The sequence below is a fragment of the Pipistrellus kuhlii genome, unplaced genomic scaffold (assembly GCF_014108245.1).
Source record: "Pipistrellus kuhlii isolate mPipKuh1 unplaced genomic scaffold, mPipKuh1.p scaffold_m20_p_2, whole genome shotgun sequence".
NCBI classification, from domain to species: domain Eukaryota; kingdom Metazoa; phylum Chordata; class Mammalia; order Chiroptera; family Vespertilionidae; genus Pipistrellus; species Pipistrellus kuhlii.
Genome location: NW_023425515.1, coordinates 42143728 through 42423536, shown reverse-complemented (window position 1 = coordinate 42423536; position 279809 = coordinate 42143728). Strand labels below are relative to the sequence as shown.

At 37.6% G+C, this 279809-nt stretch overlaps 1 protein-coding gene and 2 pseudogenes across 6 annotated transcripts; 1 reads left to right on the top strand and 2 right to left on the bottom strand.

Annotated features, from left to right (window-relative positions):
• Positions 1-44601: 44601 nt before the first annotated feature.
• LOC118722447 lies at positions 44602-45204 on the bottom strand (annotated as a pseudogene).
• A 12202-nt stretch (positions 45205-57406) lies between these two features.
• LOC118722686 (interleukin 1 receptor accessory protein) lies at positions 57407-217340 on the bottom strand. Of its 6 annotated transcripts, none has more exons than XM_045583825.1 (12): positions 217059-217331; positions 203595-203718; positions 161291-161363; positions 112522-112807; positions 100077-100263; positions 87375-87540; positions 85030-85101; positions 81725-81851; positions 79268-79416; positions 69805-69954; positions 68475-68618; positions 57407-58745 (listed from the first exon to the last, which is right to left on the bottom strand). In XM_045583825.1, exons 3-12 carry the CDS (start codon positions 161361-161363, stop codon positions 58027-58029), a joined length of 2073 nt encoding a protein of 690 aa, XP_045439781.1. In that variant the 5' UTR covers positions 203595-203718; positions 217059-217331; the 3' UTR covers positions 57407-58026. The 6 variants fall into 6 exon arrangements, with proteins under 6 accessions (XP_045439781.1, XP_045439784.1, XP_045439785.1 ...); XM_045583828.1 differs by lacking the exon at positions 203595-203718 and having other exon boundaries at positions 57407-57882; positions 58167-58745; positions 217059-217330; XM_045583829.1 differs by lacking the exon at positions 203595-203718 and having other exon boundaries at positions 217059-217340.
• Positions 74351-75603, top strand: LOC118724765 (annotated as a pseudogene).
• Positions 217341-279809: the final 62469 nt, after the last annotated feature.

The window sequence follows — 279809 nt, the reverse complement described above, 5'->3', positions numbered from 1 at the left end:
TATATAAATTATGGATTTGACGTAAGATCTGAGAGAAAAAGCCATGTGGACTCTAGTCTCCGTCAAGTAAAAAACTGAGTGTTGTTTCAAACTAAGATAGGAAAACTAAGTTTAGGAGGAAAGACCAGAAGTTTAATTTTGGATATAAGTTTTAGGTATCCATTAGATACTCAACTGGACATGTCAAGGGACATTTGGATATAATAATTTGTAGGATATGAGAGAAATTTAACCTGGGGATATAAAATTGACAATTGCTAGTTTGTAGGTGGTTTTAAAGGTCATGAAGCTGGAGGAGATCCCAAGGAAATGAGGCAGACAGAGAAGTTAATAGGTTCAATGTATGTCCCCTGGGCATGCTATTGCTCTGACATTAGGGGAAAGGGGGAAATGAAGGATGCGGAAGAGGAACAGTCTGATGTCAGACAATCCAGGACAGCAGTATGCTGAAATCCAAGTAAAAAGTTTTCCAGAAACATGAAGTTAGAACTTCTTGATGCCTTTTGTAATTCAAGCAAATGAACTAACTCAGTACCCATTCAACCATATCAAATATAAAACCAATACTTGCCACTGAGTTGCCAGGAATAAAAGTTTAAATGTTAAGCTGCTTACATAGATAATCCATACATAGGCACACTAACATAAATTCAAAAATGCAGATTTTAAGTCTGAGTATTCCAACACATGTTATAGAATAGCAGAATTGAAATGTAACAAGATGCAGGCTTTGACAGAGGCACAGATTTAAGGAACTTGAGGAAGCATCATAGTGGCCAATGAGTAGAATCAGTGGATAGCCTGTCACTACTTAGAGATTTGGAAATCTGATCCATACTTTGACAAAGATCTAATTGGATAGTGTGTCAGTCTAGTAGCTTAGCAAATGTGCCACACTTTAAGTCAACCTAATGAAGAATTTGCACATGTGTTCAAATGTTCAAGTAATATTTTGCTTTCCTAAATGAATCTTTCCCATTTTGAAAAGACCTGCTTATGCCATATTTTAATAGCAAAATCACCTGTCACCATTAAAATAGGTTGTGAGTTTCAGAAACTGAATTGGCAACAAACTGTTAGGTAATATACCAATGACATGATATAAGACAGATGCAACCATAAAGCTGTAAGTCAATTACACCATTTATGTTAAAAGTGAGAGGTGAAAAATTAAATTTAAGGCCAACATGCACATTTCAACAACTCTTAAAAAAATTTGTCTCAATTCCAACAAAATCTTGCCTTGCAACACTGGGTTATCTATCTTAGTTTGCCCTGGTGCTGACCCTACTGTCATAGCTAACCATTCCATAAGTTACGGATTTGCTCTTTGCCTCCCTCATTACTGGCTGGCAATGCCCTCCAGTGGCCATTATGGAAAATGTCCCAATTCTCCAATGGGTTATGAAGAATATGAAGAGATAACTGTACTGAAAAACTGTTGCCAAGATGTTTCAGCTGGAACCACTTTACTTTACTTCCTTTCTTGTTTTATGTTTCTTGTGGCAATCTATCTTTCCTGGTATTCTTTCCAAACATTCTTTCTTTCTTGACTTTATTTCTAAATATATAAATCTGTATCTCCTATCTACACAATCTTGAAAATTACTTACATGCCTAGAAATAATTTATGGCATATCAGGCAAGCAAAATGAGACAGTATGAATTCTATTTTAAGCTTGTATAGATCCTAGAACAATGCAGAAGATTATTTGAAGAAATTTTTATTCTTGAAGAATAAATGCCAAAACCGTATTCACAACATTCTTTTCCTAAAATATGTTGCCTAGTGACCAAGTTGAATCAATTGACGATTGATCTGGTAGGCATCTCAATAGGCGGTCTGTTTGACTACCCTTTAGGAGGAAGAATAACGATGGGCTTGTGAAGCTCTGTCTACCCAGGGGAATGGAGACTGTGATGAGGAGAAATCAGACAGGGGGAGTGGAGCCAAAGACGGGAAAGAACTACTTTAGAAAAATGAAGAGAGTAATAGAAAGGTTCACTTTAATTTGTTGACAAAATGATTATTTTTATTTATAAGATAGGAAGGAATAAGATTAAAAATTATGACAGGAATCCATATAGATGCATATTTGTCAGGCTTTGTAAAGGTTGTAGGTAGGAAAGGAAAGAAAAAAAGAGAAGAGAAGAAAAGAGAAAAGAAAAAAAAAACTAGTTTCTGATTTTCTTTTTTGGCTGAATGCTAGAACTACAATGCCTCCTATAAGACTACATGCATTGAGGGAGGGCCTTATGTGGCTGAAACAGCATAGTTCTGTTGAAAGAAAACGATCTTCCTCTATAAGTGACAAATTGCTGAGATTGAGGCTTTGGTTGGAGGAAGACCCAAAAGGTGGAAATTACCCATATATGTCAACCATGTAAATGCTAATATCTTATGTCTAACACCTTAACAATAAAATAGGAATAAGGAATAGAGGAATAGCCTTTCTCCTTTAATAAACTGAATAAGTGCATATTGCACATGATCTAGCCCCTACTTATTTTTAAAAATTCATCTCTTACAGTGCACCTCTCTGTCAATATACTTTTTTTTAAATCTTTGTTGCTGTTGTTCATCCTCACTGGAGGATATTTTTCCATTGATTTTTAGAGAGAGTGGAAGGGAGGGGGAGAGAAAAAGAGAGAGAAGCATTGATGTAGAGAGACACATCAACTGGTTCCCTCCAGCACTCGCTCTGACTTGCATCTGAGGTATGTGTCCTTGACCAGATTTGAACCTGGGAATCTTCAGTCTGCACACTAACACTCCAAACACTGAGCCAAACCTGCTAGGGCTATTTTTTTGTCTTTTATTAATATTTCAAGCATACTGAGAAGCTCATAAGACTCTAGATGTTATCATTGGCTCTTACCTGTGCTTCCTACAAAGACTGTCATTTTCTGCTTTTATTGAGATTACTTATTCTATAAGTTTTACTTTTGTAGAGAGGTTTTGTGAACTGTTTAAGGAGGCTTTGCTTTCTTTTTTGCCCCCGCATGATACTTTGAATAACCTTTACTTTTATAAAAGATATATTAATCACACTGTCTTAGCATTGTCTGCATATACAACTGCAAGGATATAGTGGCATAGTTTGAAGTTCACTTGAAAATTCCATGGGCCAGGGACCTGAAGTGTAGATTCTAAACTACCCCACCGTTTGCCAGTTACATTGACTCAATGACCAAACCATGCCAATTCCATTTCGTAAGTGTCCCTAGAATCTGTGTTCTCTTCTACCTATATTGCTACTTGCCTAGCTCAAATTATTTTCTCACAATCTTTTACCTATAAGCCTTTGGTCACAAATTTCTCCAGTTATCAACCCCCTTCTCCTCTCTCCACCTAAAATTCCATACTACAATTAGATTTATTAATGAAAAACAAATATCATCATCATTTTTTTAAAATGTGTATTGGGTCATTTTTGCTTATTTTTAAAGAACAATAATTTATATAACATTTCACAATTTTCTTTATTAATAAAATAATATTAATTAATAATTGGTGGTTTTAAATGAATTTTGTAGTGGCTATTGCTCATGTCTCCAAAATTGGTGGAACTCATAGTAAGTGTCCTGGAAATTATTTTAGAAACTATTTTTGCTTTAATATATTTTGCTGTTACACTGAGCACATGTGATAGCTTATCCTTGCCTTTGAGTGTCCAGTTGCAATTCAATTCAGAGTTAATTTTTATTTTGAACATGTAATGAGGTCCTCAGCAATGTGGGGACTCTATGGTGTCTGTTCACTGTACATGTGTATTCACAACTAGGATTACTGCCAGGGTGATATTCTTTCTCAAAAGCTGTGGGAGTTGGAGGTGGAAGAGGGAATAGAGGGGATAAATAGTGGTGGGAAAAAAAATATGAAAATTCTGTTTAAAAAATAGAACTATTAGTGTTTTGAAACTTGTGTTTCATCCATCTACCACCAGGTGGAGCTAGATAAAACTATTTTTTAAAGCTATTTTCCCCATGCAACCTCTTATCAGAGAGTAACACGATGTTATTTTTCTGTTCTGAATCTTTCATTTTAGCTGTTTCTTAGTAATTCCAGTAGATTCATCTCAGTAAAGGTAGCAGCCTAACATAGCTGGGGAATTCTTTCAAATTTCTCGGTTTCCGGCAAAACTTCCTACATCTCTGGAATGCCTCAATTTGAAACTGTGTAAATCAGAAATTAAGCTAAATCTCTGTTCCCTGTTGTAATAAAACACATAATAAATAAACAAACTAACAAAAAACACTCCTAGAAGAGGTAGTTAATTTGCCAAAGTTTTTGTCTAAATTTTCTCTGCCAGGGAGCTAGGGCCAGTCCATCCCATTAATTGGCCATGCAGGTTAGTAGTTGAGATTAGGTCCCTAAGGGAAAAGCCAGCATGGTTTTCTAGCCCAGCCTGGTATCCAGAACGAAGAGAGCCAAACAGAAAGTGTAAGTTAAGTTTTGGAAAAATTCTGGGGCTCAAAATTCCTGATGCCTTGTATGATTTCCATGTAAGAATGCTGAGGTCAGACATTTGCAGTGTTTCAGTAGGAAAAACTGGAGAATAAGTAGAATAGGAAGATAAAGAGAATCCTGGGAAACAGAAAAAAATTGTCACAGATAATAAGCCTGAGCAGCTAAACGATACAGGGTCAGATTGACTCATGAATACCAAAAATAGAAGTGATCTTAGAAAGCATATAATGCAGTGATTTAAAATGGGCTATGAGATTGTAACTTCATGGAGTTTATTCAAAGAAATGAGGATAGTAAAAAGAAGGTTGTGTGACTTGGTCTCTGGTCCTTTCTCCAATTCAACTAAGATGGGTTTTCTTTTATTTATTTAACTTACTCTGTTTCCTTGAAAGATTGTCCTTTGGGTGGGGTGGGGGGGGGAGCATTATTTATATGTATGTATAAATTATGAAAGGATTATGTATCTTATGGGCATGTATGTATTTATAATTATTTTACATAATGTTAGATATTACATACATATAATATATAAATAATGATTTTAACATATTTTATATAATTTCAAAAGGGAAAGGCAGATACTAGGATATACAATTACAGGATGGTGGAATATTTTGAAGTTTGTTTTGCTAGTTGGTCAAACTCCTCCTCTCAGAAAAATATTGATTTTCCCAAAGCATATAATAAGATAAAGCAGTGAAATGAACTTTGATGATTCCTGAAAGAAGAGTTTACTGAGGAAAACAGACAAGAGAAGGATAGAGACTCTGGTCCCAAATCCAAATGTTGACCCACTTCCTAGCCAAGGTGAACATGCTTATGTCCAACTTGAGTTTTTAGAGTATTTTTTATAATATATTTTTATATATTTCATAGATGAAGGAAGAGGGAGAGAGAAATGAGAGAGAATTTATTAGCTGCCTCCTGCATGCCTCACACTAGGAATCAAACCTGAAACCTGGGCATGTGCCCAGACATGGAATCAAACTATGACCTTCTGGCTCATAGGTCGACACCCAACCACTGAGCAACACCGGCCAGGTGTTTTTAGAGTATTTTAGAGTTCAAAAACATTTCACACCCACTATCTTATTTAAGACCAATAATGTTTTGCTGGTACTTGTCCCACTTACTTACACTATTTTTTCTCCCCCTCTCCCACTCACACCCAAGCTTTATTGAAGTATGTTTGATAAATAAAATCTGTACATATTAAAGGTATGTAACAGTATATTTTATGTATATATTGTGAAATAATTCCAACAATCAGCTTATTAACATAGATTTTACCTCACATTGTTAGTCTTTTGTGCCTGTGAGTGCAGTGAGAACATTTGAGGTTTACTGTCTTAGCAAATTTCAAGTACACAATACATTGAGTCCCAGTGCACAAATTTGTGCATGGATGGGGTCTGGCCAGCTCCCAGATGGTGGCAAATATGGTGTGGGGCAGGCCAGGGGTAGGGGCCATGGGCAGTTGGGTGAGGGAGTAATTGGAACCCCAATTGGGCTGGTTGGCTGCCACAATGCACGCCATAGTGACCAGTCATCTGACATTCCAGTCACTTGGCTTTTTATATATATAGACTAGCTGCCTGGTGCATGAAATTTGTGCACAAAGGGTGTGTTCTTCAGCCCAATCTGTACCCTCTTCAATCTGGGACCCCTCGAGGAATGTCCAACTGCCCGTTTAGGCCCGATTCCAGTAGAATTGGGCCTAAGTAGGCAGTTGGACATCCCTCTCAAATCCAGGACTGCTGGCTCCCAATAGCTCACCTGCCTGCCTTCCTGAGCGCCCCTAAATGTTCCTGCCTGCCATTCTGATCACCCTCTACCACTCCCCTGATAGCCTGATTGATGCCTAACTGATCCCCTGCCAGCTTGTTGGTCTCCCCCCAGCTGCCATTTTCTCAGGTCTGGTCTCCCCCAACTGCCCTCCCCTGCAGGGTGGGGTGCCTCCCCAACTGCCCTTCCCTGCAGGCCCAGTCAACCCAAATTTCCTCCTCTGCTGGCCTGGTCACCCCTAACTGCCCTCCCCTGCAGAGTTGATCACCTCCAACTGCTCTCCTCTGCTGGCCATCCTGTGGTGGCCATCTTGTGTCCACATGAGGACAGGATCTTTGACCACATGGGGGCAGCCATATTGTGTGTTGGAGTGATGGTCAATTTGCATATTACTCTTTTATAGATGGGATAGAGGCCTGGTGCATGGGTTGGGGCCAGCTGGTTTGCCCTGAAGGATGTCCTGGATCAGGAGGAGGGCTCCCTTGGGGTTTGGGCGAGGGGCATGTGGTGGTTTGCAGGCTAGCCATGCAGTGACCCAAGCGGAGGCCCTGGTATCTGGGAATTTTTTATCTTCTATAATTGAAACTTTGTAGCCTTGAGTGAAGCCAAGCCTCCTGCCTGCTCTGTGGCTGCAGCCATTTTTGTTGGAATTTATTTATTTTCTATAATTGAAATAGTAGTAGAGGCCAAGGCAGGCCTGGACTATAGGAGCTTGGCTTCCTCCATCACCAGGGGAAACCCAAGCCTCCTGCTCTCTTCAGCTCCATGGCTGTTGCCATTTTTGTTGGGATTTATTTATCTTCTATAATTAAAACTGTGTAGCCTTCAATGGAGGCCTAGGTCCACCAGGATGTGCGGAAAGCTTGGCTTCTTCCATTGCTGGAGAAACCCAAGCCTCCTTCTCACTCTATGGCCACAGTTATCTTAGTTAATTTGTGTACTTGCTCCTGATTGGCTGGTGGGTGTGACTTATGGGTGTAGCTAAGTGATGGTTAATTTGAATATTACTCTTTTATTAGATAGGACAGTCACCATGCTATATATTAGATCTCCAAAATTTAATTCATCTTGTAGCTAAAAGTTTTACCCTTTGGCCAACATCTCTCCTTTTCCCTACTCCTCACCCCTAAGTATCTTTCTACTCTCTGTAAGTATCATTTATCAGTTAGACTGTTGCTTTTTGTAGATTTTACATATAAATGAGATTATGCAGTATTTGTCTTTAGATGTCTGGCTTATTTCATTTAGCATAACACCCTCATGGTTCATTCATGTTTGCAAATGGCAAATATATATATATATTACACACACACACACACACACACACACACACACACACACACACGATACATATTATCCTATATAATAAAAGCCTAGCAACGGAACAGTGGAATGACCAGAATGACTGGTCAACCAGTCACTATAACATACATTGACCACTAGGGGCCAGATGTTCAATGCAGGAGCTGCCCCCTGGTGGTCAGGGTGCTCGCACAGTTGGAGCACCACTCAGCTGACTAGGATGAGCAGCTGCTCCTGCTGTGGGCTGATCCCCACAGGCCACGTCCCCCCATCAGTGCACAAATCCCATGTGCCAGGCCTCTAGTACACATACTATTATACACATATTATACATAGAGGTACATATACCTATTTTCTTTTTCAGTCACCTACCATTAGATAGTCTGTTTATATATCTTGGTTACTATGAACAATGTGCAATGAACATAGGAGTGATGATACTTCTTCAAGGTAGTTATTTTATTTCCTATGGATATATCTCCAGAAGTGAGATTGCTGGGTTACATTAAGTTTTTGTTTAATTTTATGTGGACCCTCCTTACTGTATTCTGCAATGGCTGTACAAGTTTACATTCATACCAAAAATGAACAAGGGTTCCCATTTCTTCACATCATGGAGATTTGTTATTTCTTGACTTTTTGAAAGAGTCAGTCCTTTGTCTACTAGGTATAAGTTGATACCTCCCTGTGCTTCTAATAAGCATTGCCCTGATGATTAGTGATGATCATCTTGTCATGTATCTGTTGGCCATCTATATGTATTTATTGGAGACATATCTATCAGGTCCTTTTCCTTGTGAAAAAAAAATGTTTTGTCTTTATTATTGATTTGTTTGAGTTTCTTATATATTTTGGATATTTACTCCTTTATCATATATATGGTTTGCAAAATTTATCTAACAATCCATAGGTTATCTTCTTATTTTGTTGTTGTTTTTTCCTGTGTAGATACTTCGAGGTTTGACATAGTCTCATTTATTTATTTGTCTTTTGTTGCCTGTGTTTTTCTTGTCAAATCCCAAAAATTGTGGTCTAGACCAATATTGAAAAACTAGTCCCTTGTGTTTTCTATTGGGAGGTTTGTAGTATTAGGTCTGTTTTTTCTTTGATCCATTTTGTATGGTTTTTGTGTCTGTGTAAGATAAAGGTCCAATTTCATTCTTTTGCATTTGTATGTCCAGTTTTCACAAAACCATTTCATGAAACCACTATCTCTTCCCTGTATGAATTCTTGGCTCACTTGCCAAATATTAGTTGATTGTGTGTTGGTTGATTTATTACTTCTAGGCTCTCTATTATTTTCCATCAATTTATATGTCCATTATTTTTCATGCCAATACAATTACTGGTTTAATTACTATAGCTTTGGATACAATTTTAAATAAAAAAATGTGATGTCTTTAGTTTTATTTTGTTTGTTCAATATTGCTTTTTCTATTGTATAAGAACTCTTTTGTGTTTCCATATGATTTCTATACTTTTTAATTTGTTTCTGTGAAAAATGGCATTGGAAATTTGATAGGAATTACATTTAATCTATAAATCACTTTGTCTTTTTAATACATTTCATTAATTTTTTACAGAGAGGAAGGTAAAGGGATAGAGAGCTATAAACATCAATGAGTGAGAAACTTTGATCAGCTGCCTCTTGCACGCCCCCTACTGGGGATGTGCCCGCAACCAACATACATGCCCTTGACTGGAATCAAACCTGGGACCTTTCAGTTCACAGACTGACGCTCTATCCACTGAGCCAAACCGGTTTTGGCTTAATCTATAAATCACTTTGGATAATATGGACATTTTAACAATATTAATTCATCTGATCCATACTCATGGAATATGTATCCATTTACTTGTGTCATCTTTCATTTTTTTCATCATTATGTTATAGTTTTGAGTACAGATCTTTTACCTCCTTGGTTAAATTTATTCCTAAATATTTTCTTTTTGAGTCTATTATAAATGAAACTAGAGGCCCAATGCATGAAATTAGTGCATGGGGGAGGGTGGGTGTGTGTGTCCCTCAGCCCAGTCTGCACCCTCTCCAATCTGGGATCCATTGGGATCAGGCCACAAAGGGCAGTGGGACATCCCTCTCACAATCCAGGACTGCTGGCTCCCAACTGCTCACCTTCCTGCCTGCATGATTGTCCCTAACTGCTTCTGTCTACCAGCCTGATCACCCCCTAACTACTCTCCTGCCAGCCTGATTGATGCCTAACTGATCCCCTGCTGGCCCAATTGCCCCTAAGTGCTATCCCCTGACAGCCTGGTCACCCCCAACTGCCCTCCCCTCCTGTCCTGGTTGCCCCTGATTGCCTTCCCCTGCAGGCCTGATCACCCCCAACTGTCCTCCCTTGCAGGCCTGGTGCTTCCCAAGTGCCCTCCCCTGCTGGCTTGATTGGGCACAACTGCCCTCCCCTGCCAGCCATCTTATGGTGGCCATCTTTGACCACATGGGAACAGCCATCTTGTGTGTTGGAGTGACAGTCAATTTGCATATTACTCTTTTATTAGATAGGATGATGTTTAAATTTCCTTTTATTGAAAATAGTTTTTGTTAGTGTATGGAAATGCAACTGATTTTTCAATGTTGGTTTTATATTCTGCAATTTTACTGAATTTGTTTACTAACTTCAAAAGTTTACTAAAGGAATCTTTAAGCTGCTCTCTATATAAGATCATATACTCTGAAAACACAGATGATTTTATATTTTCTTTTCTGATTTAGAATTTTTGCTTTTTCTTCTCTTACATCATTGTTCTGGCTAGGACTTCCAGTACTATGCTGAATAAAAGTAGTGAAACTGGGAACCTTTTGCCTTATTCTTAACCTTGATAAAAAAACTTTTAGTTTTTCACCACTGAATACAATGTTAGCTGTGGCTCATTATATATGGTCTTTATTATAAAATTATATTATTACTTTTATACCTAATTTGTTAAGAGCTTTCACCATAAGAGGATATAGAATTTTGTCAAATGCTTTTACTGTCTGTATTGCTATTTATTTCATGTTTTACTTTTAACATGTTTCACATTTGATTTAGTCTCTTTACTTATGTTCGGTTTAGATTTTTCTATTTTGTTCATGATTCAGTCTTGGTAGGTTGGTATTCTAACCTGTTTCTTTTATTTTGGATTTGATAGTTTCCTTCTTATAAGTTTAGAATTAGTCCTCTTTTACTAGTTCAATGAGGTCATAAAGTTAGGCTGTTTATTTGAAGCTGATAACAACTTAATTTTGATTGCACATAAAATTTAAAGCTTAAACTCTGTTTTTTATTTTATTATTTATCTTTTTATATTATGCATCCATTAACAAATTATTATAGACATAGTTATTTATAATACATTGTCTTATATTCTTTATACCAGAACAAATTGTGATTTACACATCAACATAGTATTAGAGTATTTTGAACTTAATATATGCTAACCTTTGTCAGTGTTATTTTATTTCATAATGGTTTTATATTATTAATGTACTTTCATTTCAGCTTGAAGAAATTTAGCTATTTTATATGGTAAACCTAGTGGTATTGAATTCCTTTGGTTTGTGTTTGGGTATGTTTTTCATCTCTCCCTTATTTGCTGGGTATGGTATTCTTAGGTGGCAGTTTTTTCTTTAGGCACCTTGAGTATATCACCCACTCTCTCTTGGAGTGCACAGTTTCTGTTGATAAATTTGTTGATAGCCTTATAAAGTTTTCCTTATATGTGATGATTCTCTTGTTCTTTGATCCTTTCCTTTAACAATTTTCTCTTTGACTTGGATTTTTGACAGCTTGGCTATAATGTGATTTGGTGAAATTTTCTTTGGTTGTACACTTAAACATCTTATACCTGAATATCCATATTTTGAGAAATTTTGAGCCATCCTACCTAATAAAAGTATAATATGCAAATAAATCATCACCCCACTACATCCCCAGCCACGCCCACCAGCCAATCAGAGCAAGTATGCAAATTAACCCTGACCAAAATGGCTGCAGAGAGCAGGAGAGATGCTTGGGTTTCCCAACAATAGAGGAAACCAAGCTTCTGCAGCCCTGGCGGGCCCAGGCCTCGACTCCAGGCTACAAAGTTTCAATTATAGAAGGTAAACAAATCCAAACAGAAGGCAGCCATGGAGTGAGCAGGGGGCTGGGTTCCACTCCAGGCTACAGTGTTTCAATTGTAGAAGGTAAATAAATTCCAGATACCAGGGCCTCCACTTGGGTTGCCAGTGGGTGTGGCTGGCCTGCAAACCACCACAGGCCCCTCGCCCAGGCCATCCCATACCCCAAGGGAACCCTCACCCTGATCCAGGACACCCTTCAGGGCAAACCAGCTGGCCCCCACCCATGCACCAGGCCTCTATCCTTTCTAATAAAAGAGTAATATGCAGATTGACCATCACTCTAACATACAAGATGGATGCCCCCATGTGGTTAAAGATCCTGACCCCATGTGGACACCAAATGGCCACCACAGGATGGTCAGCAGGGGAGGGCAGTTGGGAGGGAGCAGGTCTGCAAAGGAGGGCAGTTGGAGGTGATCAACTCTGCAGGGGAGGGCAGTTAGGGGTGACCAGGCCAGCAAAGGAGGGAGGCTGGGAGCAAACAGGCTGGAAAGGGAGCAGTTAGACATCAATTAGGCTGACAAGGGAGTGGTTAGGGGGTTATCAGGCTGGCAGAAACAGTTAGGGGCAATCAGGAAGGCAGTCAAGCAAACAGTTGGGAGTTAGTAGTCCTTGATTGTGAAAGGGATGTCCGACTGCCCGTTTAGACCCGATCCAGGTGGGATCGGGTCTAAACGGGCAGTCAGACATCCATCAAGGGGTCTCAGATTGGAGAGTGTGCAGGCTTGGCTGAGGGACACCCCACCCCATCCTGTGCACGAATTTCATGTACCAGGCCTCTAGTTTTTAAATAAATAAGATTTCTGTTCCAATCTCTCTTCTTTTTCTGATTATCTCACAATATATATGTATATTCATCTACTTGATGTTGTCCCATAAATTCCATAGGTTTTCTTTATTCTGTTTTATACTTTTTTTTCTTTTCATTTCTCCAACTAGGTAACATCAAATGACCTATATTCAAGTTTCTTTTACTTAATTGAGTTTGACATTGACATTCTCTACTGCACCTTTTAATTCATTCAGTGTAGTCTTCAGCTCTAGTGTTTCTATTTGTGTGTTGTTTTTTTTAATGCTTTCTATCTTTTCATAGAAAATTCCATTTTGTCAATATGTTGTTTTACTGATTTAATTGAATTGTTTATCAGTGTTCTGTTGTATCTCACTGAGTTTCCTTAAAGTAATTAGTTTGACATCTTTGTCCAGCAGTTTGTAGATATCTATTTATTTAAAGTCATTTCATGAAAAAAATATTGTGCTTCTTTGGTTGTGCATGTTTTTATTTTTTATTTTTTGTGCATGTTATTTTTTTTATAGCCTTATATTGATGTCTGTACATTCAATTGAATAGTCATCTCTCCCAGACTTTAGGAACTGGTTTGAGTGAGGAAGACTATATTTCCACTGTGGATCAGTGTGAAAGTGCTGGTTGGGTAGGATTTCAGCTCAGGGATGAAGCAATTATACAGTCTCCATGTAGCTCTATCTGCAGAGCTTAGCATCACAGAGATTGCAAGAGTTCTCACTAGCCTAGGCTATAGTTGAGGGCTTCTGTTGAGTTTTTTTTTGTAATGAAGAATGCTGGGGTCCTCCTGACATCTTCTCTCCCCCCTTAGGGGAAATAATGGTGAAGAGGATTTCCCTTAGAACTTGGTCAGTTTAGGAGTACACTCAGATTTGCAGTGGCACCAGTATCTGAATCATAGGTTCCCATAAAGTGGTCAGCGAGCTGGTATCTGAAGTATGGGCATGCTTGTAGGAATTATGGCTCTGTGGATTGGTGCTGTGGTGGCTTCTGTGCCCAGAATAAGGTGTTTCTGCCACAACACTGGTAATAGTGTAAGAGACAAAGACAGTGAGTGGCCACATGAACCTGGGGCTCAAATGTGGGTGTGGCAAAGATTCAGTCACTTCAGGGTCTGAAATATAGGCATTCCTACTCCAGTAGCTTCAGAGCTCTTGGTGCTATTACTTATGGAACAAGGTCCAGGAGAGCGGATTCCTGGATGGGATGGAGTTAGGGACAGTCCAGTGCTATGGTGGACAATAGTGATTTCTTCTTGTGGGATGCAGCATTGTCCCCTTTTCAGGGGTTCTGAGCCAGTGCTAGTTGTTCATTACTTCAATAGAATAAACCTGCAGGTTTCCTCTAAGGAGCAGGTAATTGGGGTTTGTGCTGACAAACACTACTAAATACACTTCTGTCCTTTTTTCCTAGAGGTTCCAAATGTCTTAGCTATGCAGATCTCCCAAGCAATTCTTTTCAGTGTGGTTACTCTGTTTTGTGCTCAATTATGTACCTGAGGTTCTTAATTGGACTTGTAAACCCTCCTAAGGCTACTTTAATTTGTGAATGGGAGTGGGGGGGAGGGGGCAAAAGCTCGCATCACCTGCTCAACTATCTTACTGACATTATCACTACTTATTCTAGTTATTGTTATTGGTTTTGTTCTAGTGCCCTTGTTAGTTTATATGCTCCTTTTTAAAATTTATTTTTTGAAGTTATTGGTTCACAGCAGACTCCATAAACATTTGTAGATTATAAAACATCCAATGCCTGGCATATAGTAGGCCCTCAAAACTTTTTGCATATAATGGGTTTGGATAAACCATTATAATCTACAGCAAAGTTTGTCCGTTAGCCTTCAGTGGTAAGAGCCATTTTTCTTTTTTAATCTCCTAAAGCTGGTTTGGATGAATATATCTGATCCAAATATTCCCTTGCATATAAGAATAGGAATCTATTTATGGAACAAACTAAATTCATAGGCTCTGTGAAGGCTATTGCTTTGCCTAGAGCACCTCACTGACATGTATTCACAGAAGGAAACCACCCTAGCATCAGAATGAGCTAAGCAAGCTGTAGGTGTTGCAAATTAGAACTCCATTTGGGAAACCCACATAGCACACCCCAACAAATAACCTCCCAGCTAGTCTTAAGTTAAATGCACAGATGTGTGTGGGTATTCCTTAAATAGCAGCGGTGGGTTGCAAGTTTAGACTGTGATATCTTGACTGTATGCTTTGGGGGAGTGGATAGGGAAAGAAACTAAAGCAGAAGTGAAAGACATTTTAAGTTGAAATATGAGAATAGGAGAAACTGGATATACAACAATTAGAGAATATCATACTTCCCTTGCCATAACATTTAGATGGACAGAAATATAAATTTGTATGTATATCACACACACACACACACAATCTATATATTACATTATGTTCCTCCCCGTGTTCTGGGTAGAAAAAGAAAGTTGAATTTATTTGGATTTCCAATATAAAAAAGGAAAGAAATCACAAAAGTATTCACAATTAGAACTTTAAAAATTTTACCTTTTTTTTTTTTTTCCTTTAAGAGGAAAACTTAAGGAAAGTAGTGTTAAGAGAGCTAGAGGTGCCTGATCAACATGACAATCACCCCAAAGCACCAAGTCTTCATGGCACAACCCACAGGCCTGGCCAAAATTGGTGAAGTCCTGGGCAAGAAGCTGGAAGAAAGAGCTTTGACAAGGCCTACATAGTCCTTGTCCAGGAATGGCTAAAGGATACGTGTGTCACTAATGCCAGCAGCCCTTAGATTGCTTCAGGTGCCTCTGAGAGTGATGCAACACCTTCTTGTGGTGCTCTCTGGGGTGCCTCCAATTTCTAACACCAGCCTTGAATTTCAAGAGTTTGCAGCTGAGTGGTGGCTCCTCTCTGGTCCCCTACAAAGAAAATTATTGCTGTCAACTTAGCTCCGACATCCTCTAGGTTCTTTGGGAGAGTTCTCTCTCCTTACTATTTCAACGTTTTTTGAATTCTTACTCTTGTATGCATCCCCCTCCTCCTTCCTCTGCCAGTTTCAGGTCAGTAATTACCAGCTTTTCTGAGTGGATTCCTGGCCCCTTCCCACGCCACCCCCCCCCGCCCCCCTCCCACCTCTGCATGTTTTAGGCCATCCAGCTTCTCTTTTGGCAGAAAAGTTACTATCCATATAAAGTTCTTTAAATCAGTGGCCTTAAAAAAAAAAGAGGGAAATTTGACATATATATAGTGCTCTATCATACACACACACACACACACACACACACACACACATATTTTTCGAACCATAAGACGCACTTTTTTCCCCACAGAAGTGGGGGGGAAAAGTCCCTGCGTCTTATGGTCCAAATATAGCCTACACATATACTTTTTAAAAAAAGTTTTTTTTACTTGCCTGGCTCTGTGTGGTCTCTGTGTGCTTGCCCGGCTCTAAAATGGTTCTAAATGCTGCTGTTTACTTTACACTTTTACAGGGATGATTACATGTGTTCATGACTGTGATGTTGGGTTTTAATGCACATAAAATATTTTAGGACACTATTTGTTTCAGAATCTTTTTTTTTTCTTCATTTCCCTTCTCTAAAAACTGGTGCGTCTTATGGTCCGGAGCGTCTTATGGTCCGAAAAATACGGCATATATGCAAAAGTAGGTTTACAGTTGTGAGTGCATGAAAGAGATTATAGTTGTATTGTTATTTATTTATTACTAGAGGTCCAGAGCATGAAACTCATGCATGGGTCAGGTCCCTAGCAACCCTAGCAGCTGCAGGCTGCCAGCCGGGGGCCTTCCATTATTACGTGCCGCCCCTGCTGGTCAGCATATGTCATAATGAACAATGGAATATAGTATTATTTATTTGTATTACAACTTTAAACCTACTTTTGCAAGCCCTGTATAGTTCTGGGAACCAAGGGGAGGAAATAAGATCCATCTCAGCATTTCTCCCTGTGCCCCAATTGCATAATCTGTCCTTCCTGTCACTACGTTCTTAGGCATTACCAAATTAGAGTTTTTAGTTCCCAGAGAGGGAAACACTTTACCAAGGGCTACAATAATGTTTCTCATGAACTTGAAACTGTACCTATCACCTACTTTCTCTGGTTCCTCATGCCAGTGGATGGATAGGCAAAGTAAGAAATTGATGTAATAAAGGTGTGATTAGCCCAGATTATCAGAAGTTATATTTTTTACTGTGTAATGTAGATAGGAAGAAGTATGATTGGAACTGTCACATTGTGCATATATCCGGTAATAGTAGTTATTGGGACAATAGCAGCAACCACAGTCCAGGAAAGCAACTAAGGGCTTCAACCTCAGGAGGCAAGCAACTCAGACAAGACAACATACTGGCTGCAGATGAAGAAACTCTCTAATACATGGAGAAGAGGAAATTATGACAAACATAAATTGTAACTTCACTACTGTATCAGGTTCTGCAGTATATTTAAGTACCTATCTTATCTTAAATCTTCATATTTAAGTGGCAGTAAGAAGCCAACATCTAAAAAAAGCTTGGTGACAGATTGGAGAAACATAAATGCATTCTATTCTCACCAAAGTGGAGACTCCATATTGAGGGATGCAAGTTCATCGCTTCTCATTTATGGATCATTTCAGAATTTGATCTCACCTCTTCTATTGTTATAGTTACAGCTGAGTGGCTCCACAATGTCACACATATAACATCTGCCAGAACTATGCACTTTTTATGTCCTACCTTGAGGCTTCCCCATCATGTTGGAAATGGGAAGCTGCAGGACCCAGAAGTGTAGGGAATTTAACAACTTATAGGTAAAATGCCTAATAGGAGTAAAGAGTTGGATATAAATGATTCATTTTTTCTTAGCCATGATGAGGCTGTCCTGGATATGCAGCTTATTTAACTTCCAGGAGGATAGTCTGTTGGGATTAACCAATCAATCATACTTAGCTGTGCATTACTCAGTAACACATCCTTGTATTATATCTCCCTCTTTCTTTTATACATTCCCCTTGTCATTTATTCCTATGCCATTAAGTCCTCTATCCCTGATAGGAAATAGGATATAAGGCTTTATATTTGTCTCAGTTTCCTAAGGAATCCAGGCTAGGACACATGGGCAGTGCTTTTAGTCAATTTCCACAGACAATAATTGAAAGATGTTCCCATCTTGTCTGAAGACAGAGTTTTGAAGCCCTTCAAAAGGGCTAGGAAATGAAAAGTATATCCTTGAAAATTTTCAGAAAAATGTACACTGGAGTTACATCTAATACAGTACCAAAAGGAAGTTCCTAACCTGCCTCTAACAGCTGTCCTAGTTTTTTCTTTCCTCATATTATAAGGAAAATAAGACAAAGAGCAGAGACAGATTCAGAAGATGAAAAAAGGTGAGAAGAAGGCCATTCTTTATGAATAGTACAAAGTACCTGTACAGAGGTTGATGGTGTGTGATCAGGGTTATCCCTTTCTGCCTGAGACATCTGGTAAGGTGAATACTTGAACTAAGTAAGAGAGTTCTCAGATTAAACTATTACCACCATTATCACCATCATTATCCTCATCATCAACACAACAATGAAACCCCATTGAGTTAATGTAGAAAGAATAGATATTTTATGAGAAGTGTTTCATAAAATATAAATGTATCTGTAGACAAAGTTATTGCTAATATGACTTTTCAGCCAACAGAATCTTACCTTGTTTTTTTTGGATTTTAAGTGAGGCAATATGAGATTAGGAAGAGGCTGGATTTTGAGAAGACTTGTGTCTCTACTTCCTGCTTGATCTGTATGCATGATCCTTTATTCCTCAGAGCCTCAAGTTCTTAATGAGTAGAATAATAATTCCCCTTCCTCTCTGTAAAAAATCAATAAAATATATTTAAAAAAATAATAATAATAATAAAAACTCTTGCCCATAGATGAAGTACAACTGATTTTGAACTGAGAAAACTATAAAAATAGCTTTTCAAAAAATAATTTTAGTCTCTGTATATTTCAGTCTTTCTTAGCTTAAAAACACAAGTGAATTGAATGAAAGTAATTGAGTAAAACAGCGCATCTCCACCCGACCCCACCATGCTGTTCTCTCCAATAACATTAGAAAGTAACTTTTAATAATCCCAAAGTACCTTCTTTCTTCACAAAAATTTAAAACAAAATTTAATTTGATCTAAAATATATACTTAAATAACTTTTTAAAAACAGCTTATGACTTCCAATTTCCAGTTACAAGTGTAAGGGGCTTAGAAGTGACCATTCTATTCTAACAACAAGTAAAACGTTGAACAGATTGGAAGATTAACAACTCTTCTTAGACCCATAAGAAAAGAGAGGACACAGGACAAACTATTTCTTTCCCTAAGTTAAGGGATCAACTGATGTGTACAGGGAACTATAACTTATCAGAGCAAAGACTCCTGAATGGACAATGCCCTGAGAATCAATATCAGGTGGGGAAAGCTGAACTGTAGTTATGAACTGCTAGAGGCTATGACAACACCAAACTGTTTCAGTACCAACAACTCTGATAATTAAAAGTTTCAGGGGACAGCCTTAGGAAGCCATTTCAGTGTTATCACACTTATGTCTAGAAGTTCAACCAGGTTCATCATAGTGGTTAGGGGCAATCAGAAAGGCAGGCAGGTGAGCAGTTGGGATCCAGCAGTCCTGGATTGTGAGAGGGATGTCTGACTTCCCTAAATGGGTAGTGGGACATCCCTCGAGGGGTCCCAGATTGGAGAGGGTGCAGGCTGGGCTGAGGGACCCCCTCGTGCATGAATTTTGTGCACCAAGCCTCTAGTCCTATATAATAAAACACTAGGTGGCATCATGCCCTCGTGTGATGTCATCACAAAGATGGCCACCACAAGATGGCCAGCAGGGTAGGGCAGTTGGAGGGAAGATCAGGCCAGCAGGGAAGGGAAGTTCGGGATGATCAGGTCAGCAGGGGAGCAGTTAGGTATCAATCAGGCTGGCAGGGGAGCAGTTAGGGAGTGATCAGGCTGACAGGCATAAGTGGTTAGGGTCAATCAGGCAGGCAGGCAGGTGAGCAGTTAGGAGCCAGCAGTCCCAGATTGTGAAAAGGATGTCCAACTGCCAGAAAGTTGGACATCCCCTGAGGGGTACCAGATTGGAGGGGTGTAGGACAAGCTGAGGAACACCCCCCATGCACGAATTTTGTGCACTGAACCTCTAGAGATTAAATAAAGGACACTGATTCCTGCTCATATAAGAGGAAATATTTTCCCCCTCCATATCCATATCTATTAAGTTCTAACCATTTTAAGACCTAATGGTCCCTTAAATCTGTGCACTTTGTTTCAATATAAGTAACAGCTGGTCTAAATTACCATCAATTCTCATTTGTATCATTACCAAGATAGCCCCATGACTGATCTGTCATCTCCACTCTTATCCTTTCCATAAATACTCTTCTTCCTGTAGCCCAAAAATCTTTACACAATATCCTTTACATCATGTGCTTTTCTTTTTAAAGAATCTTCATGGTTTTCACTTTTAAGCTAAAGACCAAAATACTTATGGCAGTATGTTTAACTCTGCATGATCTGGCCACTGTTAAAATCTTCAGCCTAAGTTTTAATTTGCTTTTCTTCACTCATTCTCTCTTGCCACACTGACAATTTCTCATGTATCTTTGAGAACAAAATAGTTCCTCTCACCATAGCTTTTTCACATGCTATTTTTCCTGTTGAGAATGCAAGTCAACTTCATTTCCACCTCTCTTGTACAAGTTAACTCATATGGTAATTCATAATTGAAGTTAATTGTAGCACAGTTAGGGAAGTTGTCTCTGAGTTCCATCATAAGTGAGATTTAATTTCATGAGACTATGCACATTCTCTTATAAAGCACTTGAAACAATTGTAATCATATCGTAATTAATAAAAATAAGGATGAATGGAAGTCTTCTCTCAGTAATGATCGAGTAGATTGTACCCTTCCATCTATCTTGCACATAACAATATAAACATTGGACACAACTAAGAAAAAACACACGCAACTAAGAAAAAACACACACAATTTTTATCACTGAGGAGTGATAAAAAGTAGACAACCCTAGAGGTGAGTCTACCCCTAAAAGAAGGGAAAAATACCAGGTGAGCTTTGTACTAGGCAACTTTCTACCTAAGGGAATGCTCTGGTTTGCAGACAATCAAACAGTTAGAGTCAAGGCACAGAGCCAACCAATATTTGAAGAGCAAAGCATACTGTATTAGGCTATTGGAGTGTCTGGAAAGTGAAAAAGCATTTTTGAAAAGGAAGTTCTACTGAGGGAGAACTACAAAAATCTGTTTATTATTCCACCCAAGTCCTTCACTGACCTCTACACCAAATATATTAGGACAGAATCCAAAGAGCTCCCAGGAGAGCAATATCTGGAAGGATGAAAGTACTAAGCATAGATATCACATGATGCCAGAGACAGGGGAAAAGAGTTTGAACTTTGACTCAAGCTAAGTTAACTGACTGCTACAATAAAAATCATAATGTTTACTTGGAAGATATGAACATTTAGTGTTTTTGCACATATTAGAAAAATATCCGGTATGGTATAAAAATTATCAGATATATAAAGAAATAAGAAAATATGGTAAATATATTTTAAAATCAGTATATATAGATTCAAAGATGACCTAAATTTTGGAATCAGTGGACAGAAACTTTAAAGCAGTATTATATTATAAATATGTTTGACCACTTAAAAATGCAGTTATAATTAATGAACAGATGGAAAATATTGGCAGAGAAATAAAGACTTAATAAACTGAGTGGAAATTCTAGACCTAGCATTGCAATATTTGAAATAAAATATTCACAGTATAAACTTAACAACAAATTGGAGGTAGCAGAATATGTGTAAGTCAACTCTGAGGTTGATCAATAAGAAATTGTAAGTCTAAAAATCAAATAGAAAAAATAATAGAAAAAAGGAATAGGATCTCAGTTATCTATAAGACAATATCAAATAGACCAAAATATATGTAATAAAAATACACAAAATAGTAAAGGCAAATTGGATAGAAAATATTTTTTTAAATGATGGCTGTAATTTCCCCAAATTTGCTAAAATATACAAATTGTAAGTCTAAGGTAAAAAAAAAAAAGTCAGCAAAGCTAAGCATGACAGATACAAGGAAACCATACATAGATATGTGATAATCAAAATATAGTAAACCAAAGATAGACTGCTTTAAATGAAGACAGAGAAAAACAACCCAATACATATTTCAGAACAATATAAATATTGCCACTCTTTGGCTAATACCACTAAAATAACTATCTATATTCATAAAAAGGTAATATGCTAATTAGAATGGGTCAACCAGACATCTTCTGGACGTCTGATTTCCTTCTGGACAAAGCCATGGTGGCAGGGGCCAAGGCAGAGGCAGTTAGGGGTGATCAGACTGGCAGGGGAGGGCAGTTGGGGGCGAGCAGGGTGGCAAGGGGAGGGGCAGTTGGGAGCAATCAGGAAAGCAAGGGAGGGCAGTTAGAGGTGGTCAGGCCAGCAAGGGAGGGTAGTTGTGGCCTCTAGTCTATATATATGTTAAAGGCTAACATGCAAAGTATCCCCTTGGGAGTTCAACTGGGAGACTGGGAGTTTGATGGCTCACTATGACCTGCGCTATCCACTAGGGGCTGGAGTGAAATGAAGGAAAGCCCTGGCTGGCAGACAGAAGGCCCCAATGGGCCCTGATTGCCAACCAGGCCTAGCGACCCTACCCAAGTACAAATTTCATGCACTGGGCCTCTAGTAGTTTTATAACTGTGGTATGAGACTGTGCAAAGGAAAAAGGGTTTTATTAGGTATACCACTTAATAATGCAGATTTTGTAATAAAAGAAAACGGGATAATTTCAAGAGAAACATCAAAAGTGCTCCATTCAAATTAATGTCCATCTCTAGCTACACATTTTCCTATCTTTCAGGTAATTTGTGGATACCGTTCCTACACAACTTTTCTTGTTTTGAGGCAAACCATTCAGAGACCCAATTTTCCACTTCTTCATATGTTTTGAAGTGCTGCTCAGAAAGTGCATTTGCCATCGATCAGAACAACTAGTAATCTGAAGAAGCAAGGTCTGGTGAATATCCCTGGAAAGATCTTTTAACGTATCTTTAACTTTTGTAAGTGTGTGATTGTGTGTCATCATGAAAAAAAATTACTTTGCCATGTCTTCTGCAAAATTCTGGTCATTTCATGATCAAAGTGTGGTTCAAATTGATTATTTGTTGTCAGTAGCAATCAGTATTAATGGTTTCACCTGTGTTAGAAACTCATAAGACACCACACCATCCTGATCCCATCAATCACAGAATGTTTTCTTCTTTCTGAAGCAATTTGATCTTGTAGTCAATGTTGATGGTTGATCTGGATCAACCCATGATTTTGTGCATTTGGGATTCTCAAAATAAATCCACTTTTCATCACCAGTCATAATTTGATGCCAATGCTTTCTTTCATACCATTGAAGCAACATTTTACTGATGACCTTTTGGTTTTTCATTTGTCTTTCGTTCAGTTGATGTGGCACCCAGTTTCCTTCCTTTAAAATTTTTCCCATTGCTTGTAAACAATCAGAAGTTGTTTGCTGAGCAAAGTTTAATCTTTCTGCAAGTTGTTTTTGAGTTTGACATGCATCTTCATCCAATAATGGCTATAATTGTTGATTTTCAAACTTTTTCAGTTAACCTGGATGTGCTTTGTCTTTCACATCTAAATCATCACTTTTACAGTGTTTAAACCAGTGTTCACAAGTATCTTGAGATGGAGCATGTTCACCATAAGCTTCCCGAAGTATATGGTAACTTTTTCTTCAAAATAATGAATTAAAACTTCCCACAAATGCTCTTTATTTGGCATGAAATTCAACATTTTTAAGTATAAAAATATCTATGATGTTAACACCTTCAGCAAATTTGACATATGAAGTTTTGAAAAGTGTCAAATCACATATATATCAACATACGTGTAACTCCATCTATTGAAAAAATCCGATTAACTGGTACACCTAGTAATTATAATGTACTAGAAGCCCGGTGCATGAAATGTGTGCACTGGGGGGGGGGGGGGGTATTTCAGCCTGGCCTGCACCCTCTCTCAACTTGTTACCCCTCAGGCTGGCAAACAGAAGTGGTTAGGGGCAATCAGGAAGGCAGGCAGGCAAGCAGTTTAGAGTCAGCAGTCCTGGATTGTGAGAAGGATGTCCAACTGCCCATTTAGGCCTGATCCAAGTAGGATTGCGCCTAAACAGGCAGTCGGATATCCCTCAAGGGGTCCCAGATTAGATAGGGTGCAGGCTGGGCTGAGGGACACCCCACCCCCCGGGCATGAATTTTGTGCACTGGGCCTCTAGTTTATGTATAATGAAGAAAAATTTACCCTAATATAAGGTCAGTATATAATTGGAATTTATTGATAACCCTTTGGGAGTATTCTTTCTACACCTGACCTACTCAAACATAGTCCTGCTATGTTTAACCAGTCAGGCTACTGTTCCACAGTGTCACTACACCGGTCTATATGCTCCAGGGAGCACTAACTCTGGCTAAATATCAGAATAAAAAACTGAATATGTGTTTGAAAATGTTAACATCTCCCTGCGGGAAGTTCATATTCTACAAAGTGGTTTTAATCTCTCTCTTGATTTTTATCACAAACATGAAAAATTGGAAGATGAAATAGCATCTCTAATGTATCTGTTAACAAAATTTTATATAAAATTTTTATGTATAAAATATCCTTCAAAAATGAAGTAAAATAAATAAAAAATAGATAATCAAGAATTAAAGAATATTCTTCAAGTATACATACACAACAATAAATATAGAGGGACAGTTTTTAGGCTGACTATATAGACATCAAATTGAAATGTGGCTCTAAAAAAAAGAATGAAGAACACATATATTATAAATATGTGAGTAAATATAAAAGACTAAGTTTTCCTATATAATGTCTTTAAAATACATCACTGTTTAAAACATATAACACTATCCTGGGTTTTATGCAGTATTTATGTATAATAGGTAAGACAAATAGCACAGAGTGTAAAAAATAATAGTAGAGATATACTATTTCAAAGTTCTTTAATACATTTAAAGTATAAAACATTACCTCTAAATATATGGTGATAAGTTAGAAATATATATTCATATCTCAGAGAAACCACTAAAATATAATACAAAAAGACAAAAGGGAGATTAAAATGAAATGCTAAAATTTATCTGATTAGCTCAAAAGAAATAAAATATGAAATATTGCAGGAATAGAAAATTGGTCAACCTAAACCTAACAACATTAATAAATAAATTAAAACAAAAGGACACTCCATTTAAAAGTCAGACTGAATATAAATGCAAGACAGCTATACATTATCTGAGATATACTTAAATGTAAAAATACATTAGATTAAAAGTGAAAGGATAACAAAATATATCTGTCTATATATAGAAAATGATAAACATTAAAACTCTAGAATGTCTGTTCCAATATCAGACAAAATTGACCAAGGAAAAAAGCATTTTCATAGATACAGATATTTAATTATTATATAAAGGTCAGTTTATCAAGAAGACATAATAATCCTGAATGAATAAGCATCTAATAATAGTGCTTTAAAATACGTGAAGAAAAAACTGATAGAACTAAGGAAATACTGACAAATCCATAGACATTGCTGAAGATTTAAAAAATACTCTGAGGCCTGGCCAGTGTTGCTCAGAGATTGAGCATTGACCTATAAACCAGTAGGTCAGAGTTCAATTCTCTATCAGGGCACATGCCTGGGTTGTAGGCTTAATCCCAAGAAGGGTGCATGCAGGAGGCAACTGATTGATAATTCTCTCTCATCTTTGATGTTTCTATCTCTTTCTACAAATATTAAAAAGCAGAAACAAGTTATCTAGAAAATCTTTAAATGTTGGAAAATTTGACAACTCAATTCTAAATAACTCATATATTAAACAGTAAATCATGTGGAAAGTTAGAAAACATTTCAAATTGAATTATAATGAAAATATAGCTATAACTTGTGACATATTAAAACAGTGTCTAGAGGGCCACTTTAAAAGCTTATCTATACTAATAAGAGAGAAATTGGTAATGGACTATCATTATGTAATGCCCATAACCAATCAGGAAGAAATATGCAAAGTAATGTAACAAAGATAGTGGCAGCCAAGGAGCCAACCAGAATGAGCACAAGGCTTGGGTTTCCTCCAGAGATGGAGGAAGCCAAGATTCCAGGCCTACCTGGGTTGGCCACTGAAGAAGGAGCCTGTGGGCGATGGCCAGGGTGCCAGCCTGAGCATGCAGGAAGCTTGGGTCACTGGGCCAGCTGCTAGGAAGGGGGCTGCAAACAACCTTCAGTGCCTCACCCAGGCTGGTCAGGCACCTCAGTGGTGACCCTTGACCTGAAAGGGGTGTGCCCTGACTGAAAACATCCCTCAGCCCCTTACCCAGCCTGGCTATGCCCCCATGGGGTGAGGATCCCCATTGGGGCATGTGCCAGCTTGCAAACAGCCATCAGCCTCTCAACCAGGCTGGTCAGGCACCCCATCAGGGCCCCTCCCACCCTGAAGGGGATGTGGCCAACCTGAAAATAGCCCTCAGCCCCTCACCAGTCTGGCCATGCGCCCCCAGCGTTGGCCCTCATCCCATGGAGGCATGGCTGGCCTGAAAATTGCCCAATCCCTCACCCAGGCTGGCACCATCACCAGTGGGGATCCCCACCCCAATAGGGGCATAGCCGGTCTGCAAATCACCACAGTCCCCTCACCCAGGCCACCCTGCCCTCCAAGGGAACCCCCACCCTGATCCAGAATACTCTTCAGGGGAAACCAGCTAGCTCTGCTCGGTACACCAGGCCTATATCTATACTAATAAAAGGGTAATATACTAATTAGATTGGGAGACCTTCCAGGAGACCTTTTGGACATTTTTTTCTAGACAAAATAATGGTGGCAGGGCCAAGGTAGAGGCAGTTAGGGGCCAGGAGGGGAGGGCAGTTGTGAGTGATCAGATTGATGGGGTGGGGCAGTTAGGGGTGAGCAGGCTGGCATGGTATCCTAGTTGGGGGATAGCAGGCCATCAGTGGGGGTCAAAGAATAATATAATAAACCCCTGAAAAATATAAACAATAGAAAAAGGAGCACACAAATTATCAGTATCAGAAATAATAAAGGAGATACCATTGCCCGTCCTAAAACATTAAAAACTATGAATGATCAATAGGGTGGTGAAGGCCTGGGGAGGGCAGAGGGTTGGACTAGAAGTCAATGGAGGGAAAAAAGGGCATATGTAATACTTTCAACAATAAAAGTTTAAGAAAGAAAAAATTCATACAATGTCAGTCTTTATACCAGGAGACATTTTAAATTGACATAATAAGATAATCCTAATATTTATACAAAAAAGCAAAGGATTTAGAATAACAAAAATAACTAAAAAAGACCAAAATTATATAATTTATACAAGCTGATATCAAGATTCATTATAAAGCTACAGTAATCAAGACTGTGATATTAGCATAACGATAAACAAATAGCTCAGTGGAACAGAATAGTAAGAAAGGAAATATAACCCCAGTTACACAATTGATTTTCTTTTTCTTTTTTTAAAAATATATTTTATTTATTTATTTTTTTTTTTTACAGAGAGGAAGGGTGAGGGATAGAGAGTTAGAAACATCGATGAGAGAGAAACATAGATCAGTGCCTTCTACACACTCCCTACTGGCTATGTGCCCACAACCAAGGTATATGCCTTTGACCCGAATCGAACCTGGGACCCTTGAGTCTGCAGGATGATGCTGTATCCACTGAACCAAATTGGTTAGGGCCACAATTGATTTTCAATTAAAGCACTAAGACAATCCATTGGAAAAATAATAATTTTTACAAATGGTATTAGCGCTACTATATAATCAAAGAAGGAAAAAATGAGCCTCAATCTCTTTCTGAAACCACACACAAACATTATTTCAAAATGGATAATAAAACTGAAGCTAAAAACAAGGGTGGTGGGAGGAACTTCTGGAAGAAAACAGGGTAATTTTAATTTTTTAAATTTTAGAATAGCTGTTTGTCATAGATAAGGCACAGAAATTGGTAGCCATGCAAATAAAAAAATACTCTAACTTTATTTACATTAAACTTTCTATTTATAAAAAGATTATATTAAAATTAACAAAATATGCACATACCAGCAGAAAATATATGTATGTGTATATATCCACCCACTTGAATGGCAAAAATGAAAAAGCCTGATAAGAACAAATATTGTCAAGGCTGTGAAGTAATAAGAACTCTCATACATTGCTTGAAAGTGTATTTTCTCAAAGAGGATTGTACAGAACATTAATAAAATATTTATTCTTAAAATAAAAAAAACTGGAAGGAACCTAAAAGTTTATGAATAGTACAATTATTATTTTAATTGTGGTTATTCTTACAATAGAATACTATTCAATGATTAAAAAGGAACAATCTAGTGATACAAGCTATAATCTGGAAGAATCTTACAGATATGATGCTGAGTGAAAGAAGACAGACACAAAAGAGAATGTACTGTATGGTTCTATATACAAAATAGTAGAGAAGGGAAAACTTGTTGCAGAGCTAAAAATTACAGGTTGCCTCTGGTGTGTGGGCCGAGAAGGGACTGAGAATTTACTGAGAAGGGGCATGAGGAAACTTTCTGGAATGATGGCAATATTCTGCATTTTGATTAGGGCAGTGAAGTAATACACACACTGATATACTAGTATGTAAAGATAAATGCTATATATATATAATACACATGTAATATATACAATGTCATCATTAAGTCACGTAAAATGCACATTTTATGAAAATTGTATCAAAATAATTTTTTTATACAAAGAGAAAACACATATTACACATATTACATACAAATGACTGCTGACTTCTCACCAGAAAGAAGTCTGTAAAGTGTTAAGGGTAAAAAAAAAACAAAATTGTCTACCTTCAATACTCTATTCAATAAAAATGTCCTTTAAAATAAAGACACTCTCAAGTAACAAAATCTGGGAGAATTTTTTCCCAGCTGACCTACACTATTAACAACTTTTCAAAATGCTAACTGAAATTCCTCAGGCTGATAAAGAGAAGATACCAGATGGAACTCTGGATAGGCAGGAAGAAATGAAGAACAGCAAAACAGATAAATATCTAAGTAAATATAAACAGACTCTTATAAAGTATCTTATTTTTTAAATTTATTTTTATTGATTTCAGAGAGAAAGGGAGAGGAAAAGAGAGATAGAAATAACAATGATGAGAGAATCATTGATCAGCAGCTTCCTGCACTTTGTTTTTTTAAAAAAATATATATATTTTTTATTGATTTTTTTATAGAGAGGAAGAGAGAGGGATAGAGAGTTAGAAACATCGATGAGAGAGAATCATCAATCAGCTGCCTCTTGCACACCCCCTACTGGGATGTGCTTGCTACCAAGGCACATGCCCTTGACCAGAATCGAACCTGGGATTTTTCAGTGCACAGGCTGATGCTCTATCCACTGAGCCAAACCGGTTTCGGCTAGCTTCCTGCACTTTGGAACGAGCCTACAACCCAGGCATGTGCCCTTGATTGGAACTGAACCTGGGACCCTTTGGTCAACAGACCAATGATCTATCCACTGAGCCAAACCAGCCAAGGCTAAAATATCTTATTTTTATAAAGTATCAATGTTTTAAGTTTAAAAACACTATTAACTATTTAAATAACAGTATAATATAACATATCTTATGTGGAAGTAAAATGTAAGATAATTGGAATATGGGTGGGAGGAGGCAAAAATTTAATTATGTTATTATTCTATAAAATAATATTCTATAATATTATTTAAAAGTGAACTGTGAATACTTAAATATATTTATTGTAATTTCTAAAGCAACAAATAAAATAAAACAAAATCAAGGGCACATGCCTGGGCTGGTTGGCTGCCTGTCATAGTGACCAGTCATTCTGGTCATTCCATCATTCCAGTCACTTTTTAAGTGAATGAATGCATTTCTTTATTGGTTAAGCCAATTTTGGAAAAAATAATATAGTATTTATAATCAAAGGCATTATATTCTAAACAGTGAAAATTAAACATAGAATTGCTAATTTTCTTTTAACCCTCACCTGAGGATGTTTTTCCACTGAGTGATACAGAGAGTGGAAGAAAGAGGGAAAACCAGAGAGAAATATCTTTGTGAGAGAAACACATCCATTGGTTGCCTCCTGCAGGAGCCCGACCAGGGCCTGGGCCAGGGAGGAGCCTGCAAAGGAGGCATGTGATGTTGACCAGAATCAAACCCAGGCAACCTTCAGTCTGCAGGACAATGCTCTATCCACTGAGCCAAACTGGCTAGAGCTAGCATTGCTAAGTTAAATAAATAAAATAAACATAATCCTGTGAATGAATTAGAAAATCAGTTCTCATCAGCAGATCTGAGGAATCTGAGAGTGTCTGAGGCACCACTGCACCAAGCCAATACCGAGAGAGCACCGTGTTTTTCTAACATCCTCAGCGTCATCTAGGCCCACTGGGAAAAATACGGGTTTTATGATCATATGGATTCTTAGATATTTTAATTGTAACTAAATCAGCATTTTGAGTGAAAGAGATATTCTTCACTAAACCTCTATTAATCTTCAAATCACCGCTCTGCTCTGATATCCTGGTCTCTCTGAGTAAACCTCTTTTATCATGGCCAGGTGGAATTAATTCTCTTTCCCATGCACCTGCTTTTATTCTTCTGTTCTTGTATCTGTAACTCTGTATTGCAATTATTTTTCCCCTTATTTATCAACTCAACCAATTGAAGAACCTTGAAGATCAGGTTCATGCTTTACACAGTTTTATATTCACCTTATCTAGGTTAGTGCCTGCTTAAGTGAACGTATGTGAAATAAATGAATTGAATCAAATCAAATTAGATGAAATAAAATCAAACAAAATTTATATATTTGTGCCAATATTGATTTTTTTCAAATCTACCATTAAGGTTTCTTGTACCTAAATGTGTATATGTGCAGTTAAGTTTTTTAAATGAAATGCAATGAAGACCTTTTAAGCAATGCGAGTTTGTTTTAATGTATCAATAAATGCTGAAAGTGTGCAAAGGAACCTGGAATATTTGTTTCCAATATTTATTGGAAGCCCTAGAAGAAGCAGGAGTTATTGACCTTCACCTCAGTAATCTGCTATTATTATGCATTTACTGTTTCTCAGAAAAAAAAGGAGACATTAAAAAACTTCAAAGCACTAAAATGTTATATAAAATACCCACATACTCAGCACTCACACATGACAACTGAAAACATTGTTGTATTTGTTTTAAATCTCTTCTTCTTCTCTAAAAGAAAAAAACAAACACACTCTCGATAGAGTTGAACTATTTTTTACTCATTTTGGGTCCCATTTCTCTTCATCCTTTCCAGAGGAGTCACTATAAGAATTTAGAGTGAATCCTTTCCTAAGTTTTTACTTATATATGTGCAGTAGTTCCCCCTTCTCTGACAGAAATACATTCCAAAATCACCCAGTGGATACCTGAAACCATAGAGAGTACCTAACCATATGTATGCTATTTTCCCAATGATATATAGATATCTAAGATAAAATTATGCACGGTAAGATATTAACAACAAAAAGTAATGATAAAATGTAACAATATACAGGACTGAAAAAAAAAAGATCTTATTGAGCTGCTCCCACCCTTGTTCACAATGTTTTCTCACAATTTCACAAAGACATTTCATTCTTACCTTAGATCTTCGCAACCTCAACACGCTTTTTTTCTCAAGTAGAGAAGGTTCACTTTTTCATTTAAAGGGAGCACTTTACGTCTTCTCTTAGGCACATCTGAATTGCCAGCACACTACTCCTGCATTTTTGGACCACTATTAAGTAAAATTGGCTTACCTGAACACAAGCCCTGAAATACCGGGCAGTCCATCCGATAAGGGAGTGGGCTGCTAAGTGACTAACAGAGGGGAAGAGTATGCAGCGCGGAGGCGCTGGAAAAGGAATGATTCACATTGCAAGGGCCACGCGAGATTTCACCACGCTGCTACGCAGCAGGGCATGCAATTTAGAACTTAAGAATTGTTTGTTTCCGTTTAAAATTTTTTGGCAGATAAGGGGGAAATGCTGCACGTATATGTGCATTTCTAATATAATGCACATTATTTTTATCATCTTAATTTTTGTGATCTCTTAATCATACTTTTTTGCACTGTCCCTTTACTGCTTTCTATTGGACTGATAAAATTGTCTTTTTATCTATATTATTGATATTTCCATCTGTATCAAACTACTACTTTAAAGGTTATATACTTAAATTATTTTAGTGGCTTATTAAATTTTAACATACCTAAAATATTAAGGTTAATTTTGTCTAAAACATAAAACAATATTTCTATCTTTTTCCTAAACAAGATATGTCTACTTCAACAACAATTTAACGTTCCACTCCAATCTTCCGTTTGATTATTTACTATTTTAATTCCACCTCATATTTCTACATACGTACACAAAATAATTATTTTAAAATTCACATTAAAAGTTTATGTTTATTAATATAGTTTTTTTAAAGTTATTTGCACATATCTTGCATACTACTCCTTCCAGGTTTACATTTTTCCCTGCTGAAATATATTTTCTATTTATAAATTGCATTTCACTCAGCATTGGGTTTTCCTCTTCTTTAAATGTTTTTTTATTTCTTCCACATATTTGAATTATGGTTTACCTGAGTATATAATATTAGGGTGACAATTTTATTTTTCCCCTCAGTATTCTCAAAGTCAGCTAACCTCTTTTTTTTTCCTGACAATATAAGTTCACTATTTATTTTTGTATTATAAACTTCTGTTCTTTTTCCATTTTATAGCTTTGATTATTTTTCTTTGGATCATTTTGAGAACTTTATACACATAAACACACTACTTTTAATCAAAAACAGATCCAGAGTCAGAGAAACACTGATCAGACCATCAAACCTTAGAGGGAAAGTAGGGAGGGTGTGGGTAAGGGGAAGAAATCAACCAAAGGATTTGTATGCATGCATATAAGCATAACCAGTAGACACAGACAACAGCGGGGTGAGGGCATGAGTGGGGAGAAGGGGGAGAAAGGGGGAGTAAAGACACATATGTAACACCTTAATCAATAAAGACATTAAAAAATAAATTTCTTTCTTCCCTGTAATCCCATATAGGCATACCTCCCATCTGTAAGGATGTTGTCTGCCTACTAGTGTTTTTCATGCCTGGATAAACATCTTCAGTGGCCAACTTCCTAGGGAGTCTTGTGCACATTTGTGTACTAGAAGTTCCTCTATTAGCATAGTTACATTCCTTAAAAAATCTTTATGGTTGAAAGTATTACAGATGTCCCCTTCGGTTTCAAATTTGACATCAGTTTTTCTACTTGTGGGTCTTCCAAATAGGTATCAGCTGGTATAAATTTGGGCTGCACACAAAATAGGATTAAGAGTTTACTCTTTTACTTGTGACTTGGTTCTTACTTATTGCCTCAGGAGCCATTACTCATTGGACAGAGATTTTATGATTGCACATATACACAAAACAGCACTTATTTAGCTTCTGATTTATACTGAATCTAGCTACAGCCCTCACTATATTTGGGGACTCAAGTCTTGACCAATTTTTGTATGTAGCCACTAATGCATATATCCTTACTCTCCCAGAGCTACATGCTTCAACTCTTGCTCATTGCTATGGATCTGTGAGTATTTTTCACTTCTGGCAATCTGGATATTTCCCTTTCTTATTTATAGCCTATTTGGCTGTTTTTCACTTATTTAAGATATATTAGCTAGTATTACTTTGTATTTAGAATAAGATCAGGAGCTTGTACTCTATTAAGTCTATTTGTTAGCCTAGAAGTCTGGCTCTTTTATTCCTCAGTCTCTGCCTTTTTTGGATTGCATGCCTTTTCAATAGATATAACCTGTGAGCAGATATTTCATGCTAAACCACATCATATCTCAGCAGCCAGCTTATGAATTGTCTGCTCTTGGACCAGTCTAAATTAGTGAGCTCACTCAAAGAACAACCCAAGTCAGCTTCTGCTAGGAAAGGCAGTTGACTGGGACTTGCAAAGATGTTAGGCCTGGTCACCACTGTTATTAACATATTTAATATACTCTGTAATATAAGTGTCAAAGTGATAAAATGAAAAGTAGATTGTATGTCACTTAAGAAATAAAAGTTAGCTGCACATAATAGATATGCAAATTATTTTTTGAAAGAATGACTGCATCGATGAATGAACAGCTTATGCTCATTTAAATGGCTCTATGTTCATTTGTTTCTCTGTTCCTCAATTTCCTCAACTTTCAAGTAATGAGAATAAAATTGGCTCAGCTTACTTCACAGGTTGTTATAAGAATCACAAGGAGATAATGGAAATATTTTGAAAAGCTAAAATGTTATATAAATGTGAGTTACTGCTGTTGCTATTGTTATAGCATAACAGAAAGTCATATTTTGACTCGTAAGACCCATTTATGTATTGTTATTATAATCTGTGATTTGTAATGGCAAAATAATAAAGCTTATTAATCATCAAGCCACTCTTGATTGTACTTTATTATTATAGTATATCAATGGTCCCAAAAATATCATCAGTCATTTGAGTTGTGTTGATTTGAAATGTTAGGAGGCAGCCTGATTTGTGAAGAAAACGTACTCTTTGGAGCCAGGTTTCTCTGGTTTCAGAATAGTAGTTCTGCCACTTCAGACCTGTTTAATCTTGAGCAAGTACATTTTTTTCTGAATCCTAGTTATCTATTTTTGAAATGGGAGTAATTATACCAGCTTCTTATTGTCTTCAGGGTGACTGAATGACATCATGTATGTGAATGAGAAAAGGTAAACCTTACTACCCTCATTTCCCTCTTTCTCTATCCAGGCCTCTGCTGCTTCCCAACACAGAACTTTACAGCAAATTCCGAGGTCAGAGAAACTGAAAAAAGCTATGTAAATAAAATATTTTCTTGTTTTATTCTTTAAAAAAAAACACACTCCATAAATACAACTATTTATAAAGTACACAGCTATGTGTGTGTGTGTGGTTTTTTTCTTCTTCATATAGTTTTATCATTGTAAGCCATCAGAAGTGTGCGTCTAGTAATGGTCGCTGTTTGTGTTTAATTGAGCTTGATGGCTGATCACTATGGCCTGTTTCATGCAATTAATGTAATTCCCTCAATGATTTTGAATGCAGATATCTAGCTGAGGATGTTCAAAGAAAAAGTGTGTGTGGCAAAAGAATTATGGACACTGTATTGGTTATGATCATACTATACTCCAGAGGAAAAATTTGTTCTACTTTTATTTTCAGTCTTTTAACTCTAAAAGATAATGTGTTGGAAGTGGCCCAAATGCCCATCAGTAGGTGAATGGATAAAAAAGCTGTAGCACATTTACACAATAAAAAAAGAAAGATTACCTTCTGTGACAGCATGGATAGGCCTGAAAAGTATTATGCTAAGTGAAATAAGCCAGTCAGAGAAAGACAAGACCATATGATCATTAGACAAGACCATATGATCATTAGTTTATTAGGTTCTACATATAAGAATCTAATGATCAAAATAAACTAATAAACAAAATAGAAACAGACTTAAGGATACTGGGAACAGACGGACAACTGTCACAGGAGAGGAAAATTAGGGTTGGATGAAAAAGTGAAGGGATTAATCAAACAAAAGTATGGTGATTATCAGAGGGAAAAAGAGGTAGGAGGAGGTAGAAGAGGGTAAAGAAGGAGTAAATGGTGATGAAAGGAGACTTTGAATGGTGAATACACAATAGAATATACAGATGATCATTTATAGAATTGCACACTTGAAACCTATATACTCTTATTAACCAATGTTACCCCAATAAATTCAACAATTAAAAAAACTACGGTAATGTATTACACAAAAGTAACTAACATGATATGCCTTTAATCTACTTTTCAACCTTGGAAAGTAATTAATAATTTCAAAATTGAAGACTTTTTCTCTTTATGCCTTGCCTTTTCTATGTAATCTTTCTCTGTTCTGCTCTGGATTTTGCTGAGGTAACAATAACATATTAATTCATTGATTTGTAATTCTGAATTAAAATGTGAAGTTCCTGTATACAATATGTTGAAATCTCTTCCTGAGGGTAAGGAGTTTGATAAAATGTAATAAAAAAGCAGACTTTCTTTGTAATGTTTTGACCTAAAACTTTTCTTGTTTCTCTCAAGGGCAGGTTTTGTCTTCAGACTATGTGACTTGTATTGAATATGGGAACTGTCATAATTGAATGAACCTTTAATTGTAGACTTTGGATAGCTCTCACAAGGAAGAAAAATGTCCCCTTAATTATCTTTGGCTAATTATCACTGCATTGACGGCCTGACTGCTTCTATTCATCATATGGGTAGCATAAATAGAGTGTAACAGCTGAGAATGGTCCTAGACAAGGTCTTGTCTCACCATTGTCTAAGAGATTCACTGTTCCTATTATGGGTCCTAGAAGGCCCAATAATTCTTAGAAGCTTGGACAGGACTTCTGGCTCTCCATTATATATAGTGATTGTTTTAGTTATGATTATTTTATTTATAAATGGAAAATACCCACTCTAACTGTCTTATGGGGAGAGGGGATAAATTTATTGGTACACATGATGGAAAAGTCTGGTGATAGAAAAATGCTTTAGGTATTGCTCAATACAGGAGCTCAAAATAGGTCTTTAGGAGTCATCCTCTCTTTATTTCTCGGCTCCTCTTTTTTCTCTCTGTTGGCTTCACTCAGGTGATCTCTTCCCACAAAGAAAGAAAAAGAGTCTTAGCAACTCCTGTTTTCTGTTACTCCATCAAAAGATCATTTTCCTTTCTGAAAATCCAGTAGTAATCCCAGTTTAATTTCTTCAGACTGATATGCCTTTTATAAACTAATTAATGAGGCCAGAACAAAAACCTGGTTGCATGGGATTACATCAGATTTCCTCTTCTAGATCTCATCCTATACCAAACAAGGATTGAGAGAAGAAAAGAGCTGAATGCTCTGAAAAAATCAGAATGTTATTCCTGTGAAAAGAGGGAATGGCTTTGTGGTTGAAAAAAAATAAGAATGTGCCTTCGTCATACAATTGTCAAACATGTGATATGTGCATCAAGCCTCAATTAAAGAACAAATGTCTATAAGATGAACAAATAGTTGTAGGAGGTGGAGGTGTGAGCATTGGAGGAAAAAGTCCAGACAGATATGGGGAATATAAAAGAGCATAAGTATGATAGTTCAGAGAAATGGGTGAAGATTGTGGCTAAATTCATAGCAACCACCTCCATGCACCATCACTTATGGCAGGGGCAGGGCACTAGAGACACAAGGCATTCCAAGTATAACACATTTAATAATTACACTGTGAAATAGAAAAGTAAATGTCCAACAGTAACTGAGGATGGCTTGATCATTACTTCAAAATGGCTTATAAGGTGCCTATCAAATGTGAGACCTTGAAGAGTATAGAAAAACTAAAAAAAAATTAGGCTATCAAAGAACTATTAGCAGGGCACTAAAAACATGTAGAGAAGGAAATGCAGAGCTTGATTCTTATCCCTCACACTCCCATCTATATGATTCAAGAGAGCCCCAGAATTGTTTGTGCTCCTGGCAAGACCTCTGAATTTCTCTAAACCCAGCACTCAGCCTTACCACTTTTTTCTTCCTAGATAATATTGGCTCAATTCTCATTATGCTCCGTCCCTGTTTGCATTAGTTATAACCACAAAACACCTACAACTCTATGCTCATCCCAACAGAATTAAGCTTTCCTCCTCATGGGTATCTTTATATCCCTTCTTTGACTGGATCCAATCTTCCATTCATTTTTCCTCTAGGGTCAATCAGAAAAATTTCATCATAAGTGACACCTGAACCCAAGGATTCCAGAACACTTCCACCTCCTGCATTACAATCTAAACATGGTTCTTACCTATCACTTATCTCATTTCCTCCCCCTCTCCAACCAGTACACTGCTTTCACCAAGCCCTCTGGAACTCACAGTCAGTTCTCTGCAGAATTTCTGATATTCTCTATCACTTATCTTCTTACTCTAATGAAATCCAGTTTGCTCCTGAAGATACTTTTCTTCTCTATCCTTCTCACGTAGTCACTGTTTTATACCCATTCCCCTTATAAAACCCACCTGGCAGTTATGATATATGCATGTCCACCTTCCTTTTTGTTGCCACTTCTGGACCATTATCCTTCCCTCCTTTATAAATTCTTCCAGCTTTAAATTTTGTGTATAATACCCTGAATGCAATCATACACCGATTCCTGATCTCTTCCCCTCATTTTGTGATTTGACACCTGACTCACTGTCACTTCCTCAAGAGTATTGCCTCACTTCCTGTTGATTCAAATAAAATAAAATAAAAATCACATGAGGTATATTTCCAATACTTTAACCACTCGATTTCTTGTTGTCCTCCTCTCTTGATGTCCTATCTTTATTCTATCTACTTCCTCCATTATTTTACCTTTAATGTTATGCAACTGAATAATTTCAATTTCTTCTTAATCTCAATTTCAAGCACTTACTCTCTGTTATTTCCTACCTATCTAGCCCACTTGATCTGCTATCCTTATTTTAACAATATTTTGACCTTCCCAAGATGTCCAATCTTTTGCTCCTACAACTTTACATAATTCATAATCTTCCTCATGTCATCACTTCACTGCTTATGTGGTTTTTATTTCACAGTCAATCAACATGATCATATCTTTACAGGCATTCTTTTTTATTTTTCTTTATTGTTGCAAGTATTATAGATGTCCCCTTTTTTTCATTGACCCCTTCTAGCCCATTCGTGCCCCCATCCCCACCCTTGCCTAGGCCTTCACCAGACAATTGCCTGTGTCCATGGGTTATGCATATTCTGTATAATAAAAGCCTAATATGCAAATCGACCAAATGGCAGAATGACCAGTCACTGTAACACACACTGATCACTAGGGGGCAGATGCTCAACGCAGGAGCTGCCCACAGCCTGCAGGCCCCAGGCCAACCAAGGCCCCCTCATGGCCCCACTGGTCCCTCTGCAGGTTGGCTCTGATCACTGCCAGGCCTAAGGACCCTACCTTTGCACAAATGTTGTGCTTTGGGCCTCTAGTATATATATATAAACTATTTGGTTAATCTATTCCAAGTCCCCACCCCCACCCCACCTTCCCTCTGAGATTCATCAGTCTGTCCCATGTTTCTATATTTCTGGATTTATTTTCTTTATCAGTTTATTTATTTTTTCTTTAGCTTATTTATTTTTTTTTTCTTTTGCTTCCACATATGAGTAAGATCATGTGATACTTGTCTTTCTCTGACTGGTTTATTCCACTTAGCACAATACTCTCCAGGCCCTCCAGCCTGACTCAAAAGATAAGAGATCCTTCTTTGTTTTTGTTGATGCATAGTATTTCATTATGTAAATGTACCACAGTTTATTTATCCACTCATCTACTGATGGGCACTTGGACTGCTTCCAGATTTTAGCTATCGTTAATTGTGCTGCTATGAACATAGAGGTGCATATCTTTTTTTTCTAATTGTTGTTTCAGGTTTCCTAGGATATACTCCTAGAAAGGAGATCACTGGTTCAAAAGGCAGTTCCATATTTAATATTTTTGAGAAAACTCCATACTGTTTTTCACCATGATTGCACCAGTCTTTATTCCCACCAGCAGGGTACCAGGAATCCCTTTTCTCTACATCCTCACCAGCACTTATCATTTGTTGATTTGTTGATGGTAGCCATTCTGACAGGTAACAGGTGATTGTCATTTTAATTTGCATTTCTCTGATGATTAGCCAGTGAATGTTTTTCATGTTTCTTAATAGAAGCTATTTGTATGTTCATTGGAGAAGTGTCTATTTGGGCCTCTGCCCGTTTCTTAGGTCCTTTGCCCATTTTTTAATTGGATTGTTAATTTTCTTTTTGTTAAGTTGTATGAGTTCCTTACATATTTTTGGATATTATCAAATTTATCATTGGCAAATATATTCTTCCATATAGTAGACTTCCTTTTTCATTTTGTTGATGGTTTCTTTTGCTGTACAGAAGCTTTTTATTTTAATGTGGTCCTATTTGTTTATTTTCTCCTTTGTTTCCCTTGTCCTAGGACAGGTGTGAGGAACTTTTTTTTCTGCCAAAGGCTATTTGGATATGTATAACATCAATCTTGGGTCATACAAAATTATTAACTTAAAAATTAGCCTGCTATATTTGGTCAAATGTTTAATTAACTCACCCCTGATGCCTTGGCAGGGCCAGGCCAAATTATTTCATGGTCCACTTGCCAGATATTCCCCACTCCTGCCCTAGGATATGTATGAGCAAATATATTGCTACAAGATATGTCTGAGATTTTGCTGCCTCTGTTTTCTTCTAGGATTTTTATGGTCTCACTACTTACATTTAAGAATTTTGTCCATTTTGAGCTTCTTGTGTATGGTGTAAGTTGGTCATCTAGTTTCATTTTTTTTTCATATATCTGTTCAATTTTCCCAACACCATTTATTGAAGAGACTATTTGACTCCATTGTATGCCTTTGCCTCCTTTGTCAAATATTAATTGAGCATAATGGGTTGGGTTGATTTTGGGGATCTCTGTTCTGTTCCATGGATCTATATACCTGTTCTTGTGCCAGTACTAGGTATTCTTTTTTTCAAACATATTTTATTGATATTTTTACAGAGAAGAAGGGAGAGAATAGAGAGTTAGAAACATCGATGAGAGAGAACATCGATCAGCTGCCTCACCCCCACTGGGGATGTGCCTGCAACCCTTCCATCCAGGCTGATGTTCTATCCACTGAGCCAAATCGGTTAGGGCAGTACCAGGCATTCTTAATCTCCATACTAGTTAAACCCATCTCTCCACCTATTTACCACCTGCGTACCTGCAGCCAAATGTGGTAAACACACACACACACACACACACACACACACACACACACACACAAACACACACACACACATACGCATGCTGACTGATCTCATAGCAATTTGATGACCACCGACCTTAAATAGACTCCTATTACTCCCCAGAAATAATGTTACTTTGCACAGGACCATTTACTTTCTTCCTATGTGATTATTTCACATCTGGCCCTTTTGTTTCAAATATCCATACCCAACCTCTCTCTTCCCATTCTCATTCTAGATTGACTAGCTTAATTATTTTTTCATTTAGAAAGCAATAGAAAAAAACCAGAAAGATAGTCCTCAATGTCTACTCAACTACCAGCTTCACTCTTTTGCTCTGGAGTCTGTGCTATTTCAGGAAATCCTTCTACCCATGTACTGGATTGGAGTCACACAAAGACATTCTTCCAGCCATTTTCTTCTTCTTTCCTGCAGCTTTAATTTCTTCCTTTCTATCTCTCTATCTGTCTATATGCATCCAAATATGTGTGATGAAAAACATACATGCATGCTAACATTAAAAAAAACCCCTCAATATTTATTCTTGCCTCTTCATTACAACTGCTACTACTCCATTTGTCCACTTGCTTGGGCCAAAACTATGAATTTATCTTTAGCTCTTCCCATACTGTTATATTCTTATCTAATATGACAGAAAACCCTACCAGCTCAACTTTTTAAAATGTGTGGTGTGCAACCCCTTCTTACCACTATTTTGCTAATGTTCTGATTCACATCTTCATCACTTCTCATTTAGTTTACTGCAGTAGCCTCTCACTGCATTTTGTTCCCTTATATTTTACTGGAGGCCCGGTTATGAATTCTTGCACAGGTGGTGACCCGAAGGAGTGGAGGTGGGGGCAGAGATGCAATCAACCCTCCAGATGGCGGTGGGATGCCCTTGTCCACCCCAGGATCTGGATCTGTCCTGCTGACTCTCATGCTGGTTGTCGCTTTTATATTGTTTCCCCCTTGCAGAGCATCTAGGGAGGAGAAATGGCCAGAAGCTCTGTCAGGATTGTACTGATGGTGCTGGTCTATTGGTGCCTGGCCTGTTCCGGAGGTGGGACCTGCAGGACTACTGAGGTAGTGAGAGAATGCTGCTGGGCTGGTGGGCCTCAGGGATGGGTTGGTCAAGCTGAGCGGTGCTCCGGTTGTGGGAGTGCACTGATTCTGCATTGAGTGCCTGCCCCCTGGTGGTCAATGTGTGTCATAACAACCAGTCATTCTGGTCCTTTGGTCATTTGGTCTTTGGTCGCTTAGGCTTCTATATATACAGATTCTTCATAGTCAAAGTGTCCTAAAAAATGTAAGAAATATTATATCACTCCTCTGCTCAGAATCCTCTGATAGATCTCAGATCTGGATTATCTTCTGTGTGCTCCCTAGATTCTGTCATTATCCACCATGTTTTATGCCCTAAGTGTTGAACTTTCTGGATTACATCTATAATATTCCATGACCTCTGAATTCTGATTGGATTTAGCAGTGTGTGTATTCATTAGAGACTGGTGGGCAGTCAGAGAATGAGGTTTAAGTCTTCTTCCAGCTTCTATGTGGTTAACAAGTGTTGGGTATTTCTATGCTGAAATTCACAGCTACTGTCAGCAGCCCACTCCATATAGATACCCATAGTTTCTTTTTCGCCCCCTTTTTTAAAAAAATATATTTTTATTGGCTTCAGAAAGGAATGGAGAAGGAGAGAGGTAGAAACATCAATGATGAGAGAGAATCATTGACCAGTTGCCTCCTGCATACCTGACACTGGGGATCCAGCCCACAACCTGAGCATGTGCCCTGACTGGGAATTGAACCATGACCTCCTGGTCCATAGGTCAACTTTCAACCATTGAGCAACACTGGCTGGATGAACTCCTGATTTCTTATAGCCACTCTTTCCCATTGCCACTTCAGGCCCAGGATATTAATGTTGTTGTTATCACACTGAGTTCTATATTATTTCATTTTAGGTTTCTTGAAACTCGTGCACACATTTGGAAATAGAAAATTTATTAAAATATACTTAAATTTTCTGAGATTATATATATATATATATATATATATATATATATATATATATGCTACTTTTTTCCTGCCAGGACTGTGGGTGACACATTTCCTATGTCACTTAAATAAGCAGAAAGGTCCTCACAATGACAAGCATATCAAACTCATAGCCCGTTGGCCACATCCCTCATTTATTTGGCCCATGTTAGCCTTTGAGTTTGACATTCTTGGGCTACAAAGACACATATAATTATCACCTCACTTTAGTGCCTCTGATTCTGTTTCCTGTTCAACCACATGCTCCTTGTACTCTAACCACAAAAACCCTTCCTTAAAAAAAAAAAAAAATCTTTACACCTTAGGGCCTTTAAACTTTGCTATTAAATATGTTAACTTCTCTGCCTCTGGCTTTGATCTTTTCTCAGAAGCCATTTTTTTTTCTTGGGGCTTTCTATGAACGCTATTTAAAAATAAAAATCCCCTTCCTACCCTCCTTATCCCATGTCTCTGCTTTAGCTAAATATGTACAACTTATATTAATAACACACTCTGTATTTTACTTTTTATTTAATTTATTTTCCATCTCCTGCCAAGAGAATGTAAGCTTGAGGAAGTAAAAATAATTTGTCTGTCTTGCTTAGTGATATGTTTTTAGTTTTTATAATAGTTTTCTCCACAGAATAGATTATCAATTAATATTATTGAATGAGTGAATTAATAAAGTAACAGGAGAAATTTTATGAGAGATTTAATAGGAAAGAAAATATTTTCTGCTGGTATTATCAGGAAAATGGTATTTTAACTAAATATTGAGAGTGCACATGTGAGATAAATAGAAGGGATGTCCCAGGCAGTATTATCTTGAATAAGGTCATATCAATAAAAGAGTATTTAAGAAACTGTAAGTCTTTTAGTTGAATTGGAATGTTGAGTACATACATGGGAGCAGAAAATATTAAGTTGCTAAAGCTCGGGTCAGTACAGAAAATAGAGTGCCTCAAATTCAGGGTAAAACAAACCAAAACAAATTTTATATTGTAGGAATTGAGATGCCACTGGGTCTCTGAGGAAGATCAATTTGCTGATGGTCTACACAAGAGTTTAAAAAGGGGAGAATGGAGTCATTGAGGACAACTCAAAAGCTGTTATGAGAGGTAATGAGTCCTGAACCACAATAGTGTTGATAGCATGGAGAGGAAGGCTATAAGATGTATTGTCTTATAAGAGTTTTATTGACCCATAGAGAAAAAAATATATTAAGCAAGGCATTTGAAAGAACTTTTCTCTTTTCCTCTCTCTCTTGCTCTCTCTCTCTTTTTTTTTTTTAATTTCCATTTATTTTTTGCTAAGGTCAATGTCATTTTTTCAATATGAAAAAAAAACCCACAATCCAGCAAGTTCAATACCAAACAGAAATTGGAAGTGTAGGCTAGGACAAAACCAATGAAAGGGGCAAGGCAATAGCAAAAAAAAAAAAAAAAAAAAAAAAAAAAAAAGATGATATGTAGCCAAAAGACAGAGGGTGTCCTGTCCTCTCTCCTGTGGGGAATGACTCCAATATTCAGGTGGCAGTACATTTCCATACATTAGTTAGTGACTGGTGGTCATAAAGAGAATGAGGTCTAGGTCTTTCTTCTGCTCCTGTATGGTAAACAAGTGTTGGGTGTTTCTCTACTGAAAGTCATAGCCGCTTTCAGTCACAATCCATACAGATATCCCTGGTTTCTTTATTTTGGGGGGACTTAGGATGGTGTTTTTAGCACACAGTCCTAAATGGGATCTGGATAAGATTCATCTTCTTGGAGAATTATCTTATAGACAGAGAGGGAAATATTAACTGGACAGATGAGAGGAATGGGCACCAGAAAGAAATACAAGGTTATCCAAAATGGCAGAAATAAGATTTCCCAGAGTGAAAAGAGAAGGATGACATTCAACAAACAATGAATATTTGTTGAGTCCTATTTTGTGCCAGGCACTGTTACAGAACACCCTTTTAAAAAGAGGCAGAGATAAAAATTCTGAGGAGGAGAAACAAATGGCAGTGGAGAAAGAAGGCTGAAGGAACTGAGAAACCTGGGTGACAGGGTATGGCCTTAGGCCTCCTCTTCAGACTTCTCACTGAAACCCTCCTCCTTTACTCGCATCCTGGTAATTCTGGTGCTCAGAGACAAGGCTATTCATGTTGCTCTCAGCCTCTGTGAACTCCATGTACCAGTGGAGGAAGTCCTTCCAATGGAACTCAGTAGCCAGCTTTTCTGAGATGTGCTTGAACAGCTCCTGGATAGCTGTGCTGTTGCTGGTAAAGGAGACTGCCATCTTCAACAATAAGGCAGGATGTCACAGACAGCTGTCTTGACATTGTTGAGGATCCATTCCACCAAATAGCTGCTATCCTTGTTTTGCACACTGAGCATCTGCTCTTCCACCTTCTTCATGAACATCTGCCCATGAAATACAGCAGCCATGGTGAGGTATGGGCCTTGGTAGGATCACAGGCAGACATAATGTTATTGGCATCATACCTGCTGAGTGATTTTGGGTACAGTGAAGGCCAGGTACTGCTAGTGTCCATGGCTTGTTAGATGGGAAAAGCAAGGCATGAAGAACTAGAGTCATGGGAAGGGCACCATGTTGACTGGCAACTTGTGAAGGTCATCATTGTGCTGGGCAGGGAAGCTGAGGCAGATGGTATCCATAAGTTTCCTCTCTCTCTCTCTCTCTCTCTCTCTCTCTCTCTCTCTCTCTCTCTCTCTCTCTTCTTTTCTTTTTTGCTCAATTCTTCCACTTTCCTGATCAATCCCCCAATTCCAGAACTGCCAGCTTGCTCTCTATGAGTCTGTCTCTGTTTGGCTTGTTAGTTCAGTTTGTTCATTGAATTCTACATATGAGTGAAATTGTATGGTATTTGTTTTTGTCTGACTGGCTTATTTTACTTAACATAATGCACTCCAGGTCCATCCATCCATGCTGTCACAAAAGGTAAAGTTTATAAATATAACATAACTGTTTTATCCACTCATCTACTGATGAACACTTGAGCTGCTTCCAAATCTTGGCTATTGTAAATAACATTGCAATGAAAGAACTGATCATTTAATTATCAACTGACCCTGAATCAGTACAGTACTTTATTTTTCTAATATCTTTTGGATTTTGAAACAATGAACAGGTTTTATTTTTTCCCCCTGAATCCCTTAGCCCAAAATACTCTGTGGTACTATATAGGTAGAGAATATTTATCACTGTTATTTTGTGTCTATTTAATAGCAAGCTTGCAAACAGAACATCTGCCCATGAACATGATGATGATCCCAGCATCGGCTGTTATTGCAAATTGAGTGGAGCAGTAGTGGGAGTGCTTAGTGTGAGGGTGGCAACTAGGCCAGGCATGGCACAGCTGGGGCTCTTTCCACCCCTACTTAGTCATGGATTATCTGTCCTCAAGCAATGCCAAAGGCTAAATTTAGTGGTGCCGGATATGGTATCGGGAGCCCCAGGATTCAATATTGGAATTCATTTTATGCAGTGTGGAGCAAGTTTAAAATGATGCTTTAAAAATTATTGCATCTATAATGAAGGGGAGATGGAAGAAAGAAGCAAGGCTCTATTACTTTGTTAACAGTCCATGATAATTTATTTAAGGGAACATTAATAAAAAACACAAAAAACAGGTTGTGTGCTGGCCAAAGTGCCAAGTGCTCAAATTAGAGATTCAATATATAGTTATCTTACAGAATATCAGGAACAAGAGATCTATAGAAATTTATAATTAAAAAACAACAACTAGAAGTATAGTGACAAATGCAAGTACACAAGAAGGAATATCCAATTCTGCTTGGGAAAGCTCCAGAGCTTGAAAACATTGGAGCTGAATGTGAAGCACTGAAAGAGTTCTTAGGTGGAGGGGGAGAAGAGCAGGCATTCTAAACATAAGTAACATTAGCAAAGGCATATAGGGCATAAAGTATATGGCATATTCAGAAAATAGAGTGCTTATTGTTTATGTAGATTGAATTCTTAGAATTCTTATAGATCTTGAAAGACATTTTGGAAGTAAGATCCATAACAGTTGGCAAGTAATTGACTTAGAGTGAGTGGGAAGAGATATCTCTTAGATTTTTTTCTTTAATTTTGTGTATTTCATCAGCATCTTATACAGTTATAAAGGATCAAATTCCCTAGACATCTGACTTTAGATTACTTCTAAAGAATCCTGAGTAGTATCTTGAAAAATACAGGAAAATCTTGGTTTATTATTAGTATGCCAACTCCAAGAATGTAAAAATGTAAGAAAGACATATAGCGATTCTTAACTTGTATTATTGGGGAAACTATGGTACAATTAGTGCTTTACACAAAGTTTCATAACAAAAGAATTAGAGTTTATATTAGAACTCAGATAACTTAACTCAAGAGATTTTGCATGTAATTCCAAAACCACGCTCCATTACTTATTTATTTGGCATGATGAAATATATGGGTATATATCACAATAGGAAAGTTGCTTGGGGTTTGTATGGATAAAATATAAGGGCATAAAATCTAAGAAGATAAATATAATGTACAAAATAGTGAGCTTGGAAATTGAGACTCAATTGGTTTAGAGAAAATAAAGGCACCAGAGTTCAACTATGTACAAGCTTTGTGTAAGCTTAATGCATCTTCTCACAGCTACTGGCCCCTGAAAGTGACAGAAAACAGATACGGGAGAACAGAAGTTAGCTGTTAGCTCTAGAAGTGAGAAATGCATGTTATAAGAACTAGGTCTAAACAGACAAAAGCATTGTTTATGAGTACTGAATAGAAGTATTGCACCTTTTAAATGTTCTTCCTATGTTCCTAGAATCTGGATGTTGGAGTGTATCTGAGAGGAAGAGCAAATATGAACCAAAGAGTAATGGAATTTGAATGAATAGACTTATAACATTTTACAGAATTTCTAGTTCAACTCCACCCATTTTGAGGGCTCAGATGTCTGAAATGTCAAGGAGAAATGACTTGATGATTAAATTATAACCAGTAGAGGCCTTGTGCTCGAAATTTGTGACTCCAGAGAATGCAGTTACCTGTTCATCCTTTCTCTCACAGTGGCTACTTTTTGAAATGAAACAAACACTTCCAATCTCTTTAGCGGTGAGCCCAGAATAAAAGTTCTATTTCAATACTCAACCCCCAGACCAGAAATGTGGCTATCCATCTCCATTTATCCCATCCATTTGAAGTTTTCAGAGCCTGCTTGCCCCATTGCCTAACATAACAGAATAAGGGGAGCAGGGAGCAGGAGGGGAATTGAAAGATAAACAGACATAGTCATAGAGATACTATGATAGTACTGTGGATGATGTAATCCTTTGTAATTCCATAATCTTTCACCAGGAAGAGGACATTTCTAGCCAAAACAAGACAGTTAGCTTTCCTTTGAGTTGTGGTACCACTGTAGCAAGTTAGTTGACCAGATTAACGATGAAGTTAGGAAGGTTAGGTATTACTCTCTTTCCTTTCTGGACCTCAATTAATTCAACTGAAAAATAGAGTTGTCCCTCGATATCCGAGGGAGACTGGTTCCAGATAATGAAATCCACAGATGCTCAAGTCCCTTATATAAAATAGTGTAATTTTTGCACATAAACTATGCACATTTTCCTGTATACTTTAAATCATTTCTGGATTTCTTATGTTATCTAATACAACGTAAATGCTATGTAAGTAGTTGTTATACTGTATTGTTTATGGATATTGTTTATGGAATAACAACAAGAAAATAAGTCTACATGCTCAATACAGACATAATCATCATAGGCCTAATGACATAGAACACATCATCAATGCAGCTTTACTTTCCTCTGAATATTTTCTATGACAGTTGATTGAATCTGTGGATGAAGAATCTGCAGATATGGAGGGCCTACAATAAATGGCTGTTTATGTTACAGTGCTGACTTTCAAAGATGTCCACAGTCGTTTGCTACTTTTCTATTCAAAATATTATATAGAGCTGAACCCCAATAGAATATTGCACAAGTACACAAGAACAGCCATATAGACCAATGAAGTAGAATTGAGAATCCAGATATTGACCCAAATCACTATGCTCAATTAACATTTGACAAAGGAGGCATGAACATATAATGGAATCAAGACAGTCTCTTCAATAAATGGTGTTGGGAAAATAGGACAGATATATGCAAAAAAAAAATGAAACTAGATCGCCAACTTACACCATACACAAAAATAAATTGAAAATGGATACAGGACTTAAACATAGATGGGAAACCATAAAAATACTAGAGAAATCCATAGGCAGCAAAATCTCAGACATATGCCAAAAGAACTTCTTCACTGATACTGCTCCCAGGGCAATGGAAGCTAAAGAGAAAATAAGCAAACAGGACTATATCAAAATAAAAAGCTTTTTCACAGCAAAATAAACCATCAACAAAACAACAAGAAAGCCCACTGTATGGGAGAACATATTTGCAAATGTTATCACTGGTAAAGGTTTAATCTCCAACATCTGCAAGTAACTTATACAACTTAGTAAAAGGAAGATGAATGATCCAATAAAAAAAATGGGCAACGGACCTAAGTAGAATCTTTTAGAAAGAAGAGAAAGGCCAAGAAACACAGAAAAATATGCTCAAAGTCACTAATTATCCAAAAGATGCAAATCAAAAGGACAATGCAGTACCACCTCACACCTGTCAGAATGGCTATTATCAACAAATCAACAAAGGGCAAGTGTTGCTGATGATGCAGAGAAAAAGGAACCCTCATGCACTGCTGGTGGGTTGACTGGTGCAGACTGGTGCAGCCACTGTGGAGAACAGTTTGGAGTTACCTCAAAAAACTAAAAATGGAACTCCCATTTGACCTAGTAATCCCACTCCTAAAAATATATCCTAAGAAACTGAAAACACCAATCAGAAAGGATATATGCACCTCTATGTTCATAGCAGCACAATTTGCAATACCTAAAATTTGGAAACAGCCTAGATGCCCAAGAACAGATGACTGGATCAGAAAACTATGGTATATCTACACAATGGAATACTATGCTGCTATTAAAAAAAAAAGAAGAAATTCTTACCATTTGCAGCAACCTGTATGGAATTAGAGAACATTAAGCTAAGTGAAATAAGCCAGTCAATGAAAGAAAAATATCACATGATCTCACTTATTTATGGATAATAAAGAACATTATAAACTGATGAACAAAAAGATAGATACAGAGGCAGTAAAAGATCAAACAGACTGTCAAATTACAGCAGGAAGGTTAGGGGTTAGGGAGAGGTGGGGGAGATAAGAGATCAACCGAAGGATTTGTATGCATGCATATAAGTATAACCAATGAAATTAATGCAAAAGTCTGGGGGGTGAAGGCATGTATGGGAGTGCGGTGGGTAGGCAATGCTAAGATACGTACACATAGAATACCTTAATAAAAATGGAAAAAAAAGAATATTGCACAAGTAATGATATGTCACTTTGGGGACTAGGCTATGGAAGGCATAGAGGCTTTCATTTTGATTCTCTCTCTCTCTCTCTCTCTCTCTCTCTCTCTCTCTCTCTCTCTCTCTCCCTCTCTCTCTCTCCCTTTCTCTTTCTCTCTCCCATCTCCTGCTCTGGGAAGAGACAACTAATATATTCTGAGATATTTAACTAGTCCTATTGATAGGTCTATACGACAAGGGATTGAGAGTTCCTACCAACTTCCAGGAGCCTGAACATTGAATGGATCCTGTAGGCCCAGTTAAGCCTTCAGAGGACTGCAGCCCTGGCCAACAGTTTGATAGCAACCCCAAGAGTCACTCTTAGCCAGAACTACACAATTAAGTCTCTTCCAAATTTCCTATCCACAGAAAATGTAAAATATTCAGTGCTTATGTAAGTCACTATGGGATAATTTGTTATATGGCAATACAAAACAAAAAGTTATTTTTCTGCTTTTTATTCTTTCAGAGTATATGATTTTTAAAAAATCTTTAGCCTTATATTGTCTTTTTCTTAAAGGTTAGGTTATTAAAAATTGTAGTTAGACCAGATGTTCTAGAAATTATTACCCCATTAACCAGTAAGCTAAAAAATTTCTCTTGGCCCTCCCCCTCCCCCAGCTTTCTTTGATAACATAAAAATTATATTAATGATACTATAACCAAGCATTAATTTATAGATTTTAGAGTTTCACATTTATTATATAATTTTATCTTTATAACAATCCAATGAGGTAGATATTATATTATTCCCATTTTATAGATGAATAAATTGAGAACTTGAGAGAAAAAATGTCTAATTGAAAGTTACACAGTAAATAAAAGAACTGATACTCCAATTCAGGTCTTCTAACTCTAATATAATATCTCCTCACTATACTAAGAGTCTTTATAATAGAAATAATCATACTATTTTATTTCCAAACTGGCACTCACTCACATTTTAGCTGTATAGTCTAATATTTGAGAATTTTTACATGCCTTCTTTCTCTTTTACATTACTGAGATTTGTAAATTAATAAATGGGCTTGTTTATTCTCCCTTTTTTTCTTTTAGTTCTTCTAAAAAATCATCTAATTGTCTTTGCATACAGACAAATTGTTATACCTTTAACACTTTTTCCTATTTTAAATGACTGATACCATGGATGTAATAAATATTATGATTCTAGTCTCTTTTGGCTAGCCAATTGAGTAACTACATTATTTTTATAATTTTATTATTTGTATGTGTTTTATCATATATTCATTTTATAATAAGATGTAAAAATACAGGGCTCAAATCCCAATATCTGATAATGAGTTTTAAGTTTTTCACTTTATAAAAAAAGTCTAACTGAAACCGGTTTGACTCAGTGGATAGAGCATCAGCCTCAGACTGAAAGGTCCCGGGTTCGATTCAGGTCAAGGGCATGTATCTTGGTTGTGGGCACATTCCCAATAGGGAGTGTGCAAGAGGCAGCTGATCGATGTATTTCTCTCATTGATGTTTCTAACTCTCTATATCTCTCTCTTCCTCTTTGTAAAAAGTAAAAATAAATAAATAATATTTTTAAAAGAAGTCTAGAATTTGTTTTCACTTTTTTCCTTCAAATATACAATGTCACCTTTGATTTTTTTCATTGAAACATTTGCAAATATTAAAAGGGTACTTAAGGCAGTTATCCTTTACATGATTACACATATGAACAATTTGGGGAGATTTATTAATCTGGAGTGTGCCCCAAATATGTGCAATATTTTAAAAATATGATGTCCAGTTCTGATTAAGAACAGCTTGTGAAAGACGTTTCAAAACATGGTTCTAAATTATAAATTAATTGCAAGTATGTGGCACAGTTTATGAATAACTTTGTGTCTTAAATGAAAAACAAGTACATATCATATTTGATTTTGGATTTTTTTGTTTTTTTTTTTTCTTCCAATAAAGCAATGAAGTATTGAAATTCCTATCACCTACAGCAGAATAAAAATAGCTCACTATCTGAGGTCAGTATTTGTAATCTTTCTGATTTTTTACCAGTAGCCTATTTCAAAGAGCTAGTTTTCCCATTTAAATATTTTTAAATGTTTTGAGTGGCCCAAAGGAAAAACTTTATAAATTATTGTCTAAAGAATTTTGAGTGTGTTAATTATTTCATTGCTACCTTAGGAAATAACATTTATTCTTTGTTCAGCATTTAAACTTATTAATAGTGATCATGGTTCCATAAGCAACGATCTTCACCAACCCAAACAGAGTTTTCCTCATGATCAAATGATAGTGCACAACATTAACTAAGTCATATAAAAACTCAAGTCTTTAATATAAACAAAGGATTCAAATAATAAAAAGAGCAGATGCATGGATAGCAGCGGACTTCATAATATGCACAGCAGCACTGGGCTCATTATTCATCTGAGTTTTAGCATGTTCAGTGTGAGTTTCCTATTTAGCTCTTCAGATAAATGGATCAAGTGATACTTTCTAATGAGCGTGTTACATGCTTGGCTGTGTTCTAAATGTCTGTAATCTTCTGAGGGAGGCTTCCTGGATATTCAAAAATAAAATGGCTCATTGGCAGATAGTTTGAGCATCACTTTCTCAGAGAACTAACTACAGTAACTGATTGGAAATGAACTGAATACAGAAATTTCTAATTTTAAAAAATGCTTCCTCTTACCCAGAAACTGTTATTATTGGTATGCATTTTTTTCAACAACTTTTCTTTAGGGAATATTTATATACAAGGTCTACTCTTCTGTACACCTTTTTTTTTTTCATTCCTCAACTACATAATGTGATACTTTGGCAAACTGAACTGGGTTGTTGGCAGCAAAGTTCTATTCCTTTATTATAATAATGTGACTTATCTCTGTTTGAATGTCTCTTGCCACTTCAGGCAATCTTAACATCTCATCCTTAGAAAAAGACAATACTGTGAATTCCAAGTTCTACTTCAATTTTCTCTTCCTAGCAGCATAGGAAAATTCCTCTGACTAGATTAGTACTCATAGATGGTTTTGGAAAATGAATTAATTGCAAGTGAGACTAGTAAGTGTAATATTTAGGCTGAAGCATAGAATAGCAGGAAGCCACACATTTCAGACCGCAAAGCTACCGAAAAGTAATCCCCATATGCTGGACATGTAGCATAAAAAGAAATATCGTGTTATATGTAGCTACTGAAATATTGGGGTTCTTTGTTAGTATAAGATAGATTATCTGATTCTGAGTAACGCATATGATGATTATAATTCTACCAGGTTCCAGAATTCAGTGTTTGATGTTTCATATTAAAAATATACTCTACTAAGCACTCTTTATTCAACTGTCTCCTTGTGCTGAAGCAATTCCAAGGGCTAAATATGCCCTATATTTTCATCTTTTGCCTGTAAAAATCTTGTTAAAGGGATGATTTGTAGTCCTCCTTGGCTGGAGAAAATCAGAGCCTACAAGGGTAAAAGAGGAGTTAAAGAGAAATAAAAATTAATAGTTCTTAAACCTTTTATGCATTAGAATCACCTGGAAAGTTTATTTCTAGTGCAAATCTGTCCCACTCTAGAGATTATCATTTAGTTAATCTTTCATAGGGTCAATAAATATGTATTTCAGTATAAACCTAAAATGGATCTCATATGGATGCATAATGGAATACACTTTAGGAAACCTTGGACCAGGCTTCTTAAAGCCTTTATTCTTTTATAATGTGAATAATAATATTTTAAAATGGAGAAAAGTTTGAAAGACTTTTCAGAAGTAGACGTTTGACCCATGGAATATCTTATCAAAATTATCAAGGACATAATATTAAAATGAAAACTTCTAGATAATCTCTAGTAACTAATAAATCAGCACTTTTGAGGGAGGGACTTGCCCTGGGGTCTTCATTGTAAGATAGCCCCAAATGAATCTTAGACACACAAAAGTTTGAAACCATTGCCAAAGGGATTATTTGTCCTTCTGCGAATATTTTTATGATTAGTCCAATTTATTATTCCTGAGTTTGGCATGAACATTAGTTCAGGAACATTAGTTTTATAAACTTCTTCAAGTCTTCACACTATAAAAAGATATATTATTACTATAGTTTTTATTAGTTGTAAGAGGAGATAACTGAAACTCACAGTATAAATCACAGCTGCTAAAATATTAAATTTGTTTTTCAAGGAAAATGGTGAACACATTTTTATTTTCCCTTAAGAGAAATACAAATTATTTATTTTGGGATAAAAGTTATATAGCATGAGCAGAGAGCCCAGAACACACACACACACACACACACACACACACACACACACACAATGACTCTACTTTAAATTGCTTAAATAAATGTCACAATCTTTAAAAATTGAATTATAAATTATATAAAATTCTAATATGACAGGGCCAGAAAACACATCAGAAGATTAATATGGCATTTTGTGTGTGGGTTTATTGAATACATTAACTGCCATTTTTATCTGAATGAATAATAGTTCAGATTAACTAGTTCTAATTAGGTGTCTTAGTAATAGAAATACTTCCATTTGAATCTTACAGGAGTAATTCTAGAATTGGCACCAGATGAGGTGTAATATGCTTAGATTAGAAGCCCAACCCTGTCACTAATTGGCAGTCATTAGAAAAATCACTTAACTTAGAAAATAAGTTCCTGTTCTGTACAGCTTTTATGCATTTTGTTAGAGTAAAAAATATAGTGATGTATAGAAAATCAATTTCTAAGCCATAAATTATCATGCAAAGGTAAATTTATGCATCCATGAAAGTGATATAGTATTGGCCAACACTTACTATGCAATTACAATGTGCCAGGTACTGTGCTAAGCACTTACATGCATTATATTTTTAATGCCCACAAATCTCAGTAAGGTTAACAATATTATCTTCATTTTAGCTAGCAGAAAATTAAGGTCCAGATAGCCCATAGTCAAACTGTTAGGAGAGAAGTGGGACTCACATTCATCTCTACTTGACTGAAAACATGTACCCCTAAATAGGTAATCTTTCTATGTAAATAATATCCATTTAACTTACAATCCTATTTCAATTATAAATATATATGACCCATGAGGAAATTTTATTTTATTACCATTTGCCTCACTGAAATATATGGCACTGAATACTCCATTCAATTGTTGAATGTTGGGTAAGGTACTAATAACATAACTTTCTGGACTTTGTTTATGAAATAAAAGTATGGTCTGTTATATTTTTTTATCTCTGTATAGTTAATGCCAAAAAGCATAACTTTATACTGCTTACACTGTACTTATACTGAGAACACCACAATTATATCACTACTTGTTCATAAGAGCTCATGTTTCATTTTCATACCTCTGCCAATAGTCTTTTAATTTATTTTTCTTCACTAAAATACAATCCTATATAATAAAAGTGTAGTATGCAAATTTTCCCCTGAACTAGGAGTTCATCTGGAAGTTTGAACAGGGGTCAGGGCAAGTGTAGGGAAGGGAAGGAGGCCCTGGTCAGCAGCCTGCAGCTAGCAGCCTGCAGCCGGCAGCCACTAAAGACCGTACCAGTGCATGAATTTTGTGTACGAAGTTTCTAGTTCAGAAAGAAGACTGATTATGGATAAAAACATTCTCTTCCTTCTTAGGATATGGAGTCACTTTCCTTACCCATTATTCACAGATTTGGAGAGAAACTGCTGCCTTCCAAGTGAAGATCCTTGAACACACATCAAAGATGGATCAATGTCTTCAAGAAGGAGTAAAGCATATAAAATGGGTTGTGCTTCAATCATTACCTGCTAGGTATTTAGGTAGAGTGACCTGTCATTTTTCATTAGAAGTTCCATGAGTAATCTCATTTACTCTGCAGGGTCCTTATTGTTTCATCATTTTTCGTTTGAACAGAAAAAGGATCTAACAGTTTTTGTTTCATCAGAGAAGAGATCTGCTTTTCTCTCTAAGAGAAGTATGGAGATAAAGCTTGCTGTTTTTTGGTTTTTTTTCTCCACCCTTCATTCACAATAGGAGAATGTAAGGCCTGATTCTTATTGGGCCATAGCTCACTAGTACTTTAGACTAATAAAGACTATAGTCTTTCTATTCTGTTTATTTTCAGGAGTAGATTGTGCTTTGAATTTTCTTACGATAGACTCACCAGACAGGAAACCTCTACAGAGTAAATGGAAGGCAGAGTATTTTAAAAGGACTGGTAGGTTAGATCAGTCCTATTCTGAGGGTTCAGATATTTTCAATTTAGGAAGAAAATAAAGACCTCTTATTGTTTACTTCTCTTTTCTCTTATCTAGGATTGCCAGGGCATTTGGATTTAATTTTTTGGGTGAATATTGTAGTTCTTAAATTACAAACTAGTGGACCTCAGGCTGAATATGTGTTCATGTATTTTGGTTGGTTCTTTGCTTTCTTTCTTTTTATTTATTTATTTTTTTTAAGTTTAAGCCATCTCAAGGCCCTGGCCAGTTTGCTCAGTAGCTAGAGTGTTGGCCTACAGACCAGAGGGTCCCAGGTTCGATTCCAGTCAAGAGCACATGCCCAAGATTGCAGGCTGGGTCCCCAATGGGGGGCATGCAGGAGGCAGCCAATCAATGATTCTCCTCTCACATCATTAATCTCTCTCTCTCTCTCTCTCTCTCTCTCTCTCTCTCTCTCTCTCTCTCTCTCTCTCTCTCCTCCTCTCTGAAATTAATAAAAATATTTAAAAAGTTTAAGCCATCTCATAAATAAGAAATTACATAAAAATCTGAACTTTTAGATTTTTCTTAAAAAACAACTATCTGCCAGCAATGTGGCTAAGTCAAGGACAAAATGAATATGGGTCTTAGTAGAGGCTGCTCCCTTTAAAAAAAACACACAAATACTCTTCAATTATCTACATAACCAATAATCTACATTTTCTCCTTGACTGGTGTGTCAACTACTATATACCTCCTACAATTGTTTTATAGTGTTTAGAGTGAAGAACCACGTAACTATACCTATGTCTCTATATATGAGCCCTTCGTGAAGAGTGTGTATATCATGTTTATATATGGCTTCTTTTTTCTTCTTCTTACCTTCTGATTCTTTTAGGCACTTAAGTTGATGACCCCTTCTCAGAATCCTGAATAGAAAGAAGGGTTTCATGCACAAGACTCTACACTAAACTCTTAACAATACTGAATACTTTTTTCTGTTATCAGTTCTAAAAATATTAGATTTTTTTTGTGTGTACACTTCTATTTCATTTGAAACATTTTCTCACTTTCTTTTGGCCCTTTATCAGATATCCCCTAATATATATTAGAAAGAAACTGAAGAGATATCTCAGCTTTCCTAACATCTAAACCAAAGCTTGATTTCCTGAAATGGAATGAATACTCTTCACATATGAATTCAAAAGCCATAAAGAGTAGAGAAGAGAGAGAAAAGGGGGTAAAAACGTCTTAGTACAAATGAAATCACATAAAAATATAACTTTATTGATGCTAACAACTTGAGGCAGTTCAGAGAACACTAGTTTACAGTGAGACAGAGAACACCATGCATCCCTGTGTGGATATGTTTGGTTCTCCCGGGGAAAATGTGTTATAGGTTTTCTGTTGTCCTTAGTCCTACAGCTTCCACTAGAATAAACTCCTTTCCATAATGCTTCTTTGGATATATATATATATATATATATATATATATATATATATATATATATATATAGTGTTACGGCCCAAGTACACCTGACTGACTCATAACATGTGAGGTTGATCAACAAGCTCAAGGAAAACATTTAAATTCTTTGTTCAGTTTCAAACCATTGGGGGAGGACAGGGATGACTTTAGGTGACTTGCACATACTGACCTTCTAGGGGCCAAGAAGAGTGTGCTCTTCTGAGGCCATTAGAGGCAATAATTCTGGATGCAGGTTCTTCAGGTCTTTTGTCTCCTAGAAATAAATAGTTTATAAAATCAATAAAGGGGGAACACAATCTGCTAGTCCATTAGTTGATAAAAATGTTAATTATTCCCATGGTTTCATGATATAAAAAAGAGCTGGTAGAGGCAGCAGCCACCACCCACCATATGGTAATTATAAGATATAAAAGTCATTGTTATTAGATAAATCCGTGAAATGGTGAAGAGCAAGGGCTGAGATCTGGGGAACAGGGCTTTCCAATCGGGTACTATTTTGTATCCATTGAGTTTCTGACTCTCGGGGAGCAGGCTTACAGAGGTGTGTCTCCCATTGCGGCTGCGTGTGGATCTCTGCTCGGCTCTTGCTCCTAAGGTGACTCTCGCCTTCACAATAGGTGACACAGCAGCGACAGGCTGCAGAAGGTTTTCCTCTGTGTTTAGACATTGTGCCCGAGGCAGGAGAGGCACCTGCAGCCCTCCCTGAGCTCTGGAGTTCTGGGGGCTCTTTCAAACGACTTCTCCGCCTTTGAACATGGTCCAGACTGATGTCAGACTGAGAAGAACAGCTCTCATTCCAGCCAGAGCTGGCACTCAGACTTCTCAGGGGAAGAGCTAACCGCAACGCCTTCCAGAATTTAGAGCCAGAATGTTTGGATTTTTCTCCTTTCCAGCTCACAAAAGACACAGATTCCTTCAGCTGCAGGATGCCTGGGTGTGGATGCTCAAGGGGACGATACTCAACCACAATGAGCTTGGTGGCAATGGAGTTCTGGCACATGACACCCAGTTTAAATTCCAGCATGCTGATGCTCTTTTCTGTCACATAATCTGGGCTCAGGACAACAATCATCCTTCGGCTCCTCTGAATGAAGTCAAAAACTGCTTCCACCGTATCTACAGGAAAATGGAAGGATAGCATAATGCCTAGTGAAGACATATACAGGTTTCAGCTCATCATTGTCTCTCCTACAAAGGACAAGCAATGAATAAATCTTCAAAGATGAGAAATTAACCACTTCTAAAACTAGAAACTCATTTCAGCTCCGTTTGTAAAATATTTCCTGGTTTGAAATATTCTTCTCTATCACTGTTATCTGGTGGTACTAGATCAGCATCCCTAAATATTTGAAATATTGCAACTATTGTGATCTCACTGTATTTTATTCTCATACCTAGGTAAAATAACTTCAAGATTTTTACCTTATTACTCATTTGACATGGTATCAAGTCTGTTCCCTACTTTTAGCATTTCCCTTTGTATAATATTCAGTTTATTTATGTGTTTCTTAAGAATAGTATCTTGAACAGGACTGAACACAGTGATCCAGATATAATCTGATCCCTAAAGAGCAAAGTGAATTACCATCTTCTAAGATTCATACAGTTATATATCTTGATACTTAATATTTTTGATACATCAGATAGTCTTTAGTATAGACCTTGTTGTCAACCCAATTTCCTTTTTTAAAAATGTGTGTGTGTGTGTGGTTTAACAATAAATTAAAGGGGTAATAACACTGACAATAGGTAAGAACCAGTCTTAATTAAGTTTTCTGGCAAAGCATTCAATTCTAATAGTTAGTGAGGTGGATTTGAACAGATCCCAATAGAAAAATTCTTGAGACAAATGCAATGCTTAACTCACTGTTAGACTTAAGAGCATAAACAATGTTATTTTCTGAAGGAAAGTAATTCCAAATATATAAATCACAGCCATTGACAACTCTGAAAACAGGTGCTACCGACATGTTGAGTACCTGTGTTAGGGGCCAGGGGTGAAATAGTCATGGAGAGACATTTTAGTTTGTGAAGCCAAGCTTTAAAGTTTGCAGTGAAATTGATCATCGTGAATTTGACAGGAATGAAGGAGCTATGTTTTTTTGTGTGTTTTTTCTTTGTGTTTTACCAGATTATTTCTTTTCAATTAGTGAATTTAATATGATTTCGAAGGGAAATTGGAATAGTAATTTTTAAGACCTTTGAACTGGATTTATCAAGAGAGCAGACTGTTTTGAGAATTCTTGTTTCAATCTTGTAAGAAAAATCTATCACTTATCTTCAAAGGCCATGTGCACATGCAGGCATGTTTTGTAAACACCTTTGTTCTGTCTAGTTTTGCTCAGAATCTTACGTAGCCCACCTTTCATAAACCTGACACTATGAGAGTAGGATGTCTACTGCTTCTTCTCTATCTTGATAAATACAATATACCCTTAAAACAACGTGGATAGTTCATCACAAAAAACTTGTGCACTCCAATCATGAGCGTATGTGCGTGCGTGCATGCCTGCGTTTGTGTGTGTGTGTGTGTGTGTTACATTTCAAAGTAGCCACTGGGAATCCAACTGTTGAAAACAAAACAGTATCATAGACCCTCTAAAAGAGAAAGTGTGTGGCTTTTAAAAAATTATTAGTATTACCTGAAAAGTGTGGATTTCTGTTTGGAAGAGGGAAATACTAAATAAATACAATAGATATGCATGGTGATATTCCAGACTTTGAGGAATGGATGTAGGAGATGCTTCTCAGGTGGGGGTTGGGCTATCTGTACCTAGATCTCTTCACAAGGTACTTTAAAAGAAGCTGTATCCCTTATATGGCATCTTACAGTTTGTCAATACTTCCTGTCTGAGGATGCAAATTTATTTTAATGCTGAAGATTATTGGAGAGGAAGTTGTAAATTAGGTCTTTATTCTGTTAGGCTCAAAAAAAAAATTGTGTCTGTAGGATGATGAGATTGGCTTTTTGTGTGATAGTAGATTGGTTTTCAAATAATTTTCTGGACTAGAATTCGTCAAGGAAGAAGATTCCTGCTGGTAAAATTCATAGCCTCTCTGAAATTCCCCTACTATTAAACTAGGGCTGCAATTTTGTTCTTTGGCTAGGTTATAGGTGTATGAAACAGTAACAACTTTCTCTCTCTCTCTCTCTCTCTCTCTCTCTCTCTCTCTCTCTCTCTTTCTTAAAACTTGAAGTGTAATGAAATATGGGGAGAGGGACACCTAATTTAGAAGATAGATCTGAATTTAAATATTGATCTCTCCAATTATCTGTTTTTATCTTAATATCTTTAATTATGAATTTATCCATCTATAAAATACATAAAGTGAGACCATATTTGGAAGATTGTTAAACAAATTAAAGATACCAAAATGTAAATTTCTACCAAAAACAATATTAAAATAAGGTACGGACTGATGTTAAATTGAATCTGAATCAATTTTTGATGGTAACTCTATAGAATCATCTTAGTATGTGAATTTATGAATCATAAATTTAAAAAATTATTTCTGTTCAGTTTTAAATACAGGTGGATAAAGAATGTTATTGAAACACTTAATCTTCCTGTGGTGAACAAACTGTGGCTCGCGAGCCACATGCGGCTCTTTGGCCCCTTGAGTGTGGTACTTTCACAAAATACCAAGGCCTGGGCAAATCTATTTTGAAGAAGTGGCATTAGAAGTTTAAAAAATTTCAATCGTTGTACTGTTGACATTTGGCTCTGTTGACTAACGAGTTTGCCAACCACTGTCCTAGCCCATTGTTAAAAGTACTTGCTATCTCTTGGGTAGAAACAGAGAAATAAGACATTGTTGAGTAGTATCATGTTGTGACTTTACTTGTGTCAAAGACCTAGTGACAACAGTGAATGACTGAATAAAGTACTTGAGTGTTATTAACAAGGAATAACCAGGTAACTGCAATAACCAAACTACTAATACGGACACTGTTGTTATTGAAACTAGTCACCACTATGTCCTAGGAGATCATTTAATATGTCCAAGGTTGGAAGAAACTCCAGACTCACCATCACTTAATCTAATGAGGAAAGACCAAATATTATATGATTCATTAAGTTTCTGCTTGTACACCTCTAGTAATGGGGGCAAGGCCTCTCCAAAGATAGTGAAATATATTACTGTTCAATTCTGCTGTTAAGTCATTTCCCAATTGAGTAGAAGTCTGCTTCCATATAATCCCCATCCATTGATCCTAAGTCTTTAGAGATAGTTTTGAAAGTCAAAACATTTTCAGTAGAAAAATGTTTACTCATCTAATCAGTTTATTTATAAGAACTCAATAAATATCCTTAGAATAAGTGAATAGAAAAACAATTTATAATAAGAAGGCTTCCTTGTTTTTATGAATTTAATATTATTAACTCAAAAGCAAATACATTTCCAAATATTTATCTGATTTGAAATGTTATATAAATGAATTTTTGATTCATTCATGCAAGGTATCTTCTATTAACTAAGTTCATAGTATCAATTAACTTATTTCATTCCAAAACAAGGGATTGCATTAAAGTCTATAAAAGGTAAGTTATTTCTATAAACTACCCAAGTTCAAAGTTGAACAAAAAATAACAGACTGTGTTTTGTTTTGGAAAAACTTATTTCTCCCTCCTCCCTATTCCTCTCTTGCCTCTTTTTTTCCTATATCTATGGCTATCTAAACATAGGCACACACACACACGCATACACACACATACACACACACACCTAGAATATTAGTGTCATGCATTTTACTTAAGTAACTCTTTTACTCACATGTAAAACAAAAATTTCTTGAGATGAAATTTCCTTTTTTCATATTTCTCTCAAAAGAGAAACCTAATTGTGTAATATATAATTTTTACATGTATCATTATTTTTATTCTCATTTATTATGCCCAAATATGAAAAGAAAGACATAAAACACATGCACAAAATAAAATTCAAAGCTGAAAATAAATGGTTTATTTTTAAAATAAACAAATTTACAAATCAAATAAAAATGGAAAATACAAAAGTTTATGAATAAAATAAAAAGGTAATCTTAAAATATTAAAACCTATGGAAAGAAAATGTATAATTAACAAGTGGAGTGATACTTTTAGCTCCCCAACACAGTGGAATGCTTGTTTATTAGAATCCTGGAGAATCATCTAAGCTATAATACAGAAGAGAATTAAATAAATTTTATACTATTGTGTAATTAGATATTCTACATCCAGGTCCTTTGTTAACTTGGGTGCAGAAGGTCTTTACATTCTATATCTGAAACCATTAAGGTTTTTTATAACCATAGGGACACGTTTTATTTTGGTTTAACATGAGAATGAAAATTCTTTCTGCTCTCTAAATTATGATTCCCCAACTCATTTAAATATTCTGTATTAGGCATCTTGTGGTACATAAAAAACAAACAAAAAATCTTGAAAAATTATCTTGGAATGAGATACATCATGGAAATTTGAGATGTTTTTAATTTTAGCATTAGAAAAGCTCAGTACCAAAGACAAGAATATAAATAGGGGGGAAATGTCAAGATGCTTCTAGGGGCACAGAACAGCAGTTGGGATAAATATTAAATTCAAAAGTGCAAAAAGAATGCAGTATTGGCAAGAGAATTGACCCTTGGTGATGGGATTGCCCCCCCCCTCCCCATTTACCTAAAGCTAATGCAAGAATTTGAAATACAAAGCTTATCTGGAGTCAAGTCTCCCTGGTTTTGTGAATGAAGGATTAATAGGAGGAGTAATTGTGGTTTTTAGCAAGAAAAGCATTAATAAGGCTAAAAATGTTAGATTCCAGAATGACTTCTAGAACAGTTTTATAGTAAAAAATCTATGCTTTTATTACTAAAATAACCAATGACTCCTCTATAAAGAAATCTGCTAAAGGACTTTAAAAGTAAGAGATGGTTTTAGAATTGCTTAATAATACTCATACTATTGAATAAGGATTTCCTTAAATTATGAGTAATGGTGTTTCATAGGATACTCAGGCTCATTTATAGGCTTTTTCTCTTTTCTTTTCTTTTATTACTCAATAGTCAAATAGAGATTTATTTCTCCAGTAGTTGAGCACAAAGATTCACATAGCTTAGTTGTTAAATATATGTGCCTCAAACATAGTAGATGATCAAATAATGCCAGATGATCAAATAATGCTATTGCTTAGCAGTGACCATGGAAGATCTGTGCACAACAGATTCTACTGAACCCAGCTCTAGCAGGAGTAAATTATGCACACTAATTTAGGAAAGGCAAGAACTAACAACAGCTACCACTTACAATCTGTGAAATCACAAATAATGTTAATGTGTAGAAAACACTAACACAAAAGCATTACATTAAAACCAATTTAAAAACTGGACAATAATTTCAGTAGCTTGTAGTATTGTGATAATAACTAAAGTAATATGCATATATATGTTTATATACATGTATGTATATGTATACATGAAAATATAATTCATGCATGTATATATGCATATGTAATTCATGTGTATCTGTATGCAATTTAGATACACTTATGTATATAATTTTATGTGTATATATAAATATATGCACATATATATGTATTTATATTTCACTTATAAACTCTAGACTAAGTTTTCACTTTTCCAAGTCTTAAAACAGTGAAACTTTACTAAAAAACAAACTAAAACAAGTTACATCGACAGTGATCTTTCAGCTTACTTGTTTGGAGTGAGTGAATAAAATAGGGACAATGAAGGCTTCAGTTAATGCTTTTAGAGTATTAATGCTAAAAGCAGCTCTCAAGGTCACTGAATTTGACTTCCACACTTTAAAATGAGAAGACAGAAATAAGTGATGAGAAATCACTTTCATAATATTCACATTAATAAGGCTGATATTAAAATCACGGAAATTCATTTTCATGAGCATTCAGTAATATATACATTAGAGAGTAAAAAATCATGGAAATTCATTTTCACAGATATAGAACAGAGTAGGCCAAACACCCTACTCTGCTAATGCCCTCAAAGAAATTTGCCATTATCTCACTCTATTAGCACCATTAGGAAAAGCTTCCTATCAGACTGAACCAAATGTGGAACCACCTGTAAACTCCAGGTGTCCGATATAAGCAAATTACAGTAGAGAGGGAAGATGGAATGATAAACATGGGTTGACCTACAAATATTCAGAAGTTTACTATAATAAAAAATTTATATTTTTCAAACTGAAAAACATACCATCAATTACCTGAGATAGAGGACACTTAAGGATATAATAGGAGAAAATGCAGGCAATTTTTAATCAATTATAAGAATATTCAAATCAATTATAAGAATAATTGTCAGTAATACTGCTTTGTGTCATCCAAGTAGGTGTCAGTCTTACTGTGAAGGTTGTGGTACAGCAGAATGAGCAAAAGGTATCCTTAGCCAGCTAAAGTATATTTAGACACTGATTATCTTTTTAATAGATGAGAAATAATAAAAGGAGAAGAAAACTATACTTGGAAACTCATAATGACCCTATTAACAGATGACTTATCTTTAAGGGCTCTTTCGAACTATAGGCAAAGGCAGCCCTATAATGAGAGAGAGAGAAAGAGAGAGAGAGAGAGAGAGAGAGAGAGAGAGAGAGAGAGAGAGAGAGAGAGAGAGAGAGATGGATAGAAGATGCAGAATAAAAAATTCACATCAGCCAAGTCTTTACCTGCAAAGAACATAGAGAACATAGTGTCATTGGACACTGGTAACAGATTGGTGGCATGATCATTCTAAATCTTAGTATTGCCTGAGGAAATGCAACCAGTCACCCTAAATTTATCCCTATAGGGAGGCTTCCATAGAATTGTTTTATGTCCATTAAACAATACATTGGGTATCAAGAAGGTTTCTTCCTTCCTGGGTACCCTGGGCTCTGTTTACCACTTTCATTGTCCCTTTCATACATTTTTCAAAGATGAATAGGAGAGACCCTGCTCTCCACTTCTAGACCACCTGGAACTTTTCTTCACTGGCATGGCCACCTGCAGCTGCTTCCAGAACCTGCCCTGTGGATACTTGGATTTCTCCCCTTTCCATTTAATGACCGTGAGCACCGTCTTAGCCCTCTTCAGCTCTTTCACCTTCGTCTCCTTTACAGCTTTGTACTGTACTAAAATGACGTTGATGTTTCCCCGAGAGGCCATGTTTTCTAGGCCAGCCTTGAGCTCCAGGAGGGCTTGGGTTCCCTGGAGCACGTAGTTGGGGCTTAGGACAACCAGGAGGCGTCTGCTTTTCTGAATGAAGCTCAAGGTCTCATCTGTGACAACTGGGAAAGAAAACACCATGGGGATTAGTGTTGGCCAAGAACTCCCCAAAAAGCATGGGGATGGAGGAACAAAGGTTGGAAGCTTAGGGCATCAGCCTGAGAATGGAGGTGAAACTGCTGACCAAGAACACTTTGAACAACCTCATACTTAGATGCTTTCACACTGCTCACTAAATGCCACTCTCCTCAGGAAGAATAAAAACTATACGCACACATTCCAACCCCAAAAGAATTCCACACAGAACTGAAGACAATGTGCTTCCATGACGTTGGTTTTTAAAAGTATTAGTTGGGACATCAAGGAATATAATGGTGATATTGAAAAATTTTTTTCAAACCATGTGGCATGTTGTGTCCTATCCAAAGCAGCTACTGAGCCTTCTCCCCACAGATATCCATGCATCAACTCTCCAGAGCCCATGAGCATTCAGTAATATATACACTAGAGAGTAAAAAATCATTGAAATTCATTTTCACAGATATAGAACAGCAAGAGCAAGAATTTTCTTTTTTTTTTAAAGGTCCCTCTCTATTATCAAACACACCCCAACTAGAATGTCATTCCAATAAGAACTTTAAAAAACATCTAGCCAATGTAATGGCATTTTGGCTGGCATCACCCCACCCCACCCCCCCGCCCCAGCCCCAGCTCAGCTTTCTATTCTACTTTCTCCTCAGGAGCTAAATTAATCCCTGGATCTTTCTGCATCAATTTCTATCATTATGAGGAAGCCATGTGTTTCAGCAGCTGCTGGCTGATCTGTCTGCCTTCACACCAGGCAAATGCTTTCTTTGGGTCAGAGAAGAAGGGAGAGCAAGAAAATGGAAATGCACCTTTAATTTTATTTTGTTGTCAGGGGCTTTGAGAAGTTCTTGTCACTAAATTCTTGAGAATAATCCAACTTGAGCTTGCTTACCAAAGACATTGTAACTCTTTACCTGGGGTTTAGATAGGAGTCAACTCCAGGGAAGGCACTAGTGTTGTGGAAAACTATTTCGTGACTTACCATATTTTCCTAAGCCATCATTTTATTCCTTAATCTTCATAGAAAAAGAGGCAGTGAGGGGAGACTTTCTATTAAAATAGCATGAGCAACCTGGAGGAGAATCCAGGAATAAGCAACTGTCTTTTCCAAGTAGTGTTGCTGGAGGCAGACCATGCGTAGGCATGGTAAGAGGCCCACAGGCAAAGATGTCTCAAAAAGAAGAGCAGGGAAAACATGAATGGTCACCAGGATCAACCATCAAAGCAGGATGCAAGAGTAATTATGTAGAACTTGAATTCTTCAAAGAACTATCAACCCCTATTGGAGGGTCTTACGTTGTTGTTTTACTGTGAATCTTTGTATAATTTTTTACACAATAGATAAATATTTGTTGAACAGCTGCACTGCATAAATGAGCAAATGGGAGAGTAAATGATTTAGAATTTTAAGTCTTAAAATGAGTGGAATTTATCCTGTAACCATATAATCAAGCCCTCATTTTCTGGCAAAATTATACTAAGAGAGATGTCTACTGCAGAACACAAGCAAGATGGACTTTTGGGATGATTTAGGAGATAAGTGATCCAGCTATTTCAACATGAGAATAAACAAGTCTGTTCTGTATGAGACTTAAATTGAGGCTATTCACAATTATCCATATGACATTAAACAAAAACAAACATGTGAAGTGGTTAATGTAAACAGTATTTTTTAGGAGGAGAAAATTAGTTTGTTGTACTGAATGTTAGAGACATGGCATACATTCTAACAGTACAAATATTAATAGTGGGTTTATGGATGCCATTATGTATTTATAAAACAGACTCAAATGAACCATCACCTTGTATGCTACTGGGTGGACCTGAAAATTAGAGATGTACTTTTATGTTAAAACATTCAGCAATTGAAGTTTCTTTTTTTTTTTAACCTACTAGAATACATCAGACTTTTGTAAAATTTTAAACTATCTGAAACATGTAAGCTGATGGGAAGGAAGAAACTGACCCAAGGGAAAGGAGAATTTGAGTGGTGATGATTTGCTGGAAAACAAAAGTGAGGGCAAGGAAATTAGCAAATGCCAAAGGGAAATATTCTAATTATTATCAGTGAGTAATATAAAGAAAAATTCCATGCACTCTATTTTGCAACGCAGTTTTTTTGTTAAATTGAGTAAACCTTAGTCTTTATAAAACTGTTTAAACTCAGTCTTTGTAGAAAACTTCTGGGAAAATTAATTCAGACTAGCTAAAAACTTAAATGTGAGTAAAAAGAATGTTTAAATCTATGACATTTTATAGACCTCCAATCCACTGTGCATCCAAACTTTTCTGAATTCAAGTTTTTAAAGCTTAGAAGGGGGGATATTATATACCATAAACTGCATTTGAATAGTCTACATCTTGTGATGAAGTTTATTCCTAGAGATTCTCTCTGCCTACTACAGGACACAATTGGACATTAAAAGTCCAAAATGCCAACATAAAGCTCATGGTGCCAAAATTATCATCCATGATCTATAGCTAATGATCCCCTTTGCCTTGTAGGGCAGCACCACTTATACTCATCTGAATACCTACTTCCCCCAGGAAGACTGTCTCTGTCAAAGATGCACAGCTTATATCCAAATTCGTTCTCCAAAACTCCCCGTAGGGTCAGCAATACAAATTCTTCTTCTTCAGCATTCCTTGCATATGATACATAAATATCATATTCCTTCCCATCTAGAAAAAAGAACACAGATACAATAAAAATTAGGAAAGTTTTCTTAAATCCAACTTTTGCAAATTAGACATTCTCATTTTTTTTTACTTATATGAATTATCTGACAAATTTCAGTGTGATTTTTTTTCTAGGTAAAATGGTTATTTTAAGGTGTAATTAATAAGTCTTATCTGATATGTCTTCTACTCTCTTCTTACTGAGTTCAGTTTCTATGGTGGACAATCAGTGAGACTTGGCTCATTCAATTGTGAATTAACAGAACCAGAAAGTAAACAGTCAATCATAGGTGCTGGCAATTAATACCATGCAGAAAATGTCTACTGTCCTAGTCTGTCACTCACTAACATGCTAGAATTATAAAATGAGCAAACCTTTTAGAAATGGTCCAATTACATCTGAAAATAACTATAATTAAAAATATATGTAGGTTCAATAAACCAATCTTTCCCAATGTTGCCTAATTATAAAAATCATCTCTTATTAAAAACATAGGTTCTGTGACCCTGCCACAAACTTTCTGTCACCAGGAAATTACACACCAGAACAATATTGCTTAAACTTTAATGAGTGCATGAACAATTTGGGAATAGTGTTAAAATATAGGTTCTAATTCAGATTAAGGGTTTGGTTTAAGATGCTGCTTTCAATAAGTTCCCATGTGATTCTGATGCTTTTGGTGCACGAATCAGCCCTGAGTACAGAGTGTGGACCTGTGTTGTCCAAGACAATAACCACAACCAAAGCAGATATTGAGCACTTGAAATTCAGCTGATCTGAACTGAGATGCACTGTAAGTATAAGATTCATTACATACTAAAGTTTGAAGATTTTTTTAGTACCTAAAATATCTCTATTAAATTAATATTAATTACCAGCTAAGATGTTAATATTTTGAACATCTTAAGTTAAAAAGATACATCATTAAAATCACTTTCCCTTTCTTAATATGACAACTAAAAAATCTCAACGACATTTGTGACTTGAATTATAGTTCTATGTGGACAGTGCCAATCTAGACTATGTTCCATTTTGGAAAAATAATAATATTAGAAAGATTCTCAGTAGTAAGGGCTGAAACAAAAGGTAGTGCGATTAAATGTTCCAGGAAAATCTAGATTTTATCGGGCCAGCGTGTTTTATAAAGATGACACTAGAAGAGATTTATATCAAACTCCCGTTACTCACCTAAAATGGTTTCATCTGTTCCAAAATGAGCTCGGTAAAACAGCACCATCTCCAGCCAGTAAACATGGTAAACAACAATGAGAATCACCATGAGCAGGACTGTGACTCCAAACCCACAGGCCAGTTCCACTGTGTATCTTGGAGCGATCACTGTAGTAAACAACAAAGAAACAATTGATGTCTATGTGGTGATCAGAGTAACCCATCATCCTGCAAATAGTTGGATAAGCCAAGCAGCTGAGCCAGGCACCTGATTTGTGTGTGTGTGTGTGTGTGTGTGTGTGTGTGTGTGTGTGTGAACAAGCAGAGATAATATGGTATGGGTCAGCCACTCTGTTTTAATACTATATGTGTAATTTTTCTCTTTTTGTTTCCAGTTATTGGCATAGAAGGCATTTTTAACCATTAGATAATTTCAATAGATTTATGATATACAGAATCTTTTCCTTTGGGAAGGATTTAGAGGTTATCTAATTCAATTTACAATTGAATGACAGACTTCCTTAAAAATGTTTTTGAAAATGTGTTTTTATTTTTAGAGAGAGAGAAAGGGAGAGGAACAGAGATAGCAAGATCTGTGTAGAGAAAAATCTATAGGCTACCACCTACACATCCCTATTGGAGATCAAGCCCACAACAAGGAATTTGAATAGTGATCTCTTGATTCATAAGTAGATGCTCAACCATTGAGCCATACCACTCAGACTCAAAAATATTTTCAAAAAGAATAATTCATCCTCTACTTTTCCCTTCTCTTGAGATAAAAATATTTATTATTTCCGGGATCACCCATGATGCTGGTAGAGTTTTAATTGTTGGAGCAGTTAAATGGAACAAAATCTTCATGTGTTTCCTTCCATTTGTCTTAATTTTATCCTCTTGTCCAATGCCATATGGAAGAAATTTAATTCCCTCTCCTTTATATTTGGAAATAGGCCTCCAAAATTTTATTTTCATTGAGCAGAAACAGAGGGTATGCACCAAATGCTCAGTCAGTGTGTGTGGCTCTGAAAGTATCTCTTAGGTCTACAGTTCTAGGATACACAGTCCAAAGTCTGACTTGCAATATCAAGGTATGGACAGATTTTTTTAAAAATATATTTTTTATTGATTTCAGAGAGGAAGGAAGAGGAAGAGAGAGATAGAAACATCAATGATGAGAGAAAATCATTAATTGGCTGCCTCTTGCACGCCCTCTACTGGAGATTGAGCCCACAACCTGGGCATGTGCCCTTGAATGGAATCGAACCTGGGACCCTTCAGTACACAGACTAATGCTCTATCCACTGAACCAAGCCAGCTAGGGCAGGACAGATTTTATTGTATTGCAATTTGTGTGTAGTTTGCTTTTGCACTCTCTCCCAGTCCCCAATAAACTACATATTTAGTCATTTAAATGTGTAGTTTAGTGGATACAACTTCACAATAGTGTTGTAGAAAGATCTCGGAATTTGGAGTCAAGGAGCCTCAATGATTCTAGCTGTGAACAAAATTCTATTATATCTCATCTCAGCAAACACCAATTACAATGTTTAATTGCTCAAAGATGACTGATCTCACCATCCTGCTAATGAAACTCTCCTTCACAGCTGGAATTATTGAGGCTCCCTGACTCTAAATCCAGAAATCTTTGCACAACACTACTGGAAGTTCAATTAGTGGTCATATATTAGTGGAAAGGTCTCTTTTAAAATAAGTATCTTAAGGGGAAATGGAAAGCAGCTTGGAGCTCAGCCTAAAGTTCTCTAATTAAAGGGCAAATCATAGTTTTAAGTTCATTATCCTAAACTCAGCATACTAATCCTGTGGCAGGTATAGCCTGGAACTCAGCAATGTAGAATTATTATAGAGTACGTTTGCATGCGTTCCATAAATAATGGTGCTTTAAAATAAGAAAACTCCATTATACAATAAATGCCAGGCGCTATGTCATTGCAGTTTTTGAGAATTTACTAAGTTCAATTTGGATAGCTGGCATGAAAATTGCTGTGTCCTAGGTATTTCTGAGTACATGTTATGTTAACAGTACACTGGGGTAATTCCCACTGTCATCTTCATTATTTGTTCAGTTATTTTGGCTGCCTCTGGGTAGACATTTTATAATAGGAAGAAAAAGAAAAAAAGAAAAAAGAGGTCAGTGGATGCAGTTACCTGAAATGGGTTTTTCAAGCATTAATAGATATCAGCCCTAGCTGGGTAGCTCAGTTGGTTAGAGCATTGTCCGGATATACCAAGGTTGTGGGTTCAATTCCAGGTCAGGGTACATACAAAAATTAACCAATAAATGCACAAATAAGTGGGAAAACAAATTAATGTTTTTCTCTCTCTCTCTTTCTCAAATCAATCAACAATTTAAAAAATTAAATATCAATAGACACATTGCTTAATGATCAAGAGTTCAATTACTCTCATAAATTTCCCTCTGCCATCTTCCCTTTGTTAGTGTCTATTTTATTTCTAAGGGCTTTTTAATTTTACTTTGTATCATACAATTACATGTACTGTATTTACAGATTGTATTTTTAAGGCCATTTGATGATATTAGGGAGTTCTTAATGCTATTTAATTGAATTGTTTTTTTAATATATTTTATTGATTTTTTACAGAGAGGAAGAAAGAGAGAGAGAGAGCTAGAAACATTGATGAGAGAGAAACATTGACCAGCTGCCTCCTGCACACCCCCTACTGTGGATGTGCCCACAACCAATGTACATGCCCTTGACTGGAATCAAACCTGGGACCTTTAAGTCCACAGACCGACGCTCTATCCAGTGAGCAAAACCAGTTTCGGCACTAACTGAATTCTTAAAATAAATTATCCACATAATAAATAATTCTTAATAAATAATCCAAATAATAAATAATTCTTAAAATAAGCCTAAATTACTAAATGGATTAAATCACATACAGAAAGTGTTCTAAAAAAGCTTTCCCATAAAGCTTTGCTGGCTTGCAGGGATGTGTGACCCTCAGCCCACATTTTCTGTCTGTCCCAGATGTAGTTTGATGCTTTGGCATGAAGACTTTACTCTGATGCAATCCCAGATTAAAGGTTATCGGATTAGGAAGAGGTGATGAATTTTGATCGGATTGGGCTCTGAAACAGCTTCTCTCTTTGGTCTCATTCATAATCTGTTTCAAGATGTCGCCAAATTTAGCCACTTGCTCTGCTGTTACTCCCTGGATCAAAATTCCCTCTATCCATTTTGCATTTATACAGTAAAAACAAGCTTCGAAGCCTAAATTTTTAGCTAACTACTCTTGGTGAAATCAGTCCAACATCATCACTCTAGTATTTTTTCCTGTTCCAGGTTATGGGTCTACATGCTTGTTTCTCCTTGGAAACCTAAGCTTCTCTCATCATCATCATTATCATAGCTGGGACTTTGCAGTCCTTTGAATCTATTACCAACCAAAATGCCAGCTGCTTGGACTTCCAAGTATTCCCTCCTACTCTTTACTAAATTGCTTGGACTTCTCAATACTTCTGGAGCTGCAGTGATGATAATTTTCCTGAATTACAAAGAAAATGCTTTATTTAAATTATAGTAATGCAGAAACCTATGACTCAATTGACCTGCAGACCTGATTTGTTTACTACCATAGTGCATTAAAGCCTGCACATTCTGGACCTTTTCTTATCTCAGAGGAGTAATTGGTACTGGAGTAGCTTTCTCTCCATCAAGGCCAAAATAACCAGTAGTGCAGGAGTGTGATCTGCAAGAGAAAGGGCACACAAAAGGTGAGCCCCAGGATCACCCTGACTAATAGCCTGAGGGTACTTTTTGGACCTGCAGCACAGAAGGGGAACCCACAAGAACATTAGTCATGCTGAGCTGAGGCGACAGAAAGTAGAGTTCAGGGTCTGGAACATGCAGGCCTGGGTCCTGATGGAAAGAAAACTGTGTATTAATAGAAACAGAGCGTTAGAAATCTACACGCATTTGGGAAAATACAAAGTTTTGCATATTAAGGGTGACACCTTCACCAAGGTCAGACAAAGAATAGCTGCAGTGAAGGGGAAATGATCAGGGAAGATACAACTACTAGAGAGCTGGGAACTGAACAATTCTAGGAGCACATGCAGGAGTGGGACACATTTGAGTTAAGACTACTCAATTATTAAGTAGAAATCTCAGGTTAATAGGTCCAATCCTGACTCAGAGAAAAGGCTTACTGTAGCAATGATAAGCAAGATGCTTCAGAAAATAAGCAAACTGTTATATAAGTAAATTAACCAACTACTAGAACAAAACACAAAATTCAGATACTCAATAATGTAATATGTATAATGTCCCACATACATTTAAAAAATAATGTAGGCAGAATAAAAAGCAAAAAAAAAAAAAAAAAAAGACCCATAATTAGAAAAAAATAGCCAATATAAACAGAACCAGCATTGACAGAGCTGATGGAATTAGCAGATAAATGCTTCAAGATCCGTATTGTGACAATAGAGGTGATGGACACAGAGGAAGTGACAGCAGCCTCCCCAACCCTCCTGAAAGGCTAGACCCCTGGGTTCCCCCAGGCTTGCCTATGTTCCATGTCCAACAAGGAAGCAACCTTTGATGACACAGCGGAAGAACATGTGATCAATAAAATGTACAAGATGTGGAAAAAGAACACTCCTTCTTTTACTATTTGGTGAAGACCCATGCGTGGAGTGGTCCATCCTAACTGCATAGTAGCTTCCAGATATAACCAGACCAGAAGGGAAAGATTTCAGCATTCATCAACTTGGCTAGGGACACACAGGTTGGATAAACAAAACCACCTTGTGACAGCCAGTGTGCAGCTCCCTAACTACGATGCTCTGTTTGATGCTTCAACCTGTAACAGCGAGAAAGGAGAACTTGGAGGTTTTGGCTCTATAAGTGGGAAAGTTGAAATAGAAATCAAGATCACCCATGAAGGAGAAGTAAAAGGACATGTTATATGCACCAGAAATCTTGCATCATTGCAACAAAGACTCCATCTAATGATGTTCTTGTTTTTGACAATACAAAATAGCCTTTAAACCAGTTCCTTCTGGAGAGTGCAACCCAGACATGTGTCTCTGTGGACATCAGAAGAAAGGCTACGGCTTTCTTGAAGTGCAAATTTCAGTGGGCAGTTATTTAGTATTTCAGATGACCACAGCACCTGCCTGTGGGACATCAGTGCTATACCAAAGAAAGGAAAAGTCATGGATGTAAAGCCCAGCTTTTACAGGGTATGTAGCAGTAGATGTTTCCTGGCATCTGCTCCATGAGTCTCTGTTTGGGTCAGTTGCTGATGATCAGAAACTTATAATCTAGGATATTCGTCCAAATAATACTTTCAAATCAAGCCACTCAGTTGATGTCACACTGCTGAAGTGAACAACCTTTGTTTCAATCCTTATAGTGAATTCATTCTTGCCACCAGGATCAGCTGATAAGACTGTTGCCTTATGGGATCTGATAAATCTGAAACTTAAGTTTTTTGAACCATATAAGGATGAAATATTCCAGGTTCAGTGGTCACCTCACAAGGAGACTCTTTTGGATCCAGAGGTATTGATAGCAGACTGAATGTCTGGTATTTAAATGAAACTGGAGAGGAACAATCCCCAGAGATGCAGAAGATGGGCCACTGAAGTTGTTGTTTACATGGTAATCACACTGTTGAGATAACGGATTTCTCCTGAAATGTCAATGAACTTTGAGTGATTGTTCTGTGTTGGAAGCCACTATCATGCAAGTACAGCAAATACCAGAGAACATTTATAATGACCAGGACCCTCAAGGACACGTGGATCTAAGACAGGGGTTTTAGATACGTCTGTCGTTCTTGTGATTTTAGATTCCCCTGTTATCACTCAATCTTGAGATTGATTTAATGTTGGTTTTGAGACACAGACTTTGATCAGCTATCCTTCTATAATAGATACTATCAACAATGCTATTAGCCCAAACAGATGGTGTGTTATAAATATTAACTTGGGGAACTTGATTCAGCAAAGCCACAGACTTATTTTTAAAATTTCTTGAGAACTTTTCTAGTAACAAAGATATAAAGTAGCCACCAAAAAGGGAATATTGTGTGTGGTTTACTTTTTTTCTTATCCTATAACTCCAAGTTTTTCAGACTTATTTAAGTGAAGCCTAGAAGTGAGTAAGGAATAAAGAAAAGTGAGGTAGGTGCCTGAGGCATGAAGTATAAGTACTGCAAGATGTTGTTTTTATTCAGAAATTAGGGGAGATTGAAGTCATATAAATTCTGTATCTGAAATCTTCACACCTGTATTTCCAGGATGCACATGTTCCTGTGTAGACCCATCTCATCTCAGTTTTGTGAGTTAAATCGAAACTACCTGTTTCTTTTCCCCCACACATTTTGACTATTAGTGTACTTCTTGAGCTACTTTAATGTTATTTGTTTCCTTTCTATAAAATTTAAAACAAACATACACACAAAGCTTGGGATAACCAAGCTGTAAAGATGTATGTTTTCACTTGACAGGTATACTATCCAATGTTTTTGTTTTTTTTTTCCCCCCCAGTAGTTAGTTCTTGACCACTAGTTTGATACTATATCTGTTTTGGGTGACCTGTTTCACCAGCAGGCCTATGACTAATTCTCTATGACTAATTGTATAAGTAATTATAATGGAATAAATAAGTTTTCTACATAAAAAATACAAAATGAATATTATAAATATTCTTGTTAATTTTTTTAATATTTACCCAAGAATATGTTTATTGATTTTAGAGAGAGAAGAAGGGAGGAAGATAGATAGAGAAACATCAATGTGAGAGAGAAACATTGATCAGTGGCTCCTGTATGCACCCTGACCAGAGATCAAACCCACAACTTAGGTATGTGCCCTCCAGCAACCTAAGTATGTGCCCTGACTAGGAATCCAACCCACAACATTTTGGTGTACTGAACGACACTCCAACAATTATAAATAAATGACCAGTGATCACCAGAAACTATCCTAAATGAAATACAGAGGGGGGAAAGGAAGAAATAAAGAATAATGAGAACCTCAATGATTAGTGGGACAACATCAAGTGTGAGTGCTCTATCCTAAGTTTAATTGCAATACTAGAAAGAAAGAAAAGAATGAATGAATGAAAGGATGAGCAAAACATTTACCCTTTGTGACCACATGAATGGACCTGGAGAACATTATGCTAAATGAAATAAGCCAGTCAGGGAAAGACAAGTAACATATGATTTCACTTATATGTGGAATTTAATGAACAAGCTAAACAAGTAGGCCAACATCTTTGGGGAGTGTGTGTGTGTGTGTGTGTGTGTGTGTGTGTGTGTGTGTTAAGAGGTATTCAGGTGGAGGGATTGAGCAAAAAGAAAAAAAAAGGAAAGAACTTGTGAAAATGGTGTTTGTGGAGAGAAGAGGACGGGTAGAGGTGGAAAAGTGTATTGGGGATAAGTGGTGATGACATGGGAAATAAATAAATTAAAATAAAGGGGGAAAAGAAATAACAACTAAAATTTTTTCAAATTAAATTTTAAAAAATGTACTCAACAAACCAAGAAGTTTTAAAGAACCCAAAATAAGATATATGTACAAATAAAAATATCTCAGAGGATATAATAATGTAATTTTGAATATTAAATCTGTTGTATTGGATATAGTTATCACTTCACATTTCTGAGGCCAGTCATACTAAACAATCTAGCACACCCTTCTGTGAAAGGGGAGCTACTCCACTAGCTCTGGTGGATAGACTTCTGCATAACTTCTAGATTCAATATTATTTTAATTGATTACATTGATCTTATCCACCTGACAATACATTATTAATTTATGTCAACCTCCAAAAAAAAACACATGCCTCTGAAGACAAGTCCCACAAAATGTTCCATGGTTAGGAGTCATATATACCTGAAAATAAATCTTTCCTACTATGTCCAACACCCTGCAGATATTCATACCAAATGGTAGTATGCTAAGGGGCCCTGAACTAAAGTAATTTGATCATGTTTTTAACCTAGACTTTAATGATACTGACTTGACTATGCAAGCCTTTGTCAAATAACACCTATGAAAATCTGTGGAAATAGAAAGAACTAACATTTATTATGAATTTAATATATATGTATAGATGCCAGTAACTGTGCTCAGAACTTAAAAGCAACCTTATGAGGTAGTGGTATTATTTTGCCTACTCTAAATATAAAGAAATTAAAGCTCAGAGAGGTGAAGTGTCTCTTCCAAAGTCATGGAGTTGGGTACATAAAAACCACTTTCTGAACATAGACCACCTGAATCTAGAGTCTTGGGAATGTTCTTAGGAAGAAACTTTGGGAAACACTGTCTTGAACATATGGTTATTTTCTCTTTACATTGACTTCTGAGGAAGAGAGGCAATTAATTACCCAGAACTGATCTACTAAAACTCCTTAAGAGATTTTTCAACCTTTGCTTTTTAATTTCAAAATTGTAATAAAAATGTTACAGTGAAGTCTGTTGTGTTTTTCTTTTAACCAGCTTTTAAAAAGATTTGAAATGTAACAATTTTAAATTAACTTTTTTTAAACTTTTGATATAAATATTATGGGCACTAACAAGGGGATCCCAAATAATTCTGAATGACTTGGCTGCAAATGTGATAAATCATCATTATCTGCCTCCAGATTATTGGAAAGCATTCTTGAAGATATTGTCTGTTATTCTGAAAGAACCAAAAATATGTTAGACATATTCTGTTTCAAGAGCAACAGCTCACACAAGAAAGCCTCATAATTTTTGTTTATTGTAGAAAAATATAGTAATATCAACATAGAAATCATTTTACATCATTTAAGTCATAGGTTTAATTTTGTTACCAATTGTGGCTAATGGTATATTGTAAACTCACTTGAATACTGATACATAGTGTATAAAGTGATAATTTTAAAAATTTATTTTCAATAATAAATACTTTACATTTTACTTTACTTGCATACAATTAGATGGTTGCTACTTATGTTTCATTATTATAGCTAATGCTAAGAATATTGATTGGGGCCATGATTCTTTGTGTTATTTATTCACGAAAAATTCCAAAAATACTAATTCATAGAATATGATCATTTCTATGACTCTTGAACTCTGCCAGCAATGATTTCTGAAAGGGTTTTTACAATTCACTAACAACATGTGACTCTTTTATTATATCTTTGGTAATTTTGAATATTTTCTTTATTTTTCATTTTCATGACTATATAGATAGGAAATTATGCCTCATTATCATAAGCATAGATTTTTTTAAGCCACAATCAGGCATTAATTACTAAAATTATTTTGAATATATTTGCATAGATGGAAATTTTTCTCAAGATTTTTCATCCAACTTTGATTCATGACTATGTGGTAGATGTTGTGGTAAGTGTTGGAGCCCACGTTCTCAATTTCTCCTCTTTTCCTTAGTCACCAAAATGTTATGTCAGAATTCCTAGATTCCTCTGCTGAGCATGCATCCATTACCTTTCTGTTTAACCGTGGCTGGCTGCTCAACCTCCCCTTTGCCATTTCTAGCATGACAGACATAGTTGCGTTTGAGATCTTCAGCCCTAACTTTCTTGATGCTCAGAGTCACAGTTCTTGTTTCATGTTCCAGTGCATCCAGACTCACACTGGAAAGAAGGGAAAGAAAATCAGAGCATTAGTGAGAATCAAGGCCCATGTGCTGTATGTGAATCAGTCAAGCAGACAACCAGAGAACCACTAGGTGAGGGCAGATAGAATGGCCATAAACTGCATTGCATTGTAACCCAATGGTTACAAAAACTCCTGGAGTCCAGTCTATTCCTTACCATCGATACTAGACACAATCCCAATACCTGGATCAAATCCCAGTGTTGGCATCACACTATGGATATAGATCTCTCTAACTCTCTTCAAAGCAAAATGTATCCCCTCAAACTTCTGAGGCAGGATGCTATCTACTATTGATAGTATATTGGTTTAGAGAGAAGCTTCTGATGCTAGACCCATTTGGATTTTGATCCAGGCTTTGCCACTGACTGGCTGAATCCTTTTGGCAGAGTAACTAATTTTTCCATGTTTTGAGAGGATCATTTGCAAAAGAGGACAGTGGCAATGGTTACATAGTACATCAGATACACGCAATTAAGAATTCTGAGGGCTGAGTATGATAATGTGCAAGTATTAGAGCAATACTTTAGGAATATTCATATTATTCATCTAGCTATTATGATTTCTCAGTAATAACTTATGCATTTCAGGGACCCCCAAAGCTTTGATTTTTAATCCAAACAGACTTTCAGTCAAAATGCAAAAATATCGTGGCTAAATCCTATATATAAAAAGAAGAAATTTCTGAGTAAATAAACCTTGTGAGTATAAAGATATCTAAATCTAAGGAAGTCAGAGATCAAGTACTTTGGGTCCAAGAACAAGATTTAAAATCCCTTTGAATTACTTTTTTTCAAAAAGAAGATAAAAAAAAAAAAAAAGCTGTTACAGCTGACTGATGGCCAGGTTCTCCTTCTGAGAACATTTGCTGTCAGCCCTGGGAACTTTGTTAAAAACTATAGTGGGTTTAACCCAAGTTTAATGGCATTGCTCAACTGTAAACAGTGAGCTGTGTTTTATGGCAGCAAGGAGGAATGCCATGACTTTCATTATTATTCAATCATTAGGACAAAAGCACAATCCTCAGAATTCCTCCAATGATCAATAATTCTCCCTCTATACTTCTAGCCACGTCTTTCATCAATTCCTTCTGCAAACACCACTCCAGTCTCAGCAAACTCCTTCTGTACCTTTAAATGTGTTTTGCTTCTTTGCATATGATGTTCCTTTTACCTGGAACATACTTTGGATGCCTTTATCTAGTTTATTTCTACTCATTCCCCCCCCCCCCCAAATATTTATTTAGGTATTGTGAGATCTGAGAAGCATTACCTAATCCCCCAAAATGGATTGGACTCCCCAACTCAATCTTCCCATACCATATAATTCTTCCAGCCACTGCACTATCAGATTAGAGTATTGAACTTTTTACTCTACCATTGTTACCCCTATAGTAGTAGAATCTACTCAGGTACCTGATTAAAAGAAAGCATTTTATGATATTTGCACAAAGTCTAAGTTTAATACTAGGGCAAAAAAATATTTTGCATCCTAGAAGTTTTAGTACCCTAAGATCTAGTTACACATTGGTGATAAGGCTTATGGGTCTTAGAACTTCTTTGTTAGTAGTTGGTCTGCTACTAATTTTTATTCATTGTTGCACTGAACTGATTGCCCTCGTAGTTGTATGCTTCATTATGGGGGATCCTTTGTCTTCCAACACCATATTTTCCTCCTTGCCAACCCAACCTTCTTTTTAAAAAGTCATTTTATTTGAAAACTAAGTGACCCAACATGTTATTTTAAGAGTGAAGTATATATTGCCACCCCATCTACTTTAAAAATAAAATCTAGAGATCATGGATGTATTGAGTCATGAATGTTTCCACTCAACATATTGAGTAAAAAATCACTATCAATGATAAATGTGGCATATGTGTTATGTGAATTAAGAAAGAGAGAAATACATGCTTTCTGCAAGACTAGAAACGAACACAATGATCTCAGGCACAAATGCTTCTAGACCCAAACTCAAGACTTGAGAAAAAGAACAAGGCCACAATGACATGATTCTATCTCTGTATAATCTTATATTGTGACCCTTTCACTCATATAGGATATGCATTAAATCTACTATCAAGTAGGTGTCATAAATGGGTGACCATCAGATGGCACCTGGGCCTCCAATTACAAGTCCAGGAATCCTGCCTTGGAATGCAGACAAAATCTTGCTGATTTTTGTTAGTGAGAGGCAAAAATTAGAATTTTTATTTTCATTGATTGGTACACAGCAGAGTGTCTTAGATTGAAGGACAACATTATTCACCCTCCTGCCTGCACCAATACCTTTCATCAATGGTTACATCAATAGTGGTGTCATCTGTCTTCTTCCCATCGATGGTCCACCAAACTTCGTTGCGAGAGTCCTTCAGGTAAGTAAAAAAGACTTTACAGGGAATGAGCAGCTCCTCTCCTAAAACAAACAAACAAAACACGTTAACCCTTTGGTTTGTAACCTTTGCATGGCTCTATTGGTTCTACTCTGTGACTAATCAGAAGCTAAAAATGTTACATGAATCTGTAACCCTATTTCTAGTTCTCCAGTGGGCTACCATAAGGTGATGTACCATACCTCACTGCAAAACAAATCAAGAAAAGAAGCAAAGCAGCTTTATATAAAATTAGGGGAATGTCCATCTATTAATACAATCCATGTATGTTATGAAATGTATTTGTTCAAAAAGGCTCCAACAAACATCCTTTTTAGCCCTAACCCTGGGTCTACGCTCCTTTGTTAAATCGCTCAGAAGCAAAGGAGGACTGAGAAAAGGTTCTCCAGATCTTTGGTCCTTGGCCCAGAGGCAATGGGAGGTGCCAAAGCTGAGAGGCCTGTCTGGACAGGCCCCACCTGGACGTGCTTTGTGCTTCACTTATCTGGGTTGCGCTGTTTAACCTAGGTGGCTTGCTGAAGGCTTTTGAAAAACCGCTTTGGGAGCGGGAGGGGTGGGGTGGGGGGGAGGTGTTCTTTTCCCTCCAGCAGCTACAGACTCGCCACCTGGGAGCTGTCCAATCTCTCCCAGCACCCAGTCGGATTGAGTCTGGCATGCTGCAGGGAGGACACAGGGATCCGCTGCTTGCTGGTGGAGGTGGGATGTGGACTTCTTGGAGCTGGACAATCCGGCCCCAGCGTGCTCTTTGCCTGGAGGCGTCCAGCTGCAGACCCCGACTCCTTTAACTGGATCAGTGGCAGGTGGAAAGCGACCCGGGTGGCTGAGGAAATGAAACTTGGAGCAAGTACCATGGGTGCAGTCCCGTGACCTTCCCCTCCCGGGGTAGTGCTGCGCTCCCTAACCTCCCACCTGCCAAGAGATACGTGTGGATTCCCAAAGAGGCAGGGCCAAGGAGCTTCAGCTGGAAGGATGAGAGGAGTTTTGAAACCTCCACCCTTTTCTCTAAGACTGCGTTCTCCTTCCCTAATACAAGTTGCTTGAAGTACAGGATGGTTTGTGTTTAGATGTGCATAAACATGGGGAAAGCAAAGTTTTTTGCTTTAGAATAAGAGTCTGGAGTCTTGGTCTCTCTCTCTCTCTCTCTCTCTCTCTCTCTCTCTCTCTCTCTCTCTCTCTCTCTCTCTCTCTCTCTTTCCCTCTCTTCCTCCCTCCCCCCCCCCCTTCCCTGGCTTGGCAAATCTTCAAGCAGAAAGTTAACCCTAGCTCCTCAGAATCCACCCTCACTGCAGTGGCTTCTAGTTTGTTTTGTTTTGTTTATTTTTTTCTCTCACAAGGATTTTTTTCTAACCTCTAAACTGACAGTTGGACATTCCCCGAGGGATCTCGGATTGCGAGTGACTATGTCATAGCTTATAAATGGCTACATCCCACACACAGTTAAACAAGGCTTCTGCAGTATTTAAAAAAGATCTGTGGCTGTTTAGTCCTAATTCATCAGAAGAACCTCCAAACTCTCCACATCCTGTTTATTCTACATGGGGGTGAACATGCATCCCTATATATTGGGAACAGTCCCTGAGATTTAAAATTAAAACTTGGCAAGGCTACTCTAACACTGAAAAAAACAGGATGATGCAGAGATGACATGCATCGACTCTGGCTTGCACATTGTGTGGTCAGCCCTGATTCTAACACTTATAACTGTGTGACAGGGCATAGGCCAGGCTGAGGGACCTCCCTCCTCCTCCCCCTCTTTGCAACCATGCATGAATTTTATGCACTGGGCCTCTAGTATCAATATAATATAGAAGATAAAGTGACATTGGAGTCAGGCATGCTTTTGCAACCATAATGTGATAAGTATATGGGATATATCTAGATGATTAATAAATGTTTACCCTGATTGCAGGAAGAATGTTTATATTAATACATAAAGCCAGTACTAAATGAAGAAAATTTGGTCCATTTGGGGTTGCATTCTTTGTGTTTTTACAAGGCACACCACTGTTTGAAACCTTATCTTAATGTCGGGGTACTGTTGTTCTCTACCTATGCTGGTCACTGCCTCTATTAACTTTAGTACATTTAAAAAACCTGTTCTTTTATAGTTTTCACTGGGTTTGTTTTGAATTTTTGTAAAAGATAGAATTCAGAAAATTTAAAAATTTTCTGCAGTTCCCACCTCACCTGTGGAGAGTCTGAGTCAGAATAATAATAAATAAATCATTATTATTATTTAATCAGTTACAAGTAATTTTTCCCTGGAATGAAAAAAATCTGAAAAATAAAAAGACCCAGATGACCATAGAAAATATTTCATAGTGTTCTGAAACAGGATGTATTGGTTGTATCAGCTGTTACCTATTATATTCACAGTGCTGACTCCAAGCTTTAACCCTGCCCCTTTGTAGTGGAACAGAACTTGATGGATGCCTTGTGCTCATGCTACAGGCTTGGCAAACAAAAAATCTGTGTAAGTTATAGTTTGCATCAAAGAGAAATCCCTCATCAAGAGAGGAACCCTTTCCACAGAGGAAGAAGACAGCAGCAGCTGCTGAGAGAGAAGCAGAGAATCCCTGAGCTCCCCATGAGATCCAGAAGGTAGCTAATGCCCAGAGCTACCCTGGTTTCTTACAATATCAATTTCAATTCCTGGTGTTTTTTTGTTTGTTTGTTTGTTTGCTTTACAATAGCCCTCTCTTCTCTTGTGTTAATTTCTGTGACATTTTATTCCTTATTAGAGTCCTGGTGCATGAATTCGTGCACGGGTGGCAACCCTGGGCCTGGCCAGCAATTGGGGCCAATCCAGGCTATAGGAGGTTGGCCAGGGGAGGGGTTTCAGGAGGTTCTGATCAGGGCCATTGGGGTCAGCCAGCTATGGGGAGGGAGAGACCATAGGGGGTTGGCCAGCCTGGGGGAGTGACCATGGGAGATTGGCCAGCCGATCCTATCAGGCCAATTAGGACCAGCCAGCCAGGGGGAAGGACCACAGGAGATTAGCTGGCCTCGGGAGGTTGGCTTTGGGAGTACACTGACCACTAGGGGGCAGCTGCTATGTTAAGCATCCGCCCCCTGTGTTGAGCAATTGCCCATCATAGCAACTAGTTGTTCGGTTGTTCAGTCGTTCAGTTGCTTAGGCTTTTATATACAGAGATATTTAAGATAATATAACTGAAATTCAGAGTCCACAGCTGTAATTACCTGGTTCTTTCTTGTAGACCACAAGATTATTGGGTAATTGGATTTGCGGGGGCAATACAGAGTTTGGAGAGCCTGTGAGAGAGCAAAGAACAATGGGAAATGATGTTAAGTCATAAAGTCTTTGTCCCTGTTAACCCATTTCAAAAATATTCTCTTCTGTGAAGCCTTGCCCAACATTCTGGCATGGTTTGCCAATTTGTCTTAAGAATTGCAGTCAATATTTCTGAAGATAATTTACACATAGAAATTCTACATTATCCTTCTGAGATGGAATATATTTACTATAGAGTGGATTATAACATTTTAAACATATAAAACAAGCAAAGAAACAAACATAATATAATATGTTGATTATCCTCCATATTTCAGAATAGAATGCCTAACCAATGTTTTCACTTTCCAAAGCTTATACGAGATAGTCTTGTCAGACTACAGCATAATTAATTGCTCTCCTGTTTTTCTCAGTTGTTTCTTTTCTACATATTTCTCTTCAACATTCCTAGAGTACCTTGTATAAGACCTAATTACGTAAGTATCAAATGAATAAATAAATGAAAAATCCAAAAATTACAACTATGAATCCAGCACCTAAGTGTACATGATGTCCAGTTATCGGTTAAAGGTTCATTCACAGTATTAATGCTCTTAATAGCATTCAATATTCCTAAATTGAATGAAAAATATCCTGAAGGAGATTTGTACTGTATTATTTAAGAGTAGAGGCTTCAGCCCTAACCAGTTCGGCTCATTGGATAGAGTGTCGACCTGCGGACTGAAGGGTCCCAGGTTCAATTCTGGTCAAGGGCATGTACCTTGGTTATGGGGACAAACCCAGTAGAGGGTGTGTAGGAAGGCAGCTGATCAATGTTTCTCTCTCATCAATGTTTCTAACTCTCTATCCCTCCCCCTTCCTTTCTGTTAAAAAAAAAAAAATCAATAAAATATATATATTTTTTAAAGAGTAGAGGCTTCAAAGATTTAATGACCAATAGGTGTTCTAATCCCAACTTGGTCATTTACTAACCACATGACTTTTTTAATAAATTGTTGAAAAGCTAATTTTCCTCATCTCTAAAATGAGAGTAATTAAATTCATTTTACAAGTTCATTATAAGAATTAAATTAAGTTAAATTATCTTAATTTGGGGGTATTGTTGTGATATATATTAACTAAGTGATGCATATTAAAGTATTTAATATATATATTAGGACCAACTGCCAACATGAATATAAAGTTAGATTACTCATTTGACTTTTAAAGTCCATTCATGTTAGGCTCTAAATTTAGTCTGATTTTTCTTTTGAATTAGTCCCCACCTCAACACTATTCAGAAAGTAAGCAAAGAAAGTGGTTACAAAAGTGTTTTATTTGAATTTCATTTGCACTATGTTAAATCTGTCTTTAAAAAAATACATAAGCTGAATCTGGTATCAGAGTGGTAGAAAAAGCCTTAAACAAAAGTAAAAAACCTGGGGTTTAGAACAACTTCTTCTACCAATGCAGTGAATGTCTCTAACTAAGCAGGTTGCTTTCATCTCCCCTGGGGGGTGGGAGGGTAATGCAAATACCTTGTACTAATGATTTATAGAAACCTTTAAAAAGATAATAAATTGCCTTTTTTTTTTTTTAAGTAATGGGGTTTGACAAAATCTCACTCTGATATTCTCTAAGTTTAACACAGTGGGCACAGTGGTATTTAGGGTTCTGCTCCAAATACCACATATCCTGACACTGGTTCTCTTGGCTGTGGGTTTCACAGAAATCTGTAGACACTGCCTAGTCATTGTCCTTTTCACTTCCCCAGTTTCTCATCCCCTCTTCTTTCAGTTCAAACCAGGGGTTGGACACTGCATGCAAATACCTTGAACATTAACTACAAAAGCAGTGCATAGAAACTCATAGTTTATTTAATTCTATTAAAACAGATTTTGGACAATAATATTATTATTCATTACTATTCAGAGTCTTCACTGTTTGCCTGTATATTATGTCTAATATTCTTAGCTATCCTGAATGTTAGGGAATCTATGTCCCAGAGTACAGTTGAGGAGTCTGAGACTTTGACCAAAATCATATTGCTCTTAAATGGCAGCAGCATAGTTTGGACACATACTCACTCAACAGACCAATAGTTACCAAATGCCCACTATGTATGTATGTAGAAAAGAGGCTCTGGGGAGAGTGCAATAAACAACAACAAAAAAACAAGCAAACAACAAACAAAAAGCTTTTTCCCCCCTCTTTCACTGATTTTACAAACATGTTTGTAATAAACTATTAACAGAAAAAAAACCACAAGGTTATTCCATTTTTATCCTTCACACTTGATACAAATCATGCTTACCTACAACCTTTACAGCCAGAGTCCTGGTTAGATTGAATGCACGCCCATTTTCTGGATATGTAACAACGCATGTGTAATTTCCATTATTTGAATACAAGGCTAAGAGGAAACTCAAGTTCATGCCTTCAGGTATTACATTATGAAAGTCCTGTACTTTTCTACAGCCCTGTAAGAAGTAAAAGAAATGTTTTCTACTTAGATACATGCATAGAAAATAGACAAGCGCATGCACTTAGGTAATTTTGCACAAAATATATAAATATTTTTGCTAGCTACACCTTTTACTAAGCTATTCTACTCAACTATTTGACAATGTTTCTGCAAAGATTAAATGCATTAAGTTCTGTTATCTTTTCTGCAAAAGAAAATTAAAGTTCTGAACTGAGATATAAATTCAAGAGCACCAGCTTCCTGTCTGAGCAGCCACTATTTGGATCCTGGGAGTCTCATGTTAACAGTGAAGCAAGGTTAAAGTATTGAAAAACAACTAAGGTAACTTAACTGCTTGTTATACTATTTTAAAAAACACACAATTATTTTTCTTTTCTTTTTTTTCTACATTTCTTCACTGTTTATATTAATTCTGGAATCCAGTCACTGTGCTTGAAAACTAGGCTTAATTTAGATGTCTGATTTTTAAATTCTTGATCATTCTATTGCAACACTATATTGGTCATGTACAAAATTTTTGGTATTTTTCTTCTATTTTTCCTATGCTGAAATTGAATATCACAGACTCCAGAATTTAAAAACAAAATGTATTTTTATGAGTCTTACCAATAATTAAGCCCAACCAGCATGGCTCAGTGGTTGAGCATTGACCTATGAACCAGGAGGTTATGTTTTAATTCCTGATCAGGGTACATGCCAGGATTGCTGGCTCCATCCCCAGTGTGGGACACAGAGCCGATCAAAAATTCTCTCTCATTATTGATTGTTTCTATCTTTCTCTCCCTCTCTCTTCCTCTCTGAAATCAATACAAACATACATTAAAAAATAATTCATCTATGACAAAAAAATTAAATATCTCTAAGTTCCCTTAGTTCTTTAAAATTATGTGAGTCTGTAACTGGCTTGTACTCTTAACTTCCTAAATTCACATACTTAACTTTAGTTCTCATATACTTAAGGTTTTCTTGCTTCAATTCCTGGAGCGGAGCATATGTTTTGAAATATGACAGTTACACAAAGTGGTACATTTTGTAATTCTTTGTAACAGGACTATGTCTTTTAAGATTAGCACTAAAAAGATGATTCATGTGGGTTTTCATCACAAGGAAGCTAATAAATGCTCAATTTAGGGATTTTCTAAATACAATTTATCCTGTTTTGATAAAAGTGCTTTTAGACACTTGTCACATCAGCCAAAGGTTTCAATACTCTTAGGTTATCACAAAGTATAAGGCCACAAAGGCCTGTATTCATAATGAATTTATGTCAGATTTGGTTTAAATCAAGTATAGACTATCTAAAGAATTCTATTTGAGTTTTGTGATACCTTCTATTTAAACAGTTCAAAGCTATTTTCTCTCATTTGTTAGCTTTTCTTAAGTCCTTGCTAAGTACACAAATAAGACTAAAGTATGTTATAGTTTTACAAGTGGAAAAAAATGAGATAGAAAAATGAAGATATATTCCAGCTAACACGGTGCAGAGCTAAAACTCAGTTGTCTAGATAGCTCAGTAAAGGTCTTTAACTAGCTTCTCATTTTTTTTTTAATTATTGTTATTACTAGATGCCTGGTGCACAAAAGTTCTGTACTCTGGGCTTGGGGATGTTGAGTAGAGGGGTCCCTCAGCCAGGCCTGTGCCCTCTTGCAACCCAGAGCCCTTGGAGGATGTCCACCTTCCAGCTTAGTCCCGCTCCCTGGGGGAATGGGCTTAAGCTGGCAGTCAGACATCCCTCTGGCAGCCTGGGAGCCCTCAGGGGATGTCCAGCTAAAGGCCGGAGCGGGCCTAAGCTGTTAGTGGAACATCCTTAGTGCTGCTGTGCAGATGGGAGAGACGCTGCCACCACTGCTTCGCTGGCCAGCCATGAGCCAGCTTCTGGCTGAGCGGCACTCCCCCTGTGGAAGCACACTGACCACCAGGGGGCATCTCCTGAGTTGAGAGTCTGCCCCCTGGTGGTCAGTGCACATAGCAACCAGTTGTTCCTGGTCCTTTTGCCTTTAGGGTCAATTTTCATATTATCCTTTTATTATATAGGATTATTATTGCTTGTTTTTAACATTTTTATTTATTTCAGAGAGGAAGGGAGAGAGATAGAGAGATAGATACATCAATGAGAGAATCATTGATCACCTGCCTCCAGCCAACCCCTACTGAGGATCAAGCCTGCAACCCAGGCATGTGCCCTTGGCCAGAATAGAACCTGGGACCCTTCAGTCTGCAGGCCAACACTCTGTCCACTGACCCAAGAGAGCTTTAACTAGTTTCTTAACTAAGAATAAGCACCTCTGCTAAACACTAAGTCGAGGCTGGAAAAATTATACTGAGAGATATACTTACACATACCACATCATCTCACCTAGGATGACCTTTGTTAATAGGATCATATAGTTTTCGAGTGTACATTTCCATGATACATGATCTGTATATTGTATTGTATGTCCACCACTCATAGTCAAGTCATTTTCCATCCACCAAATATTTGGCCCCCATAACTAGTTTTAACCAAAAGAAATTAAAGTTTATTCCAAAGCTATCAGATCTATATAGCATGCAAGAAAAGGAAATGAAGGAAATATTTTACATTCAGAACTGCATGTTGGGGGTGACTTTAGGGCATTGTTGAACCACTAACTTTGGCCTGTAGTGGATGATGAGCTCTGTTTCTTTTAAGCAGATACATCTCTAGACCCTTCCGCACATAGATCTGAGACACATGGAATATTTTAAACTATTCTTGAAAATGAAGCCTGGAAATTTTCCTATAATTTCAAAATAATTTATTTGGAATCCAGAAAAAAAAAAAGTGGAACAAAGGTCTGGATATCCAAAGAATAAAAAACAAACAAACAAAACACACACACACACAGTATTTCCAAATGCAAGAAATCAGTTAACAGTAAGTGGATTTCCACTATGAAGCAAACACTTGTCTGACTAGAAGACAAATTATCCATTTAGCTGATCCATCAGTTCCTCATTCTGAATTCAAAAGAGAGAAGTTAAGCGGGAGAGCAATGTTTCAACGGCATAATGGTAGCCATGGCAACCTATCATGACATATAGGTAAGGAATGAGAGGAAATACATCATGTGGTGAGATGTGGGGTGTTACTGGGAGGATATCTTGACTAACCAAGGACAACTATGTCCTTCCCATACACTATTCAAGAACTGTGAGGGTACAGAAAATGGAAAGGACACGATTCCTAATCTATAGGCATGTACAGTCTCATGGTGAATTGCAACAAGTACTCTGAAAGCCATATCAGGGTCAAGGAGAGGGGGAAGATCAAACAGAAAACATTCATAAAAACTTCACAGAAAAGAATGATTTGATCTCTATCTTAAAGGATAAGTAGAATATTAACAGTTATTAACTAGGAGAAGAAACGTGTTAGAGCAGCACACAAGGCACAGGAAAAAGCTGTAACTTCCCTGAACTCTAATAGCATTTTGCTTTCTGTGTCAGAACTTAACTAACTTTATATTATTATTTTTGTTGTTGTAGATTTTTTTCAATTGCAGTTTACATTTAATATTATTTGTATTAGTTCCAGGTGCACAGCTTAGTGGTAAGACAATCAAATACAAAGTGCTCCCCTCAATATTTTCAGCACCCACCTGGCACCATACATAGTTATTATAATATTATTAACTATATTTCCTATGCTGTATTTTATACTTAACTAATTATATTACAATATACTATTTTTGTGTCGGTCTCTTCCTCTAGAAAATTTATGCCTGTGGGGGCAAGACGTGATGGTGAATGAGTACTGTACTTCATGGTCAACAGCTGGCAAATACTTGGCACATGGAAAATGCTCAGTGCATTTGTGCTTCGTGACCAAAAACATGAATGAAAGAAGCAAAGACAAAAGACATGGAGTTAAAAGCTCATGCAGTATGATAACAAGAAGTGACTATTCAAAATATAAGAAGTGAAATATGAGTGAGTTGTAGGATGGAGGAAGGAGTGAGAGTAAGGATATAAAAAGTTTAATGGAGATATAAGGTTAGAAAAGTTAGGAATATCTATTGAAACTTTTGCACCAAAGATAAAATTGGCATAAAATACATCATACTTATTTAAAAATCCTCATAAGAGCTATTACCAGTCACTTTAATGAACAAAACTAAAGATATTTAAATGTTTAAGGAACTAATATTTATAAAATCCTTTTGAAAGGTAGGCACTGTGATAAGGACTGGGCATAAAGCAAGCATTAAATACAGAAATGGCCCTTATTCCCATGGAATTTTCCAGTCTAGTCCAATTTATTCAATTATTTAACCAATTTCTAAATACAAAGTTCATTGGCTTAGCTTTGTGCTATGTGCTTGATATTCAAGGGAAAGAAAAAGGAGAGTTCACTAGTACAGAAGAGAGAAGTGCAATCATTATAGTAACAAAAATGAGAATTAAGTTAAATGCTATCAGAATAGAAAGTGGATGACTCATTCAGCCTAATTAATTCTCAATTCAAGTTGATGTTGCTGGCCTGATCACCCCTAACTGCCTCTGCTTGCCTGATCAGCCCTAACTAACCTCTGCCAGCTTGATCTCCTCCCAACTGCCCTCCCCTGCAGGTCTAATCTCTTCCCCAACTGCCTTCTTCTGTTGGCCAATTTAGTTATGATTGGTAGGTTTCTATGCCAGTCAGTGTCAAAAGCTTTGACTCCTAGGCAGCCATTGGCTCCTCACAGTTGATCCAAATTTGGTTCTGATTGGTCAGTTTCTATGCCAATCAGTGTCTCTGGGCCTATCAATGGGGCCTGAACATAAAGGCAGGGCTGATCAGCAGTCCTGGTGGAGGCCTGAAGAAAAATGGAGGCACGGCTGCTGATCATGCCCAGAGCTAAAGAGAGAAGCAAGTGCTGATCAACAGATCAGACCCTGCTTTTCTCTTCAGGCCTTTCTCTGGGCCTGATTCACAGCTTCCTCAGCAGTCAGTGCTGGGTCACCATGCCTGCAGCCATAAAAGTTTGTGCTGGGTTGCCACGGCAACCCAGCACTGACTGTAGGACTGACTTCCAGTTGGCGGAGTATTCCAGTTGCTGTGGATCCAGGGTTTTATATATTAGGATATATGGAATTAAATGTATATAATTTGAAAGAATCTATGGACATATCTCTTTCCTACCAAAGATGATAAATCATGATAGGGAAACTATAGGGAAAGGAAAGAGATAAAGGAGCACCAAACAGTTGAGATCAAACTGAAAGAAACACTTTGAAAATAAAGTCTATTATACAGACCTTGGACTAACTTGTCTACAATATGTGCTGTGCTAATAAAAGGCCAAGTCTGGCACTCAGTCAGAAATGTGCTTTCCTGGTGGCACTTTGTCAGAAAAAAGCAATGTTTCCCATTTTCTGAGAGAGATGTATAAACAGAATCTTACCAACTCTGATTAGCTTTACACTGAAATTTAGAGGTGAAAGTAATATACCAATTTTAATGATTATACTAAGTATAAAAACAACCAGCTTTTCAGAGACTGGTATCCAGAATGATAGCCATTCTCCTAAATATCAATTAGGGTTTTCAGCAGCTAATATAAATGTAATATTCAAAACACCTAATAAAATGGTTCCTCTGATCCTCAGTAAAAAAGAAAAAGAGGAGGTGGTAATTTCCTTTGTTTTTATAAGTATCTCAGTATGGAAAAATTAAATACTCAATTATTAAAAAAAAGAGGAAGATAAATAATCCAGTAATATGAAACCTGATATGGCTTGCTATAATTTAAAGTCCAGGACTCTGAGTAAATGTAATAATAATAATAGTAGTTGTAGTAAAAAAATAACAAAATTATACTTGTGTCTTTACTGCTATTTATTCCCATATTCCTATGTGAATAAACAGGCAACCTCCAATTTATATACATGTCATTTCCAATTTATACCTGTGGCTATTTGAATTCAGTAAATGGCAAACCAGGGTGTGCAATCCAGGCTTGTTACAAAACCTGGCTCATTCAACAAACATTTACTGAACATCAATTTAACTCACATGATTGTTGAATAAGAGCACTATGAATTCTGGGCCCTGAATAAGGAAGAGATTGCCATGCAAATGGGGAGAAAAGACAGAAGACATGCCAAGGAGGGAAATGCAATCATTCCCCATTTCCCTTGCAGTTCTGGAACAATTTATTTATTTTTTTCCAATTTCAGTTCCTTCTAATCTCAGTTTGTCTAAGCTCCCTCTGATTTCCCAGGATCCTCTGTCCATGAGTTTTCTTGTGTTCCACAGTTCATCCTACAATCCAATCTGTATTCTAAGACCACCCTACCCTTCCAAGTGTCCTTAGATTCAGAAGTAAAGACTAGACCAGTCTCTCAGAGTCATTTCTGAAGAGTATAATCTTGCAACCAAACTCAACTGGCCTGAAATCCCAGATTTTCCACTATCAGCTAGATTTCTTTGGAGTAAGTGATATACCACAGTGTAAAGTATGGACTCACATGAGGTTGAATATTGGCTCCTAGTTTTGTGACCTTGGGCAAATCTCTCAGTATCTCTATCTTAACTACAAAATGGAGAACACAAGATAACTTACCTCATGTTAAGAAAAGTAAGTTAAGAATCCTGTGCTTAATATTTGTTAGCTCTATTGTTTGCCTTTCTGAGACTTCACTTCATAATCTGTAAAAGGATGACATATACCTTGAAGGATGATGATGAGTATTACATATAATATATATAGTACCTAGCACAGTGTATTTTATAAGCAAAATGCAAGAATTGTTAGTTTCCTTTTCTGTCTTTCAGTTTGTCATTTTTAATCATTTGGTTAAGAGGAAGAAAATTGCTGAAACAAATTTATGTGTCTTTTAACTCTCCTACAGTTATGTGTATTAGAAAAGGAGACTGTTTTTATAATATCAGGGCAGGGAATTCACTTTATAACAATTGAAAGAAACTACTCTAAGAGGACCAAGATACCTAGTGAATGGAGGGAGTTTCTGTAGTACAATGGTTCTCAACCTTTCTAATGCTGAGACCCTTTAATAAAGTTTCTCATGTGTGGTGACCCCCAACCATAAAATTATTTTTGTTGCTACTTCATAACTGTAATTTTGCTACTGTTAATGAATCATAATGTAAATATCTGTGTTTTCTGATCATCTTATGCTCTACAGAAGCGATTCTCAACCTGTGGTTCACCTAAGACCATTGGAAAACACAGGTATGTACATTACGACTCATAACAGTAGCAAAATTACACTTATGAAGTAGCAATGGAAATAATTTTATGGTTGAGGTCACCACAACATGAGGAACTGAATTAAAGGGTCATGGCATTAGAAAGATTGAGAACCACTGCATGTAAAAGGTAGAAAATAGAAAGCCAAGTCATCATTGCTATTCAGTGATAGGAGAATCCAACTACCAAGAACTCTGATTTTGTACCCAGTATGACAGAACTCTTAGGATTAATGATTTCAGTAAATTACCCAAGAATAGAGAAATAAAAGAGGTATGACACAGATCAAAAGCGACTTTTTTATGGAATAGAAATGATGGCTGGTCACCTGTTTCTTCTTAGCGACCTGAACATTGTTGGTTATCTGCAATGGAGATGGTTTGACCACTGTGACTTTTTTCTCTCAGTCCTCTTTCCAGGCTTTCTGTTTTCATTCACCCCATGAACATTCTCTCTAGATTTTGATCTTAGTCCTTAAGGGCTCCAACTATCATATAGATGGATCCAGTTCTCTGACTCCAACTTTGACTTTTCTTCTAAGCTCCAGATTCACACACATATACCACTACCTACTGGCCACTGCCACCTCTAACTCAATATGACATTGTCTAAATCTTTCAATCTCCCCAAACATGCTCCTCCTCTGCTATTTCATACTTTGGTTAATATCACTGATATCCTTCCAACCAGGGAAAACAAAAAAGAAAAAAATAATCTTGAAATCATTGAAAATACAAAGATAAGTATGGCATAATTTTGCCTTTAAGAAATAGTTAATTTAAGTCAATGCATGTAAATTTCTCCATTTTTAAAACAAACAAATTCTCTTTGGAACTTAGAATTCTGCTTTTCAATAAGAATGTAAATTATTCTTATTTATAAACTTGTCAATTAAATTGGGAGATCCTTTGGTAAAAAAATAAAATTATTTTTTCAGACTATTGAGTATTCAAAATATAAAAAAGAGAATAAAATTAGAGATAAGAGACCTTGGTAACTAGATGAACACATTTAAAAAAAAACCACTTGAGTATATACTTATTAATGTAAAGTATTTATATATAAAAGCATAAGCAACTGCATCACTAAATAACCAAATGACCACTTGCTATGATGTGCACTGACCATAGGGGGCAGATGTTCAATGCAAGAACTACCCTCTGATGGTCAGTGAGCTCCCACAGCCAACTTTCTAGAGCCAGCCAAACTCCCTTGGCCACTGGCCAACCTCCCACATCCCTCCCCCCTGCCAGCAAGCCAAACTTCCAGGGCCTCTCCCCACTCTAGGCGGCCCTCTCCCATCAGCTCTGATCACCAGCCATGCTGATGGACCCCACCCATGCACAAATTCGTGCACTAGGACTCTAGTTGTTAATATTACCCTTTAAATCATTTATTATGCTTTTTACAATAAAAAAATGATAATCATGGAGAAAATATACAATGATCCCCCGTACCCAAACCTAGTCTCAAAAGTATTAATTTAGACCATGTCTTATTTCATCTATATCCACTCACTGTGGCCCAAGATATTTTAAAGCAAATCACAGATATTGCATAATTTCATTTGTAAATATTTCTATGTATCTCTAAATGATAAGGCTTCTTTTGCAAGCATAACTATAGTGCTGTTATCACAGTTTAAAACAGTAATAATAATTCATTGATATCATTAATATTCTGTTCAGATTGCCCTGATTTTCTCATAACTTATTTTATAGTTTATTTGAACAAAGCATGATCTAAGATTCTTACTCTGCAATTGGTCTTAAATCTCTCTTGCTCTTTTTCTTTGTTTCCTTCGTTCTCTTTTTCTCTTTTCTTAGCTGTTTTTATAATAGAAATAGAGGCCTTGGGCATGAAATTCTTGCAATTGGTGGAGGAGCGGGAGTCCCTCAGCCTGGCCTGTGCCCTCTAGCAGTCTGGGAACCCTTGGGGGGATATCCAACTGCCAGTGGGGAGAGAGCCTAAGTGGGCAGTTGGACATCCTTAGTGCTGCCATGGAGATGGGAGAGGCTCCCACCACTGCCACTGTGCCCGCCAGCTGTGAGCCCGGCTTCTGGATGAGTGACACTCCCCTGTGGGGGCGCACTGGCCACCAGGGGGCAGCTCCTGTGTTAAGCATCTACACTCTGGTGGTCAGTGCCTGTCATAGCCACCGGTCATTCTGCCATTTGATTGATTTACATATTAGCCTTTTATTATATATGATGATACAATACAGAAAAACTTGAAACAGGAGTTAATGAATGATTATAAAGCAAACACCACTCAGGTTCAGGAGTAGAATGTTGCCAGTTATTTTCCAAATGTCCTATGTCAGTCCCAGCTCTTCTGCAACCTGCTGAAGTAGCCACTACCTATATATTTTTATAGTAAAATCACTTCCTTGTTTTCTTTTCTAATTGTATCAACTATAGTACATCCTTAGACACTGTAGTCACATCAATTTTTAAATTTGTCTTATATGTTTCATTTAATCAATATGTTCCCACATCATACATTTGTTTTTTCTCACAGAATTTCTGTTGAAATAACCCAAGGCATTTGGTATATAGTTTTCCAGAGTCCAGATTTTGCTGACTACAAACTTGTGGTGCAGACCAATATATTCTTCTGTGCTCTATATTTCTAGCAAAATGGCAGCAGTATCTAAAATCTACTTGGCAGAATTATAATTGATACTATTCTTTCATCAGAAGGAATGTGCCTGGCTGCTACCCTTTTTGTGATGGTAGCTGTCATTGATGCTTAATGCTTAGAGTTATTGTCATTGTGGTTTCAAACTGATGATATAACTTTATAAAAACATACTTCTCTGCAACATTTCATAACTAAATGTACATTTCTTACAGGAAAGGCAGAATAAATACTTGATTTTTCTCGCTTATTATTTAGTTTTCAAGATAACAAATTGACATCCTATCATCATCCAAAGGTAATCAACTAAGCATTTTGGAATAGCATTAAGAACTTATTGGATTTAAACTTAATTCATGGTATTTCACATATTGTAATTAATATTCTTGTTAAAATTAAAGTTGTTGCATTTTGGCTAATGGAAAACTTTTAAAATCGGCTCCTAAGTAATTTCATTATTAATGACTTAATCATTTACAGACAAATGTTAAATTTTTCAACTATGATTATGGATTTGTCTTTTTAGTCTTTTACTTCTATCAACTTTTGCTTCATGCATTTTGAAACACTATTACTAGACCCATATACTTTTATTATTTTTATGCTTTCTTGATGAATTGCCCCTTTTATTATTCTGAAAATTCCCCTTTATCTTCAATGGTACTCATTGTTTTAAAGTCTACTTTATATGATTTTGGTATATACATTTTACCCTTCTTATTTTTATTCATCATTTAACTTTGGTTTAAATTATTTTCTCTCTTCCACTTTCTGTTTATCTTAAGGCATCAACTAGTCGCAGGGGTCCTCAAACTTTTTAAAGTGGGGGCCAGATCACGGTCCCTCAGAGAGCTGGAGGGCTGGACTATATGAACTACTAATTCCTACTGTAACACCTCGGCTGCGCTCACTGCCCAAAAAACCTGGCGGGCCGGATCAGACTCCTCTGCGGGCCGCATGTGGCCCGAGGGCCGTAGTTTGAAGACGCCTGATTAGTGTATTCATTTGCTGTGATGTTCCTCTTAATGTAGCTTCATTTCTAAAATGACTTTCTTCTAAGTTGTTACTGAGCTTTATAATTTCTGGACATTTATAATTCAAATTTATTTGTTATTCTTCTCATCTTGTACCATTTCTTAATTTTTGGCTCATTTTTCAAATAGTGAATTACAATATATCCTTCTGGCATGATTTTTTTTTCCTGCAGAATGTTATTCTGCTTCTTATTCTCATTTTTCTTATAATTTTGAATGGTAGCTTTACCTGGCTGCTCATTTTCATGGGAAGCTAGTTTGTTTGTTTTACAATCTGGCAGGATTTTCTACCTTCAGAGAGATTCCTCTTCAAAAGTATGGTCTTGAGATTTTCTGACTGTTCTGCTGTTCCCATTCTTCTCTTCCCTTCCTCTCTACAGGGTGGGCAAAAGTAGGTTTATATTTGTTTATATGAAAAATAATACCATAATTAATAAGTAAGAATACAAGAATAAACTCTGTGTTTCCCATGCTCACAACTGTAAACTTACTTTTGCCCCTGCATTATTCTGATGTTGTCTACTTATGATTCCACTTCCAGCCATTTCTCCTCACTTTGGTAGTTATTTTGCAGAGTTCCAAGGCACAAAAAACAATTCTAAACCCTTCAGAAATTCCTATTATAGACACCTTGGATGCACCCTTCCCAAATTCAGCTGTCGTTCTTACATTGGCTTACCATGTTTTCCAGTGAGTATCTATTGGTTTTTGACCACTCAAGTCTGCCTCATACCACACTATTTCCACCTACTACTTTTCTCTATAGACACTGATTTTACATAGGTTGTGTTTTTGGCTTGACTCACTTGTTTTATTGAAAGTGATTCTTATGGATAACTTAATATTGAATTTTGTTTTAAATGTTGTTCAGGAGTTTAGCTTTGGCTTATGTGGATATTTGAAGAGGTTAAAAATGTAGGCATCTAGCCCAGCTGGCATGGCTTAGTGATTGAACACCAACCTATGAACCAGGAGTTCATGGTTCAATTCCCAGTCAGGCATACATCCATGTTGCAGGCTCGACCCCTAATAAAGATGTGCAGGAGGTAGCAGATCAATGATTTTCTTTCATCATTGGTGTTTCTATCTCTTCTCTCCCTCTCCCATCTTCTATGAAATCAATAAAAATGTATTTTAAAAACAACAACCATGTCGCTTTTATCACACATGCCACATTCTAACACTGTCATATTTTTATTAAACACTTCCCAAATCCCTGAGATGTAGAAGAGACCACAGGTGGATTGTGTCTATAAATGAGGGCAAACATGAAACACATAGAAGTAACAAAATACTGACTAGTTAAGAAATTAAAATTCACCAGATGAATTAGCAGCTCCCTACTTCACTGAGCAGAGTGGAAGAGGGAAACATTTCTCAAATTGTATTTCAGATGATGTTAATAGGACCAAGGTAGGTGTAGTAGTCCACTGAACATAATTTAAGAAATGCTGGGTTGAGGCCATGTGTCCTCCAGCACATCCTTTGAAATGTTATAAGGTGAGGAAGCATTAAAAATTGTATAAAGTCACTAAAGAATATATAAAACATCTGATTAGAAAATTTTCAGTTTTACATTATCTCAACAAATAATTGTTGTCATTTAGAGAGGGTAAAGTGCCCTCAATGGCAGTTTGCTTACCATATACCAAGTGATGTCTGGTTTGACACTGGAAGGAAAATATCCATCTATATTTGGACAAGTGATCTTCTGAATACTATATTCTATATATAGTTTATGCACTGGGACTTTCATTGGAGATTTGAAGCAGCTATCTTTTTGAACAACTTCCAGAGGAAATGCAACTTTGCTGCAATATGTGGTATTCCTGAAAAGAAAAATATGCAATAAATGGGCAGACTCATTTGCATTTGTTTTAATGCAGTAAATTCATTAAAGTAAGCTAAGTGAAGTAATGTTATGTATTGAGACTTTATATGTGCAAGTTCATGTAAGAATTAAATATGTGTGGAGGAATTTCCTATGTAAATTGACATCATAGAATAAAAACAGAGTTAATTAATATTGATATATTAAAATAGTTATACTTTTAGATATGTTCCTAAACATGTTTGAATGTACATATATGTATGTATGTATGTATGTATATGTATATTTAATTTTACCCGTAAAACATTATTAATAATATTCTGTACTGGTAAGGCAAAGGTGAGTATACCATATTAATTCATGGCTGATAATCAAATAAACAACTTTTAGAAAATAAATGTTTCTAAAACTATTCTTTATAAAGCCTTAGTTTTTGCCCTAGCAATGTTATTTCTGAAAAAATTTTCACATGGTAGAATTATGGGAAATGATTATAGAGAGATCATGTGATCAAAAATGTCCATCCAGTGCTATTATCAGCAAAGAAAACATTCGTATAAATAGAAAAATCTACTTTTTTGAAAAGTGCAATGAAATTATGATAAGACCATTCAAAGCTCTTTGACATATCTATAAACAAAAAATCAAACATAAAGAAAAAAAGTAACAAACACACAAAGCTTAGGATTCTTATCCCATCACCTCATATTTCACAAAGAGGTCTTATATGTGACCCCTTGATGCACCCCAAATTAGGTCTCTAATTCTCGTGCATGTCCAACATTTTCTTGTGTTCATTTGGTGTTAAGTTCCTCTTAATTTATAATAGTTAAAGCAAGGGTATAACCATGAATATTTTCTTATAGTCTCTAGTACAGTGTCTAAACTTTCAATAGACGCTGAATAAATATTTGTGAAAATGAATGAGATAAAGTCCTAGCCATTTTGGCTCAGTGGATAGAGCATCAGTCTGTGGACTGAAAGGTCCCAGGTTACATTCAGGTCAAGAGCCCATGTTGTGGGCTCTATCCCCAGTAGGGGGAGTGCAGGAGAAAGCTAATCAATGATTCTTTCTCATCATTGATGTTTATATATCTCTCTCTCTTTCTCTTCCTCTCTTAAATCAATAAAAAAATATATTTTAAAAAATGAATGAGTTAGATATAAAACTTGTGTGTATCAAAAAAGAAAAACAATAATGAAGCATTAATAATAAAAATTGATTTTTTAAGGTGATGACTAAATGAGCCCACACATTTAATAATTTATATTTAAGGTTTCAAACACATATCAGATCCTCAATAGCTCATAAATTAAGTCTAAATATAATGGAAGTGGAGGCATTCATTCCCCTCACCAAGATGGAAGGAGATATTGTTTAAGATAACTTATAGGTAATAAGGTGGAGAGGGAGAGTGGCAGGCATGATCTCTAACAACAAATAAAATATCTACCAGATAAAAGTGTTTTATGGGTGGAAGTTATAAAAGGTAAAGTTCAGCTTAATTAGATACATTTTCTGATTTTTTTAAAAAGGTGATGAACAATGATTGGGCAGATTTTTCTAGCTCCAAAATCAGATCTTGATGCCACCTTAATAAGGTATTTAAGAAAGAATAGGAGATGGAGGATGTGGCCAATAGGATGGCAGGCTGCAAGATACTGTGTGAGTGAGAGAGTGAAAAGAGAGTGTGCAGATATGCAGGGAGTATCTGTATTTGTGAGTGAGGGATAACTATATTCCACAGAACTATTGGGGACTGACAGACCAGACTCCCCTGGCTGGATAGCTTCTATTGCTGCTGAAATCTCTCTGGGAATGGCCAACTCTGCCACAGAGACATCTTAAAAGGGAGAGCAGCTGTGATTGGAAGTCCAGCCTTACCTTCAACTGGGGAGACTTTGGATACCTCCCAGGATTCTACAAGCACAATGCAAAGGGGCTATCTGCCTCAGCTGAGAACCAACAAAACCTGACACTCCAGCATCCCCAGCCATGGTGCCTAAATTGTTTTGCAAGGGGAGATAAAGCAGTGCTGAATACAGACAGCCCCTGCACCTTCACATAGAGCAGATAGAAAGAACAGCTGACTGGAATAATATCCATATGGAATTGGCAAATTAAACACAGCTGGTAAATCCATGGATGGAAAGATCAGAGATCACCAAGAGTCAACACAGAAGATAGAGAGCTACATAACCAGACACTCTAAGAGGAGCGAACATGGGGAGACAAAGAAACAGCCCCCATAGGAAGGCAAAGCAGAAATAACCAGAAATGGAAGTGAATGAAATGGAGGCAAGTAATATGTCAGAGAAAGAATTCAGAGCAATAGTAATAAGGCACTGAAAAGGTTGGGAGATAAATTCAACAATATATGTAAGAACCAAGAGGAAATGAAGGAGAACCAAGAAGAAATGAAAAATGACACCACTGCTATAAAGAACAAAATAGAAAGCATCAAAAGTAGACTAGAGTAGACTAGGAGAACTGCATCAGTGAGCTATAAGACAAGGTAGGAAAAAATAGCCAAGCACAACAGCAATTGGGGGGGAAAAGTTTTCAAAAACAGGGCAAGAGCCTAAGGGAACTTTGGGACAAAAGAAAATGAAATAACATCTGCATAATAGGGGTCCCAGAAGGAGAGGAAACTGGGTAAGAAATAGAAGACCTCTGAAGAAATAGTGATATAAAACTTCCCTGATATTAGGAAGAAGAAAAAATTCATACAAGTCCAAGAAGCTCAGAGAATTCCCAATAAGATGAATCCAAAAAGATCAATAAGACACATTATAATTAAATTGAAAAACACCAGCAACAAAGTAAGAAACTTAAAGGCTGCCAGAGAGAGACAGAAAATTACCTACAAGGGATCTCCCATTAGATTATAAACTGATTTCTCAACAGAAACACATCAGGCAAGAAGAGAATGGAATTAAATAGACAAAAATTATGTAAAGCAAGGGTCTGAATCCAAGAATACTGTACCCAGAAAGGCTATCAATCAAAGTGGAGGGTGAAATTAGGAGTTTCACAGACAAAAAAAAAAAAAAAAAAAAAAAAAAAAAAAAAAAAAAAAAAAAGGAGTAAAGGAGTTTATTACCACCAAACTAGCAATAAACTTCTATAAAAAGAAAAAATATAAAGGAAGAAGGAACACAGACATAAAGAATAAAAATGGTGACAAGCAATTACCTACCAATAACAACCTTAAATGTAAATGAATTAAATGCCCCAATCAAAAGACATAGGGTAGCTGAGTGGATAAGAAAACATGACCCATGTACTACCTTGTTTCCCCAAAAATAAAACATCCTCCGAAAATAAGGTCTACTTACAGGTTTCCTTCTGAGTGAAATATAAGGCATCCCCCCCCAAAATAAGGCCCACCCTAGGATCTGTCTCTGAATGAAAATTAATTTACTGTAAACTGGTCGCTAGGGCCGCCCCAACTGAAGTCTAGCAACCAGTGACGTTATGCGAAGTCCTGACATCACTGCTGTGTGGAGGCGGAACGGAGGTCGGAGTGAGAGGTGAGTGCAGGGTGGAAGAGAGGAGGAGACTTTTGCAGATGCATGTAGAAGAACAGAAGGATTAGAGTGGAAGGGACGTGGAGAAGGTGGTGAGTGCTGGTCTGTCTCTGGTGACACTACCTGATGTTCACGGCCGCCCTCATGATGACTGAAGGTTCTCAGTCAGGGGCAGACCCTGCTCCAGCCCAGATCCAGGCCCCAGAAAGCCCAGTGACAGTCCCAGGCAGGCCCCAGGGGGTAAATGTCTGATAAAGGGATGGGGGGATGTCTGGTGAAGGTGTTCATTGGCACAGGGGTGGGGGGAAGGGGGTCACTTAAAATGACACAGGAGGATCAGAGGGGGCAATCAAAATGACACAGGAGGATCAAAAGGGGTTACTAAAATGGTAATCCCCCCTCTGATCCCCCTGTGTCATTTTAAGTGATCTCCCTCCCCCAACCTTGACACCCCAATTCTTTTTTTTTTATCCCTAGAAATGAGCGCAAAAAGAAAAAGCTACTCCGTGGAGTACAAGAAAGGAATCGTGGAAAACTCTTGGGGCCAAAATCTTACTGCTTTCTGCAAAGAGAAGATGTTGAGTATCTGATTGGTCCAAAAATGGCGAGCAGAGTATGGTAACCTCATTGAACAAGTGGACAAGGGAAATGCTAAAAAGCGCAAGTGTGGATCAGGTCGGCAACCATTATTTTCTGAGCTGGAAGACCTGATTTGTGAATGGGTTGTTGACAGGAGAGCAGAGGCTTTGGTTGTGAATAGGGCTCAGATCCAAGAATTTGACCTTGCAATGGCACCACAGTTTGACATAGCCCCCAAAGACTTCAAAGCATCACAACACTGCCTGGATAATTTCCTTCAGCGAAGTGAACTGTCTTTAAGAAGATCTACAGCATTGTTTAGGTTGGAAGATACTCAAGTTATTAAGTGAGCACTTGCATTCAAGTCCTTTATTGATGATGCTGACTTCTCTAAATACAATCTTTCCAACATGATTACTATGGATGAAACTGCAATGTTTATGGGCCAATCATCTCAAACAACAATTGAACAGCGGGGTGCCTCCTTAGTGTACATTCCCTCCACTGCTTACAAAAGTGCATGTGTTTCCTGTATTTTGGCAATTCATCTGGATGGCACTAAAATCCCACCTTTAATCATTTCTAAGGGCAAGAAGGAAAAGATTGAACGTGTTTTGGGCGTTTTTATTCTTGAAACTGAAAAAGCCTGAGCCACACAAGCAGTTATAAGGAAGTGGGTCGATTTAATGCTGCTGCTTGTTATGCGAGGGAGCCAAAGAGGTCTGCTAGTCTGGGATGCAGCCAGCACTCACTGTACTAAAGACATGAAGGCATTTCTTCACCAAAGAAAAACAGGTCAGATAATGATTCCCGTAGGAATTACGGCCTATCTCTAGACTCTTGATATTGCAATAAACAAGCCATTCAAAGACAATTTGTGCATGGAAATTAATGACTACACTGAAAATAAAATGGAGAGAAATCAGTGTGGAAACTTTGTGAAACCTAAACTGCAAGAAGTTGTGACTTGGGTGAAGAATTCATGGGAGAAAATCACTGACAGTTGCATTGCAAATGCACTGCGAGCAGGCTACCTTGACAAGTACTCATTTAAAGACAGTGCTATTGCTAAACATGAGAGATTTGGTCCACTGATTCTGAAAGAAATGGAGTCACAAGAAATTCACCAGGAAATTCAGGAATTGGATTGTTATGATGATGTTCCAGAAGATGATGACATGATTGTCATTGAATAAATGAATAAATTCTTGATACTGTAGGATTCAAAGTTTGTCTGGTTTGTGTTGACAACTACTGTACTAAAGTACCATATTCAGGTAATAAATTTCCTTTATTTTCATTTAACAATAAATGTGTACCATATTCTTCATGGAAAAATAAGACATCCCATGAAAATAAGACCTAGCACATCTTTGGGAACAAAAATTAATATAAGACACTGTCTTATTTTCAGGAAAAAAGGGTAGTATCTGCTATCTACAGGAGACCCACCTCAGAACAAGGACTCACACAGACTGATAGTGAAGGGATGGAAAGAGGTTTTATAGGCAAATGAAAAAAATAAAAGCTGGGGTGGCAATACTAATATCTGACAAATAAGATCTCAAAGTGAAGGCCATAACAAAAGATAAGGAAGACCACTTCATAATACTAAAGATAACAATTCAAAAAGAAGATATAACTCTTGTAAATATATGTCCACAAAATATAGGAGCACTCAAAATACAGGGGGGAAAAAAACTTCTGGAGGATATCAAGAGAGAGAATGACAGCAATATAGTTATAGTAGGGGACTTTAATGACCCTCTAACACCACTGGAAAATCATCTAAACAAAAACAAAAAATCAGCAAAGAAACATCAATCTTAAATGACTCCCTAGATTAGATGGAATTAATTGACATCTTCAGAACATTTCAACACAAAGCCACAGAATATACATTCTTCTTAAGTGTACATGGGTCCTTTTCAAAGTTAGACCACAAATAGGGACACAGGCAAAGTCTCTTCAAATTCAAGAAGATAGAAAACATATAAGCATCTTCTCAGATCATAATGGCATAAAATTAGAAATCAATTTCAATAAAAACAATGAAAAATATTAAACACCTAGAGGCTAAATAGCTATTAAACAATAATTGGGTTATCACTGGTTTGGCTCAGTGGTAGAGCGTCGGTCTGCGGACTGAAAGGTCCCAGGTTTGATTCCGGTCAAGGGCATGTACATTGGTTGCGGGCACATCCCCGGTAGGGGGTGTGCAAGAGGCAGCTGGTCAATGTTTCTCTCTCATAGATGTTTCTAGCTCTCTATCTCTCTCCCTTCCTCTCTGTAAAATATTAATAAAATATATTTTTAAAAAATAATTGGGTTATCAAAGAGATCAAAGAAGAAGAAATAAAAGGCATTATGGCAACAAATGACAAAGAAAACAAAATAATCGAAAATCTATAGGACACTGTGAAAGAAGTCTTAGGAGGGAAATTCATAGCTCTACCTCTAAAATCAAGAAAAAAATTGTAATAAATTATCTAACCCTACAGCTCACCGAGTTAGAAAGAGAGCAACAAGAAAAGCCCAGTGTAAGCAGAAAGAAGGAAATAATAAAAATCAGAGTGGAAATAAATGACAAGAGACAAAAAAAAAAAAAAAAAAAAAAAAAAAAAAAAAAAAAAAAAATCAAGGAAACCAAGAGCTGGTTCTTTGAAAGAATAAACAAGATTGATGAACCTCTAGCTAGGCTCACCAAGAAGCAAAGAGAGGGCACAAATAAACAAAATCAGAAACTATAGAGGTGAAGTAACAACTGACCCCACAGAAATACAAAGGATTATGAAGAAATACTATGAACAACTCTATTCAACAAAAGAGACAACCTAGATGAAATGGATATATTATAAAAATACAAGCTCCCAAAAATCAATCAGGAAAGAAAGAAAAAAAAACTGAATAGGCTAATAACTACTAAAGAAATTGAATCAGTGATAAAGACTTCTTCCAGCAAACAAAAGCCCTGCTCTGGACTGCTTTACAGGGGAGTTCTACCAAGCATTAAAAGAAAAACTAAAACCTATCCTCCTCAGATTATTCCAAAAAATTCAAGAGGAAGGTATACTTTCAAGCTTTCTATGAATCCAGCATTACCCTAATTCCAAAACCAGATAAAGACACCACAAGAAAGATAACTGAAGGCCAATATCCTTGATAAACATAGATTCTAAATTCCTCAACAATATTCTAGGAAATTAGATCCAGCACTATATTAAAAAGATCATATTGATTAAGTTGTATCTATTCCAGGGATGCAAGGATGGTACAATATTTGCAAATCAATAAATGGGATACATCACATAAACAAATTGAGAGACAAAAATCACATAGTCATATCAATCAATGCAGAAAAAGCATTTGACAAAATCCAACACCTTTTCTTGATAAAAACTCTTGCAAAGTGGGAATAGAGGTATCACATCTTAACATAATAGAAGCCTTATTTGACAAACCTACAATAAATACCATACTCAATTGGCAAAAACTAAACTCATTTCCCCTGAGAACTGGAACAAGACAAGGATGCCCACTTTCACTACTCCTGTTCAATATAATACTAGAAGTGCTAACCATAATGATCAGACAAGAAATAAAAGGTATCTAAATTGGAAAAAGAAGAAATAAAACTGTCCTTACTTGCAGATGACATGATACTATACATAGAAAACCCAAAGACTTCATCAATAAACTACTAGACTTAATAAATGAATTTATCAATGTAGCAGGATATAAAATTAACACAGAGAAACATATGGCATTTTTATGCACCAATAACAAACTCATAGAATTAGAAATAAAAAAAAATATAATTTTCAATTGAAACAAAAAAAAAATTTTAAATACCTAGGAATAAATTAAGGAAGTAAAAGACCTGTACTTGGAAAACTACAGGACATTGAAAAAAGAGATAGAGGAAGACTAAACAAATGGAAGAACATACATGTTTATGGATTGGTAGAATCAACATAATTAAAATGTCCACCATACCCAAGCAATCTGCAGATTCAATGCATTTCCCATTAAAATACCAACAGCATATTCAAAGATATAGAACAAGCTGTCCAAAATTTTATCTGGAATAAAAAGGACCCCAAATAACCACAGCAATCCTGAAAAAGAACAAAATTCAAGGGATCACAATACCAGATATCAAGCTATATTACCATGCCACAGTTCTCAAAACTGCCTGGTACTGGCACAAGAACAAACATATAGACCAATGGAAGTGAACAGAGAACACAGAAATTGACCCAAGCCATTATGCTCAATTAATATTTGACAAAGGAGGCAAGAACATACAATGCAGTCAAGATAGTCTCTTCAATAAATGGTTCTGGGAAATTTGGTTAGATATATCCAAAAAATAAAAATAAATTAAACTACATCACCAACTTACACCATACACAAAACACACTCAAAATGGCTAACTGACTTAAATGTAAGATGGGAAACCATAAAAATTCTATAAGACTCCATGGCAGCAAATTAGTAGACATATGTCATATCAATATATTTATCAACACAACTAAGGAGAAAATAAACAAAATCGGGACTACATCAAAATAAAAAGCTTTTGCACAGCAAAAGAAACCATCAACAAAGCAAGAAAGTTCACTGCATGAGAGAACATATTTGCCAATGATATTTCAGCTGAGGGTTTAATTTCCAAAATTTATAGAAAACTCATACAATTTAACAAAAGTAAGATAAATAATCCAATCAAATAAATGGGCAAGGACCTAAATTGACACTTTTGAAAGAGGACATATAGAAGGTCAAGAGACATATGAAAACATGCTCATAGTCACTAATCATCTGAGAGATTCAAATCAAAACAACAATGTAGTACCATCTCACACCTGTCAGAATCACTATCATCAACAAATGACAAGTGCTGTCAAGGATGTGGAGGGGCAGGAACCCTCGTGCACTGCTGGTGGGAATGCAGACTGGTGCAGCCACTGTGGAGAACAGCATGAAGTTTCTTCAAAAAACTAAAAATGGAACTCCCATTCGACCCAGTATTCTCACTTCTAGGACCATATCCAAGAAACCAGAAACACCAATCAGAAAGGATATATGCACCCCTTATGTTCATGACAGTACAATTTAAAATAGCTAAGATTTGGAAACAGCACAAGTGCCAACCAGCAGATAAATGGATTAAAAAACTGTGGTACATCTATTACATAATGGAGTACTATGCTGCTATAAAAAAAGGAACTTTTACCATTTACAACCACAAGGATGTAATTGGAGAGCATTAAGCTCAGTGAAATGAGCCAGTTTGAAAAAGATAAATATCACATGATCTCACTCATGTGTGGGATATAATGATCAACATAATTTGATTTAATTAAAAAAAAAGAATAGATCCAGAGACAAATGGTAGGGGAGGGGTGTTAGAGATCAACCAAGGACTTGTTTGCATGCATATTAGCATAACCAATGGGCATAGACATGGGCTGTGGGGGCTTGCCAGGAGTGGGATGGCTGGGGGCATGGGGTTGGTCAAGAGAGGAAAATGGAGACATGTGTAAAACTTTAGACAATAAATAAATAAAATAAAAATTAAAAAAGAATACAACCTGGCTGGTGTGGCTCATTGGTTGTGAATTGACCTATGAATCAGGAGGTCAGGGTTTAATTCCCAGTTAGGGCACATGCAAGAGGCAGTTGATCAATGATTCTCTCTCATCATTGATATTTCTCTCTCTTTCCCTCTCCCTTCCTGTCTGAAATCAATAAATATATTTTTTAAAAGGAAGTATATATGCAGGATAATCCTATAAGTTGAATCTTAACCTGATGATCTAAAGCCGTGGTGGACAAACTGCGGCTCGCAAGCCACATAAGGCTTTTTAGCCCCTTGAGTGTGGCTCTTCCACAAAATACCACTGAATAAGTGGCATTAGAAAAAGTTAAGTTTAAAAAATTTGGCTCTCAAAAGAAATTTCAATCATTGTACTGTTGATATTTGGCTCTGTTGACTAATGAGTTTGCTGACCACTGGCCTAAAGACATCAGGTTATTATTTCAGTGGTCCAGTTTGTCATCCTCAGTTTACGAATCACCTTACAGCAATGAGAAGCTTCTGGTGCTCCCGCCAGACAAGTTTAATTTTAGATTTTTCTTTTGAGACAGAGAAAATATGTAAACTGAAGAGACAATCTGAAAATGAATACAAAACATTAAGGGTATACTTAGGCCTTAACAGCCATGCAGCTTTGCTCCTATAATGTCAGAGAAGGTTAGAAAAGTTTGGGGAAGAGGTCTAGACCATTAGAAGGTTACATAGGAAAAGGAAATAGATAACGAAGCACTAAAATGTTTTATATAGCAGAAATCAAGTCACCCAGAAAGCCACTGAGGACCCCTTCCCAGGTAATTGCTAATCCCATGTGGGAATATTAACAGGTTAGCAATTGTAAAAAATGAAAAGGAGCTCAAAGAGCATTTAGGCTGACTTTCTCAGATATGTATTAATTTGGTTGTGGTCACCAGCTAAGTAGTGGCAGAGCTGGGATGGTAATCTAGGTTTCTGTCTTCTCATTCAGTACACTTTCCACTAATACCTTTTCTAACCTTTTCTACAAAGTACTAGGATATAATGTACACTTGACTCTTTGCAGTTCCTTGAAACCCAGGCACCAGTTTAGAGTCTACTCCAATAAAATTGAACAGTCACATGAAAGCCTCAAAAAGGCCTTCAGAGGTTTCTAGCGACTCTCAAAGCCCTACTGGTCAAAATGTGTTTCTGTGATAGAAATGAGGTCCTCCTTCACTTAATCATTACACAGTTTAAATTTATCAAACACAGCCCTAATTCTCTATCAGAGAACAGTTAACACCTATGAGTGGCAGGGGGCATCCAGAAGAAGGTCTGGAATTACTTATTGTTATGTTATTCTAAATTGTTGCATTGTTATAGGCCCTGAATAGTGTCCTTGCAAAATTCATATGAGAAAGACCTAACTCACAGTACCTCATAAAATGACTGTATTTGGAGATAACTCTTGAAAGGATAATTAAGGTCAAATGAGGTCATACAGGTAGACCCTAATCCAACATGACTTATGTTTTTAGAAGAGATTAGGACACCGAAGACATGGGGGGGGGGGGGGTTGAAGAGGGTGAGGAAGATGGGAAGACATGGAGAGAATATAGTCATCTACAAATCAAGAAGTGAGGGATGAAACCAACCCTGTCAGCACCTCGATCTCGGAATTCTAGTCTCCAGAACTGTGAGAAATCAATTTTTTTTGTTGTTTAAACCACTCAGTCTATGGTATTTTGTTATGGCAGCCCTAGAAAACCATACACTCATTAAATAGTAGGAAACAATGTAAAAAAGTAATTCCATAACACAGATGAGAATTTAAAAGACAAAGTAACACCTGGAAGCCAAAAGGAACCTTAGGGGAAAAGTAGCCAAAGAACTAAGCTCTAAAATGATTATTCTTTAGAGAGGCCTTAATTTATTTTTCCTCAGAGCAAAAACATTAATTGGTAGTAAAAGAAATATAAGTATATTGTGGAGTAAAATGCAAAATTTAATGAACTTTAAAAAAAAACAAGTGAATTTGAAAGAAATATTGGCAGAGTGCTTTGCATTATATTCTTAGATTCCCAGGGATATGGTGCCCACTTGCTTCTTAGAGGAATTTTGGTAGACAATTTGGAAAAGCACTGTTCTAAAAATATCTGATGCCTCCCAGATAGTCTTCCTTCTATAAAAGGCATCTCAGTGCTTTATTCTGTGCCAAGGGCTTTGAAAGATGACAATAGCAGGTACAAATGGATTCTACTCCCTGCCCTGCTTAGGAATTGATGCTTCCAAGTGGGACAAAGGTGTAGACAGCTTCCAATGTCAGAGAAAGGGGGGCAAATAAACAGAGCTCTCCCTTTAGACAGCCTTGATGTATGTCAGGGTTTGAAAAGGAACCACCTATGAAGACTGTTCTAAGGAGCACAACCATTTTCTCCTCATGCATCTTTTAGCCAAACTTAGCTGAGCCACTGAGGTGAGGCATTAGATGCTTCCTTCCGCTCTCCAGATTCTTGGCACATGCATCATCTGGATAAAGGCCTGGGGACTAACTGCAAAAGAGAATGTCACCACCAAAAGTCAGACTACCTTAACATGCAGGTGTAGTTGCCCGTGTCATTGAGAAGGGTGGGCCGGAACCAGAGCACATCTTTCTCCTTACTAATGCGGTTCTCCGGGAGGCGGAAGTTAATTGGTTCCTCCAGGTCCCGGTCCTGCCTAGTCCAATACCAGATCAGAGTAAGGCCAGCTGAATGGGCTGTGCTGTAGTTATATTTCAAGAAGTGTTCAAAGAGTGGGCACTTGATGCGAGCTGGCTCATCTTCAAACACTTGGATCTGCCTCATGGTGTCTAGTCCCCAGTCATCGCAGCGTTCTGGAATAATCAAAAAGAAAAGGCAGGTGAGTCACCTCACATTTTCTCTCCAGGTACCCAATCTTTCCCAGGAACTTCCTTCTCTAATCATCTTCCTTCAATCATCTCTCTTTAATAACTACATGTAACAGGCACCTGTGAAATAAAGAATCACTTCCCCCTTATTCCTTTACCGTTTTATGACTATCTCTTGGATAATAATTGGATTCAATAGCTTGATCCCACTGTACTCTGAGAGATATGGGGGAGAATCTCATCTGAAAAATAAGTCATATAGGTATCTCATGGGGCAGGGATCTCAGCTGTTACATCACACTCCCTTCTCTTTTGGAAATCGAGACACACCATTGTATACGAGAAGGATCATTTATTCTTTAATTAAGGGTTTGATAAATGTCTACCATGTGCCCCTTAGCTTAGTTAAGCCTTGTAAGTAAAATAGCGAGCAAGAACAGACATGGTTCCTGATGTTACTGAACTTTTAGTCTAGTGAGTAAGTACTGAAGTACTACTTAATTCCTTAAATAAGTATTACTTTACAACTATGATAAGTCTAAGAAGTGCAAGGTGTTATGAGAGCATATATATTTGTAATAATTGGAAATTCGTGCTTGTGTTGCTCAGCCATGAAATAAAGAAAATGTTACGCAAATGGTAAAAAGGGAAAAGCAAAAGTCATGTGCTCTTTGACTCCTGTGGGGGCAGGGATCCTGACTTTAGGACTAGATCTGAGCTCTCCTTTGGCAATACAATCTGAGCCACATTTGTAATTTTAGATATCCTACTTGCCACATTAAAATGTTTTAAAAAACAGGCAAAACTATTTTTGCATATTTTGTTAAACTCAATAATATGTCCAAAACACTCTTTATGCACTAATGAGTGGTTTTATATTTGCATTCTTCATTTGGTACTAAGTCTTTAGAATCCGACATGTTTAACAACTGCAGCGCATCTGATTTTTAGCTAGTCATGTGTGTTTACTGAACACCATGTTAGAGAACAGACCTTAAGAAGTCAAGAGGTTTCAGTGACACTTGTCAGGGAACAAAGGTACTATAATTTCAATGACTCAGTTGAATAAATTCATAATAACTTTCATAATTTATTTTTAAAATAAAAAGTAACCACTTGTATATACAGGAAAATGATAATAAATTACCTTTTTATGAAATATGGATAGAGAGTTCTAGATCTCATCATATGGAGACAAGAACAGGGAAATTAGGGGTGATATAGTATTAAAGAGCCCAAAGCAACAACCTTAAAACAGTTTTTTCCCCTCTCGCAACCCTTACATACATACATACATACATACATACATACACATGCATTTTTAATGATGTAATATTCCTGACAGTTCAGCTGACATTAAAACTTTTCATTCATTGCTGAAACCGGTTTGGCTCAATGGATAGAGCGTCAGTCTGCGGACTAAAAGGTCCCAGGTTCAGTTCCAGTCAAGGGCATGTGCATTGGTTGCGGACACATCCCAGTAGGGGGTGTGCAGGAGGCAGCTGATTGATGTTTCTCTCTCTTAGATGTTTCTAGCTCTCTATCCCTCTCTGTAAGAAAATCAATAAAATATATTCTTAAAAAAACTTTTCATCCATAGCATAAAAATTAAAAATAATATATCCTAATGTTATATTTTAAAATAGTTATACCAATTTTTAAATTATAGTCAATCAAATAGTGATTTGCCATACACCAATATCCATCTAGAAATATGTAAACAAGTTTTCTTTTAACCTTTGGTAAGTCTATTCTGTTCCTTTTTCTCCTTGACCTTGTATTAATTCTACTATCTTCACACATAATTTTATTTTAATAAAATAGATTTGTTTGAATTTTTAAACTTTTTTGTGTAATATATAATGCTCTTTGTTGAAAAGTTGAATTTTATTATGGTAATAATACATACAACTTAAATGATATATATTTTCAACTGAATAAGTAATTAGTAAATATAAAACATAAAATTGTATTGGAAATCATCTCTTGATAATAATCAGGGTGGGCTACTTTTGAATGAGAGGAGCTAGGCATTACTTGAAAATGTTTTATGTAAACATAAGCATTGAAAAATCTGTCCATAAACAAGAACAAAAGGAGTTTACTCCTAGCAAGGTTATTCAGTCTTTAAACTCCTTTGGAGTTTTATACCCCATTTATATTTTTATCAGAACAAATTATTTTAATGACCTATCACTTGACATCTCTGGAAGATAAAGTTTGAATAAACAGACCTAATTCACATTCCTTCCTATTTCCACATTCATATTCTCTCTCTCTCTCTCTCTCTCTCTCTCTCTCTCTCTCTCTCTCTCTCTCTCTCTCTCTTTCTCTCTCTTTCTCTCTCTTTCCTTGTGAAGACAAAGTGAGAAGGAAGCCTCTTGCAAACTGGGGGGAAAGTTCTCACCAGACGCTAATCTGTCAGCGCCTTGATCTTGGAATTCTCAGCCTCCTGAAATGTAATACATGTGTGTTGTTTAAACCATCAATCCATGGTTTTCTTTTACAGCAGCCAGAACTGACTAAGATACCACCAGCACCTTCACCAGCATGCTGTCTGGCCTTTCAAAGCTGACAGGTGATGTAAGACCAAGCCACACTTCTGTTAGCAGAACTGCCTAGGCAGCCTATAGCTCCTGAGAAAAATACATGTGTAACAGACAAAATGAAGTTTGTCACTAAAGTTTATGGTTGTTAGGCAACATTTTGGTGATGGCAGAAAATGGATAGAACAACTAAATTAGTGGCTACTTTAAGTTTGATAAAAGCAAAGGATTTGAAGCTTTATGACTTGCAAAGGGATTTGTGAGTAAGTAATAAATCTCTAGGTAAATATTATATTTGGAAAGTTTAACAAACTGACTTTTCTAAGACTCAACAAATTGTTTCTACTTATAATTGCTTTCATTTAGAAACACCTTTTGAAAGCCAATATACAGAGAAAGTATTGTGAGATCAAAATGTTGTCCACATCAATTCAAACTTGATACTAAAATACTTTACAAAACATCTACCTTAGTTCATTCTTTAAACTGTTTTCAAACTGCAAAATTGCAGAATTAGCTCATTCAATTTATAGAAAAATATAACCATACTTTTTTTTTTTAGATAACTATGTCAGATTATATACATGCATCCAATTTCATTCCTTTCTGAAACTCCACAAAAACTAAAGTTACTTTTCAAGACATAACTCCAAATAACAGCAAGGACAGGAGAAAAGGTAACAGCAACACCAAAATGAACAAGTGGTAACAAGCTTAGCCTGGTTAGAATAAATAATCCTGCCAGCAGGGAAAAAATGGAGAACAAACCAATCAGCAATGCAGAGTACAGAAAAGACTCAGGAGGAGATATCAGTAGCAACATAACAACAACAACAAAAAACAAACAAACAAACAAACAAAAAAACATTAGTGCTATTCACCAGTATCCCTGTGTTCGCTTCTAGACATATTGTAAGATTATACTCACATTCCCTCTAAAGCACATGTGTCAAACACAAGGCCCGCGGGCCAAATCCGTCCCGCCAGGCCTTGCAATGTGGCCCGCACCACGCTGTCATCACTGCACTCCGCTGCGTTTCCATCACAATGACAGTTTATGACTGTTCAGTAAACCATTCGGCCCGCGATTTAGGCTGGATTTTAGATTTTGGCCCCTTCTCTGATTGAGTTCGACACCCCTACTCTAAAGGATCAGCCATTTGAAGGGCCCTGTTCCCTTTCCTTCTGGGTTGGCAAATTTGAAAGTATGGAGAATGAAACACTCTTAGCTTAGAACCCTTGATATGATATATATATATATTATATCAGAGCTTTGTTTTACTAAGATATAGGAAGTAGAGATTTGCGTTTTACCAATGTGAATAATCTATTCTATCCTGGCAAATGCAATCAGTAACCTCAAAACTGAGGACACAGCAGAGGGTGGTAAAATAAGGACAATCAGAGCTATGTCATAGTTGACAACCTTTGTTGTAACTCACTCTCCTAGCACTCAGTAACCTTTCCCATTCAGCTCCAAGGATGAAGTGGTGAGACCTTTACCCTCCAGGCCAGTGGTTGGGAAACCATGGCTTGCAAACCACATGAGGCTCTTTGGCCCCTTGAGTGTGGCTCAGGGTTAGAACCACTTCTTCAAAATAGACTCACTCAGGCTGAAAACTGACTTCTGCACATGGGCCATGAAGTTTCAATTGCATTGTATGTGTGCTCCCGCACATGGTATTTTGTGGAAGAGCCACACTCAAGGGGCCAAAGAGCTGCATGTGGCTCATGAGTCACGGTTTGACAACCACTGCACCATGCAAAACAATGAATGAATGAATCTTCTAAGGAAAATATGGTTGGTTTCAGAAAAAGATGAATCAGTGGTCCATTAACAAATTGCACCTCCACACCTTCCAACAGAAAAGCTCAAGGTTAACAAGCCTCACACTCATATTTAGAATTTTTAATTTTATTTTTCAAGTACATTTATACTCAATACTTGAGGCCCAGTGCATGAAATTCATGCATGGAGCGGGGGAAGGGTTGCCTGACTGCCCATTTAGACCTAATACCGGTGGGATCCCTCTCACAATCCAGAACTGTTGCCTGCCAACTTCTCGCCTGTCTGCCTTCCTGATTGTCCCTAACCGCTTCTGCCTGCCAGCCTGATCACCCCCTAACCACTCCCATGTCAGCCTGATTGATGTCTAACTGCTCCCCTGACAGCCTGTTTGCCCCCATCTTTCTTCCTCTGCTGGCCTGGTCACCCCTAACTGCCCTCCCCTGCAGGGTTGATCACCTCCAACTGCCTTCCCTTGCAGGCCTGGTGCCTCCCAACTGCCCTCCCCTGCTGACCATCTTGTGGTGGCCATCTTGTGTCCACATAGGGGCAGGATCTTTGACCACATAGGGGCAGCTATTTTGTGTGTTTCAGTGATGGTTAATCTGCATATTACTCTTTTATTAGATAGGATAGAGGCCTGGAGCATGGGTGTGGGCCAGCTAGTTTGCCCTGAAGGGTGTCCTGGATCAGGGTGGGGGTTCCCTTGGGGCATGGGGCAGCCTGAGTGAGGGGCCTGTGGTGTTTTGCAAGCTGGCCATTCCCCCCTGTGATCCAAATGGAGGCCCTGGTATCTGGAATTTATTTACCTTCTACAATTGAAATTTTGTAGCCTGGAGTGGAGCCAAGCCTCCTGCTCACTACATGGCTGCAGCCGTTTCTATTTGCATTTGTTTACCTTCTATAATTAAAACTTTGTAGCCTTGAGTGGAGGCTTAGGCTTGCTGGAGCAGGTCGAAAGCTTGACTTCTTTTTTTTATTGATTTTTTTATAGAGAGGAAGAGAGAGAGAGAGCCAGAAATATCAATGAGAGAGAATCATCAATCAGTTGCCTCTTGCACACCCCCTAGTGGGGATGTGCCCACAACCAAGGTACATGCCCTTGACTGGAATCAAACCCAGGACCCTTGAGTCCGCAGGCCAAGGCTCTATCCACTGAGCCAAACCGGTTTCAGCAGAAAGCTTGACTTGTTCCTTTGCCAGAGAAACCCAAGCCTCTGTGGCTACAGCCATCTTGGTTGGGGTTAATGTGCATACGTGTTCTGATTGGCTGGTGGGTGTGGCTTATGGAGTGGAGTGATGGTTAATTTGCATATTGCTCTTTTTTTTTTTTTTTTTTTTTTTTTTTTTTTTTTTTTTTAGGTAGGGTTATTTTTTTTATTAGTTTTAGGTATATAGCACATAGTGGTTACATGATTCTGTCATTTACAGAATGGTCCCCTAGCTATTTCAAGTACCCACCTGGCACCATACATAGTTAAGACAATATTAATGACTATATACCCTAGGCTATACTTTACATTTTTATGATGATTTTGTAACTATCAATGTGTAGTTCTTAATTCCTTAGCTTTTTTCAGCCACCTCTCCAAACCCTTCCTATCTGACAACCATCATTTTGTTCTCTTTATCTATAAGTCTGTTTCTATTTTATTGTTCATTTATTTTGTTATTTAGTTCCCATATATAAGTGAAATTATATGGCATTTGTCTTTTTTTTTTTTTGTCTGACTTATTTCACTTAGTTTAATACTCTCTAGGTTCTCCATGCTGTTATAAATTATAAGACTTCATACTTTATTACAGTCTAGTAATATTCTGCTGTATAAATCCCTACTTATTTTTTATCCATTTGTATTGATGGGCTCTTGGGTTGCTTCCATATCTTGGATATTGTAAATAAAGTTGCAGTGAACAGGGATGCATATATTCTCTTGAATTAGTGTTTTGGGTTTCTTCAGATATATTCCCAAAAGCAAATCTCTATTTTCTGTAACTTAGTATAACAAAGCTCTGCTATATATCATGCACATCAAAGGATCTAAGCTAAGGAAATCTCATTCTATGTACTTTCATATTTGCCAATGCAGAAGGAAAGGGAACAGGATGAAATTGCTAGGCTATAAGGCAGCTCCATTATTAATTTTTTAAGGAAACTCCATGATCTTTTTCATAGTGGCTGTAATAATTTATAATTCCACAAATACTGCATGAGGGTTCCCTTTTCTCCATATACTCATCAACACTTGTTTGATTTATTATGACAGCCATTCTGACAGGTATGAGATGACAGCTTGTGGATTTATTCCGCATTTCTCTGATAGTTAGTGACTTTGAGCATCCTTTCATATGTCGACAGGCCATTTGTATGTCTTATGTGGAGAAGTATCTCTTCAGGTCTTCCACCCACTTTTTATTTGGATTGTTTGTTTGGCATTACATTGTATAAGTTATTGATAAATTTTGGATATTAACCCCTTATCAGATTTATCATTGGTGAATCACTTCCCACATTCAGTAGGATGTCTTTTTGGTTTGTTGATGATTTTCTTTACTGGGAAAACAGTTTTTTGTTAGATGTAGCTCCATTTGTTTATTTTTATTTTTCCCTTGTCCAAGATAATATATCGGGGGGAAAAATCTTGCTGAGAGAAATGTTAGAGTATATTGCTTATGTTTTCTTATAGAAGCGTTATAGTTTTGAGTCTTACATTAAAGTATTTAATTCATTTTTAGTTTATTCTTATATATGGTGTAAGAAGGCAGTCTAGTTTAAATTTTTGCATGCATCTGTTCATTTTTCCCCATAATTTAAAAAAGATTGATTGATTGATTGATTGATTGATTGATTTATGTTTAAATATTTTTAAGTGTGTTTCTTATAGGCTTCATTTGGTTGGGTCTTGATTTTTTAAATCAATTTGAAAATTTCCACCTTTTAATTGGGTTGCTTAATACATTTACATTCAAAGTGATTATTGACATGGTCAGTTTTAAATTTGTCATCTCTAATTTTTTTCTTTTTGTCCTTATTTTTTTGCCTCATCACCATTTATCCCCCTTATGCCTTCTTCCACCTCCACCCACCACTTTTCTCCTAGCAATCACCATGTCCATGTCCATGAGTTATTTTTGTTCCCAGTCCCTTTTTGCTCAATCCCAGCCTCCCCCCAACCAGAGCTGAACTGTCAAGCTTGCTCTCTATCTATGAGTCTGTCTCTATTTTTATTTTTTTGGTTAATACTCACCTGAGGATTTTTTAAACTATACTTTTATTGTTTTTAAGAGATAAAGGGTGAGGAGAAAGAGAGAGCGAGAGCGAGAGAGAGAGAAATATTAATGCTGAGAGAGAATCATTGATAGTCTGCCTCCTATATACCTCTACTGGGGATTAAGCCCACAACCTGGGCAAGTGCCTTAACCAGGAATCAAACCATGAACTCCTGGTTCATAGGTTGACACTCAATCACTGAGCCACACTAGCTTGGCCTGAGGATATTTTTTTCCTTTGATTTTTAGAGAGAGTGGAAGGGAGGGGGAAAGATAAAGAGAGAGAGAGAAACATTGATGTGAGAGAGACACAATGATTGGTTGCCTCATAAGCCTGGTGGGGAATGAGCCTGCAACCAAGATATGTGCCCTTGACCAAAATGGAACCCTTGAATCTTCAGACCCTGGGCCAACACTCTATCCACTGAGCCAAACTGGCTAAAGCTATTTAAAAAAATATATATTTTTAAATTGAATTTTTAAGAGAAAGGGAGAGGAGAAGGGAAAGAGAAACATGGATGTGAGAATGAAACATTGGTAGGCTGCCTCCTACACATCCCTCCCACCAAGGATCCAGCCTGCAATCGTGGCATGTGTCCTGACTGGAATTCAACTGGCAACCTTTCAATGCACAGGGTAATGTCCAAACAATTGAGACACACCAGCCAAGGTGAATAACGGGTCTAGTAATAATAAATGTCGTTTTTAAACATTCGTTTAAAATCTTGCTTGGCGTTGACTTGTATTGACATAACCTTCAAACACGTGGTATCTACAGAACGTGTGAAGTGCAATTAACAAGTTTTGCTTGAAAAAGTTTGTGTTTGGTTTGGTTTTTGTTGCAAAACTAGGGCTAAGATGATGGCGGATGAAGAACATATTCGGCACTGCATGCTTTACGAGTTCCAATTAGGAAGAAAAGCAAGTGAGGCTGCAAAAACATCTGTAGTGCTCTTGGTCAAGATGCAGTTAGCGCCAGAAAATGCCAGCGTTGGTTTGAGAAATTTCGCGAGGGAAATTTTTTGTTAGATGACAAGAGTGGTCTAGGCCGTGTGTCCAATTTTGATCAAGAAGCTCTTCAAGCTCTTTTGGTGCAAAATCCTCAAATTACCCAACAAGAGCTTGCGACAACTTTAAATTGTTCACAAAAAACAATTTCCAATCAATTGCGTGCACTTGGCAAAGTCCAAAAGTTTGGAAAAAGGGTTCCTCATGAGTTGACCGACAACAACCGTAATCAAAGAGTCACAATTTGCAGTTCGCTCCTCTCTCGTCAAAACCGTTTGCCGTTTTTAAAGCAAATTCTTACTGGAGATGAAGAATGGGTGCTGTATGTTAATTTGAAAAGGCGGCCTCAATGGTTGGACCAAAATGAGGCTCCGCAGCCCATGCCAAAACCTGACTTGCATGCGAAAAAAGTGATGTTGTGTGTTTGGTGGAATTTTAAAGGAATTCTTCATTATGAACTTTTACCATCTAACCAAACCATTACAAGTGCAGTGTATAGTGCCCAATTGGAAAGGTTAGCCCAAGCTTTAAGAGAAAAGAACCCGCGCTGATTAATCGGAAGGGCGTAATTCTTCACCACGATAACGCACGACCGCATACTGCAAGAATCACTGCTGAAAAACTGCACCACTTGGAATGGGAAGTTCTCCCTCAACCTGCATATCTCCTGATATTGCCCCTTCCGATTACCATTTGTTTTGTTCTTTGCAAAACTTTCTTCTTGGAAAAAAATTTAATAATGAAGAATGCCTCAAAAATGCATTGACCGAATTTTTTGCATCAAAATCACAAGAATTTTACAACAGAGGGATTAAAATGCTTCCTGAGCATTGGGCACAAGTAGTAGAAAACAACAGCAACTATATTGTTGATTAAATTTTGTTGTATTGTTTAAATAAATTCGATTTAAAAAAAGTATTAGAAATGACATTAATTATTACTAGACCTAATAGACTGTTTTTACCCCATTGTATGTGGTTGCCTTCTTTGTCATCTATTAATTGACCATTTAGGGGTAGGTTTGGGGACTTAATTCTATTCTATTGATCTATGTATCTGTTTTTATGCCAGTACCACACTGTTTTGAGTACTAAAGCCTTGTAGTATAGTTTGATATCAAGTGGCCTAATACCACCAACTTTTTTCTTCTTTCTCAATATAGCCGTTGCTATCTCAGTCTTTGTGATTACACATTAATTTTTTTTATTATGAGTTCTAATTCTATCAAAAATGTCATTGGTATCTGTAGTTTACTTTGATAAGATGGACATTTTAATGATGTTAATTCTTTCTATCTATGAGCACAGTAATTTTTCCATTTATTTGTATCTTCTTCAAACTCCTTATTCATTGTCTTGTAATTTTCAAAATACAGATGTATTTTTTTTCCTCTTTGCCTCCTTACTAAATTTTTATCTCCTTGACTAAATTTATTTCTAGGTATTTTTTTATGCAATTGTAAATAGAAGAATTTTCTTAATTTCTTTTTTTCTGATAATTTATTATTGGTATATAAAAATGCAATCAATTTATGAATATTTATTTGGTATCCTGCTAAATTAATTCATTTATCATTTATAGCAATTTCTGGTGATTCTATATATCTTTAGAGTTCTCTATAACCTTTAGAGTTCTCTAGAATTTTTAGGTTCTCTATATTTAGTATCATGTCATCTGCAAATAATGACAGTTTTACTTCTGCCTTTTTAATTGAAATGGGATATAAAATGATCATATAGCACTTTCAAATGGGATTTATTCTTCAGATGCAAGTTTGGTCAATAATCATAAATTAATATAATACACCACATATACAAAATGAAGGATAAAAACTATATGATCATGTCAATAAATGCAGAAAAAGCATTTGATAAAATCTAGCATTTATTTATGACAAAAACTTACAGCAAAGTGGAAATAGAAGGAACTGTGTGATCATTTTAATGTATTGTTACATTTGGTTTGCTAATGTTTTTGTTAAGAATTTTTGCATCTATGTTAAATAAGAATAATTTGCCTATAATTTTTTTTCTTTGTAGTGTCTTTATCTGGTTTTGAAATCAAGATAATGCTGACCTGGTAAAGTGCTTGGGAGTTTTCCCTCCTCATGAAATTTTTGGAATAACTTGAGAAGGATAGGTGTTAGTTCTTTTTTGAATGTTTGATAAAGTTCACTTATGAATTATTTAACTGGGATTTTTAAAAATTATTATTATTGCTTTGATTTCATTGGTTGTAATTTGTCTGTCCAGATTTTCTGTTTCTTCTTGATTCATTCTTGGAAGATCGTATTTAGAATTTTTAAGCAGCTTTTTAACCACTTCTTATAAATGAACAGATAGCCCCAGAACACATCTGAGACAAATCTTGACCATGAACGGTAACATCCAAATAAGCAATGTAAGAGAAAGCCAAATAATTCAAATAAAAAAAATCTTTAAAAACCAGCCATCATTAACATCTTCTGAAAAATTAGGGCACTGCTACATTCATGAAGCAAGAACAGGATGATATAACAAAAAATATTTAGAGACAAGCAAAGCTCATTAAAATTAAAGCTATGATTGCAATAAATGGGTTGTTTGAAAGTTAAAGTTGAGAATTTCTTAAAAAAGGAGAACAAAAATAAAAAAGACAAGAAAATAAGAAAACCAGTCCAGGAGTCTCATCATCTCAATGATAGGAAACCCAAAGGAAAAGAAATTAAAAAAAAAGAAAAGTCTCAATTAACTAATTCAAATTAATTCCAGAACTAAAATATATAACCTTCCTAGTTAAGAGGACCTCTCATTCTCATTGCACAGTAGATAAAAACAGACTTACATCACAAAAAATCTTTTCTAAACTAGACAAAAATTATATAATCCGCCAGATAGTAAGAAAGAGGTGGAAAATGGTTATACCCAAAAGATCATATATCATCATGACTTTGGAACATTCAAAGACAAGACTGGATGGAAATGAAGGAATTCATCTAAAAGAAAATTATTTCCCAACTCTGTCTAAACCCAATGAAACCATCAAGTGTGAAGGTAACATTTTCAGACACATAAAGACCAAGTAATTTGATATTCCATGTGCTCTTTATCGGGAATCTTCTGGGAGATGCATACTACCAAAACCAGATTTTTAAAAAATCAAGAAAGAGGAAACAATATATTTATGGAATAGGGATCTAATTAGAGAGAGAGAAGAAAGACCCCTGAAGAATAGTGAAGGCGATCCCAGGATAACAGCTATGCAGTAGAGCTTGGTGATGGATTGGTGTAAGTAGAAAGAAATGGAAAGGGCCAAAAAATAATAATTTGGCCCTGACCAGTTTGGCTCAGTGAATAGAGTGTCGGCCTGCGGACTCAAGGGTCTCAGATTCGATTCCGGTCAAGAGCATGCACCTTGGTTGTGGGCACATCCCCAGTGGGGGTGGTGTGCAGGAGGTAGCTGTTTGATGTTTCTCTCCCATTGATATTTCTAACTCTCTATCCCTCTCCGTTCCTCTTTGTAAAAAAAAAAAAAATCAATAAAATATATTAAAAATAATAATAATAATAACTTGTAAATGATAGATTGCCTAGATAGATTAGCATTGTAGAAAATTATGCTGCAAGACAAGTGAAAAGTATGAAAACTGTTACTAAAAGAAACAAATTAAAATAAGCATATGAAAGCAAGACCATTAGTAATTTCAAAAACAAAGTTAACATAATCACAGTTCATTATTATGTGAAAACATTAATTAACTAAATTTAATCAAATATTGTTATGCTTTTATAGAGAAAGAGATGGGGAGAGGAAATAGAAGGAATGGCAGTTTAAGAGAGAATTATACATTTTGTGTAATTTAAAATGTGAAGAAATAATGCTGAAATTAAAAATAAAAAAATTACACAAATTGGTTAGTAAAATATAGATCCAAATAATTAGAAGAAATATATAAAATAATAAAAAGTGGTTGACTCTGAGGAAGATAACTAATGGGAGAAAATGTTAAAGCATGAAGAATACAACTATATATATATATATATTTAATATATCAGCTTTAAAAAGCACACCTCTGAGTATGATTAAAATGTTAATAATGAAAGGAGGGATGGAAGAAGGAAGAAAGGAAGGGAGGATATATCCAGTATGTTATACAATTGGCAAAGCCATCCTCGGTGTCATCATCTGAAATATACCTACTTTCAGTTAGAAAAAAATAAAAATTTCAAAATGTATTAATATATGTTGGAATGACAGTCACTCACTTTTGAGTTACTGTGTACTAGAGGCCCAGCACACAAAATTTGTGTAGCAGTAGGGTGCCTAGTCCTGGCCTGTGATCAGGGCTGATTTTCCTCTGCCAGCAGCCCTCCCCACCCCCATTTCCCCGTTCCCCATTGGGCAATCAGAGCCAGCCAGCCAGGGGGAGGAACCTAGAGGTTGGATGTTCTTGCCTGCTCACCAGTCCTGCCCCCCCCCCCTCCTTACCTCCACCAGTCACTGGTCATCCTCTATGAGTGGGGCGACCATTGAGGCAATTGGAGCCCCACTTGCTCACACGTACCTTGGACTGTGCCACCTGTGTTCACCGCCACCCACTCCCAGTTCCCTTTTCCCCATCAGGCAATCAGAGCCTGCCGACCAGGGGGAGAGACGAAGCAGTTGGTCAGCAGGCCCTGATCAGGTGATCTTGGCCTGCAGACTAGGGGCAGCGCCTACATTGAGCACCTGCCCTCTGGTGGTCAGTTTGCATCATAGCAACAGGTCATTTAGCCATCCAGCTAATTTGCATATTTATGCTTTTTCATATATATTTAGGTAATTTAAAAGAGAGAGAGAGACACAATTGGACAGCTCATGGATTTGGAACTTCACCATATTAAGTTTGTTTTCTCAGTGTAATAAGATACTACTGCCTTCTCTAGTACATAAAATATATTCTTTATCCTAAAGGCATCTCTCTGAAGAGCTCTAAAGTATTTGTTCAAATTTGGGTGATTATAGAGGCAACTCCACTCTGCAATATCTAATTCAGATCACCCCAACTGGGCCTACAGATGACAGTTCTGATTTCATGACTCATTCTTTCTCCTTTTTTTTTGTTAGTCTCACCTGAGGATATTTTTCCATTGATTTTTTTTTAGAGATAGAGGTGGGGGAGACAGAGAGAGAAACATTGATGTAAGAGAGATACATACATTGGTTGCCTCCCACACAGGCCCCAACCAAGGCCAGGAATTGAGCCTGCAACCAAGGTATACGTCCTTGACTGGAATTGAACCCAGGACCCTTCAGTCCGTAGTCCAATAATGCACATGACTCATTCTTAAAGGGAATACTGGTAAATTAGGAAGAGGATGACTTTCTGGGGGTTAATGGTATTTTAATTAAAGGAGACTTTCTGGCACTAATATTATAAATTATCAACTTTGTTTGGTCTTTATAGCATTGGATGGTAATTAAGGGTAAGATAGATGATAAGTGGTAAATGAATTTTTTTTTGTAAAGTAGGAGAATGCTGATTGTAAAACTAAAGATGAAAATTGTGAGAGCTAGTACAATATCTCAACAACAATTATATAGTCAGACTAATTTAGGAAGAAGTATGAAATGGGATTTTGGTGATCATTAGGGCAGACTATGTCAGAGACTGGCTAAATGTTCATTAATCCTTTTTCCTCTTTCTTGGCCCATATGAAAACTAAATATCCTTAGCAATTGAGTCATGTGATTTAGTTCTAGCCAATGAGTGTGGCAAGAAATGCTATACCACTTCTAACTCCAAGCATAATCTTTGGCGCTTTTTCTTTCCTTTACATGAGACCTTACAGGACAGAAATTTCTGAAGAGGATAGCATCAAAAGATGGAAGGAGACTTGATCCCTGTCATTTCTCAAACCAGAGATACCAGGATGCCATCTCAATTTCAAAGGGTTGCAATTGGGTCAAAAATAAACCTCTATAATGTTAAGCCACTGTGATTTGGAGGATATTTGTTACAGCAGCAAATCATAGTGCCTATATCTCGACTAATAAAGCAATGGAGAATTTTTCTTTCAATGACATAATTTCATATATCAAAAGAAGACACTTTTTCAAATTGCCATTTGTTAAAGGCCACTGCAAACTTGCTGATCAACAACCAAGGTTTTTAGCCAATGCCATAGGCTTAATATCTTTTCAACCAAGTTAAATGTATTATGGTTTAAGGAGAAAAGAAATTACCTTCTAGGTATCTCCTTTTTGGAATGTTTCATAGACCAAATGAATAAATCTATAAAGTGAGCCAGACACTTTTATAATAGGAACTAAAAACACATGTATTAGTATTCATAAATGTTAACAAAAATGGTATTATTATTGAGCTTCCTCTTCAGGGAATTTGTCCATTTGAAATTAGTTCTGTGAATTTTTAAGTTTTTCTAGCCAGCCACCTGAGGGCATTTTGTCAGAGCTTTTTAAATTATTCAATAAACAAATAAATACAAAATTAATGGCATCAAGTTAGAGTGCCATATAATTCCAAATTAATTATATGATTCTCTGCAGGCACAAGCAGAAACAAAGACTGTAGAAAGGCTGTTATGCAAACACATTTGTCTCTAATAACAGCAAAGGGATGATGAATTATTGGCACAGTGAATTACTTTTTGGTTTAGAATGTCCCTTCTTATATAGTCTACTCCCTGGTGGAAGCTCTCTCTGAATTGGCCCCTGAACATGAGGAACCACAGCGTCATCATTTCCCTCAGCCAAAGGATTTCTTAAGGCAGAATTTTTATAGCACAGAGGACTAATGGAAATGTGCAAAGCCTTGCAAAGCCAAGTCACTGGAAAATCCAACCCACGCTCCTGACAGCAATTAGCATTTATGTAACAGGGTATACATTTTAACTAATTAATCTCACAAGACCCTCTTGAGGTTTCATGCCCATTTCTACATTACATGCCAGGAAACAGAGACAGAGAGATTAATTGACTTACTTTTCCCTGAGTGGTGGCACAAATAAAAGCTGCCTGAATATAGATCTAGGATGCTTGCCTTCTATCTATGTTTCCACATTCCAATCAAGATATTTCCCATAGAAAAGCCACTCATATATTTGTATTTATTACATATTTACTGAGAACCTGCTGTGCTGAGGCAGATATAAGAAATTAGGAATAAGTGAGTTGTTGAATTATTTCTGATGTTTTATCCACCCCATGAGTCTATGTCTTTTTGATTAATATTTATATTTTAAAATATATTCCTTTTTGTTCTTCAGTAGGAAAAAGTATCTAAAATATCTTAATAGTTTTCTAGCAGTGTCTTATTAATAGATCACCAGTTTTCAAAAACATCTACAAACTACATCTCCTAGAGTATGATTTAAGTGGAAATAATATTCAGAGGAGAGCTACTTAAACAAAGGTTTAGAAAATGTTGCTGAGATTTGATAGTTGCCAACTAAGCCATCAAAATGAGAGAACTTATGCCAAAACTGGTTTGGCTCAGTGGATAGAGCGTTGGACTGTGGACTGAAAGGTCCCAGGTTCGATTCCGGTCAAGGGCATGTACATTGGTTGCCGGAACATCCTCAGTGGAGAATGTGCAGGAGGCAGCTGGTCGATGATTCTCTCTCATTGATGTCGATGTTTCTAGCTCTCTATCCCTCTCCCTTCTTCTCTGTAAAAAATCAATAAAATATCTTTTAAAAAAATGAGAGAACTTAGGGGTGAGTGAGGGAAGCTGGATTAGACATTATCATGTTGCTTGTACTGTTCAACAACACTGAGTTAATAACTCAACAGATGGAAGGGATAATTAGACATACATTACTCCCACCAAAAAAAAAAAGGGGGGGGGGGAGTTTTCTTAATTGAGTAATTTGAATAAAATAAGAAGCAACCCTAAATGGTTGATAAGATTTGCTAGATATGGAAAAAAATATCCAATTCAGAAAACAAGCTGGGAGAGAGGGAATCCAGAGCTACTGCTTTAATCCTGCAGGGGTTGTCAGTGTTTGTTTCTAAGACAATTTTTATTCCCAATAGTGTTTTCCTCCCTTCTTCAATTCAAAGCATGTATTTCTTTTATTGTTTAAGGTGTTACAAATAGTAGTACATATGTCTCCTTTTTTCCCTCCACTGACTTCCTCCTCAGCCCTCCCCCCTACCCCTATCCCAGTGTCTTGCATCTATTGGTTGTTTTGAAAGTGTCTATTTAGGTCCTTTGCCCATGTTTTTTATTGGATTGTTTATCTTCCTTATGTTAAGTTGTATGGGTTCCCTATAAATTTTGGAGATTAAACACTTATCAAAGATAACATTGGGAAATATGTTCTCCCATGCAGTGGGCTTTCTTGTTGTTTTGTTGATGGTTTCTTTTTGCTGTGCAGAAGCTTGTTATTGTGATGTAGTCCCATTTGTTTATTTTCTCCTTAGTTTCCATTGCCCTAGGAGTTGTATCAGTAAAGATATTGCTACAACAAATGTCTGCTATTTTGTTGCCTATGGCTTTTTCTAAGATTTTTATGGTTTCCCTTCTTATGTCAGAGCATGTATCTTTACATCATCCTAAAGACTGCTATTTTATATCAATTATAAATTATATGCCTTGCTAGTTAAAAAATAAATAAATAAAAATAATGTAGAGAAATGTAGACAAATGTTAAAACAAAAAAAAAGAAAAAGAAAAAGGTGAAAAACAAAAATGAACACTAATATAAAAACAACCAAACCTACAAAGTTTGAATTCAGAACATATACCATAGTGAGTGATACATAAAGCTATAAAATCAAATTATCCAGAGAATGAGTTAGAGTTGGGGTATTTCAGAGTCTAATTATTATTATTAGAGGACCAGGATTCTAGGATTTTGGAACAATTTTGTTTTCATTCAATACCTGCCATGTGGAATTCCTCTCTTAGCTTGTGAATATGAATGTCACACACACACACACACATATATATATGTGTGTGTGTGTGTGTGTGTTTATGTTTTTATTGATTTTGGAGAGGAAAGGAGAGGGAGGGAGAGAGAGATAGAAACATCAATGATGAGAGAGAATCATTGATTGGCTGCCTCCTGCATGCCCCGCACTGAGGATTAAGCCCACCACCTGAGCATGTGCCCTGACTGGGAATGGAACTGTGACCTCTTGGTTCATAGGTGGACACTCAACCACTGAGCCACACTGGGCATGAGTGTCACTTTCTACAAAGCTTTTTTTGTTGCAGAGGAGTTGAGAAAAACAATGAGGTCTCTGGAGAATTTTACAGTTCCCAGGTCGAGAGGGGCTTCTGAAAGTCTGTAAGCTCTTTCTTGGTCCTCATCAAATCATTTCACAAAGGGTTACTGAAGATCCGACAAAAAGACCTATAATCATCAGGCATTAATGTCCAAGAAGGGACCAACAGACACCTTCCCACTGCTGTACCTAATGCGAAAGAACATGGAATAACATCATCTAGTAGTCGCCCAGAACAAACTCTGCATCTCTCATCATAGTGGCAGTGGGGGTTAGCAGGCTAAAGAATAGATGCTGGATGTGCTGCCTCTGTACCAGGGTTTCATTATTTTATTTTTAAAAAAATCACTATAATGAACTTCCTGGCACAGCTGAAGGGAGTGATTTTCTTTGCAGGACTGTTGTGACAATAAATAAATGGACTTGTGTTCAGTGGGGCACAGTACATTGGAGAAACTCTATACAGCTATTAGCTCCTTTTTGTGGGATTATTTTTTCTTTTCCCCAACCAATCTTTTCTAATCCATGGTTAAGAAGTAAAAATCAATACTATTCTTATGTAATAGTCAAGCAGCCTTTGCTTTCTGTATTAATAAATACATAATATTTATTCAGAATCCTATGAGTATTAGGAGCTATACACAACACGGAGACAAAAACCTGGTCTCCATTTTGAATTTTCACCCAAGAGACAGATTTTCAGTGTTGGAGATAAAGGTATTTCCCACATTGGCATAGATATGGGTAAATCTGGTAGAAATCTCTGGTTCCAGTATAACAGCTCCATTCCACAGATGAGGGAATGAAGCTAAGAAAGGATAAAAGAGAGGTAAAAGAGATGGGCCAACAATATAGGGTTGGACAAAAGTAGGTAAAGTTATTAGCCATCATACCTTAAAAAATAAATTATAAGTAAGGATATGAAATAACTAGAGGCCCAGTGCACAAAATTCATACCCAGGGGGGTGGGAGGTGTATCCCTCAACCCAGCCTGCACCCTCTACAATCTGGCATCCCTCTCACAACCCAGGACTGCTTGCTCCCAACTGCTCGCATGCCTGCCTTCCTGATTGCCCCTAAACGCTTCTGCCAGCCAGCCTGATCACCCCCTAACCACTCCCCTGCCAGCCTGATTGATGCCTAGCTGCTCTCCTGCCAGCTTGATTGCCCTTAATTGCCATCCCCTGCAGACCTGGTCACCCCTAACTTCCCTCCCCTGTAGTCCTGCTCCCCGCAAAAACTGCCCTCACCTGCAGTCCTGGTCCCCCACCACCCCAATTACTCTTCCCTGCAGGCTTGGTCCCCCACCCCCAACTTCCCTCCTCTGCCAGTCTGGTCACCCCTAACTGCCCTCCCCTGCAGGCTTGATTACCCCCAACTGCTCTCCCTTGTAGGCCTGGTCCCTCCCAACTGCCCTCCCCTGATGGCCATCTGTGTAGCCATCTTGTGTGCACATGGGGGCAGCCATCTTTGAATACATGGGGGCAGCCATATTGGGTGTTGGAGTGATGATCAATTTACATATTACTCTCTTATTAGATAGGATAACTGACAAGAAAAATACAATATAAATAAAATAATACAATAATTAATTAGTAATAATATAAGAATAAGCTCTGTGTTTCTTAAAACTATAAAACCTACCTTTGCCTCACCCCTGTATATAATCAATATGGGAGGGATCAAACCAAGTTTTATATCCCAAAATCCCTTTCCCTAAGGAATACACAGTAGCTATTGTCTGGAGTATGACAATCCAAGTTCAAGTTTCATTCTTACACTTTTTAGCTATTATATATAACTATGTGCAAGTGAATTAAATACTCTTGTATCTCAGAGAAGGCTGATTTTAAAATTAAAGAAGACAATACTTTAAAAGAGTTTAGAAGAGAGCTGTTCAGTAGTTTTCAGTATTATTATTACACTAGAGGCCTGATGCATGAAATTTGTGCAAGGGGCTTGGCCTCTGCTGCCTCTCCTGCCTCTGCCTCCTCTGTCTTGGCCTCCATCCACTGAGGCTTTGTCTGGAAGGACATCCGGTCTAATTAACATATTATGTTTTTATCATTATAGATTATTATAGATTGATCTCTTTCTTAATTCCTAACAAGTTATGGCCAATTTCAAAACTGAATATGACCCAACACATGTTGACAACTTTTAACCCATGGAGACTCACATCGAACAAAGTGTTTTGTAGTGTTAGGCTAAAAGCAAGTTTTGAAAACATTTAGAGCAACCATCTCATTTTACACAGGAGGTAACTAAGTCCATAGAGCTCACATGATGGATGACTCAGAGCTCACAAATGGCAAGCATAGAATCACTTCTTTTCAATCCAAATGTTTACTACACCATCCCAGTAAAATAAATATGTTCTAAATACGTATCTACACAAACATTCTCTGTTGATATTAGAAATGGAAATAGTACAATAGTATATATATTCTTTTGCAAAGCAAAGGGCTGAAATAGGGGGGGGGGGGGGAACAAATTCAGGAAGATTGGAACATATAACATTAATAATGGACCATAGAAGATAACTTTGAATGCATTCAATGTGAATAAGCCATGCAATTACTCTTTCCTCCCTCTGATTTTACAGGCCAAGAAGTTGATATGGGTATTTTCCTTGAGACTGAAAGTAAAGTAGGTGGTAATGCTGACCATAGTGTGGCACCTGGAAAGAAGGATCTTAGACTTCAGTGTTCTCATTTGTAACAGTACATAAAGCCAAATACAAAACTAATAAAAGTACATATCCCATAGAACTTTAAAAAGTGGTTTAAAAAAATCATACACAAAAATACCATATGCTGGCCCTATCTGGTTTGACTTAGGGATAGAGTATCAGCCTATGAACTGAAGGATCCCGTGTTCGATTCCAGTCAAGGGCATATGTACAGGTTGTGGGCTCGATCTCCAGTGTGAGGCATGCAGGAGGCAGCTGATCAATAATTCTCTCTCATCATTGATGTTTCTATCTTCCTCTCTAAAATCAATAAAAATATATTTTTTTAAAAAATACCTCATGCTCGGTACTCTAGTAAGAACTTAATAAATTTTAGCTACAATCATTATGTTGATTCTTACATATGAGAAAATTAAGAGATAGAAAGATAGCAGAAAAGGTGAATTATTGTGTAAATTTGTTTTTGAGGTGTGGGAATTTTGTGTTTTGTTTTGTTTTGTTTTTGCATTTTATCAGAGCCATGGGCAGAAAATCCAAAATTAAAATTTGAGTCCTAAAATGTAAAAAGCAGGCTAAGCATGAACTAACTCTATCAGCAAATTACTTTTCTTTCAACAGCATGAAGGGATTTTAATGCCCTCCAGGTACTAAGTGGTTCTCTATACCCTGCATCCACACACCTCACTTCCCAATTGGAGGGACACAGAGGCTAGATCAGTGACAATACAACAGAAGCTTTCACCTTTCAGTCAAATCAGAATTTTAGTCATCTTCTATGCACAACTACAAAGTCAAAAGAGCATCTTGTGAGCCCTGCCAGTAACCTCCCCAGCAATTCTCAGGAAATCGCCTGGAGTGAAAGGGTGTCTGAGATCTTCATCACCTGCCAAAGGAAGAGATGCAGGCTACACTCCTGCCACTGTCTTTAAGAGAGGCATTGCCTGTGATATGCCAGCACAGTCTCATTCAATTTTAATAATGTGTCAAGCATGTATATTTTTCTTGAAGGCTAGTAATGACAAGCAAGAAACAAAAGATTCTGAGAGAAAATTGGGTGAAGCAAGCATCAAAAGCTGAGAGTATGAAAAATGGGCTTTGGGGGAATGTCTGGCAGAGAATGCAGAAAGGGGCCTTCTAACAAATCACCCAGCTCCATGAAACTTTATACAGATAAGGCTCTAAGACCAGGAGGTCAAAGGAATGCTTGAGTGAAAGACTGGGTTAGTAGCAGAAGCAGAATGAAATCTTCCAGATACTTGATCATTTATCCCGTATCACATATAAATTCTGTCTATGAAGCCAACTACAAGAGAGTTTACATCAGGCTTTGGTTTTCTTTTCTCCTGGTTCATCAAAGGTTGGATTTTTAAGACCTATATTTACATTTATCATCTTGACTCCCTATAGTTTTGAGAACATCTGCCTCATATATCTATAGAGGCCTGGTGCACAAAATTTGTGTACTGGGGGGTGTCTCTCAGCACACCCTGCCCCCTCTCATAGTCCAGGAGTTCTCAGGGGATGTCCTACTGACAGCTTAGGCCCACTCACTGAAGGCCTAAGCTATCAGTAGTCTCCCTCTGCAGGAGGCAATCTGGTTGATCAGGAGAAGGCACCACCCTCATCACCCCACTGTTGCTGTCACTGCTGGCCACTGCAGCAGCCAATGTGTTTTCATCAACATGGACTCCAGTCCCTTCACCATAAAAAAAAAAAAAAAAAAAAAAAAAAAAAAAAAAAAAAAAAAAAAAAAAAGGCAACTTTCTTTAGGCATTTTCAAGATGTTTCTTTTATAGGATATGACCTTTGGATTTCTGTCTTTAGGAGGGATGTTCGGTGTTCTTATGGAGTTCTTTTTCGTGAGGGAGTGATTCCTTTTTTTTATTCCTTCCTCCTTCCTGCAGTTGAAGGAAGGGGGGGGGGGAAGTCTCTTTCGGGACTTCCTATCGGACTGGCTTCCTTGTTCCTTCCTTCCTTCCTTCCTTCTTCCTTCCTTTCTTCTTTCTTTCTTTCTTTCTTTCTTTCTTTCTTTCTTTCTTCCTCCCTCCCTTCCTCCCTTCCTCCCTTCCTTCCTTCCTTCCTTCCTTCCTTTCTTTCTTTTCTTTCTTTTTCTTTCTTTTTCTTCCTTCCTTCTTTCTTTCTTTCTTTCTTTCTTTCTTTCTTTCTTTCTTTCTTTCTTTCTTTCTTTCTTCTTTCTTTCTTCTTTCTTATCCTCACCTGAGAATATTTTTTTTCCATTGATTTTCAGAGAGCAGGGAAGAGAGAGGGAAAGATGTGAGAGGGACACTTCAATTGGTTGCCTCCTGCATGAACCCTGACCTGGGCTCCATCCAGGGAGGAGCCTGCAACCTAAGTATATGCACTTGACCAGAATCAAACCTGCACCCTGAAGTCGGCAGGCCAAAGCTTTATCCACTGAACCAAACCAACTAGGGCAGCATATGACATTTCTTAGCCCCTCCAGCAGTGGAACTTCATTTTTTCCTTCAAAAGTGAGGTGGAAAAACCCTAGATCACCTTCTTGGATTCTTATTAGGTGGTAAGTTACCAAGAATATTGTGAGTAGTGTACAGAGAGTTTAGCCAATGATAGGTGTTTCCTTTGCAGCTCATGCACAGATGTGGAACTGCCGGTAGTGTGGGTGGGCTCCTTGGCCGTGGGTGGGCCCTCTCCCTCTCCCTCTCCCTCTCTCTCTCCCTCTCTCTCTCCCTCTCCCTCTCCCTCTCCCTCTCCCTCTCCCTCTCCCTCTCCCTTTCCCTCTCCTTCCAGTCTACTCTCTCTAAAATGCAGTTAAAAAATATCCTCTGGTGACTATTAAAAAACAAAACAATACAAAACACAGAATAATAGGCCTCTTCCTTGGAGATGCTGAATATGTAGGCCTGAAAGAGAATTCTTGGCTCCGTGAAAACCCCTACATGAATTTTATTAACAATATTTGGAAAATTAGCTTAAGCCATACCAATGGTTCAAGTTTGTGCTTTTCTGAGTTCCAGGGAAGAATGAGATGATCTTTTGTTTTATTGTGTCAAAACAAAATTTTGCATGTGTTAAATACATAATTCTTATTCAAATACATAATAGCAGATGCAAAAGTCTGTTTAACTTAGTGAAGGGACTGGCAGGATGATAATGCTGTTCAAAGGAGATTGCCAAAGATGAAAGCCTGAAGTAAAACTGCTAAATTGGATACAATCTGGCTAATGTCCTACAGGACAATAAAATCATCACTTTTTGAATTGGTGTGTATTCTAGACAGAAATTAGTTACATCTTTAAAAACCTAAAAATTCTTTTCATCTTCTCACATTGATGATCATTATATGTAACTTTCCAGGGCTGTAAAATGTTAAAATATACGGAACTTATTTTATTGTAAATAGTGTGTCAGAGTTATGTGTTTCATAGAAAAGGAAATGATCATTATCTGGGCCTCTAATGCCCCAATTACACTGAAAGGACTTGCTTTCAACATTTTATTCAGGCCTGTAATTGGCTCACTGGCTAGCCCTTGCCTCTCAGGGCCCAAGATCCACCCAGAGTCTGTGGGCAGCCTAGCCTTGTGTCTCCAGGGCCCGTGATCTGCCCGGGAAGCTATGGGCAGCCCAGCCTTGTGTCTCAGGGCCCTCAATCCACTAGGAAGGCTGTGAGTGGGCTGTACCTTACCTCTCAGGGCTGCATTCAGCCATGGAGGCTGCGGGCTGGCCCCCCCTCTCCCTGTCCGTGTCTGCTAAGGGCCTCACCTGCATGTATGCAACCTCTTCCTGTCCAGGCGTGACCTGCTACAGCATATCAGAGAAATTTGCATATTCTCTATTTTTTATAGATAGATAGATACATAGATACATAGATACATAGATAGATTGCTGAAGAGTAATCAGAAGCTGGGAGCCCACTTTTCTGAACTCCAGAGCTCTAACATATAGGAAGCAAAACAGGAGGAGGAACTTTCCACATATGAACCACCATTATTATTATTATTATTATTATTATTATTATACTACCACCACTACTATTGCATTCTTTACATATGCCAGATATTAAGTGTTTTACATTTATTATCTTTTAACTCTCAGAACAACTTTTTCATATGGTTTTATTATTGTCCCCATTTAAGAAATGAGAAGCAAGAGCCACTGATAAAGTTAAAGAATATCCACATGATTACACAATATCAAATTAACTGAACAAGGAGCCCATTAGACTGAAGTAGTTCTAATAAGTAAGCAGTCTGCTTAAGCATACCAAAATCTAAGCCTATATATAATGTCTTAAGGTCAAGAAATGGAAACCCAAGGAAACCAATCACAAACTGCCAACTAGGCAACCACTTAAGCTATAGCCAGTCAAGTAATTTCCTTGCTTTGCTTCCCTTGTTTATAAGTGTTGTCCTGAATTACTGACAATGGAGCACTCCACACCACTTCCAGTTTGGTGCTTCCCAATTCAAATCAATTTGTGCTCAAATACACTCTTAAATTTGTAAGACACTGCAATTTATCTTTAACAACAGCAAGTGGGAGAGAAGCATTTTAAGGCAAACTTGCCTCATTTCAAAGTCTGACATTTAAAACTGACTGTGGCTGAGTAACTTCCTTTTTTTTTTTTTTAGATTAAGTTTTTTTCATATATAATATAAAAAGATAAAACCAGGTGATCTCTAACCCCTATACTATGATGGGTTTATAACCAATGATGATTTCACAAGTATTTTCCTAGTCTGAATTGTCAAACTGTAAAATCAAGCCAGTTCTACATGACAAAGGGTGGGGGTGGTTTGGGTGGGGACAAGATAATAAAAACTGGAAGAAACTGAGTGGGTCTCTTTAATGAGGAGCATAACACCCTTGATTAGCAGTTCCAAGCATCAGAAGGCACATGTCACAGCCAAGAGGCAGCAGGGCAGATCACATCTGTCTAAATTAGAGAGTGTCATTATCTAGTCTTAATCTCCAATGGAGACTGAAGCTTTCTTCATGCTCAGCTTTCCCTAACAACACCCACTTTTAAAAAGCAGAGGAGTCAGAAATGTCAGCCTGTCCTCAAAGGCAGCTCCCACTGGTATTAGCTGCCACTGTCTTATTAAGAATAGTCAGGCATGACTCAGCTCCTCCATCATCTGTCTAGGAAGGAGAACATTTCATGCTGGTAGAAAATCACCTTAAGCAAAACAATGGAAGGCATTTAAGGTAGACAATTAGAGCTGGGTTGCTTACTCCAAATCAAATCACCCTTTGCCTATCCTAGACAGAAGAGTATAATCACAGCTATTAGGGAAACAAGGCTGCATATGTTTAGAACACATCAGATCAACCTATCACCTCCAGTTACAACTACCGTGTTTACCCGAAAATAAGACATCCTCCGAAAATAAGACCTAGCGCATGGAAAAATAAGACATCCCTGAAAATAAGATCTAGCGCATCTTTGGGAGCAAAAATTAATATAAGACACTGTCTTATTTTCGGGGAATCAGGGTATTAGCCTCTCAAACACCTCTTCAGTCTGGGTCACAAAGCAAGGAGTATTGTGGGTTATGTTGCCTGTGACAGTTGGCCAGTCTGCCCAAGAGATAAGGACTCTGGAGACAGACCTGGCCAGGGGGAAAAGTTAAAAAAAAATTAAATAAATAAAGTCAGTTGTAACTCAGTGCCGAGAATTCCTTTGTAGTAAGATATGCAGACCTCCCTCCAGACCTGGCTAGGAGATTGGCCATCAAAACAGCAGCATCCAGCACTTCTATTTGAAGTCAGAACAGACATTCTGCTTGAGGCAAAAACAGGCCAGGTTGTGTAAACTACCTGAGAAATAGCTCAGGAAGGCCAGGTCTTTGTCCTGAGGGGCCAATCTGGGAGTGACATACCAATGGTGGGAGGGGTGGGGAAAAAGAGGTATAAGAGGAGGGACTGCCCCTCCATTGGGGCTCTCACCTGGGTGTTTGCCAGCTGCTGCTTCAGCCAAGGTTTGAGCCCGGATTTGAATCTGTAATAAACTCTAGCATGCTTAATCAAATTGGCTCCAGTGGTTCATCTCTTGGGGAACAATGTCAACCAATAAACCTTCAGTGTGAACTACTACATGCAACCATTTATAACAGGTTCCTTTGCAGAGGAATAAAGATACAAGGAAGGCATGGACTCTGCTTTCAAAGATCTCGCTATTTAGAAAGCATGGACAGACAAGTAAACAATTAACCACAATGCAAAGCAAAATAAATGCTAAGAAGCAGAAGCATGTCATGAGGCAAAAGGAACTTGATTCTGTGGGGGGAGAGGGGTTTCAAAGAAGCCTTCACAAAAGAGATTGCATATAATTTAAGCCTGAAAAATGAATAGAGTGTGAACTGACAGATACAAGGGAAGGAGTCCAGGACGATGGAACATTGTAAGTAAAGGCAGAAAGGTTGAGGGAGTCATGCTCAGTCCATCCCTCAGCTGGGGCTGGCTTACGATGTGTGTTGTGATTTATTACAGCATGAGAATAGGAGAATAAGGTTCTACAGAATAAGAAAGTCATATTTTATCTTGGTAGAAACTGAGAGTCACTCATGGTACTTGAAGAATGAAATGATGCATGGCAATAATAACTATGGCAGAAGTAAAGACTGGATTGGGAAATGTGATTGGGCCCTGAGGATATCTGATGGATCACACATACCTGCAACTGCACACTGTTAAGAATGGCATATTTTATTCCTCATGTCTGCTTTGACTTATATACTAATATACCAGTTAATAATGCAGATTTTTTCAATAGATGGAGTTACACATATGTTGATATGTGTGCGATTTGATATATATGCTATTTTGTTGTATTAACAACAAGCTTCATAAACTTCATATGTCAAATTTGCTGAAGGTGTTAACATCATAGATATTTTTATGCTTAAAAATGTCAAGTTTTGTGCAAAAAAAGAGAGCATTTGTGGGAAGTTTTAATTCATTACTTTATTTTGAAGAAACAGTTATCATATACTTTGGGAAGCTTATGGTGAACATGCTCCATCTCAAGATACTCGTGAACATTGGTTTAAACACTTTACAAGTGATGATTTTGATGTGAAAGACAAAGAATGTCCAGGTCAACCGAAATAGCTTGAAGACTAACAATTACAAGCATTATTGCATAATGATGTGTGTCAAATTCATAAACAACTTGCAGAAAGATTAAACGTTACTCAGCAAACAGCCGAAACCGGTTTGGCTCAATGGATAGAGCATCGGCCTGCGGACTGAAAGGTCCCAGGTTCGATTCTGGTCAAGAGCACATACCTTGGTTGCAGGCACAACCCCAGTAGGGGGTGTGCAAGAGGCAGCTGGTCGATGTTTCTCTCTCATCGACGTTTCTAACTCTCTATCCCTCTTAATTCCTCTCTGTGTAAAATCAATAAAATATATTAAAAAAAATAAATGATACTCAGCAAACAATTTCCAATTGTTTAAAAACAATGGGAAATATTTTAAAGGGAAGAAAATTAGTGCTACAAATGGAAAGACAAATGGAAAACGAGAAAGTTATGAGTAAAATGTTGCTTCAATGGCACAAAAGAAAGCCTTTTGGGCATCGAATTATGACTGGTGATGAAAAGTAGATTTATTTTGAGAATCCCAAATGCACAAAATCATAGGTTGATCCTGGTCAACCATCAACAGAGACTGCAAGGCCAAATCGCTTCGAAAGAAGACAATGCTCTGCGTTTGGTGGGATCAGGAAAGAGTGGTATATTATGAGCTTCTAAAAACAGGTGAAACCATTAAAAGTGATTGCTACCAACAACAAATAATCAATTTGAACCACACTTTGATTGTTAAACAACCAGAAAGTTCCAGAAGACACGACAAAGTAATTATGCTTCATGATAATGCACCATGACACACTTCAAAACCAGTTAGACACATTACAATGTCTTGCCTGGGAAGTATTAACCCATCCACTGTATTCACCAGACCTTACTTCTTCAGATTAGCACTTGTTATGATTGATGGCACATACACTTTCTGAGCAGCACTTCAAACCATACAAACAAGTGAAAAATTGGGTCTCTGAATGGTTTGCCTCAAAACAAGAAAAGTTCTATTGGGACAATATCCACAAATTACCTAAAGATGCAGGAAATGTGTAGCTAGGGATGGACATTACTTTGAATAAAGCACTTTTGATGTTTCTGTTGAAATTAACGTGTTTTCTTTTATTATAAAATCTGCATTATTAATCGGTTCACCTAATACAGTATTCCCTAGCCATCTTAGTTCTAGGTACTTTCCCAAGAGAAGTGAGAACTCATGTTCAGACAAATGCCTATACACAGATGTTTAGTGCAGCCTTAATTATAAATACCAGAAACTTGAAGCAACCAAAATGAACTTCAACTAGTGAATGGATAAAACACTGTGCTTTATCTATATAGTGGAAACTTCTTGGCATTAGGAATAAACTTTTAATACAGTTGACAATATGGTTGTATCTCAAATGCATTATGCTAAATGAAAGAAGCACTTAGTTCCATATGATTCCATCTATGTGACATTCTGGAAAAGATAGCATTATAGGAACGGAAAAGAGATTAGTAATTGCTAGGGATTTGGGGTGAAAAAAGGTTGACTGAATAGCTGCAGCATGAATGACATCTGAGTTGGGGGTGCTAATGTAATTTCTCATCATTCTATAGTGGTTGCTACATGGCTAGCAGCTGCCAAAAACTGAATTTTACTACATGCAAATAAGAGTTAATAAAATTAAATTTTAAATGGTCAAAGGCTGCACAAATTAAAAATCAAGACAAATAATTCCAACCTCTTATATAGGGATTTGTGTCTAGTTGCAGCCACTGGCAGGGAGCAAGTGTTCATTTCTGGACCCACTCTGCAATGCCTTTTTCCACCCAACTCCACATGGTCAAGTTGCACAAATCCTCCAAGACATACCTTGGATAGTAGTCTTCCAAATATAGCAGGCTGCTCTCAGTTTAAAACAATTTCCCTCACTTCTAAACCATGACAGCAGTTCCTCTGGAACTCCCTGTGAAACTAACCACTTTCCTTACATAATTACTTGATCCCCTGCCAGATTCTGAGCTCAAAGAGTGGGCTTGGGTCCTGGTCACCCAGCACAGTGCCTAGCACATACAGTTTGGTGGATATTTGTCCCGAGGGGTTGAATGAGGTATCTCACTGAAAAAAAACAGATCAATAACTACATAGACATAAAAAGTCTTTGCTTCAGAACTCCCTATATGTTCCCTAAACTCTCCATGCAAAATAATCTCATAGCTTGTGCAAAGAATGAAATTTTAGACATTTCTTGTATCTATTTATTCATAAGTTCAAAGCCTCCAGTTAGGCACTGAAGATACAGAGGTGTGTCTATTCCCATGGAGTTTTCAATCCAGAAAAGGTGGCAAATATTATACAACTAGCTAACTAGGTAAGTAAATAAGCAATTACATAATTAATAACTAAATTGCTATTGGAATGAGTACCATGAAAAAGAAGTACAGGGTAACATGAAAGTGCATATAAGAGGGATCATATTGAGCCTGAGGGCTTGGAGGTATGGGAAGCATATTCCCTGAAGAACTGGTTTTCAAGCCCAGTTCTGTAGAGTAAAGGTATGAGGGGCAAAGGTGAGAGGAGAGTATATGAAGGCCTTAGATTAGAAAAGAAAACAAACAAAAAACACTATATGTGAATGTCTGAAAGCATCTTAAGGAGCTCAATTGACAGAATCAAGAAAGGGGAATACAAAAGGGTTAAAGCAATAGGTAGAAACTCGAACATAGAGCAATATAGGTCATGGCAAGAAATTGAAATTTTATTCTAAGAATAATGGGAAATACTTCCAGAATTTTTATCAAAAGAGATAAAAAATTTTAATTTACCATTTTATTTAAATAGATAATACTGGTTGCCATGTGAAGAATGGATTGGAGGGAAGAAGAGTGGAGGAGGAACAGCCAGTTATGGAGGTATTGCCGAAAGAGTGAGATGGTGTGTCTTGGAAAGGTGGTAGCTAATATGGAGAGAAGGGGACAGTGCCACATGCAAAACTGATATAAAGTGCAAAAGAAAAGAAAGGCAACTTGGTTCAGAGGCTCTTGAACCTCAGACTTACAACTGCGATTAAGGAATCTTCCAGGGCTAGAATCAGAAAGAAGTAAATAGTTTTACAGATGAGAAAACACAGATTTGGAAAGGTTTAGTAGCTTGCTCACAGTCACCCAGCATATTATTAGCAACTGTATCAAGATCTTTCATGTTCCTGTGTTGTTTCTCATTTATAATTTTAGAGACTAAATTCAACCTCTATTCATCATATTTAAAACAAATAAAGTAATGGTTCCATCCATTGGTGATGATGAATCATAGGGGCCTCAAAACATTTACATAAAAAGCACAGGAGGTTGTAAGTAGTATAAAGATAGAAATGGGACCTCTTTTGTTCACCATTGTATTCCAAAGCACAGCTCATTAAAATATCTCAATAAATCACTGCTCAATGAAGGAATCTATTTCCTTTTACAATTATATTGAAATATAATACAAATATTAATTAATTTAGAGAATCAAAGCCAAAGTAAGTGGCAGAGAATCATGGGACCACAGACGGGTTACCAGGCAACTGGGTTTGAAGAATATATGAAATCTGCCTTTGAATTCTTAGAAAGTCGAAAAGTAAACAAACATCTGCAGTAAATAAAAACCCTTCTGAGCAAAGGTTTGATTGCATTTGAAAATGTGGGTTCTTGTGCATTAACATCCACCTTTGGAAGAAAAATCTCAATCTTAATCTCACAGAGAACCAGTTGGTCCAGATGCCAAGTATGAGGTGTCAGTTTTCAGGCTCATTCCACTGCATCTGCTTCCTGACTTGTTTTGCTGGTTACAGATAAACTTCAAAATTCATTATCTCATTTGGTTTCCATAACAACTCTGTGAGGTATGTAGAGCTACTATTATCATCTTCATTTTATAGATAAGAACAGTGAATCACATGGAACCAAGATTTGACTTGACTCCAGGGTTTGGTTTTGTTTTTGTCTCTACATTATACATATATTGTTCATTATTGGGGACATTTTCTGACTCAGGACATTTTCTGAGCTCCCATGTCACTGAGATTTAAATTTGTTACACTAACAACAACAAAATGCTCAAATGTTCCTCTCCTGAATCAGAGATTAAGGGGCTGAGTCCTGGTAAGACCATTGAATTCACCATGATCACTTATTTTTTGATGCAGTATATTTTGCCTTTAAAAACCATTTTGGAAAATGGCTGTGGTATTGTACCCAACCTGATACTCATCTGCTAATCACATGTGTCAAACACAAGGCCTGTGGGCCAAATCCGTCCCGCCAGGCCTTGCAATGTGGCCCGAACCGCGCTGTCATCACTGCACTCCGCTGCGTTTCTATCACAATGACAGTTTATGACTGTTCAGTAAACCATTCGGCCCGCGATTTAGGCTGGATTTTAGATTTTGGCCCCTTCTCTGATTGAGTTCGACACCCCTATGCTAAACAATACTTCAAAACTACTGTTACAGTTGTGCAGTCACTTTGGAAGAGAATTTGGCAGTTTCTTACAAAGCTAAACAGTTACCATATGACCCAGAAATTACACTTATAGGCCTATACCCAAGGTAAATAAAAATATGTTCATACAAAAACTTGTACACAGATGTTTACAGCATCATTATTCATGATAGACAAAAAGTGAAAACAATCTAAATGCCCATCATTGATGAATGAATAAACAATGGAATATTACTGATTAATAAAAGGCAATGAAGTACAGATATACATGCTACAACATGAATGCACCTTAAAAGTGATAAATGAAAACATTATGGTGAGCCAGTTGCAAAAAGCCACATACAATATGATAACATTTCTATGAACAATGTCCAGAATAGGCAAATCTATAGAAACAGAGAGTAGGTTACTGTTTCCTAGGGCTAAGGGAACCAGGGAGAGAGAATCTGTATTGGCAGCTAATGAATATGTTCTTAACTTAGTTTGTAACATGACTGATATCTATTGCTTTCAACACATGGACTCTTTAGAAAAAATGTAAAATAAATGATGTCCTTAGTAGTGAAAGGGTTGGGATTCATAGGTCTACTAAGAAAAAGAACAATGGGTTTGGGACTAGAAGACAAATGCTTTATCCTTTCTTTGATTTATTATCTCCATGATTATGGCTAAGTCAATCAACCTCTCCAAATTTCTGCTTCCTGATCTGTGACATGGGAATAATAATATAATTTATGATTTTTATGATGATTTCTGTGTTTGCCAATGAGAATGATGTTGGCTGTAGCTTTATCATAGATGGCCTTTATTATATTGAGGTATGATCCTCCTGTTCCCTCTTTGTTGAGAGTTTTTATCAAAAATGGATATTGAATTTTTTGAGTGCTTTTTTTGCATTTATTGATATGAACATGTGATTTGTCTTACACTTTGTTTATGTAATATATCACACTTATTGATTTGTGAATATTGTACCAGCCTTGCATCCTTGGAATAAATTCTACTTGATCATGGTGTATGATCTTCTTAATATATTGCTGCATCTGATTTGCTAATACTTTTTGAGGATTTTAGCATCTACGTTCATCAGGGATATTGTCCTACAATTCTCTTTCTTTGTAGTATCTTTATCTGGTTTTGGAAATAGGATATTCCTGGCCTCATAAAAAATTTAAAAAAAATCTTGGAAGTATTCTTTCCTTTGTTTTGGAATATTTTGAGGAGGATAGCTGTTAGTTCTTTGAATGAGGAGCCATCCAGACCAGGACTTTTGCCTAAGAATAGGGATAAGGCAGAGATGTCCGCTTTCACAATTCTTATTCAATGTAGTACTGTAAATCTTAGCTACAGTGATGAGACAAGAAGAAAAAAAACATATAAGGCATCTAAAATGTCATTATTCATGTATGACATGATATTGAACATAGAAAGCCCTAAAAATTCCACGAAAGCCGAAACCGGTTTGTCTCAGTGGATAGAGCGTCGGCCTGTGAACTCAAGGGTCCCGGGTTCGATTCCTGACAAGGGCATGTACCTTGGTTGTGGGTATATCCCCAGAAGGGGGGTGTGCAAGAGACAGCTGATCGATGACTCTCATGGATGTTTCTAACTCTCTGTAAAAAAATCAATAAAATATATATTTTTAAATTCCACCAAAAAACTAATAGATTTAAAAAATTATTTCAGCAATGTAGCAAAATACAAATTTAACATCCAAAAATTGATGGCATTATTATACACTAATAATGAATTCTCAGAAAGAGAAATTTAAGAAGCAATTCTATTTACCATGCAACAAAAAAATTAAGATAACTGGGCATAAATTTAACCAAGGTGGTAAAATACCTGTACTCAGAAAACTATAGGACATTGACAAAAGAAATAGAGGAAGATATAAATAATTGGAAGAATATACCATATTTATAGATTGGTAGAAGTAGAATCATTAAAATATCCATACTATCCAAAGCAATCTAAAGATGTGATGAAATCCCTATTTAAAATAGCAAGAGCATATTTCACAGATCTAGAACAAATGCTCCAAAAATTTATATGGAACCAAAAAGGACCCTAATTAGTCACACTAATCTTGAGAAAGAAGAACAACATTAGAGAGATGACAATTCCAGATATCAAGTTATGCTACAAAGCCACTGTACTCAAAACAGCCTAGCAATGACATAAGAACAGGTGGAATAAAACAGACTCCAGAAATAGACCCAAGCCATTATGCTCAATTTATATTTGAGTAAGGAGGCAAGAGCATACAATGGAGTAAAGGTAGTTTCTTCAATAAATGGTGTTGGGTATAGTTAGCATGTCTCAGTGATTGAGCTTAGATCCATGGTCAAGGCATATGTCTTGGTTGTGGGCTCAATCCCCACTGTGAGGCTTGCAGGAGGCAGCTGATCAATGATTCTCTCTCATTATTGATGTTTCGATCTCCCTCTACCTCTCCCTTCCTCTCTGAAATCAATAAAAAATATATATATGAAAAAATAAATGGTTTTGGGATAATTGTATAGGTAAATTCAAAAAAGTGAAACTAGATTAACAACTTACAATACACAAGAATAAACTCAAATGAATAAAAGACTTAAATATAAAAATCCTAGAAAAAAACATAGGCAGAAAAATCTCAGACATCTCTCATAGCATTATGTTTGCCTATACATATCCTAGGTCAAAGGAGACAAAGAAGAAAATAAACAAATGGGACTACATCAAAAGAAAAAGCTTCTGCACAGCAAAAGAAACCATTAACAAAAGGAAAAGGGAGCCCACTTTATGGGAGAATATATTTGCCAATGATACATATGATAAAGGGTTAATATCCAAAATATATAAGGAAATCATACAGCCTAACAAAAGGAAGATAAAAATCCAATTAAAAATGAAAAAAGGACCTAAATAGACACTTCTACAAAGTGCACATACAGATGGCCAAGAGACATATGGAAAAATACTCAAAGTCACTCATCATCAGAGAGAAGCAAATTAAAATGACAGAGAGGTATCACCTCATACCTATGAGAATGACTACCATCAACAAATCAACAAATTACAAGTGCTGGCAAGGATGAGGAGAAAAGAGAACCCTGGTACACTTCTGGTGGAAATGTAGACTGGTGTAGCCACTATGGAAAACAGTATAGAGTTTCCTCAAAAAGTTAAATATGGAACTGCCAGTTGACACATGTCTATGAATATATCCTAAGAAACCTGAAACACCAATCAGAAAGAATTATATGCATACCTATATTCATAGCAGCTCAATTTACAATAGCTAAAATATGGAAATAGCACAGTGGGAGAGTGGACAAAAAAGTTGTGGAATACTATGCAACTATATAAAAAAGAAGAATCTCTTACACTTTGAGACAGCATGAAGGAACCTTATGCTAAATGAAATAAGCCACTCAGAGAAAGACAAGTATCATATGATTGCACTCATATGTGGATTCTAAAGAACAGAATGGATCCAGAGACATAGAAACATGGAACAGTCTGAAGAATCATAGAAGGAAGGCAGGGGTGGATGAGAAGGAAGAGATTAACCAAAAAATGTATATGTATATATGCATAACCTATGAACACAGATAATAGTATGGTAAAGGCCTGGGGCAGGGAGTGAGTGTGGGCTAGAAAGAGTTAAGAGGGGGAAAATGGGACATCTGTAATATTTCAACAATAAAGATAAAGTAAAAAAAGAAATTATCCAAATGTCCTAGCATTTAAAAACATCTTTTCCCACTAACTCTGGATGCTACCTTGGGCAGCTGCCAACTACAGAGCTGGCTTATTTTCTTTTTTGAATTCCAGTTTTACTTCAATTTGATTCTCTAAGGATTTCTTACCAACACAGCAATTCATTTTAAATGACATTTATTTTTAAATTCATCATTTCTAGCTGCTTTACAGCAAAAGGGTCATTTAAGAGACCTTGTCCACCATACTGAGAGAAGCTGAAATCTTCTTCAATCTATTTCCCACATGGGAACTAGTAGGAACATTTAATAAAGAGATAATGTCAGGGTCCTGGCTCAATCCTTTCCATGACTTTTTGTCGCAGTGAAGATCAATGTAACATCCTTAATAGGCATTGGACCCTGCCTACCTCTCCCTCTTCACTCCCCCACCCAACCCCATTTCTTACAGGTCCAACAACATTGGCAGCATGGTCATTATACCTCACACATACCATCCTATTGCCTCGTTTTCATCCTTCAATGGGATATATTGTCCAATTGCTTTCCATCAAAATAATGTCCCATAACCTTCACTTTCTAAGAACCTGCTTATGTACTTCTTTTATTCTGTCCTGAAGCTCCCATAATATTACAATTTCCATAAGGGGAGAGATCATTTCTGTCTTGTTTACCAATAAATACAGACAAGCACAGTATCTAGCATATATTCTATGAATGAATGAATGAATGAATGCAAAGTAGCTTACTCCTTTTTACATTCCTGTAGTACAAAGCTTTGTACATAACAGGTGCCCAGAAAACATCTACTAAGCTTGATTTCATGTCTCATCATAAATAAGCAGATTCCATACATGTGCAAGTTTTATAGAACTTTGACCTGTTTCTTCTCAATCATAAAAGTGCATCCTCAAATTATAGGAAAATATTCTTCTGTGTTAAAAGTGATTCATTCTTTAAAATAGAAAGTAGTCTACAAAAACACTGATTTACCTGGGACTGAAAGGGACTTATGTATTAATCCTGAGCCAATTTTCAGGTTTTCAATTCTGGAGAGTTTACAGCGAGTGCAGTATTTGTACGAAGTGGTGATAATGCCCCAGCTCCATCCTACGTGCAGTTGCTGAGTGTAGGTGACAGTTTTTCTAGCTGTTCTGTTGCCACACACATACACAAACATGACAGCTTCTGAGAAAGAGAAGACATTCCAGCTCCATCCAGAATAAAATGGAACTTGGAGTGAAACCACCATCAAATTTCAAAATACATACCCAATCACTGCCAAAGTCTAGCAGAGAAAAGACTGGTATTTTTAGACTGAATAATTTTTTAGAGCTACACCCGGTTGGATTAAAAAAAAAAAAAATCTGAGCCACATGTAAGCATCGTTTACTAAGAAAGTCCTTTAACACATAGGAGGAGGACTAGAAGGAGGGACTGAGCCTGCTATACCTGGGTAAGAATGAAAGATACAGTGAGTATCTCTGAGTTAGTGACAGGGGAAGTCAAATGACGAATGCCAAAACAACCTTGCAGCATACTGACGTTAACAGCTTCTCACTCCACTCATACACACTGTTTCTATACCAAACCATCTTCGCTTTATGCATCTGTCATCTTATATAGAACTGTTTTCCTTTAGGAAATTTTGTAGGACCTTGAAAAAATATATACAACCTGAATAGATACAAGTGAAATTCACTGTATATGTTTCAGGAAGCTTGGAGTAAATCAACTAGAAGTAGTATTTGCAACAGAAAAAATCACATCATATATTCTGTTTGCTTTTTTCTAAATTGGTTTAATGTTTTCTTTCAAATGTATGTGTTCATATCATCAATAATTGACAGACAGCTTGGTCTGACATGTTTAGAAAGTGAAATGTTTTAATTATAAAGAATTCACTGGCAGCATGATATAGTGCCAGTAGCATGCATTTTATAATCAAACAGGTATACAAGTTTTACCACTTCATAGTTATAGTAAACTATTAAGTTAAGTTTATAATTCATTTTCTGAATCTTGAGTTTCTTGCTGGCAAAGATAGACTAACATTTATTTCTATCTTATAGAGCTGTTCAGAAATGTCTCCCCAAATTATATACACACTTTAATAGCTGACTGCTCAGTTGATATTTCTCTCTGTTCAGATTTAACCCATTGGGATTAGTAAATTATTCAAAATATGTACACATTTTTAGAGACACACCTGTATACATATAGACAAAGTGTATATATGTACACAGGTATAATACATACATATACAATAGTTCAATTAATATTATTTCCCTTACATTCCTTCTTTTCTATTACACACTCTACTAAATAATTATTACCAATTTACAGAGAATTAGAGTAAAAGAGATTTAAAGCCATGCTTAGCTTAGCATGATCTTCCTTTAGTAATTAAAAAAAAAGTCAATACTGCATAATGCTTCATGGCTATTATTGCAGTCATCAATTATCTCTGCATTGTAGATGAGAGGAAGGACCTTTTTAGTAACAGAATATTTATAGCAATAAAGGTGCAATCATTATAGAGCCTTCTCTAACAAAGAAAGCAGAAACAGCTCTGCCAGCATGGTTTAATGGTTGAGCATCAACCTATGAACCAGGTCATGGTTCAATTCTGGGCAGGGCACATGCCAGGGTTGCAGGCTCCATCCCCAGTGTGGGGTATGCAGGAGGCAGCTGATCAATGATTCTCCTCTCATCATTAATATTTCTATCTCTTTCCCCTTCTGAAATCAATAAAAATATATTTTAACAAAAGAAAGCAGGAATAGCCCTGGACAGTGTTGTCCACAATGGTTAGAGCACCAGTCCAAGGATCAAAGGGTCACGGGTTCAATTTCCAGTCAAGGGCATATACCTGGGTTTTGGGTTTGATCTCCAGGCCTGGTCCAGGCACAGTTGGGGCCCTGTAGGAGGCAAACCATGGATCTCTCTATCCGTCTCTCTCTTCCCCCTCCTCCCTCCTTCTACTCTCTCTAAAAGTCAATTGGGAAAAAAAAAATACTCTCAGATGAGGATTAACAAAAAAAGAAGAAACCAGGAACAAACACCTTATCTCACTTTCTTCCTGAAATCCTCCCTAGCATCTCACTAAGAACATTGCATGTAGTGGGAGGGACTCTTCCAACACTTTCATTTGCTAATTGCTCTATTCACTTTCCCATGATTTCATTTTTTCTCCAGACAAATATACACCCTCTTTCTAGATCTGAATACAAGCTGGGTTTCTACTGAGCCTCAAGCACTACTTTGCTACTTGAAAAAACATTTATAACTCAGTGTCAATTACAAACAATAGCAGATTGTTTCTGCCTTAGTCTTTAGGAATGCAAAGTGCTAAAGGAGATTCAGCTTCAGACCTTCTTGCTTGCTATTCCTCTTCCTTCACTACTATGAAGGCCATGCACAGCTCTATGCCTCCATCACCTCTGTCTTACACTTTCTTCAGAATATAAGTATTCAGGTTGACAAAGCCATATCCTTGGAGATGCTGGAGGTGCATTAGACTTAAGAAAACCTCTATAATATTTAAGGATTCTATTTGCTTTTATCATTGTAATATACCAGGAAGGAGGTAAAGAATCAGAATATCAAAAATGAACTCTTCAATAAAGATGCCATCCACTGCAAAGCTCAGAAAAATGGGGAGCTACTTAAGTTTAGTACTTTAAAAAAAAGTTATTTTGTGATCTGAAACAGTATATAGCTGGGTTTACATCAAATTCAACAAGTCCCTCTGAAAACAGTCATAGAGTCTTATATTTCAACTATAGTTTTAATGAAACTTTAAATAACTAGGAAATAAATAAAATTCATGGCATTTATTAATAAAGAGCTGTATTTATGCAGAGAAATCACTAGTGATTGATGGATGTGCTCTTTTTCTGTGCTTTCTTTTTCCTTCTTTTGAGTGTCTACTCTTATGATGTAGATCACACTGATAGCAATGAGGAAACAATACTTGGCAAATACTCCTTACTTAGTCCTTCTCATTGGTATGGCAAACTCAAAATTTAAAGGGAAAACAATGGTCTCTTATACACATTACAAAAAATGCAAACATCACTACCTCAGTATACATATAACAATGCACACTCCTGCCTATCTCTCAGGAAACACTTTTAAAAATGTGAAAGTATCTAAGAAGGAAAAAAAAAATCAATGGGCTGCCCTCGCTGGTATAGCTCAGTTGCTTGAGTGTAGTCTCATGCACGAAAAGGTTGCTGGTTTGATTCCCAGTCAGGGCACATGCCTAGGTTGCAGACTCAATCCCTAGGATTTATTGATATTTGTCTCTCCCTCTCCTTTCCTTTCTCTTTAAAAATCAATAAAATTATTTTTTAAAGTGGGTTGACTGACTAGCAAAGAACTTTAAATTATTATTTCAGAACCTACAAACACTGTAGGAAAGGGATATTTATTTCCCAATAATGTACAACCATAATAAGAGTTTTGATTCAGATGGCAGAGGAGAAATGAAATTCATGAAAACAACAGAACTTAGCCTAGTGTAGGTTATTGAGGGTGGGATTATTTTATCTCTTTCCTCTCATTTTCCCAGCAACTTGTATTTTCGTTGTTTCTACTTGACTCTAAATTAAGAAAGGACAAAAGAAAACATTCTGCAAATAAGCTTTTATGTATTTGGATGGCCAGTTCTTAAAGTTGTTGACTGAGGTTACCAGATTATTTGTAAAATGTATCTATTTTTTATACGTTTTATTTTCTAAATACATTATCATCTAAATAAGAAAAAAAATTAAAAACAGTGAAATGAAAATGGGTGATAACTGGCTTGGTGTGATTCACTGATAATCAAGATGGTGATCTGATCTCAAGATGGCAGAGACAAATGTTCTGTGGAGGTGGGGGTGAGGATGCAGAGACAAAGGTGATTTAAAGGGCAGAATAAATTCTTATAAGTCAGACATTGCCACCTATAATCATACACAACCATTTATTACCTATAAAAATACTGGTTTCTCTTAATAGTCATGTAAGGGATGAACATTTTTCTAAACAAAGAACTATCACTGTGGAACAAAAAGCTGTTCTGAAGCATTTATAGTTGTCAAGTCAGCATCAGACCAATAAACTATGATGCACAGATCTCTGTTCTATTGGGATCCAGAATACTGACCCTCAGGAAGTATAAGTAACTTAAAAATAAACATCAGAAGTTTCAAAATACAAATGCAGCACAAAAAAGAAAAAAAAGAAAAGAAAAGAAAAAAGGAGGGGAAGAGATATCTGCTCCCAAGATGCAGCATTTAAAATACTACAGGGTATGTTATATTTCTGATGACCTTTATGTCTAAGAAAGAAAAAAAAGAAACTACAATATATTCTTCAAAGATTTCTCAAATGTTTAGGCTAAATTGTATAGAAAGGAAGGGTGTTCAGGATTACCAGCCATGAGCACCAGACAGACTGAATGTCACAGGAACATTCACATATAGAGTTTTTAAAAACACACATTCAAGTAATATGAGGCCCCTGGGCCTGACAATAAATGGAATCCTATTCAAAGCTTAAAGAACCATTACATAGTGCTGAAGATGTTACATGTCCTCACAAAAGTAAGACACAATTAAAAATAAAAAAAGAACTACCCAACTCTACCTAGAATATATTCAACACAAATATTCTATTTCCCTGAAGGAATTTCTGTCATCCACAATCTGTTCCCAATTTACCTTTCTAGCTTCTAAATTGTCTTCACAGCATCCCTTCATTGCACTGCACTGTTCTGTTCCCAAATAACAGATATATATATATATATATATATATATATATATATATATATATATATATATATATATATATTTTATTGACAAAAACAATTGTTCTTTGATTGAGAAGTCTTCCCTGATAGGTTCCTACAGAACTAGTAACTTTCTCTGTTCTCTCAAAGTATTCTATTGGGTGTCTATTTTTGCTTCTTTCTTTCAGACTTTACTGTAAGATGCTTACAGTAAAAACCTTCCTGATTGTGCTTTAGACTCCTTAATATAAAATGATAAAACACATGATCTTTAGGATAAGGTGAAAGCTGTAAGATAAATACTTGTCAGTAGAAACCACTTAAATGGGAAGAGCATACCCTGTGTGTGCATGTTGTATAATAACACTCCTTATCCTCTATTTCAAAGGCAGGAAGGCAGCATTGGTTGGGGCTCTGCTGTTGTTGGTTGGTTGGTTTGGTTGATAGAGAAGGATGCTGTGACACAGAGTGATTAAAAGACGTCTTTCTGTCTTCAAAAACTCACAAAGTGAAACAGTCAGAACATACACCAATGTCTCTTGACTTGTGATGAAACAGTGTTTTTTTTTAGGTATTTGTTTATTTTGCATTGTGTAATTCACTCTCAAGCCAAAAGATTATTTCAACCCTCTGAAAATTTCTTATACCAAACAGAAAAGAAACTGGGGATTTTACCTGCATTAGCAGAGCAACATCCTGAAGGAAGGGAATCCTATCTAATAAAGAGGGAGTATGCTAATTGGCCATCACTCTGTCACAAAGATGGCTGTACCCACAGTTGTGAAGACCCCAGAGCCCAAGGTCCCATAAGGAGCCTTAATGAGCAATCAGCAGGGACCTGAGGCTATGCCCTTCCCTGCCCCTGTGGGGCTTGATAGGGGACCTTATGCCGCACCCCCTGCCCTGGCTTCAGGCTGCGGGACCTCAGGCCGCACCCCCTGCCCCAGTGCCAGGCCAGGGGACCTGCGGTCACATCCCCCACTTGGCAGGGCTTGACAAGGGACCTCAGGCCATGCCCCCCCCCCACCAGGTGGGGCTTGATGGGGGATCTTAGCTCATGCCCCCAACCCAGCAGGACTTGACAGGGGATCTCAGGCCATGTCCCCCCCTGGCAGGGCTTGACAGAGGACCACAAGGCATGTCCCCTGCTCCAGTCTGGGCTGGGGGACCTCAGGCCATGCCCCCCCCATCCTGGCACTGGGCCAGGGTACCTGAGGCTACGCCTCCTGCCCAGAAGGGCTTGACAAGGGTGGGATTGGCCTGGTCTGGATCTAGCCCAATCAAGGGAAGGGGCCAGCTGGGTCTGTGCAGGTGGTTGGATGGGGACTTGACTCTAGGTCCAGTGGTGAGCCCCAGACTCTGAAAGGAGAAAGGTTTTCATATACATTTTACTAATTTTCTTTCATCTCTGACACTTCTATTATAGAGAAAGGGCAAATAGCAATATTAAATTATTTCCTCTAATTAATACCCTTTTAATGTGAATGAATTTCGTACACCAGGTCACTAGTATGGTATAAAAAAAGAGTTCTGCCTTTGAGTAGCAGCAGCCTTCAAGGTCAGCTCTAGCAGGTGCCCCATGAGTACTGTTACCTTAGGCCACCTCCCTAGCTCTTCATTTCCTAAACTATAAAACGGGCATGGGATATTCCACCTCCATACCTCCACAGTGTTTTCTGCAACATTAGTGATAATGTTTGTGAAATCTAGCCCTGCACCTGGCACACAGCCAACTGTTGGCTCACTTTTAAAGAAAAGCTAATGTTCAAATGTGTGTGTGGGGTGTGTATGTGTGTGAGCGCGCGCGTGTGTGTATGTAAAGAAAATGCATGGCTACCATTTTTGGAGAAGAAAGTGCATCGCTATCATTTTTAGTTGGTCTGTGCAGCAAATAATTTTGATATGGCAATATTTTTTAAATTTGCCATACTATCTGGGGTGCCGTTTTCACTATCTTTCCAACTTGAAATCACAAGTTCCAAATATTTATTTCTACTCTGAAGAGAGCTTTTACAGTTTGGCTTTTTAACATACTGCCAATGAAACACCAAAAGAGAAATGTGTGACAAGTCAAAGTTTGCTTTTGGAATTCTTGAAAAGGAGAACTTCTTAGAATTTAATATTGAAAATGCTTAATATGGTAATAAGCAAAAATGGGAATATTGAGTTTTGAACATGCATTGCAGTGATTTTCATCCTTAAAAATAATATATTAAAAATAATAATATATTAAGGAGGTCTGAAAAGCACCAAAACCTATGACCGAGTGACTCTTGAACAGTAAACAAAACCTGTGACTCCTCAGATCTTAGTCTTCTTCCTAAACTGTTAATATGCTAGTGGAGTCCAAGGGAAGTATATTTAGTAAGAATAGCATGTATCTTGGGAAATGAGGAACTCGTTGAAGTGACAGTTATGCTAAAGATTAGCTGTGGGACTTCAGATAATCCACTTAACCACTGTGATCTTTTTTTTTTTTCTTATTAAAAAACTAGTGCTTGGTGCGCAAAATTCATGCACATTAAAAGGGTATTAATTAGAGGAAGTAATTTAGTATTGCTATTTGCCCTTTCTCTATAATATTTATAGAAGTGTTAGAGATGAAAGAAAATTAGTAAAATGTATATGAAAACCTTCCTCCTCTCAGATTCTGGGCACACCACGGGACTCAGAGTCCCATGCCCCACCCACCCACATGAGCCTCAAAATTGCAGACTCAGCCTTCACCCCACCATTGGGCTATATCCAGACTCGACCAGTCCCACCCTTGTCAAGCCCCACCAGGGGGCGTAGTCTCAGGTCCCCTAGCCCGGTGCCAGGACAGGGGCATGGCCTGAGCGGGGAGGTGTGCCTTGAGGTCCCCCATCAAGCCCAACCAGCAGGGGGGCACATCCTCAGGTCCCCCATCAAGCCCTGCTGGGAGGGAGGTGCAGCCTGAGTTTCTCTTACACAGCACTGGGGTATACCTTGAGGTCCCAGGTCAAGCCCCACCTGGTGGGGTGCATGGCCAGAGGTCCCCCAGCTTGGCACTGGGGCAGGGGGAGCAGCCTGAGGACCCCTAGCCCAGCACCATGATGGGAAGTACACCTTGAGGTCCCATGTCAAGCCCTGCTGGGTCAGGGAGCATGGCCTCAGGTCCCCTGGACTGGTGCCCAGTGGGGGGTATGGCCTGAGGTCCCCAGCTTGACACAAGGGCAGCAGGTACAGTCTGAAGTCCCCTGTCAAGCCCCACGGGGGCGGGAAAGGGTTTAGCCTCAGGTCCCTGCTGATTGCTCTTTAAGGCTTCTTACGGGAACTTGGACTCAGCTGTGGATAAAACTATCTTTGTGATGGAGTGATGGTCAATTAGCATATTCCCTCTTTATTAGATAGAATGGAGTTTGACTATCCTATCCTGCTTTAGTTTTCTCATAACACTCTTTATTTCTTAGCCTGACTATTCCATGGTCTGGGTATAAGAATCAAATGACAGAATATGTAAAACATAAAGTGTTTTTTTGGTGTTTTTTTTTTTTTTTTTTTTTTTTTTGCAAAGGGAGTTTATTATCACTGTAACTACCATATCATAAATACATTTTCACTATTATAATAATCCACACTTTAGTTCCTTAAAAGAAAGCAAATGCTTATTTTTGATTATTGGCTTTTATCACCACCTGAGATGAAAATGATGCTCCCACGTTCCTGAGCAAACAAAGAAATCCCATATAGAACTGCCCACAGAAAGACCATGTTCTAAAGCCAGAATCATGTGACTTGAAGTCCAACTCACTGCACTTGAAATACATTGCATGGAACTCAAGTTTTGATGTTGTTATAATTCATTTTTATAAATTTGAGGATTCCCTAAAGAGGAGGAACTCATGGAAGGGTCCAGAACAACAAGATAAAACTCTTACTAGTATCATATACATTTACAGTACTCTAGGGTTTTCAGACTATCTCTCCCCTGTTACACACATATCTTGTTGCTCCAACCAGAGGGGTACCCTACACAGAAAGAGCCGCATGAAAGACCAACAAGTCTGCTGACATATATGTCACCATAAGAGATAGCACCTTGATGCACAAGAGGTTGATTGATCCCCCATCCTGTGAGGTAATCCTCCCACCCCCATAGTCCAGAGTCAGTTTCCTCTTTTATTTTTGTCAACAACACTTTCTTTTTGTTCCTCTCCTCCAACTAGGAAATACATCACTGACACAGACACAATATACCTTTTCATAAGGAAGCAAATGAATATGTGCCAGATGGGCTGAGGGGATTACAACATGTTTCCTGCTTCCATGGTGACCCAATGGATCTGGTATGAGAACTTAATCTTATTTGAGAAGTCAGCTTCCCAGAATTATGAGTCACAGTTTCCTTGTAGAAAGCTCACTTTCCAAAAGAATTTGGGGTGGGGGAGCTCTTTGGAAGAATTATAGTAAAGGTCATTCAGATAAGCAACACTGCTTAGATGATTAGGGAAGCACCAGCACCACCAACTTCTGGGACTTCACTGTTCTCCCAGTAGAAATAATACAGTCACCTCTCTTTTCCTTCAAGGTGAGGCAGCATATCAAACCACATTGATGAATTGCTGGTATGAATCCAAACAAGAAGTTCCATTATAAAATTGGCCAATTTTCCTAAAAATAGATGTGAAAGGAATATATATTAGAGAGAGAGGGAGAGAAAGAAGGAAGATGAATAAGAATAAGAATAAGAATAAGAATAAGAATAAGAATAAGAATAAGAATAAGAATAAGAATAAGAATAAGAATAAGAATAAGAATAAGGAGGAGGAGAAAGATGAAGGAGGAGGAGGAGGAAGATGAAGGCGGAGGAAAGAGAAGGAGGAGGAGGAGAAAGGAGAAGGGGAAGAGGAAGGAAGGAAGGAAGGAAGGGAGGGAGAGAGAGAGGAAGGGAGGGAGGGAGGGAGGAAGGGAGGGAGGGAGGGAGGGAGGGAGGGAGGGAAGAAGGAAGGAAGGAAAGAAGGAAGGAAGGAAGGGAGGGAGGGAGGGAGGGAGGGAGGGAGGGAGGGAGGGAGGGAGGGAGGAAAGAAGGGAGGAAGGGAGGAAGGGAGAGAAGAAGAAATTAAGATGGAGATTGGAGGAAGAAAAAAGAGAGGGAGAAGGAGAGAACAGAATGAGTTAATATATTAATGAGTTATGAGAAAACTAAAGCAGGATAGGATAGATAGTTATTGGCAGGGCTATTTTAGTGAAGATTGTTAAGGAAGACCTCTGTAAGCAGAGAATTAAGTCAAATAAAAACAAATTATGATCAGGGGTTATATTAAGCATATTTAAAAATCAGGATATCATGGCACTGACCATCAACTGGGGCACTCACTAAAGCAGGACATATGTCAGTCTAAAAAGCCAATAGAGCTATTATATAGTCATGTATCCCACCTGAATATCAGCCCTGCATAATATACACTTTCATCTGTGAAGACCCCAGGAGCCAAGGAGATTGGAAGTTATCTCTCCTCTCAGCTTTGAGCTGTACTCTGTCCTAGTTATACCTCTCCTTCATTGGTATTTTTGGTTTCTAATAAAATTCTTTAAGTGTCATAGCAAAACTAAAAAACACCCAGAAAACATCATCAGGATGGTAGGAGCGCTCAAATCCATGTCATGTGAAGAACAGTTGAATGTATATATTTAAGAGCATGGTCATGATTATATGATCACTGTTGTAACATTTGTGGAGGCCTCTCACATAAAAGAGGAAATAAAGCAATGGTATTCAAGGTATGGACAATATTTTTAGGGGAAATATACATTAAAAGCTTTTTAAAATTAATATCTATATATCTAGGTTCCTTGCATTAAAATTAGAATATCACTGGCTTATGTATGTTCTACAATATTTAAATCAAGAAGTTGAACCAAAGAAATGTATGGAAATGACATAAAGATATATTTCATTTATATGTACTAAGATCTAAAATGTTATCAGTCCTTGATCGATGATTCTCTCTCATCGATGTTTCTAACTCTCTATCCCTCTCTCTTCCTCTCTGTAAAAAATCAATAAAATATATTAAAAAAAAGAAAAAGAACATTTTGCCGAAACCGGTTTGTCTCAATGGATAGAGCACCGGCTGGGGACTGAAGGGTCCCGGGTTTGATTCTGGTCAAGGGCATGTACCTTGGTTGCGGGCATATCCCCAGTAGGGGGTGTGCAAGCGGCGGCTGATAGATGACTCTCTCTCATAGATGTTTCTAACTATCTCTCTCCCTTCCTCTCTGTACAAAATCAATAATATATTTTTTAAAAAATGTTATCAGTCCAAAGATATAACCAGATATAATTAGATAACCACTAGTTAGAGATACCAGAAAATAGTTCTGAATAGTAATTCTAGAGAAGAGAGGAGATCTGAAAAGATAAACTTTCAAGTCCCTTGTAAGTCTGATTTCATATAATTCAGGCTCATGATGGTTGAGTTTGGGAATTCAAACTCAATAAAGGCTTTGGCTGGCGCTTCTTATGAAGCAACACCCAAAGAAAGATTGAGCCTGACTGTTTTTTCTTTCCTATATAGAAGCAGCATGACAGATGTTTTTATAACATCTCACTTGACTGTTACCACCAAGGCCTTCTCCACCACTGGCTCAAGTTTGGAAAACAGTCTACAATCACTGTCATTTCTTTTCTTATAGGACCTGCTATAAGAAAAAGAAGCAGGGTTCTAGTTGTTTTGGATCTGGAAAAGTCCTAACATTTTCACACACCAGATCACTAACCTAATCGCACTGTGTACTGTGAAGACTAGAGATGTCAGTGGTTCCTCCTACCATTAAAATTCTCTGATTCTCTCAAATTTATGATGCTGTGCTACCACAATAGAAATGAATAATATTATCTTCATTTCCATAAAGACTAGAGACAAAACACTATTCATGGCTTGCATTTCGATTGTCAAAAGCCATCCACTTACCCGAGGCATCACTTTGCAAGATCCCATAGAAGTAGAGGCTCGTTACATACCACAGAAGTCCCATCTTGTCCATCTAAATACAAAGGTAAGGAAGAGGACTCATTACTCACAGTACTTAAATAATAGTTAATGTATACGCATAGTGACTATTAATCAGGAACTATTCTGAAAATTTTACAATATTAACAAATTTAATTGTCAGAACCAACCAATAAGATAGGATTTTTAAAATCTCTGTTATAAAGAAATTGGGACAAGTTTCAATCACAAAACCAAGATACTTTGGATAGAAAGTGGTAGAGTAATCATCAAACTCCAACAGCCTATCTCTAGAACCCTTCCTTCTTTTCTTTTTTAATTAATTAATTAATTGATTAATTAAATTGATTGGAGTGACATTGGTCAACATGAGCATGTAGATTTCTGTATATTGAACTGTGTGCCCACCACCCAAAGTCAAATTTTCTACTGTTACCTTATATTAGGACCCCTTTCTCCCATCACCTCCTTCCCTCTGGCAACCACTACATTGCTGTTTGTGTTCTTAAGTTTCATTTTTATATCCCACATATGAGTGAAATCACATGGTTATAAGCTTCTTCTGACTGATTTATTTCACTTAGCATAATGTTCTTAAGCTCCACCATGCTGTACTACATGTTGTAGGATTCCATTGTGTATATGCACCACAGTTCTCTATCTCGGGACGCTTTGGTTGTTTCTATGTCTTAGCCATGATGAATAATGCTGCAGTGAATATAGGGGTGCATATATCTTTGCAAATACATAATTTCAAGTTTTTACATATATACCCAGGAGTGAGATTGCTGAGTCATATGGTAGCTCTATTCTTAATTTCTTTTTTAGGAAGACTGCTTTCCATAGCAGTTGTACCACTAGCAGTGGATGAGGTAGATCCATTTATTAATCTGATATATAAACTGAATTATAAAAACCTACTTACAAAAAAAAAAAAAAAAACACTCTGGATTTTTTTTTTTCATTAGGGTCACATTCCAGCAGATGTTTGATCATCTTCTTTTCTACACATTTCTTTGGTTTATTTCCAACTGGAAGTATTTTATAATCCAAGCAATTTTCCTTCTTTGGGATGAATAGGAAATCTAGAAATTCTGAAATCTGACTTGGTCAGCAGTCCACTACACTATGAATTTATAGTAAAAGGAAATATATAAACCATATGCCTTGTTGTGGCTGCTTTCTTATTCTCAGTGGAAAAAAACAAATGATGACTCTTGAATCCAATTTCTATGGTATTGAGCCTCTCTATTGAAAACCAGCTGAAATAGTCAACCAGCAAGAACCATGTCCTTACTTTTGGTTGTGTGATCTTTAATGCAGAAGGCCTAGAGATTTAACAACTCTGTGAAATATTTCTTTCCTTAATACCCGACATATTTGGCCCCTGGTAAAGCCTTTCTAGGATTATAAATACTGAAATATTTACATTACTGAAAAATTTCATACTATAGATCTCTCTTTTTGTTTTTGAACACAATAATCATATGTATGGGTGCTTACCAGAGGTCTTGAATATGTGTCCAGATTGTATTTCTAGTAAGTGAAAGAGATGCATTTTATACCTATGTCTGGCTAACTATAAGACTATTATTATCTCAAACATTATGTCCTATGCCATAAGCTTTACAACCACAGGGAGCCACCAGACTTAAAAGGTCAAAGAGTTAGTTGATTAATAGGGTGACCATATAACAGCATTTAAATAGGACAATTTTAAGAGTATTATGCTAAAATAATAGGTGTAAATTGATACTGTCCAAGCAATCCACACAGTGTGTAGTCAGTCACTTTAAAAGGCAATGCAAGTTTCCAACTCCTATCACCTCTCTTAACCACACATCATCAGAAATATCTGGTTCATACTGTGCTTTCTCCTCTAGCATGGTCATATGCAAATCAAGTGACTTGATTATATCTTAAATAACTGTTTTATTCCAAAGATTAAATGTATCTTCCTTATCACCACCATTCCTTTTCTATTCATATACTGTTACTTTAGGGAACGCTTCTCTCCATCATTCATGGGTTCAATAAAACAATGTACTGAAGTCTTTCTGCTTTTAGGTCTCTCTGATAGGACTGTAGGGGCCACTAAGGACACTTCTTCCCAGCAGAAGAAATAAACCACATGTAAACCACTTCAATGTCATCAGCTAGGAGCAACACAGACGCAGAGGCTCTATAGGATATGTAAAGATTTACCAGGCAGACATTCTAGCACCAGGCAGAGTTTAGCAAGCCTTAAAATGTGTATACAAAATAACTGTGGTACAGAATAAACAGTGATAAAATAGAGAGGAGCAGATAAGTACAACTGAAGACTAGCAAAAGACAGAGATGACTCTCGCTAAGGCAATTGGAGAAGACTAAATGTAAAAGGGAGCCTTTGAACTAGCAAGAACTGGTTTGGAAATTTAAAAGTGAGGCAGAATGAAAGTCTGTGGAAAGGAAGCTCAATGGAGAATAATGCTCAAAGATAGGGGAAAATGGACCATAAATAGGAAATAGTCTATAAATAATTCAGTTTGGCTCAAGCACAGGATATTCGGAAAAGTACTATATAGAAGATTTTGTTGGAAAGCAGGAAGAGTTAGGATTACAATATAACAAGGATTTGTGTATCAGGTTAGAAACTTGGGGTTTAATTTTAACAGCAAATAGGGGAATCATTGAAGGATTCTGATTAGAGGAGTGATATTAACATCCAGTTCTGCCTAATGGAGATCATTCTTCCAAGCACGTATTAGATGGATTGCCACTAAATTCTGTCTTGAAATCATCTTGGCTTCCTAGTCTGTCATCCCAGTAATTGTTATCCTCCTAGCTTTGTGTCATCTATAAACTTGATCAGTATGCCACCTAGGTCCTCATCCAGGTCATTAATTAAATTAATTAATAATTCTGCATTAATCCTTGTCAGTGGAGAGCAACTAGATATTTCATTTCAGATTCAGGGCACAGTACTTTCAGCCCTAATACTATTCCTAAAGCAACACTTAGAAGACATTCTAATTAGGGTGATTGAGGACCTTAATTGATATTCTCATGAGTAACTGGATTATGCCAGAGGCAGCAAGGAGTCAGGTCACCAAGGTAAAGCTAATCAAAAGATAACTTGTGTGCAAAGACAAGTCCAGGGTCAGTTTGGCCTTGTGATGAATTAGAATAAAGCAGACTGGAAAAGAAAATGTGATTGTGTCGGCTGTTTTTGACAGACTAAAGGTACCGAGGTTAGTGGGAGGAGGTTGACTGGTCTGCGACCTCTCTAAGAAGGCAGGTTCATTTAACATCATCTTGCATTCTGCCTCAGGATTTTATTATTGTGACTAATAATGCATTTTTCTTAAGAAAAAAAAATAGGGAGTATTTATTGACTTTGAGGGAAGGAGATTTGTACTTTCACTTATTTATACATTCATTGGTTGCTTCTTATATATGCCCTGACCAGAGATCAAACCTGCATCCTTGACCCAATGAGTAATACACTTTGTTTCTTGTTTCTTGGGGGGAGGAGGTACTGGGTATTTGCAGAGATGGAAAAGCTGTCAGAAAGAATAGAAATCTGCTTAATAACACATGGTTTCTCATGGTCTGAATTACAGTCTAGCTTTAGATTGCTGTGATAGAGTTTAACAGACTCTACTTTTGCTTCAGATTATGGAAACTTTTATATAATAAATTTACATTCACTCTCTCTTCATTATCCATTTTATTTACTATATGATCATTTTTATACTTCCTCTCTGAGGTATTGGTACTTCTCTTATAGTCAATGCCCTTGTGTCCTGGTATATCAATTTGGATGCCTATATCACCTAATGAAAAGTTTCAAATATGCACGTAGGTCTATGTTATCAACAACAATGTTAATAATGATCACTAATGTGTGCTCAGAACTTTTACATCAACTCCTGCATATGAAGCTTTCTATTTTTTTGCCTTCTCTAGGCTCAATAAGCACCAGGATCTCATTTCTGAGTTAGGCCTGGATTTTCTCCCTGAGCAGTGGGTAACAGACTAAATAAAACTAGTTTTGCTTCCCCAAGGATGGTAATTTTTCTACCTGACCATTTACTCAGATTTAGTTCCACACATAAGCATTTCAATAGTCCACAGGACTGATTTTTTCCCTCAGTTTCCTGATTCTACATATAGCTCCATATTTAGGTCATGGCTACTCTTTGAAGCCCATGAGCCTAGTTGGAGCTTGAACCTTCAACATGGTGTTTTTCAGCACATTTCCAAGAACCTGCACCTAGATAAGTATAATACCTTGTAACCATGAAGCTGCTATCTTCTGCTTCATTCCTGATCAACAGATGCCTTTTGCTATGGCCCGCATACTGAAAATATGGCCACTAACACCAAGAAACAAACCTGAAGGTCATCCTTGTGTGAGGTCAGCCCTGCAGCCATATCACTTGCTCGAGTCCTGATTCAACCCAGATTCTTCTTTTTCCCTTCTCTAACTTATTGATAAAGTATGAGCAGATCTTGCACAGCTATGGCAAATACATCTTTGAAGGACATTGTTAATTATCCTATTTTGCAGAAAAGGAGATAGCATTTACTTAAAAATCAGAGTTATTTTCATCACCAATCTTTTATCTGGTTTCTAGTAGGTTTTTTTTTTTTTTTCCCCCCATAGAAGGATCCTTATGCAGAATATTTCAGAATCTAATATTTATCAATGAAAAGTTTCAGCAAAGTGACATGAAAGGCTCTGATTCTGGGTCAAACGAAGCAAGGAAACTCCACCTGTCATTCTCAATGAATTGCAGCTGTAAACTTAGGAAGACTACGTGAAGCAACTATTTGAGGACTCTAAAAATTAAGGAATTGGGTGTTATTTTCAAGTATATATGAACCTCAACATGCACCAGAAAGCACACTATAAAACATTTAAAAGAATTAAAGTCAATCTTCTCTCTACATAATTAAACAAGAACTCTATAAAAGAAAAATAATAGGGTAATCACTTCAAAATTAAGAAATATAACTTTAAATAACACATGGATCAAATAGGGAAATTAAAAAAATATTTTGAACTGAACAAAAGTGAAAGAAACAGCATATTAAATAAATAGGATGCAATTGAAGAAGTGTATACAGGATAAGCCATAGCATTATAGGCCTACATTAAAAAGAATAAATACTTCAAGCCTATAATCTAATCTCCCATCTTAAGAACTTGAGAAGAGAAGAGAAAAATAAACCAACCAATCAAAATGAGGAACATAATAAAAGAGTAGAGATCCAAAATTTTAAAACAGAGAAAAATAATAAAACCAGAAGTTGGTACTTTGAAAAAAAAAATACAATTGCTAAACCTCTAGCTAGGTGAACCAAGAACAAAAATAAAGCACATATCCCTAATACCAAGACTGAAAGAAGATATATCGCTAATGGTTACATAAGCATTAACATGGTAATAAGGCAATGTTCAAATCCTTAGGCACATAAATTCCACAACTTAGATAAAATAAAAAAACATCTTAAAAACCACAAACTACTCAAGCTTATTTAAAATAAAATAGATCCTTTCACTGATCCTATTATTATTAAAAGAAATTGAATTTGCAGATAGTAACCTTCTAAAAAATAGATACCCAAGCTTCTGATGATTTCACTGGTGAATTCAATCAGACATTTAAAAAATAAATAACATTTATTTATAAATAAATAAATTCTACATAATCTCTTCCAGAAAATAGATGACAAGACAGTTCCCAATTCACTTTATGAGATATTACTCTAATTCTAAAACCTTCCAAAGACAGCCCACAGAAAAGAAATCTATAGATATCCCATAACCAAGCAGAATTTATTCCAGAATGCGAAGCTAGTTTTAGTATCTGAAAAATCTAAGAAAGAAAAACCTCATGATCATATCAATTGAGACAGGAAGAGCATTTGACAAAATTCCACATCATTCATAATAGAAAGAAAACCTCTCAGTAAACTATAAATAGAAGGAAACTTCCTGAAACCAATAAAGAGCATCTGCAAAAAACCTACAGCTAACATTGCATCATATGCAAATTCAATTTCTTTTAATAATAATAGGATCAGTGAAAGGATCTATTTTATTTTAAATAAGCTTGAGTAGTTTGTGGTTTTTAAGATGTTTTTTTATTTTATCTAAGTTGTGGAATTTATGTGCCTAAGGATTTGAACATTGCCTTATTACCATGTTAATGCTTATGTAACCATTAGCGATATATCTTCTTTCAGTCTTGGTATTAGGGATATGTGCTTCCTGAAACCAATAAAGAGCATCTGCAAAAAACCTACAGCTAACATTGCATCAGACTGAATGCTTTTGCGCTAAGATCAGGAGAAAGGCAAAGTTATTCATTCTTTGTACTTCATTCCCAAAGTCTTAATCAGTGCAATAAGACTATTCAAAGATGACATAATTTTCAACATAAAAAATCTTAATGAACCTATTAAAAATAGAAATGAATAAGTAAAGTCACAGAATATGTAATCAACACACAAAAGTTAAACATATTAGTATATACTAGAAATAAAAAACAGAAACCATTTTTAATAAGGATGGTTATAATAAATTAAAAAATGAAATATTTAGCTTAAAATCTAACCAAACCTGTACAAGATCTAGATGCTGACATTTATAAAACCTTGATAAAAGAAATCAAAGAAAACCTAAATTAAATTGTATGGTTGGCAGAATGGCCCCATGCCTTAGATCCCTGGAATCTATTATCCTATCTTACTTAACTAAAAGGATCTTATAAATATAATTAAAGTTATGAATCTTAATGGAGAAAGGTTATACTGGATTATTCAAGTGAGACTAATCTATCACATGAGCCCAATCTATCACATGAGCCCTTCATGCAAATAACTTTCTCTAATTAAAGTAAAAAAGATGCAGCAGAAGGACAAAGCAGAGAAAAGCAAATCAAGAAAAGAACTCAAAAGGCCTTTGAGATTTAAAGACAGATGTAGCAACATGTCAAGGAATGCAGGTGGCCTTACAGAGCTGACAGTCAGTAGGAAACTACAGTCCCACAACCACAGAAAACAGAATTCTGCCAACAACTCTGGAAGTGCATTCTTCCCCAGAGTCCAGAAAGGAGCCCAGCCTTGCAGACACTTTGACTTTAGCCTTGTAAAACTCTAAACAAAGGCCAGATAAGCCACACTGTACCTGATTTCTGAGCAACAGAAATTATAATATAAAGAGTTGTTCAAGACACTAAGTTCTGTTAACTTGTTACAGAAGTAACAAACAATAATACAATAGACATAGAATAGTCATAAATTGAAAGTCTCCACATAGAAAATATGTCAACTTCCCCCCAAAATTAATTGACAGATTTCATGAAATTTCAACAAAATATCCCAAAAATATTTTGCTTACAGATAGTCAAGCCGATTATGAAATGTATATGGAAAGAGAAATGCCTTAAATATTAAAAAAAAAAATACACAAAAAAAAACACCCATTTTTAAAAAGAAGAATGAAGTTGTAGGAATCACACTAAACACAACCCAATTTTAAAATGTCAAAAATCTTAGCTATGGGGGGTGGGAAGGGGAGGGGCAATGGGAGGATAAGGATACATATTTAATGCCGTAACCAATAGTAAAAAAAAAATCTTAAAGAGATTCTTTACCTAATAGGATACAGCTGACCCCCCTTATCTGTGATTTCACATTCCATGGCTTCAGTGACTGACACTCAACTGCACTCCAAAAATATTAAGTGGAAAATTCCAGAAATAAACAATTCATAATTTCAAATAGTACACCATTCCAAGTAACTTAAGGAAATCTCTCACTGTCCCACTCCATCCTGCCGGTGATGTGAATCTTCCCTTTGCCCTTCGTATCCTGCCTGTTGGTCACTTAGTAGCTCCATCTTGGTGATAAGAAACACTGTTATAGTATAGCAGTACCTGTTTTCAAGTAACCTATATTTTACTTAGTAATAGGCCTGAGCACAGGAGTAGTGATGCTATAAAGTAAAGAAGCTGTAAAGTGTTTCCTTTAAGTGAAAATGTATGTATCCTACAGAGAAAAATAAATTATATTTAGGTTTTGGTACTATCCATGATTTTAGGCATGCACTAGTCTTCTTGAAGCATATCCCCCTTGGATACAGGGAGACTTACTCTATTCAAGAAAAACTGACACATGAAAAGATGTTTAAGTCATTAGCCATAAAGAAAATGCAAATTAAACCCTCAAAATTAGATACCACTATACAAAATACCAGTGCTAAAGAGAATGCAGAGCAACTGGAACTCTCTACTGCTGGAACTACCAAATGGTACAGCCCCTCTGGAAAACAATTTGGCAGTGTCTTATTCTTACAGCGTCTAGCAATCCCAGTCCTCCAGATTTATCCAAGAGAAGTGGAAACTTGTGTTCACACAAAAACCTATGCATAAATGTTCACAGCAATACTATTACTAATTTACCAAACCTGGAAATAATTCAAACATCCTTCAACAGGCAAATGGATAAAAACTCTGGTGCATCCAAAAACAATAGACTACTTTTCAGCAATACAAAGTGATGAGCTGTTGATAACAACAACTTGGATGAATCACAAAAGCATGATGCTACATGAAAAAAGCCTGTCTGCTGTAGATAGGTTACTCTCTGTCTAATTCCATTTAAATTACATTTTCAGAAGACAAAACTAGAGTGACAGAGAACAGATCAGGGACTAACAGTAATCTGAGGGTATGACTGTACAGGGATAGATTGCACAAAGAGTTATTTGGGAGTTATTATAGACCAGCTCCATATCCTGATTGGGGCAGTGATTAAATGAATTGATACATGAGTTATTTTTCATAGAGCTGTAATTCAAAAAAGTCTATTATATTGTATGCTAATTAAAATACATTTTTAAGTAACATGATTTTTCTTTAAAAAAATATCCACAAATAATTTGTGAACCCCTCTAGATAGTTTAAATGAATCTGTTTTAACCTAAATATTGTTTCTATTTTCAACATTTACTTTAAAAATAAAAACAGTCCTGTCATTAAGTACTGAATGTTCCAGAAAAGTCTAGCAGTCCAGGAACATAGAGAGATCAATGAATTGTCCCAACTTTCAACATATCAAGCCAAAGTTGTTAACCTTGATACAACCAGCGGAGTCCAAGTTCGCACCAGAAAACATTAGCTATTGCCTCTCTCTTTCTTTCTAAATACCTTCAAAGTCTTTGAAATTCTGAGAAGACATATATAAAATACCATACCACCTGCAGTCTTTCAAAGTTTGGAATAGGATATGAGCAGATTGATTCCCTTTTGTTCTTTAATATTCTGAATAGCACCATGCCCTGTGGAGTGAGGGAAGAAATATCACAAAGAAAGAGAACTAAATTTTCAGTGAGTTGAAAGTGAAAGAGAACTGAACTTCAAGTTCTAAGTTTAACTGTTTGATCTTGGCCAGCCTCAAAGAAGGAGAAAAGAATATTCACAGCAACCACTTAGATAACGTGTATTTCCTGGTCACTGCATTGATGACTAATTTAAAATAGACAAACTAGGCATTCATGTACCCTTTTCAATGAGGACAAGAAGGAGTATTTCAGTGCACACTCTTCCTAGTGGGTGGAAAATTTGATGATAAAATATTCTGTACTTGGAGATACTGAGGCAGGAGTTTTGTATGGGAGTGCTAGAGACTAATACTTGCCTCCTCAGTTGTTTTGGGAGGAATGTACTTGATAATCCCCATGGAGTGATTAGCACTGTCCGTGAACATAGTATCTCTCAGTAAAGACTGGGTATCATTAACTCTTATTAAATGAGATAGTACATGTGGAACAACTTGAGAAACTGAAGCAGCAGACAAATGTGAGCTACCATTAATATTATTTACAAAGAAGAGAACAAGTTAATTTTTAGAGATGACTATTGACCATTGGGAAAAACTTGCCATGTCCTACACTTTGTTTAGTATCCTAGGTCCAAATGTAATGTTCAGTTCCCCAAATATTTCAGAGAAGACAGGTATAGTTATAAGTCAGGCCCCTCTAACTTACAGGAAAGCCGCAATTGCTATAATATGCTCTATAATGAAATATTTTTTTACTTTTAAGTTACAGTTGATATACAATATTATATCAGTTAAGGGTGTACAACATTGTGATTAGACATTTATAAAGCTTATGAAGTTAGTACCTATATAACATAATAAAAGTTGAACTTGGAGAAATCATGGCCAAGAAGTTTTCTCTATTCTCAAATACTTCTTCTTCTTTGTTTTTAATGGAAGTAAAAATGTCTGCCCTGACTATCTTCTAGGACTGTTGTCAAGGACCAAATGATGTGACATGTGGAAGGAGACTTTATAATTATAAAGGGCTACAATTATACAATAATATAAGATGTTATGACATTATAAAATGTCCTGGGATTTTTTTGTTTTGTTTTGTTGTGTTGTTTACATTAGAAAGAATCCAAAGTGGTAGAGACTTTAAAATCAAAAGGTAAATATGCTATAAATTGCTTACTTTATAACTTAATTTAATTGCTGGATTGCTTTTGGAAGGCAGTCATAAGAGTGAAGCTTCTAAGGTTTGGTCATGTTCTATTTGTTAGTCTGATAATGGTTGCATGATGATGCATTTGTAGAAGTTCATCAATCTGTACGCTTAGTATTTATATGCTTACTGTTAAAATGTTATGCTTGCATAGAAAGTATGGGAAAGCTTTTGCTCTACTGAAGTTAAAGGATGGTTTAGCAACAGGGAAAGGTTAGCAAAAGGCACTGGACAACATTATATACAACCTTTTAAATAAAGAAAGCACCATAAAATCCAACACAGAGTGTGGTAGGGAGTTATCTCAAGGAACTTCAAAGACTTGGGGAGGTGCCAGATATTTATGATGAATATATGTAGGTAACATTTCCTCTAATTCACACAACATGTATTTATCAAGTTCTGGGCAGTCTACAGAGAAAGGAGGGAATAAAAATGCCCCTGTTCTCCTGGAACTGTTAGTCCCAGGGCCAGGGAGCAGCAACATAGCAGACCTCTCTGCTCATTTGGGAAATTTGATGTCTCAGGAAATTCAAGTAGAGAGCTGGGTGGTATTATATCCCACCACTGACACAAACCACTTACATCACCTTCTCAACCAAGATCTAGTCACCTCCAAGTTAGGAAAGTCATCACATTTCCCAGCACAGAGTAGCTTCTTAGCCTGAGGTTTTTTCTTCCTTTAAATTTCATATAACAACATCGACACTAATAACCTCTCTGATTCAAAGGAATGGTCTGAAGATCACGATCCTGTCTGTGAGGCTCTCCAGAGAAAGACACCATCTGCAGACTGTTAGAGAGGCCACAGGCAATAAAACTGTGGTTGAGCTTTCATAGATTTCTCCATAAAAACTGTGCACTCCAGCTTCTGCGTCTACAGAATCAAATTTTGTTCAAATCAAGAAGTATTTATTGAGTCTTTCTTTCATACACTTTAATAGAAACTGCAGTTTAAAGAAATGAACACAACAGTTCTTATAATCCCGGATCACACAGTTTGGGAGCAAAATTGGACTTATAGATACAAAAGAGAAAAATGGAGAAAAGAACAAATCGATGATGAAGTACACTATAATCCCACTGAAGTGTTTGATGGAAATGGTCATATCCCATAGTGTGCACTCTGCCAAAGGACCAAGTGGCCAAGTTGAATTTGAAAAGTAACATGTCCCATGTCTTGGATACTCACAGTACACATTAGCCTTTTAAAAGCTCTGATAGTCTACCAAGTAAATATTGTGGTTGACTTGTTTTAACACTGCATTAGCCACGTTTATTTGACCATGAACCCCTTTTTCATGCATTAAACCTTTCTGTTTCATTGGGAATACTGATAGAGTGAAAGCTCTGATGAGAGAAGGGAGAATCCAGGCTCTAATTCCCAGATCAATTCTCAATCTATAACATGCAGGTGCTTTTCAAAATCACTCAACTCTACTTGAGATGAAACTGGCAACCAGAGAAAGGAAATAAATGCTAACCTTCCCACAGATGCCCTTCCCCTCTGCATCCTTTCCCAGTTCTTTCTCTTTATCTTGCCGCTGGCTGAAGTACAAATATCAGCTTCTCCCTTCCTGAGAAATTTCTGTGCTGATTTGTTTTATTTAGGTTTTTCTCTTTTCCCATCCGACTCCAAGTTTGTGTCCACAGTCCACACCCCAATGCTTTTGTACAATAAACACATATCTGCGGGGTAATAGAGAAGAAGAAAAAAAAAAAACCTCCTAGGACACAGTCCACCCCTGTTTAGTTTGCTGTTGGTCACTCTGGAACTGTGTGCCCTTGAATAATTTACTTAACCCCAGTGGATATAGCAAATATTTACTTCATGTGCTGCTTTTAAGATCAAATTAGATTTGATGAGAAAGCTTCATAAACAGTGAAGAAGGATGCAGATAGGAGGGTCTTTATTTTATACAGGTAATCACAGGCACATGAGATTCCTGAGCAGGGCTAATGGTCATCCACAGGATACAGTCTTCTCCAGGGATGGCTGTAAACAGATGTGACTTCTCATAAAAAATCCACTGCCTAAAAAGTGAGCCTGCCTCAGACATTGGACTAGACTGAATCTAAGCCATTCTTGGTCCCACAACACAGTCGGTTGTCTGGTTGTCCTTTAACAAGAGCATATCTCCATGTCATCTTCCTGCTTCTGTCAGAAGAAAAAAAATTGGCTTGCTAGGGATCATCCATCAGACCAGAGCATCACACATTGCAGGCCTGCCTGCTCAGGTCTGGAAGCATCAGCAGCTTCAGCTACTCAAACAGCCCCAAGGGCTCCTCCTTATCAATTACACAGACAAATAGGGCTGGGAGAGGGGGGGGGGGAAGGAGTGGGGGAAGAAGTGTCTGGATCCCAGCACTGACTTTTGTATTAACTGGCTGTGTGACTTTGCCTCTGCACTTAATTATCCCAGTGCCTCTGTTTCCACAACTAGTTTGATTAAGAAGAGTTAAAGTCAGTCCCAGCTGGTTTGGCTCAGTGAATAGTGTCACCTGGGGACTGAAGGGTCCCAGGTTCAATTCCAGTCGGGGGCACATGCCTGGGTTACAGACTCAATCCCCAATAGGGGGTGTGCAGGAGGCAGCCAATCAATGATTCTTTCATCATTGATGTTTCTCTCTTTCCCTTTGTCTCTGAAATCAATAAAAAATTTTAAAAAAAATAGAGTTAAAGGCAAATGTTAAATTGGAACTTTCACAGAAGTCTCACCACATTCCAAGCCGACCCTGTGCCAACTGTGGGAAAGCACTTTGACCTCAGGACAGCCTCTTCCTTCAGGCTTTCTGTCTGCCGAAGAGCAAGGCCCACCAGGTATCTTCCCATCCCCAGCCCCTACCGTCCCTGAAATGCAAAGACAATACTCCAGTCTTCCTGGGAACACATAAGCCCAAACTAGAGAGCTTTAAGGAAAATGCCATCTCTCTGCATCTAAAGTGTTAAAGAAAATCCCCTTCTGAACTAACACTGAGGAGTTCTGTGTGAGTCTGTGTCCCTGTTGAGAAAATTCTATGGCTTCTTTCACTGATTTTTGGACACCAGGATCATCCTGACAGATGGCAATGGGCACCCACTAGTCCTGCAGTCTGGGATGTGACCTCAGTCCACCAAATCGCTCTGGATGGAGGGACAGGGTGGGGGCTCTGGTCACATATCTTTACATATGCATTTGGCATTTGGCAACTTTATTGCAAATAAAGCAAGAGCATGCAATCGCCCTTTCAGCAGAATGAGAATAAGCAGGGATTTTATAGGGCTATTACGTATTGATCCATAAAGTACTAAAGACTCAAGTGACCCTATTTTCAACAAGTATGCCTTATCTTTATCATACAGCCACTTGAGGGGAAGGAAAAAAAAAAAGAAGAAAAGAAAAAAAAAGCACCCTCCCAGGGAAGTGCTCAAGCAGTGTGCAGTGGGAGCTTTGAAAATGCTTTGACAAGAAAATTAAGCAAGAAGGTGAAACATTTACTAAAAATATATGTATAGTGACAGTACAAGTGAGGCATTTTGTGGATGCACCATAAAGTTTTCAGGAGCTTTTTCCCCCCCTAGTGCAAAGCTAATGAACAGTCACTGAATACCTACTATGTGGACCCTCTGTGCTAAATGCTAAAGGATGAAACAGATTTTAACATGCCCCAGGCATCCAGGAACTCATAACCTAGTAGGGATCTCTAGCATGCATGTTGATAATTATAACAGTGTAGTTAAAAGCTGAATTCTTTGAGTTCAATGCTTCAATTCACACCTCTGCCACTTAGTATCTGTGGAATATTTAGCAAATTACTTATTCTGTCTGTGACTTAATTTCCTCAACTGTAAAATAGAGAGAATAACAGTGCCTACTTATCTTTTTATTGACAGAATTATATGAGTTAACATTATATAAAATGCCTAAAAAATATTTGCTATTATTTCTTTAACTATACAATGCAATTTAGCTGTATTTGCTGTTATTAAGTATTAGAGGCCCAATGCACGAATGTGTGCACAAGAGGGGTCCCTTGGCCTGGCCTGTGGAATCAGGCTAAAACCGGCTCTCTGACATCCCCCAAGGGGTCCCAGATTGCAAGAAGGTGCAGGCCAGGCCAAGAGATCCCAAAAGTGCATAATCAGGGCCGGGGAGGGACTGCAGGAGGGCTCCAGATGATGTCCGGCATGTCTTGCTCAGTCCTGATCAGCTGGCCCCAGCAGCAAGTTAACCTACTGGTCAGAGCATCTGCCCACCCACACCCCGGGTGGTCAGTGCACGTCATAGCAAGTGGTTGAGTTGCTTAGCATATCATTAGCATATTACACTTTGATTGGTTGAACGTCTAACCTAATGACCTGGCACTTAGCATACTAGGCTTTTATTATAGAGGATATAGGATATAAATGAATCCAAGCATCATGCTCTAAGGAAGGAATCAATAGCATGTTGAAATGGAGAACAGAATTAGGAAAGTATAGAGGGCAGGCTACCTCTTTGAACAAGATGGGCTTTGCTGCTGTACTCCAAAGATGGGTAACACTCCAAAATGTATCCGTGCAGTAAGAAATGCATTTTGGGAAAAATTAAAATAAAGCAAGCCTTACTATTTCGACTGAGCATAGAACAAGAGAAAAAACTTGTTGAAAAATTCTAATTAGATGAGTATTATCTTACAGTTATGAAGACCCTAACACCATGGACCAAGCACAGCAATTAGAAATAGGAATTTTATTCTGCACATCATTTCAAGGGCATACACTCCTGGAAGCTGCTAATCATATCAGTGCATGGTGACCACATTCTGCCTTAGGTAGCAGCACCAGCCATTAGAGGAGTCAACAGGACATTACCCAAGCAACTGGGCCAGAACAGGCATGTTTGATTATGCTGACTCTACCAGATGAAGAATGGAAGGCTTTTTCATTAGCACAAAAACTACATTTAAAACACTTTGCCATTCACAAATTTGTTGTTCTCTCCCCTTCCCGCCCCCCCCCCCCCCACACACACATATTCATTTAAACCTCAGAAGACTGCCAGCAGTTTGGTATTTAATAGCAAAATCATTTTACAAGAAAGAGGACTGATTTCCCCAAAGTGGCACAGATGATAAATGGCAAAACCGGTGTTCAAACTCAGATTTCTTGACACCAAATCTCATGATCTTTCTGCTCTGTGCTCCCTCTCTGCTCTTGCTGTCATTCCTTTAAACATTTGTGTTAGAGATATGGCGGCCCAGAAACACTATTTTCAGAAAACACTATTTACAGAAAAAGTAGTGATTTCCCTGAAGTGGCCCAGATAATAAATTGTGAAACCAGTGTTCAAACTCAGACATCCTGACACCAAATCTCATGATCTTTCTGCTATACGCATCCTCTCTGCTCTTGCTGTCATTACTTTAAACGTTTGTGTTAGAGACATCGGGCCCCTGAAACACTGCTTCCTACTGGAGTCCCAATGTCTGTCTTCTGCTTAGCAAACAATCTCAGCATCTGTCATGTCCTAAAGAAAACCCCCTGTTGCTCCATGCCATTGATCTGTAGCTGTCGCCAACAGCAGGACCTGAATGCCTGCCATGGCCCTGGGAATTTTAAATAAGAAATCAATGAGAGATGCTGGTAAGTGGTTCTGTAATTGTCTAGAGGCAGATAAAACCGTGGTGGAATAATAATCATATCAAAATGCTGGCTACATGAATGATCCTGCAGTGAATTACAACAGGGGACTTCAACTCCAAAGCCTCGGGTGTCACATCTGCATAATTAATCTTACTCTGCAATAACCCCACAGGGTCAGCGAGATCTGCATTCTGCAGCCGAAATTACTGTCTTATTATTTCAGTCCCCTCTGGTGTTTCTTCGGATTTAGGAAAATAATATAAGATGTAGCAGCTCTGTTGATACAGGCAGGGTTTAAAGGATCGCCATGGTACAAAAAAAAAATTCTCACATTAATCTTGTTTCGTAGACAAATGATGAATTCAATACATTTGTCAAAAGGCTATTGATATATTTTTTGAATTGTATTCTTGGATTAGGGTAGACCCTCTGAAGGCCACATATTGATCCATATTGTCCAGCTTGGGCTTCTATAGAATGCTTTTAAAAATATACAGTAGGTCCTCGGGTTACATTGGAGATCCATCCCTATTGTGCGACATAAGCAATTTCCGCTGTAGGTTGGAACCCACCTACATGATTTACATGGAGCACATACACAGCAGTCATGAAGTGAAACAGTAAAAAAAAAAAGTAAAAGAAAGATAACAATTCCTGACCTTTAGTTGTGGCAAATCTTATATAATAAAGAGGTAATATGCAAATTGACTGTCACTCCAACACACAAGATGGCCACCCTCATGTGGTCAAAGATGCCTGCTCCCATGTGGACAAAAGATGGCTATTGCAAGATGGCCAGCAGGAGAGGGCAGTTAGGAGGGACCCGACCTACAGGGGAGGGCAGTTGGGAGAGACCAGGCCTGCAAGGGAGGACACTTGAGGGAGTACCCAGGGAAGGGTAGTTGGGGGAGACCAGGCCTGCAGGGGAGGGCAGTTGGGGGTGACCAGGCCTACAGTGGAGGGCAGTTAGGGGAAACTGGGCCAGCAAGGGAGCAGTTAGGTTTCAATCAAGCTGGCAGGGAAGTGATTAGGGGCAATCAGGCAGGCAGCCAGGTGAACTGTTTGGTGCCAGCAGTCCTGGAGTGTGAGAGGGATTTCCTACTTTCCAGTGAGATCAGGCCTAAATGGGCAGTTGGACATCCCTCGAGGGGTCCCAGATTGGAGAGAGTTCAGGCTGGGCTGAAGGGAATACACACATACACACACATATACCCCATGCACAAATTTCATGCGCCAGACTTGTAGTAAATAATAAAAAACATAAAGCAAATATATACATATGCTGAAATTATGGAATTTTTAAAATAAATAAATGGGAGATGGCGACATAATCATGAAATGTCATATGTTCAGTCTGACATATCCTGAGGACTGTCTGGATATGTTTTGGTATTGTGCCCTCATTTTAGAGAAATATTGGGTAATTAATATTAGGTGAAAATGAGGTTAAAAGTTACCTTTTTCTACAGGATTTCTGGGAATCTTTAGAATGCTAATGTACACTGTGAAACTAAACTACTTAGGGATCATTTACAATGCTCCTCAAACTTAACTGACTTTATGAATCTCTGTTTAGAATGTCTCTAAGCACTAGGATTTTTGGCAGAGTTTAGAAATGCTGACTGAAGTTCTTTCAGGAAAATAAAGGGTTTCATCTGTATAAGACCAAGCTGGAGAAACTCCTGTAAATTCTCTCATCGGGTATATTAGAGAAAAACTCCTAGTGAGTTAAGGGTGATGAATTCTTAATTGGGTGGGGGGGGGGGGAGTGGGAAATTTGAATCAATTTTCTAATTTGCCGAGCTATCCCTGTGGCAAACTGATGTAGAAAAACTATCATAATGGCTACCTAAAATGAGACATAAGACATGCTGCTGAATTTAAGTATAGTGATGTTATGCTCAGTCAGTATAGCTAATTTGAGTTGCTTATGATTTCATGTCTAGCATTTTGGATGCGTGAAGCCTGTTGCAAAGTCAGAGCTTTAGATGTCATGAAGAAAGAAAGGGAAAACAGAGGGGGAGCTGTTATTTCTCCAATTATAGAAGGAAACAGCACAGATGATGAGACCCATTAAATCACCCCTTTATCTCTGTGACCTTAATATATGCTTAAAAAAATTAGAAGTGCTATTATTTTTAATTGTCTGCCCTTCTCTGAAAAGAGAAAAAGATGAGGAAATGCATGGGTTCATTAGACTGACCTAAAAACCAGTAGTAGTTTTTTTTTTTTTGCACATAAATACCCTTTCTATCCACTGATGCTTGAAAACAGACTAAACTATTATCTTCCAAAGTCGCTCTCAAAAAAAGTTTACCACATCACAAACAAGAAGGTGGTAAAAGCCTTAGGAAAGTTTTCAGGGCTATGAGGACACTTGTAAAGGCTGACTGATGACAAGGATCAAATTGATTTTCCCACACAGCTCATCTTAATTATTTTCCCCTGATATCCCTTGTTTGCCATTCTGGATCTGGTGGCAAAACTCCCCTATCCAACCCTTTCTGCTCCACTCCTCATATAACCTGGACTCTGGCCACAGGTGCACATAGAGATGCTGCTATAAATCACCCCCTGCCTCCCTTCCCTCTTAATCATCCTTCTGCCTGGAATGTCCTGCATGCTCATCTTCACATATACAAACCCTGCCCATCCTTCAAGATCTATTTTCAAAGCCATTTCCTTCATGGTACCTCCCTTCTTCTCTTGGCCAGATGTAATGTATTTCCTTCTCCCTACAACTTTCCCTTTGGTGCCATTAATGCCATTTTTTACGCTGTATTACAATTAAGTGTGTATGTCTTCTTTCTTGAAACCCTTGAGGATAGGGTCTACCTCTGATGGGTGCTTGTCTTGGGGGCTAAACCTGAAGCCCGGCACACGGAGAGTGCTCAGCGCTGTGCACTGAATGATTGTCAGCTTCTGAATGGAGTAGCAGATCATCTGCCCAGGGCAGGATGATCCTACAGGCTGCTCTTCAGTCTAGGAAAATACCATCACTCTCCCCATTGTTTTCCACACCTCCTGTCTCTCAACACTCATCTTCTTCTCCAGATCATCTTCAGGGAGGTGTGTTCTCAGTGAAATCTGTCAGTTTACAGGAAAACCCTGTGACTGCCATCTGCTTTGTCAGTGTAAGACTTGGCTATGCCTTATAATACACTCATTTGCACTTATCCTGTGCTTGATGATGACACCGAATGAGAGAAGACCCCCAGTGACTCCTACCCCAGTGTCCACATAGGGGACTCCTGGGATTAGCCCTGGGATTTTGGATTCAGTGTCTGATTCAGCATTACTGCTGCTCATTGTTTTTTTGGCCAGCATAAAATTCCCTGTGAATGCTGCTGCTGGGGAAAAAGGAAAGTCCTTTCTTCCTACTGGATATTTTCCAGGAGATGACTGTATTTCTGAAGAACCCCTGCAAAGCTCTGAGGAAGCATCTAGACTTAGAAGAGCCAGTGAGAGAACATAACATAACATAACATAACAAACATGCCGTTGGTCCCTATCTTATCTCTCCCCAAAATGTGAACTGTAGAGATTTTTTTTAAAATATTATATATATATATATATATATATAATTTCAGATAGAAAGCAAGAGGGAAAGAGAAATAGAAACATCCATGATGAGAGAGAATTGTTAGCTGCCTCCCACATGCCTCTTACTGGGGATCAAGCTAGAAACCCCGGCATGTGCCCTGAACAGAAATTGAGTCATGACCTCCTGGTTCATGGGTAGATGCTCATGAACCACTGAGCAACACCAGCTGAACAACTCTGGTTATTTTAAACCTAGAGCCAGATGCAATCAGGAACCAGAGGAAAACAGACTGTGGAGGTTCTCATTCAGGCCAGGATTTTGTGAGGGAAGGAGAGAACCCTCAGAAATTTAAATTGGAGAACAACATATGTTCATTCAACATATATTTTCCAATTCCCTGCTAGGTACCTTATTCAGCAGAAATAATCCACACTTTAACAGTACACCCAGTGCTTCTTTTCGGCTCTTATGTTATTTGATATTCACAACACTTATTCAGAAAGGAATGTGATTTTCCTGTTTTACAAGATGAAGAAATTAGGTGCAAAAAGGTGAAGTATCTTACTCAAGCTATCATAGCAATCAAATAGCAAAGCCGTGTTTTAAATAAGGTTCCCTGATTGCAGCAGATCTTCAGCCCTGATGCTTTTACATCTTTCTCCCCAGTGTCGCTGGTCGGCTAGAAGCAAAACAGGGGAAAGAACTGCTCCTTATTTAGTTTTCTGTGCATCACAAAATACAACAAAAGATCAATTAAGAAAGATAAAAGATTCACTAAAGCAATGGTAGTAGAAAATGTCAATCTATATAAATATTAGGTCTAGTAATAATTAATGTCGTTTTCTAATACTTTTTTAAATCGAATTTATTTAAACAATACAACAAAATTTAATCAACAATATAGTTGCCGTTGTTTTATACTACTTGTACCCAACGCTCAGGAAGCATTTTAATCCCTCTGTTGTAAAATTCTTGTGATTTTGATGCAAAAAATTCGGTCAATGCATTTTTGAGGCATTCTTCATTATTAAATTTTTTCCAAGAAGAAAGTTTTGCAAAGAATAAAACAAATGGTAATCAGAAGGGGCAATATCAGGAGAATATGCAGGTTGAGGGAGAACTTCCCATTCCAAGTGGCGCAGTTTTTCAGCAGTGATTCTTGCAGTATGCGGTCGTGCGTTATCGTGGTGAAGAATTACGCCCTTCCGATTAATCAGCGTAGGCGGGTTCTTTTTCTCTTAAAGCTTGGGCTAACCTTTCCAATTGGGCACTATACACTGCACTTGTAATGGTTTGGTTACATGGTAAAAGTTCATAATGAAGAATTCCTTTAAAATTCCACCAAACACACAACATCACTTTTTTCGCATGCAAGTCAGGTTTTGGCATGGGCTGCGGAGCCTCATTTTTGTCCAACCATTGAGGCCGCCTTTTCAAATTAACATACAGCACCCATTCTTCATCTCCGGTAACAATTTGCTCTAAAAACGGCAAACGGTTTTGACGAGAGAGGAGCGAACTGCAAATTGTGACTCTTTGATTATGATTGTTGTCGGTCAACTCATGAGGAACCCATTTTCCAAACTTTTGGACTTTGCCAAGTGCACGCAATTGATTGGAAATTGTTTTTTGTGAACAATTTAAAGTTGTCGCAAGCTCTTGTTGGGTAATTTGAGGATTTTGCACCAAAAGAGCTTGAAGAGCGTCTTGATCAAAATTGGACACACGGCCTCGACCACTCTTGTCATCTAACGAAAAATTTCCCTTGCGAAATTTCTCAAACCAACGCTGGCATTTTCTGGCGCTAACTGCATCTTGACCAAGAGCACTACAGATGTTTTTGCAGCCTCACTTGCTTTTCTTCCTAATTGGAACTCGTAAAGCATGCAGTGCCGAATATGCTCTTCATCCGCCATCTTCTTAGCCCTAGTTTTGCAACAAAAACCAAACCAAACACAAACTTTTTCAAGCAAAACTTGTTAATTGCACTTCACACGTTCTGTAGATACCACGTGTTTGAAGGTTATGTCAATACAAGTCAACGCCAAGCAAGATTTTAAACGAATGTTGAAAAACGACATTAATTATTACTAGACCCGATAAAACCCCAGAATTATAAGCAATAATATTTTACTAACAAAGCAGTTTTTATTACTTTGTGGGGGGAAATGAAGTGACACAAATTAGCATTTCTGGGAAGTACACAGACTTAGATTATTTATAATTAGTGTACCATGATGTGAATAAAGGGGAGCACTACATTCAATGTTTTGTTTTTATATTGTCTAAAGTTTTACATATGTCTCCTTTTCCCCCATTTGACTCCCTCTCATATTCAAGTTTTAATGTGGTTTTTCCTTGTCAGTTTCCCAATAAAACACCTTTGTATTTTGAATCCTGGGCAAACAGAACTCTTCTTACCTCTCTATACAGTTTTCTTTTTATTACATTTATTGGAGTGACATTGGTTAATAAGATTATATAGGTTTCAAGTGTATAATCCTATGATACATTATATTGATTGTGTACCCACCACCCAAAGTCAAATCATGTTCCATCACCATAATTGGCCCCTTTTACCCCTTATTCTCCCCCTTCCCTGATTCCCTCTGAAAACCACATATTGCTATCTGTGAGGTTTTTCTTGTCTGTTTTCTTGTTTGTTCATTTGCTGCTTTCAGTTTTAAATCCCACATATGAAGTCATATGGTTTTCAATTTTTTTTCTACCTGACCTATTTCACTTAGCACAATATTCTCAAGGACCATCCATATTGTTGCAAATCACCATGGTAGCCCCTGATCTCACCCAGGCAGTTTTTAACAGATAGATTAAAATGCTAATGGTGGCCTTTGCCAGGGGCTGGAGAACAGGGAGTTAGTGTCTAAAAAAAGGGTACAGTTTCTGTTGAAATTTGAGAAGATGTAAAAGTTATGGAAATGGATGGCATTGACAGTTGAAGAGCAATGTGAATGCACTTAATTTTAAATGGTTAAAATGGTAAGTTTTATGTATATTTTGCCACAGTAAAAAAAAAAAAAAAAATTAGAAATGTGAATGAATTTTCAAATCAGATTCTAACAGGAAGGTATATAATTTGTTACAATAGGCCAAAGACAAACCTCAGCTGAATCTTTGGTCGGTCATAAACTCAGAAAAAAAAACAACTAAGACTTAAATTCTGAACTGCATTAGTTCAAAACATGAAAATAAATTCTAGGCTCTGTAAGAACAAATACAAATTACAAATATGAGCCTCCATTCTTTTTGTTGGAGATAAGGGAAATGCTTTCCTGCTGCTCCTTTTTGTCAGAGCATTTATTTTAGAAAAATACTAATTATTGGGTACTTTCTCTTTTGACAAATCCTTTTGAAGACTAGATAAGTCTCTTGTCAGTTTTGTGCCATAGAAATGTCTTTCTCAGAGAACTGGGGATCATCTTTTTGAAATGAAAGCATCAAGATAAGGGTGATATCTCCCAGTCTCTATGAGAAGGCAAGAACCTAAATTCAGTGGTGCACCTTTCTTCAAATTGCAAAATTACTTCGTGTCAGACCCAGTAACCCCATTTCTGTGTGCTTATCCGAAAACATTAAAATCAAGATCTGGAAGTCATATTTTTACTCCATATTCATTACTGCACTATTAACAAAAGCCAAGATGTGGGGAAAAAACCTAAGTGCCCACCCACAAATGAATGGACAAAGAAAATGTTGTAATACTACACAGCCTTAGAAATGAAAGAAATTCATCAATATGCAACAACAAGCATAAGCTTTGAGGATATTACATTAAGCAGAATAATCTAGTAACAGAATTAGAAATGCTGCATGATTCCACTTATATAAGTAATATAAAATAGTCAGATTCATAGAATTAAAGAGTGGAATGGTGGTTCCCTAGGACTGAGGGAGAAAGAGATGGAAGTTAAGAATAAATGGAAGCTAAATGAGCTTGTACAACATTATACCTTCAGAAAAAATAATGCATTGTAGACTTAAACATTTGTTAAGAGTGTAGATCTTATATTAAGTACTAGAGGCCCAGTGCATAAAATTTGTGCATGGGAGATGTGTCCCTCAGCCCAGCCTGTACCCCCTCCAATTTTTGACCCCTTGAGGGATGTCAACCTGCCTATTTAGGCCCAATCCCACCATCTGATTGACCGTTTAGGCCTCATTCCACTGGGATGGGGCCTAAATGGGCAGTTGGGCATCCTTATCACAATCCAGGACTGCTTGCTCCCAACTGCTTGCCTACCTTCCTAATTACCCTTAACAATTTCTGCCTGCCAGCCTGATCACTTCCTAACTACTCCCCTACCAGCTTGATTGATGCCTAACTGCTCCCCTGTTAGCCTGATTGCCCCTAACTTCCCTCCTCTGCAGGCATGGTCACCCCTAACTGAACCTCCCCTGCAGGCTTGATCCCCCCAATTGCCCTCCCCTGCTGGCCATCTGTGGTGGCCATCTTGTGTCCACATGGGGGGAGCCATCTTTGATCATATGGGGACAGTATCTTGTGTGTTGGAGTGATGGTCAATCTGCATATTACTCTTTTATTAGATGGGATAGAGGCCTGGTGCACAGGTGAGGGCCAGCTGGTTTTCCCTGAAGGGTGTCTGGGATCAGGCTGGAGGTTCCCTTGGGGTGTGGGGCAGCTTGGGCGAGGGGCCTGTGGTGGTTTGCAGGCTGGCCATGCCAACCAGTGACCCAAGCGGAGGCCCTGGTATCTGGAATTTATTTATCTTCTATAATTGAATCTTTGTAGCCTTGAGCAGAGGCTAAGACCTGCCAGGAAGCTTGGCTTCCTCCATCACTGGGTGCAACCCAAGCCTCTTGCTCTCTCCAGTTCCGTGGCTGCTGCCATTTTTCTTGGGATTTATTTATCTTCTATAGTTGAAACATTGTAGTCTTTTTTTTTTTTTTTTTTTTTTTTATAGTTCTGTTTTTAATTAAATCATAGCTGGGAGACAAAGTGTGATATGGATTTTGACAAAGAGCAGAGCAGTTACATGTCGGGATAGTAGAAGATGCAGTTTTTCATTATAGACTATAATGATGGGTATGTGATTGCCACAATTGTCACATTTCTTCAAATACAACTTTATAAGGAAAGACCAAGACTTGAGCCCAAGAAGTCCTGAGCTCACAGTTTCACATTCAAGAGTAAGATTTTTACATTTAAGTTCCAGGAAAGGAAATACAAATAGATATCAGAAGTGCCCTGTGGAGCATTTTTTAAGGAGTTCATTTTTATCAGGCCAATTTAGTAGTTGCCCCCATGGTTCTTATTCATTTTCCTTTTATTAGCAGTTGTTTTTCTTATCAAACTTGACAATTCTAGAAAGATGAATGATGACAACTTGATTGGCAGTTTGACATTGCTCAATAAAATTATTCATTTTTGGAATGAATTCAATGTCCAGTAGCTTAGAGGGCTCCAGTTTGAATATGTCAAAAATTTATTATTATTTTCAATAAATGATTCTATTCATTTCATTAACAATACTCCAAAGAGCTAAAATTGGTGAGAAGAATTTGATGAAAACTAATTGTTTGACTGTTTCTTAAACTTGGGTATTTTTAAAATCCAGATTCAATGCAAACTCTCCATTCTTTTTTTTTTTTTTAAATTAATTAATTTATTTATTTTTACATATTTTAATGATTTTTTTTTGCCCCCCTCCCTCCCTCCCCCATATCCCCTCCCTCCCCATAGTTTTATGTCCATTGGTTGTACTTATATGCATGTATACAAGTCCTTCGGTTGATCTATTATCTCCCCCAGATCCTCCTCCCTTCCCCGCTGTAATTTGACAATCTGCTTGTTGCTTTACTGTCTCTATATCTATCTTTTGGTTCATCAGTTTATAATGCTCTTTATTATCCACAAATGAGTGAGGTCATGTGGTGTTTCTCTTTCATTGACTGGCTTATTTCACTCAGCATGATGTTCTCCAATTCCATCCAGGTTGCTGCAAATGATGAGAATTCCTTCTTCTTTATGGCAGCATAGTATTCCATTGTGTAGATGTACCATGGTTTTTGGATCCAATCATCTGCTGACGGGCACCTAGGCTGTTACCAAATTCTGGCTATTGTAGATTGTGCTGCTATGAACATAGGAGTGCATATATCCTTTCTGATTGGTGTTTCTAGTTTCTTGGGATATATTCCTAGGAGTGGGATTACTGGGTCAAATGGGAGTTCCATTTTCAGTTTTTTTAGGAAACTCCACACTGTTCTCCACAGTGGTTGCACCAGTCTGCATTCCCACCAGCAGTGCACGAGGGTTCCTTTTTCTCCGCAACCTCGCCAACACTTGTCGTTTGTCGATTTGTTGATATTGGCCATTCTGACAGGTGTGAGATGGTACCGCATTGTTGTTTTGATTTGCATCTCTCGGACAATTAGTGACTTTGAGCATGTTTTCATGTGCCTTTTGGCCTTCCTTCTGTCTTCTTTTGAAAATATTCTATTTCTTCTTTTGAAAATATTCTATTTAGGTCCCTTGCCCACTTCTTAATTGGATCATTCATCTTCCTTTTATTTAGTTGTATCAGCTGTCTGTAGATGTTAGAGATTAAACCTTTATCAGTGGTGTTATTTGCAAATATGTTCTCCCACACCGTGGGCTTTCTTGTTGTTTTGTTGATGGTTTCTTTTGCTGTAAAAAAGCTTTTTATTTTGATGTAGTCCCATTTGTTTATTTTCTCTTTAGCTTCCATTGCCCTAGGGGCAGTATCAGTGAAGAAGTTCTTTTGGCATACGTCTGAGATTTTGCTGCCTGAGGATGCTTCTAGTATTTTTATGGTTTCCCGTCTGATGTTTAAGTCCTGTATCCATTTTGAGTTTATTTTTGTGTATGGTGTAAGTTGGTGATCTAGTTTCATTCTTTTGCATGTGTCTACCCAATTTTCCCAACACCATTTATTGAAGAAACTGTCTTGACTCCATTGTATATTCGTGCCTCCTTTGTCAAATATTAATTGAGCATATTGATTTGGGTTGATATCTGGGTTCTCGATTCTATTCCATTGATCTATATGTCTGTTCTTGTGCCAGTACCAGGCTGTTTTGAGAACAGTGGCTTTGTAATACAGTTTGAAGTCCGGTATTGAGATCCCTCCTACTTTACCCTTCTTTCTCAGGATTGCTGTGGCTATTCGGGGTCTTTTATTGTTCCAAATGAACTGAAACATTGTAGTCTTGATCAGTCAGGAGGCTTGGCTTTCTCCATTGCTGGGAAAACCCACACCTCCTGCTCGCTCTGTGGCCACAGCCATCTTGGTTGGGTTAATTTGCATACTCACTCCTGATTGGATGGTGGGCATGGTTTGGCAGAGGTATGATCAATGTGCATGTTTCCCTTTTATTAGTGTAGATTTTTGCATATACTGAAATGTCACATAGAGAACACAGATCTAGGAAATGCCTTCTAAATAAATAATAGAAATAGAAATATTCAAACAATTTTATAATTTAAAAAAAACACACAGATGTTTTTATTGATTTTAGAGATACAGGAAGATTGATTTTAGAGATACAGGAGAGGTACAGAGAGATAAAAACATCAATGAAAGAGAAACAGTGTTCTGCTGCCTTCTTCATGCCCCCTACTGGGGTTCTAGCCTGCAAACTGGGCATATACCAGACAGGGAATTGAACTGGATCATAGACTGATGCTCAACCACTGAGCCACACCAGCTAGGCCAATTCCTCAATCTTAGCAAAATACATGAAAATAGAATAACATATTCAAGTTTATTTTTATTAATAGGAAGAAAATCACAAGATTTGTTGGGCTTGTTCTTATGCAGGTTAAATTATCATCTGGTTACTTATTTTATTTTATTTATGATAATATTATTTATACTTATATTTATCTTACTTATCTTATTATTTTATTATATTTATTTTATTTAATGCTTTAACTTATTTCCTATATTTATGTTTATTACAATTTTACTAATTAATTATACTCAGCATGTTTGTGAAGGATCACAAAAATCATATTTTGCAATAGTTTTGGTAATATGAATAAGAAGTGGGATAAGTAGGAAAACTATAAAACAAAGATATAGAAACTAGAGGAGAAGACAAAAGTGACAGATAAGAAAAGCCATAATGCCAGGGAAAGTAGGAAAGATGAGGATAGGGGAGAGAATCTATAAGGGGAGATAAAAAAAGCCCTTTTGAAATTATGGGCTTTCTCCCTTTCCAAGTTTTCAAAAAGCAAATATAATCAACTAAACAATACTATTTTCCTGAGATTAGATGTATCAAAATCAGATTCTGGACCTTACTCTGATCTTGTGAATAGGCTTCCAGCTCTGGAAGCAAACAATAATGCCAGTTGTATAACTATAACCTTATTCATTAAATATCAATACAATGTTTCCCTGTGCTTTAAATATATGTCCTTGGACAGTAAATTCACATAAGCTTCTAAAAGCTCCAACACCCCATATCACTGTGGCACTTGTCAAAGAAGTGAGAGGAGAAAACAGGTTTGATAATAGGGTGAGCCCTTTTACACCAGGGTCTATGAAATGTAACCACAGCAATGACAGACGTGAGACAATTTGAAAGCTTTCTTGCTGACAAGAATCAGGAACATATCCTGCATTCCTATATTTCCCTCTCATTCCCCTCCTCATTGAAAACTCAGGCTTTCATTCAAAAACACACACAGAGGGCCTCAGCTGTGTGCAGAGCCATTCACCGTGCCCTGGAGATGAAAGATAAAGACAGCCCCCATCACAAGGCACAGTCTATCAGAATCCACTGCCACAAAAGCAATCAAGTGAGAGGCAAAGTTGAGTATCTGTTCTAAGACAGTGCTTTTCAAGTAGTAATGTAAACAAGGGTGATCTTGAGGCCTTGGAGAAATGCAGGGTCTGATTTAGTAGGTCTAGGTCGGGACTCAAAAGTCTATATTTTTAGTCAACCCCCAGAGGCTGATGTGCTATTCAATCACATACCATAGATTGAGGAGCAACATTTTAAGTAATAAAGTGTAAATAATATGTTATAAAAATTCTAAGAGCTGAAACTGGTTTGGCTCAGTGGATAGAACATCGGCCTGCGGACTGAAAGGTCCCAGGTTCGATTCCGGTCAATGGCATGTACCTTGGTTGCCAGCACATCCCCAGTGGGGAGTGTGTAAGAGGGAGCTGATCGATGATTCTCTCTAATCGATGTTTCTAACTATCTATCCCTCTCTCTTCCACTTTGTAAAAAAATCAACAAAATGTATTTTTTTTTAAAAAAGAAATGCTAAGAAAGGAATGATTGCTTCTAGTGGATAGGTCTAGAGATGAAGACCCTGCCTTTAAACAAGTTAAACAGGTAGAGAAGTGTGTGTGTGTAGGTGGTTAGGTACCAGACAGATGGCAGAAGAAAGTGGAGGAATGAAGAAGAAAGGAGAAGAGAGAGAAGAAGAAATTATAAAAAGATAAAACAAGTTGGAGAATGTTCTAAAAGCAGATATTTATAAAAAATAAATAAATAAATAAATAAATAAATAAATAAATAAAAAGATATCTGGTAAGACTAGAATGTGATCTGCAAAGACGCAGACAATGAATTATGGGAAATAGGCCTAGAATGATAAGCCAGCAGAGAAATGACTGGCATCTTTTATGTATTTGATCCTTTGTGGGGAGGGATAAAAGGACATCTAATCACCAAAATGGAAGGCAAGGTCCAGCTGTAAAATAAATTATGCAGAATAAAACACCCTAGAATTTAGGTTAGGCCTAAAATTACTCATATTCCACATTTTTATATTTATAACTAAGTACCAAATCATCATTTCTCTTCAATGCAATTACCTCTCTGCAAATCACAGTGCATCTTCAACTGAATACCCTTTCTGCAAATGAGATTATGTAGAACCAAAACAAACTATAATCTGTCCCAACTACCTTAAAGTGCCTAATAATCAGAACCCTAAAATCAAGCAGTAGCTCAGAGAAATCACAAATCATTTATATTTATTCTCAACACTCGATAATTTCTAGAAACAGTTCATAATGTAATATCCTGAGAAAGGAAGCTAAATGAGGCTAAAGACTATATAGAGTTTGCAAAGCTAACTATGGAGACCTAGAAAAGCAGAGTACAAAGTCAGTTCAAGGTAGCAGGGGATGGAGACTCACATAATGCTTAGGAAATTCAAATAGTTGCCAAACTCTAATAGCCAAGTTCATTGCTGCCTTTACCAACATTATTAAGAGAGAGACAGGAGAGAGAGAAAGAGAGAGAGAGAGAAAGATAGGGAGAGAGAGAGAGAGAGAGAGAGAGAGAGAGAGAGAGAGAGAGAATATATATAATATCTATAATATCTGTGATATCTAAGGTAAATTAATCTAATAAATTCTCAATCAATGTGTTGTGTCTATCAACATCAGTAAAATCTGTATGTATGGTATGGTATTATGGCTCTTTGCTACAGGCTATGTGTCTCATTTACAAGAGACTCCAGGTTCTTTCCTTTAATAAGTCTGAAAGAAACATAAAAATGTAAAAATCACCCATAGATTAAAAAATGAACAGATATGTAATAGAGCAAGTATTATATAAAGCTAGTAAAGAAGCTAGGCAGTGGTTATAAGGGCACTTACTATAACATATTTTCAACTTTCCTGTATGCTTTAAATTTTTCACAGTAAAATATTGGGAGAAAGTATCTAGAATATTATTATCCCCTTTAAAAACGTTTATATTAGATAGGAGAGGAAAATATTATGTCCTCTTCTATCTTTTCAGTATTCATAAATCCAACTCCTAACATAATCACATGTAACTCCTAGGATTCAGATTTTCCATCTTTTCATATAACCTTTTCTTTATCATGTTTTACAAAAATTGAAACATATGTGAGTTTTCAAGTGGCTTATTTTATATAAAACTAGAGGCCCAGTGCAAAAAAATTGTACATGGGGGAGGGGGTACCCTTCAACCAGGTCTGCACCCTCTCCAATCTGGGACCCCTCAGGGGATGTCTGACTGCTAGTTTAGGCCTAAATTGGCAATCAGACATCCCTCTCACAATCTGGGACTGCTGACTCCTAACTGCTTGCCTGCCTGCCTGATTGCCCCCTAACCACTCCCCTGCTGCCCTGATTGATGCTTAACTGCTCTCCTGCTGGCCTTACTGCCCACAACTGCCCTCCCCTGCCACAACCCGCCTCCTCCACCAGGACCTGCCTCCTTCACATGAAGTAGCAGAGATGCCGAACCAGCCTCCTCCATGGCACACAGAGCCATGGGACACCCCCTCCAGGTCTCATTACACAGAGTGACTGCCAGGCCCCACCTACATTGTACATGTGGCTGTCTTGTGGTAGCCATCTTGTGATGACATCATGCTAGGGCATCATGCAAGGGTGTGACACCACCTAGGCTATTATTATATAGTATATATCATTCACATTTTTCCAGGTCAGTTCATATAATAGACTTTATTTCTTTGAATGGCTAAATACATTTCCATTGTTCAGTTATATCATAGTGTATTCAACCATTTCCCTATTGAGGACATTTTGACTTTTTTTAAAATTTTCTCTTTTTTGCCCTGGCCAGTGTGGCTCAGTTGGTTGAGCATTGTCACTGGTTGGATTCCCAGTTAAGGCACATGCACATATTGTGGGCTTGACCCTGGGGAGGGGATGAAGAAGGGGTGAGCAGGAGGCAGCCAATTGATGTTTCACTCTTTCATTAATGTTTCTTTCCATTTTCCTTCCTCAATCTCTAAAATCAATAAAACATTTTTAAAATTTATTCCTTTCATACTTATGATTTATGCTGATTTTCCTTGAGCATTAATTAAAAAAAGCCATCGACTTCCTAGCATCTACTCAGAAAACCACAGTAATAACCTAATATGATTCCAATGTCTAAGAACCTTAATGGCTAATAAAGGTGGGAGTTGCAAAACAGAATAAAATGCATGTAGTTATACCTCACAACTGGTAACTCAAGTACTAGCCAGTGTCAATTATCAAACAAATACTCAGTAGCCAACTATGCAAACCAGTGCTCTAAATACAACCAGAATGAATTATCCCTCAATCTAAAAAAAATAAAATATAAAATAAAATAAAATAAATAAAATAAAATAAAATAATGAATCAATGTTACCTATAGGACAAAGCCTCATCTAAGCCCTCATGCCAAAGCAGAAAAGAGTACGTGATTTGGATGGGAGGAAAAATACTTTTATAAGTAAGTATGTATGTTGATGTCAGGGAAAAAGTTCAGCTATTAGAAACGCACAAAGAAATAAACCCTAGTAATCTCAGGGTCTGAGGCCATTTAGTGTTAGAGTCTCACATAGCTCCTAGGGACATCATTATGCACAGTAAAAAATAATTGATGTTCAAAATTATTGCCATGAATTACTAATTAAAACTATAATTTCTCAGAATACTCATTATAAAACAGCTGTGCTATGAAATACACTTCAGAAACACATGCTATTAAAGCAATCGCAAAATCCTTGATCGTTGATCTCAGGAAGGCCTTGGTCAACCATCTCTCTTGAAAAAAAAAAAAAGCACAAAGATAACATGACTGATCCAAGGACAGCTGGTTGTTGGACATAATCATATCTCAAACCAGAGTAAGTAAACCTTAAGCTATTGTGTTGGTGGCTACTCCATGATTATGAAGTCTTAACTTTTCATAATACTCTCTGACCTAAAATGTACCTATCACTGAGTATTTTCAGAGAGCTAAGGTTTTACCTTAGGAAAGACTGTGATGAGAAATGTGAAGGTGAGTTACTCTAAAGAGATGAGTTTTAAGGAATAGTTTTAAGGAATAGTTTTACTTGGAGAAGATAGAACTCTAAAACCTATAAGAAAGGCATTGTTGGCCAGGAACAGAGGTGTTTAAAAGAGAACTTATGCCCAATACATTTATCTGGGGAAAATATACAAATATACTATATATATATCACATATATATCACATATATATCACATATATATCACATATATGCCATATATTGGATATATTAGAGGCCTGGTGCATAAAGTTCGTACATGGGGTTGAGGGTGGGGTGTCCCTCAGCTCAGCCTGTACCCTCTCCAATCTGGGATCCCTCTCAAAATCCAGGACTGATGGCTCCCAACTGCTTACCTGCCTGCTCTCCTGATTGCCCCTAACTACCTCTGCCTGCCTGCCTCGTCACCCCCTAACCACTGCCCTGCCAGCCTGATTGATATCTATCTGCTCCCCTGCCAGCCTGTTTGCCCCTAACTGTCCTCCTCTGCAAGCCTTTGTGGGAGGTGACCAGGCTGATCAGGGGAAGATACCAGCCCCATCACCCTGCTGCTGCAGCCGCTAACAGTCACCACAGCAACCAAGGTATTTTCATCAACAGGGACTCCAGTCCCCTCACCATGAAAAAATGACTTTTTTTAGGCATTTTCAAGATGTGTCTTTCATAGCATATGACATTTCTTTCTTTCTTTTTCTTTTTATCCATACCTGAGAATATGTTTCCATTCCCCCCCCCCCCCCCATCCTAGGTTCAGCCCCTGGCCCTCTGATTGCCAGCTTGGGCCACCCAGGCTTTAGGCTTGGGAAGGGGGCATCCCCCCGCCCCTCTGATGGTTGGCTAAGAATGACCTGGTTGCCAAGAAGGTTCCCGGGATCCAGGTATGTATGCAAATTAAATTAACCACCATCTTTGTTGAGTTCATTTGCATACTCTGATTGGCTGTGGGCATGGTGGAGATACTGTCAATTTACATGTTTCTCTATTATTAGGTAAGATATCCTATATAATGAAGAGCTAACATGCTAATTAGACCAGATAGCAGAATGACCTCCAGAAAGATGAGTGGGGGGGACGGGGCTGTGTGCCCAGAGGCAGCCGGGGCACCCAGGGCACATTCTGTTGCAGGATTTTGTGCATTGGGCTTCTAATCTATACTAATGAAAGGTTAATATGCTAATTAGACCAGGAGACCTTCTGGATGTCCTTCCATACAAAGCCATGGTGGCAGGGTCAAGGCAGAGGCAGTTAGGGATCATCAGGCCAGGAGGGGTGGGCAGTTGAGGGCAAGCAGGCCAGTAAGGGGGCAATTGGGGATGAGCAGGCCAGTGAGGGAGCAGTTGGGGATGAGCAAGCCAGCGGGGTGGTCATTGGGGGGTGATAAGACCAGTAGTGCGGGCAGTAGATGGCAAGCAGGCCAGCAGGGAAGGGAAGTTGGGGCATTAAACAGGCAGGCAGATGAGTGGTTAGGAGCCAGTGGTCCTAGATTATAGAGGGATGTCCAATCATGCAGGATCAGGCCTAAATGGGCAGTTGGACATCCCCCAAGGGGTCCAAGATTGGAAAGAATACAGGCTGAGCTGAGGGACACCACCCTCCATGCACAAATTTCATGCAATGGGCTGTGTGTGTGTGTGTGTGTGTGTGTGTGTCTCTGTGTGTGTGTATACTAGAGTCCCAATGCATGAAAATTTATGCAAGAGTGGGCCTTCCTTCTCTTGGCTGCCAGCAGCGCCTTCGCTCTACCCAGAGCCACTTTTCCAACTTCCCATGCTGCCCAGAGGTCCAGAGCAGCTGGGGTGGTACGGAACCACACAAGTGTCCCACCCCACCCCTAGCTGCTTGGCGCCTGTATATGCAAATCAACCTGCCATCTTTGTTTGGTTAATTTGCATACTCACTCTTAATTGGCTGGAGGGTGTCATGAAGGTACAGTCAATTAGCATGTTGCTCTGGTTACCCAAATCTCTTGCATCAGTCAACTTTAAGAATTTAGCCTGATTCTTCTGCTAAAGACTCATCACTGCTAAGTAAATTGAGCAGGCTATATATACCAAAGTGAATTGCATGAGGAGTCAGGAGATTTGAATTCAAGTGTATGTGGGACTCTGAACAAGTGCCTTTGGGACGTTATGGGGAAAATGAGTGAATTGAAACTGATGATCTCTATGCTTCCTCTTAGCCATGATTCATGGTTATAGTGAGATTTTAGCAAATAGAAATGAAGCATACAGGGGAAATCCAAATACTACCCTTAAGTATGCAATACCAACAAAGTTTCATGTATTTGCCACAAAGGCTTACTGTAACAAGGCATTTCTGAATTCTATTTCAGAGGGAAGGGGTGAGGGGACAGGAAGAGATTAACCAAAGAACTTATATGCATATATGTATTACCTATGGGACAGAGACAATAGGGTGGTGAAAGCTTGGTGCGAGGAGGGAACCTGGTGGAGAGAGGCAATGGGGGGGCGGGGGGAGGGAGTGTGCGAATAGAGAGCATATGTAATACTCTCAACAATTTTATTTTTTTTTAATAGAAAACTTATTTTTCCAAACTCTATCCTCCACTTGGCTGCTTGGCTGGTTTTCAATTCTCTCCCCCTTTATCTATCTTCTTATCAAGATGACTTCTAGATAATCAAAAAGGGCCTTGGAAATCAAATAATGTTACTTGGGAATTAGGAGCCCAGGAAGGAAAGGGAACTTCATGGGGTTAATAGCTCACTTGTGAAAACATGAGACGGCTTTTGATTCCCAGTTCAAGCCTTTTCTCTAAGGGAGCTATGCTACCTCCCATCTCTGAAAAACTACTAGAAAATATAACTGTACCCTTAAAGTAACACAGCATTTATATCCTAGGAAAGAGTCATGTTTAAACAGGCAGTGGCCCTGTGTCAACAACAGATAGCTACTTAGGCCAGGGAGCAATGAGCAGGCTGCTCAGGGTGCAGCTGCTGTTCTTTTCCCATTGCTTTGTGAAGATGTATGGCGTACATGGGAAATCTTGGCCAAACTACATCCAGGCAGTGTGAAACCAGATCCCTAAGGAGTTCTTGTGGGTATGAAGTTTTTATCATGTTTATTTGCTGGAGAGAGTAGGTTGACCTGACCTCAGATGGCTGTGAGTTCCCCAAGCTTCCTTGTAAAAGAGAAGACTTCACAGTGTAATATATCCAGACATAACAGATTTCAGCAAAACATACTTAGCTACCGCATTCTATTGAAATACATACACATTTAAACAGGTTGGAGATTGGTAAAGTCTTTGTAAGTCCTGAATGGGGAAAAATCGCTGTATTTAATTGAAAAGAGTTGCCCATTTTTAGTTTCAGCATGGGCCAGCATGTCCGGCTGCCAGTTGGGGTATCTCTGTTTTTATTCTTTCAAATCAAAGCTGCTAACCAACTGATGAACACTTTCTGTCCTTGTAATACTGGCTCCTTGAAGAACTGAGGAATTGTCTCAACTCTGACATTAAATCCAAGGATTATCATTTTTGAACAGCACAGCTTTTAGATTAGTAGTAAGTCAATTTAAGATAGAAAAAAGAAAATAGGGAGGGGGAAAAAAGAGGAGCTTTACATTCCTGATGTCCTAGCTTGCTAGCAGCTCTCCTTGGAAATGGCAAGAAGAAACTGCTGTCAAAGACCTATTCTCACATGCTGCCAACTGAAGAGGGAACATTTCTCAGGTGATGCTTGTCTGGTCCAACTTGAACTAGTCCTAAGGTGTGTCTTCATTCCTCAAAGAGGTCTGCCCTGAGCAAGATTGAAAAAAACAAACAAACAAAAAAACAGCATCCAGAGCTGGGAGCCAGTGGGAGGTTTTTCTCCATGGATGTGTACCTCCCACGTGCTCTGGTCCCAGACACGACTGGGCTGGTAAGATGGCCCAACGGATCCGTGCCAGGCCCAGCACAAGTCTCTCATTCTGACACAGAGCACTGCCAAGAGGGAAGGAACCACATCCTTCCTTGTCCTAAGGTCCCTTATTAAATCGAGTAGTTGTTCAGACAGGGGAAGCACGGGGGGAGGGAGGAGGCGACATTACTCATTGGTGTTAATTATAACAAGGAGAAACCTTTATTCCCAATATGAACTTTCTAAGTGAATTCATGACAGAGCCCCAAGACCGGAAAAACCCTCAAATGTCATTTAGATTCAAACTTCTTTTTCCAATGTTCAAATCTGCCTGTAACATCTTTGCCAAGTGAATATCTAGGCCCTCTTTAAATGTCTCTAGTGATGTTGAACTCATTACCAAATTAGTTTTCATATGACCCAAACTGTAATGAGTATTTTGTTCTGTTGAGCTGGACTCTGATGCCCTGAAATCTCTACTTATTTGTCCTGGTTGAGGTGTCTGGTGCCAGGTCAGGAAAGTACCTCTCTGTTCTAAGGAAACTTGGAAATCTGAATGCAGCATTTCCATGACTCCACAGATCTCAATTTTGAAAATGGGAGATTAGAAATTTTGAAAATCACTTTTTCCCCTACTCGCCTATCTAAACCTTAAAGTCAGAAAAGCATACAGAGGAAATAAAAAATTCCTTTTAAAACAGGAGAAAGTACCTGAAAAAGGAGAAAAGAATCAATAAGAGACCAGAAACTCCAATGACTGGTGTGCTGGCTCACCCACGCTGGTTTCTGGGAACTGTCAGACAGATGAGTGTAGTCACTAAACATCTGTTACAAGATGCCCATGTACATGTCAGCAGATTGGATAGAAGCAAAGCACCAGGTTTCAGCTTGGCCTTTGAATCACGCAGGCCAGGGCTTAAATCCTCCTTAGCTGTGCAAGTATCTTAACCAAGCTGAGACTCAGTGTCCTTATGGGTGGGCGGGTCCCTCAAGCACCTCCTGGAATTAGGTATGAGGACTACAAGAAATACATTTATAAAGGCTCTGACATATAATTCGCACTCAAATTTATTATTGTTTTATTACTAGAAGTCTAGCCTTCAATTCTCCCAAACTTTCCCCTGTCTACAAATTCAAGGAAGCAGGAAAGGCTTAAGTCTGCAGGGAGAAAGGAGGCCAGTTCTCACGTGAGAGAGCCAGCAGGAGAGGCAGCCTACTACAGTAAAATGTGCTTGCACTTGTACTGGTAAGGCCCATGGCAGACAGGTTGGGCTGGCTCTAACCTAGGGACATCCCTCTTTGGCTTCTTTGCCAAGTTGGGTGTAGGCTTTTAGCCCTAACAACCTACCAGTCCCAGAGAACTGGAGACTCTGCTCAATGGCAGCTGGAAACACTTGTGTACTCTTGCTCCTCCTGAGTCATGTCTCTACATCAATAACTGCCACACACCCCCCACCCCCAGATGCCCCAACACACAGCCCCTCAAGTTGTCACCCCAGTCCGACAGGCCATAGGGATCACTCTAAGGCAATGATTCTCAACCATTTCTTTTGCCATGCGCCACCTAAGTATCTCTAAAATCCTGATGCTCCCCTCCTCCCTGCCCCGTGACATACAATTCTTATTATTTAAAAAGTGAACTCCAGTTCATGTGGAAGAAGGCCATCAACTTGGTCTAAACAAACTTCCAAAGAATAAGGCATCCATGAAAGAGAAAGATAAAAGAACTAAAGGACAGTTGAAGTACTGGTGAAGAAATCACTAAGAAATTGTTAATAATTGAAATAAAAATGCCTTTAAAACAGGAGGAAGTAGCTGAAAAGGAGAAAAGGAAGTAATAAGAGACCAGAAACGCCAATGACTAGTGCGCTAGCTCACCTAAGCTGGTTTCTGGGAACTGTCAGACAGATTAGTGTAGTAACTAAACATCTGTTACAAGATGCCCATGTATGTGTATGTGTCATAATAATGATATGAATATAAAAAAGTAGCAAATAAAGTTTTAAAATATATAATAAAGAACTGAAATGCATAAATATGTCACAATATTTGTATTTATATACTGTATATGAGGCCCCTAGAGCCATAAAAAATGAAAAAAATTCACTGTCAATAAGTCACTCTCAAATTGCCCCCCTTAAAAATCAAATTGCCCTCCTGTGGGGCATGTGCCCCACATTGGGAACCACTGCACCAGGGGGATAGAGTACTGCAGGGGTGCTCTGAATGGAGGATAAGGCATTTGAATTCACTTGTTGGCTGCTGAACTCAGAGATGATATAGTACCTACTATAAGTGTGTGTTTTAAATAAGTCAAGACCAGTGAATGAGTTCTGCTGTGTTTTGACAGGTGAGGAGCTAGAGATGTGTTTTTTAAACATCTAGGAGTATTTGCTTGAAAGCGCTGACAGAGAAGACTTATGGAATGACCGAGTTCAAAGATGTGTGCTTCTCCTGGGGATATTAAGATACCTGCTCAGGTATACTATTGTGAAGGTTTTCCTCTTTACCTTGTCTTTGGTGTTCTGTATTTTAATAAAAGGCGGTAAAAAATCCTGCAAGGAGGTAAGAAATCAGACAACTATATAACATCTGGGTTATGAGGAGTCTGCTTTCTGGGTGGAAAGAGATCTTAAAGGTAATGAAGCCCAAAAATCTATGCACAGACTGAGAACAGGACACAACATAACCAGTTACGTGTCCCAAGAAGATTATCAGGCAATGATGCATAGAGTGAAATGGAAGGACAAGCAATAGGAAGGTGTCCATTTATTCTAAGGAATTGCAGTGAGTTCTGTGGAATCACCAAGGACCAAGTGCTTTAGTTTTCTCACTTACAGGAATTCAAACCAAACCCACCTTGCAGAGTCACTGTCAAATCAAATAAGATAATGGACAAGTAAGTAGTATGCAAATTGGACAGACATAAGGGACTGCTATTACCATTCAGTAAAGCCAAAAGCCATTATTTTACTAAGTGAAATAAGTCATATTTATTTGTAAAACATCTTCATCTCAAAATGATACTGACATGGTTGCATAAGCCAATTTCATTACATATATTTGTTGATGTTCCACTTACATATATACCTTCTCTTTCTCTTCCTATAGTGGAGGCAGAAACATCAGGGAATTTTAAAGAACAGTTATCTAAATGTGCCATATCCTCTAATAATAATAAAAGCATAATCTGCTAATTAGACTGAACATCCAAACTACGTTCCAAAAGTCATTCCGAATTAAGCCATAGCAGCAGGGTCTGAGGCAGAGGTGATGAGGGGCAATCGGGCAGACAGGTTAGTGGATAGGGATTAGGCAGGTAGGCAAAATGGTTAGGGGGGATCAGGTAGGCAGGCAAGTGGTTAGGGGCAATCAGGAAGGCAGGCAGAGGTGGTTAGGGGTGATCAGGCAGGCATGCAAGAAGTCAAAGGTGTTCATGCAGGCAGGCAGAGGTGGTTAGGGGCAATCAGGCAGGCATTCGAGCAGTTAGGGATGATCAGGCAGGCAGGCAGAGTGGTTAGAGCAATCATGCAGGCAGATAGGTGAGCAGTTAGAAGCCAGCAGTCCAGGATTGTGAGAGTGATGTCAGACTGCTGGATTAGGCCCAATCCTGAGATTAGGACTAAACTGGCAGTCAGTATCCCCTGAGGGGTCCCAGATTGTGAGAGGGTGCAGGCCTGGCTCAGGGCTCCCCCTGCCCTGTGCATGAATTTCATGTAGTGGGCCTCTTGTCTATAGCAATAAAAGGTTAATGTGCTAATTATACCAAACGTCTTCCAGATGTCATTCCAGAGTCCTTTCTAGTGAAGCCAGGGCCAGAGGGAAGCCATCCCGGGTTCCAGGTGTCTGTAGGAGGCCTGAGGAAAGCCAGCCAAGATCTAGGTGCCTGTGGGTGGCTAGAGAAAAGTCATCCCAGGTCCAGGGTGCCTACTGGCGGCTGGAGGAGTGAAGCCTGAGTCCCAAGTGCCAGAGGAAAGCCTGGGTCTTGGCAGCCAGGGGAAGGAAGGCCAACTCTTGCACAAATTTTCATGCATCGTGCCTCTAGTCCTATGTAATAAAAGGGTAATATGCAAATAGACCAAATGGCAGGACAACCAATCAAAGCATAATATGCTAATGATATGCTAAAGCTGCTCTTTCTGCTCACTATGACGTGCACTGACAACCAGGGGGCAGTTGCTTCAACTGGTAGGTTAGCTTGCTGCTGGGATCTAGCCAATCGGGACTGAGCAAGATGCATTAGTCATGCCCTGGAGCCCTTCCATGGTCCCTCCCGTGCCCAATCATGCACTGGTGGGGTCCCTCAGCCTAGCCTATGCCCTCTCACAATCTGAGACCCCTCAGAGGATGTCAGAAAGCTGGTTTCAGCCTGATCCCACAGGCCACTCCATTTGGGAGGGTGCCAGATGCAGGGCTCAGGGCTGGTGAGTACTGCTGCAGCAGTGTAAGCCTCTCCCAATCAATTGGGACTGATCGGACGTGAGCCTGCGGCAGGCACAGTGGGGCCAGGATGATTGGGAGTATCAGGCAGGAGCTGCAGGCAACATTGGACTGTAGGTTTCAGCCTGATCCCTGCAGGTCACCCAGAGGGACCCTACCCATGCACAAATTCATGCACTGGGTCTCTAGTATATACTAAAAGCCTAATATGCAAATAGACCAAAGGGCAGAAAGACCTGTGGAATGACTGGTCACTATGACTTGAACTGACCATCAGGGGACATATGCTCAATGCAGGAGCTTCCCCCAGCCTTCAGGCCCCAGGCCAGCCAAAGTGGGTGACAGTGGGAGCCCTCCCCTTCACCACCCCCCATTGTCCTGCCAGTCGCCCCATAGAAGGAGGCAACTGGCAGTGGCAGTGGAGGGGCGGGGCCGTCCGCTAAGTGGTCAGGAGTGGGAGCAGGGCCAGTCAGTGATGGGGCCGGTGCTGCTACCCGAGTACCCTGCTGGTCAGCTCCATGGCAGGTGCCAGCAGCAGCCTCCTTATCACCCCACTGATCACCCACAGAAAGAAGCAACCAGCAGTGGTTGCAGGGCGATTAGAGGATGTGACCAGCCAGGGATTGGGATGGCACCATCCCCTGATTGCCCCGCACGTTGCCTCCAAGGCAGGTGCCAGCAGGGGCTCCTGATCACTTGCCAGTCACCCCACAGATCCACAGATCGGCCCTGATCATCCTCCAGGCCTAGGAACCCTACCTATGTGTGAATTTCTTGCACCAGGCCTCTAGTGACATTATAGTTGACAATATTAGCTATAGATCAAATCACTGTGGCTTGCAATGCACACCAAAGACTCTTCATTGCCAGGATAATCCTCAACAACCTCTTATGATGACTCTGAGCCACTTCCTTTGGTGGGAGCAGAAGAGATGCAAATTTTATTACCTGGATTATTAGAACAAAATCATTATTAATTGCCCCACCTACCCCCTTTCTGAGTTCCAATGCTGTGATTTCCAATGCCAGAGCTGTCTAAAACACAGATCTGGTAATGCCTCTCTTGCTTAAAAATATTTTGTGCTTCTACTTGCCTTCCAGGATTAAGTGCATATTCCTCAACAGGGCATTTAAGATCCTCAACAATACAACCTCAGCTCACTTTTTGAAAGTCTGACCTTCAGTGACCATATACCATCTTCCAATTCAACTGGATTTCCCCAAGCAAGGCACAGGCTTCCCTCCTTCTATTTATGTTTTCACCCTATTCCCTGTAGTTGGAGTATCACGGGTATTTTTTAATTGTGTCCACTTACACTGGAATTATGTTTCCCAGAATTCCCTTTTTGGTACAGTTCCTAGTTAGGACTGTCCACAGGGAAATCTGAGAGATGGATGGGATAAGCAAAGCGGTGACCAGTGCTTTAGGAAGTTCCTTCTAGTTGTTCACACACATTATTGCTGACCTGGAGGCTCACCTCCTAGATGGGGGCAGCAGTCCTTCAGCTCCCTTCAATTACCCCAAGTCCAAGGCCAGGCAGGTGTGAAGCTCCATGGCTATGTGCACCAGCTTTCAGCCAGGTACCACAAATCAGGGGTTAGCTACAGTGAGAGACAGGTCAGGGTTTCAGTCTGTCCTCTTGGGTTCCAGATTACTCTCTCCTACTTCACACCCAGCTTTTCTTGCTTACTGTCTGCCTACCACAGACCAAGCAATAGTCTCCCTCCACTTTTTTACCAGCTCCTTTTCGTGGTCCTTGGTTAGTAACTTTTATCTGATTTCCCAATTGTCCCTTTTGGGACCCTTTAATTGCCCCAAAGCTTCTCCCACATTTGAAGATCTAATTCCTACGATAAATTCCATATTCCATAACATTAATCCATATTACTTCTGCTCCCCTGTTCTGACCCTTACTCATGCTTTACTCCTCCCCACTAATCACTGTCTAAAACCTGTCATCACTTCAAGACTCGTTTCAAATACCACTTCCTCATGAGCCCCTTCCTGAGTGACACAGTATGCTTTTCTCTGAAGCATCAGAATGTTTTACCATATATCTTACTGGCCATATACTCTCACCCTCTTCCAAATGTGACACAAGTTGTACTATAAACTCCTGTGCATATCTTATTTTCATAAGGATTTATAAATTCTGATTCTTCAGGGGCTGTGTTTGTGTTTGTGTGGCTGTATGCTAATCTCCAAAACTTGCCAGCTCTTGCCTACAGGAGGTCTTCAGAAAATGCTTATTGGCCAAACGAGTAAGTGAATTGCCCATGCCACTACTCCCTTTTGAATAAACGGGTAACTGAACCCAATGCCACTGTATGCGTACGTGTGGTATAGCCTCACTTACAGCAGACTATTTCTATAGTCACTTCATCTTCCCATTCCCTTCCCTTAGAGAAGAGCCCATCTAGTCCAAAGTCAACACTGTTTATTCTTGTCATACAGACAGATCTAACCAAACTTGTTAGCTGGCTCCCTAGTCAATAGTAAAGCAGAAACAGCTAATTGAATAGGGAATGGAGAGAAAAATGCTAGAGCAAGACATGCTGAAAGCAAGAAGAAATAGCAGACAATGAAAGAAAGAAATAACAGGAAATTTATGAAAATCAGATTACACAAATTTAAAAGTATACCAGTCAGGGACCATTTAGTAGAGGGTGGCCCAAAATATGTATACCCATACTTAGAGTAATTATTAAAATACATTTCATTTTCAAAATTGAGCTACCAGTTATTAAAATGTGTTTTCACTTTTGAGGGACACCCTGTATATACAAAGGATCTCACCTCAATAAATTCTAGAGGAATTACAATTTATTCCAAAAAGCTGTCCTGAATCAACAAGATTAATACCACATATTTTAGAAAATTTTCCTGCTTAAATTATTTTTAAAACAAAAATTTTAAAAGAAAGTTACATATTGAAATTTTACCATTTAAAAAAATCTCACAGCAGCTCCAATTCTCAGGGGGGAAAAAGAGATTTTAAAAATATTTGTCATGCATGTATCCAACAAATGTGTGTGTGTGTGTGTGTGTGTGTGTGTGTGTGTGTTGCATACATCTTTCTTCAAAGGAAATAAATCATCAAACTTGGGAGATGTGGGAGGATCAAAGTTAAACCTCATAAATAACCCATAAAGGAAAAAAACTAAAATAAAAGAAGGGCATTGCAAATCGACACAGTATTAGTTTCTTATGAAGAAGCAAATACAGGCAGCCAACAAATTGGACTCAGTTCATTGTGACTAGCTTCTGGGGTAAAATAAACACTAGAATGAAGCTTCTTGCCTGCTCTGCACAACCTCTATCTTATTTCTCTGCCTAACATCCCATCACTGCAGGGAAGTTCCCTGGAGCCTCCAAAGGTGTTGAAACCCTGCAGCACTTGCTTTGGAAGAAAAAAGGGCAAAACACTGCCAAGAAATAGTTGATTTTTCTCAACAGAGTCCCCCAATATACACTTAGAGGCAACTATGGGACTCTTCAATTTTTAGTTTACAACTACAATTTAAAATTCACATGAGGTTGCAATAAAGATTAAATGACATCACGAGCATAAAGCACTGGACACGGCCCCTGGCACACATGGAGACTGGATCATTATTAGTGATTATGATTAGCAAGTGGTCCTAAATGTCCGACAAGCTCTGTAAATTAGCCGTATTAAGAATTATCCAGAGGAAATGTGAGTCCGCTGTATTTTTCCCTTGTCACTCAGAATCTTCTCTGGCCGTCACTGGGCTGCAAAATAACTTTCCAGCAAGCCAGGCAGACTGGGAGAAAGCCTGGGAGAAGAATGGGCAGTGTTGGCAGGCTGCCTGCAGGTACCTGTGAGGAGGGACAGGGCTGTCCTCCAGCACCTTTGCCCCCAGGTGGGTTCCACAGGACCAGCCCTTCAACCTACAGGAGTGCCCTGCTGAAGGCAAGGAGCCAAAATGGATCCTGGAACAAAATTCACATCATAACTGAAAAGCTGCCTGAGTATGTAAGTGTAAGCATATTTGGGGAGGTTATTTTATTTCAAAAAATAATTCTAAAAAACAGCTCAATGACTGCACGCTAATTATGTTGCAGGCACTGTGTTAATCTCTATAGGTATACATATATTTAATCCTAATATCAGTTTTAGCCTTGTGCCAAGAATATAGATAAGGAAACAGGTTTAGAGATGTTGAGTAATTTTTCCACATCACAGAAGTTATACTAGTAATAGCATTACCGTGTCCAGGTTGCCTCAATTTAAAACCCACATTTTTACCACTATTTTCCCATGAGATGATATAATTTGAAATAGGTCATACATTCATTCACTGATTCAATGCATTTATTAAATTATTCTTCTAGATGAGGCATCATAAAACGAGACAAATAAACATGAATAAAATATTCAGTTGTTTAAATTGCCAAAGTTCAAATACTGACTCTACCAATGACTAACTAACTCTATGACTTTGGACCTCAGTTTTCTCTTTAGAAAAAATGCTGATTATAAATGTTGAGCCCCTCTGCCTAATAAAGTTATTCTGAGGTTTCAATAAGCTGATATTTGTAAACACTTGAAGGTTGCCTGGCCAACATTATCAAGCTATTTTTAGCTCATATTAAGAGGTATGTATGAGACTACTATTATATGCTAATGTCAGTAAAGACTTCATGAAAGAGTTCTACTTTTTTTAAAAATATGTTTTTATTGATTTGAGAAAGAGAGGAAGGGAGAGATAGAAACATTGATGAGGGAGGAATATTGATCAGTAACCTCCTGCTCATCCCTAGTTGGGATGAACTCCACAACCTGGGAATGTGCCTTGATTGGCAATCAAACCTACGACCTCTTGGTGTTTGGGTGGATGCTCAACCTCTGAGCAACACTGGCTGGGCAAGGAGTTCTACTTCTTGAAGTGTTAGGAGCCAATTAGACTGGTAAAGCCAGAAAGAAGAAATTGATCTTATGTAAAATTACATTTGCATTTTACATGCTCACTCTTTAGTACAGATTTCAAAAACTGGTACCTACATATCTGACAAGGAAATAGCTCTAGGTCCAATATTTTGGGGCACTGATTATATAAAACTCCTACACAAGAACTGTAGAATTTCTAGCTGAACTGAGTGCATATAATTCTATCCATTACTTAGTACATTTGAAAATAAAAATGATATCATTTTTAAAAAGGCAAAATAATCTGGTTTTACCTATTTTAGTATTTTTCAAGACAGTCTACTTGGAAAGAAAGACTATGAATGACACATCAATGAAACCAAATTATCTTTGTGACTATTCTTAGGAGCCCATATGAGATCAGAGTAGTTTATCACCTCATCTTATAAATAAATTCTTCTATTTTTCTTCACTCTCTGTTTAAGGCTCCAAATATGTCAAACCTACTCACCATCCTGCTTTAGTCCTTTCAGAGACTTTCTGCTGCTTTTTGCATAAAATCCCAACTCCTTACTCTGGCCTACAAGGCCAGTCTGCTCTAGCCCCTGCTTACCTCGGGACCTTATTGCCAGCCCTTCTCTCCCTCTCAACTGGCTCCGGCCACCGCAGCCCTGACCCCAGACCTATTCTGGTTCCTTCTCAGGCTTTTTCCTTAGTTTAAATGTCACCTATCCAGAGGTGCCACCCCTGACTCTCCTATTTAAAAATGTGCTTCCTCCCTCCAATGTTGTTCTCATTACTGTTTTAGTCTCAGTGCCTTATTTCTTACCCAGAAATCACTTATAATCATTTTGTTTACTTGTTTGTTGTCACTCATATTTTTCTTGTGTGTGTTCTCTCTCCCAAACTATCCTTATAGCAATGCTAATAGCAAAGAATCATTTCAACACACAAACACACACACATTTTTAGATTAATATTCTAAGTATATATTCAAAATTATAAATACATATGCACATATATGTATATATGTATGTGTACATGTGTGTACAAAATGTATTTTTATTACACAAACATGCACACACACACACACACACACACACACACACATATATATATATATATATATATATATATATGTTTTCTTTTCCAGTTCTATCTACTTCATTCTACTCCTTATGAATATATAATACTAACATCTATAAATTTATTTATTCATCATTCACTCATGATTTAGGCAACTGCTATTTACTAGGCTCTATTCTAGGCACCTGGGATAAAGTAGTGAGCAAAGCAAAGGTCCCTGGTCATTCTAGCAGGATGGAGTCAGCAATAAACAATTGACAAGCTGAACAAATTAATTAATTAGTGTGTGGAAGCTAATAAGGTGGCAACTGCTATGTCAAAAGAAAAAGTAGAGCAGGGGAAGGAGGTCAGCAATGGCAGGGTGGAGATGGGAAGCAGGATGCGGGACCATTCTGTACAAAGCAATCGAAGCAGCCTGCACTGAACGCATTGAGCAAAGGCTTCCAGGAGATGGAGGAGTTAGCCAGGCCCTCACCAGGTTGATTGAGACAGAGAGGAAACAATGCACCAGAGGAGGCTGGAAAGGCATTTTAATGACTGGTTTGTGCATGGAGTGAAATAACATGTGGCTACTTATGTCAATCACTGCCTGGGCATTCCATATGTATTAACTAACTTAGTTTTCACAATACATTAAGTTATCTCATTTTATACAGAGAAATGAAATAACTTCCCCAGGATTACACAGACAGAGCCAGCATTGGAAGCTATGTTAAAAACACAGACCCTTACAATATATACTGCATCTCAGTTTAGAAAATCCTAATCCGGAAATTCTCATACTTCAGTGCAGAGATCCCAGATACCAGCTTCTTTAACTAACTCTCCAGAAGATTCATGCAGGTGGTCCATGCACCAGAATGTTATCATTGGTCTAATTCCTCCCCCACTGGAAAGCTTTCCTGATATTTTAATATAAATATCACATGGACTCTCTATCCCTTACTATCCAGAGTGTTTGCCAAACTGGGATAGATTTCTTTAGATTAACTAAGGCATCTACTCAATATATTTCCCTTCTCCATCTGATTTGCATCAAATGGGTATCTTTGGGGTAAAAAGAAGTGCTGAATGAAGAAGTGTGTGCCTTTTAGGTAGCAGGTATTAAGTGCTATGGCCTTAATATATTTTATCTTATTTTTATCTTTCAAATGGATAGATGGATAATCAACAAAGATAGACAGATATAGATATACTATGTCTATCTATCCAGGACATAGCTAGTGCATGCTTATTACCATTTCACAGATGAGGAAACTAAGTCTGGACCAGCTAAGCAAGCCATATCTAGGATTCAAACCTAACTCTGACTTCAAAGCCAGCCGCCTTTTCACTACCCACTCTATCCATTCAGTCCCTAACCCTCATCATTATCTCTCTCTGAAACAGAAAAGCTGAAGTCTAATTTTCCAGAAAAATTTTCCATTTAGTGTGTATTACCACTCTCAAATATCCATCATTTCTGTAAGTTAAAAGGACTCCTATATCTATTTCAACAAGAGCTAAGCTTCTTTCATGGGCACTAAATTAGCTCAAAAACAAAAACAAAACAGAAAAGATGCACTCATAATGCTAAAACCAAAATGAAAGCCAAATATTCTATCCCTTATTTCTTTGTAGAAGATTATGGTGATACAGAGCTTGCTTTATATAAAAGGCCATATTTTCACTTCCCAAACAGTAAATGTCAGTATGCCTTATCCAGCCATCTATTTTTTTTAAATATATTTTATTGATTTTTTTTTTTTTACAGAGAAGAAGGGAGAAGGATAGAGAGCTAGAAACATCGGAGAGAGAGAAACATCAATCAGCTGCCTCCTGCACACCCTCTACCTGGGGATGTGCCCACAACCAATGTACATGCCCCTGACCGGAATCGAACCTGGGACCCTTGAGTCCGCAGGCCAATGCTCTATCCACTGAACCAAACCGGTTTCGGCCAGCCATCTATTTTCTTTCCACAGCCCCAAACCAGGAGCCTAAGGGTCATGGGGATGCGGCCGAATCACATCCTTAAGGACATAAAAGGTGTCTGTGGACCTGACTCCTAGTGCAGTGCTCAGCTGTGATTCTCCCTGAGGCCAAGGAGGTTGCCGGCTATCTGGGACTTATATCCCCATGCCATACCATGCAGATGCCGCTATGGAAGGAAGAGTATAGCTCTTCTCTAAGCTCTTCATGGCATCTCCTAAATCATTACTCTGCAGGCACAGATTCCTAGAACGCTGTGCCTTAGAGAGCACCTTGTCCGAATTCCTCATTTTAGAGGTAAGAAAAATGACTCAGAGAATGAAAGGAACTAGCCCAGTACCAGGGCAGATGGACTGAATAGGTTAAAGGGGACAAAAAACATAACCTTGAAGTTAGAAAGCAAGGTTCCAAGTCCCAGCTTCACTATCTACTGGCTGCATGGCCACAGAAAATGTTTAACCTCTCAGACTCAGGATGTAAAATGCTTTTGGCAACATTTGCTTTGATTATCTCAGTCAGAGAGAGGGGGGGGGGGATAATACAAAGAATTTTGAGGGCCTACACTTTTACATGAATAAAAATTAAAACCTTATTATTTGAATCTAGGTCTCCCACTTTCCAATCCATTATTGACTGGGGCATGTGGCTGAATATCATTGCAGCTGTTGATCATAGTGAAGGTTAAAATCCCCTGCACAAGATTGTGGCATATGATTGACACCTACCAAAAGCATGATAAAATGGTTTCATTATCTCCTTTTCACAGATAGTGAAAATAAAGCAGAGCTAGACCAAGTAACTTGTCCAAACTCAAACCAGGGAGGTATCGTCTGATATCAAAGCTCAGGATGTTACACAGCCATAGTTTTAAGTTACCATGGCATGAAACCATAAGTGGCTTATGAAACTATTATCTAGGACAAGAATATGTCCAGGTATTGAAATTTATGAAATAACCGGCCATCTTGCCTGTTGCCTTTAGCACTGACTGAGAAAGAAGGAAGCCAATGTAATCGTAAGGTCTTATGTGTCAGACAGTTAGAAACCCAGGCATATCCTGGATATAAACTAGACATAAAAGGTTATTGTCCTTATGTCCAGCTATATCCAATAGTAGCTGGACTGGTGTGAATTATCCACTCCTTTTAGAAATCTTGAGATCGAAGCTCATTGCAGCTTCCTACTTCCCTGAAAACTTCCTACTTTCTCTCAGGTAATTTATTTATGACACTTGACACTGGTCTTACTGTCAGTACCTGCAAGTATGCACTTCAGTGTCATCCTTCACCGAGTTTGCTGCAAAACTCCCTTTATAATTAGGATAGAAATGTCTTTTTTCACCACTAAGCCAGTGAAGTCCAACTTTGTTAGAGTCTGTGATGCCTTAGCATTTTTCTGATTTTGTGACCACAAAATTAAAGGAAGTTGAAGTTACATTATTAGTCTGTAGAAACAGCCTTTGAGATAATGAAATGAGAAAATATGAGAAAACTAGAAATCAAGGCTGGGCCAACCTGGCATAGTAGGAACCCATCACCCATTTTAGCTGGCACCTGTTATGTACAGGCCCTGTGCTAGACATGGGACAGGATACATTGTGCCCTCAGTGGTTTAGGTGATAATCAGTGACTTGGAGAACACAAAGGGACATATGACTGGCCCACAGTGGGGGGAAAAAATCATGATAGAGATAGAAGATGTTATCAGGTCCTATGAACTGAGAACTAAGAAAGAATTTGGGCAGCATGTTTGGGAATGAAACAGGGGCAGAGGAGAAGAGCAGCTGAGAGGTGTGATATGAGGATCCAGGGGGAGACATTTATGAGTCTAGCTGGAGAAGTCCTCAGATTGAATGGTGTAAATGTCTAGCAAATGTCGTCTAGTACGTACCGTGGTTGGCAAACCGAGGCTTGAGAGTCACATGCGGCTCTTTGGCCCCTTGAGTGTGGCTTTTCCACAAAATACCATGGCCTGGGCAAGTCTATTTTGAAGAAGTGGTGTTAGAAGAAGTTTATAGTGGGTTTAAGTTGACTCTCAAAAGAAATTTCAATCATTGTACTGTTGATATTTGGCTCTGTTGACTAATGAGTTTGCTGACCAGTGGTCTAATAGACCAAAAGGCTTTGTGCTCACGCACACACTGGTCCTAATTCTTACTAATTGGATAAGCTTGGGGAAGTCTGCAAACCTGTCTGAGCTTCAGTTCTTTCATCTGTAAAACGCAGGCCACATGCCTGAGAGTCATTTATATGTTTAAATGAAGTGACAGAAGTGCATGCACCAATGAATGTTATTTGCCTTGCCCTCTTCTTTTTCACTGGAAAATAGCTCTCTTGAGATAAAACAATGAGGACATTCTCCTTTTGTTCTTCTTTCCCCTTTTAGCCTTGACTTTTACAAAGAGAAACAATGATAGAATTTGAATTGGAAGGACTCTTAAAGAAAAATAGCTTATCGGACTAGAAGACCCCTAGAGATAATCTAACCCAGCTCCCTCACATTTTAGGCCCAAAGGTAAAGAGAATTACTTCGCAGTCTCAGGTAAGACAATAGGAGGATCAGAATGTCAGAATGGGGATGTGGGGATGGGGCAGGGGGTGATGGGGTGACAGGTGGTATTCAGTCCTCATCCAAGTCCTCAATTCTAGGTCAAAGGCTATAATACAATTTTAGGTCTTTCCCAGCTCTAAACTGAAGTGCATGGATGAGTGACAGCTGGCCCTCAGCTGTCTCAGAAAACACATAGGATTATTGCAAAGAATGAATGAGACTATATATATATATATATATATATATATATATATATATATATATATCACTTAGTACAAACCATGCTGGAGTTCAGTAAAGGGTAGCTATTAAAAGTTGATTGACACAATTTAACAGACTAATACATTAAAGGAGCTGATGTCAGAAGAAAAACATTTGTGTTTACTAAATGGTTCCTTTGAATGAGGTGCTGACATCGGAAATGAAGCTTCTAAGTGTGTTCCTGTTTCCTAGCTAGGAAGCTGAGGTTCCTCTCAATACAATAACTTGCCTCGGAGGTACCTGCCAGACTCCAGGACTCTACCCTGCTCCAGCTGCTCTAGCTGGTCAGAATAGCCAGGCCAGAAGATGGTCTCCTAACAACCCCATCAGTGTAAACCATCCATTTGCATTTTCAAAAGAGAAGAAGAAGAAGAAGAAAAAAAGAACTTAGCAACAGTAGCTAACCTGAATTAATCCCCCAAAATATCAGATACCAAATGTTCTGTAGCCTTCCTGTTCTTTGGGGTTTTTATTTCTCCCACAGAAGAACTTCCAAAATGGGCAAAGAGCACAGTAGGTGGCTCTCTTTCATATTTCACAGGCAAGGCGACAGTGACTCACCAGATCCTACATCTGTGTCACCAGCAAAAGCCTCAGAAAGTTGAGCAACAAATGGAACTGTGTGTTATGCTGAAGACAAACTGTGTTGTTGTTGTTGTTTTTGTTTTATTTCTGCATCCTCTGCTGGCTTCCTTCAGCCACATTCTGCTTTTAACTGTGCCAGGTAAGATGATGCTAACTGCCTACCTTTAAGCAAAAGCAAACATGCTCCCAAATGCCAAAAGCGAGGAGCAAAGCATTTCTCACAGAAATGCATTTGCAAGCTTGTCTGCTTGCTGCAAAGCAGAGAAACCCAATGGCCTGTAGGGAGCCTCAATGGATAGATGGCCCCATTGCCTGGAGGGGAAACAGATCTGTTCATTTTCCTACATAAGCCTGCAGCCATCCGTTTCCAAGGAGAGGACCGAAACTCCAGACCAGTGATCAGCGCCACCAGCAAGCAGTGGTGTTTTCTGCAAAAGCTGCTTCTGTTTGCCACTCTCTATATTCTAACTTCACCCACAGAATTGGGGAAAGGAGTGAAAAAAAAGCTAAGAGTGCTACAGTCACTCATGACATCTGTTCCTCAAGCCTCTTACCACCCTTCGAATTAGCACAATGAAGACATAGGGATGAAACAACTCAAAACAGGAAGAAAAGTGTGATGTAATTCTGAACTTTATGTTGTCATAGTACCATACCTCCTAGGAACTGAAGGTGCTTTACATCAAACACAAGAGAGTAGGAAGCTGCCTTAGGGATCATGGCTTTGGAACTTCCTCTCTTGAGAGCTGGCCCTGATAAACTCAACAGAGCATGTTTAAGGATTATTCCCTTAGCAAGGAAATATCCTCTTTGAGACAGAAAGGATACCATGCAATCGCCAGCCAAATAAGGTTCACCTAACAACTGAAGTAAATTGCTAAATATCTCACTGAAGAGGCGACAGGGTGTGACAAGAAAAGCCTTTAACTAGAAATCAAAATGTGTAAACCATATTTTCCGAGCTAAAGCTTAATAACCATGTGACCCTGGGCAACCTCTCATTTCTCTGAATCTCATTTCCGTTCCCTTCTCAACAAATTGAGACCAGCGAAGAAGGGACATCATTTAATGAGCACCTACTCATCCCATGTGCTTTACATCATTCCACTTAATTTAATCCTTACACAAATCCTTTTGGGGGTCAGCTTATGTCCTCCTCCCATTTTGGGGCTGGATAAAGCAGACACTAAATGGTGAAATAAATTGCTCAGAATTACATACCTGCATAGAAATTAGAACTGAAGTTTGATATGACCACAAAACCTAAGCTCCTTCCACTATTAATATTCCTGCCATGTCCTTCCTTCTCTCAGGGCTATTGCAAGTAACAAGAAAGGTAATATATAGGGAGCACACTGTGAAAATGTTATATATATGATGATTTAGGTAACAAATAATATGGATAAGAAAGAAAGCTATAACTGGGTATCTTTATTTTAAAGAACCAGAACCAAAAGGAGTTAGCTTTCAGCCTGCTTTCCATCCCCTTGTTCTGACCTTACTTTGAATTTTTCCCTTCCTCCACACAAGTCCCTGGTCTCGCAGGCACGCGTTCAGATGTATCCTGGCCAGCTCATCACAATGCGTGCACACGGAACAGGCTGCCGGAAGCAAGCGATCCCACCTCTGCCAATGCTTGGTGCAGGAGGTACCTATAAAGGGGCACTGCCAAGCTCTTGCCTTCCCTCTGTATGGATCGTACCCCCCCCCCCCATGCACTCATCAATGCCACATGCAAATGCAAGGGACTGTGAAGCAGCCAACTCTAAATGCTGGATGCTCAATTCAGGCACTTATGCCATAGCCGAGAGGGAAGTCAATCACTGCATGAAGTCAGTCGGTATAAAAGCCATTGTCATCAGCAGGTAAGGATATAGGTGGAACACTGTTTCATTTTAAAATATAATAATAAAAATAAATTTTAAAAAAGAAGACTAGTGAAGGCATGTTTGGGTATATTTAAATAAGGTGAGTTTGTGTCCCAAAGGGACAGAATTTAGCAGCATCACTAAATAATCCAAGAGACATACATGATAATTTTGTTTTCCAATACTAACAAAAAATATAAAGTTGCTTGTTTGACCTAAGAGGAACAAAAGGATTACATGAGTCTGTCGCACGAATGGGACTTTCAACTTCTCTTGTCTTCCTATCTCTCACCAAATTCAAGACTCTGTTTGCCAATAAAGAATCCCCCAGATCAGAGCTTCACCAACCCAAGGGACGGCCTCAAAACTAGTAGAGACTGGCATCTCTGAAAACATTTATATTCTGAGTCAAGCACTCACGATCAAAGTAACATGTAGAGAGCATTCAGAGAGCACTCACTGTTCAAACTCCAAAGGAAAAACACACACACAACATTCCAGTTTTGTTTGTTTTTTAAAGTCACTCTAAGGTAGCATTAAATCCCCTTTCTGAAAACCCACTGTCTTCAGCGTTACTCTCTATAACAATATTTACAACAGCTGCCATCAATCTCAACCTGACCAGGTGCCCAGGCCAGGCACTGAGCTAACCAAGTTATTTGAATGAACCCATGCCATCCTCCTAACTACCCTAAGGGCTCATGATGACAATTATAATCTTCATCTTACGACTGGGGGGAAAACAACAACAAAACCAAAAACAAAAAACTTCAGTATCAGAAAGATTGGATAACTTGCCCAAGTTCACACAGCTAATGCGCGGCAGAGCTGGAATCAAAACGAGGCAACAGTCCTCCGCCAGGGCCACTAACCCAAGGGTCTACGGAGCCCAGCGGCAAAGGCTCTGAGAGGCGCTGTGGTTCACAATTTCACAGCCACGGTAGAATGGCAGAAGTTTGCTTTTTAGGTTTGCGATGTTTCCCTTGAGCTCAGCTTCCTTGCTCCCCCTCCCAGGACTCAGAAGTGAGAGGGGCTCTGGCTCCATATAGCCAGCTGTTCTTCAGCTAACGGGCATCCGATTCCTCCCCCCCCCCCCCCCGCCCCCCAACACCCCAAGCTCAGCTTCCTCCCAGGGCTGGGAAGAAAAAAATGAGGACCATGGGAAGAAGTTACCAGTGCCCAGGCGTCCTCACCTCTTCACCTACTCCACCAGCAGCCTGACAGACACCCTGGGAAGGGGCATCTTTGTGAGAAAGCAGGTCAGGGGAGGAGGGAGAGAGGCTGCCAGGAGCCTTCACACGGGCTGTCGCGGCTCCAGGCTGGGAGCGATGCTAGGGAGGCGAGGACACACAGCTGTCTCCTGTCCTAACCGCTCACAGCTGCAGCGCTCCGGAGAGAAACCGGACAAACCAAGGCCGGGTAGACCCGGGAAGATGCCTCAAAGGGCTGGAAGTGGGGTGCCGAACCCCACAACTGCGTGACTTAAATCCCATCAAAGCACAGATGGGGCTCTGGACAGTTGGCTTGGCGTCCTGACCACAGCACTCACTAACTAGCTGGATGGTCTACCCCTGCTGCTGCCCTGCCCTGTGCCTCAGTTTGCCCTCTGGGGAAGAAAAAAAAAAAAAAAAAAAGAGGGTTGGACAAGACGGTTTCTAAGAATCCTTCTACCCGGAGATGATGTGGCTCGGTGATTCTTCCGAGCCCCCGCGGACAGCGCGACACTCACCTCCCTTGGCAGAAACAGCGGGCGCAGCGCGAGCACCAGGGAGGGATGCAGAGTCGCCCAGCGCCGCTGCTTTCCGTGCGTCCTCCGGCCAAAGCCCCAGGGACCCGGACCCGGACAGCCGTCCCCCAATGAGCCTCTTACTTTCCGCCGCACTTTCTTTTTTCCCCCTTTGGGGCTCCTCCCTCGCCGCGGCACGATTGGCCGCTGCGGGCGGCTCTGGCTCCACCCGCCGCCTGGGTTCGCCAGCCGCCCGCGCTCTGGGCTTCCCGGAGCCGCCGCGGCCGCGGGGCGTCAGCGAGGAGGAGCCGCGCGGGGCGGGTCCGCGGGCGGAAGCGAGGCTGAGCTCGGCCTCGTTCCCTCTGGCGCCCTGCCATCACCGGGGCTGGCTTGAGCGTGCAAGGGAAGGAGAAGGTTGGTCCTGCAGTTTGGTGCTGTGCCAGGCGCTCTGGGAAGATGTGCCCACCCCTGCACTTAGATGCACACACGCGCTCACTGCGAGACTGTGGTCTCACCGGTGAGATAGCTGCCACCTGGCCTTTGCTTCCAGGCTCCCTGCATGTAGTGATGCTGCACCGAGGCTGTGGGTAGGCTACAGAACGTGAGCGCCTGCCATGGGGCAAGCACAGAGCTCCACGGGAAGTCACAGAGTCAACCTCGGTGGTCCTGAGCACTTACTCTGCTGCAAGTGACAGTCCTGGGAACAAACAACTAACTGGTCAGGACATCAGGACTGAATCTGTATTTTCCAGTGATTTTTACCCAGTGCTTAGCACAGTGCCTGGCGCAAAGAGGGCACTCTGTGTGTGTATATATATATTCCTCCCGCAACAATTATTTTGTTCATATACTGAATGAATGAATGAATGAATGAACAAAATAATTGTTGTGGAAGGAATTAATCTCAAAAGAATTATTTCTCTTTTATTCATTCTCATTTGTCCAGGTTTCTACAAGAGTCCTCAGGTGCCCTCTCCCACTCTATTCTGTATAATCATCCTGAGAAGCTTTATAACGGGTTTCAGTAAGTTAACTCCTTTATTCAGGAACCTGTGGTTGTTTTCTGATGCTAGTCCTGACTGGCAAGGCCCACATGTCCTCATTTCTGAAATCCCTAACAAAGGCAATCTACCAAGGTGACTTGTCTCTTCACACATGCCTTGCTCACCACCACCTCCTGGATTTTTCTTTTGCTCTTAGAGTTACCTAATTGAACCTTATTAATTTATGTATAAAAAATAGATCCAGAGAAAGTAATTAGGAGGAGGAAAAAAAAAACATGAAAAGGGAGAAAAAATAAACAATCTGGGAACTAGCAGGTGGCAGTCTCTATGTACCTGCTGATAATGGATAGCAATGCAAAAGTCAGGCACTGACCCCAACTCCCCAGGGCAAATATCAGTATAATCAAAGCTGTACAAATATGTGTGTTATTTTATTTTATGTATATCACTTATGAAAATCAATCCCAGTAAATTATTTGTCTCTGGGTACCTTGTACATAATACTTGTCACAACATTGTTACTGAACCCAAAACAAAATATCAAAAAGAATTTTAAAAATTACCTTTGTAAAGCAAAAATAAAACTGTTCTTTGATTTAGTATTTCATTCATTAAATGAATTCGTGGCAATGATTTTTTTTCCCTCTTGTATTTTTGCCCAAGGCCACAGTTTGCAAGTGGAAAATGCAAAATGAGAACTGAGGCTATAAGTCCTTTTACTTTTCAGCACTTCTCTACAAAATATCCTGTGCTTCATTCTGAGAGGGAAGGGGTGAGGCAGGGGAAAGGAGATTCTAATTTATGGTGATAGGAGAATATTTGACGCTGGGTGGTGGGCACACAGTGCAATATACAGATCTTGTAACATAGAAACCTACGCCAGAAACCTGTATGTTCATGTTGACCAATGTCATCCCAATCAATTTATATATATATATATGTGTGTGTGTGTGTGTGTGTGTGTGTGTGTGTGTGTGTTTAAAGGCACTCTGTCCCAGGTACATGCTGGTGATTCAGAACTGAAATAGGTGTGGTCCTGGACTCCCAGGGACTACTCATAGCTTAATAAGGATAAAAAACATACATATAGCCAAAACCGGTTTGGCTCAATGGATAGAGCATCGGCTGGGGACTGAAGGGTCCCAGGTTCAATTCCAGTCAAGAGCATGTACCTTGGTTGCGGGCATATCCCTAGTAGGGGTTGTGCAGGAGGCAGCTGATCGATGTTTCTCTCTCATAGATGTTTCTAACTGTCTATCCCTCTCCCTTCCTCTCTGTAAATATCAATAAAAATACTTAAAAAAAAGAAAAGCATACATACAAATAATCATTGTATTATAAATTATAATTTGGAAACAACATAAACAGTTGGGAATAAAAATAATTAAATAACCAATGCTCTGTACTCACACAATAAAGTATTTTCTGTCATAATCAACCCATTATGAAATCATATCTACAAAGGAAACTGCTTATATAATTAATAAGACCATATAACATTATGGAAACATATGGACAGTAATTGGACTTAATGTATTAGGATTATGGGAATATAGACATACTTTTTTTTCTCTTTAAAATTTGCTCAATGTCAAAATGTTAAAGTAACAAATAAGAAAAATATTTTAAAACTCACCTAACAGTGTTGGATGTGTAGAAGATGTCCAATAAAGTATTTTGAAGTTGTTTGAAGTATTTGGAAAAGCATTATTATTCTCTTTTGCCCTATGTTACTATCCTCCACATTATTTTCCAGGTTATTTTTCATCATTTAGCCATAGCTATAAAGGAAGCTTCAGAATTTTGCTAGTCCAGTGGTCGGCGAACTGTGGCTCAAGAGCCACATGCGGCTCTTTGGCTCCTTGAGTGTTCTAATGCCACTTCTTCAAAATAGACTCACCCAGACCGGAAATGGACTTCACATGGGCCATGAAGTTTCAATGGCACTGTACATGAGCGCCCACACGTGGTATTTTGTGGAAGAGCCACACTCAAGGGGCCAAAGAACCTTATGTGGCTCGTGAGACAGGGTTTGCCCACCGCTGTGCTAGTCTCTTGAATCAGTCAGATCAGACCTTTGTCCCTAACACTCCATATTCAAGGCATCGTATTTCTTCTATTTTGCCAAATTTAATGATCAATTCTTGGTCACTATCTTGTCTTATCAGCTGCATAAGACAGTTGATGAATTTCCCCTTCAAACTTCCTCCTTTGACTCCTTGTTTGTCATCTATTTAATCTTCAGCTCCGATTTTGTTGATTTTTTTTCCCCTCTTCCTAATCTCTCAGGGTTACGATGTCCCATCGCTCATTCCTTGTCATGTTCACATTCCCTTCCTGGGGAATCTCATCCAGAAACATAGCTTTCATAAATATCCACATGATAACGACCTACAAACTTAAGGCTACAGTCCAAACTCCAGACGGTTGCCTCCTTTATATCTCTTCTTAGATGTTTCATATATATTTCAAAGTTTACATTTTCAAAACAAAATCTTTATTTCTACCCCTCACCAACCACCTCCTCCCCCAGTTTTCCCCAACTTTTTAACAAACACCATCTTTTTCCCTGTTCCTCAAGCCTAAATGTTGGATTCATCATTAAGTCCTCTCTTGCTCATATATTGAATACAATCCATCAGCAAGTCTTCTGTTTCCTCTACATTCAAAATCTGACCCTATTTCTCTCCTCCACCATATTCCCCCATAGTCCAGTCACTATCCTCTCTACCCTCCCCAGTATCCCTGCTTAAATTCTTTCCTCCAGAGTTTAAGTCTTTCCTCATGCCTCAAAGTAATCCTTATAAATAGAAATAATAATAAATACAGACTCATGGTAAAAGGTAAAGAACTTGGAACAAAACTGCCAGGTTCATGTTCAAATTTTAGAGCATAGTAATATGATATGCTTAAATTACTTAACTAAGTTGTGCTTCTGTAAAATAAATAATAATAATAATAATAATAATAATAATAATAATAATAGATAAAATTAAATGTATAAATGTAAGTAAAACACTTGGAACAGAGACTGTCACCTTCCCATTGAAGCCTTGCCTGGTAACCATATCAAATACTGATCTTTATATTGTTCTACCATAACTATGTTATTCTTTAATTTATTTGTTCATTGAATAACTCTTTCCTAGAATGTAAGCTCCTTAAGGGCAATATAATGATTCCATATCGAATAGATAGTTTTTGTTGAATTATGAATTCAATCCAAAACTCTCATGGTTCAACTAAGGCCCAAAGATACCAAGTGACTAATTTCTTGTTCTCATCCTTTGATTTACATTTTTGCAAGGCCAGAATAATTGGAAGAGAAGTAAAATAATAAATAGCTTTTTTTTTTTTAATTTGGCTGTGAGGTGGGTAAGGAAAGTACAGTACAGAGACATTTTACTTTAAGCTTTTGGAAGGAAGGTAGAGAGCAGGACTGAGCCAAAGGCAAAAATGTGAAAAAGGGGGGGAAAAGCAATTAAGCCACCTTCTATATCCTTTTACATTTCCATCTTTTACACTTCTTAGCCATAGTTTTTCCATTCTCCTCAAGTGCCATAGAGTCTCTCTAGAGGACTAGGGGCATCTCTCCCAGGCTTGCCCCATGTTTCCAACTCACCTCTCCCTCTCCCCTCATTCTGTCTGGCTAGATTTGGGACAACAAACAGATCAAACAAAGTCATGTTAAAATGGAAAGCCACCTGTCTTGTCACAGGTACATGCTCATGTGCCCAAACATAGATCTAACTATTGAAATGTAAATAGATTGAAAAAGAAAATTTAGCTATGCGGTGGGAGGTTTTCTTCATTCATCTCCTTAGCAGGCTGTGCTACAAGCAGCCTTGGAAGAAGAGAGACAACCGGGAACTCCTGGATCCCATCCAGAACTATGTGCATGGGGGTAGAGGTGAGCCCATGAATGAGCATTTCTTCCATATGAAGGTGTCAAAGATAAACATAGCTGGACATTAGTTAAAGCTGTGGAAGCAGATTTTATCCAGTAACCACTGACAGTAAGTGAAAGAGCTGAGCTCCATTTCAATTTGTGCAGAAGAAATTTGGGCATTTTAAAAGTAGAGTGTAGAAAAAAAAAATAAAAATAAAAGGAGAGTGAGGAATGGGGAATGGTAGGGTTTCTGTAGAGTCATGAAATGAAAACTTGCAAAGAGCTGGCAATGTAAATATAGTTAGGTCAGTTGGGTCTGCTGGCTGGCTGTTATTGAAGTTAGGAGTCTATCGTTCCACAGAGATTGGGAGACAGAGGCCCTTTCCTTCCCGACAATTGTATCTCACAGGGATGGCTCTTGGATCCTTGAGGAAAAACACTTCTGTGTTGTACGAGATGCATATTCACAATTGTAAGCACTTTTTAGTAAATGTTCTGAGAAAAGGGAGGTCAGAGACCTACCATCAGACCTTGGCTAGAACAAATAGCAAATTTTCCTGGCAGCCTTGAGCTTCCTGAGGCAAGCATTTGAATGGGGGCGGGTGTGTGTGTGGAAGAGACATCAACATAAGGAGTCTCATGCTACTAGAAGCCAAGTTAAAGTTCAGTCAAGTCTCTTAGAGAAAGGCTCTGGATGGAATTGTTCTGTGCTGAGAGATCTGCAGTTCTCAGAGGTCACCTGTCGTGAGAGAATCAGCACCTCATTCTCCCAGTTGTTTCTTCTTTAAAACTGGCTTCTCTTCCCTTGGAATGCTGGTCTTCCAGGTGATGCTCCTCCAGCATCACTGCAGGAGCACAGCTGGATGACTGACAGGGTGGCAGGCAAAGACACGTTTTCCCTAAGACAGCTGGGGTTTCTTGGCCTATGGCTTCAAGCTTCTGAAGGCTATTAGAAAACACCTAATTTTCTTTCCTAGCCTTCCTCCTTCCAAACAGAAGCTTTGAAGCAAAGGTCAGGATTTTAATAAAGTCTTGGAGGATGGTTACTATGCAATGTTGACACTTCACTACAGCAGGAAATTTAGAGACAAGAACTTGGCAATGCAGAAAGAAGCAACTCACCTTTGTGGTTCTAACACGGCCTGGCGAGTAGTGAACAACACATTTACCAGCTTCCAGCCTCCAAATCTAATCTAAGTTGAAGGCCTGCCCTTCATATTGATACCATCACCTGTGTTATCCCATAAGCCAAACCACTGCAATAAATCAGTGCAGACTCAGTCTAAATTGCTCACCATCTGGTGAATAACAACAAGTCAGTGTCAGTTAAAATCATGCTAATATTTGCTTGTTCATACATCTTTATAGGGGGCTGTGCTATTCAGCTTCTGTTTCTATGAGGCAACAGGAAGGTCAAAGGATCCCCTAGCAGGCAGGGACTTGTTATATTATTCTTCTCTAGGGAAGGATTTTCAAATTGTCTTCTGGGATACAGAGACTTTGTGAATCCCAACACTGAAATTTTTGTTTTATCTTTCATTCATTCATTTATTTAGGCAGGTGTTCAACATTTCCTCTACATGGGCACTCTGATATATGCCAAGATAAGGTAGACGTGGCTTTTTCATTATTGAAAATGACACAATGTCTACATAGATTAGAAAATACAAAGTTGAAATAGCTCCTCTTCAATGAACAACTATTATGTGTCATGCCCTTCAAACACACATTGTTTCTAAACCTTACAATAGTCTTAAAAGATAGACATAGTTTTTCCTACTTAAAATAAAAACAGAATCCAAGAGGCTTACTTGGCTAAGGCCACAAAGATAGTTAATGTTGAACCCAAAGGCAAACCCAAGAAATTTAACAGATTGGAAAGGTCATACTTTTTCATGCTGCACTGGGGTTCATAAAAAAGGTTAAAATAAAACACTCCTGGAGTATTGAGGAAGAAAAAGTGCTTCTGTTTGGAGAGAATCAAGGAAAGAGACAGCCAGGGTGTCACTAACAAAAAAACAGGAAAAGGAGAGGTGGAATTAAGTTTGATGATGACAGACGGAAGGAATGAGACAATATGGATAAGGGAAGAGCATTCATTCATTCATCCTTCCAAGAGTTATTCAATTTATAAGTAAATGAACTACAATCTGATGTTATAAGTTTGGAAAGAGAACTTAGTAGTCCATGTAAGCCAAGAAAGATGTATTTGAACTGAGAGGTGGGGAAGGGGAGACAGGGGAATGATCTGACTCAAGAAGAGAGCTTGCAGGAGGCAGTGGGAGAAAAGACTAAAAACTCTAATCAGATGTTGGAAGAAAAGAGGGAAAACATGATTAAAATTATACATAAGAGAGAAAGAGCTATAACTTATCAGCTTTTATATCCCAGAATGGTGCTTGAGATAACAAATAGTTGAACAAATGAATGAGGTACTGACACCTGCTGAGGGCCAGATGCTCTCTACGCCTGATAATTTTACAAATATTACTTTTACTATCACCACAGTATTTCCATAAGGTAGGTATTGATTTTCTCTGTAGAAGAGGTATGGAAAATTCTGAGAGCAGGGAGGTAATTTGACTTACCTAACATCACAGAGCTCAGAAGATATAGAGTCAGGTTATAAAATTTGACTCTATAACTCCCCCCCCCCACTCTATTCCTTGCTCTAAATGTCAGGTGAAGGCAGTGATGTTTTGTTAATATTTTTATTATTATTTCAAATATAAACATTTTTAGGGAAGCATAATATGAAAACATAAAATTATACTAATCATTCATATTCAGCATGGTGGATTTTAACAACATAAACACAATCACATAACTGGCATCCAGAAAATCACATTGCTACAGGCACGAGTTTGACTTAACATGGTAGTACATACCTTCACTTCTGTCAGGGCAAAATACTCACACATGCACTATTCATGGGAATTCATGAGCTATTTCCTGCCTGGAAAGGAAGTTAATCAGTAAATGACAGCTTCTCTTTGGGGAGGATGCGCATCCCCTCAAGTTAGAGTTTACTTCTCTATGCTTTAGGATTATTTGACCTGGGGCAAATCTGGCTGTCTGAATTCCAAGCAGCAAAAAGCAAAGCAGCCATGAGACTTCTGCATCTCAGTTAGAAAATGATCTATCATTATCATTCCGGTTTGTTGTATTTCTACAATTGTAACCTGTAAAAGTTAAATAGTCTGAGAGTAAGTCTGGATATAGGAAAATCTTAAAAAAGATAAGGAAGAGTAGAAATGTCAGAGGTGGCCTGGAATCCACTCTGGATTTGGCTGCTCATTCACTGTGTGATCTGGAACAGTCATCTTTGTGTTTGTTACCGAACTAAAGGGGTCCATCTGCTTGCACACATCAAAACCCAATAAGACACTCACAGGAGCTTGCAGCAAAATTAAAGGTCTATTAGTTGAGGAATTGGCTCATACTCAGAGTTACAGGTGAACTAATGCTCAAAGACAAATGTCTTCCTGATGGTTTTCTGAGGATGGGTTATACAGGGGACTAAGGGAATTAGAGTCATGGTTAGGGGCAGCACTAGGGTAGGGGGTAGCTGATCACTGAATCTGGTCCTAAAGTCAGCCATGGCATCATGTCATCTGGTTTGGCCACTTTTCTAGGTCTGAACCTGAAACACAACTGAGGCTTAGATGTTATGTTTAGTTTGATTGACATTCTGTCTCTGTGATCAATAGACCTATAGCTTTGTCTCTGTGATTACTTGGTGCCAATCAAAACCTCATTGTCCTGGGGCTGCTTACTGATTAAGGGAGTAAACCTGCAAGGAAAAAAACAAAACAAAACAAAACAGGCAGGTGAGTGAGAGTACTAGATGAGGCCAATTTGAATCAAAAGGAAAGAAAGATGGGCATATTAAAGAAATGAAGTTTCTGCACAGTTATATTTTCTAATTCTTACTTTTAAAATGGTCATCAGCCATAACTGGTTTGGCTCAAATGGATAGTGTCAGCCTGCTGACTGAAGGGTCCCAGGTTCCATTCTGGTCAAGGACATGTACCTTGGTTTCCGGCACATCCCCAGTGAGGGGTATGCAGGAGGCAGCTGATCATTGTTTCTCTCTCATATCGATATTTCCAGCACTCTATCCCTCCTCTTCCCTCTCTGTGTAAAATCAATAAAATATAGTTAAAAATAAAATAAAATGGTCATCAACTTGCAGTAATGAACAGTGGCCATAGCCCTCACTAGGCATCTAAATCACAAATAGCTTTTTTTATTTTGTTTTATTGTTTCTTGTATGGCTTACTTTGTATTTAATAGTTAGAGATACCCAGTCCTAATACTAACCTGTGGGTTGTGGGATTTATGTGGAATTAATCACCTCACTACAGAAGTAATTCTAAAAATTGAAATTTGACATAGAGAACAACTAGACTTGCTAATTCTTCAGTTATTTTCCAGGGCTACATTTTTAAGATCATGTATTGGTTTAAACATATATTTGTAAAAGTTCACAAATGATCACTTAACCTGACTACAAAAAAAAAACACTGCATATTTAAAATGTATTTATCTGAGAGAATGACTCCACAATTTCTATCACAAGAGATAATTAAATTTAAAATATATTTGGTAAAATTTGCATATTTTAGAGGTTGAATAATATATAAAGTCCACAGGAAGGTAGAACAATTAAGAGACTATGTGACTGTGTTTGTATATGCTAATTAACTCAAATGAACTATAAGTAGCATATGCTTGTTTAAGATCTGCTTTGTTATTTAGAAGGGGTATCACAGAAAAATAAAGACTAAAACAATTCAAAGATTTAAACAATTAGTAAATGTAAAATCCGATATTGTGTTCCATAGAAAATGCACAATGATCTTAAAAGGATTAATTTCTAGTATGAAAGCTGTGACAGCCATATACACTCACAGTCATGCTATGGAATACAAAATGACTTCCAGCTGGGACATTAAGGAAGGTTTTATGGAAATGGTTTTCCAGATCAGGCTTGAAAGATGGATAAGATTTGTCAAGAGAGGGCAGTAGGAGGCACTTAGGCATTAGAAACAGCAGGGACAGAGGCATAGCAGCATGAACTTGCATAGCAAGAACACTAGAAATAGACTATAATATCTATTGCTGGAAGTAGGTAGAGATAAAGTGGGGAAGGCTAGCTAGAGTCTAGTCTTGATAGACCTAGCTCTGTTAAGGCATACGGTAATTTCCTGAAACAGTGGGAAATCCTTGAAAGTTGATGACTAAGGGAATGAGCTGCTTAAGGTTACACAGGCAATAAGAGTTAGAGGAGATGGACTGGATTTCAGATAGTCTGATTTGAAATCTGAAAATTTTTTCTACTGCCCCCAACTATTGAAATTGATCGGTATGGTTGTTGGAGAATACCCATACCAAATAAACCATTCATAAAGACCTGAAGACTTTTCTATAACAGCCTAAGTGTTGAGAAGTACAATTCTTTAGATGTGGAAGATAGGAATGAAATTCATAATGACTTTCCCCCTGGGGGCTACAAGGCCTTCTCCAGGGTAGAAGGCACCAGTTAGCTATCAATGCAAAGCTGCAGCATGTGGCTAGTAGGCAATAGGAATCACAGAAAGGCATTGCAGTAGAAACTGCAGAAGGAATTTAAAATTGACTGAATGCAATTACTCAACTTGGAATTTGGCCAAGGTGTCAAGATTTAATATCACCATTTATCCTGGGTCCTTATAAAGACCCTTTGTGGTCTGAGACCTTAATTTTATTGTTCCCATGAAACTCATGGGACAGCATTTCTCAACCTTTCTCCCTCCCCAACCAGAATTCTTTATTTTCTTGGCCATGGTGCTTCCAATATGACTTTGATTGTTGCTGCTGACACCAAGACACTTTCATTGCCCCTGAAGGCCATTTGATTTATTGGTGTTGTTTCCAAAAGATGCGTTTTCTTTCACCAATATGTTCAGCTGGCCACCTAATAGCATAGACTGACATTTTGGTCACCACTCAGGAGAACAGTAGATTGTGTAAATTCTACAGCTCTGCATATCAATTGTGAGGAATCTTGAAAAAATGTGTACAGGTTCACCTTGCTTTTAAAAAATAACAGAAAATATATAATCACAGGAAATACAGTAGCATGTAGACTCTAGTATCACATTTCAAAAGCCAGAGAATGATTTAATGAACTATTATGCATACAGATATAACTTTCATACACTAAAAGGTAAAGGATAACTAAAATATGTATAGAGACAATAATGCAGAATATTTGAAAAGTCAAAAGATAAATATTCAAATTCTAATAGTTAATTAGGAAATATATATAGTCAAACTATTAATAAATGAGGAAATGTAGTTATACCAAAAACATATGGCACAGCATTCAACTTCACTAGTAATCCAAGAAATGTAGGGTAAACAATAAGGAACATTTGTATATTTATTATTTTTAAAAAACTTAAAACTAATTTGCTAATGAAATTTTGAGATTACTAGTACACTGCTACATTTCCATGTGGCTAAAGTTCATAGACACAACTCTTCAAAGAAGCAATTTGGAAATTAAAGTCAAGATCTTAAAAATGTTATATTCATCAAGTTAAAGATTTTAATACTGGAAACTTATCTAAAGAAAGAACACACAATACAATATACAGATGATGTATAATATTATAAATTGTACACCTTAAACCTATATGATTTTATTAACCAATGTCACCCCAATGTATTAATAAAAAAATCATTCAACCAAAGAGGAAACTGCATTCACATATATCCAGAATATATAAAGAACTTCTACTCAACAACAACAAAAAATAACAATTTTTCTAATTGTATAAATAAAGTAAGTGAACTCATCTCTTTTGTGATAACCAAATAGTCTGTGAAGAAAAGTGAAATCATGAAAAACCACCATATATGAAACTATTAAGATTTAAGTGAAGAGTTCATTATGAAGTAGGCTAATGAAGAGAGACAAAGAGATAGCAAGGGATAGAAGAAAGAGACAGAAATGAGTAGAAAGAAAGAGAGTGCCCAATGTAAGTTTCTAAAAAATGTTCTCTGAACACATGAAAGTGGTACCACAGAAAAGGGAAGAAATTTTACTCCCATCATGCCCCAAGCTACTTGTCCAGCCTTTCCTATTATTTGTTCAAGACCAAGCTTGGGTTGGATTTACAACTTTCTGATTGATTGCTGGGGAATTCTTGATCACGTTATCTGACTTCTCTATGCCTCTGGGTTTACATATTAGAAATGAAGGTTTTAAAGACTTCTATATCAAAAGGAAAGTTACTGTGAAGATTAAATGAAATAACACATTTTGATTGCCTAACATGATGTCTGGTACATGAAAATTCCTGTCCTCACCCCTGACTTCACATACATTCTAAGCTGGCTATTTTCCACAAAAGAAAATTTAAAGGGAACTATAGCTCATACTAATTCTTATTCTCACCAAAGTCTAACACAATTCCTCACATGTGATAGGTATTTGATATACATTTATTGATTAACACAAGCATTCAATAAGCACTTTTTGCTCTATCAACTTTGCAGCAGAAGATATATGGTTTAAATGCTTTCTTGATTTATTGTGAGGAATCCAAGGTACTAAATGAAAAGTGGCTAAGGAATCAGTTTCTATATCAGTATTTAAAAAGAAGGGAGCCCTGGCTGGTGTGGCTTAGTTGATTGGAGCATCATCCCCATACTGAAATGTCACAGATTTGATTCTAGTCAGGGCATATACCTGGATTGAGGGTTAGGTTCCCTGGTTGGAGCATATATGAAAACATATATGTTTCTCTCTTACATTGATGTTTCTCTTTTTCTCTTTCATCTTTCCTTTCTCTAAAGTCAATAAACATATCCTCAGGTGAGTATTTAGAAAGAAAGAGAAAGAAAGAAAGAAAGAAAGAAAGAAAGAAAGAAAGAAAGAAAGAAAGAAAGAAAGAAAGAAAGAAAAAAGAGAAAGGGAAAAAAGAGGGAGGGATGGAGGGAGGGAGAAAGAGGGAAGGAGAAAGGGAGGGATGAAGGGAGGGATGAAGGGAGGGAGGGAGAGAGAGAGGGAGGGAAGGAGGGAGGTAGGAAGGAAGGAAGGAAGGAAGGAAGGAAGGAAGGAAGGAAGGAAGAGAGGGAGGGAGGGAGGGAAGGAAGGGAAGGAAGGAAGGGAGGGAGGGAGGAGGGGAGGGAGGAATAGGAGGGGAACAGTTCTTGGAGAGGAACGGTCCTTCATAATAACTACAATTCTTTAAAGTGATGGACTTCAATATATCTTACAAAGCATTATCAGCTATAATTTTTAAAAATATATCTTTTATTGATTTCAAAAAGGGCAATAGAAACATCAATGATGAGGGAGAATCACATATTGGCTGCCTTTGGCATGCCTCCTACTGGAGACTGAACCCGCAACCCAGGCATGTGCACTAATTGGGAATTGAACTGTAAGTTCCTGGTTCATAGGTAGATGCTCAACCACTGAGTAACGCCTGGCAGGCATCAGCTATACCTTGATTCTCAAAACAATTATGTAAGAAAACTATGAATTAGGAATTATTCCCATTTTAACATGAGACTCAAATTGGGTGATGTGACTTGCAAATATAGTTTAGTAAATATCAGCCAGGAAACCTTAATCCAGCTCTACCACACCATGTTCTCTGTATGCTGCTGCCATGGTGTAGGCTTGTTCTGCCCCGAGTCCTCAGATAACCTTGCAGTCCTGGCTTTATTATTTGCCTCCATCCATGAAAACACAGAGCTTGTCAGTTTTCTCATCACTAAGCTTCAGAGTGTTTAGCTCTGTGTATCCTTATTGCATTGAGGTTGCATGACATAGTTGACTTCGTCTCAAGAAAGACAATTTATTTATTGAAATTACTCTAATCATCATTATTATTTCATACGGGCTACTCCAGGACTGCTTCCACACTCCATTTATATTAAATGATTATCACTTTATGAATTTCTTTACCTTAGAAGGTCCACAACTCAGAGCTGAGGTTTTGAAAAGAACTTCAGTGTGAAATGAGTGGGTACAATCTGTGCACACTAATTAAACAAAGTTGGCATCTCAGGAGGGAGACTGCCAGCATAGTTCCCAGGCATCATTGACAGCAGCTGTCTGACATGAGAACAAATGCAATGTGATTTGGTTTCATCAAGCCAGCCTGGCTGATCAAATGAGAAAATACCTTGTCACTAAAGAGACCCTAGTGTATTAGGCAACATAAGATCTGTGGCTATCTTTCTCAACCCATTTAAAAGTCTTACACTAAAGTATGGAGAGCAAAAAATGATTCTCTAAAACAGATTGAGAACACAAAGCAAACGTACAGAAACCACACACTATATTCCATGTGCCCTTAATATTAGCCATGTATTTCTTCTTATGCCTGCAGCCAATCAATCAGTTTACCATGTACCTACTATGTATAAGGTACAGTGCAAGGAATTATGGAGGAGGATGTTCTGAATCGGATCCATCCTCTACCTTCAACAAATTTTTGGAATCTCACAAAGTGTAAGAGTACACAAATAGATATTACAGAAGGGAGATCGGATGAGATGTAGACAGTTACAGAGTGCAAGGAGTTCAGAGAAGTTTCAAAGGAATAACCCCAATTGGTTCCATCAGGCAAACTGTCTCCTCCATGTATATTCGTTGGTTTTAAACAATTCTGTTAAAACCTAATGTCCCACATCCCCACTTTGTAATCCTATGTCAGTTCTTCCTGAATTAATCACCATAAAAAAATATCTTCCTTTTGCCTTTCCTACTCCTACTCTTGGATTTAGAAAGAAAGGTGTTAGTTTTGCTCATTAAATAGTTTTTAATATTATATTTTATTTTCTGCTGATGGAAATGTTGTCAACCATCAGCAGAAAAATTTTTTTAAAAAAACAGAAGAGGGAGATTTGTCCAGTTGTCTGAACTCAAGCTCATGACTTCTGACTTTAGTGCTTTCCATTACAAAGGACATGGAGCAGAGACACCATCTTACAGCAAAACATGAATACAATTAGAAAGAGTTTTAAAGGTTAGACTTCAAGTGACCTGTTCTTATATGTGAATTTCATGATGACTAAGAACAAATGTTCTGAAGAAATTAGCTGGATAAAACGACTATTATAAACTCACTGTTTACGTATGTCAGGACAAATAGAGCAGTTTGAAAGTATTTTCTGAATTTCTGTGAAGTATGACAGAGAAAATTAATTTGATACTAGAGAATAGGAAGAGATAGTTATAAATTTGGAATTTGACAAATAAGGCATGCTTATACAATGTGCCAGGTCTGAAATAAAAATATGACTCCCAGAGCTACAGGCTCAGAGGGAAAACTACTCCATTTTGCAAGGAAAAGTGGATCTTATCTAAGGCCTGAAAAACCCAGAACTGTGGAGACCACTGAACAGCTGTGAGTCCCCAATCTGCACAAACATGTGGATTCAAGGGAGCTCTTCACTCCACCATGGAAAGGAGAGAGAGAACTACATAACCAGACATCCTGAGAAGATGTCTGGAGACAAAGAAACAGCCCACATATGAAAGAAAAGCAGGCATCACTAGGAAAGGAAGTAAAAGAATTAAAGGCAAGCAACCTATCAGAGCAAGAACTAAGAGAAATGATCATAAGATGGCTAAAAAGAATAGGAGGCAAATTTGACAATATAAATAAGAACCAAGAGGAAATGAAGAAGAACCAAAAGTAAATGAAAAAATGATATGGCTACTGTAAAGAACTCAAAAGAAAGCATCAAGAGTAGACTAGAAAAAGCAGAGGACTGCATCAGTGAGCTAGAAGACAAGATGGAAAAAAAAAATACCCAATTAGAGCAGCTTCTAGAAAAAAAAAAAAAAAAAAAAAAGCAGAGGAGAGCCTAAGGTAACTTTGGGATAATACAGAACAAAATAATACTTGCATAATAGGGGTTCCAGAAGGAAAGGAAACTGAGCAAGGAATAGAAAAAATGTTTGAAGAAATAATGACAGAAAACTTTCCTGATGTAGTGAAGAAGAAACCCACAAAAGAAACAATACAAAAGATCAACAAAACCAAGAGCTGATTCTTTGAAAGGATAAACAAGATTGATGAACCTCTAGCCAGGCTCACCAAGAAACAAAGAGAGAGGACCCAAATAAACAAAATCAGAAATGAAAGAGGTGAAATAACAACAGACCCCTCCGAAATACAAAAGTTATTACAAAATACTATGAACAACTCTATTTCAACAAACTGGACAACCTAGATGAAATGGACATATTCCTAGAAAAATATAACCTTCCAAAACTCAATCAGGAAGAGTCTAAACAGCTCAATAGGCCAGAAACTATGGAAAAATTGAAGCAGTCATCAAAAAGCTTCCAGCAAACAAAAGCCCGGGGCCAGACGGCTTCACAGGAGAGTTTTACCAAACATTCAAGGAAGAACTAAAACATACTTCTCAGACTATTCCAAAAACTTCAAGGGGAAGGAACACTTCCAAGCTCCTTCTATGAAGCCAGCATCACCCTAATATCAAAACCAGATAAAGACAACACAATGAAAGAGAATTATAGGCCAATATCCCTCATGAACATAGATGCCAAAATCCTCAACAAAATTCTAGCAAATCAGCTCCAGCAGTACATCAGAAAGATCATATACCCTGATCAAGTAGGATATATCCTGGGAATGCAAGGATGATACAACATCTGCAAATTAATAAATGTGATACATCACATAAACAAATTGAGAGATAAAAATAATATAATCATATCAATTGATGCAGAAAAAGCATTTGACAAAATCCAACACCATTTCCTGATAAAAACTCTCAACAAGGTGGAAATAGAAGGATCATATCTCAACATAATAAAAGCTATATATGATAAACCCACAGCAAACATACTCAATGGGCAAAAACTAAAACCAAAAAAATAAAAATAAATAAATAATTACAAAACAAACAAACAAACAAAAAAAAAAAAAAACTAAACCCATTCCCTCTAAGAACAGGAACAAGACAGGGATGACTACTCTCACCACTCCTGTTTGACATAGTACTAGAAGTACTAGCCATTGCAATTAGACAAGAAGAAGAAATAAAAGGCATCCAAATTGGAAAAGAAGAAGTAAAGTTATCCTTATTTGCAGATGACATTATATTATACATAAAAAATCCAAAAGACTCCATCAAAAAACTAATAGACTTAATAAATGAATTCGGCAATGTAGCAGGATACAAAATTAATGCCAAGAAATCCATGGCCTTTCTATACACCAATAGTGAACTTACAGAAACAGACACTAAAAAATCAATCCCATTTACCATCACACCAAAAAAAATTAAGATACCTAGGAATAAACTTAAATAAGGAGGTAAAAGACCTATATGCGAAAAAGTACACGACACTGAAAAAAGAGACAGAGGAAGATGTAAACAGATGGAAGAACATACCATGTTCATGGATTGGTAGAATTAATATCATTAAAATGTCCATACTTCCCAAAGCAATTTATAGGTTCAATGCACTCCCCATTAAAATACCAATGGCATATTTCACAGACCTAGAAAGAACTCTCCAAAAATCCATCTGGAACAAAAAAGACCCCAAATAGCCACAGCAATCCTGAGAAAGAAGAATAAAGTAGGAGGGATTTCAATACCAGATTTCAAGCTGTATTACAAAGCCACTGTTCTCAAAACAGCATGGTATTGGCACAAGAACGGACATATAGGTCAATGGAATAGAATAGAGAATCTGGATATCGACCCAAAACTCTATACTCAATTAATATTTGACAAAGGAATCATGAACATACAATGGAGTCAAGACAGTCTCTTCAATAAATGGTGTTGGGGAAATTGGACAGATACATGCAAAAAAAAAAAAAATGAAACTAGATCACCAACTTACACCATACACAAAAATAAACTCAAAAAGGATATAGGACTTAAACATAAGATGGGAAACCTACTAGAGGCATCCACAGGCAGCAAAATCTCAGACATATGCCAAAATAACTTCTTCACTGACACTGCCCCTAGGGCAATGGAAGCTAAAGAGAAAATAAACAAATGGGACTATATCAAAATAAAAAGCTTCTGCACAGCAAAAGAAACCATCAACAAAACAACAAGAAAGCCCACTGTATGGGAGAACATATTTGAAAATGTTATCACTGATAAAGGTTTAATCTCTAACATCTACAGACAGCTTATACAACTTAATAAAAGGAAGATAAATGATCCAATTAAAAAATGGGCAATGGAACTAAATAGGATCTTTTCAAAAGAAGACAGAAGGAAGGCCAAGAGACACATAAAAATAAGCTCAAAGTCACTAATTATCCAAGGGATGCAAATCAAAACGACACTGCGGTACCATCTCACACTTGTCAGAATAGCCAACATCAACAAATCAACAAATGACAAGTGTTGGCTCAAATTCGGAGGAAAAGGAACCCTCGTGCACTGCTGGTGGGAATGCAGACTGGTGCAACCACGGTGGAGAACAGTATGGAGTTTCCTCAAAAAACTGAAAATGGAACTCCCATTTGACCCAGTAATTCCACTCCTAGAAATTTATCCTAAGAAACTGGAAACACCAATCAGAAAGGATACATACACCCCTATGTTCAAAGCAGCACAATTTCCAATACCTAAGATTTGGAAACAGCCTCAGTGCCCAAGAACAGATGATTGGATCAGAAAACTATGGTACATCTAAACAATGGAATACTATGCTGCTATAAAAAAAGAAGGAATTCTTACCATTTGTGGCAACCTGTATGGAATTAGAGAACATTATGCTAGGTGAAATAAGCCAGTCAATGAAAAAAAAAATACCACATGATCTCACTTATTTATGGATAATAAAGAACATTATAAACTGATGAACAAAAAGATAGATACAGAGGCAGTAAAAGATCAAACAGACTGTCAGCAGGAAGATAAGGGAGAGGTGGGGTAGATAAGAGATCAACTGAAGGACTTGTATGCATGCATATAAAATAACCAACAAAACTTTGGGGAGGGAGGGCATGTATGGGAGTGGGGGGACAATGGTAAGATATGTGTACATATAAAACCTTAATTAAAAATTGGAAAAAATATATAAGCTTATTAGAAAATCCCTAGTCTTTTTTAAAAAGTACCTTCTTTTAAATATTTTTGGCCAGCAGGAATGTTTCTATTTTTTCTGTTTTTGTTGTTATTTTTATTTTTACTGTATTTCCCATATCTTGAACCATGATCAGATAGATCATCACAATTATCATCATCATAAAAAAATAGCTAAAGAGTTATATAACTTTATGTTGAGTTCTGTACAAGCTAGCATATAAGCTTTAGGTCCCAGGGGGGAAAGCATAACTTACTAAAATTAACCAATATATTTATATACATCTATTTACATACATATGATATGTATATAGGGCAGGCATAAATTTATTATGGCGATTTTTATATGCACATATACACCAATGCAGACACATCCCACACACACCAGACAGTACTCTTACTATATATATGCATGTGTATACACAAACACACATGTACAACACTTTATACAGCATTTGTCCATCTGTTTAAGAACTTTCCATATATTTCAGTTAGACTTAAATGTGAGCATGTGTTTTCCATTTAGAATTCAGTAAATCTATCTCTTTATTTCTGCTCTGCACATGATAAATATAGTGCCAAAATATTGTTTTAACTAAATTAAACTGAATGGTAAACACTACAAATGATGAATTAAAGCAATACACCACAGATATGGTATATAACATAGGTTAAACAATTCTTGGTTAAAATCTATAATCACAATAGTTCAAGTCCTGGAGTTTGGAAGGATCATGGTATAGTGAAAAGGGATTATCCAGACATGAAAGTCACAGAAACTAAGTGAGAATTTCAGCTCTACTACTAAGCATCTGTGTGACTGAGGGTGATTTGTTTAACATCTCATAAGAGCACTTGCCTTGTTGAGTATGACACATCAAAATAAATAGCACATACAGGCAACTTGTACGTGGTAAGTATTATACTTGATATATGTTACTTTCTTCTCTGTTTGATCAATGTTAGCTGTTTAATGTTTGAAAATAATAGCTTTATCTTATAAGGATTTTAAATGTGCACCCTCTCTCCTACTTAATAGAATAGTAAATGCTTAAAAATTAGTTCAGTTATGCTATTTGTTATTTTATCCAGCAAACATGTATTTTCCAATGGAATAGGTATCCAGTTTTATGCAAGTATGTTAATATAGGTGGAGACTTTTCTGGTAGAGCAATGATAAAGTAAGCATGGCAGTTAGGAGACTGAGGTCCAAAAAAGGAAGGGAAAAAAAAAAAGAGACTGAGGTCTAGCTTTCAGGCCCATGTGACCATCATTTCTTCATTCTCTGTACCATAATTCCTCTATCTTTAAAACAAAGGCATTATAGCATATATATATAAATAAAATATACGTGTGTGTGTGTATACTAATAAAAGAGCAATCTGCAAATTAACCATCACTTTGCTACACACACAAAGCCATGCCCACCACCAACGCTCACCAGACAATCAGAGCAAGTATGCAAATTAACTCCAACCAATATAGCTGCAGCCACAGAGACCAGGAGAGAGGCTTGGATTTCCCTGGCAATGGAGGAAGCCAAGCTTTCCACAAACCCTGGTGGGCCCAGGCCTCCATTCAAGGGTACAAAGTTACAATTATAGAAAATAAATTCAAACAGAAATGGTGGCAGCCACTGAGCTGGAAGAGCAGGAGGCTAAGGTTGCCCCCAGCAATAGAGGAAGCAAAGCTTCTGCATCCCTGGCCAGTCTCCGCCTCCACTCCAGGCTACAGATTTCAATTATAGAAGATATATAAATTCCAACAGAAATGGCTGCCAGCCACAGAGGGAGCAGGAGGCTTGGCTCTGCTCCAGACTACAACATTTCAACTGTAGAAGGCTGGCAGGCAGAAGTAGAAGGTAAATTCCAGATAACAAGGCCTCTTCTTGGATCACTGGGGAATGTGGCCGAGCTGCAACCCACCACAGTCCCCTTATCCAGGCTGCACCACATGTCAAGGGAATCCTCACCCTGATCCAGGACACCCTTCAGGGCAAGGTCCCCACACATGTACCAGGCCTCTATTCTATTTAATAAAAGAGTAATATGCAAATTGACCATCACTCCAACACACAAGATTGCTGCCCCCATGTGGTCAAAGATTCTGCCCCATGTGGACATAAGATGGTCACCACAAGGTGGCCAGGAGGAGAGGGCAGTTGGGAGGCACCAGGCCTTCTAGGAAGGGCAGTTGAGAGGAACCAGCCCTGCAAGGGAGGGAAGTTGGAAGCAATCAACCCTACAGGGGAGGACAGTTAGGGGTGACCAGTCCAGCAGAGGAGGGAAGTTGGGGGCAAACAGGCTGGCAGGGAACAGTTAGACATCAATCAGGCTGACAGGGGAGTAGTTAGGGGGTGATCAGGCTGGCAGGCAGAAGTAGTTAGGGGCAATCAGGAAGGTAGGCAGGTGAACAGTTAGGAGCCAGCAGTTCTGGATTGTGAGAGGGATGTCAGACCAGTGGGATTGGGACTAAATGGACAGTGGGACATTTCTCGAGGGGTCCCAGATTGGAGAGGATGCAGGCTGGGCTGGGGGACATCCTCCCTTGTGCATGAATTTTGTGCACCAGGCCTCTAAAAAAAAAAAATATATATATATATATATATATATATATATATATATATATGTTATCTTAATAATAATTAGGTGATTCTTGTCTGGCTGATGTAGCTCATTGGTTGAGTGGTGACCTGTGAACCAGGAGGTTACAGTTCAATTCCCAGTCAGGGCACATGCCTGGGTTTTGGGCTGGATTCCCAGTAGAGAGCATGCAGGATGCAGCCAATCAATGATTCTCTCTCATTATTGGTATTTCTATCACTCTCTCTCTCTTTCTCCCTTCCTCTCTGAAATCAATAAAAATTACTAAAAAGAATAAAACCATCAATCTTACTATCATAGTATCTCTTTGTGCAGCCCATCTACTTTAATCACTTGCCGAGAGTGTCCTGTCTCAGCTGCCTTGGTGCTATGGGCACTGCACAAAATAAGACATGGTTCCTGTTGTCAAGCTGTTCATAGACTAGTGAGTGACTGAAAGTGGGGCAAGACAATGAAGAAAAAATAAAATACCCCTCTAATTAGGGCATGAGTAGGTGGAGAATACTGAGGAAATAATTATTAGTTCTGACTGACTAAAGCAATGCTCAGTAATTTAAAGTAAATGAATTGTAAATTTTTACACACCTTTCTCAGGGGCATCATTTTAAATAAATAACATTTGAGAATGAAGCAAATGTAGGTCCTGTAACACTGCATCAGACTGAAAGGTCCCAGGTTTGATTCCAGTCAAGGGCATACACTGTGGTTGTGGGCACATCCCCAGTAGGGGGTATGCAAGAAGTAGCTGTTCGATGATTCTCTCTCATTGATGTTTCTAACTCTCTGTCTCTCTCTCTTCCTCTCTGAAAAAAAATCAATAAAATATATATTTTTAAAAAGAAGGTTTTATGCCAAGATGCTGGATCCCACTGGCCTTAATGAGAGAAGAGTCCAATATGGGGAAGGCATTATGACCTAAACTGCTTTATATCTTAATCTTGTTTCCAATTCATTTATTCATTTATTTAGCAAATATTTATGGAGCAACTCCTCTTCGCCAAGTACTGCTCAGGTTGTTGGGGATATAGAAATTATTAAACTGTTAAAAATTCACCTATTCCTTGGGACTAGGAGAGGAAATAGACAAAATGAGCCTGGATCTTCTTCTCCAATATCCATTGCCTCAGTATAACCATGAGCATAACATCAGAAATTTTCCAGTAGAGGGAAGGGGCATTCTACAATATTTCAGAGCAGTACTCTTCAAAACTGTTAAGGTCATCAAAACAAGGCAAGTCTGAGAAACTATCCTAGCTAATTAGCCAAAAGAGATATAGCAATGTTATGTGATATAGTATCCTGAATTAGAAAAAGGACATTCCTGAAAAATCAAAGGAAATCTGAATAAACTATGGACTTTTACTTAAAAATAATAACGTTTCCACATCAGTTCATTAATCCTGACTAGTGTAGCATACTAAAGTAAGGTGTTAATGATATCGGAAACTGGGTGCCAGGTATACGGGAACTCTCTGTATTATTACCTACTCAATTTTTCTGAAGACATGAAGCTGTTTTAAAAATTGAAGTCCATTTTTAAAATGTCACCACTTAATGGGGCTTAATAATTTATATAAAATGCATTGTAATACATACAGCGTGTTAGATAAATTAATTTTGTAGAGAAATATAAAGCAGAAAAAGAATAGAGAGTGCTAAGGGGAATATTATTTTTTTCTTAGAGCCAACAGAGAAGATCTACTGAAGAAGGTGACATTTGAACAAAGACTTGAAAAGTGAGGCAGTGAATCACATAAGTAACTGGAGAGATTCCAAGAAGATGAAATAGCAAGTGCAAAGGCTCTGAGGTAGAAATAAGCTTTTCATAATTTAAGAAATGGCAAGGAGGTCAGTATGGCTGTAATATAGTAAAAAGTGAAGAGATATAGTCATTGACCAGGTCACATAGAGTCTTTTAACCGTCATAAGGTATTTATCTTTTATTTAACGCGTGATGGGAAGCTGCTGGTAGAGTGTGAGTAGAGGATTAGCATGATTTGATCTATTTTAATGGGATTTCTCTGAGTGTGTGCACATCATACACTGTAGGAGAAAAGGCATAAAAAGGCAAGACCATTGCAATAATCTAGATGAGAGATGACAGTAACTTAGGTTATGTATATAGAGAAAGAATTGAGACATAGTTGATTCTGGATACATTCTCAATGTAGAATCAACAGATTGCTGTATGTTCAAATAAAAGGTGACAGACTCCAGGGAATAACAAGGATGGATGACCATTAAATTTATTTGGGGACAATGTGAAATGAGCAGGTTTGTGATAAAAGATCAAAAGCTCCTCATAAAGTTTCTTTTCTTCTCTCTCCTACATATATTTCAGATTTGCCTTCTTGCTGTTTGTACTACCAGCTCTTTCATCAAATGTCTATCATTCTTTCTCCTGGTCCTTTACCATCATCTTCTAAGTGGACTTCCTATTTCATTCTGGTTCTACTGCCAGTTCCCCTCCTAAAAATTAAAATTATTTTTTTAATGTAGATGGATCATATCATTCACTGCATGAAGCCCTCCTAGTGATTTCCACTCACTCACTGTAGCTGAAATCCAAATTTCCTGTCTGCAACTTCAATCTCCTCTCTTTAGTCACAAACCTCCAGTTCCCTTGATATGTTTTCAGGTCCTCATAGTAAGCTCTTTCCTTCCCTGCCCCACTCTCCACTTCTTTCTGCCCTCTGACCCTGACACTGCTATGTCTTCAAGGATATGTGCACAAGCTGTTCTTTCTGCCTGAAATGCATTTCACATATTGAGGCCTTCTTCAACTCTGTACATGGGGCTCAGAAAGCCCCCACTCCGTGCTCTTTATTTAAAACAGAAGTGTGGAACGTCAGACTCCTGAGCCATATAAGGCCTGTGAAATCATTTGGTCTGGACTGCTAAAGCATTAGGGGTGAGTTAATTCAATTTTTGACCAAATATAGTAGGCTAATTTTTAAGTTGATAATTTTGTATGGCCCATGAATGATATTATAAATACTCAAATGGCTCTTGTCTTGGCAGAAAAAAAGTTCCCTCCCACACTGATTTAAAACAAACTCCCTCTCTTTTTGTTATGGTGTCTCTGCAACATGTTTGTTTTTTTGTTAATCACAATTTGTCATTTCACTGCTTTTGTTAGTCTATCTCTCTCCATCTGATTCATAAACTCTATGAAATCAGGGACCAAATCTGTTTCACTCAATAACATATTCCAAATGCTTAATACAGAGCCATAAACCATATTAAGAGCTCAATAAACACTTGATGGATTAATATATTTATGATTTCTTAAAAAAATTCATTGGGCAGCTCCTTGGTCTCGGTTTTATACTCTCATCATGAATGATAACTGTGGAGTCCTCAGAGTTCATAGAGAAACACCAGTAAGTGTTTAACCTGCAAACCCTGCTTAGTAGTTATCCTAAGTGAGAGAATCTCACTGAGTGGGCCTCTATTCTGCTGGAGTGGAGTAAAAATAGGCACTGCTTAGCAACCAGCATTTTGTACTGAGCTCTCTCCTCCTCTGAGGAAGGCGGAGCAATGCTACGGCTAAAACAGTGAGGAGATTTAAAAACTGAAAGTATATTAAACAATTAGGGAAAAGTGCCTTTGAGAAAAGGCTCCAATCAGTTGCTCCTGAAAGAACCTGAACATGATGAAAGGACCTCTTCCTCTTTAGAAGAATCCTTTGCATCTCCTAAATTAGGGAATATACTCAGGTCAGATTCCAGAAGGTTCTTCACACAGAAAACAAAATAAACCTAACTTGATTCATTGCTCTTATTATTACACTCACTAACCCTGGAAATAAAAGTAAAACCAAATTTAAAAATGGATTTGTTTGTTAGTTTGGGGTTTGGTTTTGGTTTTGATTTTTAATCCTTGTCTGCCAGCTGGTATATCCCCAGAAGCAACTATTAACATCCAATTTATTAAAAAATCAAAAGTCATAAAGTAAATGAAATGCATTTACATTTTCAGTACTGGGCACTCTCAATTATATATCTCATTTAGTTCTCCCAACAATTTTTTGAATAAGGTTGTATGTATATTTTACAGACAAAAAAAGTAAAGCTCAGAAAAGCAAACTATATTGCCCCAAATCACATAAATGTAACTAAGAAATCTCAGTAATGTTATTATTTTAATCCCGGTGGTCTGATTGTTAAGTATAAGGAACTGTTTCCTTATTAAAAGCTGAGTTATAATAAGATTAAGAGTCTCATGCTCTACCGACTGAGCTAGCCTGGCGAGACAAGTTATGATAGAATTATAGAAGAAAATTAGCAACTTATTTTTTTTTCTTTCCCAAATGAATTCTTCAATGCATTGCATGCTCTGTTGTCAACAATGAAATTTCTATAATCATTTCTCCTTAAAAGTGAGCACCAAGTTATCTAAGTAGAGGGTGCTGGAGGGATATTGGAGAAGGAAGAGTCTTTCTGTGCAGACTAGAGGTCAGCACAATGTGGGTGTGAGAACAACTGATAGAGCTTGCCCCAGACATAGGCCCAGAATGCAGTATCTATTGTATGATCTTGCAGCTTCTGCCTGGTAACATCCTTCCTGCACCATCTGTCCAGGTGCTGAGTGAATACAAACTGACCAGAGGCCTAGAGGGTCACACACCCATAAGAGGTTTCATCTGCAATCATCCTCTGCACCCCCAGCCTGCCTCCCTCTGAAGCTCTCTGCCTATTGGTGCCAGGAATCCCACTCCTCCTCTACACCATACGTTGCTGACCCACTGCAGTTCACCTGCAATCAAAGGATTACTTATTCTTTGCCCTGAAGCTCCACACCATTTTAGCCATGTCTGCCACCCTGTGGCTGAACCCCACTTCTTCAATGAAGTCTGAACCACCTCTAGGTTTGTGCTTTCTTGGGCACTCCATCAGCCTCAGGGTCCTTTATAAAGCATTATTATATCTTATAGTTACTCTTTTATCTTGGTTATAATTATTTACATTCATCTTCTTCTATTTAATCTATGTGGTTTCTATCTCTTGATTAGGCCAAGGCTGCTATATCAATGGAATTAAATTTGGGACATATTTCAACAGAGTAAGAGAAATGGTAAAGCTCTTAATCACTTTAGAGAATAACATGAATTTTCTATTTGGGGAAAGATAACTTTCAATAATTTGTTATCAGAGTCATCATAATTGACTTATTGGAGCAAGGAGGGAAGATTGTCAAAGACAGTTCTAGAAACCAACCCTAAGGAAGGACTGAGAAACAATTTGAATCATTGAAAAATACATATTTAATTTTGGCTCCAAATGTCTGTCTTTTCGGCCCCCATTTTTAATATTTGAAATCATTTTTTAAAAAAGATTTTAAAGGAAGGAAATAATACATCTGAGAATGGAATTGATTTCTTATGCTCCCTATGAAGTCTTGTTTAGACAGTTCCATCCTTTAGGAGTTTGCAGAGTATCCATCTCAACTTGGGGGGAAGACTCTAGTGAAGTGACACAGGAACCCAACTTGTATCTAATCTGGTTCAATGTTTCTCCAAGTGGTAGAGACAAAGCGGAGAGATTCACTTAACTTTACAAAAACAGATGCTGACAGAAGAAACAAATGCATAGACATAAAACAAAGAACCACAGAGATCTGTATAGCCACTCTATAATTTAACAAAGTTAAATGAAAGCTGAGTCTCCAATAGATTTATATTGTAAGACAAGTTCCTAAAATGTTACAACTCTTCCTCACAGGAGAGGAAGTTTACTATTTTCTCAATAAGAAATTATGTGCATTGCCTGTCTCTGCTGATTTCTCTTGGTGAAAGTGGAATCCTTGCTGAATTTTCAGAAAGATTCATAAATATAGAAACTTCACTCGCTCAATCTTGTTTCAACAGTGCCTAAGGATCAGACATGGGTCTGCTTACACAACACCATAAATCTGGTCAATTCCAGTTGAAAAGTAAAGCACATCAAATGAGTGAGAAATAAATCAAGGTGATGTAAGCTACAAAGCAACTCTTAGAATGATTCAGCTTTTCAGTTTCTATGGCCACATGAGTTTCTCACGCAGTACACATAACCACAGACAATTTAAGGCTGACTTATGAAAGCTATAAGCAGACATTATCAGTCTATAACTGGAAATCAGCTATCACATAGATGTGCCTTAGACAAAACCACCTTACAGAATTTATAATAATCAATAATAGTACAATAATAAAAATATTTCATAATTGTTGAAAGCATCCTCTTTTCCAGATACTATAATAGCCCTTTTAATGGTCTTAGCAATTTAGCAACTTGCTAAATTATACAGCTGGAAAATTTAATATGTTGTGTTTTAATCCTGCTATGTGTGACTCCAAAGCCATGTTTTCCACTGCCAGAAAAAAAGCCTAGACATCACTTAACCCTGTTTTGTGGGAGAAAAAGACTTGAGAAGAGAAATTAAGTGTGTAATACACACTTACAGAATCAGCACTAAACCTAAGTCTCTGTGTCTGCTGTTTTCCATCACTCAGAGCTCATAAGGAATATTAGTGCTGCAAAGTGTGTTTCTGAGCCTGTATATATAATATAAAAGGGAGGGTATGGCAAAAGGAGTGCTGGAAGAGAGGTGCTAGTTGAATTAATTCAACTCAGCATAGGGATTTTGAAATTTTAAGATATGCAATTCAGTTAAATACAAATTTTTGATTATTGCTTTGGCAGTTACTATGCCAGGTGTTATAGAAGAGCAATAAATTCAACCAGATATATATATTTCCCTCAAAAGAATTATAATATACTAGAGCAAAAATATAAGTCTATAAAATAGCTTAATACTATATATATCAATATATCAATATATATATATACCAATATATATATCAATATATATATATATATATATATATATATATATATCCATACACACACACACACACACCCTTGAAGGATTTCATAAAGTTTTAAAATGTAAAGTAGGATAATCTATTTAACTTAAAATTCTGTCTTATTCTCAGAGTTATAATAAACTTATAAAAATTAAAAGTCAGCCAAAACCAATTTGGCTCAATGAATAGAGCGTCGGCCTGCAGAATCAAGGGTCCAGGGTTTGATTTTGGTCAAGGGCATATATCTTGGTTGTGGGCGCATCCCTAGTGAGGGGTGTGCAGGAGGCAGCTGATCGATGTTCCTCTCTCATCGGTGTTTCTAACTTTCTATCCCTCTCCCTTCTTCTCTGTAAAAAAATCAGTAAAATATATTTAATAAATAAATAAAAATTAAGTCATTACATTTTTTTTTCTCCTTTCACCATTTTAAGTGGATAGGTAAAACTTTGTATTCTAAAATATGAGACAAAAATTACCACAAAATTTGGCCACAGGTCCTTTTGACTGTTCCATGAAAGTGTTCTAAACATTTAAAATTATTTGTTAACCTTTAAAAATCAAGAAAGCGTGTATTTAAAAATAGCATTTTCTGTATCTCGACTCCTAGTAGAAACAGTCTTGAATAACTAAAGTCCAGAAACTATTTCCAAGTTTTCTGGATTGCATCTATCTTCTAGAATCTATATGATTCTGAGATAAATTTTCCTGCCAGATATACTTGATTTAGGATGATAAAGAAATGTAAGTTTGGGAGCAAAAGAACCAAAATAATATCTTTCCACAAACACATAAGAGTAGTAAGGAGCATTCTTAGTTGAGATACAAGTCAACAACTCAAAGTGTGTTTAGGGAAGGGAAGTAAGTGAAAGAAAAATTATGTGGGGTGGGATAAGTTGATGGTTAAAGTGGGCAGGAATGGGGAATTTGGAAAGGTAGGGATGCTGTGATTACATCATAATAGTTTCTGAATGTCAAACTAAGGGGTTTCTATTAAGCTTGTTTTCTGCCTCCTTATTCTTTTTGGAAAAGTAAAATAAAAATTTGTTAAACACATGTGATAATCTAAACAAAAATTAAAAGAAAAAAAAAAAAACACAGAATAACAATCTCATTAAATGAGTATGGCTTCTTTTCCCACCATTTCCCCTTTAAGTTCTCCTCCATTATGTATCATAGTCACTAAATATTTTCTAAAATATAATCATAATAGGGATGCAGTGTAAAAAGTAATTTGCTCCCATAATCATCTATTGGTCAAATAGTGTTTCAGCGCTTGTTTTCAGCAAGTGTTTCCATATACATTGTGATTCAAATACCATGACAACCCAGCATTAGGTGAAATTATGTTTGCTACTAGATGGAGCCCAACCCCATATTGTCTGCCTTCAGATTCATGTTCTTTACAATATTACTCAATCTCCACTGTGGTTAATTTGGTCGTGTTGCTCTATGCCCTATGGACACAAAAAAGGTTATTCTCTATATTACAGAGTTAATGAGGACAGGCTGACCTAAAACCAGATGTGTTAACCAAAATGAAGCAGGTATTGAGCAGGGTAGTGATCGGCCTGCAAGTGCAAGCCCTGTATTCTATGAGGTGGAAATGGAACATAGCTGAGAGATGTTTGGAGTTCCAGGAGGAAGAAAAGAGAGGCAACTCTAGTGGATTCCAAGTAACTACTGAGCAGAACTATAGTCTATGAAGAAAGAATCTGCAAAGAGTAAGGAAAGGTCTATAGCCATAGCCCTCTGGACTTGTTAGGAAGATAGGGATTCGGGAATTGTAGTGAAGATTCCAGGATAAAGCCTGAGTCAGGGCACTATAAGTGGCAATACTTTCTTTTAAATTTTTTTATTGATTAAGTTATTATATATGTGTCCTCATCCCCCTATTACCTCCCATCCCTCCACTCATGCCCTCACCCCCCTGTTGTCTGTGTCCATTGGTTAGGCCTATATGCATGCATACAAGTCCTTTGATTGATCTATCCCTCTTACCCCCCTCCCATACCTTCCCTCTGAGGTTTAATGGTCTGATTGATGTTTCTCTGTCTCTGGATCTGTTTTTGTTCATCAGGTTATGTTGTTCATTATATTCTATAAATGAGTGAGATCATGTGATATTTATCTTTCTCTTATTGGCTTATTTCACTTAGCATAATGCTCTCCAGTTCCATCCATGCTGCTGCAAATGGTAAGAATCCCTTTTTTACCACAGCATAGTATTCCACTGTGTAGATGTACCACGGTTTTTTAATCCACTCACCTACTTATGGGCACTTAGGCTGTTTCCAAATCTTAGCTATGGTGAATTGTGCTGCTATGAACATAGGGGTGCAGATATTCTTTTTAATTGGTGTTTCAGATTCTGACTGAGTAGGTCTGAGGTAGGACCTGAGGTTCTGCATCTGTAACGAGCTTTCAGATATCACAGATACTGTTGGTCCTTTGCTAAACAGCAAAACTTTAAAGCAAATATGAAAAGTCAGGACAGATTATCTGCCAGTGATCCTAGAGCTGCTTTAGGTGAGGATCCATCCTCACCTGAATTAGCCCATAGGGCTCACTCAACCTCTGCTATGCAGAATGGAAGACTGAAAGAGCTCAAGACAAGGCTAAGCTTGCCCTACCTCCCCAGGTTCAATGATAATTATGTGGGAGAAGACTACTGATTCAGTAAGCAGGAACTCCTTCAAGACCTATAAACCATGCAGGGCCATTCTGAATTTGATATAGGAATATTTTTTTGCACAGGCATTCAAATCCTTGCAGAAAAATTGGAGCTAGTCATTTTAGACCCTGCCCTAGGTCAGTGGGAAATAATAGGTACTATATTTTTGTTTTAAAATTGGCAGTAAATGTGGGAGCATGGCTCAGCTTATGTAGTTCAATCATGAGAGCTGAAAATAGGATTCACAAGCAGGGAGTGTCATCTGCTGTGTTTGAGATGGAAACAAAAGCCAGATGGGCCCCAAAGACAGAAGAAGAGGTGGGGCAGATGGGAAATGCCTATCATGGGCTACATAAAATGCAGGATGAGAAACCTGAGTGAATTTTACCCTTTGAACCAAAAGGATGTTAGGGAAATATTCACCTTAAAGTGAAGAGAGCAGCTGTCTAATGTCAAAGTTAAAGCTGGACACTAGTTAAAGTGGTAAGGACAGATTTTAATCAGTAATATGCTATTGCAATAGGGAGAAAGAGTCCAGCAAGAACTAAATTCAACTTGGATTTCTACAAAGGTGATTGGGCATTTAAAAGGAGAAGAGGAAATAAGAAAAGCAATGAGTAAAGGACATGAAAATTTACAAAAAAAAAATGTAAGAAGGGGAGAAGATTGGTCTCAGTGAAATTCATCCGAGTTTGTTAACTGGCATGTAATCAAAGTTAGGCTCCTGGTTTCCCACAAAGGCTGGGAGATAGGAACCCCATCTTCAGTTGCTAGTTGGGACAAACAATAAATTCTTATGGAAGCCTTGAGCTTTCTCAGGCAGGTTCCTATGACAGAGTAGAGCCATCCTAGTGATGCAGCTTTAAGTTGTTATAAACAATATTAGAGTCTGTTCAAGTCTTCATAAACTAAAGATAGGCGTAGGCAAAATGAGGACTCAGCTGAGAAAAGTCTTTGTCTCTCAGCAGTGTAACATTCAAGTTTCTAGATGGCTCTACCTTTGGAAAATTCTGGATGCTGAAAAATATGACACAGATTCAGTCCTTGGATGTGATGTAATCACAGCACTAAGGATATTACTTTTTAAATTTATCAGCCATATTAATAATAGCAAAGCAAATCCACAAATGACTAGTGTGAGAAGGACTAGAGACCACTCCATCCTCACCATCCCTGACTCTGGTCCATTTCATAAATGTGGAAAATGAGAACATCATTCAAAACAAGGTGTCTTTTCTAAGACCATGTACAGTTAGGGAAAGAGACAGACACATGTTTTAGGCAAGTAAAAAAGGAGTTGCTGAAGCAATGTGAGGAATTGGATTTCACAGATATTGGGATTCTCCCCTCCTAAGTGAAGCTGGCAATGCATTTCCACTCTCCCCACACCCACATCCATGCCCCCTTTTCTGCAGCATCTATTGCCTCAGGTAGAGTGGGAGGGAGTGAGTCCTGATGCCATCTGTGCTGCTAGGATGCCCTGGTATTTCCATCCTCCACCCACTACATCTCATCTTCACCCTTATATTTTTTTCTGAAGAAAAATCCACTCAAGCAGCAAAGAACTATTTGATCTCATCACTCCTCCCTCCCCCACCCCAAGCACACATAAATCCAAATTTCTCCATTGAGTCAGTTTGTCAAACGTTTTGTTATTTAGCCTTTAGTGTCAAAAATCAGTCTGGTCTTGCCAGCATTAACCACACTGCAGTATTATTTATATTGCAGCAACTGCTTCCTGCATCTGTTATTATAACCTGGGGGAAAGAACAAGAGCACTGGCTGGCCTTTCAAAGTGTTTTCTTTGTACTTAAGTCATGAATGTTTCAACCAACAGTTGGTGCAGGTTTTCTGCCATGTCTTTTATCGGCAAAACTAATGTTACGTTATATGATACATGATGTTATAAAATGAGGAACTCCAGTAAGGAACTAATGTTAGGTGCTCTTTAAGAAGGATTTGGATTGTGTATATTGAATGTATTTGTTATGAGATTCCTTGAGCATTTCAATAATGTATCAGCTTTAAACCCTTGCATTCTGATGTTGTCTGTTTAAACAATATCAGATCAACTTTCGCTTCATAGACACCAAATATCAGTCTTCTCATTAAATGAAGCCCTTTTGTCCTACCCAGATAGAAACCCATGACAGACAAATGATGAAATGGCTTCTCTCATTATCATTCATTCAGGCTGTCCACTGTCTTTCTCTTCCTGATCTCTTCTTTTTTTCTTTCCCTCCACAAGAAACACCCAGCTTTTTCACACCCAATGGTGAAGCCATGCTCTACCCTCCTACCTTACACAGATGACTTGGAAGAACATAAAATTCTCATTGCTAAGAACTATGCAATGCAGTCTTCTTCCTAAAAAGGGGACATTTTATGTTATCATTTAATTATTCCAGGCCACTTAGAAATTAGTTAATAAAAAACTCAAACATTTCCCCACTTTTACCATAGGTAGGGTTTTTTAATTTTGCACGTGGAAGAAGCTCTTAAATTAAAACACTCTCTACCAGTCCCCCAAGTATCAGCTCTTAAAGTCATTGCATCATAAGACATATGTGCTATGAAGATCATTACATTTTCATTAACCAGAATACTGACACTAAATTATTCCTTAATGTCACCTTTAGTAAATAGATATTTTACCATTAGATCTTTAGTCTTATGTCAGTATCCTATCTTCTTTTACCAACACTCAAAATCACTTAGGATAATGGGTGACATAAGTATAAAAAGGGTCATAGGAACCAGAAGAAGCTAAAATTATTTTATAGTGCTATCAGTTCGGATTTGGAGGGAGATATGTTGAAGAAGAAGAAGAAGAAGAAGAAGAAGAAGAAGAAGAAGAAGAAGGAGGAGGAGGAGGAGGAGGAGGAGGAGGAGGAGGAGGAGGAGGAGGAGGAGGAGGAAGAGGTTGGGGAGGATAGGGAGGAAAAGGAGGAGAGGGAGGAGGAGGAGGTACTTCCTTTTCAAGTTAAGGTAATTAGAAATCTGTGCAGACTGACTATTACATCAAACCTTCCAGAGCACATCTGAACCCGGTTACTCAGTTGCTTATTTGCACCCCAGATAAATGTAGAGTGGTAGAAGGAAAAGTGGGAAACTCAGGAAATTATAGTGCTAATTCAAGCCAAAATGCCTTTGGGGATTTCTTTGTGTCTTTCATTTTATCACTAAAGTTCTAATTGAAGAACTAAAAGTCTTTTCAAACTTATCAAGCTTTCTTACTTCTCTAGTTCCCATTCTTTTCTTTCTTTTTTCATTAATATTGATTTACAAAGGATAGTTGCTGAATCTTTGAACACATTTAGAGACAAAATAAAATCATTTTAGTTTTTAAAAATCAAAGCTCAAAAGTAAATCATAGTAATAATTCAGCCATCACTTTCTATAAATAGCTAATCAGTAAAATCAGTTTCCTGTATTAAAGATCCCAAGTTGAGAACACATTTAAGTAGGAATATACAACATTAGGCTTAGATCTATGTAGATGACCACTTTTAACTTTTTATCACTCATTAATCACCATATCATGTTTTAGTTTATTACTATTTAAAACCAAAAAGTTTTCAACTCTAAGTAAATCTATATAAAAAATTACTTGGACCAACTTTTTTATTTTCTATTTTTAAGAATGTTTTTATAACTATCTCCATTCCCCTCCTTTCCTATTCCCTACTACAAAATACATTTAAGAGCCCCTTAGTTATATAAATGATCTCACAGTATTTAGATATAGCACTTCAGCCTAGCTGGCATGGCTCAGTGGTTGTGTTGACCTATGAACCAAGAGGTTACAGCTGGATTACAGGTTAGAGCACATGCCTGGGTTGCAGGCTCAATCCCCGGTGGGGGACATGGCAGGAGGCAGCCAGTCAATGATTCTCTTCATTGATGTTTCTATCTATCACTCCCTCTCTGAAATCAATAAAAATATATATTTTAAAGTATATAACACTTTATACTATTTTTAAAAAAATATATTTTATTGATTTTTTTACAGAGAGGAGGAGAGAGGGATAGAGAGCTAGAAACGTCGATGAGAGAGAAACATCGACCAGCTGCCTCTTGCACACCCCCCACCAGGGATGTGCCCGCAACCAAGGTACATGCCCTTGACCAGAATCGAACCTGGGACCTTTCAGTCTGCAGACCCACTCTCTTCCACTGAGCCAAACCGGTTTTGGAAACACTTTATACTACTAAATCTTCTACATTCTGGCTAAACCTATTGTCTCTCAAGATTTTTCTTTATAGTATACTGAGCTAATTTTGGTTAGGTAACTTGACTCAGAGATCAGATGCATTGACCATCACATGCATCTACTAGTATAGAGCTTTGCTCAGTTCTGCTGGAATAGATAAGCCATAGATAGAATATAGTGGAGAGGTAAAGGGAACACAGATGAAAAGCTTAGATAGTATATATAGTTCTAAATTATAATAAGGGAATTTATATAAGATAACTTATTCTATCAATAATCACCTTTTCCCCTACTGTTACTTAATTCTTATCTAGAGTATTCTAATAATTTAAGTCCTGGTCTAATTTCTACTTTGCATACATCCCACATAATGAGACAAGATATTATTACAGTAATTCCATACTTTAACAAATCTCTATTAAAGTTTTTTAAGTTGTGGCCCATAAGCAGTCTGATTCTAAATCCCTAAGGAAACCTACAAAAAAGGTAGATTTCTAGTGTTCTTACCAATCTAGTGAGTTAGAACCTCTGAAATATTTTATCAAGACCCATTGGTAATTCTTAAACCATTCATCTAAATATATATTGGGTCGGCAGCTAAGTAATTGCGGGTTTCACACACATATGGCTTCAGTTGAATTTTTAGGTTTGCAGACGTAGTACAAATGTAAAACACATTTTGTTATTTGGTAGTTGGCTATTCAGCTGTTAATCAGTGAAAAAAGTTTTTTGATCTGTTTTGTAGTTTTCGTTTGGCGTTCGTTGAAAAATGGAAAATCAAAAGGAACACTTTCGTCATATTTTGCTTTTTTATTTCCACAAGGGAAAAACGCATTGCAAGCTCATAAAAAGTTATGTGCTGTTTATGGTGACGAAGCCTTAAAAGAACGGCAGTGTCAAAATTGGTTTGCCAAATTTCGTTCTGGTGATTTTTCACTCAAAGATGAAAAACGCTCTGGTCGTCCAGTTGAAGTTGATGACGCCCTAATCAAAGCAATAATCAATTCGGACTGTCACAGTACAACACGTGAGATTGCAGAGAAGCTTCATGTATCACATACATGCATTGAAAATCACTTAAAACAACTTGGCTATGTTCAAAAACTCGATACATGGGTTCCTCACGAACTGAAAGAATCACAGTTAACGCAACGCATTAGAAGCTGCGATTTGCTAAAGAAACGTAATGAAAATGATCCATTTTTAAAACGACTGATAACTGGCGATGAAAAATGGGTTGTTTACAACAATATCAAGCGGAAAAGATCGTGGAGCAGGCCAGGTGAACCAACTCAAACAACATCAAAAGCTGATATTCATCAAAAGAAGGTTTTGTTATCAGTTTGGTGGGATTACAAAGGAATTGTCTACTTTGAACTCTTACCACCCAACCGAACGATCAATTCTGATGTCTACATTGAACAACTAACGAAATTAAACAATGCAGTTGAAGAAAAGCGGCCCGAATTGACAAATCGAAAAGGTGTTGTATTCCATCATGACAATGCAAGGCCACACACATCTTTGGTCACTCGGCAAAAATTAATGGAGCTTGGTTGGGATGTTTTGCCACATCCACCATATAGTCCTGACCTTGCACCATCTGATTACTTTTTGTTTCGATCTTTACAAAACTCCTTGAATGGTAAAAATTTCAATAATGATGATGATGTCAAATCGTACCTGATTCAGTTTTTTGCTAATAAAAACCAGAAGTTTTTTGAACGTGGGATTATGATGCTGCCTGAAAGATGGTAAAAGGTCATTGATCAAAATGGGCAATAAATTACAGAATAAAGTTATTTAGTTCCATTAAAAAATTGTCTTTGATTTTCTTTAAAAAATCCGCAAGTACTTAGTTGCCGACCCAATACATTACACCTAAAATATCCAGCTTGTTCCAAGAGGTACTCTAAAATGGAAACTAATTTCTCACTAGATTAGCCAGGTTCTTTTGGTTTGAGAACCAGAAACTCCCTCCAGGCTGCTTAGGATGGCTTATAGAAAGGACACAAAGATTGATAAAACTCTGGGGACAAACCGTACCCAACAGAGTCCAGGACAATACCCCAGGTTTCTCCTCAAGGAGCTTCTTTTTTCTCTAGATTTCAATTTGCATGACCCAAAAAAATCTTAAAGTTTTTCTCTTATATATATTATCTTCCAGCTTTATCTTTCATTTAAATTATGTGTTTTTAAATTCAAATAATCAAGGGAGGGTGTGTGATTGGCCTCATTCAGCTTCTGGCAAAGACTGTTTGTTGGTTTGTTTGTTTATTTGTTTTTGATGAGCCTGTCTAGTAGCTGACCTTTAATCCAACAAGGATTTAGAGATCAGTTCACATGGCACCTAAGAGAAAGTCCTGAGTGACAGCAGATAATGGGTGGTCTCAAAGAAGAGACTGTATATGGGAAAACATTGCAATCAGTAAGTCAATTGTACCTTCTCTCCGCATCCTAAATGCATACAGCCAGTTTCCTAAAATGCACTCTAGACTTTCCTACTCTGCCTGTGTGTACGTACTTCTTTCAATCTGAAATGACCTACTTTCCCAATCTACACTCACTAAAGTCTTATTATTCCTGCAAGGTCCTTTCTCAATTTAATTTCAAGAAGGTTTCCCAAACTCTCTAAACAGCATTAAGCTCTCTATGACCTATTCTCTCATTGTCCCTTTAAGATGCCCTTTTCCCCCTTTGCCTATAATTAATCTCATTTGGATGACTGAACCACTGGAGGTCAGGAAAGTTGTTGAATTCACTTATTGTTCTTCTACAGAGTTAAGTACTGTGTCTGTAAGTATTAAGCATCCAAACAGTTTTTTGAATTGTTATAATAATGTGGCTAATCCAAAACCATAAACTCCAAATCATTACTTTGGGCTTTGGCTGTGACTTAGGGTGGTATCGCATTCATTGTTGTTGCATCAATTATATGTTAAAATATTTAAATATTGTTAAGTGACAAAAAAGGGTAATAAAACAATACCTATGATATATGTTTCTTAAACAAAAACATGGAGATTCAGAAAGATAGTAAGTCTTATAGTTTATGTGATAAATAAATGTACAATATAACATTATAAATATCAAACATTATTACTTTAGCTACTCTGTGTCTTATTTTCCCAATTTATATAACAAAGGGTTTGATCTGGATGATCTGGATGGTTTCTCACATAGCTCCCAGCTCTCACATTTTGTAATCTTAGGGGCTTTATGTATCACTCACATTTCCTTTCATTCCTCTTCTCCTCTTACTTGCCCTTCCATTAAAACAGTTTTTGCACTACTTCTCTTCCTAATCCCCTAAGATTTATTTCAGGCCCCCAAATTCAATGCCTGTGCATTAGTCAGACTCTACTTGCTCTCTACCTTCCTTGGGTTTATAATGAGACTTTAACACTGACCTTATTACCTTCCATTTCAAGCTACATTGAAAGAAGTGCTCCACACCTCCGATCTGTTTCAGTTTAATTTCCTTCTATCTAACTTAATTAAGATGTTTTGGATAGTTTGAGTAAGTACACAATATAATTGTCGCGACAAAATGCACAGGAACTTCCAGCAAGTTTGCTGGAGCACATGCACAGGGATTTTCTCCCTCTTGCTTCTCCTCAGGGAGCCCCAGCTGACGAGTCAGAGCTGTGCTGGCAGAACCCTTGAAAGATCCTGGAAAATAAAATTCTTGAGAAGAGCAGATTCTTTTCCTCTGTGGGGAAATACCAAGTTGTAGAAACAGAGGCTGGATGACTGAATTTATGGCAGTAATTATCTAAGAATGATAATTAACTATTTTCTTTAAGTTTTCAGATATTTAAATACCTCCTACTTTGCTCTGACTCTATCTATGGAAGTATGAGTGTGCTTGGATCTTTTGTTTGGATTCCATGGAATGACTGAAAACTTGTTTTATTTCTCCTTACCAGGATTATATCATTTGGCTTCATAGTCTATAATGGAAATTACTTTTGGGTAAATAGGTTTTTATTTGTTTGCTTAATTTAAATGACCATGTGTGAAGTGTCCATTTTTAGACCTTAGCATTAATATAATTTTGTAACAAACTGTGACAGCTAAGATATCAAGCTTTTGGGCATCAGATGGATTTGAGTCTATCTAGTCTGGCCTCTGCCTCATAGTGTTGTACAAATCGTGAGGTGTTGAGTATGGCCTATCTCAGGTGCAGGCAATAAGAGAGTGTACTATTGGCAGAGACTTTATAAACAATGACAAAACAGATTACAGTAGTAAAACTGATTAAAATTCTATCTGATTTTATTATAACCATGCTCAGGCACTTCTATGAAATGTCAGTAATAAAATCCTTCTCTTTGAAAAAAACCATTTTGGGTTCAAATTCTAAACCAATGGTTCTCCAAGTTTATTTTGACTCAAGACTACTAAAGGTACTAGAGATCCTTTTCAGGGGGTTGTGAGGTTAAAACTGTTTTTGTAATAATACTAAAATGTTATTTGCCTTTTCCTCTCATATTCCACTGAGTGTACAGTAAAGTTTCCAGAAGCTATAATGTGGTAGTGCAACACATTAGATGATAAAGCAAATAAGATATTTTACTTCAGCTAAAATGTAAAGCAATGCACTTTCACACAAATGTTAATGCATTTTTTCATAAAATATTTTATGTTAACAGGAAATGTGGTTACTATTAATATTTTAAAAATAGTTACAAGCCTGTATTCATACTGATCTGATTTTAAATATAGGAGGAATATTTTTTATAATAAATTTGTATATTGCAGCTTTACTGAATTCTAATGACACAGTTGTAAATGCACAATTATCAAACATAAAATCAGTTTTTCAAAACAAAATAGTAGAAGAAGATAAATAAGCAGAGAAAATATGTATCACTGGAACTAACACAACTAATTTTTTAAACTAAAAAAAAAAATTATATAAAAAGTCAACACTCTAACAGAGGCCTCAGAGAGATTAGAGAAATTATCGGGTCTAGTAATAATTAATGTCGTTTTTCAACATTCGTTTAAAATCTTGCTTGGCGTTGACTTGTATTGACATAACCTTCAAACACGTGGTATCTACAGAACGTGTGAAGTGCAATTAACAAGTTTTGCTTGAAAAAGTTTGTGTTTGGTTTGGTTTTTGTTGTAAAACTAGGGCTAAGAAGATGGCGGATGAAGAGCATATTCGGCACTGCATGCTTTACGAGTTCCAATTAGGAAGAAAAGCAAGTGAGGCTGCAAAAAACATCTGTAGTGCTCTTGGTCAAGACGCAGTTAGCACCAGAAAATGCCAGCGTTGGTTTGAGAAATTTCACGAGGGAAATTTTTCGTTAGATGACAAGAGTGGTCGAGGCCGTGTGTCCAATTTTGATCAAGACGCTCTTCAAGCTCTTTTGGTGCAAAATCCTCAAATTACCCAACAAGAGCTTGCGACAACTTTAAATTGTTCACAAAAAACAATTTCCAGTCAATTGCGTGCACTTGGCAAAGTCCAAAAGTTTGGAAAATGGGTTCCTCATGAGTTGACCGACAACAACCATAATCAAAGAGTCACAATTTGCAGTTCGCTCCTCTCTCGTCAAAACCGTTTGCCGTTTTTAGAGCAAATTGTTACCGGAGATGAAGAATGGGTGCTGTATGAAAAGGCGGCCTCGATGGTTGGACAAAAATGAGGCTCCGCAGCCCATGCCAAAACCTGACTTGCATGCGAAAAAAGTGATGTTGTGTGTTTGGTGGAATTTTAAAGGAATTCTTCATTATGAACTTTTACCATCTAACCCACATGTGTCAAACACAAGGCCCGAGGGCCAAATCCGTCCCGCCAGGCCTTGCAATGTGGCCCGCACCGCGCTGTCATCACTGCACTCCGCTGCGTTTCCATCACAATGACAGTTTATGACTGTTCAGTAAACCATTCGGCCGCGATTTAGCCTGGATTTTAGATTTTGGCCCCTTCTCTGATTGAGTTCGACACCCCTAATCTAACCAAACCATTACAAGTGCAGTGTATAGTGCCCAATTGGAAAGGTTAGCCCAAGCTTTAAGAGAAAAAGAACCCGCGCTGATTAATCGGAAGGGCGTAATTCTTCACCACGATAACGCACGGCCGAATACTGCAAGAATCACTGCTGAAAAACTGCGCCAGTTGGAATGGGAAGTTCTCCCTCAACCTGCATATTCTCCTGATATTGCCCCTTCCGATTACCATTTGTTTCGTTCTTTGCAAAACTTTCTTCTTGGAAAAAAATTTAATAATGAAGAATGCCTCAAAAATGCATTGACCGAATTTTTTGCATCAAAATCACAAGAATTTTACAACAGAGGGATTAAAATGCTTCCTGAGCCTTGGGCACAAGTAGTAGGAAACAATGGCAACTATATTGTTGATTAAATTTTGTTGTATTGTTTAAATAAATTTGATTTAAAAAAGTATTAGAAAATGACATTAATTATTACTAGACCTAATATAAGTCAAACTAAAACACAATGTCATGGAAAAGGTACAAATGAGTACAAGGGACAGCTCTTAGAATTTCAAATAATTGCCCAAATAAATAATTCAGGAGAACCATTGAAAGATGAGCTCAAGTAAATCACCCGCTTTTAGGAAAACCTAATAAAGGTCTCTATTTTGGAGGGAAAGAATTTTGTTAGTATTATATCTCTATGTCTTGCATTTTGTTTTTTAGTTCTAACTTACCTACCCAGATAAATCAAAGCAACTCCTCAATATTATTGTAGACCAAATAGTTCTGGTTTGTTTTAATTTACTATGTAAAATATTCTTAATTTTTACAAACTAAATTAAATTTAGCCCTCCCAAGCAATTTGTGGTGTACAAAGAGCATTCATTGTTTGTTACTCAGTATGATGCTAAATTTTATATATCAACCTTACTGGACCACAGAGTGTTCTGAAGTGGGCAAATATTATTCTGGGTGTGTCTGAGAGGACTTTTCAGGGTGAAATTAACATTTGAATCCTGAGGCTGAGTAAAGCAATTAGCCACCCCACACCAATGAAAGCAGGCCTCATCAACCAGTGGAAAACCTGAACAGAGCAAAAAGGCTGACTAAGAAGGAATCCTTCTACCTGACTGCTTAATCTAGAGCAGGAATTCTTTGGTTCTTTTCTTGCCTTCAGACTCTAAAGGACACATCTGTCTGAATCTGGAGCTTACCAGCCTTAGGACTGAAATACACTATCAGCATTTCTGGGTCTCCTGCTTGCCAATTGCCTATTTTGGGCCTTGTTGGCCTCCATAATTGCATGTCTCAATTCGTGTGTGTGTTTGTGTGTGTGTGTGTGTGTGTGTGTGTGCATGTTTTCTCTGTGTAAAGCAGAATCTTATTGGTCCCATTTCTCTGTAGAACCCTATATACTGACTAAATTACAAATAGTACAAAATGGCCATCCCATGTCTCCATAATTTGGTGAACATAGGCTGCTCCTTGAACATTAGGTAAAGTAGGGAAATGTATCATTATAGAAAAAAAAAAAATGAATAGACAGAAATCAGGAGAACGGGGTCCTAGATCAGTCTCTGCCAGGACCTTGCCAGACATTGTGAATTACTTCAACTATCTAGAACTCAGTTTCCAATATCTATAAAATGTGGGGTTTGAGGAAATGAACACTAAGATCATTTTCTGCTTTGCATTTATATGACCTTTGGAAACTGAATTCTAGATAGGTGAAGTGATTTACAGTGTCTGGAGGGGTCTTGGTAGAGACTGGCCTGGGACTCAGTTCTCTTGCTTCCTGTCTCTTTATTCTTTCTATAATGAAACCTTGCCATACTTTACCTAATGTTCAAGGATCAGACTATTTTCATCAAATTATATAGACATGGGATAGCTATTTCTCACTAATTTAGCCAGAACAGATAAAACTACCATGAGGTATCACCTCACATCTGTCAGAATGACTATCATCAAAAAAAAAATAAAAAAAAAATCTACAAACAACAAGTGTTGGTGAGGATGTAGAGAAAAGGAAATAAGCTTGCACTGCTGGTGGGAATACAAACTGGTGCAGCCACTGTGTAGATCAGTGTGGAGTTACCTAAAAAATTAAAAATGGAACTGCCATATAACCCAGTGATTCCACTTCTGGAAATATATTAGAAGAAACCAACCTAGAAAACTAATTTGAAAGAATATATGCACCCCTATATTCATTGCAGCATTACTTACAGTAGCCAAATTTGTCAGCAGCCAAATGCCCATCTGTAAATAAAATGGATTAAAAAAAAAAAAAGCTGTGGTATATTTACAGAATGAAATACTATTTGGCTGTAAAAAAAAATAAAGAAATCTTATCTTTTGCGAAAAGCATGGATGGACCTGAAGAGTGGTCTGCAAAGTAAAATAAGCCAGTCAAAGAAAGACAAATACTATACAATTTTACTTATGCATGGAATCAAAAGAACAATATAAATTAACACAATATAGAGACAGGCTCATATAGAGAGAGAACACACAGAGTTGTCGTAAGGACAGTATAGGGGACTGGGTGAGAAGGGTGAAGGAATTAAGCAAAGAAAAAAAAAAGAGAGACTTATGGTCACAGAAAACAATATGAGGAATGCCAGAGTGGGGTGGGGGAGGAAGAAAAACATAAAGGGGGATAAATGGTGATGGAAGGAAACTTGACTTGGGGTGGTAAATACTCAATATAATGTATTGCAAAATTGTATCCCCCAGACCTGTATAAATTTATTAACCAATGTTACCCCACATACATTGAAAATAAACAAATAAAATAAAAATAAATAAAATCTAAACAATTTATTGTTTTTATTAGATTTGTTATCAAAGTGCTAGAATAGAATCATTTATTCTTTTATCACAATTTGTATCATTCACTTCTTTATTTTTTTACTTGTTGAAATGCTTTTCCTTCTTCAGATTCATTGTCCTTTCTTAAGTAAAGCTTTCTCCTCTAAGCAGAATTTGCCTCAGCTTATTTTGGCTTTCCACTGAATAATTTTCCCTCATATTTTTGTTTAAGTACATAGTGCACTGCATTATAAATTATTTATACATCTCTTCCCTCATATTTTGTTTTAAGTACATAGTGTATTGTATTATAAATCATCTATTTATACATCTCTTTCACTATTAAGCTAGGAATTCCTAGAGGATAAAGACTATCTATTTAGACTCTTTCACACAAAATTTGATGAGAGCACCCAACACTAAGGATTTATGATGAATAAAAATTCAGCTTAACAAATGTTGACTTAGCATGTAGCAGACACAACACTATATATTATATGGACTCTAAGGTGACTAAGACTCAATCCATAATACTTATATTGTAAAAGGAAGTAAAGAAGATAAAAAATCAAATAAATATGCAGCAAACTAAACAACCTCAGCACTGTTGACATTTTAGGTCAATTTTTTTTTATTTTTATTATGGCACTGTCATGTGTATTATATGATTTTTAATATCATTTCTATCTCTACCCACTACAACCCCTACCCCAATTGTGACAATCAGATGTTGCCAAATGTCCACAAGTGGGCGAAATTGTCTCCAAGAACCTCCATGTGGTTCCATCTTTGGGTGGCAAAAAGTAATTCTCAACAGAGTGCTTTGGAGATGCAAATAGAGATAAACATAACTAGTTGTGAAAATCAAAAAATTTTTCATTAAAAAGTTGTTTCAACCCTAGTCAGTTTGGCTCAGTGGATAGAGCATCAGCCTGTGAACTGAAAGGTCCACGGTTTGATTTCACTCAAGAGCACATGCCCGGGTTGTGGGCTCAATCCCCAATGTGGGTCTTGCAGGAGACAGTTGATGCGTGATTCTCTCTTCTTATGGATGTTTCTATCTCTCTCTCCTTCTTCCTTCCTGTCTAGAATCAATACAAATATATTTTTTAAAAAGTTGTTTCAGGTGAGCTATTATTAGCATTATATCCAAAGCATGTTTGAAATTTTAGCTAAAATGTTCATCCCTTGAACTCTAAACAATATTGATTTTTAAGTTTTGAGCATGCATGTTAGTATGATGAATTTGTAAAGCTAGAAGAAAACCATGCTATGAATATTTTCTAATTTATAAATATGAAGGTGAGACTACTATTTTTGCTAATTCTTTATATATTTCTAAACAATTCTTTAGATTTGTACTTTTTTTACTTTTATCATAAAACACAATTTAATAGCATTGTTTATTTTCTTAGAGAATTATTCCCATGTCAGGTGTGTTATTGGAAAATATGTTCTCAGATACAGTGTATTCCTTTTTCATTTTGGTGATCATTTATTTTGCTGGGCAGAAGTTTTGTATTTTGATTTAATCCCATTTATTTATTATTTTTCCTTTGTTTCTAATGCCCTAGGAGATGTATTGGTGAAAATTCTCTTATATGAATTAGCTGAGATTTTGCTTTCTTTGTTTTCTTCTAGGATTTTTTATGGTTTTATAACTTACATTTGAGTCTTTAGTTCATTTTGAGTTTATTCTTGTGTATAGTATAAATTGGTAATCTAGTTTCATTTTTTGCATGTACCTATCCAATTTTCCCAATGCAATTTATTGAAGAAACTCTCCAGTGTATGTTCTTGCCTCCTTTGTCAAATAGCGTACTGATGTGGGTCAATTTCTATTCTGTTCAGTTGATCTATCAGGCTGTCCTTGCAGTGTTATTTATAATAGCTAAGTTCTGGAAACAGCCCAAGAGCCCATCTGTGGATGAGTGGGTATAAAAGCTGTGGTACATTTACACCATGAACACTATGAAGCTATAAAAAAGAAGAATCTCACCCTTTGAGACAGCATGGAGAAACCTGAAGAGTTTATGCTGAGTGAAATACTCCAACCAGAGAAGGACACATATCACATAATCCCACTTATAAGTGGAATCTAATGAACATAATGAACTGATAAACAAAATAGGTTTAGGGACAATGAGGGATAGAACAGGTTGACTTATCACAAATGGGAAGTGAGGGAGATGGGAAGAGATTAACCAGAGAACTTATATGCATAAACAATGGTCACAGACAATAATGTGGTGAAGCCCTGGGGTAGGATAGGGGCTGGAAGGAGGGGGGTTCCCTAGTACACTGCTGGAGGGAATGCAGATGGGTATAGCCACTATGACCTCATTCTTAATATATTAGCTGGGCAGAGAATTATAGTTAACAGTTCATTTCTTTCCACACTATGAAGATAGTCATAATCATGATCTCCATTGTTTTTGTTGAGCTTTCTATAGTCAATCTACAATAATTACAATTCTTTTGTAATCTTTCTTTGCTATTTAGTTGTATATTATACTAGAGGACTGTGAACAAATTCAAACATGGATTGGGTTCAGCCAGCCCACCCCAATGGGTGTCCATAGAGCTAGGCTGGTGGGGGGGAGGATCTGCAAGTGTTTGGCTGCCTGCCACCTCCCCTTGATTGGGGTGTTGGGGGCCAATTGGAGTCAGGGCCAGCCAGAGGGAGAAGCCACAGGCAGTTGGCCAGCTGGCTCCACCCCTGATCAGGGTGGGGGGACAATCGGGTGCTGGACAAGCTGGCGGGGGGGGGGGGGGGGAGAAGGGGAGGGGACAGAGTGATCATGGCCTGGATCAGGCTAGTTGGCTGCTAAAGTGTGTGTCTCATAGCCACCAGTCATTCTGGTGGTTCTAGTCATTCTGTCAATCCAGTTACTGAGCTTTTGTATATCTCTCTCTATATAAAACTAGAGGCCTGGTGCACAAAATTTGTGAATAGGGAGGGGGTGTCCCTCAGCCCAGCCTGCACACTCTTCAATCTGGGATCCCTCAAGGGATGTTCGACTGCCTGTTTAAGTCCTGCTCAGCAGGACCAGGCCTAAATGGGCAATCAGACATCCCTCTCACAATCCAGGACATTTTGCCCCAACTGTTTGCCTGACTGCCTTCCTGATTGCCCCAACCACTTCTGCCTGCCAGCCTGATCACCCCCTATTCACTCCTCTGACAGTCCGATTGATGGATAACTGCTCCCCTGCCAGCCTGTTTGCCCCTAATTGCCCTCCCTTGAAGACCTGGTCACCCCTGACTGCCCTCCCCTGCTGGCCTGATCACCCACAACTGCCCTCCCCTGCAGGCCTGGTCCTGCCCAACTTCCCTCCCCTGCTTTCCATCTTGTGGTGTCCATCTTGTGTCCACATGGTGGCAGCCATCTTTGACCATATGGGGGCAGCCATCTTGTGTGTTGCAGTGATGGTCAATTTGCATATTATATAGGGTGGGGAATATGCTAATTAACTGGGACACCATAACAGGTGGACTGGACAGGAGGAGGCAGGGCAGCAGGGGCCTCCACATGCCTGCGGTTGGGGAAAGCCTGATCAGCAGTGGCCACAGCTGCTTCAAGGGCCAGAGAGGGAGTCAGGGCCAGATTGGCAGTGGCTGAGGCTACTGTGGGGACTGGAGAGCAAGGCAGGGCTGGACCTGCAACTTGAAGGTGGGCAGTGCTGCATGATTTAGAATTATGTGCTGGGCTCCCTAGTATATAGATAATTGGTCTGATTTTATGTACTGATGTTTCATTAAAATATGTAGAGGTGTGAAATTATGACTTTTTTCAAATATATATTTTATTGATTTCATAAAAGAAGGGAGAGGAATAGAGAGATGGAAACATCAATGATGAGAATCATTGATCAGCTGCCTCTTCCATGCCCCACACTGATGACTTAGCCCACAACTCGGGAATGTACCCTCACCGGGAATATAGGTTGAAACTTAACCACTAAGCCATGCCAGCCAAGCAAATTATTTATTTATTTATTTATTTATTTATTTATTTATTTATTTATTTTTAATATATTTTATTGATTTTTATAGAGAGAAAGGGAGAGAGATAGAGAGCTAGAAATGTCGATGAGAGAAATATTGACCAGCTGCCTCTTGCACACCCCCTACCGGGGATGTGCCCACAACCAATGTATATGCTCTTGACCGGAATCGAACCTGGGACCCCTCAGTCTGCAGAAAGACGCTCTACCACTGGGCTAAAACAGTTTCGGCAAATTATTATTTTTTTTAATAGAACTTGTGTCTCTTGAAGATTTTAAAAAAATAATTCTTAATATTCTCAATCATGTTTTCTGAATATAGATGTTCCTATTTTGTATATGCTCTTATGAAAAGCATATCAAACATATGTGGGATATTTTTATTCTATTTTTTCTGTCTGCAACTCTGTCTTCCATATTTCTTTCCCTTTTCTCTAGGCTAAATTACAGATGATTTTCTCCAATTAATCTTCTTGTCCTCTAACATTTTTCAGTTCTTAAATAATCTCCTGTAATGTATTTTTATTGTGATATAATTTCAACATGCTTTCTTCTGTGGGATTTTCTCATGAACCTGGATTGTGGAATGTCTGTTTAAAGTGGTTTTATATTTGTTTTTGTTAGACACTCATTGCTTTGGAACCTATAGTTATCTAAATTATTGAGGTGGAGGTTTCGTTGACAATTTAGACCCTGGGATTAAAAGGCTTGAATCCAGGTGTACAAATTCTTCTTTTTTAATCCAGAATGTAAGCAGAAAGATTTATTGTTATGTATCTTCTTCCTAAATTAGAATATATGTTTTATTTTAGTTTACCCTTTTACTGAGGTTTCAGTTCACTTTATGTGCATCAGTCTCTTTTTCGACTTCTTCCAAAAGTGAGGTTATTGAAATCCAAGTGCTGAATATACTGAGTCTGATACTTAACATGTTTATCTACCATGGCTTATGGTTTTCAAAGATTCATCCCATGAATTGACCATGTTTTATTTTTACCACCTAAGGATTATCATTCAACCTTGTTAGTTCAACCACATATTTCATATATTGTTACACTAACTATCATATCTGTAGTTATTCACAGTAGGAGAAATATTAAGCTATGTTAGTCTACACTATTTTACCAGAATCAACTTGGCTAGTATGTGTATCAATATCAATTCTTTATATGTTGAAAGCTCACCAAGCATTAAGACATCATAGGGATATAAGACAACACTTCTCAATTATTAGCTTTTAATTCAAAATTCTGTTATGATAATGGAAAAACGACTTCTCCATTTACAAGTGGTAGAAACCAGAGGATTATTTGCTTTGTCATAAAATATTTAGCAAAACTTAGAACTGATACCCACAAACTTCTAGCTTTACTTATAAGATCTTCCTATATATTACACACCTTAAAAGAGCAGAAATTAATATCCAGATCATAATAATAAAACAAATTCCATGGTTCCAGAGATGTAACTAATAAAAGAGTAATGAGTAAAAAGTAACAATGGTAGAATTATATTAAAGTGAGAATTATGGGCAAGTTCTTCCAAAAACTGAAATAAAAAAAGAAAAGAAACTATTCACAGTCATTTGAACTTAGAGTTTCTCAATAATCATTTTTGGAATTTATCATGCTGCATTCATACATACCACTTGAATGTGAAATTTCAAGTACTGTGTGTATGAATTAGGTGAGAAAAATACCTTAAAGCAGAATATATTTTAATAGTCATTGCTAAAAGAATGAAGCATTATTAAGGAAATTGACTTGATAATGCTTCCTATAAAGTGCCAGCTATTATCATGTAATTTCTAAGTTCAACCTAAAACTGTAGCAGTATTTCTGAAATTAAATTAAAAATACAACTTTTATATTTTAAAAGTCATTTACTTTCTTCCTGTCTCTTCCTTCCCAGGACTACATGAAATCTAAGGCTTGAAATCCCCAATAAATTATCTTGTCATAGTTTTTTATCTATTTGCTAGTTACAAGTGATATCTAGATACAAAGTCTTATGAACAAATGGGTTTGTTGTGAAGAGGCAGAAATAAAAATAACTGTTTGAATAATCAAGTGTAATTTAAAAATAACTTCTCCTTCAATAACTGAAGAGTAAAAAGCTTACTTTAAAAAAAATTATAAGTGTTTTAGGTCTTAAGTACATAAATTTCAGATGTATTTTATTCCATGCTATTGTTTAAGTGGTGAGGATCATAAGGAGATTTCAGACTCTTACTATAGGTTCATCATATTCTCAATTGTTTTCTTATCAAATGAAAATATATGTTAATAAGCAGTCAGGATCATTAATAATTTAGATCTATAATTCTAGGCAAAGAAAAACATGCTTAGAAGATAAAAATGGTTCAGCAGACAATGATCTTTTCACCTCAACTAAGGGGGTGGCTGCAATGTAGATTAACTCAAAGATCTAAACTTAAACTCTATGCTTCTTAAATGTCTTTTTTACTTTGATAAAATGGCAATGTTGAAATATCTCTTAATAACCAAACATACTAACAAAGTTATTTATTGAGATAACTAGACCAGGATTCTGAGTAAACAACCCCTTATTTTTTGTAGAAATGTAGAGTTTATAAATTAATCTCTACAGAGAGGTCTGATAATATATCCCTAAGTAAACTAATGTTCAGAGAAGCATATAGACTTTCCCAAGTACAAACAACTAATTAATTTCAGATAGGAATAAAACTCAGTCATTTTTTTCCTCTAGAGCAAGAACCTCATCGTACACTGGAGGAGAAGGGTAAATAATCGAATAACCCATCTTTGTCACAACCCTTCCTCCTTCCCTATAATCTGAAGTATAATTTCCTCTGGTATATATGACAAAAATTGGAATACAACACTTTACAAAGAAGCAGTGTGAGTTCTAAGCCATGTATGATTATGTGATCCCCCAATAACCCAACCTTTCTGCTGATATCAACTTTAAACTCTAAACAAAGTTTAAAAAAGACAGTTACTATTTGTTTACCAGGGAGAGTTAACATAAACAGACTATGGAGAGTCAAGCATGAGGAGGCAACAACATGGGTGTGAGTTTTCAGGCTTTATCCCCCTGCCTTGGCAGCATTTGACCTTGAACCAGAGCTGCAGAGACACATACTGTGTGTGTGAGTGGCTCAAGTTCCAACAGCTAAACCCTTTTTCTGGCTACAGGGAACAAGGAAAGGAACATGGGTGGGCTGCAGGTGAGGGCAAGTAGCAGAAAGCTAGGGAAAGAAGCCTTAATTCTGGGGTTAACTCACACAAGTCTCAGCCTAACTGCATTTATAAGAATGAAAATGAAGTGATGTTTTAAGAAACTGAACCAAAACTTGAGCCACTATTCTCAGAAGGGAAGATTAAATTTATAATTTACATATAACTGGATTGATTGCTAAAAGAAAAATGAGAATATTTTCACAGAATCTATAATTTAATAATGAATCGTTCACAATGCCCCCTCATGATCCCAAATTAACTGACATACAAAGAATTAGGGAAGGGAGCCATTCTTTCTGAGGGAAAAGACAATTAATAGATGCCAACCCAAGATGATATAGATATTGAAATGATCACACAGAACTTTAGAGTAGCTATTATACTATGATTCTTGGGGTAGTCCTATATAATATACAAATTGATTATCACACCCTCACAAGATGGCTACCTATGACCAGGCCGGTAGAGATAGAGCAGTTGGGGGCAACCAGGAAAGCAGGAAGATGAGTTATTAGGATCCAGGATTATGAAGGGATGTCCCAGATTGTAGTGGGTGCAGGCTGGGCTGAGGGGACCCCCCCCCCCATCCCTGTGCATGAATTTTATGCACCAGGCCTCTAGTTTATATAGATTATCCTAACACTAATATGTATATTAAAAAAATAGAAAATCTCAGCAAAAACACAGAGAACAACAAAGACATTTTAAAACTAAAAATCACAATATCTGAAATTTAAAAATATACTGATGGACTCAGTAGCAGAATGGATGTGATAAAGAAAAATGTCAGTGAACTTGTATATAAATCAGTAGAAATTACCAATCTGAAAAACCAACAAAAAACAAGAATTTTTAAAAATTGAATAGCTCCTCAGAGAACTTTGGGACAATATATAAATAGGCTTAACATGTACAATTGCTGCCCCAGAAATAAGAGAAAAAGAGGTAGGGACGGAAAATAAGAAGCCCTAGCCAGTTTGGCTCAGTGGATAGAGCATTGGCCATTGGACTGAAGGGTCCTGGATTCAATTCTGGCCAAGGGTATATACCTAAGTTGCAGGCTTGATCCCCTCCTTACCTAGTGCACCTGCTGGAGACAACCAAGACATATTGATGTTTCTCTGTCTCCCTCCTTCCCTTCCACTCTCTAAAACCCAATGGAAAAACATATTAACAGGTGAGGATTACAAAAGAAAGAAAAAAGGAAGAAGAAAGGAAGGAAGAAAGGAAGAAAGGAAGGAAAGAAGGAAGGAAGGGAGGGAGGGAGGAAGAAAGACCTTAAAATTTTTCAAACAAGGTATACATTTACAGATTCAAGAAGGTAAGTAACTCTCAAACAGGATAAATAAAATAAACCAAAAAAAAACAACAACACAAAAACACACATATCTATACAAATTGATGTTATATAGAATAGAAAATTTTAAATGTTTGCAGAATTATTAGTACTACACACAAATAACTCGAAAAGGATCAAAGACCAAAGTGTAAAGAATAAAACTATAAAACTCTTAGAAAGCAATGTAAGTGTAAATCTTTATATGTTGGATTAGGCATGGTATTTGAGAGATAGCAACTAAAAACAAAAACAACCTAAATAAATAAGTATATTGGGCTTCATCAAAATTGAAAATTATTATGCTTTAAAGGACACTATAAAGAACTTGAAAATACAACTATAAAAATGGGAGAATATGATACCAATCACATATCTAATAAGAGACTAATACTAGAATATATAAAGGACTGTATAATGCAATAATAATGAGACAACCAAATTTTTTAAATAGGCTATGAATGGACATTTCTCCCAAGAAAATATACAAATGGCAAATAAACACAAGAAGAGATGCTAAAAGTCATTAAGAAAGTGCTCATTGAAACCATATTGTGATATTGCTTCACACCCATTAGGATGGCTAGAGTCCAAAGGTTAGATAATAACACATGTTAGCAACTATGAGGAGAAGTCAGAACCCTGGAAGGCATGTAAAATGTAACAGTCACTTTGGAAAACAGGCTGGAATTTCCTCAAAATGTTAAATATGAAGTTAGCATTTGACCCATAAGTTCTAATTCTATCTAAAAATAATCAACAAAAACTGAACTACATCCACACAAGAACTTGTACAAAAACATTGAGTGGTAGGAAGAAAGCCAGAGAAGAGGGATATTACAGGATAGCAGAGAGGAAAATGATCAGAAAGATTCAGGGCCAACATTTTCAAATTCCCATTTGTGTTTACAACATTTCAGATAAGGCAACTGAAGGATTCAATCCAGAGGAGGTAAAACCACAAGATAGGAGCAGAAATAAGGTTTTCTGATATTTGGAGACTAATTTTATGTAAAAGAGCAGATATTTGTGTGTGTGGATTCAAAACCCAGAAATAGAACTAATATGTAGAAGGTCAAGAAAAAAGAATTTAGATCAACTTATGGAAGAAAAACTATGCATTTTGTCAGAATCATCCACAGACAAATGAGCTGCCCCAGTGAAAGTCACTAGTACTAGCCTGATGGGTCACATATCAGAGGTCAGAGGACATAGGTCCATATACCTATCAGCATCATCTAGAAGTACTTAATAAGTAGTGGGTTTAATAATATGTAATTGCCAATATTTAGCCATTTTAACCAATAAAAATTGCAATTTTATATGATTAAACCTAGTATTTATTGAATAAAAAATCTAATGAAAAAATAATGAATTAATATGGTTCTAGGAAGTTCTTTTCATTTTCAGTAAATAAAAATATAGTTACTTAAAAAAAAAAAAACAGTTCTAGAAGAACTAAGGGAAACAACAACACAAATTGACTACAGAGTTTGCCAGAACTAAGGGAAACAATAACACAAATTAACTACAGAGTTTGCCAGAAGAAAAAAATGTTTCCTTCTATGTGCAAGAGAAAATTTTTGAGGGAGTCCAAAGGTCAATATTATAGTTAAGTTTCATGTATGTATTTAGTTACCTGGGTAAATTTACTCAATGTTGCATTGAAAATCAGTAAGTTTTATAAATTAAAAAGCAAAATTATTATTATTAATAATATTTTTAAAGTGTCACCTCATAAATATATGTCTGAGTCAGGAAATCAATAGCAAAACACATTTTTTAAAAAAAATTAAAAGTAAGAGATCTTATTTACCAAGTCAGCATAATACAATTTAATTTCCATTAGCTTTTATTATTTATTTATAAGAATCTTAAAGCTACTCAGAAGGAAAGAAATTGCTAGTTGTTAGTTTTTTTTGTTTTTAATGATTCCAAATTACTCTGAGTATAATTTTCTCCTGCTGTTGCCTGGGAGTCATAAATGTCACTACAAGTGCAATTTTTTGTTCTTATTTTGATTTCTATTGAATAAGCCTTTCCCTTTTCAGCCACTTAGTGTCACTCTATTGCAACCCAAATTATAGTCTAAATTACAAAGACAAAGCACTCCTTTCCTCAGCCACAGAGAATTTGGACTTCCTGGAACATAAATTGTTCCCTAGGGCATGTAAGAGTCAATCTTTTATTTTCTTTCACATTCCTCATTCAAGAGAATTTCTGGTAAAAATATGCAATGGGAAAAGAAATATTTTTCTTCTTCAAAATTTCATTGCAGTTATATTCTAAACTATTTTTATTATTCTGTTAAGAATTCAATTAATGATTAGTATATCTAACATCTGAATAGAAAATAAACACTTAAGTATTAATAATATGCTGAGGTACTTGTAGCCATTTTCTGGATCTAGATATTAACCATGTCAAACACTGTTCTTGACATTTTTTCCAGCCAGACATCTGTAGGTGAGCTACTGATTATCTAGATGTAATTTTGTTCAAAAATCTCCTAAGCAGTTTTATTTCCTGATGGAAAGACTAGTTCAGTCTCTTTATTCCAATGCATATTTCAAGCCCTCACAACCTGGTCCTACATCCTTGCTTCTAGCCACAGTGTAGCTCTGGCTGCGGTTTTCCAACTGTGTCCTACATACTCATGACTCTGTACCTTTGTTCGCTCTGTTAATTTACATCTGAGATGCCCTTGCATTTCACTTTACCTCTCTGCGTCCTTCAGGATTCATCTCCAACATTGTTTCCTTCAGGAAACCTGTTATGAAATAAACATAACATTTTAAACACACAACATCCAATGTCAGAAATATGTCATCATTCTCTAGTATTTTCTAAGTGTGGAGAAATGTTTTTCTGTAAACCGTGTTCCCCATAACATATTTCCTCTTACGTCTCATTGTCTATAACTGAGTCACTGGTCCAAATGGAAAGGAGATCACTGGACAGGTTAAAATAAAAAATGCCATATCATGGGTCATGTATCATGCCTAAACCAACTATTAACAAGTAAATTAAAGGGCACCACAATAATTTAGCCACTCATGGGGATGAAAGAAGAATATGTAAGTCAACAAAACCTCTGTTAAAAGGGGTAAGAGTTGTCGAAACTGGTTTGACTCAATGGATAGTGCGTCGGTCTGTGGATTGAAGGATCCTGGGTTCGATTCCGGGCAAAAGCACGAACCTTGATTGCAGGCACATCCCCAGTGGGGGGTATGCAGGAGGCAGCTGATTGATATTTCTAACTCTCTAGCTCTCTCCCTTCCTCTTTGTAAAAAAAAACAAACAATAAAATATATTTTAAAAAGAAGGGAGGAGTAGATTTTGAATACACAATAATTTTTCAGCTCTTTATGATGCAAAATTAATTGCTTTAAAAAAAATTCCAATTACATTTTCTTTCCACAGTTATCAAAGAAAACCCATTCCAGTCAGATTGTGTTAGCAACGAGGAACAGACTTGAGATTTTATCTCTATATCCCCAGCACCTGGCACGCATTAGATATCAGTAAAGATCTGTGGAAGCAAATTCTGTTTGTGTGACATCACTGATATACTGCAATAACAAAATGATGACTCTAGCCCATATTTAGAAGGCAGTAAAGTAGAAGTTAAAGGGAGAAAAACATTTGTGTATGCATACTGCTGGCAGTCACAGTGATTGTTTCTAATTTCAACTATAGCTTCCTAGCTGCATGAGCTTTGACAAGTTACATAAGTCTCATAGCTTCAGTTTTTCCATCTGCAAAATGGGATGGCTTTACAAGAAATTAAAATATGGTAAGACTTAAGTGGATGTTTGTATATTGCTTAGCCCAATGACAGAGATTTAATGATTAGTAGGTATAGTTAGCACAATCTCCTTGGATTAGAAAGCCAGGGCTATTCGGTCGGTGCAAGGTATGAAAATAAAATAAGCTTTCTGGAGCATGTATTCTTTCCACAAATCAAACAAAGCTAGTTCCATACTGATATATGGGCCTGCCAAAACATGTTTGCCTTTTATTAACTGTCATGGCAACAGAATTAGCAAAAGTGATAAATTCTGAATTCTTCTATTTCCTCTTCTGGATTTAAAACAGCAAAATACTTAAAAAGTATTTTTGGACTATTTGTTTTGTACAAAAAGGAAAAAGACAAGGCATCCTGAAATGAAAATACAGTAGGAAGTAATGTGAGATGTGAAGGGAAAAATATGGATTTATTCTTCACTTATCCAAAAAGGTTTGAGTAGTGTTTTATAAAACCAAATTTGGAATTTAGAATTCTAAAATTTTCATAATTGACAAGAAAAATTTCCACTGAAATTTGTGAAAGGAACTAAGACATAGATTTTAATACCTATCACGTTGTATTTAACAGAGAAATAAACTCAGCTGTTTAGCAACTGCAATGTTTATTCAACGGTTTTCAAAACACAACCAGAATTTGCAACTTTTAGCGGTTCAATAATGTTACCAGTTAATAAAACAACTCTATTCTTACTCACATCTAACCTAAGCATGCTTTGTCAATTATTACCATAAGCAGTAGCACTTACAGCAAATGTTTAACTCCAAGTTATGTCAAAGCACTCTTCGGAGTGATATAATTTGTGTTAAATCTGCAAAGGACTACATTTAATGGTCCATTTCAGACATGGCCTCTTAGTTGCTGGTACAATCTAGTAATGAATGTAGAACAAACCAATGTCAAGTTTTTTTCCATTCAAAATGCCTTAGAGACACCCTCTCCCCAACCTGATCTAGGTTCATCGAAATATTGTGTCTTTGTAACAACCCTGATCCTTTTCTTCCTTCAGCATTCTTTTTCTGACTGACGCCCTCTTATATACTTGTACCTTGTTGGTCAGTAAAATTCCAGCAAAAAAATAACCTAAAATTTTACTTATTTTTTGCCATTCACAATAGCTAGAAAATGCCTTCACTATTGAAGAATGTCTGATCTTCAGTTCCCGCAGCAGTTTTCTCTCTAGTCCAGTGTTTCCCAAACTTCTCTCATGATGAGAATCACCTGGTGGAGTTGTTAAAATACAGATTCCTAAATCCCAACTAAGAAGTGCTAAACTAGAATTTTTTGGAACATATAGGTAAACTTGTATACTTAACTAGTGTTCCAAAAATTCTAGTTTAGCACTTCTTAGTTGGGATTCAGGAATCTGTATTTTAACAACTCCACCAGGTGATTCTCATCATGAGAGAAGTTTTGGGAAACACTGCTCTAGTCAACCAGCTGCTTGTGCTGCCCTTTAGCCAGGCTTTCCACCAGTTCATCCACTTATTATCAATTAGCCAATTAGTTCAATTATTCAACAAATATTTACTGGGGGCTTCTGGTATGTGAAAGGCACTCTTTTAGGTACTGGAGTCACATGGTGAACACAAGGGGCAAAATTCCCTTTCCTCACTACATTTTCATTCCAGAGGAGAAGACACAATTAATAATGATTATAAATATAACATGAGAAATAGGAATTTCCCAAAATTCTTGGGAAAACATAAACTACAGAAAGAGGACAGGAAGTGCCAGCCAGGGAAGAGGTTGTTGTAAGATCAGGTATGGTAGTCAGGGAAAGCCTGTCTGAGAATGTGGCATTTGAGCATTTGAGCACAGGTGAGGGAGTAAGCCAGATGGACAAATGAGTAGGTGCCCTGCAGATGGAAGGAATAACAAATGCAAGGGGCCAGGAGAATACCTGGGAATTTCTTGGGAAAGCAAGGAGGCCAGTGTACTTGAGACAGGGTGACTCAAGAGGAGACCAGAAGAACATGAGGCCAGAAAGAAAAGAGAGGACAGACCTTGTGAGGATTTGTGAGCCACTTCAGAAACTTCCCTTTTTCAAGAAGGAAAATATGAAACCACTTGAGTTTTGTGCAGAAGAGTGACAGGATCTAACTTACAGAGGAGAACTTCACTGTGGTTGCTATGTTAAGAGTAGATTGTGAGCAGGCAAGGTAAAGCAGAAAGACTTGCTAGGAAGCTATTGAACTAATTCAAGTGACAGATGATGGTGATTGGTGAGTAATTCAGGTGAAGAGTTTCTGGCAAAGGTAATAAAAAGTGGTGGAGATTATATATATCTTGAAAGTAGAAACTGCAGAATTTGCTGGGTGATGGTAGATTGCCATCTCTATGAAAGAGAGAGCTCAAAAATGTTTACAAGTCTTTTGAGCCTGAAAACCAAAGTGAAAGATTTACTGATGTAGGAAAGATCTATGGGAATAGACAAGTAGAGGAGAGATGGGAAGATCAGAAGCTAGATTTGAGGCAACTTTACTTGCAGAAGTCTAAAAGACACATCCAAATGGTGACAGAGTTGGCATTTGATTAAACAAATTCAGGAAAGAGATCTGGACTATACATATGCACTTTGACGCTGTTAATTTATAGATGAAAATCTATGAGACTGAATAAAATTCCCGCAAATGTGAAAGTATATAGAAAAGAAAGAAGTCGGAGCTCAGTCTTATGGTAGCCCTAACATATTAAGTCTAAAGGGATGAGGGAAAATGGGAGAAAACAGTCAATAAAGTGGGAGATAAATCAGTAAATGTATTCTTCTGGAAGCTAGATGAAGAAAGTAAAGAAGTGAGTACCCATGCCAAAAGCTGGCAATTAGATCAAATAAGATGAAGACTGAAAATTGACTATTGGTTTAGCAATATAATAAATATTTCCTCTCACTGGGGAGAAGAAGCAAATGATTAAACCGACAGCCAGACAAGTTGCCTTACTTAGTGCTCCTTACATAACCCTGGCTCCCATCATTTTCATGAACTAATCTGGTTTTTTAAATTTTTTATCTTGTTTTATTATGCTACAGTAATCAATTCCTTATGTGTGTGCCTTGTCCGATTTCCATGTTAATATTTTCTTTTTTAAAATATATTTTATTGATTTTTTTTCAGAGAGGAGGAGAGAGGGATAGAGAGCTAGAAATGTCGATGAGAGAGAAACATCAACCAGCTGCCTCCTGCACACTCCCTACTGGGGATGAGCCTGCAACCAATGTACATGCCCCCGACCAGAATTGAACCTGGGACCCTTCAGTCCTCAGAACGACTCTTTACCACTGAACCAAACCGGTTTGGGCCCATGTTAATATTTTCAAGTGACTTTTACAAAAAATTTGTGAGGGATATAAGTAAATTTTATTATCATTATTTTGTAGAACATAGTTTGTAGAGAAAATCAATTCAGCCCAGGACTTCTGACTATTAGAACCTTACTCTGCACCTTTAATTCCCATAAAAAGAGAGGCTGATGCTTCCTTTTTTTTTTTTTTTAATTGATTTCAGAGGGGAAGGGAGAAGGAAGGAGCAATAAAAACATCAATGATGAGAGAGAATTCTTGTTTGGCTGCCTCCTGCACACCCTCTACGGGGGATGGAGCCAGCAACCTAAGCATGTGCCCTTGACCAGAATCAAACCCGGTACCCTTCAGTCCTTAGGCTCTATCCACTGAGAAAACTGGCTAGGGCTGATGCTTCCTTTCTTGTTTTTTGGACCTTTCTTGATGCATTGCTTAGTTCTTTTCATACCTTCTATTTATTCTTACTTAATCCCTTAAATTTTGGTCCCTGGATTTTTTTGAACAGCTGCACACCATGACCTTTAAGGACAAATATCAGTATGACTTTAGAGCTTCTTGGAATTTAGACTTCTGCCAGGCTCCAAATCCAGAAGCTAGTTTTTATATCCTCTCATCTCCCAGCCTTTCCTACAGGATTTACTTCCTCTTAGCATAGGAAAAAAGCTGGGTAAATGGTCAGCACTGTACCATTAAACATGCATCTACCATTCTCTGTTACAAAGATGAGAATTACAGGGTCCAACATCCAAGTACCCAATAAATCTTGTGATTGTGATCTCATATATTATCACAGTCTATGTCCTCTTTCTTCTCATTCTTGATCCTTTCTAAGAGTTTTGCTTCCTTTCACCATTATATTCAAACATCAGAAATTCATATACTATTAACGAGATCATATTGTTATGAATAGCCATCATCCATGTTCAGGTTAATAGCCTAGTGATGGTAACTCACTACCATAAGTTTATACACATAAGCATACATGGTTACAATTATTGGTTTAATCACAAATTTTAAATAATAAAATATAAATTACAAAAATCATGCAGGCAGTGAATTGTATCACTGCCAAATTTCTGGTTGCCATATTGTATATTAATTAGGCAAAACATTTCTATTGGGGGAAACTGGGTCAAGAATACATGATGCCTCTGTATTTTTTAAAACTGCATGTGAATCTAAAATTACATCAAAATAAAATGTTTTTAAAAAAACTATGCAGGCAGAAAGACATTCATGGGCAAATTTATTTTATGGAAACCATCAAACTGTTATGATGATGGGAAAGGAATGCACTAGGGAAACTACTGCATTTTACTTAGGCAGAATCTACAATGCAGGCCTTTCAGAGGGGACTGGGAAAGTCACAGAGGTAAACAGGTAGACAGCAATCAGGGAAGAGAAAGGTGGTAATAAATATATATAAATTTTAGCACCAAATATAGAAGTGTTTGCAGTATTACTGTGACTATAGACCCACCTTCAATCAGCTGCCACACTCCCAGTCAGCCATCTGCTTTGGGAACTTTTTTTTTTTTTTTTAAATAAGAATTATTTAATCTATGTACCTAGCTGGTCACAGTTTTGGCTTTTAAAGCTAAATGACAAAATGCTGCCCTTGGTTCCATTCCATTCTTTTTTAGTCCCTTCCTTCCCTAGGAATCTGTAAGATCATTGACTTCACCCACGGAAGTGAGGCTTTTGACCCACCGCCTAATAAATAAGTTCACAAGTGAAAAAGCCCATTTTTCATTCTATTTATTACAGGCTTCCGAGACACTCATAATGAAGGGTGTCTTAGGGACAAATAATACTGTAGGCTTGGTTTACTTATCTTCTATTGGCATTGGCACCAAGCCCTTCCTGTGCTTTGAAATTCATGGCTGTGTCTGTGGCTGCATACTAAACAGACGGAGGCCGCCACAGCCTGCTTAGCGTCTAGATGCAGTTTGGCTAATCCATATACGTTAATGGCCAGTTCAGAATGGTAGTTTAGATAACTAACATGGCTGGTTTGTTTCTAGAGCAATATATGTATGCGATCATAAATAAATTAATATATTGTCATATGAATTGGATTCAGTGAACTCTATGGGGCTTGAACTACAACATGCTTGCTCTGAATTCTAGATGACTTGAATTTGCCTATAGACATGTCTGTATAAAATGAGTAAATTGCATATAGAGAATTCATTTAAAATTAAACATACAAGAAACTAACAGTGAAAACTAAATTTACCTTCTACCCTTATTTCCTGACTCTCCCTTTTATCTTTCATATATATTTTTATTTATTTCAGATAGGAAGGGAGAGAGACAGAGAGAGAAACATCAATGATGAGAGGGAATCATGCACATCCCCCACTGGGGATTGAACCAGCAACCCAGGCATGTGCCCTGACTGGGAATAGAACCATGACCTCCTGGTTCATAGATCGATGCTTAACCACTGAGCCACACCAGCCTGGATCAGACTCTCTCTTTTACAATTTAATAGTTTCAAACAGAGATAGTCTATGTATATATGAGTATATATGTTTAAGTTTTATATGCTAAAAAAGTATAGCTATATTTGTTTATTTATTATGTAAAAGGTAGCATGATTGTAGAACACAATGTTCTTCCTTTCATTTATTTTAATTAATTACTCATGGGAGCCTTTGCACAACAGCATCTGTGATCTTCCATTACCTTTTTAAACAGCAGCCTAGTATTCTGTCGAGTGGATATAATTATTTTGTATTTAATCAGTCACATTTTGATGGAGACTGGCTGTTTCCAATATGTTGTTATTAGCAACAATGCTTCAGTGAACATCATTGCTTGTAATATTTGTGCCACTTGCAGTAATATCTGTAAGGCACATCCCTGAAAGGAGAATTCATGGCCAAAGGATATATTCAGTTTTTAGATTAAGAAACATTGTCTAATTGCCTTCTAGTGAGGCTATACGTTTTTTCAACCATGTGTGAGAAG

Bases quoted from the DNA above. Each gene is read 5' to 3' on its own strand.
- LOC118722686 (XM_045583829.1), bottom strand. From the start codon at position 161,363: ATGGACAAGATGGGACTTCTGTGGTATGTAACGAGCCTCTACTTCTAT. The intron at 112,808-161,290 runs GTAAGTGGATGG...TGATTATTCCAG, and splicing joins CTTGCAAAGTGATGCCTCGG to AACGCTGCGATGACTGGGGA. The intron at 85,102-87,374 runs GTAAGCATGATT...GCTCTCTCACAG, and splicing joins TCTGGCTGTAAAGGTTGTAG to GCTCTCCAAACTCTGTATTG.